Genomic DNA, 288,358 nt, shown 5'->3' with positions numbered 1-288,358 from the left:
GTAAGTTGCTTTGCCTCAAAGTGTCTGTTAAGTGGCATATATTATAAAAAGAGAGGGGGGGTGAGCATGAAGAAACAAATAAGGAGAGAAAGACAAAGAAAGGACTGAAGATGGATAGTAACGGGGGAGGGCTGGGTAAATGAGGATGATGTTGCTGACGGTTTCTCATTGACTCAGACATCCACTATGAGAATAGCATTTTCAGTGCTGACAGACCATAAACTTTGTTTTGTCGCTACCGACACTTCCCAGGGCCTGTTGTGTCTCTTGTCTATTCATCGATTTGTAGACAGCTCATTAGAGGCTTGTGGGACAAGTTCAATGCTCTAGTCACTGTAAATCTGTGCGTCTGTGTGTCTCTCTCTCTCTCTGTGTTTGTGTGTGTGTGTGTGTGTGTGTGTGTGTGTGTGTGTGTGTGTGTGTGTGTGTGTGTGTGTGTGTGTGTGTGTGTGTGTGTGTGTGTGTGTGTGTGTGTGTGTGTGTGTGTGTGTGTGTGTGTGTGTGTGTGTGTGTTTGTGTGTGCATGCACTGGTGTGTGCCCTTTTGTGTATACTTTTCTGTGTGTATATTTACTTCTGTGTTCTTTTCCAGAGCGGAGACAGAGAGAGGACTCAACAGAAAGCACATAATTGAAGGTAAAGTGGCTGATTTCCTCTCCTCCTCTTCCTTATGTCTTGTCCTCCACATCACTCCATGCCCCAGTTCACCTCTATAATCCCCTCCTTTTCATATATCCACATCACTTTTATTTTCTCTCTTCTCCCTCTTGTGATTGTTTGCTGCAAGAATGCTGTTCATTGACTACAGCTCAACACCATAGTACCCTCCAAACTCATCATTATGCTTGAGACCCTGGGTCTCGACCCCGCCCTGTGCAACTGGGTCCTGGACTTCCTGACGGGCGCCCCCAGGTGGTGAAGGTAGGAAACAACATCTCCACTCCGCTGAATCTCAACATTGGGGCCCCACAAGGGTGCGTTCTCAGCCCCCTCCTGTACTCCCTGTTCACTCACGACTGCGTGGCCATGCACGCCTTCAACTCAATCATCAAGTTTGCAGATGACACAACAGTAGTAGGCTTGATCACCAACAACGATGAGACAGTCTACAGGGAGGAGGACAGGGCCCTCGGAGTGTGGTGTCAGGAAAATAATCTCTCACTCAATGTCAGCAAAACAAAAGAGATGATCGTGGACTTCAGGAAACAGCAAAGGGAGCAGCCCCCTATCCACATTGAAGGGACAGCAGTGGAGAAGGTGGAAAGTTTTAAGTTCCTCGGGGTACATATCACCGACAAACTGAAATGGTCCACCCACACAGACAGTGTGGTGAAGACAGCGCAACAGCGCCTCTTCAAATCAAAATCAAATCAAATGTATTTATATAGCCCTTCGTACATCAGCTGATATCTCAAAGTGCTGTACAGAAACCCAGCCTAAAACCCCAAACAGCAAGCAATGCAGGTGTAGAAGCACGGTGGCTAGGAAAAACTCCCTAGAAAGGCCAAAACCTAGGAAGAAACCTAGAGAGGAACCAGGCTATGTGGGGTGTCCAGTCCTCTTCTGGCTGTGCCGGGTGGAGATTATAACAGAACATGGCCAAGATGTTCAAATGTTCATAAATGACCAGCATGGTAATAATCACAGGCAGAACAGTTGAAACTGGAGCAGCAGCACGGCCAGGTGAACTGGGGACGGCAAGGAGTCATCATGCCAGGTAGTCCTGAGGCATGGTCCTAGGGCTCAGGTCCTCCGAGAGAGAGAAAGAAAGAGAGAAAGAGAATTAGAGAGAGCATACTTAAATGTACACATGACACCGGATAGGACAGGAGAAGTACTCCAGATATAACAAACTGACCCTAGCCCCCCGACACATAAACTACTGCAGCATAAATACTGGAGGCTGAGACAGGAGGGGTCAGGAGATAATGTGGCCCCATCCGATGACACCCCCGGACAGGGCCAAACAGGAAGGATATAACCCCACCCACTTTAGCAAAGCACAGCCCCCACACCACTAGAGGGATATCTTCAACCACCAACTTCCCATCCTGAGACAAGGCCGAGTATAGCCCACAAAGATCTCCGCCACGGCACAACCCAAGTGGGGGTACCAACCCAGACAGGAAGATCACATCAGTGACTCAACCCACTCAAGTGACGCACCCCTCCTGGGGACGTTATGAAAGAGCAATATAACAATGGGTAAGAAGACCATTCCATAAAAATGGAGCTCTCAACCTCAGGAGGCTGAAAAAATGTGGCTTGTCACCGAAAACCCTCACTAACTTTTACAGGTGCACAATTGAGAGCATCCTGTCGGGCTGTATCACCGACTGGTACAGCAACTGCACTGGCCACAACTGCAAGGCTCTCCAGAGGGTGGTGCGTTATGCACAACGCACCTGCCCTCCAGGGAACCAACAGCACCCGATGTCACCGGAAGGCAAAAAAGATAATCAAGGACAATAACCATCCGAACCACTGCCTGTTCACCCTGCTTCCATCCAGAAGGTGAGGTCAGTACAGGTGCATCAATTCTGGGACCGAGAGATTGAAAAACAGCTTTTTATCTCAAGGCCATCAGATTGTTAAACAGCCACTAGCACAGAGAGGTGGCTGCCTACCTAAAGACTTGATACCATTGGTCACTTTAATAAATGGAACACTAGTCACTTAATAATGCCACTTAAGAATGTTTACATATCTCGCATTACTCATCTCATATATACACTACATAATGTATATTGTATCCTTCACTATCTATTCTTTACTATCTATTGCATCTTAGCTGCTCTGTCACTGCTAATCCATATATTTTATACTTATATTTTCTTATCCCATTCCTTTACTAGATTGTGCGTATTAGGTTTGTGAAATTGTTAGATACTGCTGCACTGTCGGATCTAGATGCATAAGCATTTCACTACATTCGCAATAACATCTGCTAACCATGGGCATGTGGCCAATACAATTGTGTTTTATTTCCTCCTGTGTGCTCAGTTGAACTTAACCTCCTCTTTTGAAGTACCTGTATGTCTCTAATACCGTTCAGGGTCGGATGTCTCTGGGTCTTGAGTTGGTCCACACCCTAATCTGGTGGTCCCAGCGCGCACGACCCACGTGGAGTTCCAGGTCTCCGGTAGCCTCTGGAACTGCCGATCTGCGGCCAACAAGGCAGAGTTCATCTCAGCCTATGCCTCCCTCCAGTCCCTCGACTTCTTGGCACTGACGGAAACATGGATCACCACAGATAACACTGCTACTCCTACTGCTCTCTCTTCGTCCGCACACGTGTTCTCGCACACCCCGAGAGCTTCTGGTCAGCGGGGTGGTGGCACCGGGATCCTCATCTCTCCCAAGTGGTCATTCTCTCTTTCTCCCCTTACCCATCTGTCTATCGCCTCCTTTGAATTTCATGCTGTCACAGTTACCAGCCCTTTCAAGCTTAACATCCTTATCATTTATCGCCCTCCAGGTCCCCTCGGAGAGTTCATCAATGAGCTTGATGTCTTGATAAGCTCCTTTCCTGAGGACGGCTCACCTCTCACAGTTCTGGGCGACTTTAACCTCCCACGTCTACCTTTGACTCATTCCTCTCTGCCTCCTTCTTTCCACTCCTTTCCTCTTTTGACCTCACCCTCTCACCTTCCCCCCCTACTCACAAGGCAGGCAATACGCTCGACCTCATCTTTACTAGATGCTGTTCTTCCACTAACCTCATTGCAACTCCCCTCCAAGTCTCCGACCACTACCTTGTATCCTTTTCCCTCTCGCTCTCATCCAACACTTCCCACACTGCCCCTACTCGGATGGTATCGCGCCGTCCCAACCTTCGCTCTCTCTCCCCCGCTACTCTCTCCTCTTCCATCCTATCATCTCTTCCCTCTGCTCAAATCTTCTCCAACCTATCTCCTGATTCTGCCTCCTCAACCCTCCTCTCCTCCCTTTCTGCATCCTTTGACTCTCTATGTCCCCTATCTTCCAGGCCGGCTCGGTCCTCCCTCCCGCTCCGTGGCTCGACGACTCATTGCGAGCTCACAGAACAGGGCTCCGGGCAGCCGAGCGGAAATGGAGGAAAACTCGCCTCCTGCGGACCTGGCATCCTTTCGCTCCCTCCTCTCTACATTTTCCTCCTCTGTCTCTGCTGCTAAAGCCACTTTCTACCATTCTAAATTCCAAGCATCTGCCTCTAACCCTAGGAAGCTCTTTGCCACCTTCTCCTCCCTCCTGAATCCTCCTCCCCCTCCCCCCTCCTCCCTGCAGATGACTTCGTCAACCATTTTGAAAAGAATGTCGACGACATCCGATCCTCGTTTGCTAAGTCAAACGACACCGCTGGTTCTGCTCACACTGCCCTACCCTGTGCTCTGACCTCTTTCTCCCCTCTCTCTCCAGATGAAATCTCGCGTCTTGTGACGGCCGGCCGCCCAACAACCTGCCCGCTTGACCCTATCCCCTCCTCTCTTCTCCAGACCATTTCCGGAGACCTTCTCCCTTACCTCACCTCGCTCATCAACTCATCCCTGACCGCTGGCTACGTCCCTTCCGTCTTCAAGAGAGCGAGAGTTGCACCCCTTCTGAAAAACCTACACTCGATCCCTCCGATGTCAACAACTACAGACCAGTATCCCTTCTTTCTTTTCTCTCCAAAACTCTTGAACGTGCCGTCCTTGGCCAGCTCTCCCGCTATCTCTCTCAGAATGACCTTCTTGATCCAAATCAGTCAGGTTTCAAGACTAGTCATTCAACTGAGACTGCTCTTCTCTGTATCACGGAGGCGCTCCGCACCGCTAAAGCTAACTCTCTCTCCTCTGCTCTCATCCTTCTAGACCTATCGGCTGCCTTCGATACTGTGAACCATCAGATCCTCCTCTCCACCCTCTCCGAGTTGGGCATCTCCGGCGCGGCCCACGCTGGATTGCGTCCTACCTGACAGGTCGCTCCTACCAGGTGGCGTGGCGAGAATCTGTCTCCTCACCACGCGCTCTCACCACTGGTGTCCCCCAGGGCTCTGTTCTAGGCCCTCTCCTATTCTCGCTATACACCAAGTCACTTGGCTCTGTCATAACCTCACATGGTCTCTCCTATCATTGCTATGCAGACGACACACAATTAATCTTCTCCTTTCCTCCTTCTGATGACCAGGTGGTGAATCTCATCTCTGCATGTCTGGCAGACATATCAGTGTGGATGACGGATCACCACCTCAAGCTGAACCTCAGCAAGACGGAGCTGCTCTTCCTCCCGGGAAGGACTGCCCGTTCCATGATCTCGCCATCACGGTTGACAACTCCATTGTGTCCTCCTCCCAGAGCGCTAAGAACCTTGGCGTGATCCTGGACAACACCCTGTCGTTCTCAACTAACATCAAGGCGGTGGCCCGTTCCTGTAGGTTCATGCTCTACAACATCCGCAGAGTACGACCCTGCCTCACACAGGAAGCGGCGCAGGTCCTAATCCAGGCACTTGTCATCTCCCGTCTGGATTACTGCAACTCGCTGTTGGCTGGGCTCCTGCCTGTGCCATTAAACCCTACAACTCATCCAGAACGCCGCAGCCCGTCTGGTGTTCAACCTTCCCAAGTTCTCTCACGTCACCCCCGCTCCTCTGCTCTCTCCACTGGCTTCCAGTTGAAGCTCGCATCCGCTACAAGACCATGGTGCTTGCCTACGGAGCTGTGAGGGGAACGGCACCTCAGTACCTCCAGGCTCTGATCAGGCCCTACACCCAAACAAGGGCACTGCGTTCATCCACCTCTGGCCTGCTCGCCTCCCTACCACTGAGGAAGTACAGTTCCCGCTCAGCCCAGTCAAAACTGTTCGCTGCTCTGGCTCTCCAATGGTGGAACACACTTCCTCACGACGCCAGGACAGCGGAGTCAATCACCACCTTCCGGAGACACCTGAAACCCCACCTCTTTAAGGAATACCTAGGATAGGATAAATCTCGTAATCCTTCTCACTACATAATGTATATTGTATCCCCTTAAAAGATTTAGATGCACTATTGTAAAGTGGCTGTTCCACTGGATGTCATAAGGTGAATGCACCAATTTGTAAGTCGCTCTGGATAAGAGCGTCTGCTAAATGACTTAAATGTAAATGTAATATGATATGATAGACATGAGCACCCCTCTATCCATATCGTCCTGTAGTGTCCTCGCCTGTTATCTTCTCTCTTAGCATCTCCTTTCCTTTCCTTTCCTCTCCTCTCCTCTCCTCCCCTGTTACTTTCTGTCCTCCCTTTCCTCTCCTCTCATCTCCCACCTTACCATGTTTCCCCTTTCAGTCCCTCCAGTCTCCTATTTAACAGTTTTTAGGGTATTACACAGCTAAACCTGACACCCAGGTTACCCCAATCCGCACGCTACCCCAAACCAATTCCCTGATCCAGCCCAACAACGTCCCGTCCACAGCAGTGCCTGCACCTCCTGCAGCACTCTCATATAGTATTAACATTCATATCAGCTTCTAACTTTCCCCCCAAAGAAGAACAGAATCATATGTTTAGCATGAGAGATAAAGGATGGGGAGAAAGGGGGAGAGACAGAGAGAGAGAGAGAGAGAGAGAGAGAGAGAGAGAGAGAGAGGGAGGGAGGAGAGAAAGGAAGAGAGCGGGCAAGATCAATTGAGAGAAAGTAAGAAAACTTTGGGAGGGAGAGAAAGAGAGCATAGCAAGTTAGTTGGGCTCAGCTGTCCTGTCTGGAGGATAGATAACAATACTGAGGCACAGCGCCTGTGTCACCATAATGTGGTGGATGTCACCGCAGGCTAACTGATGAAGCACACGATTGGCTGAGAGACACAGTTGTTGACAACCTATTTAAACTGTTGATGTGGATGTCACTGCTGGCCAATCGATGCAGCATCTGTCTAAAAGAGACAGCGTTTTTTGAAGGGCATTGGCAGGTGTGGCGGTGTCACCTCAAGATAATCGATGTTGGGCCAAGAAAAACAGTTGATGACCGTATTCATATCTCTGAGTGATGTCTAAACGGGTTTCTATAGTAAAGAGTAGAGGACTAGTGAGGCAAACTGGTGTTGGACAGGGTTGTTTTTTTGGTGGTTTTATCTACTGATTGACAGGATATTTTAAGATATTTTTAAACAGGACTTTGTTCATGACCTTGCTTGTTTCCTCCTTTATCCAATATCCACCAATGGAATTCATTTGATGTATTACCCTTCTATCCACGTCTCGCTAATCTCCACAAATAGAGGCACGTAGAGGCCTTAAGACTGCTTGATCAGTGCAAGTCGTGTGAGTGTGTGTGAGTCACTTCAAAACAGAGTCCCTTCAGAGTCTTATAAAAATCATGGCAGAGCAGGCTCAGATTAGTGTGTGTGTGCACGTGCACATGCGTGTGTGTAATGCTCCTGGGATTACCGGGTTGTAGATGACAGGACATGGATTAAGATGTGTGAATGGTGACAGGGGAGAGCATGACTCCCTCACAGGATTAACTCTAAGGACTGGCATTCATCTGTCACAGAAATGTACACATGTATACACACACACACATGCACAGACACTCTTTTTTAAACACACTTTTACAAACACTCATATGTACACACTCAGGTACACACCTCCTTTCTTTGCCTTTCCTGTCTTATTGTGTCCCATCCTCTCCTCTCTCCACCCTTTCATCCGTCTGCTCTCCTATTAGTTTTTGTGAATGGAGCTGAGCTGATAGACACAATACCTCATTCATCTCTACCCCTCTCCTCTCCCTCTCCTCTCCTCTCCTCTCCTCTCCTCTCCTCTCCTCTTGGGATTCAAACAGCAAAGCCTTCACATGACAGGATGAGAGAGACAGAGGAGGAAAGGTCTCCCTCACCTTCCCTCAGATCCTCTGCGTTCTGTAGCTGCAGATTTCTAACAGGTGTTTACCTCTCTCTCTCTCTCTCTCTCTCTCTCTCTCTCTCTCTCTCTCTCTCTCTCTCTCTCTCTCCCTCTCTACCCACCCCTCTCTCTCTCTCCCCCCTCTCCTCTCTCTCTCTCTCTCTCTCTCTCTCTCTCTCTCTCTCTCTCTCTCTCTCTCTCCCTCTCTCTCCCACTCCCTCTCTCTCTCTCTCTCTCTCTCTCTCTCTCTCTCTCTCTCTCTCTCCCTCTCTACCCACCTCTCTCTCTCTCTCCCCTCTCTCTCTCTCTCTCTCTCTCTCTCTCTCCCCTCCCCTCTCTCTCTCTCTCTCTCTCTCTCTCTCTCTCTCTCTCTCTCTCTCTCTCTCTCTCTCTCTCTCTCTCTCTCCCGCTCTCTCTCTCTCTCCCTCTCTCTCTCTCTCTCCCTCTCTCTCTCTCTCGCAGGTCTGAGGAGCTCTCTACAGAGGATGCAGCTGGAGTATGTGGATGTGGTGTTTGCCAACCGGCCCGACAGCAACACCCCCATGGAGGGTGAGTGACCACGGGGGAGAAGGGAGGGAGAGGGTGAGAGGGTGACTCTCAGGGATGGGAGTGATTGATGGTATTGTTGTTGGACTACTTTGGCACTCGTTTGTTTCACACACACACACACACACACACACACACACACACACACACACACACACACACACACACACACACACACACACACACACACACACACACACACACACACACACACACACACACACACACACACACACACACACACACACAAGCAAGCAAACAAACACAAATAAACACACTCACACAGGCATATTCACACTGCCCCACCCCCACCCCACCACTCTGTGTTCAGTAAGTTTCAACAAGGCCTCTGTGTGTGTTGCTCCCCTCCCCTCATTCTATTGAAACAGGATTAGAGTCCCCCTCGAGGGTAGCTGGTGTATTTTGGGGTTAGTCTCCATGGAGATAGAAGCCCTACTGTGCTCTCTCTTTCTTTTCCTCTTCTTTTACTTCTCTTTCTCTAATTTGTGTCTCTTTGCTCGTTTTTTTCTCTGCCTTGTCCTCGGCTTTCTTACTCCCGCTCTTTCTTGGCTCTCCTATAACAGAGTGGGTCACAACACTAACTTGCTAGTGATTTCTTGTCTCTAAACCCCTTCTCTCTCTCCATCCCCTCCTCTATTTCTTGGAGTGGATAGACAGCCCCTACTGTTCTCTCTAAGCTGGGATCCCTCTTACTCCCTCAGCCCAAAACAAGCCACCGGGGGTCCAGACTGTCCAGACTGGGGTCCAGACTGTCCAGACTGGAGTCCAAACTGTCCAGACTGGGGTCCAGACTGTCCAGACTGGGGTCCAGACTGTCCAGACTGGGGTCCAGACTGTACACAACCTGAGCCTGTCACCTAGAGATGCTGATGTCTGTCACACATGCCCCATGGCAGACATTTTGAAAGAAAGATTGCTAGATCGTCTTTGCCCCACGGCCAACAACAGACGATGTTGACTCTTCTGATGTGCCCATCACTACCAAATACGATACTGATTGGCCGATTGACAGACACAGAAAGCAAAGCAGATGGATAGATGGACGGACAGATGGACTGACAGACAGACACGTGCACGCGCACACACACACAAACTCTATCTCACACGCACACACCCAGCTGTGATCCTATCCCAGCTAACAATTTTAGGGAAAGTGAACGTTTTTGTAATGTTACCCTTAATGTTCCCCAGATATTTGAGTGTCTAGTTTTCTGTTAGTTAGGAGAACATTGTATGCTAGCAAAAACCTCATGAGAACCTATTTAGTATGTCCTGGTGTTAGAGTTAGAAATGTCCTTGAAGACAAACAGAGCATACCAGAACGTGGTTGCCATGTTCTCAGAATATAACATATTCATGTTCTAGACACGTTTCATTGGAATGTTGCAAAAACAGTCCCGTGTGCAGCTTTCTGAGCATTTGGACAATATTCTATCAACGTCCCACCAAACATAAACAGAACAGGGTTGCCGTATTCTCAGAATAAAATATATGAATGTTTTAAATACGTTTCATGGGAACGTTGCATGAACATTTCTGTGTATCATTTGTCAGGATGTCACCTGATGATCCCAAAGAAATGTTCTCCCCAAAATAAAAGGGTTTCATTACCCACCACCCGTTGTTACTGTTGCCGAGCCCATCAAGGCCATAATTGGTGAACCACTGATCTTTGGCATATATATATATTTCTGTATCGTGGTCTAATGTTGGTGGGTCATTTCACCCTGTTTTAATGTTACTCCTGATCAATAAAACTGTTTTTCTTGAGTGTACTTTTAACAGAGCTGAGATTCACTTCAAAGTACATTTCAAGCAGACGATGGAGAGATGTTCAGCTATATAGAATTAATAAGTACTAACAATTTATGAGAGGGAGTGGAAATGTGGTCATCAATCAATTTGAAAGCTCTTCTCACATCAGCTGATGTCACATAGTGCTGTACAAAAACCCAGCCTAAAACCCCAAACAGCAAGCAATGCAGGTGTAGAAGCACGGTGGCAAGGAAACACTCCCTAGAAAGGCAAGGAACATAGGAAGAAACGTAGAGAGGAACCAGTCTCTGTGGGGTGGCCAGTCCTCTTCTGGCTGTGCCGGGTGGAGATTATAACAGAACGTGGCCAAGATGTTCAAATGTTCATAAATGACCAGCATGGTCAAATAATAATAATCACAGTAGTTGTTGAGGGTGCAACAGGTCAGCACCTCATTGGTAAATGTCAGTTGGCTTTTCATAGCCGATCATTCAGAGTATGTCTTCCGCTCCTGCTTTCTCTAGAGAGTTGAAAACAGCAGGTCTTGGACAAGTTAGTATGTCCGGTGAACAGGTCAAGGTTCTATAGCCGCAGGCAGAACAGTTGAAACTGGAGCAGCAGCACGACCAGGTGGACTGGGGACAGCAAAGAGTCATCAGGCCAGATAGTCCTGAGGCATGGTCCTAGGGCTCAGGTCCCCCGAGAGAGAGAGAGAGAAAGCAAAATATTATATATATATATATATATATATATATATATATATATATATATATATATATATAATTAAAAGTGACATTAAAGTTTGGCTACATTTTCAAGCACTCCTCTCATGTCAGTATAGGTCTGACCATCACCTGCAATTCGATATGTAGGCTTATTTTAATTATTTATCTACATTTACATATACTTATTTTTTTCATAACAGAATAGCTGCGATATTTCGGTTTTCAAAGCAATTTAATTGGCTATTTTGGTTAATGGCCTTGTTGCCCTTGTAGATTGGGCATCTCTTGAAGGCCAATTGGCCTTTCCTCTAAAATCATGAAATTACAGGCCTGGTCCACACAAGACATGAAACAACATAACACAATACAGAACATGAATAGTCAGAACAGCTAAAGGTCAGAACTAAATACATTTTAAAGCAGCACACATAGCCTCCACATCAATATATCCACACAAAATATCTAGGTCCAATAGGGAATGTGCGGTGAGGTGTTGCTTTATCTGTTCCATGCAATAATTGCTCTATATAATACCGTACACTTTCTGGAATTTGTTCTAGATTTGGGGACTGTGAAAAGACCCCTGGTGGCATGTCTGGTGGGGAAGGTGTGTGTGTCAGAGCTATATGTAAGTTGACTTCCTTGAATTTGTTCTAGATTTGGGGACTGTGAAAAGACCCCTGGTGGCATATCTGGTGGGAAAGGTGTGTGTGTCAGAGCTGTATGTAAGTTGACTTCCTTGAATTTGTTCTAGATTTGGGGACTGTGAAAAGACCCCTGGTGGCATGTCTGGTGGGGAAGGAGTGTGTGTCAGAGCTGTATGTAAGTTGACTGCGCAAACAATTTGGAATGTTCCATACATTAATGTTTCTTGTAAAAATAAGAAGTTATGCAGTCAGTCTCTCAACTTTTAGCCAAGAGAGATTATTATTATGTATATTAGCCCTCTGATTACAATTTATTCCAATAGTTTGCTGATAGCTGGAAACAAGCTGATAGGTCTGCTGTTAGAACCAGTAAAGTCCACTTTACCACTCTTGGGTAGCGGAATTACTTTGTCTTCCCTCCAGCCCTGAGGACAAACACGTTGCTCTAGATTCAGATTAAATGTATGACAGGCAGAAGTGGCCTTAATGGCTCACTGTTCATGGTTGCCATTTCCTGCCTAAGTTTGCCCACTTTGCCAACAAAGTAATCATTAGAATAATTGGCAACATAAAATGGTTTTGTGATGAATACGCCGTCTGATTTGATGAAAGGGTGGAGTTGAATTTGTCTTTCTCACAATAATTTAATTTAAAATACTCCAAAGTTTTCATCCTTTATATCATTGATGTTGGCTTCATTTATTTTATTTTTGTTGAGTTTAGTCACATAATTTCTTAAATCTGCAATAAATCAGCCACAGATGTGCAGCCAGACTTATTAGCCGCTCCTTTTACCCCATCACTTTCAACCATACAGTTTTTCAATTCCTCATTAATACATTAATATTTCTAAATGTGATTTTCTAACAGGTGCATGTTTATCAATAATTGGAAGAAGCAATTTCACAAATTAAACAAGTGCACCCCTCTGGATGCTCTTTATTAATCACATCAGACCAACAAATGTTTTTTCGATCATCCCACATAAGAGCCAAAGCAAAAAATGTGATCAACCCTGGAGGTTGATTAATTAATAACCTGAACCAGATTACAGTCACTGGTTACAGTGGGAAGCTTCCTCTTGAGCAGACTGTTTGATGAAAACCAGTCAATATTGAGGTCCCAGGAAAGTTAACCTCTCTGTTAACATTGTTAGTTTTACTCTGGTTATTTAGAACCTAACGGACAACTAGGAAAAGCTCAAACCAAGTTTATTCACCCACTGGGTCAAACAGCTGCAAAGACAAAGACCTCTTTACACAAACACATATTTATACCCCCATTTAGGCAGAGTCTCATCCTTTTCTCTAAACACTACATTATTGTTGCTAGGCAGGAAGTTTAGGGATGTGGGTAATAAACTGTGCCTTCTCCCTTCATGTGACCTGACCACAAACTAATCAACACCTCTCCACCCTTATCAGTGACCGCAATCATGTGATTCCCTTTACCCTTTTCAGGGCGCTGGCTCTTATACAACCTCCATTGACCCAACCATATACATTCCTCATACATGTCAAATCAAATCAAATGTATTTATATAGCCCTTTGTACATCAGCTGATATCTCAAAGTGCTGTACAGAAACCCAGCCTAAAACCCCAAACAGCAAGCAATGCAGGTGTAGAAGCACGGTGGCTAGGAAAAACTCCATAGAAAGGCCAAAACCTAGGAAGAAACCTAGAGAGGAACCAGGCTATGTGGGGTGGCCAGTCCTCTTCTGGCTGTGCCGGGTGGAGATTATAACAGAACATGGCCAAGATGTTCAAATGTTCATAAATGACCAGCATGGTCGAATAATAATAAGGCAGAACAGTTGAAACTGGAGCAGCAGCACGGCCAGGTGGACTGGGGACAGCAAGGAGTCATCATGTCAGGTAGTCCTGGGGCATGGTCCTAGGGCTCAGGTCCTCCGAGAGAGAGAAAGAAAGAAAGGGAGAAGGAGAGAATTAGAGAACGCACACTTAGATTCACACAGGACACCGAATAGGACAGGAGAAGTACTCCAGATATAACAAACTGGCCCTAGCCCCCTGACACATAAACTACTGCAGCATAAATACTGGAGGCTGAGACAGGAGGGGTCAGGAGACACTGTGGCCCCATCCGAGGACACCCCCGGACAGGGCCAAACAGGAAGGATATAACCCCACTCACTTTGCCAAAGCACAGCCCCCACACCACTAGAGGGATATTTTCAACCACCAACTTACCATCCTGAGACAAGGCTGAGTATAGCCCACGAAGATCTCCGCCATGGCACAACCCAAGGGGGGGGGGGGCGCAAACCCAGACAGGATGACCACATCAGTGAATCAACCCACTCAGGTGACACACCCCTTCCAGGGTGCAGGGTGTAACCATTAACTTCTAGTAAAGAAAGTATTTCAAACTAGAATTCAACAACATCACATACACTATCAAGCATTTCACACACATTATTTAGATACTGACTGTTAGCACTTGGTGGCCTATTGCAACACCCCAAAATAATAGGCTTTAGATGAGGCAGGTGAACCTGCAACCACAGCACTTCAATAACACTTGACATGAGATCTTCTCTAAGCATTACAATAATATGGCTCCTAATATATATATATAGAAACACCTCCCCCATAAGCATTCCTGTCTCTTCTATAGATGTTATATCCTTGTATTGCTACTGCTGTATCATTAAAGGAATTATCTAAATTAGTCTCAGAAATGGCTAATATATGAATGTTATCTGATGTTATTAAGTTATTTCATTAACCTTATTTCTAAGGCTACATATATTAATATAGGCCTTTCCTGTGTAGCTTCTCAGGGATTGACATAATATGGAAAATAACAAACTAAGCAAGAGAAAAAATTATAATTCCGTGGTCCATTAATCAGTTGGTGTGTGTGTGTGAGCCTGTGGGGTTGAATCTAGGAACCCATAGGCTTGGCTCTCTCATCCCTTCCAAGCTTTTGGGAATGAGGGTGGACACTGGCCTGTCATAGCAGATGTAAGCATTGTCCATACGCGCTCTGGCAGCTTTCATGGATGGGATAAGTTATTTTCTCTTCTGGCGCACAGCTTCAGGATAATCCTCATTGAGGAAAATGTATGTTCCTCTCAAGTTGTTGGCTCTTTCCAGAACAGCTACCTTGTCCTTGAACATCAGAAACTTGATTGGCCTGGGCCTGGGCCTGTCACGTGGGCCGGTGGTGGGTTTTCCAATCCTGTGGGAATGCTCCACCTCAATCGTCCTGTGGTCCATCTTCCCTCACTTTGTTCTCAGACTCTGTCCAGGTCTTATGTGGAGATTCTGCAATTCCGTCCACAACAATGTTGTTCTGCCTTGATTGTCCCTCGAGATAATCTGATTTGTCCGTCATTGTTATCATGGATTCACATACATAACTAAAGTCCTCTCTCAATGACTTACAGATTGCTGTCATCTTGCCATTTTCCTGTTTAAACTCATCGAGCCGACTCTGGGAGAACTGCAAACCGTTCTTCGGGTCCTGGACCAGTCTGATCACGTCGTCCATTATTTTATTAGTTGACTCCACCAGTATTTGTACACAATTCTTGAAGTTATTTTCTTGATGTTGTAACAACTGCTTATAGAAATCTTTTTGTTTGTCTAAAATATCCCTCACCTGTGATAGACAGACACCACTATCCTCAAAGGTACTCCCACCGCCTTTGGTCTTTCTCATGGTAGCAACGTAGGCCACGCTGTTAGTCCTCGCAGTTCCAGACAGGTCAGCTCGCAGGGAAGGTGGAAACAGCAACAAAAAGCAGGGATCACATGGAAACCATGTGTTTGATGTATTTTATACCATTCCACTTATTCCGCTTCAGCCATTACCACGAGCCTTATCCACCCCAATTAAGGTGCCACCAATCTTCTGTGATGTTAACATATTTTAATTATACTCCTGAATCACAATGATCAATAAACGCGTTTCTTGAGTGTACTTTTAACACTGTTGATTGGTGCTGATGGCCTGGATTTGAGACCCGCTAAGACTGGTGTGTCAACGTCCTTACATGGAGGGCCTAGTGTCTGCTGTTTTATTTATTATTATTTGCAATTAAGATCGAGACAACCAGGCGAGAAGAGTTCCTTCCTAATTAGTGACCTTACTTCATCAATCAATTACAAGGGAGACACTCGGCCCTCTGTGGAATGAGTTTGAGAAACGATCTAAGGGAATCACCCTACTCCCACATTCTTATCAAAACATGTTCATGTCCAAGTTAAAATACCTATCTGATATAGTTAAAATTAGTTTTTCACTCAAATATGGGAATCTGTAGGATTTTTTGAGCACGAATTTTGACCACTTTCCACATATTCAACTACAAAGAGGTTTTCCAATGCTCCGCTAAGAAGGGTACTCATTGGTAGATGGGTAAAACAAAAAAAAGTAGACATTGAATATCCTTTTGAGCATGGTGAAGTTATTAATTACACTTTGGATGTTGTATCAATACACCCAGTCAGTACAAAGATACAGGCGTCCTTCCTAACTAAGTTAGAGAGGAAAGAAACTGCTCAGGGATTTCAACATGATGACTTTAAAACTTCTTAGGGATCAAATCCCGTTAGCGGGATCTATTTGACAACATCCGGTGAAATGGCAGAGCGCCAAATTCAAATTAAATTATTAGAAATATTTAACTTTCATAAAATCACAAGTGCAATACACCAAAATAAATCTTAACTTCTTGTTAATCCAGACACCGTGTCAGATTTCAAAAAGGCTTTACGGCGAAAGCAAACCATGCGATTATCTGAGGACAACACCCCATCATACAAACATATGACAATCATATTTCAACCTGCCAGGCGTGACACAAAACTCAGAAATAACGATATAATTCATGCCTTACCCTTGAAGATCTTCTTCTGTTGGCACTCCAAAATGTCCCAAAAACATCACAAATGGTCCTTTTGTTCTATAAATTCTGTCGTTATTATCCACAAAATGTCAATTTATTTGGCACATTTGATTCAGAAAAACACTGGTTCCAACTCGCCCAACATGGCTACAAAGTATCTAATAAGTTACCTGTAAACTTGGTCCAAACATTTCAAACAACTGTCCTAATCCAACTTTAGGTATTTTAAAACGTAAATAATCTAGACAATTTAAGATGGAATATACTGTGTTCAATAGCGGAAAAAAATGAAATTGGAACGAGCTTCAGGTTGCGCGCCCCAAACAAAACAGTCCACTTGGCTCGACACTCAGAAAGGAAAGGGCTACTTCTTCATTACTCAAAAGAAAAACATCAACCAATTTCTAAAGACTGTTGCCATCTAGTGGAAGCCATAGGAACTGCAACCAGGTGCCTCAGAAATCTAGATTCCCATAGAAAACCAATTGAAAACACAGTGATCTCAAAATAAAATCCTGGATGGTTTGTCCTCCGCGTTTCGCCTGCCAAATAAGTTCTGTTATCACAGACATTATTTTAACAGTTTTAGAAACTTTAGAGTGTTTTCTATCCAAATCTACGAATTATATGCATATCCTAGCTTCTGGGCCTGAGTAACAGGCAGTTTACTTTGGGCACGCTTTTCATCCGGATGTGAAAATAGTGCCCCCTATCCCAATGAAGTTAAACAGTTACAGAGTTTAATAGCTGTGACAGGAGAAAACTGAGGATGTATCAACAACATTGTAGTTACTCTACAATACTAGCCTAATTGACAGAGTGAAAAGAAGGAAGCCTGTACAGAATACAAATATTCCAAAAAAGTCCATCCTGTTTGCAACTCGGCACTATAGTAATACTGCAAAAAAGGTGGCAAAGCAATTCACTTTTGTCCTGAATACAAAGTGTTGTGTTTGGGGCAAATCCAATACAACACATTACTGAGTACCACTTTCCATATTTTCAAGCATAGTGGTGGCTGCAACACGTTATGGGTAGGCTTGCAATCATTAAGGACTGGGAGTATAATTTCAGCCCTTACATTTCTGAAATAAGTCAATCAAATCAATGATGAGAATAGTCAGATGAACTGATACCTGACATGAACACGGTGGTGTAGTGAGGTTGTGCGTTTAAATCCCAGGTGAGGACATGTTGAATAATAATGACTCTGTACGTACACAATGTGACCATCTATTGTATGTCAAATATGTGTGTGAGTATCTCTACCCTTGCCAACAGACAACGAGCTATGCATGGATCCGTGGTTCACCAATCAGGGCATTGATTGGCTTGGCAACAGTAACAAGAAGTGATGTTATTATTATTATTATATTATATTATATTATGTGTAAAGATTCTTTTCGGGGGGAGAGCAATTCTTTAGAACTATAAAGCTACGTCCTGACAATTGATACACATAAATGTTCCTGCAACGTTCCCATGAAACGTGTCTAGAACATTAATGGCTTGTATTCTGAGAACACGACAACCATGTTCTGTGTATGTTTGGTGTGATGATGATGGATTATTTTCCTAACACAGGAAACTGTGCACATGCATATTCTTGCAACGTTCCCATGAAACATGTCTAGAACATTAATATCTTATGTCCTGAGAACATGGCAACCATGGTCTGTGTATGTTTGGTGGGACGTAGATGGAATATTCTCCTAACCCACAGAAACGGGACACATGAATGGTCTGTGTATGTTTGGTGGGACGTAGATGGAATATTCTCCTAACCCACAGAAACGGGACACATGAATGGTCTGTGTATGTTTGGTGGGACATTGATGGAATATTCTCTAACCCACAGAAACGGGACACATGAATGGTCTGTGTATGTTTGGTGGGACGTAGATGGAATATTCTCCTAACCCACAGAAATGGGACACATGAATGGCCTGTGTATGTTTGGTGGGACATTGATGGAATATTCTCCTAACCCACAGAAATGGGACACATGAATGGCCTGTGTATGTTTGGTGGGACATTGATGGAATATTCTCCTAACCCACAGAAACGGGACACATGAATGGTCTGTGTATGTTTGGTGGGACATTGATGGAATATTCTCCTAACCCACAGAAACGGGACACATGAATGGTCTGTTTATGTTTGGTGGGACATTGATGGAATATTCTCCTAACCCACAGAAATGGGACACATGAATGGCCTGTGTATGTTTGGTGGGACATTGATGGAATATTCTCCTAACCCACAGAAATGGGACACATGAATGGCCTGTGTATGTTTGGTGGGACATTGATGGAATATTCTCTAACCCACAGAAACGGGACACATGAATGGTCTGTGTATGTTTGGTGGGACATTGATGGAATATTCTCCTAACCCACAGAAACGGGACACATGAATGGTCTGTGTATGTTTGGTGGGACATTGATGGAATATTCTCCTAACCCACAGAAACGGGACACATGAATGGTCTGTGTATGTTTGGTGGGACGTAGATGGAATATTCTCTAACCCACAGAAACGGGACACATGAATGGTCTGTGTATGTTTGGTGGGACGTAGATGGAATATTCTCCTAACCCACAGAAACGGGACACATGAATGGTCTGTGTATGTTTGGTGGGACGTGATGGAATATTCTCCTAACCCACAGAAACGGGACACATGAATGGTCTGTGTATGTTTGGTGGGACATTGATGGAATATTCTCCTAACCCACAGAAACGGGACACATGAATGGTCTGTGTATGTTTGGTGGGACGTTGATGGAATATTCTCCTAACCCACAGAAACGGGACACATGAATGGTCTGTGTATGTTTGGTGGGACATTGATGGAATATTCTCCTAACCCACAGAAACGGGACACATGAATGGTCTGTGTATGTTTGGTGGGACATTGATGGAATATTCTCCTAACCCACAGAAACGGGACACATGAATGGTCTGTGTATGTTTGGTGGGACATTGATGGAATATTCTCCTAACCCACAGAAACGGGACACATGAATGGTCTGTTTATGTTTGGTGGGACGTGATGGAATATTCTCCTAACCCACAGAAACGGGACACATGAATGGTCTGTGTATGTTTGACATTGATGGAATATTCTCCTAACCCACAGAAACGGGACACATGAATGGTCTGTTTATGTTTGGTGGGACATTGATGGAATATTCTCCTAACCCACAGAAATGGGACACATGAATGGCCTGTGTATGTTTGACATTGATGGAATATTCTCTAACCCACAGAAATGGGACACATGAATGGCCTGTGTATGTTTGGTGGGACATTGATGGAATATTCTCCTAACCCACAGAAACGGGACACATGAATGGTCTGTGTATGTTTGGTGGGACATTGATGGAATATTCTCCTAACCCACAGAAACGGGACACATGAATGGTCTGTGTATGTTTGGTGGGACGTTGATGGAATATTCTCCTAACCCACAGAAACGGGACACATGAATGGTCTGTGTATGTTTGGTGGGACGTTGATGGAATATTCTCCTAACCCACAGAAACGGGACACATGAATGGTCTGTGTATGTTTGGTGGGACGTAGATGGAATATTCTCCTAACCCACAGAAACGGGACACATGAATGGTCTGTGTATGTTTGGTGGGACGTAGATGGAATATTCTCCTAACCCACAGAAACGGGACACATGAATGGTCTGTTTATGTTTGGTGGGACATTGATGGAATATTCTCCTAACCCACAGAAACGGGACACATGAATGGTCTGTGTATGTTTGGTGGGACGTTGATGGAATATTCTCCTAACCCACAGAAACGGGACACATGAATGGTCTGTGTATGTTTGGTGGGACATTGATGGAATATTCTCCTAACCCACAGAAACGGGACACATGAATGGTCTGTGTATGTTTGGTGGGACATTGATGGAATATTCTCCTAACCCACAGAAACGGGACACATGAATGGTCTGTGTATGTTTGGTGGGACATTGATGGAATATTCTCCTAACCCACAGAAACGGGACACATGAATGGTCTGTGTATGTTTGGTGGGACGTTGATGGAATATTCTCCTAACCCACAGAAACGGGACACATGAATGGTCTGTGTATGTTTGGTGGGACATTGATGGAATATTCTCCTAACCCACAGAAACGGGACACATGAATGGTCTGTGTATGTTTGGTGGGACGTTGATGGAATATTCTCCTAACCCACAGAAACGGGACACATGAATGGTCTGTGTATGTTTGGTGGGACATTGATGGAATATTCTCCTAACCCACAGAAACGGGACACATGAATGGTCTTGCAACGTTCCCGTGTGTAGAACATTCATATCTTAAGTGAGTTCATGGTAACCATGTTTTAGGTAAGTTCTATTTGACATTAAAGCAAATATTTTCTTGGAAATACTCCGAGCACATCCTGGGTCCGTTCCTATGAACACGTTAGTTAATGACCTATAGAGGGAAGGGAACATCCTCTAAAGTTGTGGGATTTTTTTGTTTGTTAGCTGGGTTACTACAGTACGTCCATTTTTGGACTTATATAATGTTGATATGTACCCATTGATTCTTGGAGAATATAACTTAGAAATGCCTCATGAGTATAGTTCAACTGACTTGCTTCATCAGAACCCAAAATATAAGTATGTTTTACCCCAATGTTTGTAAACAAAGTAAATGTAAACCATGGTTAAAATTATAATTGTGTTATCATGGATGGTCCTTACATCCATAGCTCTGTCAAAGACACTGCAGTATAAAGATAGACAGAAACTGCTTCTCCAATAAAATCCCAGATCACACTCGTATGCCATGTCATGTCAATGTTGGCTAGCTAAGGTCATGCGCATCTGTTCTAACAGTTGCCTCACACCAAACTGCGCATATGCAGGGCGTCAAATCAAAAGCACTTCTTTAATATATAAAAAGGTTTTTGACAAAAATTAAAACGTGTCAGTGTGTCACTTTCACGAGGTTGTAGAAATCACATGTTCAGCTCTTTAAGATGTCTCGAATCTGGGTTGTGCCTTTTAGAATTTGAGAAAATGTTTCACTTCTCTCATTGACTTCTCAAACCCCAGCCTGGTCTGTTTGTTTTCACTTCTCTCATTGTCTTCTCAAACCCCAGCCTGGTCTGTTTGTTTTCACTTCTCTCATTGTCTTCTCAAACCCCAGCCTGGTCTGTTTGTTTTCACTTCTCTCATTGTCTTCTCAAACCCCAGCCTGGTCTGTTTGTTCTCACTTCTCTCATTGTCTTCTCCAACCCCAGCCTGGTCTGTTTGTTTTCACTTCTCTCATTGTCTTCTCCAACCCCAGCCTGGTCTGTTTGTTTTCACTTCTCTCATTGTCTTCTCCAACCCCAGCCTGGTCTGTTTGTTTTCACTTCTCTCATTGTCTTCTCCAACCCCAGCCTGGTCTGTTTGTTTTCACTTCTCTCATTGTCTTCTCCAACCCCAGCCTGGTCTGTTTGTTTTCACTTCTCTCATTGTCTTCTCCAACCCCAGCCTTGTCTGTTTGTTTTCACTTCTCTCATTGTCTTCTCCAACCCCAGCCTGGTCTGTTTGTTTTCACTTCTCTCATTGTCTTCTCCAACCCCAGCCTGGTCTGTTTGTTTTCACTTCTCTCATTGTCTTCTCCAACCCCAGCCTGGTCTGTTTGTTTTCACTTCTCTCATTGTCTTCTCCAACCCCAGCCTTGTCTGTTTGTTTTCACTTCTCTCATTGTCTTCTCCAACCCCAGCCTTGTCTGTTTGTTTTCACTTCTCTCATTGTCTTCTCCAACCCCAGCCTTGTCTGTTTGTTTTCACTTCTCTCATTGTCTTCTCCAACCCCAGCCTTGTCTGTTTGTTTTCACTTCTCTCATTGTCTTCTCCAACCCCAGCCTGGTCTGTTTGTTTTCACTTCTCTCATTGTCTTCTCAAACCCCAGCCTGGTCTGTTTGTTTTCACTTCTCTCATTGTCTTCTCAAACCCCAGCCTGGTCTGTTTGTTTTCACTTCTCTCATTGTCTTCTCAAACCCCAGCCTGGTCTGTTTGTTCTCACTTCTCTCATTGTCTTCTCAAACCCCAGCCTGGTCTGTTTGTTTTCCCTTCTCTCATTGTCTTCTCAAACCCCAGCCTGGTCTGTTTGTTTTCACTTCTCTCATTGTCTTCTCAAACCCCAGCCTGGTCTGTTTGTTTTCACTTCTCTCATTGTCTTCTCAAACCCCAGCCTGGTCTGTTTGGCAAGCGTTTACGGAATTTGCACCTCCAGTTTTAGAAACTCTGTGGGTCTGTCTATGAATTTGAGAGTGGTTGCAATTCTCCAGTCCCGTCCCTCAGTTTTTAGCAAAACAGTGGCAGCAAGAAAAACATTTGACATTTTTTCAACTGCTGATTGCCGCTTTAAGAATTCATAGAATCTGATGAACAATGTACAGCTATCTCTTCCATTCTTTCTCCATTTCTCTCTTCCATCTCAGAACAGATGTATTGTTGTTCATGCCTGACATTTTCCCCTCTCCACTTCCCACCCGTTTCACCCACACACTCTGGCACTCTCCGCTGTTTGTAGGCTCACAGAATGAGCTGCTCATGAAAGGGAATCACTTTTTTAATCACACTGACATATAGATGAACCTCTTTTCCATCTCTCCCTGTTTTACATTTTGTTGTTCAGCATGATTGTAGTTATTTATGGAGAAATGCACCCAAACCCAATACATCCTGTTGCATTTCTTGATTAGACTACACATTTGTAAGGGTAAGGGGAAAGGGGGATACCTAGTCAGTTGTACAACTGAATGCATTCAACTGAAATGTGTCTTCCACATTTAACCCAACACCTCTGAATCAGAGACAGATTTTTGCCTTGTCAGCTCTGGGATTCAATCCAACAACCTTGTGGTTACTGGCCCAATGCTCTAACCACTAGGCTACCTGCCACCCCATAATCGAAGCGCTCTGTGTGAGATTTCACCTTATATATATATATATATATACTGTACTGCCTGTTGAGTTGTACTGTTATCATCTTACCAACGTTTTTATTTTTATTTATTTTGTAAAGCTACCAAATTGCACCGTTTGCCAAGCATATTTGCCCTTTGCGGGACATCTAAAGTATATGGAATTGAATTGAATGTTCTAGTTTCCTTACAATAGCGCTTCTGGTTAGTTAGACAACTTGAGTAGTAACATTTGATGTAGCAGAAGCCACCCGTAGTGGACCTTTGTCAGTTCTGTTTGTGCCTGAGGGTACAGTGGTATTGCAGGGCCATTGTGGTGTGAAGAGCCATACACAAACACTGTTTCAATGAGAGGAGAGAGGTTATTGAATTAGAGAGGGTCATAGGCAGCATTACAGAACTGACAAAGGTCCACTACGGGTGACTTCTGCTACATCAAATGTTATACGACTCTGATTAGAGCCTCTACAAGCTACCCACTGGGCACATGCACACCACACTATTTCAACATGTAAATGTGGGTAATATTTGGGAGAGACGTCTATGAGATTACAACCTTTTTTCACCAACTCTAAAAGTCAGCCAGAAGTTTGATGAATTCCTAATGTGTTATCACTATGCTTTCAGCCATCTAAATGGACAACCAAATTCCGATCGAGAAACAAAGTCTGATTTCTTGTTTAATTGTCATCTACAGTAAGTTAAGAACAAATTCTTATTTACAATGACGGCCTACCAAAAGGCAAAAGGCCTCCTGTGGGGAAGGGGGCTGGGATTAAAAATAAAAATAAATTAAAAATATCGGACAAAACACACTTCACGACAAGAGAGACAACACAACACTCCATAAAGAGAGACAAAAGACAACAACATAGCATGGCAACAACACATGACAACTCAGCATGGTAGCAACACAACATGGCAGCAGCACAAAACAGGGTGCAAACATTATTGGGCACAGACGACAGCACAAAGGGCAAGAAGGTAGAGACAATCAACAACAACAAAGCAGCCACAACTGTCAGTAAGTGTGTCCATGATTGAGTCTTTGAATGAAGAGATAGCCATAACTGTCCAGTTGGAGTGTTTGTTGCAGCTCGTTCCATTCGCTAGCTGCAGCGAACTGAAAAGAGGAGCGATCCAGAGATGTGTGTGCTTTGGGGACCTTTAACAGAATGTGACTGGCAGAATGGGTGCTTTATGTGGAGGATGAGGGCTGCAGTAGATATCTCAGATAGGGGGGAGTGAGGCCTAAGAGGGTTTTATAAATAAGCATCAACTAGTGGGTCTTGCGACGGGTATACAGAGATGACCAGTTTACAGAGGAGTATAAGAGTGCCGTGATGTGTCCTATAAGATGCATTGGTGGCAAATCTGATGGTCGAATGGTAAAGAACATCTAGCCGCTTGACAGCACCCTTACCTGCGGATCTATAAATTACGTCTCCGTAATCTAGCGTGGGCAGGATGGTCATCTTAATCAGGGTTAGTTTGGCAGCTGGGGGGTAAAAGGAGCGATTACGATAGAGGAAACCAACTAATCCATATTTAACTTTAGCCTGTAGCTTTGATATGTGATGAGAGAAGGACAGTGTACCGTCTAGCCATACTTCTAAGTACTTGTATGAGGTGACTACCTCAAGCTCTAAACCCTCAGAGGTAGTAATAACACCTGTGGGAAGAGAGGCATTATTTTTACCAAACCACATGACCTTTGTTTTGGAGATGTTTAGAACAAGGTTAAGGGCAGAGAAAGCTTGTTGGACACTAAGAAAGCTTTGTTGTAGAGCATTTAACACAAAATCCGGGGAGGGGCCAGCTGAGTGTAAGACTGTATCATCTGCATATAAATGGATGAGAGAGCATCCTACTACCTGAGCTATGTTGTTGATATAAATTGAGAAAAGCGTAGGATTGGGCCTTGGGGTACTCCCTTGGTGACAGGCAGTGGCTGAGACAGCAGATGTTCTGACTGTATACACTGCACACTTTGAGAGAGCGATAGTTAGAAAACCAGGCCAAAGACCCCAAAGCCCCACAAGAATGGAGTGGTCTACCGCATCAAAAGCTTTGGCCAAATCAATAAAAGTAGCAGCACAACATTGCTTAGAATCAAGGTCAATAGTGACATCATTGAGAACCTTTAAGTTTGCAGTGTCACATCCATAACCTGAGCGGAAACCAGATTGCATACCAGAGAGAATACTATAGACATCAAGAAAGCCAGTTGATAATTTTTTTTTGTTTTAAACAGGGCAAAATAGAAATAGGCCTATAGCAGTTAGGATTGTATTGATCTCCCCCTTTAAAAAAGGATGAACCGTGGCTGCCTTCCAAGCAATGGGAACCTCCCCAGAAAGGCTTGGTGATTATAGGGTCAGCAATCTTAAAAAAGAAAGGGTCTAAACCATCTGACCCAGATGTTTTTTGGGGGTTCAAGTTTATGGAGCTCCTTTAGCACCTCGGACTCTATGACCGCCTGCAGGATTGTCTGATACCAGTCACCCGGACAGCTGATGAAACTGAGGAGTATTTCTGTCTGTAATAAAGCCCTGTTGTGGGGAAAAATTCATTATAATTGGCTGGGCCTGGTTCCCCAGTTGGTTGGCTTATGCCCAGTCATGTGAAATCCATACGTTAATATTTTTGTTCAGTAAAATTTGTCAAATTATTTTGATGTGGAATCTACGTGGAAAATACATAAGATTTGAGAAAAGTAATCAACGTAAACTTTTGTTTTGAGGGTAAAATGTCAACCAATGGATTATGTTGTCATGGTAACCAATTTTCAACATAGACAAGCCTTGTATGAAATATATCAAATGTTTCCCTTTGAAACGTCAGATCTTCAATGTAATATTCACTATCAGAAAAAAACTGTCGGCTGGGCAAGACCACCTCCTGGAGAGCTATCCCTTTAGTCTCCCATCCAGAGTTTTAACATCATCCAGCCCTGCTTAGTTTTGATATTTGTCACTGACTATAACCATTGCGCTGTCATGAGAATGATTTGCTGAGGAATCTCCACTTAAACTGTTACATACCTATATCTATCCTATCCTGCCTTTCTAAAGGCAAGTTAACAAACAGATCACCTACCATTTTGAATCCCACTGTACCTTCTCCGCTACACAATCTGGTCTCCGAGCTGGTCATGGGTGGACCTCAGCTACGCTCAAGGTCCTAAACGATATCATAACCACCATTGATAAAAGACAGTACTGTGCAGCCGTCTTCATCGACCTGGCAAAGGCTGTCGACTCTGTCAATCACCGCATTCTTATCGGCAGACTCAACAGCCTTGGTTTCTCAAATGACTGCCTCGCCTGGTTCAACAACTACTTCTCAGATAAAGTTCAGTGTGTCAAATCGGAGGGCAGGTTGTCCGGACCTCTGGCAGTCTCTATAGGGGTGCCTCAGGGTTATATTCTCGGGCCGTCTCTTTTCTCTGTTTACATCAATGATGTCGCTCTTGCTGCGGGTGATTCTCTGATCCACCTCTACGCAGACGACACCATTATGTATACTTCTGGCTCTTCTTTGTACACTGTGTTAACAAACCTCCAGACGAACTTCAATGCCATACAACACTCCTTCCGTGGCCTCCAACTGCTCATAAATTCAAGTGAAACTAAATGCATGCTTTTCAATCGATCGCTGCCCGCATCAATACTCTGGACAACTACAAATACCTAGGGGTCTGGTTAGGCTGTAAACTATCTTTTGCAGACTCACATTAAGTTGTTGTAGAAATGAACAAAATATCTGACATTGTATTCCCATTTGATCTTTGTTTTGCTATTACATGGTTGAAAGCGCAGTGATAACACATTTAGCTGACAACTAAACCAAAAATCAGAATGAGATTTTCCATTGGAATGTGGTTGTGCTTTTAGATGGTTGAAAGCATAGTGATAACACATTGTGATTTCAACAAACTTTTAGGTCTTTTAGTGGTCTTTTTGAGAGGGTGAAAATAGGTTGGAATCTCATCTACATTTACATTACATTTAAGTCATTTAGCAGACGCTCTTATCCAGAGCGACTTACAAATTGGTGCATTCACCTTATGACATCCAGTGGAACAGCCACATAACAATAGTGCATCTAAATCTTTTAAGGGGGGATTACTTTATCCTATCCTAGGTATTCCTTAAAGAGGTGGGGTTTCAGGTGTCTCCGGAAGGTGGTGATTGACTCCGCTGTCCTGGCGTCGTGAGGGAGTGTGTTCCACCATTGGGGAGCCAGAGCAGCGAACAGTTTTGACTGGGCTGAGCGGGAACTGTACTTCCTCAGTGGTAGGGAGGCGAGCAGGCCAGAGGTGGATGAACGCAGTGCCCTTGTTTGGGTGTAGGGACTGATCAGAGCCTGGAGGTACTGAGGTGCCGTTCCCCTCACAGCTCCGTAGGCAAGCACCATGGTCTTGTAGCGGATGCGAGCTTCAACTGGAAGCCAGTGGAGAGAGCGGAGGAGCGGGGTGACGTGAGAGAACTTGGGAAGGTTGAACACCAGACAGGCTGCGGCGTTCTGGATGAGTTGTAGGGGTTTAATGGCACAGGCAGGGAGCCCAGCCAACAGCGAGTTGCAGTAATCCAGACGGGAGATGACAAGTGCCTGGATTAGGACCTGCGCCGCTTCCTGTGTGAGGCAGGGTCGTACTCTGCGGATGTTGTAGAGCATGAACCTACAGGAACGGGCTACCGCCTTGATATTAGTTGAGAACGACAGGGTGTTGTCCAGGATCACGCCAAGGTTCTTAGCGCTCTGGGAGGAGGACACAATGGAGTTGTCAACCGTGATGGCGAGATCATGGAACGGGCAGTCCTTCCCCGGGAGGAAGAGCAGCTCCGTCTTGCCGAGGTTCAGCTTGAGGTGGTGATCCGTCATCCACACTGATATGTCTGCCAGACATGCAGAGATGCGATTCACCACCTGGTCATCTAACAAATATTACCCAATTCTCCACATTGAAATGACTTGGTCTGCCCAGTAGGATAGTAAAACAACAAACGTCAATATTTGCCTTTAAGAAGATTGAACAGGATTTTAAGCACTTTCAAATTGCTAACACATTGTAGGAATTGGAATTCATAACATATACACATTTCAGGAATATTTTTGTATTTGATTTATTTACCAGAACGTTATCATAAAACATTATCGTGGACCCGTTTTGGCTTGTGAGTGCTACCTTCAAAACTACTGTCTGAAATGATACAAAGCCTTTATAATGCATCGTTTAGTAATGACAAGTGATCTGTTGTAGGAGGAGGTGAGGTGCCCTCATGTCTCACACCTGCTCCTTAACATGGGAGTGTCTTCATCGTTTCAGTTTCTCTCTATGTATGTTCCACTTGAAACACAACCAGGCTTCCATTTACAGGTAAACGGACAGTTAATGTATATTTTCAGGGGAACATCACTTAAACATAATGTATCTTATTTTTCTATACTCTCCCAACTCCCTTGTGCAGAAAGGGGCAGATGCCAACCTACACCAATACCCACAACATCCCATTTGTCCAAAAAAGCCATGTTTCCCTCCTGTAGCTAGCAGGTGTTTGTTGTTTTTGTCTCTGCAGAGATTGTGAGGGCGATGACCCATGTGATCAACCAGGGTATGTCCATGTACTGGGGGACATCACGATGGTCTGCCATGGAGATCATGGTGAGTAGGAACACACTTCCTCACAACCTCACAATACATGGATTTCATACTCTCATTTGCTGTTGACCTACTATCTAGATTCTGTCCACATAATTCACTAGCATGCATGGGAAATGAATACTTCTGAAGTCTGACATTAGGAAGTAAACAAACACTACAGGGGGTTGAAAAGATAAATGAAGTCTGAAAAGTTTGGGTGATGTCTTGCAATATCAATGCTTTTGAATATATTGAAGTTTGGTCTGACAAGAAATGCCAAGCTTTAACAGATGAATGCGGTCAGTAAAGTTCAGATCCCACTTTCCTCACCATGTTTCTCTCCCCTTCTTCCTCCTCTCTTTCTCATCCCTCATTTAGGAGGCGTACTCTGTGGCTAGGCAGTTTAACCTGATCCCTCCAGTGTGTGAGCAGGCCGAGTATAATTTCTTCCAGAGGGACAAGGTTGAGACACAGCTGCCTGAGCTCTATCACAAGATAGGCAAGTGACATCTATCTTGGACTGTGCATGCTGTGGTCTTTGACATACCAGTCAATATTCCATGCCTCAAAAGGTAAACTGTAGATACCAGTTCTTTTGTCCTTCAGTACAATGGTCGTCTGATGATTACCTTGTCTGTCATGTGGCCTGACTACCACGTGCCATTGCAGGTGTGGGTGTGGTATCCTGGTCGCCTCTAGCTTGTGGAATCATCACTGGGAAGTATGAGAATGGTATCCCAGAATGCTCCAGGGCCTCCATGAAGGTACTGCTCGTATCTTCTTGTCCCAACAACATCTGAGGGGTTTTATGAATGTCTGCTTGGTCCTCAGATCCTTCTCCATTCTCTCTCCTCCAGCCGTATGCCTGGTTGAAGGAGAAGATAGTGAGTGAGGATGGGAGGAAACAACAGGCCAAGCTGAAGGAGCTGACTACCATCTCTGAGAAGCTGGGTTGCACTCTGCCACAACTAGCCATCGGTAAGATATCGGTACAGACAGATAACCATGCTAAATGTAGAGGATTGCCCTATTTTGAGTCTTGGAAGGACTACCTCCACAAGGGACTGATGAACCTCTCTCTCTCTTTCTCTAGCCTGGTGCCTGAGGAATGAAGGAGTGAGCTCAGTGTTGCTGGGAACATCCAGCCCCATCCAGCTTGCAGAGAACCTCAGGGCCATGGAGGCAAGGAGCATCTCTCATATACTATCTACATTTAGGGGAGCAGGACCCCTTTGAAGAATACATTTCAAGCTTTAATATATAATCATAATAATAATAATAATAATAATAATAATAATAATAATAACAATAACAACAACACATGACATTTAGAAAACACATTTATCCTCATCTGTGGATACCATTTTTACATATGAGTAATCCCAGGATTATCCTGGCAACTATCCTGGCAATGCAAACACCATGCTCTAACAACTGAGCTAGACCTGCTGTCTTACTGACGACCAGGCTGGAACCTGGACCATGGATGTAGTAAATAAATTTTTTAAAAGAAATTATGTAATTTTTATGGCATCCCTTTCTCAGCACTCAAAAACGGTTCCCTCTCTCTAGTCTACACTGTTTGTTGAATATTTTGGATACATTACATCTATTGTGGTGTATTTACTAACTACTGCTATCAACTTTACAACTAACTGAATCAAACGTGTTCTTTCTCCTCTTCATATATTGTAGGTCATTCCAAAGATGACAGCAGGCATTGTCACAGAGATTGACCACGTCTTGGGAAACAGACCGCACAGTAAGAAGGACTTTCATCAAGCACATTAGGATATAGACCATTTTACAGAACTGTGATTGATAGACCTAATCTGGACAAGATCTCATCAGTGGCACCTCCAGTGTGTGCCCAACCCTGCTCTTGTGTATGTGTGTGTGTTCTGCACAGCTCCTCCGCCTGCCTCGTCCGTATGAAGATCAGCCTGTACTCAATGTCGTTAACTGAGAGCTCTACTTGACAAAAGCATGCATGCCACAGCTCTGCTACAGTGCAGACAGTTTAAAACTTGCCTAAACAATCATTGTTATCAAGATGTGCTCATAAAAGAAAATCACACCATTTCTTGAATGGGGTCCATCTGTTTGTAAAAGTAGTCTTTCTCTTGATTTGAGAGCAACTTCCTCTGTCTCTGTAACGTCAGAGGATAGTGTATAGTGCATCTCAAACAATAATTCATCCTCAGAGCCACCAATGAGCTTTAAAAGCATGTCTGTAATACATTTTTAGACATGCATGGATCAGGGGAGGTTAAACATAATTCCAAGCCACTAAATATCCCTTTGAGTATGGTCAAGTATGGTAATTCATCTCTGGATGGTGTATCATATCACCCAGACACTGTACAGATCTGGCCAAACCTTCCTAAATGTGCTGTGGCTGAGAATGGAAACTGCTCAGGGATGTCACTATGAGGCTAAAGATGTACAGGGATCAACAACATCCCATTCACTCCATATTACTGGCATGTATGACAAAGTTTTAAAAAAAGGAAGCCCGTGCTAAAAAATCCATTCTAAATCATCCATCCAGTTTGCAACAAGGCCATTAAGTAATACTGCAATACAGCGTGGCAAAGAAATGCACTTTTTGGACTAAATAAGGAAACAGGAAACGTTTGGGGCAAATCCAACGCGACACATCACAGAGTGAAAAACTCTGTATTTCCAAGTATTGTAGTGGCAGTATCATGTTATGGGTATGCATGTCACCGGCAATATCTGGGGAGTTTGTCCAGATCAAAATATAAATGGAGCAAAGCAAATATAACATTTTACAGGAAAACATGCCTCATTCCTCTGAAGACCTAACACTAGGATATAATTGTATTTTTCAGAGGGAAATTTATATGACTTTTAAGGCCAAAAACACTCCAGAATGGCTTTCGAATAGATGTATGTGTTCCTTAGTGGTCCAGTCTCAGTCCTGACTTGGCCTAAATCTGCTTTAAAATCAGAGACAAGATTTGAACTGACTGAGCTTGAGCAATTTTGACAAACACAATGTATATATGTTGCCCTAAAACTTGTACAAAGTTGGTGGAATCTTATTCAAAATGAGTCATAGCAGTAACTGCTGCCAAAAGTGCATCCACCAAGAGCTATGCAATCAAGATATCTTTGCTTCTTATTTTTGAATCCGTTTAGACATTTTCTATGCATCTCCTTTCACTTTGAAAATGTGTGTAGATTGTCTAGATCAGCAGGAAAACAAAAATCCTATTTAATCACATTTCAGATTTAAATTCAAGGCAGTAAAATCTGAAGACTATACAAGCGGTGCGTAGGTTTTCACAAGTGACAACGCATGCCAATATATCCTCCAAACACCGGCTTCGAGGACATTATCACTATCACTATTATCACATATTCCAGTAATGATTGACATATTTTCATAAAAAAAAATATTTAGAATAATTTATTTATACTATTTCAACCTTCCACAAGATATAGTCCCGACACAAATCTAGGGTTGCTACCCAAGCCGGCTGGTCGTTCGTTCTATCGGTTCAGTTGCCAGAGATGCGACCCAGTCGTTCAGTCCTTTTGTTCTGTATCTATGGGCGTGACCCAGTTGTTCGTTCTAAATGTTCCATTGCCATACTGGCTGGCATCGTTCTTATCCCTTGCTTGCTAGGTAGCCAACTACGGCTAACTTACAGTCACATCAAAAGTGCAGAGAGAATAACAGCAAAGTAGCTGCATTTGCATTTGTTTAAGCTGTTTACTGGTGACTTTTAATTGGAAACATCCATAACAAGGAGCAAATGAGGCACGATTTTGCCTGGCATTGAAATTGTGCTCACTTGTCAGGAAAATGTTGTTCAGAGGAGCTAACCAACAACACAGCTAACACAATGACTTCAAATTGAAGCTGGAAAGACTGCAAACTAGCTGCACTTCGTTTCGTTTGACCTTTTTTCAATTGACATTTCTTTGTACATATACATAAATATTATTCCAGCTGATTCATGATTTCGACTGGCTGACATGCTGACCACACCGCCCGCGTAGCGTGTGCGAGCTTTGCAAAATAAATATACACATACATGTTATTCAATCATTGCATCCACACTGCTGGCACGCATCAACGAGCGTCTACGTAGCCAGGTGCTAAAATAGAACTTGGCTCTTTTTGTGATGCTTGACGTGCTGTAAGTCCCGCCTTTCCCATCTCCTCATTGGTTTTTAGGAGCATATACACACGTGAGTGACTGAAAGATGAACTGAGGTCCACAATCCAGTCCAGTTGGTGCTGGTAATGCACCTTAAAGTTGGTGGTCAACCGCCAAAATCCAAAGAAGAAGACTGAAGGAGGAGAGATTACTAGAAACTAACTCAGTTTACCCTTTGATCTGTGGATTAATTGTCGGAGTAGAGGACCTTGTGCATTTCAGGTATAACAACAACCCAATGTTTATATCCCAGGACAAATTAGCTAGCAACAGCAAGCTAACTAGCTAAATTACCATAAATGTTTAATGCTTTAGGACCTGTCCCCAAATTAATATATTTGGTTCAGAGTTCGTTTTGATATGGACAAAATCAACATGCGTGTGATGGCACACACAGATGCATGTGCGCGAGCAGTGTGGTCAGCATGTAAGAAACGCTGTCTGTCTCGTCCCAGCTCCTGACACATTCATTACTATGGGACAGCTGGAGATCGAATTTGAATATTGAAACAATGTTGCAAATATTGGAGAGATAAGCTGCAAGGTTTATATAAATCTCCGCTGTTGAAAACTAAATGTTAGTCTAAAAGAAATGTGAGAAAATGTCTAGATGCTTTTTATAGTGGAGATCATGTTTATAAAGTGCCTGGCTGGGCTGATGAGACAGCGGATTGCGTAGTCAGATGGAACAGAATAAATAATTGATTTAACTGGTGGTAACTTGTGGAATAGACACTGGCTGGAATGCAGTTTTAACCAATCGGCATTCAGGATTAGACCCACCCATTGTATAAATGTCAACATTCTATGGCAGCCATGTTAGCACCTCATTAACATTGCATGGGGAATATTTAAATTAACTGAATGTCTAGAATTAGAACAATATTCAAAAAAGTGTCCTAACTCTATATACAGTGGCAAGAAAAAGTATGTGAATCCTATGGAATGACCTGGATTCCTGCATAAATTGGTCATAAGGAATTTTGGACTATTCCTCTTTACAAAACTGTTTCAGTGTCTGGTGTGAACTGCTCTCGAGGTCATGCCACAGCATCTCAATAGGATTGAGGTCAGGACTCTGACTGGGCCACTCCAGAAGGCATATTTTCTTCTGTTGAAGCCATTCTGTTGTTGATTTACTTCTGTGTTTTGGGTCATTGTCCTGTCGCATCACCTAACTTCTGTCGAGCTTCAATTGCGGACAGATAGCCTAACATTCTCCTGCAAAATGTCTTGATAAACTTGGGAATTCATTTTTTTGTCGATGATAGCAAGCTGTCCAGGCTCTGAAGCAGGAAAGCAGCCCCAAACCATGATGATCCCTCCACCATACTTTACAGTGGGAATGAGGTTTTGGTGTTGATGTTGGTGTGCTGTGCATTTTTTCCTCCACACATAGTGTTGTGTGTTCCTTCCAAACAACTCAACTGTAGTTTAATCTGTTCACAGAATATTTTGCCAGTAGCACTGTGGAACAGCCAGGTGCACCTTTGCAAACTTCAGACGTGCAGCAATGTTTTTTTGGACAGCAGTGGCTTCTTCCGTGGTATCCTCCCACGAACGCCATTCTTGTTTAGTGTTTTATGTATCGTAAACTTGTCAACAGAGATGTTAGCATGTTCCATAGATTTCTGTAAGTCTTTAGCTGACAATCTAGGATTCTTCTTAACCTCATTGAGCATTCTGTGCTTTCTTCTTGCAGTCATCTTTGCAGGATGGCCACTCCTAAGGAGTAGCAACAGTGCTTGACTTTCTCCATTAATAGACAATTTGTCTTACCATGGACTGATGAACATCAAGGCTTTAAGAGTTACTTTTGTAACCCTTTCCAGGTTAATCTTAGGTCTTCTGAGATCTCTTTAGTTCGAGGCATGGTTCACATCAGGCAATGCTTCTTGTGAATAGCAAAACCACATTTTGCGAGTGTTTTTTATTGGGTAAGACAGCTCTAAACCACATCCCCAATCTTGTCTCATTAATTATACTCCAGGTATAATATTAGCTGACTCCTGACTCCAATGATCTTTTGGAGAAGTCATTAGCCTCCGGGTTCACATATTTTTTCCAACCTACACTTTGAATGTTTAAATGATGTATTCAATATAGACAAGAAAATGAGTTTAATCACACTGTTTGTCTATTGTTGTTCTATTGTTGTTCTATTGTTGATGACCAATTTATGCAGAAATCCAGGTAATTCCAAAGGGTTCACATACGTTTTCTTGCCACTGTACATGGCTCTGGGTACACACAGCTGTCCTGCATTCTGTAGAAGCCAAAGTGAACCCTCTCTCTATCCATCCTGCTGACTTCTGTAGACTACAGTAGCACATTTTGAGGAAAAACTATTGGACTGTGTTCCTGTTTTCAAAGTGATTGACAGTGGCATACACTCATTATCTCGACTGTCCATGATGGTCAGTCATGGCTGAGCCCTTCCTACCCTACGACCTGAGTATTTTCCTAGCCCTGCATTGTTGATGTGATAATGAACTCTCCGGTACATGATGACATCTTGAGGCGTTTTTTGCATCATGATGCTAAAATACCAAACAGAGGTGTGTGTGTTGGGTTGGATATTTCAAATTCAAAACATTTTTAATGACTGACTCATTACATTTTTTCAATGATGGACAGCAGAACACACTATCGGAATACTATTTTCATAGCATCTTCCCATTTCTCTCGATCGTCTCTTCTGCTGATAGATATTGAACTCATGTACGTAGTTTTATCATTGTGTAAACAGCATTACCCACAAAGCACGTACAGAAACATTAAAACATATATATTAATATATATATATTTATTTATTTATTTCTACCCCATTTTTGTCCACAATTTCGATCTTGTCACATCGCTGCAACTCCCCAACCTGCTTGGGAGGCGAAGGTCGAGTCCTCTTAAACATGACCCGTCAAACCACGAGAAGCATTTTCATTTTGTCCAAGCTATTAGCTGTGCCCTTTATCATTGCAGCGGGGGTAAAACTGAATACAATGTCTGTTCAAATGTAAAATTGTATTATGAGATTTTGTTAGTGGTTGAGTTTTCAGTGAAGACTGTATTTGTTATTGTTGTTGTTAATTTGTACATATATTAATAAATATCCAGTGTGAACAATGGTATTCTCTGTTCAGAAAACACCTCATATTAAGCAGCACTGTAAATATGTAATCATTTTTTAAAGTAAAAGACAAGTTTCCAGGACTAAGGAACATGATTCATATTTGTGAAATTAATGGTCAGAGTAGCATTGATGACTTTATTGTTTGTCTAAAGTTAAGGATGTAGGCTACCAATTTCATTATGTAGCTTTTTCCACCAGAACGCAGAAGTCAATAAGATATCTAAATTGTCTCGATGTTCTATCTGAACAACATTAAACCTTTTATTGATTTCAAAGGAATATTAACTTTTGCTCTGATGCACACAATGCACCGATTCATCACTTTTTCACCAATGCACTATTTGGTACCTCTGCCAAAGCCGGTTTTGTCTGGAAGGGATACAGCTTCTGTCAAAATTGACTTTTCGTAGAAGGTTTAGGAGAACCACACTCTCTATCAAGAGAGTTCTCATCTGTATTATTTGTAGCCGTCTATTTACCACCACAGACTGATGCTGGGACTAAGACCACACTCAACCAACTCTATGAGGCCATAAGCAGACAAGAAAATGCTCCTCCAGACGCGGCCGGAAGTGGCCGGGGATTTTAATGCAGGCAAACTTAAATACGTTTTTTAGAGGTACCCAGTGTCACGGCTTCATTGCTCCAGACCACCGCAAGGGGGAGTTAGAGCACTCATTATGCATTTGGGTCCCGAGGTTTTTTTATATGACCAATCATATCGAGTGGTTCCAATGATGAATTTGACGAAGCTGGTGACTTTCTTCAGCAAAGATGGCTGACAAAACATTACGGTGGAAGCAAATGTAAGTAGTTCTAACGTCATAACCAGTCAAGCAAAACATTTACAATTGAGAGGAATATGTTAGTTAATGTAGAGACAAACATTTGCGCATGGTGTGAAAACCACCCGTCCTATCACAGACCAGATTTGGGTCTCAATGCATTGCTGTGTCTCTAGCTGACAATGAATGGGCAATATAAACCAAATAATAAACTGATAATTGTGCAGACTTCAAATGAAACAAGCAGGGAGCAGGTTTCGAACCCTCAACCTTCTTGCCCGATGTCCAGCGCGCTATCGACTGTGCACCAATGCATGCTCAAGCCGCAGAGTCGATAGAGCGCATCTTTTTTAAAATAAGTTACCTTACACGTTATGTTGACTGACAATTTGATAGCTACTCTGTCCTTACGAACCAAATAGTATATCATTACAGCAGTATGTACCGGTATGTTAGCTATCTATCTAACGTTAGTAGTTTTACATCAAACTTGTCAGTATATTAACTATAGGCTATCTAACTTACGACCCAACGTTTATTGACTTAATTATACCCGCCATTCTTAGCTTAGCTAAATGGTATAGTCGTTGAGCGTTCTCAGGGGACATTCTGGTGCATTCATAAATTCGCTCTGTCTCTCTACTCGGATTTCAGAGCACTCTCGTCTGAGTACCAGTGAATTTAAGAGCGCTCAACACCTGTTGAATATGGCCGGTGTCAGTAAACGTTGGCAAAACATTTTTTATTAAATTAAATAGTTTCCAGCAGCACAGTTAACTCTGGTTAACACAGAAACTGCCTAACTAGCTCTGCTAGGTGTGTAAAATGGTCAGAGTTGTCTCATTTGTGTCTGGAAGTAGCTAGCAAGCTAGCCAATGTTAGCTTGGGCGCTTGACCGCCGTTGTAAGGCCAGAACACTCATATCAACTCCTCTACCCGAACATCCAGTGTGCGCTCCAAGAGCGAGAAGGTCTGAATTTAACCAGAGGGTTTTTTGTTTTTCATGGAATAGAAACACCATAATATTAATTAAATGAATTAAGCAAGTACCAGTCAAAAGTTTAGACACACCTACTCATTCCAGGATTTTCTATATTTTTACATTGTAGAATAATAGTGAAGACATCACAACTATGAAATAACACATCAGTTAAGAACACATTCTTATTTACAAGGACAGTCTACTCCTTCCTCCCGGTCATCAAATGCTTCTCAAAGATGTCATCTGGTGGTCAAACTAGCAACAAATTCAATTAACAGAAAAAATGGCTAACAAATCTATAACATGCCACAGAATGCTGCAGCAGCCCGCAAGGTGTGCCGCAGTATGACACAACTTTTAAAGGAGGAAGCACTGTAGCAGACAAGCTAAATGCCTTTTATACTCTCTTCGAGTCAAGCAACTCTGAAGCATGCACGAGAGCACCAGCTGTTCTGGATGACTGTGATAACGCTCTCGGTAGCCGATGTGAGCAAGACCTTTAAACAGGTCAACATTCACAAAGCCGCGGGGACAGATGGATTACCAGGACGTGTATTCAAAGCATGCGTGGGTCATTTGGCAAGTGTCTTCACTGACATTTTCAACCTCTCCCTGACCGAGTCTGTAATACCTACATGTTTCAAGCAGACCACCATAGCCCCTGTGCACAAGGAAGCGAAGGTAACCTGCCTAAATGATTTCCGCCCCATAGCACTCACGTCGGCAGCCATGAAGTGCTTTGAAAGGCTGGTAATGGCTCACTACAACACAATCATGCCAGAAACCCTAGACCCACTCAAAATCACATACCGCCCCAACAGATCCACAGATGACGCAATCTCAATCACACTCCACATTGCCCTTTCCCACCTGGACAAAAGGAACACCTATGTGAGAATGCTGTTCATTGACTACAGATCAGCATTCAACACCATAGTGCCCACAAAGCTCATCAGTAAGCTAAGGACCCTGGGACTAAACATCTCCCTCTGCAACTGGATCCTGGACTTCCTGACAGGCTGCCCCCAGGTGGTGAGGGTAGGTAACAACACATCTGCCATGCTGATCCTCAACTCTGGGGCCCCTCAGAGGTTTGTACTTTGTCCCCTCCTGTACTCCTCATGTCCAGTCGAAGCAGGGGGGGCACCTCCCTTCCTCTCTGTATTAAACCCCAGGGGGCGATGGTGTGTGGGAAACCCCAGCAGCTGAGGGATGGTCTGCTGAGAACCCAAAGACACCTTTGGAGGACTCAAGAACTAGCAGTGTTCCCCCCTCCTCTCCTTCCCAGTCTGCAGAGCACTAGAGCCCTCACAACACTGTGAGCAGCCAAATGGAAAGGAACTGTCCTCTGGTAGGACAGAGTGGTATCTAATATACATTTTCATATTTATCATAGTTATGAGTTCTGCACCCTTCATTGTATTTTGAGGTAATGGCTGAGGGAAATGAGACTCATTTTATGGACCTTTTGTATTCAATAAGCTAAAGTAGCTTTTGTAGCTTTTTGTAGCTGTGTCCATATGCTGTAGTGGGCTCCCTAATGTAGATCTATTGAATAGTCCTCAGTCAGTCTTTGGTCCCTACAGGATGTCACCTTCCTGATGCCTGCCTTCAATGAGTGTTCCTGTGGCTCGGAGAATGGTGCCAGTCCTCTACCCCATCATCCAGGGTGTGGGTTTCTACACACAGGCTCGTCCAGCCCCTCCACTAGCAACACGGTTGACTCTTCTAGTTCACTTTCTCTCTTCATTGTAGAGCAGTGTTCTTTCTCGCTTTGTTATAGGGGGCAGGGCGTGTGTACAGGCTTTTGTTCCAGCCTAGCACTAACACACCTGATTCAGCTAATCAACAATTCATCAAGAAAGACTTTGATTGTCCCAGTTGTGTTAGTGCTGGGCTGGCACAAACGCCTGCGCACACTGTCTCTCCAGAACCAGGAGTGAGGAACACTCACTGTTGTAGAGATTAACAATGTGTGTGTAGGGCCAGGGACACAAGGCATCTGAACCTCTATTGGTTTATCATCAAGATTAGCACCTGGGCTGGGATGCATCCTGTAATCCAATTTGGCGCTTTCCACTCCATGAAAACAAACACTGTTGGAGGGCAGCCAGCTATGGGTGTTTGTCAGACTCCATATTTCCTGCATCTCTATTAGACAGAGCAGTAAGTGTCTGTTCCTCTCCATCTCACTCCTTCCAGACCCCTGTAGATGCTCTCGTCGTCCTAACCCTGTCCTAGAATGGTCACTCATCGCAGTCACACACTCCCAATGGGAAGCAAACTTCAGCAGGGAAAAGTTTGGCTCTCACTCATCACTAACTTTTCTGATGTTTCCCGTGCTCGTGTTATTCATGATATCCATTTCCTTTTTGCATAGTCAAAGTGTGATCATCCTTCTTACATACCAAAATGAAAAACCATTCTTCCTGATTTCAATTGTTGTGCTGATCACATCGCTGATTCTTCTTCATCGTGTCTCAAATCCCCAAATCACTTGTACTTTTATGTAATCAAAGTAAGGCTGCCAAAGAACAATTCAATAGGGATTGTGCTTGTTATTCAAATAATGACTTTGTTTTTCTAGAACCCACCTCTCTACTGGCTGGTGATGTGGCCATGGCACAGCAGGCAGGACTGGGGAGAAACAGCTCCACTGGAAAGGGCAGGATCTTTACTGGGACCAGTACAAGAATGGAGCAGCAGGGCAGCACTCCCTCCACCATGGGCCCTTCTGATGTTACCTCCACACCCATGGTCAGGTGAGTCACCTCGTTACCTGTGGGCAAGTTAGTTCAGTCCCGAAATAACCACATAGCGTGGGTGCGTCATGCTCCCTTTGGTTTTCATACTGATTTTCATTTCCACTTTGGCTAGTAAATGGCACTGATACCTCCCACTGACACCACCCACATATTAATCAAATGCCAAATAAAATATAACGATAAATCAGCAGGTGTGAGGCCCTCAAGTAGGCGAATTGCATGTCTAATACAATCTTTGTAGATCTAAGTAAAGATCAATTGTAGGGGCTAAGGGTGGATATGGGACTAGGCCTAACTTTCTCAGTGTTTCCTTAGTGGCAGAGGGTTGATATCGGAAGGGGCCTAACTAGGTCTCTCCACAAGGCTGATGAAACTACAGAGCTGTAGAGGCTAGGTGGAAATATGGGACTGAGCTTAACTGTGCCTAGGGGTGAGGGGTTGATATGGGATGGTACCTAACTAGGTGTCTCTCCACAGGGCTGATGATAACGACACTACAGAGCTGATGGAGGAGGCAGCCCAGGTGGTCCCGTGTCCCAGGGGGCTGAGACACTCTACCTGTCACCCACTGACCCTCCAACCCGTAGCCCAGGACAGCAGCTCCTCAACGGGGTGGGACCAGGTCTTAATGAAAGATACATTTTACAGTGTTTTGGCCAGACAAGAAATATGATTTTGAAATCTTGAAATGTTATTAGGTCGATTGAGAGTCGTGTAGTAAATTCACATTCACTAAATATTTTCCTCTGAGAATGGAGTGGAGGTATAGAGATGACTAGTGTTGGGGGACATGCTGATAATGACGAGATCCTACTATACCTCAGATGATACCACCAAGCTCCTGCACACCCCTTCCCCGGGCTTGGTCCGACCCGCTTTTTAGTTTTTTCTCCTCCCTCCAGAGGTGCAGTGTGACATCCGTAGGGCTGAGCTCCATGGGGGCAGGTGTGTGTTTGGTGTGTAGCTGAGCAGGCCCGGCCAGCAGGATGCCATGTTGCATCATAGTGACATCTACAGCAACAGTGCTTCACTACAGGACGCATCCGCACTTAATCTGGTAGAGGTCAGTATACAGACAATGGAAATTCCTGATTGATCTGGAAAAAAACAAGTTTTTATTAAATAAACAGGTAGTTGAAATATTTTTATTTCCAGTAAACATATGAGAGTATTCCACTTTGTAAAATGAACAATGACTCAGTAATTCATGCCTTCTGGGAATTGTATAAAGTCTAAAAGTTATGGGCAGAGTTAGGGCTGTGGCGGTCACGAAATTGTCAGCCAGTGATTGTCAAGCAAATAACTAACTAACTAACTAATAAGTAATTGACCGTTAATTAACATAAACCAATTTCTCCTGGCTTCCACACATCCACTGACGCAGACCTTTGGAACATCTACATTTTAAAAAGTCTAATAAACCCATGTCATATAGCCTACACCTTCAAATAAATGCATTATTTGTTTTAGGTCTAAAGAAACATGTCGTGACTTTACTTTCATTAATCTGATGACTGCTATTTATCGAATCAACTAACTATGTTTAATTGTTACCTGGTTAAATTAATCAGGTAACAATTAACTCATTAGGAATTTGGGGCACCATGAGAGCAGTTGTTTAAAGAGTTACCGTCTCCCGAATTAAACTCTAAAGGTCTTTACCCATAACATCCATAAAACAATCAACGTATTAATAATAACCTCTTATCAAATCATAATTCTGAACAGTTGTGACCTCCCGCATCTGCAAAAAAACAGCAATACTTATGATTCAGTACTACACAAATTGGTTTAATAATTTATTTCCTTGCTTACTAAATAATAACACAGGATAAACATACACACTTAATACATTAGAAAAAGGTCCCTAGCGGACTGACAAGAATATGGCTGCTTCTTACACAATGACATGGAGAGAGAGAGGGGGAGAGAGACTTATCGTTGATACATTTTAGAAACTATTCTCACATTAATCATATACTTTGCACACGAACCCGCCACCCGTTTGAAATAAGAAATCATTAATGTGTATTTACATGTGAATGTCTTTGTCCGTTGTGTTGTCCTGAACAGAACTACAGAGTTCACTTTGTTCCTGAAGCTGCTTATTTGAAGATAGGCTAGCCTGCCATGTCGATGGTTCACCTTTTGGTTATTAGAGTAGCGTACTATGGTGATTTGAGAAGAGTAGTTGAATGGTCCCACTTAAATTCACCTTTCTAGATACTTCAGTTAGGACAGCTACTCAGCTGTACCAGTGATTGTCTGAGAGGGGAGTTTTCTTCTCCACCTCTTGTTGGTATTCAGGGTTCAAACCACTTTACACAGCTGCAGCCTTGAGATGTTCTGGTCTATGAGATTCAGAGTTCAACCACTTTAGACGTGCGCTGCAACTCCCTGTCTTTCCTGGTCTAAATGTTAATTTCTTTACAAATCCTTTTATGCACTCTGGTCAACAGGGACGGTTCTGTCAGGCTAACATGCTCTCTGACCTCACTCTGGGTGTGGCTACTTACTATGCAAAGTTTATAGTAAACAATTATCTCTTATGGTGCCTAAAATCACTTTACTATCTTAACAAAAATACTTTCTGATGTTAGTATTGAAATATTGTTCCAGTATTCACTCTTTGAACGTGTTAGTCTGTTAACAAAGACCATTCCTTTGGTTAACACTGGAGGGGGAGTCTTCTTCTGCTTTAATTTACAACAGGGCATGAATTGTCATACCGGCCCAGTTCCCTCCTCCTCCTCCTCTCTGTGGGTGAAAGGGGTCTGGTTGAGTTATTCATTACAAACCTGATCTGACCCATTTGGATCCTCACAGGACAGTCATGACACATGATATGAAGAAAATGTAGTCTATTTCAGAAGAACAGAATGTCATACTCTGAGTTGTCCTTCTGTTGGGTCCTGATCTGGCAATGCCATATGGCTGTGGGCTACACTAGTTCATTTAGCGAGATTTGCTTCGATTTCCGTGGCGTCATTTTATATTATTTTATAGTATGAAGAATACAATTGAACAAGGCTGAATAAAATCAAAATAATATTTTCTCCAGGTGATTTGAGGGACTACACCCTTGTAAAGCAGATTAATGTGCTTCAGATTAATGTGCCACATTAGTTGTGATACCTACCTTATCAAAACATATAGGCCTATGGGCTAGGCTGCATGAGGTGTGCAACTATAATTTGAAAAAGTAGCCAAAAAAAGGCATTGCTTCTTGCCTTACACTGGGCATCATTCACAAGTGATAATATATAGTTCATAAGTTATGGGCTGATATTGTTACCCATCAGACTATTCTTGATTTTGTCTTTACATATACTAAATAATGTGTGAAATGTATTTCATTTAGAATGGACCATTATCATGCACCTGTTTCGAAACGGGGGCAGTGGAAAAAATAAATGTAATTTATGCACTTAAATAGCAAATGGAGAACGCTTTTCCCGTGGTTAATGTTCATACCAGCCAGGTAGGCTATGCTACTGTTGTTAAGAAAAGCAATGTGCTTAATATTAGGAAAGTTGAGAAATAAATATAGTAGGCCTAGTCTATAGAAAGATGATGGGATCCTCCTCTATTTAGTAGAAGCCATCGCTCTGTTTTCTCACACAATTGCATAGCCTTTTAGAAATGTTGTGCAACATTATCTCCTGGGCTCTCATTAAGTGTTTGGTTAAATTTTTGATGACATTTGCATTGATGTCAGAGTGGTTAGAGGGACAATAGAGTGCGGAGTACCAGTCAGTTAGCAAGTATGGTAGGCTACTAAATGACCAACAGTAGCATCAGAGCTTGGAGAAGCCTAGTTACCGTGAGTAAACAGTCACATGGAATTTGACTACCTTCATGACTCATGAATGCCAGTTTGGCCGTAATACGGTCACCGTAACAGACCTAAGTGGAGTTAGAAAGTTAGCTGTCAGAACTTCTACAATGTAAATGTACTTTTAATCCATTTGTCTGCATATTTCAAGGCATGAGTGAGATACCCAATGGGTTGGACGATACTTTTCTCATCAATCTTGAAAAAACGTGTACTTAACCTGGAAATCAACCATCCTCCATCGTTAACACATCGGAAACGAATAGCATGCTTTATTATCTAAATGTTGAAAGTGCGTGGGCAATGGAGAAAAACAAACAAAGTGGTGCAGTTTGAGGCCATGTGGCGGAGAGTGATACGGTAGCTGGAGACTGGGGTTGAGCAAGCAGGTGGGTCTGGGCAGGGGTGATGTTGTGTATGTTTGTGTGCATCTGTATGTTGCCATGTTAATGTTTTGTATTGTAAAAAATAATGACAAACATAAAATCGTACAAAAAAACGAGTATTCCACTTTAGACTATTGAAATGTATAATATATTTGTATATTTTCACACACTCGACCATGGAGGTCAGACACAGCGGGGTCGGGGAGGTGTTGCACTCCATGGTGGACCTGGAGCACTCCCGTGTGTGCTAGGGCCAGTTCTCAGAGGAATACCAGCCACTCCACTCCATGGTGGACCTGGAGCACTCCCGTGTGTGCTAGGGCCAGTTCTCAGAGGAATACCAGCCACTCCACTCCATGGTGGACCATGAGCACTCCTGTGTGTGCTAGGGCCAGTTCTCAGAGGAATACCAGCCACTCCACTCCATGGTGGACCATGAGCACTCCTGTGTGTGCTAGGGCCAGTTCTCAGAGGAATACCAGCCACTCCACTCCATGGGGAAAGAGGCCTTCGGCTTCGTGTGGCAGGCCTGCAGACTCTCAGACGGACAGAAGGTGAGACTGACAATGTGCTTCTCTTTTACTAGTAAAGTTAAAGATGGACAGTACTCACACATGTTGTGGGTACTGTAACATCATGTCAGTCCAGAGGAGACAGTGTTTTCTATACAGTACCAGTCAAAAGTTTAGAAACACCTGCTCATCCCAGGGTTTTTCTTTATTTTTTTACTATTTTCTACATTATAGAATAATATTGAAGACATCAAAGCTATTAAATAACACATATGAATCATGTAGTAAAGTGTAAAACAAATCAAAATATATTTGAGATTTGAGATTCTTCAAAGTAGTCCCCCTTTGCCTTGATGACAGCTTTGCACACTCCTGGCATTCTCTCAACCTGCTTCATGAGGTTGACCTGGAATGCATTTCAATGAACAGGTTTGCCTTGTTAAAAGATCATTTGTGGGATTTCTTTCCTTTGAGCCAATCAGTTGTGTTGGTATACAGAAGATATGTAATGCCCTGACCTTAGACATCCTTTTTATACCTCTATTTTGGTTTGGTCAGGGCGTGAGTTGGGGTGGGCATTCGATGTTTTGTGTTTCTATGATTTTCTATTTCTATGTTTTGGCCGGGTATGGTTCTCAATCAGTGACAGCTGTCTATCGTTGTCTTTGATTGGGAACCATACTTACTGTCGGTACCCTTTTTCCCCACCTGTGTTTGTGGGAAGTTAACTTTGTTTGATGGCACATAGCCTTGAGCTTCACGGTTTGTTTTGTATGGTTTATTGTTTGTTGTTGGCGTCATTTGTAAAATAAAGCAAAATGTACGCTTAACCATGCTGCACCTTGGTCCTCATCCTTCAACAACCGTGACAAGATAGCCCTATTTGGCAAAAGACCAAGTCCATAATATTATGTTATTACCGCTCAAATAATCAAAGAGAAATTACAGTCCATCATTACTTTAAGATATGAAGGTCAGTCGATGCGGAACATTTCTTCAAGTGCAGTCGCAGATATCATCAAGCACAATGATGAAACTGGCTCTCATGAGGACCGCCACAGTAAAGAAAGACCCAGATTTATCTCTGCTGCAGAGGATAAGATCCTTAGAGTTACCAGCCTCAGAAATTGCAGCCCAAATAAATGCTTCACAGAGTTCAAGTAACATACACATCTCTACATAAACTGTTCAGAGGAGACTGCGTGAATCAAGCCTTCATGTTCAAATTGCTGCAAAGAAACCACTACTAAAGGACACCAATAAGAAGAAGAGACTTGCTTGGGCCAAGAAACACGAGCAATGGACATTAGACCGGTGGAAATCTCTCCTTTGGTCTTATGAGTCCAAATTTCAGATTTTTGGTTTCAACGGCAGTGCATTTTTGAGACGCAGAGTAGGTGAACTGATGATCTCCACATGTGTTGCTCCCACCGTGAAGTATTGAGGGGAAGGTGTGATGGTGCTTTTCTGGTGACACTGTCTGTGATTCATTTAGAATTCAAGGCAGACTTAACCAGCATGGCTACCACAGCAAACTGCAGCGATACGCCATCCCATCTGGTTTGCGCTTAGTGGGACTATCATTTGTTTTTCAACAGGACACTGACCCAACACACCTCCAGGCTGTGTAAGGGCTGATTGACCAAGAAGGAGAGTGATGGAGTGATGCATCAGATGACCTGGCCTCCACAATCACCTGACCTCAACCAAATTGAGATGGTTTGGGATTAGTTGCACCACAGAGTTAAGTAAAAGCAGCCAACAAGTGCTCAGCATATGTGGGAAGTCATTCAAGACTGTTGGAAAATAATTTGGGGTAAAGCTGGTTGAGAGAATGCCAAGAGTGTGCAAAGCTGTCATTGGGGTAAAGGGTGGCTACTTTGAAGAATCTCAAATATAACAGATATTTTGATTTGTTGAACACTTTTTTTGGTTACTACATTATTCCATGTGTTATTTCATTGTTTTGATGTCTTCACTATTATTCTACAATGTAGAAAATAGTAAAATAAATAAAAAATCTGGAATGAGTAGGTGTGTCCAAACTTTTGACTGTTACTGTATATATGTATATATAACAATTACATTACATTTTACAACATGTTTAGTGTGTGCCACCCTTGTGTGTGTGTGTGTCCGCTGTTCCTCCGTTTTTTAAATCTGATTTTACTGCTTGCATGAGTTACTTGGTGCGGAGAAGAGTTCCATGTAGTCATGGATTTATGTAGTACTGTGTGCCTTGCATAGTCTGTTCTGGACTTGCCACCAGAGGTCTCTTCACAGTCCATTTATTGTGGGGTATGCATTAGTGTCTGAGCTGTGTACCAGTAGTTTAAACAGACAGCGCGGTGCATTCAATATTTTCAATCCTTCTTACAAATACAAGTGGTGATGAAATCAATGTCTCCTCTACTTTGAGCCAGGAGAGCTTGACATGCATATTATTAATGTTAGCTCTCCATGTACATTTAAGGGCCAGCCGTGCTGTCATGATCTGGGTCCATTGTTATTTTCCTAAGTTCCTCTTTGTGGTACCTGACCACATGACTGGACAGTAGTCCAGGTCCCACAATCATGTATTATCAATTTCTCTAATTTCTCAGGTGGTGGTGGTGAAGTTCATCAAGAAGGGCAGGATAGTGAGTGACTGCTTGGTAGATGACCCCATGCTGGGCCGTGTCTGCCAGGAGATCGCAATACTCACCCACCTACAACACCACAACATTGTCAAGGTGAAGAGGCAACATTTTAAAGGACTAGAGGGGATCACAACTTTTCTCTCATCCTCTTTGTGTTTTTCCTTCTCATTTCATACTTGGTTCTGTGTGGGAGGTGTTTGAGAACGAGAGTTACTTCCAGATGGTGATGGAAAAGCATGGAGAGGGCCTTCAGACGGGTACGGGACAGGAGAGGGAGACATTCTCTCTGGTTGACAATCTCAGGAAGAATGGGTGCTTTAATCTCTTGGCACCTGAGTGTAGAAAGGAAACTGAATTATGGGCACAAAAATAAAAAATACAAGTGCTAATGATGGGTATTGTGTGAAATGTCATCTCTTTATCTCTCCTCTCTTTCTTTCTCTCCCGTTCTCTCTCCGGTTGGTGGCAGCAGTGGCGTATCTGAGGAACAAAGGCATCCTCCACAGGGACATAAAGGATAAGAACATCATCATCAACACAGAGTTCCACATCAGACGTATTGACTTTGGCTCTGCCACCCTGCTAGCACCAGGGAAGTATTTCTACACCTTCTGTGGCACACTGGAGCTCCCCAGAGGAACTGTAGGGCGTAAGTACATACAGTTGAAGTCGGAAGTTTACATACCAAAGCCAAATACATTTAAACTCAGTTTGTCACCATTCCTGACATTTAATCCTAGTAAAAATTCCCTGTCTTAGGTCAGTCAGAATCACCACTTTATTTTAAGAATATAAAATGTCAAAATAATAGTAGAGAGAATGATTTATTTCAGCTTTATTTCTTTCATCACATTCACAGTGGGTCAGAAGTTTACATACAGTCAATTAGTATATGGTAGCATTGCCTTCAAATTATTTAACTTGAATCAAATGTTTCGGGTAGCCTTCCACAAGCTTCCCACAATAAATTGGGTGAATTTTGGTCCATTCCTGGTGTAACTGAGTCAGGTTTGTAGGCCTCCTTGCTTGCACACGCTTTTTCAGTTCTGCCCACAAATATTCTATAGGAGTGAGGTCAGGGCTTTGTGATGGCCACTCCAATAACTTGACTTTGTTGTCCTTAAGCAATTTTGCCACAACTTTGGAAGTATGTTTGGGGTCATTGTCCATTTGGAAGACCCATTTGCGACCAAGCTTTAACTTCCTGACTGGTGTCTTGAGATGTTGCTTCAATATATCTGCAAAATTTTCCTCCCTCATGATGCCATCTATTTTTTGAACTGCACCAGTCCCTCTTGCAGCAAAGCACCCCCACAACATGATGCTGCCACCCTTCATGGTTGGGATGGTGTTCTTCAGCTTGCAAGCCTCCCCCTTTTTCCTCCAAACATAACGATGGTCATTATGGCCAAACAGTTCTATTTTTGTTTCATCAGACCAGAGGACATTTCTCCAAAAAGTACGATCTGTGTCCCCATGTGTAGTTGCAAACCGTTGTCTGGCTTTTTTTATGGCGGTTTTGGAGCAGTGACTTCTTCCTTGCTGAATGGCCTTTCATGGTTATGTTGCTATAGGACTCGTATTACTGTGGATATAGATACTTTTGTACCCGTTTCCTTCAGCATCTTCACAAGGTCCTTTGCTGTTGGTCTGGGATTGATTTGCACTTTTCGCACCAAAGTACATTCATCTCTAGGAGACAGAACGCGTCTCCTTCCTGAGCGGTATGATGGCTGCGTGGTCCCATTGTGTTTATACTTGTGTACTATTGTTTGTACAGATGAACATGGTACCTTCAGGCGTCTGGAAATTGCTCCCAAGGATGAACCAGCCTTGTGGAGGTCTATTTAATTATATTTTTTTGGTCTACAAAGGTCTTGGCTGATTTCTATTGATTTTCTCATGGTGTCAAGAAAAGAGGCACTGAGTTTGAAGGCTGGCCTTGAAATACATCCACATGTAGACCTGTAATTGACTCAGATGATGTCAATTAGCCTATCAGAAGCTTCTAAAGCCATGACATCATTTTCTGGAATTTTCCAAGCTGTTTAAAGCCACAGTCAGCTTAGTTTCTGACCCACTGGAATTGTGATACAGTGAATTATAAGTGAAATAATCTGTCTGTAAACAATTGTTGGAAATATTACTTGTGTCTTGAATAAAGTAGATGTCCTACCTGACTTGCCGAAACTATAGTCTGTTAACAAGAAATGTGTGGAGTGGTTGAAAAACGAGTTTTAATGACTCCAACCTAAGTGTATGTAAACTTCCGACTTCACCTGTATCTCTTGGCTCTCTACTATCAACTAATGGAATGTCTTTGTCCCCAGAATACTTGTGCCAGCCCAAAACTCTAACGGGAATGTGGGAAATGGTCAGTGGGTAGATGTAGAAAACTATTGTCATATTGTTTGTCATTTTTGATGTTATTAAAAACTGTATATACCAAATATTGTAACTTAGGAAGGAAACCCTGTTTAACTGTCAAGTTCTCATCCAATCTGATGTGAATACAATTTGAAGAATGATGAAAGTATGCTTTTAAGATAGGAATGTGATTTTGGTTTTCTTTGCACATTAAGTAGCAACGCCCCGAGCGAGGTCAGAAAGCTTGTCAGTGTGATGGAACCGCCCTTTTTGACCAGAGTGCTTAAAAGGACTGGCTAAGAATGAACATATCAGACCAGACCTCTTCCTGTTTTTTCCCATGCTGGTGCTGCAGGCACTACTGCCACCATGATTCCCTGGACCTCCCTAGTGGTGTCACGCCCTGACCTTAGAGAGCCGTTTTATTTGTCTATTTGTCTATTTGGTTAGGTCAGGGTGTGATGTGGGGTGGGCATTCTATGTTTTTTATTTCTATGTTTTGGCTGGGTATGGTTCTCAATCAGGGACAGCTGTCTATCGTTGTCTCTGATTGGGAATCATACTTAGGTAGCCTGTTTTGCCACCTTAGGTTGTGGGATGTTGTTTCTTGTTCTGTAAAGCCTACAGAACGTGACGTTCCTTAATCTTTAGTTGGTTTGTTTAGTGTTCTGAGAAAATAAAGAATCATGAACACGTACCACGCTGCACCTTGGTCTACCTCGTACGATGAACGTTACAAGTGGTGTGTAACATCTTCCTAGTGCTGCCCAAAGCTCTGGCACCGTACCTGTGTGGGGCCCTGTTGTCCTTCTATGGGCTGATGTGTCCACGGATGTCTCACCTGTCATGTGACAATTGAATGAAGGGGGCTATGGGAGCAAAAAGGACTGTAAGGTCTTTGAATAATTGGGAAATATTTGGTTGAGACGTTGATCGATGAGAGGGCAACCGACAGGTAACCAAATTAAAGGAAACTTTTGAGTAAATGAGGGATACAAAGTATATTGAAAGCAGGTGCTTCCACACAGGTTTGGTTCCTGAGTTAATTAAGCAATTGATCATCATGCTTAGGGGTCATTTATTTCCAGTTGCCCATTATTTTGGCTCCATGAAGAGATCTCTGTGACTTTAAAAGAGGGAGCAGAGGGGGTTTAAAGAGTGTGTCTGTGAATGTCTCAATCTGGAGACAGCGTTTTCCACCACCATCAGCAAAATTCCAAATGATGGAATTTCTTCCGGAAGACTGGTGTCACATCCCTCCAATAGCGTTCCAGACACTTAAAGAATCAATGACGAGACACATTGAAGCTGTTCTGGTGGCTCATGGGGGCCTGTATATATTCATCCACTCAAAAAACTACCAAAAGTTAATTGAATTTGCAATGTGTTATCACTATGCTTTCAATCATCTAAAAGCGCAATTAAATTTAATTGGAAAAACAATGTACTGCTTGGATAGTTCCATCTGAGCCACTGGCTTAATCCCGTTCTCTAACCTGTATTTTTGGTTGAGTCGGAGTCTTGAATTCAACATATAATTTGTTAACTTGTTGACAAGTTAATAGGCTATTTATTGTATTTCAAAAGTGATATTGGATTGTGTTTGGTCATCAACGCAACCAAATATCAACATTTGAAGGAGGCTCATCTTCTGCTTGTATAGTTCCACCTCTGCCAGGGGCTTTAAATCCAGTTTGTCTAAAAATGTATAATTGATATGTTGGATTCAAGTCTCCATCTCAACCAAAAATCGAACTTAAAGAATAAGACTAAATCAAATTGAACTTTAAATGCACTTTTTAAATGACATTTGATTTAGTCCTATTCTTTAACTTCAATTTTTGGTAAAGATGGAGATGTGAATCCAACATATGATTTGCTTCAGAAGAGGAGGATGAGGCTCCCTCCCAGAATGGATTTACATTGATCTGGTTTGGCAGTCAGGGAGACCAAAGGGTAACTGTAGATAGATATATACTCTAGCAGGAGGTGCTGACCAACCTATTGTTTTTTTCTGATCGTGGAGATAACGTTCAAGACCTGACGCTGTTTTAAAGGTACAAATGCAACATATTTAATATAAGGTTTGTCTATGTTGAAATTTGGTGACCATGATTACATAATCATGTGGTTGAAATTTCACCCCCTAAACAACAGTTGACTTATTTCAAAATCCAATGTATCTTCGATGTAGATTCCACATCACAGTACATATTTGAAAATGTCTAAACCCGTCCACTTTCCAACGGGGCTATACATTTGTGCTATACAACGAGTAGCCTCGTTTCGCTGCCAAAAATAAAATGAAACCACATCACGTTGACAAATTATGATGAAACAATGATGAAACCTAAATATTCTGATATAACTTTTTATTTTGTAGAAAGATAAGCTTGAAATGGTGATGGTCTAATCGATTTAACAAACTATAAAGACATATCTAAGTTTAGCTTTTAAAGTGAACCATCAAATGAGTGCTTATTTCTGGTTGCTCATCAAAGTTGGCCGGCTAAATCATTGACTCTGCTTTGTATTATGTCCCTCAGATAGTCAACAACATCTGGACTCCACATCTGTTGCAGGATGTTAAAGGTGCAGTACCACAGATCATGTGTATGTGACTACCTACTTATCTACTGTATCAACCAGCATGTCAGTCTAAACTAAAGGCTGATTGTTTTTTTCGAAAATAATTTCATCAAGAATGCATGTGCACTGAATATCCACTAGAGGGCAATGGTGTTTCAAAACAGGCTTTTGACTTATGATGACACATTGCATCGACAGGTTGGGACAAAACATTGAAAATGGGCCAGAGACCCAAAAACAGAAGTGATTCAGAGACGTGAGGAAGTAGTTCTCTAAGTATAGCTCTCCTTATCCGAGTAGGATTGTACAACATAATAATGCAGCTATGAAATTATGCCATGATCCATTTAACCCCTCCCCTTGTCCCTTGTAGAGAACTGCAGCAGCATGTTTTCCACCATTCTACCCAAATGCCCCATATCGGGTTACACCTGAAAAACATACCCTTTGTTTACCCCATGCCTGAAAGATCCAAGTATCTTCATTGCTTTTATGTAGATTTACAATTATACATACCTTGCAAGTCAAAGGTTTAGACTCCTACTCATGTTTCTTTATTTGGACTATTTTCTACATTGTAGAATAATAGTGAAAACATCAAAATGATTGAAATAACACATATGGAATCATGTAGTAACCAAAAAAAGTGCTAAACAAATCTAAATATATTTTATATTTAAGATTCTTCAAAATAGCCACCCTTTGTGTTGATGACAGCTTTGCACACTCTTCGCATTCTCTCAACCAGCTTCACCCGGAATGCTTTTACAACAGTCTTGAAGGAGTTCCCATGCATGCTGAGCCCTCGTTGGCTACTTTTCCTTCACTCTGCTTTTCAACTCATTCCAAACCATCTCAATTGGGTTGAGGTTGGGGATTTGTAGAGGCCAGGTCATCTGATGTAGCACTCCATCACTCTCCTTCTTGGCCAAATACCCGTAAACAGCCTGGGGGTGTGTTTTGGGTCAGTGACCTGTTGAAAAACAATGATAGTCCCACTGAGAGCAAACCAGATGGGATGGTGTATCGCTGCAGAATGCTGTGGTAACCATGCTGGTTAAGTGTGCCTAAAATTCTCAATAAATCACAGAAAGTGTCACCAGCAAAGCACCCCCACACCATCACACTTCCTCCTCCTTGCATCACGGTGGGAACCAAACATGCAGAGATCATCACTTCACCGACTTGTCTCACAAAGACAAGGTGGTTGGAATCAAAAATCTTGAATTTGGACTCATCAGACCAAAGGACAGATTTCCACCGGCCTAATGTCCATTACTCGTGTTTCTTGGCCCAAGCAAGTCTCTTCTCATTATTGGTGTCCTTTAGTAGTGGTTTCTTTGCAGCAATTCAACCATGAAGGCCTGATTCATGCAGTCTCCTCTGAGCAATTGATGTTGAGATGTGTCTGTTACTTGAACTCTGTGAAGCATTTATTTGGGCTGAAATCTGAGGCTGGTAACTCTAATGAACTTATCCTCTGCAGCAGAGGTAACTCTGGGTCTTCCTTTCCTGTGGTGGTCCTCATGAGAGCCAGTTTCATCATAGCACTTGATGGTTTTCGCGACTGCCTTGAACATTCAAAGTTCTTGAAATTTTCCGCATTGACTGACCTTCATATTTTAAAGTAATGATGGACTGTTGTTTCTCTAACCTTCTTTCCATAATAAGGACCATTTTTTTAAAACCAAATAATGCTATCTTCTGTATACCACCCACTACCTTTTCACAACACAACTGATTGGCTCAAATGCATTAAGAAGGAAATAAATTACACACATTAGCTTTTATCAAGGCACACCTGTTAGTTGAAATCCATTCCAGGTGACTACCTCATGAAGCTGGTTGAGAAAATGCCAAGAGTGTGCAAAGCTGTCATCAAGGCAAAGGGTGGCTACTTTGAAGAATCTCAAATCTCAAATATATTTTGATTTGTTTAACACTTTTTTGGTTACTACATGATTCCATATATGTTATTTCATAGTTTTGATTTCTTCATTACTATTCTACAATGTAGAAAATATATATTTTTATTTTTTTATAATAATACAAAAAAAAATTGAATAAAGTAGGTGTGTCCTAACTTTTGACTGGTACTGTATATAAAATACAATTAATATGATAGGATATAACACAACTATGTTATTGACCAGAGTGGGATTGTAAATCAAGTAAATTGTTGTTTTTCATCCAATTAAACTTTAAAACTCTTTGTCAGCATTCAGCAATAAGGAAAGTTACTGAAGTATGTCTGATTTATACTTTACTAGTCTCCCAACTCATGCGCATACGTGACGACTCAATGAATAATCATTAGGCCTAGATTACTATTAGGCAATATCCTGTACACGATTACTCAATCGGTGTTGACAACAAAGTTTCAAGGGTTTTTGTGAAAAAGTGGACAACGTCAGGGGAGTGTTTGCAAACAAAGACCAGCCACGTGGAGGACAAAGGTACGTTGGGAAGTGCTGTTTCTGATTCCACAACTGAAATACACTACCCATAAGCACCAATATTTCTAATCGACTAGGTCGGCATATCCCGAGGATGTGACATGTATCTCCGTGTGATGTTTACACTTTGCTACAGTTCTTTGTCTCGAGCATAATAAATCATTATGTCTGGGGCATAGATACATTTATTTTTTTGTATAAGAAACATTGCCATCATACCATTTTTGGATCAAGAATTTTCGGATCAACATTTTCAGAACTTTTTTCTTGTTTTTTTCCAGCACTCGAAATAGACGAGGCGGCTCATACGAAAACTCCAGGATAAGGTAAAGTCTTTAGTCCTAACGTACTGTAAAAATAGTATTTAATACCCTACGTGTATTTCAATACGTTCTCGTATTCAATTGTGGCACTGGATAGTCGTATCCTGTTTAAGTGAATTTGGTGTGCCTTTGTTGAGCTAAGCATAATTAAGCACCGTTCAAGGTTGACGAGAAGAGGTCATCGACAATAAAAACAAAAGCTACCAGATAGGCTAATGTATAATTTATGAGATTATAATGCCTGCCATAAAGAGAACTCACGGGGTTTGTACTTTTTTGCAGTTGTTATTGTGCATATGGCTACATGCATTTTATTAAAAACGATTTAACATTCACGTTCCATTAATTGCTGCATCAATATTGACATTTAATCATTATAATGGTCGATTCCACGATGCATAATATGTCAATCCAGATCAGAATTTAATCTGCTCAAAGATTTTGTGATTTGCTTGTTTATTGCGCGTAATTATACCGAGGCTATATGACCATTCCCAATTTAGAATTCGCCTATAAACGAATCTCTCAAAAAAGACACATGACAAGATAGACATTCGGTCACTCTGGCTAGATAAGTGATAGCTGCATAGAACACTTTGTTGGCGTCTTTATGGCCAGGGCCTGGCATTTTTTGGGGGGGGCTCTCAATGTATTATTGAGAGTCAGAATAGTAGAATTCATCAGGTGCAACTTCGATATTTGGTTGTGCATCAGCAATTTTTCCCTTGTGTCAGTCACTGACAGCCACTCAATTAGCCATTTCAGCTAACAATTTTTAGATTGGTAGTTAGTCCAGCCAGCAATCAATCTAAACTTGTAGTAATCATGGCCAAATACGGACTGGACACCCAAGGCACATGCCCAGGGTCCCTGATCTTCAGGGGGCCCCATTGATTTTGGTAGTCATTCTCACTCAGATATCATATTAACATGGCATAAGTCATGGCCAAATGTGTAGAATTTCAGGAAATTAGCTTTAAAACTGCACAAATGTATCTTCGCAGCATGGCAAAATGTGTAGAATTGCAGGAAATGTACTTTAAAACTCATGTTTCTCTCCGAAGTCAAGAGGGGGTCCACTAAAATGTTTTGTTTGCGAGGTGCCTCCCCCCAACCAAATCCCGCTTAGGACCCCCAAAAGGCTAGAGCCACTGGCAAAACCTGACTCTCTTTGTGTTGCTTGATTAGAAGGAGGTGCTACGGACAATGATAAGCACACGCTAACAGGTTCCGCTTGTGCGTCTGGCTGTGTGTGCCAGGTTAAATATAGCCTGGAGGGAGAATGGCCTAATTTATCAGTAAAGCCAGACGCATTCGCTTTATGAACGACCTCTGTCCAGTAGGTGCTCACGGAGGGACAGGGCACATGCTGGTGCCTCCAAGACAATGCAAGCAAATGTCAACTTCTTTATCTTTACGAGAAAGCAGTTGCTATGAAGGATTCCATTTTTAGAAGTAATTAAACGTGTATGGTTTGAGATCGTCAGCATAGGATAGCCCACGCCTGTGGGTGTGTGTGTGCGTGCCTTCCTGTGTCCCTGTTTCACTTTTACCATCTTACCAAAGTCAGAAAACATTAGACAAAATGTGTGAGTTGATGAACAGACATGGTATACTTTATACCCGTTGAATATCCCTCCGCCTTGCCACTCTGTGGAGGTGAACAAAAGATACTTCAGAAGAGGAGGACGAGGCTCCCTCCCAGAATGGATTGACATTGATCTGGTTTGGCAGTCAGTCTTTCCGTTCGGCCCACGCAGTGAAAAGACTGTAGGCCCGGTTTTAACCGGCTTCGCAGATAGCTAGCCCACTGTTGAAAACATGATGACGTGATGCCTGTCTTTCCTTCACCTGGTTTCTTTCACAACAAACGCAATTGACATTTGGGGTGGGCCCCGCTACCGTTGCACAACAACCTCTCTCTCTCTATAGTCTCTGTGATTATGGCCTTGTCAACTGTTGCACTGTGCCCCCGGGGCACAATTTAGCTGTTACTCTCTCGCGGGAATTCCACTAATGGTCAGTATGTAGACAAACGTAGCTGCTGCTCATGTTGGTATCTGTACTGATGGCGCAATAGCCATGACAGGGAGACACAGTGGAGTGGTAACACACGTGCAAGCAGTTGCTCCCTACGCCACTTGGGTACACTGCAGCATCTACCTAGAGGCTCTTGGGTACACTGCAGCATCTACCTAGAGGCTCTTGGGTACACTGCAGCATCCACCGAGAGGCTCTCGCTGTCAAGTGAATGCCTGACAGCTTGAAAGATGTTTTGGACACTACCTTAGAAATGGTTGACTTTGTTAAGGCAAGGTTCCTAAACTCTCGTGTATTTTCTGCACTATGCACTGATATGGGCTGCAACCATGTAACGCTTTTATAACATACAGAAATGCGCTTTTTATCAAGGGGAAAAGTATTGACACTCTTTTTAAAATAGAGAGACGAGCTTAAAGTTTTCTTTACTGACCATAATTTTCACTTGTCTGACCGCTTGCATGATGACTAGTTTCTCACACAACTGGTCTATCTGGGTGATGTTTTTCTCGCCTGAATGATCCGAATCTAGGATTACAGGGACTCTCCTCAACTACATTCAATGTGGACGGGACAAAATTGAGGCTATGATTAAGAAGTTGGAGTTCTTCTCTGCCTGCATTAATAAGGACAACACACAGGTCTTTCCATCATTGATGATTTTTGTGTGTGCAAATGAACTCAAGTTTACAGACAATGTCAAATGTGATATAGAGAAGCACCTGAGTGAGTTGGGTGTGCAATCCCGGATGACACAAACAACTTGATCCATTATCCCTTCCATGCCCTGCCTCCAGTCCACTTACCGATATCTGAACAAGAGAGCCTCATCGAAATTGCAACAAGCGGTTCTGTGAAAATGTAATTTAATCAGAAGCCACTGCCAGATTTCTGGATTGGGCTGCGCTCAGAGTGTCCTGCTTTGGCAAATCGTGCTGTTAAGACACTGATGCAACCATGTGCCTATGTGAGAGTGGATCCTCGTCCCTCACTAGCATGAAAACTAAATACAGGCACAGACTGTGTGTGGGAAATGATTTAAGACTGAGACTCTCTCCAATACAACCCAACATTGCAGAGTTATATGCATCCTTTCAAGAACACCTGTGGTGAGTTATTCACCATTTTCAATGAACAAATACGGTTTTATATGTAAGATGGCTAAATAAAGAGCAAAATTATTGATTATTATTATTTTATTATTTGTGCCCTGGTCACTTCTTATGAGCCGGGTTGTGACAAACTCACACTCGTTCTTATGTTTAATACATTTATTGTATAGTGTGTGTGGGGCAGGCTTACAATGATGGCAAAAAACAACATTTGAGAGTGCGCTGACCCTGGTGCTGGAGGGGGTGCGCAGCTGGAGGTTGAATGTTTGAAGGGGTTCGGAACTATAAAAAGTTTGAGAAACACTGCTCTATTGTGATGCAAGATACTGTATCTCTACCCTGAAGGCTTTGGAATGGTTTGTTCAACTCGTTCTCTTCTCACTGAAGAGCAAAGTAGGTTGTTTCCCTTATGACTTCTTTATATCTACTGCCTCTGTTGTGTACTTCTTTTGTCAAATTCATCACAGCAACAATGGTTCAAGTTAAGCTTAAGTTCATGTAGCTTGTATAACTTGATTTATACGTATATATTGTACGATTTGATCTCGAGTTACACAGGCTTAAAACACATCTATAACACATGTATAATCAGATCTACAGTTCGATAGGGTATAACGCAAAACATATAAGCTGATTTACACTTATATAGGCTTATAACATTCTCTCTCTCTCTCTCTATAATGTATCGGGTATAATCTGATTTAAACATACAGGCCTGTAAAACCTGTAAATAGTAGCTTGATCCACACATTCATTTACCAATTTCTAAATGATTTTCTGTCTTTCTTCCAGGTATCCGGTAGTTCTACAGAGCAGCAGCCATGGTGTTGATCCTGGGCAGACGGCTGAACAGGGAGGACTCTGGGACCCGGGACTCCCCCGCTGTCAAACGAAAGGTGCACACCAAACCCACTCATTTCATCAGAATTCAGAGTTCATCTTAGCTGTTTATTTTGTCCAAAAATGTAAACAATATACTGAAATTATACTGAGGTGCATTTGTGTTGATTTTAAATCCAGTGTGTTTATCTTGTCTTGAAAAGCAATTAGAAGTGCAAATTGAAGCAATCATTCCCCAGTGGCAAATAAAAACATAATAAAACATAGTAAAACATAATAAAACATAGTAAAACATAATAAAACATAAAACATAATAAAACATAGTAAAACATAATAAAACATAGTAAAACATAATAAAACATAAAACATAATAAAACATAGTAAAACATAATAAAACATAAAACATAATAAAACATAGTAAAACATAATAAAACATAGTAAAACATAATAAAAACATAATAAAACATAAAACATAATAAAACATAGTAAAACATAATAAAACATAGTAAAACATAATAAAACATAGTAAAACATAATAAAAACATAATAAAACATAAAACACAATAAAACATAAAACATAATAAAACATAGTAAAACATAATAAAAACATAATAAAACATAAAACACAATAAAACATAAAACATAATAAAACATAGTAAAACATAATAAAACATAGTAAAACATAATAAAAACATAATAAAACATAATAAAACATAATAAAACATAGTAAAACATAATAAAAACATAATAAAACATAAAACATAATAAAACATAGTAAAACATAATAAAACATAGTAAAACATAATAAAAACATAATAAAACATAATAAAACATAATAAAACACAGTAAAACATAATAAAAACATAATAAAACATAATAAAACAAAATAAAAACATAATAAAACATAAAACATAATAAAACATAATAAAACATAAAACATAATAAAACATAATAAAACATAATAAAACATAAAACATAATAAAACATAATAAAACATAAAACATAATAAAACATAATAAAACATAATAAAACATAAAACATAATAAAACATAATAAACATAATAAAACATAATAAAAACATAATAAAACATAATAAACATAATAAAACATAATAAAAACATAATAAGTCATAATACACATAGTAAAACATAATAAAAACATAATAAAACATAATAAAACATAAAACATAATAAAACATAATAAAAACATAATAAAACATAAAACATAATAAAACATAATAAAACATAGTAAAACATAATAAAACATAGTAAAACATAATAAAACATAATAAAAACATAATAAAACATAATAAAACATAATAAAAACATAATAAAATATAACACATAATAAAACATAATAAAACATAATAAAACATAGTAAAACATAATAAAAACATAATAAAACATAATAAAACATAATTAAAACATAATAAAACATAAAACATAATAAAACATAATAAAACATAAAACATAATAAAACATAATAAAACATAATAAAACATAAAACATAATAAAACATAATAAAACATAATAAACATAATAAAACATAGTAAAACATAGTAAAACATAATAAAAACACAATAAAACATAATAAAACATAAAACATAATAAAACATAAAACATAATAAAACATAATAAAACACAATAAAACATAATAAAACATAAAACATAATAAAACATAATAAAACATAGTAAAACATAATAAAACATAGTAAAACATAATAAAAACATAATAAAACATAGTAAAACATAATAAAACATAATAAAACATAATAAAGCATAATAAAAACATAATAAAACATAAAACATAATAAAACATAATAAAACATAATAAAACATAATAAAACATAATAAAACATAATAAAAACATAATAAAACATAACACATAATAAAACATAATAAAACATAATAAAACATAGTAAAACATAATAAAAACATAATAAAACATAATAAAACATAATTAAAACATAATAAAACATAAAACATAATAAAACATAATAAAACATAAAACATAATAAAACATAATAAAACATAAAACATAATAAAACATAATAAAACATAATAAAACATAATAAACATAATAAAACATAGTAAAACATAATAAAAACATAATAAAACATAATAAAACATAAAACATAATAAAACATAATAAAACATAAAACATAATAAAACATAATAAAACATAATAAAACATAATAAAACATAGTAAAACATAATAAAACATAGTAAAACATAATAAAAACATAATAAAACATAGTAAAACATAATAAAACATAAAACATAATAAAACATAATAAAGCATAATAAAAACATAATAAAACATAAAACATAATAAAACAGTAAAACATAATAAAACATAGTAAAACATAATAAAAACATAGTAAAACATAATAAAACATAGTAAAACATAAAACACAATAAAACATAAAACATAATAAAACATAGTAAAACATAATAAAAACAATAAAACATAATAAAAACATAGTAAAACATAATTGGCCTAGAAGCGAAACACACAGTTACATTCCCCCTTCCCCACCCCCTTAGTTTACTAGTCAATGCAGGAACACCACTTTGGACCATAAAATCAAACTCATCATTAAACATTTTCTCCCTCCCCAAGGTGTTCGAGGTGGACTCCAAGACGCTGACCGGTAATGAAGTGCTGGACTTCTCCTCCGGCTCCTCCCACTCAGAGGCCATTTTGCAGGTGTTCAATGAGTTCCGCGACAGCCGCCTCTTCACCGACGTGGTCATCAGCGTGCAGGGCCGCGAGTTCCCCTGCCACCGCGCTGTGCTCTCTGCCTGCTCCTCCTACTTCCGCGCTATGTTCTGCAACGACCACCGTGAGTCACGCGAGATGCTGGTGGAGATCAATGGCATTCTGGCCGAGGCCATGGACTCCTTCCTCAGCTACGTCTACACAGGCCGCGCCAAGATCACCACCGACAACGTGCAGTTCCTATTCGAGACCTCCAGCCTCTTCCAGATCTCCACGCTGCGTGAAGCCTGCGCCAAGTTCCTAGAAGACCAACTAGACCCTTGCAACTGCTTGGGAATCCAGCGATTCGCAGATGCCCACTCTCTGAAACAGCTAGCCAGCCGCTGCCGCTCATACGCCCTTGCCAGCTTCCCTGATGTGGCCCAACACGAGGAGTTCCTGGACCTGAGGAGGGACGAGCTGGAGGAGTACATCTGCAGTGACGAACTGGCCATCGGGAAGGAGGAGGTGGTGTTTGAGGCGGTGATGCGCTGGGTGTACCACAGTGTGGAGCCCCGGAGGCCCGTGCTTAAAGAACTGCTGCACCACGTCCGCCTGCCCCTGCTGCACCCCAACTACTTTGTCCAGACAGTGGAAGGAGATCAGATCATTCAGACCGCTCCAGAGTGCTACCAGCTCCTCCACGAGGCCCGACGGTACCACGTACTGGGCAACGAGATGATGTCACCCAGAACCCGCCCACGCAGGTATAGTGCAGGGGATGCTGGGAGGTGTAGTTCAGAGGGATCCAACTTAGTCACTCTCTTCTATTCAATTCAATACAACTTTATTTTCCCTCAAGGATAAATGAATATGGAACATCTTTTGGGACCGAATGTTCTGATACATCTAAGCAGGGCTAGTTATCTTTATTGTGTATGTTTCTCTGGAGTGGTGCTGTGTTGTGCATTCAAATCAAGTCACATTTGATTTGTGACAAGGGCTGAATACAACATTACTCTGAAATGTTTACTTACAAGCCCTTTCCCAACAATGCATAGTTAGAAACTACCACCAAAGAAAAGGAAATAGTATCACAATAAAATAACACTAACGAGGCTATATACAAGGAATACCGGCACCAAGTCACTGTGCAGGGATAATAATATAATATAATATAAATAATATATGCCATTTAGCAGACGCTTTTATCCAAAGCGACTTACAGTCATGTGTGCATACATTCTACGTATGGGTGGTCCTGGGAATTAAACCCACTACCCTGGCGTTACAAGCGCCATGCTCTACCAACTGAGCTACAGAAGGACCACCTACAAGGTAGTTGAGGTAATGGATGTCATATGTACATGTAGGTCGGGGTAAAGTGACATTGTTGTTGCTCTGTGTAGTGTTTCTGTGTTGTTGTATTTCTCCACAGCGTCTAGTGTTTAGTTTATTTGTTATTTGGCATATATGCTGAAACAGGAAGTGTTGTGACTGTGTATGGTACAGTTCCAGATCTATCTTCTTCCTCGCCAGAGAGCTGGAAAGCAGATTATGGGTCATTTCTATTTCCTCTTGGCTTGTCACTTATCTGACACTCATTTTACGGAGATTAACTCGGATCCCAAAGTATTAGAAATGTCTGTTTGCAAACGAAAACACCTGCCGTTTATCTTAGCTTTACTCTTAGTTCGGTCAAATAACCACCCACCTTTTCTTCTGTGAGGGAGAGAGAGAGAGATGAGACCGAGAGAAGGGTGAGGTAGAATGTCAGTGCTCGCTGTTCACTGTTTTCTCCCTCACATGAACTCATAACCCTTTGCTTGTGTGTTATTGTGCAGACAGAGACTCATTTAGTTTGTTCTGTAGTCCCATTTTGAAATGGAAATGTGTCATGAGGTGGAAAGCCATCCACATTCCGGTTTGCTGACAGAATAGGTAGGTTGCAAGCATTCGTAGCCTGAACCACATGTGCGTTGGATCTTGTTTTAATAGCAGAAGTGAAGCAGTGTGTCACATACATGTTTATTGTAATGTTGTGTGTTTGTGTACAATATACTGTAGATAGGTTCATGTGAATGTGTGTGCCTCTGAGTTCACCCATATCATTTTCCATTGCTCTTGAAAAGCAACCTAAATACATACAGTATCTGCTGTTTAGACGCCACTGGTTTAAACACTGCTGTTCTCTTGTCTATGGAGTTGTTAAGTATTATTTGACTCTGGGTGTCAGTTAGATAGCCGGGAGGTGACGTGTCTCTCTCAGGCGTACCGTGTCAGTATCCAGGCAGATCACAACAGACCAGACATAGAGCCTCCTGTATGTTTGTCTTTGTCTGTGTGTGTAGCCTCGGGGGCCATGAGTTTCAGCTCCTGCCAACAGATGCATGCCATCTCCATTCTCCACCCTCCAAACCCCAAAATGGTCCCCATGGGGAAACTCTGGGGGTCTGACTGCCCTCTATTGATCTCTCACATACATGTGTCTGACCTGAGCTAATCTTTACCAGACAGGTGGGGAATGTAGGACAATATAGACTAATATAGGCAAAAGTGCACAAAACACGTTGTTAACTAGCATGTCATTGAGTTTGATTTCGAGTTAGCTTAGCATTTCATCCAGGTGGGGATGTTTTGAAGTTTAATTATAAAGATGAATGTTTCTTTGACAGTATCGTGGAGTTGAAGGGGATCATGCTATAGCCCAGGCATACACTTTCCAAACAGGCCCGATTGGGAAGCATTTGGATGTATTATTGAGGTCATTGATATTCAGTGGAGTAGAGCCTTTAAAAGGCCAATTCTGTTCTTAAGAAGACTGCATTTTGCCAGGCAGACAAATACAATCATGGAAAGTATTACACATTACACGTTGTGAATTACCAATCTAAAGCTGTGCAGCATACTGCCTTCTCTCTTTCACTTTAGTCATGAATCAAAACTGACTCGCCTGTATTGTGCTGTTGCTGGGTTGTGTCTTGTTGCTGTCTCATTTTTCCACTATTACCTGTAGAGGTCGACCGATTATGATTTTTCAACGCCGATACCAATACCGATTATTCAGACTTCCGGCGCCGACTGAGATGGCCGCCTCGCTACGTGTTATTTCTTACATTAGTACCCCAGGTCATCTTAGGTTTCATTACATACAGTCGAGAAGAACTACTGAATATAAGATCAGCGTCAACTCACCATCAGTACGACCAAGAATATGTTTTCCGCGACGCGGATCCTGTGTTCTGCCTTACAAACAGGACAACGGAATGGATCGCTTGCAGCGACCCAAGGAAACGACTACGAAAAAGAGGGAAACGCGGCGGTGTTCTGGTCAGACTCCGAAAAAGGGCACATCGCGCACCACTTCCCAGTATTCTTCTTGCCAATGTCCAGTCTCTCGACAACAAGGTTGATGAAATCCGAGCAAGGGTGGCATTCCAGAGGGACATCAGAGACTGCAACGTTCTCTGCTTTACGGAAACATGGCTTACTGGGAAGACGCTATCCAGGGCGGTGCAGCCAACGGGTTTCTCCACGCATCGCGCGGACAGAAACAAACATCTCTCTGGTAAGAAGAGTGGCGGGGGCGTATGCCTCATGACTAACGGGACATGGTGTGATGAAGGAAACATACAGGAACTCAAATCCTTCTGTTCACCTGATTTAGAATTCCTCACAATCAAATGTAGACCGCATTATCTTCCAAGAGAATTCTCTTCGATTATAATCACAGCCGTATATATGCCCCCCAAGCAGACACATCGATGGCTCTGAACGAACTTTATTTAACTCTTTGCAAACTGGAAAACATTTATCCGGAGGCTGCATTCATTGTAGCTGGGGATTTTAACAAAGCCAATCTGAAAACAAGACTCCCTAAATTTTATCAGCATATCGATTGCGCAACCAGGGGTGGTAAAACCTTGGATCATTGTTACTCTAACTTCCGCGACGCATATAAGGCCCTGCCCCGCCCCCTTTCGGAAAAGCTGACCACGACTCCATTTTGCTGATCCCTGCCTACAGGCAGAAATTAAAACAAGAGGCTCCCACGCTGAGGTCTGTCCAACGCTGGTCAGACCAAGCTGACTCTACACTCCAAGACTGCTTCCATCACGTGGACTGGGACATGTTTCGTATTGCGTCAGATGGGAATATTGACGAATACGCTGATTCGGTGTGCGAGTTCATTAGAACGTGCGTCGAAGATGTCGTTCCCATAGCAACGATAAAAACATTCCCTAACCAGAAACCGTGGATTGATGGCAGCATTCGCGTGAAACTGAAAGCGCGAACCACTGCTTTTAATCAGGGCAAGGTGTCTGGCAACATGACTGAATACAAACAGTGCAGCTATTCCCTCCGCAAGGCTATTAAACAAGCTAAGCGTCAGTACAGAGACAAAGTGGAATCTCAATTCAACGGCTCAGACACAAGAGGCATGTGGCAGGGTCTACAGTCAATCACGGACTACAAGATGAAATCCAGCCCAGTCACGGACCAGGATGTCTTGCTCCCAGGCAGACTAAATAACTTTTTGCCCGCTTTGAGGACAATACAGTGCCACTGACACGGCCTGCAACGGAAACATGCGGTCTCTCCTTCACTGCAGCCGAGGTGAGTAAGACATTTAAACGTGTTAACCCTCGCAAGGCTGCAGGCCCAGACGGCATCCCCAGCCGCGCCCTCAGAGCATGCGCAGACCAGCTGGCCGGTGTGTTTACGGACATATTCAATCAATCCCTATACCAGTCTGCTGTTCCCACATGCTTCAAGAGGGCCACCATTGTTCCTGTTCCCAAGAAAGCTAAGGTAACTGAGCTAAACGACTACCGCCCGTAGCACTCACTTCCGTCATCATGAAGTGCTTTGAGAGACTAGTCAAGGACCATATCACCTCCACCCTACCTGACACCCTAGACCCACTCCAATTTGCTTACCGCCCAAATAGGTCCACAGACGATGCAATCTCAACCACACTGCACACTGCCCTAACCCACCTGGACAAGAGGAATACCTATGTGAGAATGCTGTTCATCGACTACAGCTCGGCATTCAACACCATAGTACCCTCCAAGCTCGTCATCAAGCTCGAGACCCTGGGTCTCGACCCCGCCCTGTGCAACTGGGTACTGGACTTCCTGACGGGCCGCCCCCAGGTGGTGAGGGTAGGCAACAACATCTCCTCCCCGCTGATCCTCAACACGGGGGCCCCACAAGGGTGCGTTCTGAGCCCTCTCCTGTACTCCCTGTTCACCCACGACTGCGTGGCCACGCACGCCTCCAACTCAATCATCAAGTTTGCGGACGACACAACAGTGGTAGGCTTGATTACCAACAACGACGAGACGGCCTACAGGGAGGAGGTGAGGGCCCTCGGAGTGTGGTGTCAGGAAAATAACCTCACACTCAACGTCAACAAAACTAAGGAGATGATTGTGGACTTCAGGAAACAGCAGAGGGAACACCCCCTATCCACATCGATGGAACAGTAGTGGAGAGGGTAGCTAGTTTTAAGTTCCTCGGCATACACATCACAGACAAACTGAATTGGTCCACTCACACTGACAGCGTCGTGAAGAAGGCGCAGCAGCGCCTATTCAACCTCAGGAGGCTGAAGAAATTCGGCTTGTCACCAAAAGCACTCACAAACTTCTACAGATGCACAATCGAGAGCATCCTGGCGGGCTGTATCACCGCCTGGTACGGCAACTGCTCCGCCCTCAACCGTAAGGCTCTCCAGAGGGTAGTGAGGACTGCACAACGCATCACCGGGGGCAAACTACCTGCCCTCCAGGACACCTACACCACCCGTTGTTACAGGAAGGCCATAAAGATCATCAAGGACATCAACCACCCGAACCACTGCCTGTTCACCCCGCTATCATCCAGAAGGCGAGGTCAGTACAGGTGCATCAAAGCTGGGACCGAGAGACTGAAAAACAGCTTCTATCTCAAGACCATCAGACTGTTAAACAGCCACCACTAACAGTGAGTGGCTGCTGCCAACACACTGTCATTGACACTGACCCAACTCCAGCCATTTTAATAATGGGAATTGATGGGAATTATGTAAATATATCACTAGCCACTTTAAACAATGCTACCTTATATAATGTTACTTACCCTACATTATTCATCTCATATGCATATGTATATACTGTACTCTACATCATCGACTGCATCCTTATGTAACACATGTATCACTAGCCACTTTAACATGCCACTTTGTTTACTTTGTCTACACACTCATCTCATATGTATATACTGTACTCGATACCATCTACTGTATGCTGCTCTGTACCATCACTCATTCATATATCCTTATGTACATATTCCTTATCCCCTTACACTGTGTATAAGACAGTAGTTTTGGAATTGTTAGTTAGATTACTTGTTGGTTATCACTGCATTGTCGGAACTAGAAGCACAAGCATTTCGCTACACTCGCATTTAACATCTGCTAACCATGTGTATGTGACAAATAAAATTTGATTTGATTTGATTTATTGGAGGGCCAAGAAAGCCGATACCGATTATTCGGCCGATTTTTATTTATTTATTTGTAATAATGACAATTACAACAATACTGAATGAACACTTATTTTAACTTAATATAATACATCAATAAAATCAATTTAGCCTCAAGTAAATAATGCCAAAACAAAGTGTGGGAGAAGAAAGTAAAATTGCAATATGTGCTATGTAAGAAAGCTAACATTTCAGTTCCTTGCTCAGAACCTGAGAACAAATGAAAGCTGTTGGTTCCTTTTAACATGAGTCTTCAATTTTCCCAGGTAAGAAGTTTTAGGTTGTAGTTATTATAGGACTATTTCCCTCTATACCATTTGTATTTCATTAACCTTTGACTATTGGATGTGCACTTTAATATTGCCAGTGTAACAGTATAGCTTCCGTCCCTCTCCTCGCTCCTCCCTGGGCTCGAACCAGCAACACAACGACAACAGCCACCATCGAAGCAACGTTACCCATGCAGAGCAAGGGGAACAACTACTGGAAGGCTCAGAGAGAGTGACGTTTGAAACGCTATTAGCGCGCTAACTAGCTAGCTATTTCACTTCGGTTACACCAGCCTCGGGAGTTGATAGGCTTGAAGTCATAAACAATGCTTGATGCACAACAAAGAGCTGCTGGCAAAACGCACGAAAGTGCTGTTTGAATGAATGTTTACGTGCCTGCTTCTGCCTACCACCGCTCAGTCAGATACTTAGATACTTGTATGCTTGTATGCTCAGTCAAATTATATGCAACGCAGGACACACTAGATAATATCTAGTAATATCATCAACCATGTGTAGTTAACTAGTGATTATGATTGATTGTTTTTTCTAAGATAAGTTTAATGCTAGCTAGCAACTTACCTTGGCTTACTTGTGGAGTGTAACAAGAGAGAGGCAGGTCATATTGCGTTGGACTAGTTTAACTGTAAGGTTGCAAAATTGGAACCCCCGAGCTGACAAGGTGAAAATCTGTCGTTCTGCCCCTGAACGAGGCAGTTAACCCACCGTTCCTAGGCCGTCATTGAAAATAAGAATGTGTTCTTAACTGACTTGCCTAGTTAAATAAAGGTTAAAAAAAAATCTATATTTTTTTAAATCGGCAAATCTGCGCCAATTTCCGATTGTTATGAAAACTTAAAATCGGCCCTAATTAATCGGCCATTCCGATTTATCGTCGACCTCTAATTACCTGTATTGTGTATGTTCATCTGGAGTGGTGCTGTGTTGTGTATTGTTGCTCTGTGTAGTGTTTCTGTGTTGACTTATTTCTCCACAGCAACTAGTGTTTTGTTTATTTGTTATTTTGTTGTGTCTTGTCACTGTGCTGTTGTTTTATTACTGCCCCACCTCACCTGTATTGTGACCTTTTCTTCCCCTCTCCTATTCTTATTCTCTCTCTCTCTGCAGGTCAACAGGCTTCTCAGAGGTGATCGTGGTGGTGGGGGGCTGTGAGAGGGTCGGGGGGTTCAACCTGCCTTACACAGAGTGTTACGACCCTGTGACAGGAGAGTGGAAGTCCCTGGCCAAGCTCCCAGAGTTCACCAAGTCAGAGTACGCCGTCTGTGCCCTCCGCAACGACATCCTGGTCTCAGGTGAGCTCCTCACCCTTTGCTTGCCACCCTAAGGAGAGATCAACACGGATTAGTCATGGAAGAATCTCATATTGATTATTTAAAAAATGAATAGGTTATGTCATGACAGAGATCAGGAAGTACTCATGGGAGTTACCAATTCCAATTGGTAAATTAGTATTAACCCTCTTTCATTGTTTAACTAGAAAGACTGGTTAAGTCTGTACCATATAGCTGTCACTTAATCAGTTGTCTTGAAAATAAACGAGACGAGGAAAGGAACCACTTAACACTATTGGAGGAAAGGAGACTATAGCTCTATTAAGGGAAGAACTCTATTAAAGCCTATTAATACGCAGCCTTAAGAGTACCTCAGCTTTGTGGTCCCTCACTGTGGAGTAAAGGAAAGGGAGTAATGTGATGGCCGTTTGCCACGTATTTGTTATACTCCAGCCCGTTTTAAAAAGAAGAAAATGTAAGAGCAGCATCTGGACACACTCTGCAGGCGTGGTGCCCAGGGAGGCCCTTATTGGCCAGCTCATGCATCTCTTCCCATTGGCCAAGAGCCAGGGTCACATGGCTCTTTGCTCTTTATAGCTTTCAAGGATAAAGTCGCTTCTACAGTTTGATCTATGGTCAGTTTAAAATGTTTCATCTAATGGTTGAGGTTAGTGTTTAGGGAAGGTTAGCTGATCCTAGATCTGTGTCAGTGGGCAACTTCTACCCAGAGTGTTTATAGCCTTTTGACCGGGCTGATTAATGCTGGGAGAAGTGTGCTGCCAAGTTTGGCACAAAATACCCTTTTTAAAGCCTCACTGGACCCAAATTGAACAGGGCAGCGGTATAATAACGTCATCTACACTCCCTAATGAAAACAGCATGGGTTCTATTGAAATACCATACCCCAGGCTTTCGCTCGAATTAGCTGTAAACAAACATTTAAACATATATTTTGTCATGACAGCTAACACATTAGAGGAGTTGGCTGCAAACTGATCTGAAACTATAGGCTAATAAAGAACCATCATCACAGAAACATATAAATCTATCCAACTTTGACAAAGGTTGTATTGGGTTTAATGTACATTGTGGGATTTACATCATAGCATTGGTGCTAATTGGGATTGTTTTCGCTCAAAAGCAATTAATTAGCCTCAGATAACAAACATGCTAAAACAACAAATCTGCCAAAGTACAGGGAGAAAAGAGACAAAGAATGAAAAAAGAGAGAGAGAGGTTCACAGTCTGCCCATGAGGGAAAGAGTACATTTTATTTGTCTTGTACTCTACTTGTGCCAAGTCCTCACGTGTGAGCTATCAATCTCTCTCTCTCTTTCTGTTTCTCTCTCTCCCTCTGTCCCCCTCTCTCCTTCCCTCTCTGGCTCTCTCACATTCTCTGGAGGGTGTCACTGCAGCAGTACAGCTGCACTAAAGCCCCGTCTGAAATAGGATCAGAATGAGACGAGCATGGAACCCTCCAGTCTGTCTGGACCGTTACTGTCACTGACTGCGACCTTAACCCTGGACGTGACTGTCTTTCCCACACTGACCGCATAATTCAGCTCACAACACTCACTGTCAATGACCACAATATCTGACCAATAGTTTGCCTGTCAACTCTCCTCTAAGGGAATCCTGAGGTGAACTTTTATGTAATCGTCATGCCACATGATCAAGATCAACGGTTCATTTTATTGGACTCCTGAGTGACATGTTTTGTATGATAGGAAGATGTATGCAGTATCAACTGTCGACAGTTAGCAACATTAGCAATGACATGTGTGGAAGAACAGGGGAATGTGGCTCAGAATCAGCATCACACACAGCATCAACCCTAAACATGACCCTGGCCATGACTGTCTTTCCCACAGTGACTGCATACTTGAGCTCACAACACTCACTATCAATGATCAATATGACCAAACGGTTCACCTCTCCACTCACCATTGTGGGAATCCATACTTGAGCTGGTGTCAGTGGGACATTTGGGTGGCCATTTGAGCACATTAACCAAACCAACCATGTTTTGTATGATAGGAATATAACATTTCTTAGCTGAATTTGGCTGTATTCTCCCAGATTATATGAATGTATACTGTATGAAAAGTCGACAGTTAGCCACGTTTATCTGAAGCTGCTTGGTCTGCTAGCATAGCTGCTATCAATCTGGCTTGGCTTCCTTGAAAGCTTGAACACAGCCCGCGATATGGTTAACCCTTGTGGGTGGGACTGCGGATTGTTCTGGGCTTGTGGCTGTTTAAATCACTGCTGTTGTCCATCTGCCCTGCGACCTGTCCTGGCTTGAGCTGCATGGAGTACGAGCAGTAGCCAACGTTGCTACCATGCTGTCAAAAGCTAATGAAGAGGACAGTGTTTCTCTATCACAGGTGCGTGATCTTTTAAATCAACAAAAATATGTCTAAAAGCAGTTGTCACAGCAACAGGAAAATAGCTTCAAGAGCTTTATCCAAATAATTGTCCATTCAACTAACAAAAGAATGGACGATCTGACCAGAGATGTCCAGTACCTTAACAACAGTTTGTAGTTCTACCAGGAAGAGGTGGATGTCCTGAAAGAGGCTTGCAGCAAGATGACAACAAACTGTAAGTCTGTGAGAGATTACATCAGCAAAGTCTGTTAATCATTATTAACAATGACTGGGAAAACAGATGATCTATTCCAGATGGAATAATATTGTTGTGGATGGCATACCAGAGTCTCTACATGTGAACTGGACAGAGTCTGAGGTGCAATTGAGAAATATTATCACAGAAAAGCTGCAGATGGATCATAGGAAGATTGAGGTGGAGCACGCCCACGGGACTGGAAAACCTGTAACCGGCCCACGGGACTGGAAAACCTGTAACCGGCCCACGGGACTGGAAAACCTGTAACCGGCCCACGGGACTGGAAAACCTGTAACCGGCCCACAGGACTGGAAAACCTGTAACCGGCCCACGGGACTGGAAAACCTGTAACCGGCCCACGGGACTGGAAAAACTGTAACCAGCCCAGGTGACAGACACAGGCCAATAGTGGTCAAGTTCCTAAGGTTCAAGGATAAGATGGCTGCTCTGAAGAGAGCCAAGAACTTGAGAGGAACCAACATCTTCCTCAACAAGGACTACTCGTAAGCTGTGTGCCAGAGGCAAAAAATAACGGCCAGAGACAGTGGGGATTTGCTACAGCAGGGCAATTGTCAACCCTCCCTCCCAAAAATCTGGGAGAAGTGAGAGGGCTACATCACACACACACACACGCACGCACGCACGCACGCACAGACGCACGCACGCACGCACGCACGCACACACACACACACACACACACACACACACTGTGCACCAACTGACACTCACAAGTGCCTGATTGACTGACTTTATTGGCCGAACAAAGTTATTTTCATGCTTTTTTATTTATTTATTCTTATATTATGTCTATCTCTGATAAGTTACCCGGGAAAGGGCTAAAAATAGCCCATATATATATATATATATATATATATGTAGCCTTAGAAATATGGTTAATGAAATCAATAACTTCCTAACAACAGATAACATTCATATGCAGTTGAAGACGGAAGTTTCCATACACCTTAGCCAAATACATTTAAACTCCGTTTTTCACAATTACTAACATTTAATCCTAATAAAAAATCCCTGTCTTAGGTCAGTAAGGATCACCACTTTATTTAAAAATGTGAAATGTCAGAATAATAGTAGAGAGAATTATTTCTTTCAGCTTTTATTTCTTTCATCACATTCCTAGTTTGATATAAACTCAATTAGTATTTGGTAGGATTGCCTTTAAATTGTTTAACTTGGGTCAAATGTTTTGGGTAGCCTTCCACATGCTTCCCACAAGTTGTTTGAAGGCACAGTCAACTTATTGCATGTAAACTTCTGACCCACTGGAATTATGATACAGTGAAATAATCTGTCTGTAAACAATTGTTGGAAAAATTACTTGTGTCATGCACAGAGTAGATGTCCTAACCAACTTGCCAAAACTATAGTTTGTCAACAAGAAATGTGTAAAGTGGTTGAAAGATTAGTTTTAATGACTCCAACCTTAGTGTATGTAAACTTCCGACTTTAACTGTATAAGCCCTCTCTGAGACCCACTTAGATAATTCCTTTGATGATACAGCATTAGCAATACATCTACAGAAGATACGGGAATGGGAACATTTTTGCTTGTCATTTAGAGTTTTGTAAAGTTAGTGTGGGTGAGGTGGACAAATTATTGTTGTCCATCAATAATGAGAAACCACCTGGTATTGACAACTTAGATGGAAAGCTACTGAGGATGGTAGCAGACTATATCCCCACTCCTATTTGTCATATCTCTCATCTGGATATGGATGAATGTTTTTGTCCTCAGATCTGGAGGGAAGACAAAGTCATGCCACCACCCAAGAATGGTAAAGCACCCTTTACTGGTTCTAACAGCCAACCAATAGGCTTGTTGCTGATTCTTAGAAAACTTTGGGGAAAAAACTAATTAATTGCTATTTATCTGTAAACAAATTAATAACATACTTTACCTGCATTGCTTGCTGTCTGGGATTTTAGGCTGGTGTCATGACGTTGGCCTGGGGGTAAGTTTATGACAGTCATAAATACCTCTTACCCCCTTGTTCCTCTCTCTACCCTACTGATGTGACATTTGAAAACCCCTTGGTTAACATAGAGAATCTGGGAACATCAGAAGGTGGGGGGAAATGAACTATATTCTGGTAATCTAACCTAACCACCAGCGTAGCCTAGTGGTTAGAGCGTTGGACTAGTAACCGGAACGTTGCGAGTTCAAACCCCCGAGCTGACAAGGTACAAATCTGTCGTTCTGCCCCTGAACAGGCACTGTTCCCAGGCCGTCATTAAAAATAAGAATATGTTCTTAACGGACTTGCCTGGTTAAATAAAGGTAAAATAAAAAAATAAAAATTGAACATGCGGTACTACTTACTGAAAATTATGTCAGTTCGGTTGTCATCTGAGACAATGATAGGATGATATAAACTCTACAGTGGAAAGTCTACACATCAGAGTTATCGGATTCACATGGAATTGTTGTTCAATTTAAATGTTTGAATATAAAATTATTGGTGACGAGATTAAATGTAATTTTAGCTTCCAAATGAGAGATTTGGGCTTACATAAGGTTAGGGCTCTGCGTGGCTCTCAGTGGCCCGCCCCTGTGAAGAGACATGGGTTATACAACTTTTCAAACACACCCTTTTCGCTCCACTATATAAAGCCTTGACGAAAATGTAACCTTCTGTTCCGAGGATGTGAGGACAACGGTCCGATGTCAGAATGGTTCAGATAATAACTACAGAACGAAGCCAACCTCAGCGTGAGCTTTGGTTGCGAATGGTATGAACTTTGAACTCTTTTTCACTACAGAAGTGATACCTCCTAGCCGTTGAGTTAGCAACAGCAGCTGCAAACGTAGGCTAGGAAAGAACAGACAGAGTATTCCGTCTACCACACAACGACGTTACTACAACGTATTCAATTTACCACCAGAGACATTCTTCAAAGGTCTCGGTTGGGCAACACGGCCTTCCATCTACCACCAACCTACCGAAGCGCAGCTCAGAGTAAATATTCATTGCATATTCCTTTTCCAAATGGGCGGTAATTTAGAATGCATAACATACTGTATTTACAATAGCACAGCTTCGACCTTCTTTCACTCAAACCCAGCCCCTTTTCTTTTGACCAACTGTCATATCTGTTCCGCCCGCTAGGGACAATTGCCTTTATGACTTAATTTGTAATCAAGGTATAATTAATTCTGTGTTTATGTAATTCTGTGTGATTAGTTAAGTATTTAGTAAATAAATATTTAACCCAATTTTGTATTGCTGATTCAACTTGTTAGCCAGGGTTCGTGAAGGTTTACAAGAATTTACAACTTTCAGATGAGACTGAATTAAGGTGACGATTAATATTGACTGCTATTGATGTAAATATTACTAGGTCTTTAAGAGTTTATTCGGAAGATAACAGCTCTATACATTTTATTTTGTGGTGCCTCTAGTTAATGACATTTTCATGATTAGCTCAATCAGGTAATATTAATTACGGAGAAAGGATTTTATAGGATAGCATGTCGTATCACTTAATCCGGCATAGCCAAAGACACGACACTGGGTTTCTGTACCGCACTTTGTGACATCAGCTGATGTAAGAAGGGCTTTATAAATACATTTGATTGACTTTCAGCATGCTTGATAACAACATAAATGACGGGACTGACACAAATGATTGATGAATGGTTGAAAGAAAAGAATAACAATAAGATTGTGGGAGCTGTATTGATAGATTTTAGTGCTGCTTTTGATATTATTGACTTTCAAACTCTGCCATATCACAGAAGCCTGTGTGTCTATGTATGCTAATGATTCAACATTATACACGTAAGCAACCACGTCTAGTGAAATCACTGCAACCATAAACAAAAAGTTTTAGAATGGATGGTCAGTAATAAACTAATCCTGAACATCTCTAAAACTAAAAGCATTGTATTTGGTACAAGTTTTCCCTAAGTTCTAAACCTCCACTAAATCTGATAGTGAATAATGTGGCTGTTGAGCATGTTGAGGAGACTAAATGACTTGGTGTTACGTTGGATACAAAAACTTTCATAGTAAAAACACATTGATTAAATGGTTAAAAAGATGGGGAGAGGTCTGTCCGTGGTAAAGAGATGCTCTGCTTTTTTGGCACCCCACTCCACAAAACAAGTCCTGCAAGTGCCAAGTTTGATCTTATCTTGATTACTGCCCAGTCATATGCTCAGGTGCTGCAAAGAAGGACCTAGAAAAACGTGTTCTTCACTGTAATCGGAGGGATAATATCAACAGTATGCATGCCGGTCTCTCTTGGCTAAAACTAAAGGAGAGACTGATTGCATGGAACTACCTTTCACCTCGGATTGCTCAAGTGAACAGCAAACCTGGCTTTAAAAAACCCGTAAAAACCATGTAAGAGCAACACCTCATGGCACAACACCTCATGGCACAACACCTCATGGCACAACACCTCATGGCACAACACCTCATGGCACAACACCTCATGGCACAACACCTCATGGCACAACACCTCATGGCACAACACCTCATGGCACAACACCTCATGGCACAACACCCCATGGCACAACACCCCATGGCACAACACCTCATGGCACAACACCCCATGGCACAACACCTCATGGCACAACACCCCATGGCACAACACCTCATGGCACAACACCTCATGGCACAACACCTCATGGCACAACACCATTTTTACAACACCTCATGGCACAACACCCCATGGCACAACACCCCATGGCACAACACCCCATGTTCAACACCCCATGGCACAACACCTCATGGCACAACACCTCATGGCACAACACTCATGGCACAACACCTCATGGCACAACACCTCATGGCACAACACCTCATGGCACAACACCTCATGGCACAACACCTCATGGCACAACACCTCTCCCCTATTTGACGTATTTGATGAAGCTCCCGACAAACAGTTATTGTTACGTTAATTCCTGAGGTAGTTTGGAATTCGTTAGTGAATGTTGCATCCTCGGACAGACCATTTTTACACGCTACGTGCTTCAGCACTCGGCAGTCCTCTGTGAGCTTGTTTGGCCTACCACTTCACAGCTGAGCCGTTGTTGCCCCTAGACGTTTCCACTTCACAATAACAGCACTTATAGTTGACGTGGGTAGTTCTAGCAGGGCAGAAACTTGACAAACTGACTTGTTGGAAAGGTGGCATCCTATGACGGTGCCACGTTGAATGTTACTGAGCTCTTCAGTAAGGCCATTCTACTGCCAATGATTGTCTATGGAGATTGCATGGCTGTGTGCTCAATTGTATATACCTGTCAGTAATGGGTGTTGCTGAAATAGCCAAATCCATAAATTGGAAGGGGTGTACACATAGTTTTGTACATATAGTGTATATACATGTAGGTAGGGGTAAAAGTGACTAGGCAATCAGGATAGATAATGAACAGAGTAGTGTGTGTGTCAGTGTAGTATGTGTGAGTTTGTGGGTAGAGTCCAGTGAGTATGTATAGAGCCAGTGCAAAAAAAGGTCAGTCAATGCAAATAGTCTGGGTAGCCATTTGATTAAGACAGGTTACCTTGGCGATGTTGGGCACAGGGGCTATGGTGGTCCGCTTGAAACAAGTAGGTATTACAGACTGGGTCAGGGAGAGGTTTAAAATGTCAGGCTGGTCCGCGCATGCGCTGAGTACGCGTCCTGGTAATTCACCTGGCCCTGCGGCCTTGTGAATGTTAACTTCGGCTACGGAGAGCAGGATTACACAGTTGTCCGGAACATCTGGTGCTCTCATGCATGGTTCAGTGTTGGTTACTTGGCGAGCATAGAAGGCATTTAGCTCATCTTGTAGGCTCGCGTCACAGGGAAGCTCGTGGCTGGGTTCCCCTTTGTAATCCGCGATAGTTAATTTGTATTAATGCCAGAAGCTGTTTTCAATCATAGGAAATGGAGGAAACATTATGTACAAAAAAAGTTCAGATCAGCGCAAACATGACAAAATAGCGCAATTTGTCATGAGCCCGTAAAACGGTTGCTATTCACTCCAGTGCCATTCTTTTCTTGATGCCCCTCTCCTTGACATTTCCTAAGGGGTATTTTTAGTTTGTTCCTCTCTACGATCTCATGATTAGGAGTATGTGACCAACACTTGCTTCCTGTGAGAACGGACCTGGTTTGAAAGGCTTATGAGTAGGTTCAATGTCATGAAGTATTTGAGGCTTTTTTTGTCTATAAAACTGGTTCTTGTCATATGCTTTGTTTGTTTTTTGGAGACCGATAGGGGCCTATAGGGTAGTCATCAATACCTTGTGTTCTGAATGACAGACAGACACAACTATTAGAGGGTTATACAATAGTCCCATACCCCTAAAAAGTAACAATGTATTGTGTGCATGTAACCATACTTAGTGTCAGCTGTGCCTTAATAAATGTGGCCTTGACATTTCAACCCAAATACATAACCCATTCACAGTTTGGATGTTGCTCAAGATCAACTTATTCTATTTGTGAAGAAATGTCTTTATTAGATGAAATTGGTTTGAATTGGAACCAAGGGCTTATTTTGGGGTAGATACAGGCTTAGTTTTTTTGGCTATTGCTATGTGTCAATACAATTACATTTGAGATTAGTGAAAACAACCAAAGACGATGACAAGTTAGCTAAAAAACGGTAAACTACACTCACGCGTTGAGTAACTTTGCCTAACACTCTGGCTAGCTCTCAGAGTTAATGCCTAGGCTTGAGTTCAGTGGGCTAACATCATCGTAAGTCACTCAGTGTCAAGGCTAACGGTGTTGTGTGTGTTTTCCAGGGGGCCGTATCAACGGCAGAGATGTGTGGATGTACAACTCTCAGCTCAACCTATGGATCCGAGTTGCTTCACTCAACAAAGGACGCTGGAGACACAAGATGGTGGTCCTACTGGGGAAGGTAAGCAGATCACTGTTCAAACACCCTGTTATTTCATCATCTTCGTCTTTATCTAATTATATATACAGTGCCTTGCAAAAGTATTCAGACCCCTTGGATATTGTCACAATTTATTGTTACAAGGTGGGATTTAAATGGATTGAATTGTCAGTTTTTGTCAACAATCTACACAAAATACTCTAACGTCAAGGTGGACCAAAAAATATAGGTTTTTCTTTTTATAAGATGAATAAAAATTAACTAATTAACTAATAACTAAAATATAGTGTTTCTGGGTAAGTTTCTAAGAGCGTTACACACCTTGATTGTGCAATATTTGCCTATTATTCTTCTCAAAATTCTTCAAGCTCTGTCATGTTGGTTGTTGATCATGGCGAGACAGCCATTCTCAAGTCTGAAGTCTATTTCAAGCAGATTAAAGTAAAAACTGTAACTTGGCCACTTAGGAACATTCAATATCTTCTTGGTGAGCAACTCCAGTGTAGATTTGGCCTTGTGTTGTAAGTTATTGTCCTACTGAAAGGTGAATTCCTCTCAGTGTCTGGTGTAAAGCAGACTGAAGCATGTTTTGCTCTAGGTTTTTGCCTGTGTATCCCTTTGCCCTGTTTTTTGCAGTATTGCTTTATTGCCTTGTAGCATACAATATTCATGTTTTGGAATATTTTGTGTTTTCACTTAAGTCATTATTGTGTCATTATTGTGTCATTTAAGTCATTATTGTGAAGTCACAATGTTGTTGAGCCATCCTAAGTTCTCTCCCATCACAGCCATTGAACTCCGTAGCTGGTTAAAATCACCATTGGCCTCGTGGTAACGTTCCTGAGCAGTTTCATTCCTCTCCTGCAGCTCAGGGACGACTGTATCTTTGAGGTGTCTGGGTGGTTTAATACATAATACACAGCATAATTATTAACTAGACCATGATTAAAGAGATATTCAATGTCTGTGTCAGGTATACTACCTCTCCGGTGTTCGAGGTTACCAGGCTGCTCATTATTACGCACACCTGTCACCATCGTTACGCGTACCAGCACCTGATCAGACTCACCTGGACTCTATCGCCTGCCTGATTACCTTCCCTACATATGACACTCCCTTTGGTTCTTTCCCCAGGCGTTATTGTTTCTGTTCCAGTGTTCATGTCTGTGCGCCACCCGTGTTTCTTGTTTTGTTATATGTACATTTATTTGTTAAATACACTCCCTGAACTTGCTTCCCGACTCTCAGCGTACACGCTAGTCTTGATTTGTGATTGTTACCCATCACTGCCCTTATTTAGGAGGCTTTTGAAAAGCTCCCTGCTCTTTGTAGTTGAATCTGTGCTTGAAATTCAATACTTGACTAAGGGACCTTACAGATGTTGTATGTATCTGGGACAGAGGAAGGGTTAGTCATTTAAATATCATGTCAGACAGACTGAGTCCATGTGATTCGTTAAGCCACATTTTTACTCCTGAACTAATTTAGGCTTGCCTAAACATAGGACCTGAATACTTATACAATAAATATATTTTAGTTATGAAATGTTTTATTAATCTTCCACTTTGAGTATATTATTGACACAATTATTATTGACAAAAAGACAATTAAAACCATGTTAATCCCACTTTGTAACACAATAAAATGTGAAGAACTCCAAGGGGTCTGGACAAAGTAAGCAGGTGATCTCCCTTTACAGATCTTTGATCAGACACCCATTACTTCTCTTCCTGTTTATCTACAGTGTCTTCAGAAAGTATTCATATCCCTTGACTTGTTCCACATTTAGTTGTGTTACAGATTCCACATTTAGTTGTGTTATATATATTTTTTCTCTCTCTACACACAATACCCCATAATGACAAAGTGAAAACGTGTTTTGCAAATTTTTTGCGAGACAGCGATTCTCAACTCTTGCCATAGATTTTCAATCCGATGTAAGTCAAAACTGTAACTATGCCACTCAGGGACATTCAATGTCGTCTTGGTCAGCAACTACAATGTATATTTGGCCTTGTGTTGTTGTCCTGCTGAAAGGTGAATATGTCTCCTAGTGTCTGTTGGAAAGCAGACTGAAATAGCTTTTCCTCTATTTAGGATTTAGCCTGTGCTTATCTCTATTCCGTTTCCTTTTATCCTAAAAAACTCCTTAGTCCTTGTCGATGACAAGCATTTATTTTTTATTTATTTCACCTTTATTTAACCAGGTAGGCAAGTTGAGAACAAGTTCTCATTTACAATTGCGACCTGGCCAAGATAAAGCAAAGCAGTTCGACAGATACAACGACACAGAGTTACACATGGAGTAAAACAAACAAACAGTCAATAATACAGTATAAACAAGTCTATATACAATGTGAGCAAATTAGGTGAGAAGGGAGGTAAAGGCAAAAAAAGGCCATGGTGGCAAAGTAAATACAATATAGCAAGTAAAACACTGGAATGGTTGTTTTGCAATGGAAGAATGTGCAAAGTAGAAATAAAAATAATGGGGTGCAAAGGAGCAAAATAAATAAATAAATTAAATACAGTTGGGAAAGAGGTAGTTGTTTGGGCTAAATTATAGGTGGGCTATGTACGGGTGAAGTAATCTGTAAGATGCTCTGACAGTTGGTGCTTAAAGCTAGTGATGGAGATAAGTGTTTCCAGTTTCAGAGATTTTTGTAGTTCGTTCCAGTCATTGGCAGCAGAGAACTGGAAGGAGAGGCGGCCAAAGAAAGAATTGGTTTTGGGGGTGACTAGAGAGATATACCTGCTGGAGCGTGTGCTACAGGTGGGAGATGCTATGGTGACCAGCGAGCTGAGATAAGGGGGACTTTACCTAGCAGGGTTTTGTAGATGACATGGAGCCAGTGGGTTTGGCGACGAGTATGAAGCGAGGGCCAGCCAACGAGTGTACAGGTCGCAATGGTGGGTAGTATATGGGGCTTTGGTGACAAAACGGATTGCAATGTGATAGACTGCATCCAATTTGTTGAGTAGGGTATTGGAGGCTATTTTGTAAATGACATCGCCAAAGTCGAGGATTGGTAGGATGGTCAGTTTTACAAGGGTATGTTTGGCAGCATGAGTGAAGGATGCTTTGTTGCGAAATAGGAAGCCAATTCTAGATTTAACTTTGGATTGGAGATGTTTGATATGGGTCTGGAAGGAGAGTTTACAGTCTAACCAGACACCTAAGTATTTGTAGTTGTCCACGTATTCTAAGTCAGAGCCGTCCAGAGTAGTGATGTTGGACAGGCGGGTAGGTGCAGGTAGCGATCGGTTGAAGAGCATGCATTTAGTTTTACTTGTATTTAAGAGCAATTGGAGGCCACGGAAGGAGAGTTGTATGGCATTGAAGCTTGCCTGGAGGGTTGTTAACACAGTGTCCAAAGAAGGGCCGGAAGTATACAGAATGGTGTCGTCTGCGTAGAGGTGGATCAGAGACTCACCAGCAGCAACAGCGACCTCATTGATGTATACAGAGAAGAGAGTCGGTCCAAGAATTGAACCCTGTGGCACCCCCATAGAGACTGCCAGAGGTCCGGACAGCAGACCCTCCGATTTGACACACTGAACTCTATCAGGGAAGTAGTTGGTGAACCAGGCGAGGCAATCATTTGAGAAACCAAGGCTGTCGAGTCTGCCGATGAGGATGTGGTGGTTGACAGAGTCGAAAGCCTTGGCCAGATCAATGAATACGGCTGCACAGTAATGTTTCTTATCGATGGCGGTTAAGATATCGTTTAGGACCTTGAGCGTGGCTGAGGTGCACCCATGACCAGCTCTGAAACCAGATTGCATAGCAGAGAAGGTATGGTGAGATTCTAAATGGTCGGTAATCTGTTTGTTGACTTGGCTTTCGAAGACCTTAGAAAGGCATGGTAGGATAGATATAGGTCTGTAGCAGTTTGGGTCAAGAGTGTCCCCCCCTTTGAAGAGGGGGATGACCGCAGCTGCTTTCCAATCTTTGGGAACTCAGACGACACGAAAGAGAGGTTGAACAGGCTAGTAATAGGGGCGGCAACAATTTCGGCAGATACTTTTAGAAAGAAAGGGTCCAGATTGTCTAGCCCGTTTGTAGGGGTCCAGATTTTTCAGCTCTTTCAGAACATCAGCTGAATGAATTTGGGAGAAGGTGAAATGGGGAAGGCTTGGGCGAGTTGCTGTTGGGAGTGCAGTGCTGTTGACCGGGGTAGTAGTAGCCAGGTGGAAAGCATGGCCAGCCGTAGAAAAATGCTTATTGAAATTCTCAATTATGGTGGATTTATCAGTGGTGACAGTGTTTCCTATCTTCAGTGCAGTGGGCAGCTGGGAGGAGGTTTTCTTATTCTCCATGGACTTTACAGTGTCCCAGAACTTTTTTGAGTTAGTGTTGCAGGAAGCAAATTTCTGCTTGAAAAGGCTAGCCTTGGCTTTTCTAACTGCCTGTGTATAACGGTTTCTAGCTTCCCTGAACAGCTGCATATCACGGGGGCTGTTCGATGCTAATGCAGAACGCCATAGGATGTTTTTGTGTTGGTTAAGGGCAGTCAGGTCTGGGGAGAACCAAGGGCTATCTGTTCCTGGTTCTAAATTTCTTGAATGGGGCATGTTTATTTAAGATGGTTAGGAAGGCATTTAAAAAAAATATCCAGGCATCCTCTACTGACGGGGTTGAGATCAATATCCTTCCAGGATACCCCGACCAGGTTGATTAGAAAGGCCTGCTCGCTGAAGTGTTTCAGGGAGCGTTTTACAGTGATGAGTGGAGGTCGTTTGACTGCTGGCCCATTACGGATGCAGGCAATGAGGCAGTGATCGCTGAGATCTTGGTTGAAGACAGCAGAGGTGTATTTAGAGGGGAAGTTGGTTAGGATGATATCTATGAGGGTGCCCGTGTTTAAAGGCTTTGGGGGGGTACCTGGTAGGTTCATTGATAATTTGTGTGAGATTGAGGGCATCAAGTTTAGATTGTAAAATGGCTGGGGTGTTAAGCATGTTCCAGTTTAGGTCGCCTAGCAGCACGAGCTCTGAAGATAGATGGGGGGCAATCAGTTCACATATGGTGTCCAGAGCACAGCTGGGGGCAGATGGTGGTCTATAGCAGGCGGCAACGGTGAGAGACTTGTTTTTAGAGAGGTGGATTTTTAAAAGTAGAAGTTCAAATTGTTTGGGTACAGACCTGGATAGTAGGACAGAACTCTGCAGGCTATCTTTGCAGTAGATTGCAACACCGCCCCCTTTGGCAGTTCTATCTTGTCTGAAAATGTTGTAGTTTGGAATTAAAATTTCTGAATTTTTGGTGGTCTTCCTAAGCCAGGATTCAGACACAGCTAGAACATCCGGGTTGGCAGAGTGTGCTAAAGCAGTGAATAGAACAAACTTAGGGAGGAGGCTTCTAATGTTAACATGCATGAAACCAAGGCTATTACAGTTACAGAAGTCATCAAAAGAGAGCGCCTGGGGAATAGGAGTGGAGCTAGGCACTGCAGGGCCTGGATTCACCTCTACATCGCCAGAGGAACATAGGAGGAGAAGAATAAGGGTATGGCTAAAAGCAATAAGAATTGGTCGTCTAGAACGTCTGGAACAGAGAGTAAAAGGAGGTTTCTGGGGCCGATAAAATAGCATCAAGGTATAATGTACAGACAAAGGTATGGTAGGATGTGAATACAGTGGAGGTAAACCTAGGTATTGAGTGATGAAGAGAGAGATATTGTCTCTAGAAACATCATTGAAACCAGGAGATGTCATTGCATGTGTGGGTGGTGGAACTAATAAGTTGGATAAGGTATAGTGAGCAGGACTAGAGGCTCTACAGTGAAATAAGCCAATAAACACTAACCAGAACAGCAATGGACAAGACATATTGACATTAAGGAGAGGCATCCTTAGTCGAGTGATCAAAAGGGTCCAGTGAGTGGAGAGGTTGGTTTGGGGGTCACGGCGATTTAGACAGCTAGCCAGGACATCGGTAGCAAACTAGCATAGGATGGTCTGTTGTTAGCCACCTCTTGCGTTCCGTCAGTAGATTAGTGGGGTTCCGTGTGGTAGAGGGGATTAGTCCAAATCACACAACAACAAAAAAATAAAAACAATAGATATAGTTATAGAGGCCCAAGAAGAAACATAATAATAATAAAAATAAATAAATTGTCCGATTGTCTATTCTGGGAGCAGCCGGTAAGACAGCTAACGTTTAGCAGGCCGCAGATGGGCGTTCAGGTAACGTCGCGACGGAGGAGCCAGCCGGATCTCCTTCGGGTAGATAATGTCGGCAGTCCAGTTGTGAAGGCCCAGTGGGGCTCCGCGTAGGCAGTAAAACGGGTCCGGATAGGTGACTGCAGCCCAGGAGTGATTGACGGAGCTCAGGAGTGATTGACGGAGCTGGCTAGCTCCGGAGTAATTGATGTTTGCTCCGGAATCGACGAAAGCAGATAGACACACGGATAGCAGCTAGCTTGCTGTGAGATCCGGGAATGAATGTTCAGAGAGCAGTTGAAATCCAGGGACATGGAGAGAAAAATTGGTCCGGTATGTTCCGTTCCGAGCCGCGCTGCGCCGTACAAAACTGGCGATAGATTTTCGAGCTAAAGGATAGCTGATGACCACAAACCGTGGTTAGCTGAATACTAACGATTTGCCAGTAAAGAAGCTAACTAGCTTCTGAACTAGCTTCTGATTAGCTTCTGGCTAGCTCCTGGCTAGCTTCTGGCTAGTTTCTGGCTAGCTTTTTGGCGTTTCTGGCTAGCTTCTGGCTAGCTTCTTGAAGGATTACAGATTTGAGGTAAATAATACTTATTTATAAATATAAATTGGTGAGGCGGGTTGCAGGAGAGTGTTTTGAAGATGAGTTGATGGAAAATAAAAATAAAATGTATGTGAAAAAAGTTGTAAATATATATATATACAGGACACGACAAGACGAGGACAAAAGACATCTGAACTGCTATGTCATCTCGGGGTGCTAAGCATACCATAACATGATGCAGCCCCATAATGCTTTGTATTCAGGACAGTTTTTAGTGGCTTATTGCAGACAGGATGCATGTTTTGGACTATTTTTATTCTGTACAGGCTTCCTTCTTTTCACTCTGTCATTTAGGTTAGTATTGTGGAGTAACTACTGTCCTAACACAGCCATTAAACCCACCATTGGCCTCATGGTGAAATCCCTGAGCAATTTCCTTCCTCGCCGAAAGTGTCTGGGTGTACTTATACCCCATCCAAAGTGTAATTAACAACTTCGCCATACTAAAAGGGGTATTTTTTTTACCCGTTTACCAGTAGGTGCACTTCTTTGTGAGGTAGTGGAAAACTTACCAGGTCTTTGTGGTTGAATCTGTGTTTGAAATTCAGTGGTTGAATCTGTGTTTGAAATTCACTGCTCGACTGAGGGACCTTACAAATAATTGTATGTGTGCGGTACAGAGATGAGGTAGTGTGGTGGCATTTTTCTGCTTTACCAAATGAGGAAAGAGTTACAAACTTCACACACCAGTCAGAGTTACACTTAAACCACATATTTTTAATAATAGCTTTGCAATAGCCTTTTTGACTTTCAATTATGCACTATCTCTAATGAACCATTGAAAAGTACCAACAGAAAAGTACAAAGATCTTTTATAGCCAAGATACACCCCTCTCAACTTACATGACAAATAACAGGATCTTAGGAACAGTTCACAAAGGTTCAGATTTGTATGAAAGATAGCTATAAAACATACCAGACAGTTACTGCTGTGTCAACAGTTCTCATTGTAAAGACCAGTGTCTGGCCCCCTCCTACTCCAAACTGGAACCTGTCTCATCCTGGTACGGTAGAGCACGATAACATTACCTCATGTTATCTGGAATGCTCTTTAGGCTTTATTTCCTCAAAGACATCGTAAATCTCCTCTGTCAATGCTATCTCATAGAGGCCCATCCTCATTGGAACACACACACAATACTCTATTCTGTCGATTGTAGCAACTATTATAATATAATACAAGCATTGTAACATAATCTTTATAACATAATCTAGCAATTTTCCACGACAGTAGTCATTCTAAAGTCATGTTAAACACTATTATTGCAAGTAGGGTTGCAAAGGGTCAGAAACCTTCCGGTAAATTTCAGAAATTTTTCCAGAAATTTTCCATGGGAGGTTAAGCCCGGGAATTTTGCTTAATTTCATCATAAAAGTTAGCTTATAACACTGACCTTTGTTGTGGGATACACATAAGGCAATTCTAGGTCTTGTGACATATTTTGTTTAAACTATCCCCAATTCAATGGAATTGCAACCCTCTGCATGCACAGTGCATTCTTCCATCACATGTGCAGTGCCCTCTTCCATCACATGTACAGCCGATTCTCAAGATCTTGCACACTAATGAGATGCTATTGAGCCCACACTACTACACAGTCCTGCTTACTGGTACGTTTTGATTACAATACTGGGGGTGGGGGTGAATATATTTTATGACATGATTTTTTGATAACTAGTAAATAGTAGCCTACAGCAAAGTTTGTTTAAGTAATTTCTAACTTGTTAACAATTTCTGCTAGTTAGTTTTTGGTACCATGTGGGTTTTAGCTTGCTTGAGCCTGCTAACTGAGGAGTGTTAATTCACCTGTTTCCATACAAGTTTCACTTTAAAACATGTATCTTACAAAGGAGTTGTTTTAATCTAACTGCTTAAATATTTATCTGTACATGGAATATCATTTGTTTTTATTTTGACTTATTTTTTTATAATCTTTACAGGAAAATGCCACAGGCACTATCTGATGTGTGGAGACATTTCACTGCAGCTAATGTAGAAGGAAAAGCTGTGTACATTTGCGAATACTGTGCCAAATCATATGTGAAGAATGCAACAAAGATGCAGAATCATCTGGCCAAATGCATAAAGTTCCCTCAGCGCTCACAGAAAGTAACCTCTGACAAAAGTCCCTCTACTTCTATTTGAGGTGAAAATGATGAATCAGACACCTTATCGATAGCAACAGCTCATGGTCCTCCTGGAATCAGAAGTTATTTTTTATGGAGGAACGTAGTCAGAGAAATGCTGATGAATGTCTTGCTCGAGCTGTGTATACACCCCTCCAACCAGAGATGCTTTATCTACTCATTTGCTGGATGCAGAGTTCAACAGAGTTCAAATGAAGGTCAAGCAAATCATAGAGAAAGCAGACTGTATTGCAATCATCTCTGATGGGTGGTCGAATGTTCGTGGGCAAAGAATAATTAACTACATCATCTTCACCCCTCAGCCAGTATTCTACAAGAGCACAGACACAAGAGACAACAGACACACCGGTCTCTACATTGCAGATGAGCTGAAGGCAGTCATCAATGACCTAGGACCACAGAAGGTATTTGCACTGGTGACAGACAATGCTGCGAACATGACGGCTGCTTGGTCTAAAGTGGAGGAGTCCTAACCTCACATCACACCCATTGGCTGTGCTGCTCATGCATTGAACCTGCTCCTCAAGGACATCATGGCACTGAAAACAATGTATACACTCTACAAGAGAGCCAAGGAAATTATTAGGTATGTGAAGGGTCATGAAGTTATAGCAGCAATCTACCACAGCAAGCAAAGTGAGAAGAATAAGAGCACCACATTGAAGCTGCCCAGCAACACCCATTGGGGTGGTGTTGTCATCATGTTTGAAAGTCTCCTGGAGGGGAAGGAGTCTCTCCAAGAAATGGCCATATCACAGTCTGCCGATATGGACAGCCCCATCAAGAGGATCCTCCTGGATGATGTATTTTGGGAGAGAGTGATAAGCAGCCTGAAACCTATAGCAGTAGCCATTTCACGGATTGAGGGAGACAATGCCATCCTGTCTGATGTTCAGACTCTGTTTTCAGATGTAAGAGAAGAAATCCGTACTGCCCTTCCCACTTCACTGTTGCTCCAAGCAGAGGAAATTGCGGTTCTGAAATGCATCAAAAAGCGTGAAGACTTTTGCCTGAAGCCCATCCACGCCGCAGGGTACATATTGGACCCCAAGTATGCTGGCAAGAGCATCCTGTCTGGTGCAGAGAACAACAAGGCCTATGGGTCATCCCTACCGTTTCTCGCCACCTTGGCCTGGATGAGGGTAAGGTTCTTGGCAGTCTGGCGAAGTACACTTCCAAACAAGGGCTTTGGGATGGAGATGCAATATGGAAGTCGTGCCAATATATCTCATCAGCCACCTGGTGGAAGGGACTTTGTGGATCTGAGGCTCTTTCCCCTGTTGCCTCCATCTCTCTCCAAATCCCATCAACATGAGCCGCCTCAGAAGTTTACATACACTTAGGTTGGAGTCATTAAAACTCGTTTTTCAACCACTCCACAAATTGAATGTTAACAAACTATAGTTTTGGCAAGTCAGTTAGGACATCTACTTTGTTCATGACACGAGTAATTTTTCCAACAATTGTTTACAGACAGATTATTTCACTTGTAATTCATTGTATCACAATTCCAGTGGGAGAAGTTTACATGCACTAAGTTGACTGTGCCTTTAAACAGCTTGGAAAATTCCAGAAAATAATGTCAATGCTTTAGAAGGTTCTGATAGGCTAACTGACATAGTTTGAGTCAATTGGAGGTGTACCTGTGGATTTATTTCAAGGCCTACCTTCAAACTCTGTGCCCCTTTGCTTGACATCGTGGGAAAATCAAAATAAATCAGCCAAGACCTCCGAAAAATAATGTAGACCTCCACGTGTCTGGTTCATCCTTGGGAGCAATTTCCAAACGCCTGACGGTATCACGTTCATCTGTACAAACAATAGTACGCAAGTATAAACACCATGGGACCATGCAGCCGTCATACCACTCAGGAGGAGACGTGTTCTGTCTCCTAGAGATGAACATATTTTGTGCGAAAAGTGCAAATCAATCCCAGAACAACAGCAAAGGACCTTGTGAAGATGCTGGAGGAAACGGGTACAAAAGTATCAATATCCACAGTAAAACGAGTCCTATATCGACATAACCTGAAAAGCTGTTCGGCAAGGAATACGTGATTTCTCCAAAACCGCCATAAAAAGCCAGACTACGGTTTGCAACTGCACATGGGGACAAAGATCGTACTTTTTGGAGAAATGTCCTCTGGTCTGATGAAACAAAATTATAACTGTTTGGCCATAATGACCATCGTTATGTTTGGAGGAAAAAGGGGGAGTCTTGCAAGCCGAAGAACATCATCCCAAACATGTGATACAGTGAATTATAAGTGAAATAATCTGTCTGTAAACAATTGTTGGAAAAATAACTTGTGTCATGAATAAAGTAGATGTCCTAGCTGACTTGCCAAAACTCTAGTTTGTTAACAAGAAGTTTGTGGTTGTTGAAAAAACGAGTTTTAATGACTCCAACTAGTGTATGTAAACTTCCTACTTCAACTGTGTTATAGTAGAATGAGGAAGAGTGGATACACAGTAGTTCTCCATATCCTAGATGTGATATGACATTGGTCAGCAGCAGGCAGAGAATATAAGTTAGTCATGAATTGCTCCAGTGTTTTTCATTGGTGTCCCCTCCCCCTATTCTCTTTTAGAAATGGTATCATCAATCCACACTGTTGAACTTTTAGAGTCTAGTTTTCCATCTCTGCCTTCTGGCTAATAATGACATCATGTGATTAGCATCTCATGCTTCCCCCGGTCGCATCAGGATCTACAAACCGCCACTTAAACTTAAACTCAATCTTCCTGTAGTCAGAGGGCCAGCCTAATATACAGATATGGAAATTCCCCTTTTATCTCATATAGAGGCCGGTTATGTCATATAGTTATGAAACCATAAATTCATTCAGCCTTTATAGATGGTTGAACTATTGGCTTTGAAAAATCATCTTTCTGCCAATTCCGCTGTTATTTATTGAGCTCAGGGTGGGGTAGGTTACTTTCAAAATGTATTCTGTTACAGTTACTAGTTACGTGTCCAAAATTGTAACTTTTAGATTACCCAAACTCAGTAACGTACTCTGGTTACATGAAATTACTTTTAGATTACTTTCCTATTAAGAGGCATCAGAAATAGACCTAAAGGATCCATCAAACACATTTGGTGTGTCAACATAGTGGTTGCTGACTTGTGGTCAGACTCGCTCAGGTGGAACAAATTAAAATATTTGTTATCATTTTTCTCCCCAATTTCATGGTATCCAATTGGAAGTTAGAGTCTTGTCTCGTCGCTGCAACTCCCATACGGACTCGGGAGATGCGAAGGTCGAGAACCGTGCATCCTCCAACCAAGCCGCACTGTTCTTGACACAATGCCCGCTTAACCCGGAGGCCAGCCACACCAATATGTTGGAAGAAACACTGTACACCTGACGACCGTGTCAGCGTGCATTCGCCCGGCCCGCCACAGGAGTCACTAGAGCGCGATGGGACAAGGACATCCCTGCCGTCCAAACCCTCCCCTAACCCGGACAACGCTGGACCAATTGTGCGCCGACCCATGGGTCTGGACTCGAACCCATGAGCCTGGACTCGAACCAGGATCTCTAGTGGCACAGCTAGCACTGCGATGCATTGCCTAAAACCACTGCGCCACTCTGGAATTTTCAAAATAGAGTGGTGTCATAATATATTTTTATCGTTAACATCCTTTCTGATTTGAAAAGTAATCCAAGAAGTAATCATACAGTTTTTCAAAAGTATCTGTAATCTGATTGCAGTATGTTTTGCTTGAAAAGTAACTGATAACAGTTTGTTTGTAATCAGATTACATGCAACTGATTCCTAAGCCTAACTACCGTATTTGGTCCCGTCCAATTATATTTCACCATGGTTGTGTCCAAAAGACCCATACTAGCATACTACATACTTAAATTGCATACTCATTTCGGCGTTTGATCTAGTAGAATTCACTCATCTTTCCTGACTCACGTGCACGGCAACAGCTGAAAATCAGATAAATTGACGCGCTGTACCAAAATGAACGAGTGACGGGAGTCAATGCAATTAGATGATGCATACGGAGGACTGTTTTTGAAATTAGTATGCTAGTATGGGAATTCGAACTCAATCCATGTCTCCGCCCCATCTTAAACCATGATCATTACTTGCATCTTGACAATGTGTGGTGAATTGGAGTGAAACAAATATACTGCAGTAGTGTTTCCTATTTATTAGTATTTGTTTTCCTCTGTACCCAGTGGTTTTCACAAGCAAAGATGTAATTGGATCAGACTGTAACTGGAATACTGACTTATTCTCACCACCATCCTCCTATTATACAGAACTAGAAATGCCAAACTCAATGGAAACCATATCAAACCTGTTGTTTTTACCATATTCTGATGCCTGTGTATTTTATAGTTGTTTTTTATTGCTCTGGTGTGCCCGTTTAGCTGTGCTGTGTTGTTTTGTGTGTGTGTGTGTGTGTGTGTGTTTGTGCACGTGTGTGCTTGTGGGGAAGCTGGTTACTTCATTGTGTTGTGATAAGGCAGGCCTATAGGGTGTAGTCAAGATTAGAACAATGCAGGCTGGCTATAATCAGGCCCTGTAAGTGCCAGAGAAAGTATGTTTTGAGCAATCGATGCAAATCACAACATACTGCTGTGTCATGCTGTTACTGACTGAGTCTGTTAAAAGTTAAATGGCTGTCTTCATTTTGCCATTTTGTCATTAGACTGTCAACTTCAATAATACCAGGTAATAACAGCATGGATGCTATTAAGAATAATATTAAGGAAAACATTGTTACACAAGTGGTCAGCATTTGTTTTGGTTAATGATGGTCTTTAAAATATACTAATAAATGCTATGAAATGAAGATAGACTTGACGACTCAACAATTTATAGTTTTAGGGGAAGGTAAACATTAGGTAGCAAAGCTACAATTACATCTGTTGAGATACAGTGCATTCAGAAAGTATTCAGACCCCTTGACTTTTTACACATTATGTTATTCTAAAATGTATTAAATGTTTTTTTCCCCCTCATCAATCTACACACAATACCCCATAATGACAAAAACAGGTTTTTAGAAATGAAAACCTGAAATATGACATTTTCGTAAGTATTCAGATTAGACCATTTAGTCAGTACTTTGTTGAAGCACCTTTGGCAGCGATTACAGCCTCGAGTCTTCTTGGGTATGACGCTACAAGCTGGGCACACATGTATTTGAGAGTTTCTCCCTTTCTTCTCTGTAGATCCTCTCAAGCTCTGTCAGGTTGGGTGGGGAGCGTCGCTGTATAACTTTCTTTAGTTCTCTCCAAAGATGTTTGATCGGGTTCAAGTCTGGGCTCTGGCTTGCCCACATTCAGAGACTTGTCCCAAAGCCACTGCTTTGTCTTGGCTGTGTGCTTAGTGTCATTGTCCTGTTGGAAGGTGAACCTTTGCCCCAGTCCGAGGTCCTGAGTGCTCTGGAGTAGTTTTTCAAACCACATGCTGTTGTCATTTGCATATTCCAGTGAAAGCATGTCAACAGAGATGTCACGGTATGTGCATCCGCAAACAGCGGATGCACATACTGAGTGATTATCCGAAATATCAGTTGTTTTTACAGTACCACTTTGAACACCTACTCATTCAAGGGTTTTTCTTAATTTTGTATTATTTTCTACATTGTAGAATAATAGTGAAGACATCGATACTATGAAGTAACACATATGGGATCATGTAGTAACCAAACAAGTGTTACACAAATCAAAACACATTTTAAATTTGAGATTCTTCAAAATAGCCACCCTTTGTGTTGATGACAGCTTTGCACACTCTTGGCATTCTCTCAACCAGCTTCATGAGGAATGATTTTCCAACAGTCTTGAAGGAGTTCCCACATATGCTGAGCACTTGTTGGCTGCTTTTCCTTCACTCTGCAGTCCAACTCACCCCAAACTATCTCAATTGGGAAGCATAGAATCTACTATAATGTCATTGTAAGTAGCATTCAGATTTCCCTTCACTGGAACTAAGGGGCCTCGCCTAAACCATGAAAAACATCCCCAGGCCATTATTCCTCCACCACCAAACATAACAGTTAGCACTATGCATTGGGGCAGGTAGCATTCTCCTGGAATCCGTCAAACTTCAATTCTGCCAGATGGTGAAGCGGGATTCATCATTCCAGAGAACACGATTCCACTACTCCAGAGTCCAATGGCGGCGAGCTTTACACTACTCCAGCCATTACGTGCTTCAGCACTCGGCGGTCCCGTTTTGTGAGCTTGTGTGGCCTACCATTTGGCGGCTGATCCGTTGTTGCTCCTACATGTTTCCACTTTACAATAACAGCACTTAGATGACCCCGGCAGCTTTAGCAGGGCAGAAATTTTAAAAACTGACTTGTAGGAATGGTGGCATCCTATGACGGTGCCACGTTGAAAGTCACAGAGCTCTACAATACGGGCCATTCTACTGCCAATGTTTGACTATGGAGATTGCATGGCTGTGTGCTTGGTTTTATACACCTGTCAGCAACGGGTTTGGCTGAAATAGCCGAATCCACACATTTTAAGGGGTGTCCACAAGTATTCGGCCCCCTTGAACTTTGCGACCTTTTGCCACATTTCAGGCTTCAAACAGAAAGATATAAAACTGTATTTTTTTGTGAAGAATCAACAACAAGTGGGACACAATCATGAAGTGGAACGACATTTATTGGATATTTCAAACTTTTTTAACAAATCAAAAACTGAAAAATTGGGCGTGCAAAATTATTCAGCCCCCTTAAGTTAATACTTTGTAGCGCCACCTTTTGCTGCGATTACAGCTGTAAGTCGCTTGGGGTATGTCTCTATCAGTTTTGCACATCGAGAGACTGAAATGTTTTCCCATTCCTCCTTGCAAAACAGCTCGAGCTCAGTGAGGTTGGATGGAGAGCATTTGTGAACAGCAGTTTTCAGTTCTTTCCACAGATTCTCGATTGGATTCAGGTCTGGACTTTGACTTGGCCATTCTAACACCTGGATATGTTTATTTTTTAACCATTCCATTGTAGATTTTGCTTTATGTTTTGGATCATTGTCTTGTTGGAAGACAAATCTCCGTCCCAGTCTCAGGTCTTTTGCAGACTCCATCAGGTTTTCTTCCAGAATGGTCCTGTATTTGGCTCCATCCATCTTCCCATCAATTTTAACCATCTTCCCTGTCCCTGCTGAAGAAAAGCAGGCCCAAACCATGATGCTGCCACCACCATGTATGACAGTGGGGATGGTGTGTTCAGGGTGATGAGCTGTGTTGCTTTTACGCCAAACATAACGTTTTGCAATGTTGCCAAAAAGTTCAATTTTGGTTTCATCTGACCAGAGCACCTTCGTCCACATGTTTGGTGTGTCTCCCAGGTGGCTTGTGGCAAACTTTAAACAACACTTTTTATGGATATCTTTAAGAAATGGCTTTCTTCTTGCCACTCTTCCATAAAGGCCAGATTTGTGCAATATACGACTGATCGTTGACCTATGGACAGAGTCTCCCACCTCAGCTGTAGATCTCTGCAGTTCATCCAGAGTGATCACGGGCCCTCTTGGCTGCATCTCTGATCAGTCTTCTCCTTGTATGAGCTGAAAGTTTAGAGGGACGGCCAGGTCTTGGTAGATTTGCAGTGGTCTGATACTCCTTCCATTTCAATATTATCGCTTGCACAGTGCTCCTTGGGATGTTTAAAGCTTTAAATCCGGCTTTAAACTTCTTCACAACAGTATCTCGGACCAGCCTGGTGTGTTCCTTGTTCTTCATGATGCTCTCTGCGCTTTTAACGGACCTCTGAGACTATCACAGTGCAGGTGCATTTATACGGAGACTTGATTACACACAGGTGGATTGTATTTATCATCATTAGTCATTTAGGTCAACATTGGATCATTCAGAGATCCTCACTGAACTTCTGGAGAGAGTTTGCTGCACTGAAAGTAAAGGGGCTGAATAATTTTGCACGGCCAATTTTTCCGTTTTTGATTTGTTAAAAAAGTTTGAAATATCCAATAAATGTCGTTCCACTTCATGTTTGTGTCCCACTTGTTGTTGATTCTTCACAAAAAAATACAGTTTTATATCTTTATGTTTGAAGCCTGAAATGTGGCAAAAGGTCGCAAAGTTCAAGGGGGCCGAATACTTTCGCAAGGCACTGTATATAGTCCATCTCTACCTGAAAATCCATGATCTAATTGATTGACTGTTGGCATTCAGCAGTCATAAATGTATACCTTATTTACTTTGAAGAACTACTGAAATTGTGAATTTGTCAGACAGCATAGGCAGCAGCTCTAAAACGATGAGATTATTACTTGGAATTAAATAATGAAGTCAACAAATATAACAAAATGATATCAAGTTAAAAAATAATAAAATAGCTGACACCATTCAATATTGTTTCAGATAGAACCTTAGAACTCTAAGTTATCAAGTTATTCTTGTGAAACCATTAAAGCCACAATATGTAACTTCTTGGGCGACCCAATCAAATTCACATCGAAAGTTGAGTTATAGATATTGTATTCTCATCGAAAGCAAGTCTAAGAGGGGTAGATCAAATCAAATAGGATTTGTCACATGCGCCAAATACCACAGGTGTAGACATTATAGTGAAATGCTTGCTTACCAGCCCTTAACCAACAATGCTTTAAGAAGTTTTAAGAAAGTGTTAAGTAATTAAAAAATAAATAAAACAAACAAATAATTATATACAGGGGGTGCCGGTACAGAGTCAATGTGCGGGGGCACTGGTTAGTCGAGGTAATATGTACATGTAGGTAGAGTTATTAAAGTGTCTATGCATAGTTAATAAACAGACAGTAGTAGCAGCAGGGTAAAAGGGGGGTAATGCAAATAGTCTGGGTAGACCTTTGATTAGCTGTCTCATGGCTAGGGGGTAGAAGCTGTTAAGAAGCCTTTGGACTTATACTTGGCGCTCCAGTACAGCTTGCTGTGCGGTAGCAGAGAGAACAGTCTATGACTAGGGTGGTTTTTGCTCCGACACCGCCTGGAATAGAGGTCCTGGATGGCAGGAAGCTTGGCCCCAGTGATATAGTGGGCCGTATGCACTACCCTCTGTAGTGCCTTGCGGTCGGAGGCCGAGCAGTTGCCATACCAGGCAGTGATGCAACCCGCCAGGATGCTCTCGATGGTGCAGCTGTAGAACCTTTTGAGGATCTGAGGACCCATGCCAAATCTTTTCAGTATCCTGAGGGGTAATATGATTTGTCCTGCCCTCTTCACAACTGTCTTAGTGTGTTTAGACCATTCTAGTTTGTTGGTGATGTGGACACCAAGGAACTTGAAGCTCTCAACCTGCTCAACTATATCCCTGTCGATGAGATTGGGGTTTTTCTCAGTCCTCCTTTTCCTGTAGTCCACAATTGTCTCTGTTGTCTTGATCATGTTGAGGGAGAGTTTGTTGTCCTGGCACTACACGGCCAGGTCTTTGACCTCCTCCCTATAGGCTGTCTCATCGTTGATGAGGCCTTCGACTGTTTTGTCATCGGCATACTTGATGATGGTGTTGGAGTCATGCCTTGACATGCAGTCATGCGTGAACAGAGTGTACAGTAGGGGACTGAGGACACACCCCTGAGGGACCCTCGTGTTGAGGAGCAGCGTGGCGGATGTGTTTCACCTTTGATGGCCACTGGCACGCTGGAGAAGTGTGCTCTTCATTGATGAATCCCGGTTTCAACTGTACTGGGCAGATGACAGACAGTCTGTATGGCGTTGTGTGGGCGAGCGATTTGCTGGTGTCGGCGTTGTGAACAGAGTGCCCCATGGTGGCGGTGAGGTTATGGTATGGGCAGGCATAAGCTACGGACAACAAACACAATGCATTTTATCGGTGGCAAATTGAATGCACAGAGGAACAGTGATGAGATCCTGAGGCCCATTGTCGTGCCATTCTTCAGCCCCCATTACCTCTGTACATCAATTCCTGGAAGCTGCAAATGTCCCAGTTCTTCCAAGGTATGTCACCTATTGAGCATTTTTGGGATGCTCTGGATTCGTCAACACTCCACAGACCACAGTCAACAACCTGATCAACTCTATGCAAAGGAGATGTGTGAGGCAAATGATTGTCACACCAGATACTGACTGGTTTTCTGATCCACACCCATACCTTTTTTTAAAAGGTATCTATGGCCAACAGATGCATATCAGTATTCCCAATCGACTGATTTCCTTATATGAACTGTAACTCAGTATAATCTATGAAATTGTTGCATGTTGCGTTTTATATTTTTGTTCTGTGTACATACTATATATCTTCTGTGAGTCATATCTGTTGCATTTGTTTAAGGAGATTATGTGAGATGGAGGGGAAACAGGGGTTTTGGTCTGTCCTGTTGTTAGCAGCATGTGGCTCTGCTTTGACTCCTGTGGATAGTATGGTGCATGGTTTGAACACAAACACGCACACATACGAACACATAAAATATATTTTTTAAATCCAGTTTGGAAAGTAGGCAGAATTTATGAACTGCCTCAGTTGCTATGCAAATAGCTAGGTGTCCGGTCTGCTTCCCTCTCATTTCTCTTTCCCGCTCTCTGCCTCCTCCCCCATCTCTTTGTCCTTTATTTGTCTCTTGCTTACCTTTCTGTTTCTCTAGAAGTGTCTAGTTCAATTAAATTTTATTTAACGGCTTTTTTTGGCATGGGAAACATTTGTTAACACTGCCAAAGCAAGTGAAGTAGATAATAAACAAAAGTGAAATAAACAATAAAAATTAACAGTAAACATTACACTCACAGAAGTTCCAAAAGAATAAAGACATTTCAAATGTCATATTATGTCTATATACAGTGTTGTAACGATGTGTAAATAGTTAAATTTCAAAAGGGAAAATAAAAATGGATTGTATTTACAATGGTATTTACAATAGTGTTTGTTCTTCACTGGTTGCCTTTTGCTTGCGGCAACAGGTCTCAAATCTTGCTTGCTGAGATTGTCACACTGTGGTATTTTACCCAGTAGATATGGGAGTTTATCAAAATTGGGTTTGTTTTTCGAATTCTTTGGGGATCTGTCTGATCTGAGGGAAATATGTGTCTCTAATGTCATATATTTGGATGCTCAGTTTCCACCTCATTTTGTGGGCAGTGTTCACATAGCCTGTCTTCTTTTGATAGCCAGGTCTGCCTACGGCGGCCTCTCACAATAACAAGTCTCTGTCTCTTTCCTTTCTTCCTATTTCTCTCTTCCTCTCTACCTCCACCCCCCTCGTCCTCCCTCGCGATCTCCCTCCCTCTCTTCCTCTCTACCTGCTCACCTGCCTATGTAGAAGAGAGGCAGGAACAGCCAAGAGGCAACAGGTTGCATAAGAGATGTGTTGATGTGTTTGTATATCAGTTGAACCAGTCACTGTCTGCTCTGTCTCTCTGTCTCTCTGGCACAGATCCTTCAGTTTTTCCTCTACCTTCCTGAATTTATATGCTTTGAACCCATTAACATCAACCACCAGGGGACTGTCAAGTTTTAGTCAAATACTACATGGAAAATCTTATTTACCATTGACAATTCTTTCTATTCAGCAGTTCAACAAGAACAGTTTTGATTTTTTTTTGCTATTGGATTAAATGGTAGTTAAAATGAATAAATGGTGATGGCCCATCATTATCTGATTTATTGTTGACTAAACAATGTTCTCATGCTATTTCACGGAAAACTGTGATTATACATGAATGACTCGGGTGAAAGATATGTGAAACCCAATGAATTCGCATTCAAAGGTTCTGAACATGAAATGAGTTTAAATCAGCCATCCATTTCAGACCGGAATTTGGAAATTGGATGTATGTGTGAATGTGCATGTGCGCGTGCGTGCGTACGCGGTGTAGTGTGATTGAGTTGAAGAGCTAGTTCATCTGATGTGATTACTGTCTGCTATGTCTTTCATATATTACCCGTGACACACACACACAAATAGGAGGGTTATGGTGCCAGTTGTAATAAAGTCATATATAGTTGGTTTCTCGAATGACTGCCTCGCCTGGTTCACCAACTACTCTCAGACAGAGTTTAGTGTGTCTAATCGGAGGGCCTGTTGTCCAGACCTCTGGAAGTCTATGGGGGTGCCACAGGGTTCAATTCTCGGGCCGACTCTTTTCTCTGTATACATCAATGATGTCGCTCTTGCTGCTGGTGATTCTCTGATCCACCTCTACGCAGACGATACCATTCTGTATACTTCTGGCCCTTCTTTGGACACTGTGTTAACTAACCTCCAGACGAGCTTCAATACCATACAACTCTCCTTCCGTGGCCTCCAACTGCTCTTAAATTCAAGTAAAACTAAATGCATGCTTTTCAACCGATCGCTACCTGCACCTGCACCTGCACCTGCACCTTCTTTGGACAATGTGTTAACAAACCTCCAAACGAGTTTCAGTGCCTTACAACACTCCTTCCGTGGCCTCCAACTGCTCTTAAATGCTAGTAAAACTGAATGCACGCTCTTCAACCGTTCGATGCCTGCATCTGCCCCCCGTCTAGCATCACTACTCTGGACGGTTCTGACTTAGAATATGTGGACAACTACAAATACCTAGGTGTCTGGTTAGACTGTAAACTCTCCTTCTAGACTCACATTAAGCATCTCCAATCCAAAATTAAATCTAGAATCAGCTTTCTGTTTCGCAAAAAAGCATCCTTCACTCATGCTGCCAAACATACCCTCGTAAAACTGACTATCCTTGACATCGGCGATGTCATTTACAAAATAGCCTCCACACTCTACCCAGCAAATTGGATGCAGTCTATCACAGTGCCATGCGTTTTGTTACCAAAGCCCCATATACTACCCACCACTACGACCTGTATGCTCTCGTTGGCTGGCTCTCGTTGGCTGGCCCTCACTTCATATTCTTCGCCAAACCCACTGGCTCCAGGTCATCTATCAGTCTTTGCTAGGTAAAGCCCAGCCTTATCTTAGCTCACTGGTCACCATAGCAGCACCCACTCGTAGCACGCGCTCCAGCAGGAATATTTCACTGGTCATCCCCAAAGCCATTTCCTCTTCTGGCCGCCTTTCCTTCCAGTTCTCTGCTGCCAATGACTGGAACGAAATGCAAAAATCACTGAAGCCGGAGACCCATATCTCCCTCACTAACTTTAAGCATCAGCTGTCAGAGCAGCTTACAGATCATTGCACCGGGACATAGCCTATCTGTAAATAGCCCACCCAACTACCTCATCCCCATACTGTTATTTATTTTGTTGTGCCTTTGCACCCCAGTATCTCTACTTGCACATTCATCTTCTGCACATCTATCACTCCAGTGTTAATGCTAAATTGTAATTATTTTGCCACCATGGCCTATTTATTGCTTTATCTCCCTAATCTTACTTCATTTGCACATACTTTATATAGACTTTTCTATTGTGTTATTGGACTGTACATTTGCTTATACCATGTGTAACTCTGTGTTGTTGTTGATGTCGCACTGCTTTGCTTTATCTTGGTCAGGCCGCAGTTGTAAATGAGAACTTGTTCTCAACTGGCCTACCTGGTTAAATGAAGGTGATTTTTTATTTTTTTATTTTAAAGCATGAATTAGGTCATCTTATACCGTTTACTGGATTGACTGGTTCTACCTCAAGAGGCAGGAACTGGTATACACACATGGAACAGTGGCTTCTTGTAAACAAACTTGTCTCTATGCCACAGACAAAGGCACTGTGCATGCATGGGTGTGTGTGTTCGTATGTGTCATACAGTACCAGTAACCAAAGAAGTGTTAAACAAATATAAAATATACAATATATTTGAGATTCTTCAAAGTAGCCACCCTTTGCCTTGTTGCACACTCTTGTCATTCTCTCAACCAGCTTCATGAGGTAGTCACCTGGAATGCATTTCAATGAAGGTCAATTAACTTATAACAAGGCACACATGTTAATTGAAATGCGTTCCAGGTGACTACCTCATGAAGCTGGTTGAGAGAATGCCAAGAGTGTGCAAAACTGTAATCAAGGCAAAGGGTAGCTATTTGAGGAATCTCAAATATAAAATATGTTTTGATTTGTTTAACACTTTTTTGGTTACTGCGTGATTCCATATGAGTTTATTCATAGTTCTGATGTCTTCACTATTATTCTACAATGTAGAAAATAGTCAAATAAAGAAAAACCCTTGAATGAGTAGGTGTGTCCAAACTTTTGACTGGTACTGTATATGCAGTGCTTAGGCAGGATTTTGTGTGTGCACAGGTTGAGCACTCTTGGCAGGGGAATTCTTACCAGAGGTGTTTGTGCATTGTAGCCAATGCAAACGCTAATCAATATTGTTCTAACCACTGTGATTATATGTGTGTTCTCTGTACAGGTCTATGCAGTGGGAGGGTATGACGGTCAGAGTCGTCTGAGCAGTGTGGAGTGCTATGACTCCTTCTCTAACCGCTGGACAGAGGTGGCTCCCATGAAGGAGGCGGTCAGTTCTCCGGCCGTGTCCAGCTGTGCTGGGAAGCTCTTTGTCATCGGGGGAGGGCCCGATGACAACACTTGCTCTGATAAGGTGGGTAGACCCATAGGGTACACCATACACATGGATAACTGGCTAAAATGCACCTTAAACTTTAAACTTTAAACTTAAACTTAAACTTGAATGACTTTTTGTCATTCAAGAGGAAATTCTTTCCACAGTTCAGAACAGTTACGCTTATACAGTACATCAACAACCCTCTGTCTCCACCACCACCATCACCACCCCTCCCCTTATACATTCATAACAGTAAACAGGGAATCTGATTTTGGAATCAAGTACTTGTGAGATTTGCGCCTACGCTACACCTCGGTCCAATAACACTGTCTAATAACCCAGACTGACATTACAACACAAGGGTTGAATAAGGTGGAGGTTTATTCAGATCAAGTACAACGAGTGATACCACAGTCAGATGAGTCTTACCATGTTTTCCATGTTAAAATAGGCAACATTTTAATGAGGTTTAATGAGACACCTTTTATAGTTCATCAGTTGTCATTGGAGGTGTTGTGACATCAGACAGAGAGCAATATCACCACACCTCCCCATAGTTGGAGGGAGGACGGAGGACTAGGGAATGGCCCTATAGCTGGAGGGAGGATGGAGGACTAGGCAAGGTATATCACCACACCTCCCCATAGTTGGAGGGAGGACGGAGGACTAGGGAATGGCCCTATAGCTGGAGGGAGGATGGAGGACTAGGCAAGGTATATCACCACACCTCCCCATAGTTGGAGGGAGGACGGAGGACTAGGGAATGGCCCTATAGCTGGAGGGAGGATGGAGGACTAGGCAAGGTATATCACCACACCTACCTATAGTTGGAGGGAGGACGGAGGACTAGGGAATGGCCCTATAGTTGGAGGGAGGACGGAGGACTAGGAAATGGCCCTATAGCTGGAGGGAGGATGGAGGACTAGGCAAGGTATATCACCACACCTACCTATAGTTGGAGGGAGGACGGAGGACTAGGGAATGGCCCTATAGCTGGAGGGAGGATGGAGGACTAGGCAAGGTATATCACCACACCTACCTATAGTTGGAGGGAGGACGGAGGACTAGGGAATGGCCCTATAGCTGGAGGGAGGATGGAGGACTAGGCAAGGTATATCACCACACCTCCCCATAGTTGGAGGGAGGACGGAGGACTAGGGAATGGCCCTATAGCTGGAGGGAGGATGGAGGACCAGGCAAGGTATATCACCACACCTCCCCATAGTTGGAGGGAGGACGGAGGACTAGGGAATGGCCCTATAGCTGGAGGGAGGATGGAGGACTAGGCAAGGTATATCACCACACCTCCCCATAGTTGGAGGGAGGACGGAGGACTAGGGAATGGCCCTATAGCTGGAGGGAGGATGGAGGACTAGGCAAGGTATATCACCACACCTCCCCATAGTTGGAGGGAGGACGGAGGACTAGGGAATGGCCCTATAGCTGGAGGGAGGATGGAGGACTAGGCAAGGTATATCACCACACCTCCCCATAGTTGGAGGGAGGACGGAGGACTAGGGAATGGCCCTATAGCTGGAGGGAGGATGGAGGACTAGGCAAGGTATATCACCACACCTCCCCATAGTTGGAGGGAGGACGGAGGACTAGGGAATGGCCCTATAGCTGGAGGGAGGATGGAGGACTAGGCAAGGTATATCACCACACCTACCTATAGTTGGAGGGAGGACGGAGGACTAGGGAATGGCCCTATAGCTGGAGGGAGGATGGAGGACTAGGCAAGGTATATCACCACACCTCCCCATAGTTGGAGGGAGGACGGAGGACGGAGGACTAGGGAATGGCCCTATAGCTGGAGGGAGGATGGAGGACTAGGCAAGGTATATCACCACACCTACCTATAGTTGGAGGGAGGACAGAGGACTAGGGAATGGCCCTATAGCTGGAGGGAGGATGGAGGACTAGGCAAGGTATATCACCACACCTACCTATAGTTGGAGGGAGGACGGAGGACTAGGGAATGGCCCTATAGCTGGAGGGAGGATGGAGGACTAGGCAAGGTATATCACCACACCTACCTATAGTTGGAGGGAGGACGGAGGACTAGGGAATGGCCCTATAGCTGGAGGGAGGATGGAGGACTAGGCAAGGTATATCACCACACCTACCTATAGTTGGAGGGAGGACGGAGGACTAGGGAATGGCCCTATAGCTGGAGGGAGGATGGAGGACTAGGCAAGGTATATCACCACACCTCCCCATAGTTGGAGGGAGGACGGAGGACTAGGGAATGGCCCTATAGCTGGAGGGAGGATGGAGGACTAGGCAAGGTATATCACCACACCTCCCCATAGTTGGAGGGAGGACGGAGGACTAGGGAATGGCCCTATAGCTGGAGGGAGGATGGAGGACTAGGCAAGGTATATCACCACACCTACCTATAGTTGGAGGGAGGACAGAGGACTAGGGAATGGCCCTATAGCTGGAGGGAGGATGGAGGACTAGGCAAGGTATATCACCACACCTACCTATAGTTGGAGGGAGGACGGAGGACTAGGGAATGGCCCTATAGCTGGAGGGAGGATGGAGGACTAGGCAAGGTATATCACCACACCTCCCCATAGTTGGAGGGAGGACGGAGGACTAGGGAATGGCCCTATAGCTGGAGGGAGGATGGAGGACTAGGCAAGGTATATCACCACACCTACCTATAGTTGGAGGGAGGGCGGAGGACTAGGGAATGGCCCTATAGCTGGAGGGAGGATGGAGGACTAGGCAAGGTATATCACCACACCTACCTATAGTTGGAGGGAGGGCGGAGGACTAGGGAATGGCCCTATAGCTGGAGGGAGGATGGAGGAATAGGCAAGGTATATCACCACACCTCCCCATAGTTGGAGGGAGGACGGAGGACTAGGGAATGGCCATATAGATGGAGGGAGGATGGAGGACTAGGCAAGGTATATCACCACACCTACCTATAGTTGGAGGGAGGGCGGAGGACTAGGGAATGGCCCTATAGCTGGAGGGAGGATGGAGGAATAGGCAAGGTATATCACCACACCTCCCCATAGTTGGAGGGAGGACGGAGGACTAGGGAATGGCCCTATAGCTGGAGGGAGGATGGAGGACTAGGCAAGGTATATCACCACACCTCCCCATAGTTGGAGGGAGGACGGAGGACTAGGGAATGGCCCTATAGCTGGAGGGAGGATGGAGGACTAGGCAAGGTATATCACCACACCTACCTATAGTTGGAGGGAGGACATAGGACTAGGAAATGGCCCTATAGCTGGAGGGAGGATGGAGGACTAGGCAAGGTATATCACCACACCTACCTATAGTTGGAGGGAGGACGGAGGACTAGGGAATGGCCCTATAGCTGGAGGGAGGATGGAGGACTAGGCAAGGTATATCACCACACCTACCTATAGTTGGAGGGAGGACGGAGGACTAGGGAATGGCCCTATAGCTGGAGGGAGGATGGAGGACCAGGCAAGGTATATCACCACACCTACCTATAGCTGGAGGGAGGATGGAGGACTAGGCAAGGTATATCACCACACCTCCCCATAGTTGGAGGGAGGACGGAGGACTAGGGAATGGCCCTATAGCTGGAGGGAGGATGGAGGACTAGGCAAGGTATATCACCACACCTACCTATAGTTGGAGGGAGGACGGAGGACTAGGGAATGGCCCTATAGCTGGAGGGAGGATGGAGGACCAGGCAAGGTATATCACCACACCTACCTATAGTTGGAGGGAGGACGGAGGACTAGGCATGGTATATCACCACACCTACCTATAGTTGGAGGGAGGACGGAGGACTAGGGAATGGCCCTATAGCTGGAGGGAGGATGGAGGACTAGGCAAGGTATATCACCACACCTCCCCATAGTTGGAGGGAGGACGGAGGACTAGGGAATGGCCCTATAGCTGGAGGGAGGATGGAGGACTAGGCAAGGTATATCACCACACCTACCTATAGTTGGAGGGAGGACGGAGGACTAGGCATGGTATATCACCACACCTACCTATAGTTGGAGGGAGGACTAGTGAAGGGCCAAGACTACAGTGGTGGTCATTATGGATCAAATCTAATAAAATTTTTGTTGGTCACATACACATGGTTAGCAGAGATGCTTGTTATTCTAGTTCCGACAGTGCAGTAATATCTAACAAGTAATCTAAAAATTCCCCAACAACTAACTAATACACACACATTTAAAGGGGTGAATGAGAATATGTACATGTAAGTATATGGATGAGCGATGGCCAAGCTGCATAGGCAAGGTGCAATAGATGGTGTAAAATACAGTATATAAAGTTGAAGTCGGAAGTTTGCATACACTAAGGTTGGAGTCATTAAAACTTGTTTTTCAACCACTCCACAAATTTTTGGCAAGTTTTTGGCAAGTCAGTTAGGACATCTACTTTGTGCATGACACAATAAATGTTTTCAACAATTGTTTACAGAGACAGATTATTTCACTTATAATTCACTGTATCACAATTCCAGTGAGTCAGAAGTTACATACACTAAGTTGACTTTAAACAGCTTGGAAAATTCCAGAAAATGTCATGGCTTTAGAAGCTTCTGATAGGCTAATGACATCATTAGAGTCAATTGGAGGTGTACCTTTGTACCTTTGCTTGACATCATGGGAAAATCAAAAGAAATCAGCCAAGACCTCAGAAGAAAATGGTAGACCTCCACAAGTCTAGTTCATCATTGGGAGCAATCTCCAAATGCCTGAAGGTACCACGTTCATCTGTACAAACAATAGTACGCAAGTATAAACACCATGGGACTACGCAGCTGTCATACCGCTCAGGACGGAGACGTGTTCGGTCTCCTAGAGATTAACGTATTTGATGCGAAAAGTGCAAATCAATCCCAGAACAACAGCAAAGGACCTTGTGAAAATGCTGGAGGAAACAGGTACAAAAGTATCTATATCCACAGTAAAACGAGTCCTATATCGACATAACCTGAATGGCCACTCAGCAAGGAAGAAGCCACTGCTCCAAAACCGGCATAAAAAAAGACAGACTACGGTTTGCAACGGCACATAGGGACAACGATCATACTTTTTGGAGAAATGTCCTCTGGTCTGATGAAACAAAAATAGAACTGTTTGGCCATAATGACCATCGTTATGTTTGGGGTAGGCTTGCCAGTCGAAGAACACCATCCAAACCGTGAAGCACGGGGGTGGCAGCATCATGTTGTGAGGGTGCTTTGCTGCAGGAGGGACTGGTGCACTTCACAAATATATGGCATCATGAGGTAGGAAAATGTTACATTTTGTGGATATATTGAAGCAACATCTCAAGACATCAGTCAGGAAGATAAAGCTTGGTTGCAAATGGGTCTTCCAAATGGACAATGACCCCAAGCATACTTCCAAAGTTGTGGAAAAATGGATTATGGACAACAAAGTCAAGCTATTGGAATGGCCACCACAAAGCCCTGACCTCAATCCCATAGAACATTTGTGGGCAGAACTGAAAAGGCGTGTGCGAGCAAGGAGGCCTACAAACCTGACTCAGTTACACCAGCTCTGTCAGGAGGAATGGGCCAAAATTCACCCAACGTATTGTGGGAAGCTTGTGGAAGGCTACCCAAAATGTTTGACCCAAGTTAAACAATTTAAAGGCGATGCTACCAAATACTAATTGAGTGTATGTAAACTTCTGACCCACTGGGAATGTGATGAAAATAATAAAAGCTGAAATAAATCATTCTCTCTAATATTATTCTGACATTTCACATTCTTAATATGAAGTGGTGATCCTAAGTGACCTAAGACAGGGAATGTTTACTAGGATTAAAAATCCAGAATTGTGAAATACTGAGTTTAAATGTATTTGGCTTAGGTGTATGTAAGCTTCCGACTTCAACTGTACATTTGAGTAATATAAGATATGTAAATGTTATTAAAGTGGAATAATTTACATTGGCATTGTTTAAAGTGACTAGTAATCCATTTATTAAAGTGGCCAGTGATTGGGTCTCCATGTAGGCAGCAGCCTGTCTGAGTTAGTGATTGCTGTTAAGCAGTCTGGTGGCCTTAAGATAGAAGCTGTTTTTCAGTCTCTCGGTCCCAGCTTTGATGCACCTGTACTGACCTCGCCTTCTGGATGATAGCGGCGTGAACAGGCAGTGGCTCTGGTGGTTGTTGTCCTTGATGATCTTTTTGGCCTTCCTGTGACATTGGGTGCTGGAGGTGTCATGGAGGGCAGGTAGTTTGCCCCTGGTGATGCGTTGTGCAGACCTCACTACCGTCTGGAGAGCCTTACGGTTGTGGGCGTTGCAGTTGCCGTACCAGGCGGTGATACAGCCCAACAGGATGCTCTCGATTGTGCATCTGTAGAAGTTTGTCAGGGTTTTGGGTGACAAGTCAAATTTCTTCAGCCTCCTGAGGTTGAAAAGGCACTGTTGCGCCTTCTTCACCACACTGTCTGTGTGGGTGGACCATTTCAGTTTGTCTGTGATGTGTACGCCCAGGAACATAAAACGTTCCACCTTCTTCACTGCTGTCCCATCGATGTGGATAGTGGAGTGCTTCCTCTGCTGTTTCCTCAAGTCCCCGATCATCTCCTTTGTTTTGACGATGTTGATTGAGCACAGAATACAGTGAAGTTAGATGAAACAATATTAGTGATATTATGTCTTGAATATTCCCCATTTTAGCCTATACTATTAGAAATGTGTGGGGCGTTATTTAAAGGAGAAGCTTTAAGTTTGAGGACACACAAAGACTGAAAGTATTGCTGGCAGGCATTTGCCAGAGGATAAAAAATTAGAGCCTTAGAAGTTAGTCAATACAGAATAGTGTGGTTTGAGATGCTGTTAAATTAGACAGTAGTCTTGAACATACACTTTAACTGTATATCACATTTACAGAGAGCAGACAGGGCTTTCCACAGACATGCAGGATGCTGTGTTCATCTACTGTAAGGAACACTCCCTATGGAGACTGCAGACAGCCTTTGTTGGTTAGGTGGCTGGAGGGTTTCAAAATCTAGGACAATCATATCTCCTGGAATTAGAGTGGCTGTAGGGTTTCTCTATTCTCTTTTTTGAACCACTGATGGTGTCTGGTACATGCACACAGACACAGACAACAAAGGCTGCAGTGTCTCTGTCTCTGCATCTGTCTCAGGTAGCACAGGGATCACACTTGGGCTGGGTTCTAATTTTTAGCTTTATATCTCATTATCCTGTGTATTCCCAGCAAACATGTCCACATTGGCACAATGTTGGCCCGAGGGCATGCTAAAATGTTGGCCCATGTAGGCTGCCAATATTGGGCCAATGCGCCTTTTTTCATCGACTCCACGTAGGGATTGAGTGTGGCCCAGTGTGGCCCAGTGTTGGCAGCCCATATTAGGTGAAGACAGCCCTCACTTTGCCTGAACAAAGCTTTTCCCAGCAAACATACCCACATTGGCCCAATGCGGACCAAAATATTGGCCCCATGTAGGCTGCCCACATTTGGCCTATGCTCTTTTTCTATTTAATATGAATGTATTTATTTATATAATTTATTCATTACAATTTAGTTCAATGCATAAATTGCATAGTTTTCAAGCCTTAAAGTTATATAAGGAACATGATACATTGTATCAGAAATACAACCAAGTTGTTACTATCCTACATATGTATTTACAAAAGTGTATTTGGGTGATATTTATCATATACAGTGCATTCGGAAAGTATTCAGACTCCTTGACTTAAAAACATCCCCACAGCATAATGCTGCCACCCCCATGCTTCACCGTAGGGATGGTTTCCTCCAGACATGATGCTTGGCACTCAGGCCAAAGAAATCAATCTTGTTTTTTTTTCAGACCAGAGGATCTTGTTTCTCATGGTCTGAGAGTCCTTTAGGTGCCTTTTGGCAAACTCCAAGCGGGCTGTCATGTGCCTTTTACTGAGGAGTGGCTTCCATCTGGCCACTGTACCATGAAGGCATTTGGTGGAGTGCTGCAGAGGTGGTTGCCCTTCTGGAAGCTTCTCCCATCTCCACAGAGAAACTTTGGAGCTCTGTCAGAGTGACCATTGGGATCTTGGTCACCTCTCTGACCAAGGCCCTTCCCCCCCTGATTGCTCAGTTTTGCCACTGTGTTCTTGAGGACCTTCAATGCTGCAGAATTTTTTGGTACCCTTCCCCAGATCTGTGCCTCGACACTATCCTCCATGGACAATTCCTTCAACCTCATGGCTTGGTATTTGCAATGACATGCACTGTCAACTGTGGGACCTTTATATAGACTGGTGTGTGTCTTTTTAAATCATGTCCAATCAATTTAATTTACCACAGGTGGACTCCAATCAAGTTGAAGAAACATTTTGAAATTGAGCTCAGGTGCATCCTGTTTCCATTGATCATCCTTATCAATGGAAACAGGATGCACCTGAGCTCAATTTCGAGTCTCATAGGAAATGGTCTGAATACTTACAGTACCAGTCAAATGTTTGGACACACCTACTCATTCAAGGGTTTTTCTTTATTTTTTAAACTATTTTCTACATTGTTGAATAATAGTGAAGACATCAGAACTATGAAATAACAGGTAGTCACCTGGAATGCATTTCAATTAACAGGTGTGTCTTGTTAAAATTAATAGAAGTTAATTTGTGGAATTTCTTTCCTTATTGCGTTTGAGCCAGTCAGTTGTGTTGTGACAAGGTAGAGGTGGTATACAGAAGATAGCCCTATTTGGTAAAAGACCATGTCCATATTATGGCGAGAACAGCTCAAATAAGAAAAGAAAAACGACAATCCACCATTACTTTAAAACATGGTCAGTCATTCCAGAAAAGTTTAAGAACTTTGAAAGTTTCCTCAACTGCAGTCGCAAAAACCATCAAGCGCGATGATGAAACTGGCTCTCATGAGGACTGCCACAGGAAACGAAGACCCAGGGTTATCTCTACTGCAGAGGATAAGTTCATTTAGAGTTATTGTACCAGCCTCAGAAATTACAGACCAAATAAATGCTTCACAGAGTTCAAGTAACAGACACATCTCAACATCAACCGTTCAGAGGAAACTGCGTGAATCAGGCCTTCATGATCGAATTGCTGCAAAGAAACCACAACTAAAGGACACAAATAATAAGAAGAGACTTGCTTGCGATTTTTGGTTGAAACCGCCGGGTCTGTGAGACGCAGGGTAGGTGAATGGATGATTTCCACATGTGTGGTTCCCACCGTGAAGCATGGAGGAGGTGGTATGATGGTGCTTTCCTGGTGACCCTGTCGGTGTGTCCAAACTTTTGACTGGTACTGTATGTATGTAAGGTATTTCTGTTTTTGTTCTTTAATACATTTGCAAAAATGTCTAAAAACCTGTTTTCACTTTGTCGTTATGGGATATTGTGTGTAGATTGCTGAGGATTTAATTTTTTTAAAAGTTAGAATAAAGCTCTAACGTAACAAAATGTGGAAAAAGTAAAATGGTGTGAATACATTCTGAAGGCACTGTACACTGTATACATCACATTTGACCCGTAATAAGACACTCCGGTTAATGTGATGAAAGTCACATCTATGTGTGATGACCTGAGGTGGTGGGCCGGGTACTATAGAGCATTTCTGAGAGGATAAAAGATGTCCTTGAATACAGTGTCACAGAGATCATGCATCCATATACAGTAGATGGCATCAATGTTCTCCTCGTCGGACAAGTTTTAGATAGATACCAAACATGGCTGCAGTAGTATTACATATTCCAATAATCAGTCCGCTTGATACTGTAACAGAAAGACATTTTGGCCCCTCTGCAGGGGCAGGGCTGACTAGCCCCTACAAGTATTTTGTTGGGCCATTTGAGATGGGGCCAGAGGTGACAGACAGCACATAGTTCAGGGCTGAGCCTACAAAGAAAAACTGTTGAATTTCTCATATGTCAAATGCACTTATTTAAGTATGTTTAAAGACTTCATCATTGGTAGTGTACAAGATTAAAACTTTTTTTTTTTTTTTTTACATCACACAAGACTTGAACTGGAATGACACTCTAAGTGACGGTTGCACAAAACGAACTGTATGCAAACCCAAATATTCTAATGAGCCCCCTTCCAGCTGGGCTTGGTGTGGGCTAGCCTGTGTTGGGCTTGGTGTGGGCTAGTCCCTGTTGGTCTTGGTGTGGGATAGCCTGTGTTGGGCTTGGTGTGGGCTAGCCTGTGTTGGGCTTGGTGTGGGCTAGTCCCTGTTGGTCTTGGTGTGAGCTAGCCTGTGTTGGGCTTGGTGTGGGCTAGTCCCTGTTGGTCTTGGTGTGGGCTAGCCTGTGTTGGGCTTGGTGTGGGTTAGCCTGTGTTGGGCTTGGTGTGGGCTAGCCTGTGTTGGGCTTGATGTGGGCTAGTCCCTGTTGGGCTTGGTGTGGGCTAGTCCCTGTTGGGCTTGGTATGGGCTGGCCTGTTTTGCTATGGTGTGTGCTTGCCTGTGTTGGTCAGGGGTGGCCTAGCCTGTTTTAGGAAGCGTGTAGGCTAGCCCATGTTGGGCTGAATTGTTGTGGACTAACCCATCTTGGGCTGGTATGGGCTTGGTGTGGGCTAGCCTGTGCCCACCTTTCCAATCTGAATACCCACATGGGGCAAATGGGGTCATGTTTTCTGAGGCCCTTCCTATTCCCCTATGTGTCATTTTCTAGTTTTCTTTGTCACCTTGTCTATTTTACAGTCACCTCTTCACCTCTCTGTCTCTATGGAGGTCCGTGTAGGAGCGTAGGAGCCAAGTGTTTTAGCACCTGCTCAGTTTGTGACCATGAGAGATGAAGGCCAGAGAACATCTCATTAGGGAGCTGGTCGGACAGACAAATGAAGAACCCCAAGCCCAGGGGATCCCACTGGTCTGTCAGCCCCCCTGATAGCCCTCCTGACAACACCCCCACACCCACTGAAGACATACACAAGTCACAGATTGTACTCCTTTTGTACTCAAACGGGAAATATATACAAGAAAATGAACTTTTTCCCAAACACACTGTCACTAAACTCTGGTGTCCAAACACCCAGCACACCCTAGACCTTCTGTGTGGGGACAACCTAGGGTCACTCAGCCACATAATAATATACACAGGCAACAAATGACCTGAGAGCATAGCAGGAAAGGGTGGCCACAGCACTCAAGGAAGTGATTGAAAAAGCGTATTCTGCGTTCCCCTATGGACAAGTGGTTATCTCCACCCTGCTACCACGAAAAGACTTCCACCCTGATACCATACAGCAGGTAAACACAAGTATTGCCTGTGACTGTGCCTCAAAACCAAATGTTTACCTGGCCCACCACTCCACCCTGGACTAGAACAGCCTCTATGACCAGATCCACCTATAGGCAGCAGTGCCCACCACTCCACCCTGGACTAGAACAGCCTTTATAACCAGGTACACCTATAGGCAGCAGTGCCCACCACTCCACCCTGGACTTGAACAGCCTTTAGGACCAGGTCCACCTATAGGCAACAGTGCCCACCACTCCACCCTGGACTAGAACAGCCTTTAGGACCAGGTCCACCCTGGACTAGAACAGCCTTTATAACCGGGTCCCCCTATAGGCAGCATGCCCACCACTCCACCCTGGACTTGAATAGCCTTTAGGACCAGGTCCACCTATAGGCAGCAGTGCCCACCACTCCACCCTGGACGAGAACAGCCTCTATGACCAGGTCCACCTATAGGCAGCAGTGCCCACCACTCCACCCTGGACTTGAACAGCCTTTAGGACCAGGTCCACCTATAGGCAGCAGTGCCCACCACTCCACCCTGGACGAGAACAGCCTCTATGACCAGGTCCACCTATAGGCAGCAGTGCCCACCACTCCACCCTGGACTTGAACAGCCTTTATGACCAGGTTCACCTATAGGCAGCAGTGCCCACCACTCCACCCTGGACTTGAACAGCCTTTATGACCAGGTTCACCTATAGGCAGCAGTGCCCACCACTCCACCCTGGACTTGAACAGCCTTTATGACCAGGTTCACCTATAGGCAGCAGTGCCCACCACTCCACCCTGGACTAGAACAGCCTTTATAACCAGGTTCACCTATAGGCAGCAGTGCCCACCTTCGCCAAGACCCTAAAGGACATCACCCATCAACCGCAGCCCCAACACTTCACACAGAAGCAACGGATCAACAGACACCCTGCCCAGACCAGCGGAACCACAGCACCACCAGCCACACCCCCACCCCAACCAATCAACCCCCCCCCCCCCCCAAACCAACCACGCCCAAACCCCTTATAGGCTCCCTCAGATCAGACCTATGCCCTTCCTGCCCACCCCATGCCCCCCACACCCGCAAAGAGGGCCTCAACATGAAAGTCACACATAAGCCCAGGCCGTGAGTAGGCATACAGTCCCAACCCCCATGCGTACACTAGCCCAAGCCAATGGCATGTACCAGCTGCTCAGCAGGCTCTGCTCACAGTTACTGGTCTGAGGTCAAGCCATACGACTAACAACATTGGAAACTTTTTGGAACACAAAGCCTTCACCATCTCATCCTGGCCTGAGGTCATCTGCCTTTGGCCTAAAGAGCAGGAACTTGGACTTCTCCAAAGAAATTAGAAATCCAGACATTGCCATGCTACAGGAAACATGGTATAGAGGAGATGGACCCACTGGTTGCCCTCTAGGTTACAGAGAGCTGGTAGTCCCATCCACCAAACTACCAGGTGTGAAAAAGGGAAGGGACAAATGCATTTCAGCATTTAAGTCAAATAAAAAACATGAGCTGGCGCACACCCAGAGAAAATTATTTTATGTTGAGGTGCTGACTAACAGCGAATAAACTATAAGCTATAACAATAAAGAGAGTCGCGCACTCATCAAGAAGGCACAGTGATGCCGAAACGTTGGTGATTTACCCAATAAATGACAGGTAGTTTATATATAGTGTGTGCGACTCTCTTTATTTTTATAGCATTTAAATTAACCCAGGGATTTACACTGAGTGTAGAAAACATTTGGAACACCTTCCTAATATTGAGTTGCACCCCCCTTTTGCCCTCAGAACAGCCTCAATTTGTCTGCATGAACTACAAGGTGTCGAAAGCGTTCCACAGGGATATGCTGGCCCATGTTGACTCCAATGCTTCTCACAGTTGTGTCAAATTGTCTGGATGCCCTTTGGGTTGTTGACCGTTCTTGATATACATGAAAAAGGGAAAGGAGAGCCGCACACTCTAGGAGCTCAGATGCAATAATTGAATAAACAACGTTTCGACAGACAAGCTGTCTTCATCAGGGTATAATGACCATTCTTGATGAAAAACCCAGCAGTGACACACTCAAAGCGGTGCGCATGGCACCTATTACCATACCCCGTTCAAAGGCACCTATTACCATACTCCGTTCAAAGGCACCTATTACCATACCCCGTTCAAAGGCACCTTATTACCATACCCCGTTCAAAGGAACCTATTACCATACCCCGTTCAAAGGAACCTATTACCATACCCCGTTCAAAGGCACCTATTACCATACCCCGTTCAAAGGCACCTATCACCATACCCTGTTCAAAGGCACCTATTACCATACCCCGTTCAAAGGCACCTATTACCATACCCCGTTCAAAGGCACCTATTACCATACCCTGTTCAAAGGCACCTATTACCATACCCCGTTCAAAGGCACCTATTACCATACCCTGTTCAAAGGCACCTATTACCATACCCCGTTCAAAGGCACCTATTACCATACCCCGTTCAAAGGCACCTATTACCATACCCTGTTCAAAGGCACCTATTACCATACCCCGTTCAAAGGCACCTATTACCATACCCCGTTCAAAGGCACCTATTACCATACCCTGTTCAAAGGCACCTATTACCATACCACGTTCAAAGGCACCTATTACCATACCCCGTTCAAAGGCACCTATTACCATACCCTGTTCAAAGGCACCTATTACCATACCCCGTTCAAAGGCACCTATTACCATATCCCTTTCAAAGGCACTTTTGTCTTGCCCATTCACCCTCTGAATGGCACACATAAACAATCCATGTCTCAATTCTCTCAAGACTTAAAAATCCTTCTTTAACCTGTCTCCTCCCCTTCATCTACACTGATTGAAGTGTATAAAACAGGTGACATCAATAAGGGATCACCTGGTCAGTCTGTCAGGGAAAGAGCAGTGTATAAATCTGTTTTTTAGTGTTTCACCAAGACAGTAAATGTTGTACTTCATAAGGTTTTCAGGCATTATGTTCTGAGTCCAATTATCCTTTCAAAACTATATTTCATACCACACTTTTTCAAACCAAAAATAATCAATCAATCATTAATCACTCAATCCACGTGATCTCTCTAGGTCCAGTGCTATGATCCAGAGGCAGACACCTGGGCGCTAAGGACAAGCATTCCCATCGCTAAGCGCTGCATCACGGCGGTCTCCCTGAACAACCTGATCTATGTGTCAGGTGGTCTAACCAAGTCTATCTTCTGCTACGACCCTGCGGAGGACTACTGGATGCACGTGGTGCACACCTTCAGCAAACAGGTAAGGATTTCATTTATGGCACAGAGACACTGGAAATTCTGTTTCATTTCGACTTCAGAGCTGCTATGAGGTTTTGCACTTAACAATGGTCTATGAAAACAAATACAATGTTGACCTTACATCCTGACTGGAGCTTTTTGATTTCACAAAAATAAGTTGTTTTTGTTTTGTCAAGCCCCCAATAAGTCAACCGTGGTTAGGCATATTTCGCTGACTCTCTCGCTCTCTCTCGCTCTCTCTCGCTCTCTGTCTCTTGCTCTCCCCCCTCTCTCTCTCTCTCTCTCTCTCTCTCTCTCTCTCTCTCTCTCTGTCTCTCTCTCTCTCTGTCTCTCTCTCTCTGTCTCTCTCTCTCTCTGTCTCTCTCTCTCTGTCTCTCTCTCTCTCTCTCTCTCTCTCTCTCTCTCTCTCTCTCTCTCTCTCTCTCTCTCTCTCTCTCTCTCTCTCTCTCTCTCTCTCTCTCTCTCTCTCTGTCTCTCTCTCTCTCTCTCTCTCTCTGTCTCTCTCTCTCTCTCTCTCTCTCTCTCTCTCTCTCTCTCTCTCTCTGTCTCTCTCTCTCTCTCTCTCTCTCTCTCTCTCTCTCTCTCTCTCTCTCTGTCTCTCTCCAGGAGAGCTGTGGAATGTCGGTGTGTAATGGGAAGATCTTCATCCTGGGTGGGCGGGGTGAGAACGGCGAGGCCTCTGACTCCATCCTGTGTTACGACCCGGCAACGGGCATCATCACCGGCGTAGCGGCCATGCCTCGCCCCATCTCTTACCACGGCTGTGTCACCATCCATCGTTACAACGAGAAGTTCCACCACCGGCCCTGACCCCACAAACACACACACAAACACACAGGCTTGTACATAAACATGCTTTAAAAGACATTCACTCACACAAAAAGATTCTTCAGACACGCGCTCTCTAAAAAGGGTGCAGATAGACATGCACACACTGTCAACCCTTTTATTTCCCTCTCAAGAAGCAACTAATTTAGAAATTCAGACCACAGCCCCAGTTTCAGTTGAACTTGTTTCCTTATTGTCCCATGAAGCAACACTCTGGTGCCGGTATTGTGGTATTCCTGCTATGCTACTCCAGATCCATCTATGCCTGCCAGTTGACTTTGTTAGGGTGGTTGTTCAATGGAAAACCAAACCATAGACTGGCTGGTATGCCTCCAGACACCACTATGTCTGTGTTTAGATAGAGCCTTCATGGAGCCCGTGGCAGGATCAGATCAGAGCAGGCAGACATGCGCCAGGGTTGACATTTTGTCGGTCGGTGATTTTCAAGCAAATAACTGCCGGTGTCATGGTAATTAACCGTTAATTAACATAAACACATTTAGCATCTCCTGGCTTCCACTCATAGCCTACAAGCCACTGATGCAGACCTTTGGAATATATACATTTTTTTTAAAAGTCTTAATAAATCCATTTAATATGGCCTACACCTTCACAATTAATCCATAATTTATTTTAGACAGGTCTAAAGAAACACGATATGAAGAAACCACCATTCTCAAAAGTGACCGCAAATGTGATTATAATTGTAATGCTTCATTATCTTCCCCAAACTTGGAACTCACAAGCAGCCTATGTATGTCAGTTATTCTCCACACCGGTTGTAAAGGGGGAAAAAATATGTGTCATCTAGGCACTTAAATAGCGAATGGATGACTCTTTTCCCCTGGTTAATTTTCATGCCTGCCAGGTAGGCTGTACTCCTGTTGTAAATATAAGCATTGTGCTTAATATTAGGAAGGTTGAGAAATAAATATAGTAGGCCTAGTCTATAGAAAACTGATGGGAGCCTCCTCTTTTTAGTAGAAGCCATCACTCTGTTTTCTCACACAATTGCATAGCCTATAGAAATTTTGCACAACGTGAGCTCATGGTCTCTCATGAAGTGTTTGATTTGATTTTCCAATCACATTTGCATTGATGTTCGAGTGATTATAGGGACAATAGAGTGCTGAGTACCAGGCAGTTAGCAAGTTTGGTAGGCTACTAATGACCACCAGCAGCATCAGAGCGCAGTTTTGGAGAAGCCTAGTTACCGTGACTAAACAGTCACGTGTAATTTGACTGCGGTCATGACTTGTGAACGGCGGTACAGCGGTAATATGGTCACTGTAACAGCCCTAGACATGCCTAGCAGCAGTGAGTAGGCCACATGCATTCTTGTGCCAGTAGCAGCTCCTCATCTCCTCTTCCTAAGAACCAGAGATAGTCTCTATCTGCACATCAAAGAGCACAATCTTTGATGGACAGATAGGGAGTCGTGATAGTGGATGAAACAAAGTGTTGCTTTTAGAGATTATCTCCTTAATCTTCAGGTGTTCAGGTGGACAAGTACTGACAGATAGTGAATTGTGATAGTGAACAGGAAAGCTTTGATTCAGACTTGAGAGAAATCCATAGGAATCTGCCACTGATTGACAAGGGGTGGTACAGTAATTCTTAGAACCCAGTTTTAAAAGGCAATATCCATTCCAACCATCTTAAAATGGCCTCCTCTTTCTTCGTAACCACTTGATAGTATCATGGAAATTGGAACAGTATCATGGAATGTATCAAGCACCTGGATGCCAGAGGGTAGGAATGTGGTTCCATGACTTCAATTTTATATGTCGTTAAGCAGTGATTGTTTGGTATAAAACAAAAGAAGCTGGCCTATGCTTATCCAAAAACAGAGTCCATGTCCAAATAGAACGAAACGTCTTATTTTCATTGTCTTCTTTTGTCTCATTGCCACTAATTTCAAACGACATTCATTTTAGGAAGCTACCTCCTGCTGTGGTCTGAACTCTGATTCCGCTGACTCCCATTTCCTTTTCCTGTTAGAGGTTCCCTTACTTACTCTTTCCATATCATCTCTTTCCTCTCCTCATATCCTACCTCTTATCACTGACACTTTCATCATAATTCCCTTGAATCTTTGCTATACACACACACACACACACACACACACACTGATTTTTTTTGTTATTGTTCAATTTATTAAATTATATTTGTCTTTTTGACTTTGGATATGTGTGCTGATCTTATACCTTGTGCTTGTTGCTACATAGAGTTTAGATAGCTGGTTTGGATGTTGGGTGTGTGGGTGATTTAGTCAATATCAGCAGGGCTGTTTTCTAGCATTTTGGGGGCCCAAAGCGAGATTTGGTTTGCAGAGAGCAAATGTTGCATTATTAAAACAAATTTCATGCAGTTCTACACATTTTGCCATGGGTTCGGGGCCCAATAGCGGCCGCTTATGTCGCGTGTGAAACAGCACTAGATATCAGATGCCTTAGTAGATGAAATCTCAAAGACTGTTATAAGTGAGTGGTATATTGGGTGATTTTTATTATATGTAAACCAGTTATAGCTTTATATCATAACAGTCTGTTTACTATTGTGCTGCTTACCCAGTGGCCTTGCCTCATATATGCAAATTCTATAGAACTCTGTGCCATACATAGACAATGGCACCTCTCACCTGTATACTCATACAATGTATAGCTCATGTACACAATGTAGCTCGGGGTAACCATGGAAACCTCCAGGTGTGTGTGCCGTTGGCTTTACCGAGCTGACACCTGTGTATTAACTCATAGGATGTGATGGCAGGTGTGATGGTGGTAATTGTAAGTCTTGATTCTGGTCAGTAAAAGTCGCCTTTTACTTTTGTGTCGTTAGAATAAGAGACGAATCGCTGTGAATTGATGTATTGCTGTGATACGGTGACGTTGAGACCTTCTCTTTGTCACATTTTTATTCAAATGTTCTGTCATCCTTGTTTGCATGTGGTTTGTGTCTTTTTGCTGTTTTTTTTGTATCCGAGAGCCCCAATTGTGCACTTTTACTATTATATCACAATGTAAATATGATTTTTTTTTATTACCTGTTATTACTGTATCAGTAAATGCTATTTGCTTTCATGTGACGTATGTGAGTGGGGTGAATGGAGCCTGTCAGCGCCTCGTACTGGTCTGCCTGCTATTGCTGTGGGTCCCCACAAATAGCACAACTATAATATGTCAGATCAAGATCAACACAGGGAGAGAAAGAGGGGGAGGGGGGTAGAGGAACATGCACTACGTTATTGCTCTATATTGGATGACTCTCAAGGGGAGAAGTGATTGAAGGATGTAAATGCAGAGTTAGTCATTTGGCCCAGATCAAATCCCTAAGGTGATGTTTTGAACTTGCTTTCATGGGAACCCTGAATTTGAGCTATGGATTGATGAATTTGTATAGCCTACAGTACTTGTGTACAAGATGAGGGCTAGTTCCACCTAGAGAATGCAATCCTTTGTGCCTGGAATAAGACAATATTGGATTAAAATCTGTCTTTCTGATATTAAGAAAACAGCATTAAATTAAAGTATGTATGAAGTGATATTCAAATCTCTCTTTCGCCTTGGTTCTTCTGTTTCTTCTGAAAATTAGCGTGGACTGTCTGAGCTATAGTATGTCGGACTGTAATTGCTGGCTTGTGTAAATGAAGCATCAATAAAGTTATTCTCTATACTGAACGTGGTGTGCAGTTCTTATATGGCATATTGCAATACAATACATTGGGGCAAAAAAGTATCTAGTCAGCCACCAATTGTGCAGAAGAAGTTACAGGTCTGTGAGAGCCAGAAATCTTGCTTGTTTGTAGGTGACCAAATACTTGTTTTCCACCATAATATGCAAATAAATTCATTAAAAAATCCTACAATGTGATTTGCTGGATTTATTTTCTCATTTTGTCTGTCATAGTTGAAGTGTACCTATGATGAAAATTACAGACCTCTCTCATCTTTTTAAGTGGGAGAACTTGCACAATTGGTGGCTGACTAGATACTTTTTTGCCCCACTGTATAACATACCATAGTTTAAAAAACATCAGTGGCAGCAATACTATGGTACAGTGCAAATGTAGTAGATAAAACAAGCCATACATGTTGGAAGTGTGAAACTATGCTGTCTTATAAGCACAGTGATCAGAATAATGTAAAGATATTTACCTGCCTGACTACCACCCCCACTTACCTACAGACTGGAGCAGAGGAATTACACTAGTATTAAACACTATACAGGCTATTACAGTGGTGTTTACCTGTCAATCATCTAAGGGAAGTTGCCTCGGAGAGAAGTTACACGGAAATGCCTTATCACATTTCAATCACATTATGACAGCAAATTACAGTGCATTTGGGAAGCATTCAGACTGCTTGACTCTTTACACATTGTGTTACGTTACTGCTATCATGTTTCAGGTAAGTCCCAGATGCAGGAACGTCGAACTAACAACAGTTTATTAATCCGACAGGTCAAGGGTAGGCAGGGGACAGTAATCCAGACAGGTGGGTTAAAGGTAGAGGACGGCAGGCAGACTCAGGGTAGGCAGTGGACAGTAATCCAGACAGGTGGGTTAAAGGTAGAGGACGGCAGGCAGGCTCAGGGTAGGCAGTGGACAGTAATCCAGACAGGTGGGTTAAAGGTAGAGGACGGCAGGCAGGCTCAGGGTAGGCAGGGGATAGTAATCCAGACAGGTGGGTTAAAGGTAGAGGACGGCAGGCAGACTCAGGGTAGGCAGGGGACAGTAATCCAGACAGGTGGGTTAAAGGTAGAGGACGGCAGGTAGGCAGGGGACAGTAATCCAGACAGGTGGGTTAAAGGTAGAGGACGGCAGGCAGACTCAGGGTAGGCAGGGGACAGTAATCCAGACAGGTGGGTTAAAGGTAGAGGACGGCAGGCAGGCTCAGGGTAGGCAGAGGTCAGTAATCCAGACAGGTGGGTTAAAGGTAGAGGACGGCAGGCAGGCTCAAGGTAGGCAGGGGACAGTAATCCAGACAGGTGGGTTAAAGGTAGAGGACGGCAGGCAGACTCAGGGTAGGCAGGGGACAGTAATCCAGACAGGTGGGTTATAGGTAGAGGACGGCAGGCAGGCTCAGGGTAGGCAGAGGTCAGTAATCCAGACAGGTGGGTTAAAGGTAGAGGACGGCAGGCAGGCTCAGGGTAGGCAGAGGTCAGTAATCCAGACAGGTGGGTTAAAGGTACAGGACGGCAGGCAGACTCAGGGTAGGCAGAGGTCAGTGATCCAGATAGGTGGGGTACAGGTAGAGGACGGCAGGCAGGCTCAGGCTCAGGGCAGGCAGAAAAACAGGGAAAACAGGAACAATCGAGAGACAGGAACAGAGGGAAAAACACTGGTAGGCTTGACGAAACAAAACAAACTGGCAACAGATAAACAGAGAACACAGGTATAAATGCTCAGCGGATAATGGAGAAGATGGGCAATACCTGGAGGGGGGTGGAGACAATCACTAAAACAGGCGAAACAGATCAGGGTGTGACAACAGCCTTATTCTAAAATGGAATAAATAATTGTTTTTACTCATCAATCTACACACATTACCCCATAATGACAGAGCGAAAACAGGTTTTTAGAAACCTGTGCAAATGTATTACAAATAAAAACAGAAATGTTATTTACATAAGTATTCAGACCCTTTCCTATGATATTCGAAATTGAGCTCAGGTGCATCCTGTTTCCATTGATCGTCTTGGTGTTTCTACAACTTGACTGGAGACCACCTGTGGTAAAGTGAATTGATTGAAAAATAAAAAGAGAGCTGCACACTCTAGGAGCTCAGATGCAATAATTGAATAACCTAATAACCAACGTTTTGACAGACAAGCTGTCTTCATCAGAGTATAGACAGCTTGTCTGTCGAAACGTTGGTTAGAGATTGTTAAATTATTGCGTCTGAGCTTCTAGAGTGTGCGTCTCTCCTTATCTTTTTCAAGTATTCTACTCCACTAGCCAGCACCTCACCATAACAGGTGTGTGTTTCTTTCGCCTCCAAATTCAATTGATTGGACATGATTTGGAAAGGCACACATCTGTCTCCATAAGTTGACAGTGCATGTCCGAGCAAAAACCAATCCATGAGGTCAAAATAATTGTCTGTAGAGCTTCGAGACAGGATTCTGTTGATGCACAGATCTGGGGAGAACCTGATGGTCACCCTTACAGCGCTCCATAGTTCCTCTGTGAAGATAGGAGAACCTTCCAGGATAACCATCTATGCAGCACTCCACCAACCAGGCCTTTATGCTAGAGGGGCCAGACGGAAGCCAATCGTCAGTAAAAGGCAGCCCACTTTGAGTTTGCCAAAAGGCACCTAAAGGACTCTCAGACCATGAGAAACAAGAATCTCTGGTCTGATGAAACCAAGATTGAACTCTTTGGCCTGAATGCCAACCTCCACATCTGGAGGAAACCTAGCACCATCCCTACGGTGAAGCATGGGGGTGGCAGCATCATGCTGTGCGGGTGTTTTTCAGGGACTGGGAGACTAGTCAGGATCGGGGAAAGATTAAATTAGCAAAGTACAGAGAGATTCATGATGAAAACCTACTCCAGAGCGCTCAGGACCTCAGACTGGGGCGAAGGTTCACCTTCCAACCGGACAATGACCCTAAGCACACAGCCAAGACAATGCAGGAGTGGCTTCGGGACAAGTCTCTGTATGTCCTTGAGTGGCCCAGCCAGAGCCCGTACTTGAACCTGATCGAACATCTCTGGGGAGACCTGAAAATAGCTATGCAGCAACGCTCCCCATCCAACAGGACAGAGCTTGAGAGGGTCTGAAGAGAAGAATGGAGAAACTCCCCAAATACAGGTGTGCCAAGCTTGAAGCGTCATAACCAAGAAGACTCAAGGCTGTAATCGCTGACAAAGGTGCTTCAACAAAGTACTGAGTAAAGGGTCTGAATATTTATGTAAATGTGATATTTCAGTGTTTTATTTTTTATAATTAAAAAACAACAACTGTTTTTGCTTTTTATTTATGGGGCATTGCTTGTAGATTGATGAGAGAAAAAAACTAACCATTTAATCCATTTTAGAATAAGGCTGTAACGTAACAAAATGTGGAAAAGCCGAAGGGGTCTGAATACTTTCCAAATGCACTGTACATCTGAAAACAACTAAACAACAACAAGGATGCTAAACACACCAATATTCTGGAGAATAATTCCACTACGTTGGAAAATGTTTATTGTGGCTTCATACTTTATTCATGGGTTTCTGGTTTGTTCTTGGCAATTTCACATAGGCTACACATGTGAACGCATATGTTGCTAAACCAAGATGATGTTTCACTTAACGCATGTTTACTCTCATGGGGAACCATCTGTTGTGCTGGCAGTCTGGTGGTTGGCTGTGGATCTGTTGGGGCAGTGTGTGAATTGGAGTGGGTCCAGGGTGTCTGGGATGATGGTGTTGATGTGAGCCATGACGAGCCTTTCGAAGCATTTCATAATTACAGATCACAGATAGTCATTTAGGCAGGTTACCTTGGAGTTATTGGGAACAAGGACAATTAGTGGCAGTTTGAAACATGTTGGGATTACAGATTATTATTATTTAAAATAAGCATACCACTATTGCCCAGGATTCAATTCCTTTTATTTGTATTCTAATGTTGAGGCATTACATCAAAACCTCAGACATTTTTAAAAAACAGTGTCTCAAAGGTTTATGAAGATCAATTTGTATCTATGACATCTTTACAATTAAACCTGACTGCGTGATCTAATAAATTCAGTCTGTGATGCAGACATTTGGCACCGGTTTGCGATTCTTCTCACATCTCATCTCACCCACATGCACTGTTTCAGGGCATATTTATACAATATTGTTAGGGTTACTGTACCAAACAGATGTGGAACAAGCCAGATTTTTTTCTATTTGATAAACAAATAAATCAAGTAGGATATGGTCTTGACATTAGAAACCCTTGGCCACTGTATAGTGTGTTAACAAACTATTTGAAGTGGGTAAAACTGATTGCGCCTTTTGAGGGAGAGCAAAGGACCAACAAGAAAAGTAAAGATTTTTCAATAACTTCTTGATTGTGTGTGATGTGTTTTATGACATTAGTTACATTATTTTCCTATTTCTTCAGTTTGAAGTTAAATTATTATAAGGATACTGTACAGTGTGAAGCAGGTCACTGTATTCAGTGCAGTCTGGATTATGATTCTGTTTTCTAGTGCCCCCCTCTGGTTCATCGCAGGAATCGCAAGGCCCATCTGTTTGCAGGCGAATGCCATGGGGCTAGCTCGAGACTCTACAAACCAAGCAAAACATTAACAAACATAGATAGCTAGCTTTGAATGAAAACTCACTTTATATAGCAACGTCCGCAGAAAAGTAATTATTAAACTACAGAAGCGGGCGTATCGGCTTGCTTGCAAACAGAATCACAACACACGTTCAGCTAGCTAGTTAGCCTGCTAGCAACTTTCTCCAGCACGCCTCCCAGTTCCTGCACCACGAGCGTGAGGTAGGGTAAACTGTCGACCATTGGGCTATGTTGTGAGAGTGGGTAAACTATTCCAATATAATGTTATCGTAATGGGTAAATGTACCATAGATGACTGCATTGTCAAGTTTGGTAGCAAAGTGTTTTCACAAATCACCGGTGTACCACGAAACAATGCTAGCTAGCTGCTCGCTAATAACGTCGTTACTGTAGTTCAAAGGCCTTTCTAGACATCAGGGTCGAGTAGCAGAGTAATCCGACTTGCTCCATGTTATGCTAGCTAGCATTTAGCACCTACATAGCTATGCTTAATGCTACATTTTTGCATAGATCTCCAGTTAGATGGCTGGCTAGCTAGTTAGTTAGCTAACTATCTAGATATATGCTACATTAACATCTAGCTAGCCACTGTACATATAATTTAGCAAAGGTTAAAATATATAACCATTCAATAGAATGCCATGTTTTGTGGGGTTTGGTGTTGGAAACGGGCAATGTTTTTTATTTTCTGTTAGCACTTATTCCCCTTTTGACATATTATGCTAGCTAACATGCTAGGCTAGCAGGTGCAGTGATTTCATACATTATTGTTTGTGAACTGCACAAATACCATGTAGGGAAATGTAATAAACTTATAACAAGCTAGGTTGTTATTTGATTACCTGGAATAATATTGAGAACTCAATTGTTGTTGCTACAAGATAAAAAAGCTTACTGCCAGCATCTTCTCCATTTTAGTTAGTGATAAATATATCTAGCATATATCATAGATCAAGCAACAGGGGCATGGTTACCAGAGCACAGCGGTTGAATTTACACATTGCCGTTGTCTATCTCTATCTCTCAGTCAATCATGTCAGGCATCAAGAGGAAGATTGAAGACAAGGACCCAGACTATGAAGACATCTCACAGGTTCAGGAGAACAAGCGACACAAAGTAGTGGAACAAAATGGTAAGACTGGAAGTTCTACAACCCATGCTATTGTACTATTAAAGCCTTCCTGTACTTGTGAACTTGTTCACAGTATCTTTAGGATGATGCTAACATGTGACCTAGCTCACTCTGTCTGCGTTTTCATACTTTTTTGAAACTTGCCAGCGAGGGAAGCTACGGTGCAGAAGATTGAGGCCATTATCAAAGACCAGTTCTCTTTGGAGATGAAGAACAAAGAACATGAGATCGAAGTGATCGGACAGGTAACTGTTAACCTCATCTACTGAATGAGTATCATGTCACCATACATGAATCATATCAGAACCATGAGGGTACAAAAGTACGAACACCTTAAATGCATGCAAAGACAAACACTCTGTTTTCATGTTTATTACCTTTAATTGTGTGTAATTACAATGTACAATATAGAGCTGGGATGATAAACCAAAAATTACTGACATCGAAATCACCTTCACTTACCAAAGCATTTTGCTCAGTAATTTACGGTGATTTTGTTGTCCAACGTTCCTGTAGATTGTTCCACAACCATAATTTGGTCAACATTAATAGCCTATGCATTATGTTGATTCCTGCTATGAAATGATCTGCCTGTCCCTGTTTTGGCTGCTGTGTGAGCAAGCCACTCTCACTTCCTCTCCCCACTGTGCGCACAGAGAGAGAGATGCATTGGGAAAAATACATTTTTCAAGGCAACTACTGTTCTAGTTAGAGAGAGTAGAGGCACAGCTTTCTGTGAGTATATCATGTACAGTTGAAGTCGGAAGTTTACATACACCTGAGCCAAATACATTTAAACTCAGTTTTTCACAATTCCGGACATTTAATCCTAGTAAACGTTCCCTATCTTAGGTCAGTTAGGATCACCACTTTATTTTAAGAATGTGAAATGTCAGAATAATAGGAGAGAGAATGATTTATTTCAGCTTTTATTTATTTAATCACATTTCCAGTGGGTCAGAAGTTCACATACACTCAATTAGTATTTGGTAGCATTTCCTTTAATTGATTTAACTTGGGTCAAATGTTTCGGGTAGCCTTCCACAAGCTTCCCACAATAAGTTGGGTGAATTTTGGCACATTCCTCCTGACAGAGCTGATGTCACTGAGTCAGGTTTGTAGGCCTCCTTGCTCGCACACGCTCTTTCAGTTCTGCCCACAAATTTTCTATGGGATTGAGGTCAGGGCTTTGTGATGGCCACTCCAATGCCTTGACTTTGTTGTCCTTAAGCAATTTTGGAAGTATGCTTGGGGTCATTGTCCATTTGGAAGACCCATTTGTGACCAAGCTTTAACTTCCATAACATAATTTTCCGCTCTCATGATGCCATCTATTTTGTGAAGTGCACCAGTCCCTCCTGCAGCAAAGCACCCCCACAACATGATGCTGCCACCCCGTTCTTCACGGTTGGGATGGTGTTCTTCGGCTTGCAAGCCTCCCCCTTTTTCCTCCAAACATAACAATGGACATTATGGTCAAACAGTTCTATTTTTGTTTCATCAGACCAGAGGACATTTCTCCAAAAAGTACTATCTTTGTCCCCATGTGCAGTTGCAAACTGTAGTCTGGCTTTTTTATGGCGGTTTTGGAGCAGTGGCTTCTTCCTTGCTGAGCAGCCATTCAGGTTATGTCGATATAGGAGTCGTTTTACTGTGGATATAGATACTTTTGTACCTGTTTCCTCCAGCATCTTCACAAGGTCCTTTGCTGTTGTTTTGGGATTGATTTGCACGTTTCGCACCAAAGTACGTTCATCTCTAGGAGACAGAACACGTCTCCTTCCTGAGCGGAATGACAGCTGTGTGGTCCCATGGTGTTTATACTTGCGTACTATTGTTTGTACAAATGAACGTGGTACCTTTAGGCGTTTGGAAATTGCTCCCAAGGATGAACCAGACTTGTGGAGGTCTACCATTTGTTTTCTGAGGTCTTGGCTAATTTCTTTTGATTTTCCCATGATGTCAAGCAAAGAGGCACTGAGGTTGAAGGTAGGCCTTGAAATACATCCACAGGTACACTTCCAATTGACTCAAATGATGTCAATTGATGTCAATTATCAGAAGCTTCTGAAGCCATGAAATCATTTTCTGGAATTTTCCAAGCTGTTTAAAGGCACAGTCAACTTAGTGTATGTAAACTTCTGACCCACTGGTATTGTGATACAGTGAATTATAAGTGAAATAATCTGTCTGTAAACAATTGTTGGAAAAATTACTTGTGTCTTGCACAAAGTAGATGTCCTTACCGACTTGCCAAAACTATAGTTTGTTAACAAAACATTTGTGGAGTGGTTGAAAAACGAGTTTTAATGACTCCAACCTAAGTGTATGTAAACTTCTGACTTCAACTGTATTTCTCACCTGTTAATATTGAGTTCATGGTACTAGGGTTGGACGATGTCAACCTTTGTCCTATCGTGATTATGTACCCTTAAAACATAGTGATATATAATAATAATAATTATGGTAATAATAATACATTGGACTTATATAGTACTTTTCAAGGACCCAAAGTCACTTTACAATTTTCGAAATGAGAAAGAAAAAACAAAATAGGAGTCAAAACTAAACATGACTAAACAATACATGAATAAAGAGAGGGGTGGGCTCAAAGAGGGGAACGAGTGTGTTGTGTTAGTGTATGGGGAGGGTTGGGATTTGGATATGAACCCGGTATGGGGTTAGGATACCATCCCGGTTTAGGGTAAGATGTAGGGTAAGGGTTTGGTTCGGGTGCTGCTCAGTATGGTGAAGAGAGGAGTGTATTTTTTGGGGGAGGATTAAGGGTATACGGTGCACTTGGGAAGTATTCAGACCCCTTCACTTTTTCCACATTTTGTTAGGAATATGCAAATTACTCACAATGTCACTTGTGCGCTATGACACTCAGTCAAGTTCAAATCCACATTTTCTTTGTAAACAACAGGTAGCCTAACAGTGAAATGCTCACTCACGGGCCATTCTCAACAATGCAGAGAGAAACATCTAGAAAATAATACACAATGAGTAACGATCACATCACAGTGTCGTCACCATCGACGATGGCTGTCAATCATTGTCGATAGACAATGTTATTGTAATATCGGCCAACCCTACATGGTACCCCTTTACTACCTGAGTAGGCTATGTAGCATGGTGTTGATACGCCCGCGGAGCTGAGCAGAGCATGCCATTTGTCAATAATAGGCCTACACCAGTTAGGCCCAGTGCTTGAAAGTTTTTGTCAGACATTGTATTTATTGATAGATGACTCAATTAGCTTACATGGCTATCTAGCAACAAGATCATATTTCGAGTAATCAACCTATCTAAAGAGTTCCCACTTCCTCAGGTGGTGAATAATAGGTGTAGCCTAGGTCAATATGCACAAAGATGTCGGACAATTCATCTCCGCAGAGCCAGAAATAAGTTGGATCATTTTGGATCCTGTTTAGACAGGTTGCACATCCAAATATCAATCATGTTTTTCCTGGATATGTACCTTTTGAGTCAAAGGCTACCATCTCAGTTGTCTTACTTGGCACTGGAAAACAATTGTCTAGACCCCTGCCGCTAATGCAAAGTAGTAACTGTCCAAATAGTTACATTTATTGCGATACAAATTTTTGTCCATATCTCCCAGCTCTAATACAATACTACTTTATTGTCTATATGTTACAGAGAACAATGGAAATGTGTCTTCTCCGTTCTTAACACCCTCAGACAGCAAGCATCACACATACAGTTGAGATGAGCGCATGGTCAAGCTGCAGTGCAGCGCCCCTGGATGGAGAGCAGGTTGTGCGGTTAAGGGCCTTGCTCAAGGGCAGCAGCCATCCATTTGCCAGATCAATTCCACCCTTTTTCCAAGGCCCGGCCTAGGAATCAAACCGGCCACCTTTCGGCTACATTTCCAACTCCTTAGCCGCTTGGCTACTTACATGTTTAAACTGTAGGAGAAAGGTTAATTAAACATTTATACTGCAGGAGAAAGTTTCAGTGTTGCTGTTCATTTGTCTGTTACAGCGTCTGAATGAGGCCAGGCGAATGATGGACAAGCTCAGAGCCTGTATCGTGGCCAATTACTATGCCAACGCTGGGGTGCCCAAGCTCCAAGAGGTAAGGTTGTTTTACGTCTAATGTCTTATTTGTACCTACTTTGTATTCAACAACTATAAATCCTACAACTTCCTCTCCTTTCCTACGTTTACCAGCAGGCATCCAAGAGCGACCCGGCGGTGCTGAACCACCCGGCCATCAAGCGTTTCCTGGAGTCACCCTCCCGCTCCTCCTCCCCTCTCAACCAGGGCTCGGACGCCCACTCCCTGGGGCCCTCGGAGTCTGAGTCCCTGTCCCAACAGGGTGAGGGGCCGGATAGGGACGGGGAGGGGGCCTGGAGAGAGGACAGGGGCAGGCAGGAGCGCAGGCCGGGCCGCAACACAGGGAAGGTGAGTGGACTCTGGAGTCTGAAGTGGCTTCCTCTCCCCGTCTCCTTTCCTTCATCTGTACTGATCTGAAAACCCTATAAGCAAATTGCATTCACCCATCCTGTCTTTTCAGACCTATGCAGATGAGGCAAAGGAGCTGAAGAGAGGGAGCACTGTAGATTATTGAGACGCACCCTTGGGAAGGCAGTCATATGATGACCCTCATGGTTATTACTGCAGAGGTAAAAGGCTTCTGATACAACCTCTAACATTAATACTATGACTCTCCTTTGTTGTAGGACACGTTTGGCATCCCGTCGTCAGGTGTGCTGTCGTCAGACGGGGGGGAGCAGAGGGTGACCTACCACACTACAGGAGATGAGGCTTCCAGGCTCTACATAAAGAAGACCATCGTGGTGGGAAATGTCTCCAAGTACGTGAATGACGTTATCAATGAGTGTGTCACTTTTTTTACTCAGTAGAATCTGAGAGCTTTTCAAGGCAGTGGTCCCATTCTTTTTTGTTGACACAGTGAACTTTCTAAATCATTTCACAATGTTTCTAGTCCTTTGTGACAGATACAGGAAGACATGAACAACAGTAGTGTGTTGCAATCCCTTGTTATACAGTTGCAGGGTTGCAAACTCATCACTTTTAGGCAACATTTTCCGTTTGGATGTCTAAATAGGTCATCCACATGAATCGTGTAGATCCGTAGAAAAGTGCGCAGACCCAAGACTGTATCGCCCATTGACCAATCAGAGAGACAGATTTTCTCCCGTGTCATCACTAAATATAATGGTGTATCTTTCTGATATCCACATTCATGACTGAGCACAGAATGCATCCCTACGGGGTCTACAAATACCAGTGTAGAGCGTGATGTCAGATATTTCATATCAGAATGAGTGCTTCATCCAATATCAGGTGTGACAGCTGTGAGCAGCCATCCACATCCCCTAACCAGCCCTTAGTCTACTCAGCTGCTTCTCTCAGTCTGTTCTTTCTGTACATCTCCATCAGTTTTAATGTTATTTAGCTGTGAGCAGCCATCCACATCCCCTAACCAGCCCTTAGTCTACTCAGCTGCTTCTCTCAGTCTGTTCTTTCTGCACATCTCCATCAGTTTTAATGTTAATTAGCCGTGAGCAGCCATCCACATCCCCTAACCAGCCCTTAGTCTACTCAGCTGCTTCTCTCAGTCTGTTCTTTCTGCACATCTCCATCAGTTTTAATGTTAATTAGCCGTGAGCAGCCATCCACATCCCCTAACCAGCCCTTAGTCTACTCAGCTGCTTCTCTCAGTCTGTTCTTTCTGCACATCTCCATCAGTTTTAATGTTAATTAGCCGTGATGACACACTGCGGTGTACAGACAGCGTTTTCTGTTGTTACATGTGTTTTATTATTGGAGCGGCTCGCAGCAGGAGGGAGGTGGACACGTACCTTTTACTGTATCCCGTAGGAACAAGCCAGTCGGACTCGGCAGAATGCCATAGAGGAAAAACAGTGACGGCCATGACCTTTACATCACTGAAAACCATACGTTTCTAACCAGCGGAGCTACCGTCTCCCCTTTCTACCGCCAATTTTTAATGTTATTTAGCGCAGCATTTTATATAATTTTATAAACCCAGTTTTAATGTTAATTAGCTGCAGCCATCCACATCCCCTAACCAGCCCTTAGTCTACTCAGCTGCTTTAAACATCTCCACTTTTTAATGTTATTTAGCGGGTCGCACCCCTAACCAGCCCTTTTGGTTCGATTGCAAACAACCTTGTTTAGTCATGTTACCTGGCTAGCTAGCTAACAACATGGTACCAATTGGCTATGCACACATTTGGATGGCACAGGAAAAGCTGAAAAGGGATATATAGCCAACTCAAGGAGATGCTTCAAAGGTAGGATGCATATATATGCCGTGTCAATGTAATTATAAGCTACATTTAACAAATATTTTTCTGTTCCTTAAATTCTGTTTGGTGCTTAACTTTTGGGAGCATTGTGTGTGAGAGGGAATGAGAGAGTGGTGTGTGTGTGAGAGAGGAAGAGGATGTGTGAGTGAGTGAGTGAGTGAGTGAGTGAGTGAGTGAGTGAGTGAGTGAGTGAGTGAGGGAGGGAGGGAGGGAGGGAGGGAGGGAGGGAGGGAGTGTGTGGCTATGTGTGCGAGTTGTCTGAAGAGTATGCTAACGATGGTTTCATATAGGCCCAGTGTGTTTTCTCCTTACTGCCACAATGAAAATGCAGATCATTATGCGTTTATATTCCTCCTGCCCAATCACAGGTAGGCCTTTGGATGAAAGCATTTCATACAGTAAAATGCAGTAAAAAGTGTGAGGGGCAGCGGCAAACCCTGTGGTATCACGATACTACTCGCTTGGCCTGGTATCACATTGTTTGTCAAATGTTGGTATTGTCACCACCCGACTCTGAAAATAGACACATTTGTGTGTGTCCATGCAGGAAAATCGTGTCACCTTTTTGGGCCCTCACCAGTTTGCATCCCTGCAGTTGAGTTTCTCAGTAGGTAGTCAGCACACCTTGTTTTTGTTCCCTCCCATCACAGTGAGCAGTTGGGTAACTGGGTGCCTGTCATGCAAGCCCAGACTTGATACAGAACTCCTGATCACTGACATGTTTTCGTCCCTGGATCACAAGCCTGTGTTTAGGGGTTACAGGGAGACACTCGACGAGAACACAACAAGTAGGCTGTGACGGTGACATGAAACAGTAATTATTACTTATGTCTCTTGACTTAACAAAGTAGCTAGGCTCCCTATCTGTAAAAGCTTCATCATGTACTAGCACCTTACTTTACTCTATGAAATGTATTTCATATGTTAGCTATATACACTACTGTTTAAAGTTTGGGGTCACTTAGAAATGTCCTTGTTTTTGAAAGAAAAGCACATTTTTTGTCAATTAAAATAACATCAAATTGATCAGAAATACATTGTAAGACACTGTTATTGTTGTAAGTGACTATTGTAGCTGGAAACATCCGATTGTTTATGGAATATCTACATAGGCGTACAGAGGCCCGTTATCAGCAACCATCACACCTGTTTTCCAATGGCACGTTGTGTTAGCTAATCCAAGTTGATCATTTTTACACGGTAGTGCATATATAAGTGCTAATTAAGTCTTTAAAGGCTTAAGTGCACTTGTTGTTTTAATAAAAGTTGTTTTATTTTCACATATGCCGGCAGGGTTCCTGGTTGCACTGCATAGTATTTAGACGCATTTGCGAGTAAAATTGTTGCACTGTAGAGCCCTGACTGGATAGGTTCAGTGAAATGTGCTGTTTTACAGGGTCAGCCACAGTAGTAAGGCGCCACTGGAGAAAATGTGGGTTAATGCCTTGCTCAAGGGCACATCGGTTGATTTTTCACCTTGTCGTCTCGGGTAATCGAACCATTGACTTTCCATTACTGGCCCAACGCTCTAACCGCGAGGCTACATGCCGCCCAGGGAGTAGAGAGAACTCTGAGCTCCAGCTTGTCTTTCTATCTCCTCCTTTCCCCCCGCGAGGCAGCTCCCTCTCTGTGTCACTCTCCCCTCCCCTCCATCTGTCAATCCGAGGTAAACAAACAGAACCGGGGCACAGTGACCGACAGCTCTGCTAGACAGCCTTTCCTGCATACCTGTCTCTCTCTGATTCTTTCTTGCCCTCTTTGTTTTCTCATTGTTTTTTATTCTCTACTTTTCTCTCTTTCTCTCGCTCTTTCTCCCCGTATCTTTCCTTCTTCTTCCCCTTCTCCCTACCTTCCTTTTGCTTTCTCTCGATGTCTTTGGTGGTCCTACAGTATGTGGCTCTGTTGGTAAGAGTGTGGCACTAGTAATGCCAGGGTCCTGGGGCCACATATTCCTATCTAAAAACGGCTGCTAAATGGCTGAAATATATGATCTCCCTCCTGTCTCCCAGGTATATCCCTCCTGATAAGCGGGAGGAGAATGACCAGTCCACCCATAAGTGGATGGTGTACGTCAGAGGCTCCAGAAGAGAGCCCAGCATCAACCACTTTGTCAAGAAAGTCTGGTTCTTCTTGCACCCCAGCTACAAGCCCAATGACCTGGTGGAAGTCAGGTATGTTTGTGTGTGCGCACGTGTCTGTACTTTGGAGGTAGTGCTCGTCTTGTTATTGAATAGATCACTGGGGTGTTGTTTTTAAATGCAGGCCTCAGGCAACAGCAGACAGATTCAGACTCTCTGTGCAACATGTTTTGATCTGATGAGCTACGACAGGGATGGGTGACTGATTGGGTGGGGGCAACAAAACATCTGAACTCATCATGAGGGGCAGCAGTGGCATGTGGGTCTGTGTACCCACATCCATACCACACATGCAGTCAGAGCTGGCCCCAAAGCAAAAAATGTTTTTGCTATGGGGGCCCCCCTCCACCTTGCGGGTAAAATATTTTAGCCCCCCCTTGTCAGCGGAGTGAGTTTATTTCCTGCAATTCTACACATTTTGCCATGGGGTGTAGAGAATATTTTGCAGTTTTAAAGCAAATATGCTGCAATTCTACACATTTTGCCATGGGGTGTAGAGAATATTTTGCCATTTTAAAACAAATATGCTGCAATTCTATACATTTCGCCATGGGGTGTAGAGAATATTTAGCAGTTTTAAAGCAAATTTGCTGCAATTTTACACATTTTCCCATGGTGCTGAGAGAAGATTTAGTAATTTTATAACACATTTCCTGCAATTCTACACATTGCCCTAATACAGTGGGCATAAAAGTATTTAGTCAGCCACCAATTGTGCAAGTTCTCCCACTTAAAAAGATGAGAGAGGCCTGTACTTTTCATTATAGGTACACTTCAACTATGACAGACAAAATGAGAAAAGAAATCCAGAAAATTACATTGTAGGATTTTTTATGAATTTAATTGCAAATTATGGGGGAAAATAAGTATTTGGTCACCTACAAACAAGCAAGATTTCTGGCTCTCACAGACCTGTAACTTCTTCATGAAGAGGCTCCTCTGTCCTCCACTCGTTACCTGTATTAATGGCACCTGTTTGAACTTGTTATCAGTATAAAAGACACCTGTCCACAACCTCAAACAGTCACACTCCAAACTCCACTATGGCCAAGACCAAATAGCTGTCAAAGGACACCAGAAACAAAATTGTAGACCTGCACCAGGCTGGGAAGACTGAATCTGCAATAGGTAAGCAGCTTGGTTTGAAGACATCAACTGTGGGAGCAATTATTAGGAAATGATAACAGCGGTCCAGGCTTTCCAGAAGAAACTCTGAGCTTTTTAAGTGAGAACTTTTCCACTTCCCCAATCTTTTTGTGCAAATGCTGGGAGTCAAAGATGTTCCCAACCATGTAGATTTCATCCAGAAGCTGATGGAGAACTTCAAGGCTCGCTTTGATGACATCACTGTTGGAAGAGAACTGCTGCTGCTCACCCAGATGCCCTTCTCGGTCACAAATGTGACAAAGTTGTCAGAAGAAGAAAAACCGGTCTTTCTGATGTGTAGATGTTGCGTCACTGCAAATGGAGTTGATTGAGCTGCAATAAAACGTGTCTTTGAAGGAGCAGGCTGGTTGTGACCCTGTCACTTTCTGGGAAAAGATGGTGCCTGCAGCTGATGTCCCTGTTCTCAAGAAACTGGCACTATACATCCTGACCATGTTTGGCACCACATACAACTGTGAATCAGCCTTCTCCACAATTAACTTTATTAAAAACAAATATCGCACCGGACTCACCAATGAACACCTGCACTATTTGTGCCATAATTCAAAGCATTGGCAGGAGACAGAAAGTGTCATTTCTCTCATTAATGTAGGGCAAGGCCCAGAGTGATTTATACATGAATATTGCATGGCCCACAGTGATGTTCTGTGCATTCAGATTATTATTTTTGTTAAACTCTCAAATTGGTCTTATGTAGCAAATTTGAAAGTGTTTTTTTACATTGGATAAAAGTAGAGACTCAGAGCTACAAAATGGTATATCATACACTACAGTTGAGGAACAATGGTTAAGTAATTTTGCTTTGAAAGTTGATCAACTTGTTAACTCACTTTTGTGGAAATGGCCTTAGATTGTTTTGGTACACCTACTGGAGAGCCCTTCTTTGTCTACACCCATTCAACATCGTTCACACCCTCTTAAGCTTTAGCCCCACCCATCTCTTTAAGGGCTGATCTGAATGTACTAACAGCAAACAAGCTAACTTACTAGCTATTATCGGATTGTCTAATTGAGAGAGAACAGCTCACTGAACATTATTCGCCCTAGCAGAGGTGGTTATGCTGTTATGTTATCCAGAGTGTTGGTGACTGCAACTGTGCTGTCAGATTGTCCATCATAAATTCAGAGCAGTTTCGCGTTCAGAGCGCACACCGGATGCTCTGGCCAATGTGTAGGGTTGATCTGAATGTTCAGAGCGCACACCGGATGCTCTGGCCAATGTGTAGGGTTGATCTGAATGTTCAGAGCGCACACCGGATGCTCTGGCCAATGTGTAGGGTTGATCTGAATGTTCAGAGTGCACACCGGATGCTCTGGCCAATGTGTAGGGTTGATCTGAATGTTCAGAGCGCACACCGGATGCTCTGGCCAATGTGTAGGGTTGATCTGAATGTTCAGAGTGCACACCGGATGCTCTGGCCAATGTGTAGGGTTGATCTGAATGTTCTGACCTTACAACGGCAGTAAAGCACCCAAGCTAACTGGTTAACATTTGCCAACGTTCACTGTAGCTAGTTAGACTATCTGAACCGTATACATCATTCATGGTTGGATGCCATGGTTGTCCGTTTAAAGATGTAACCCAGGGACTGGTGTTTTCTCCATCTCCAGAAAGTGGAGAGCAACACTTGTGAAGTTTTAACCCGATACATTAAAAAACAATAGCCACGTTAGACAGGATTACCTAGACATACTGACCAGCTCAAATAGACAGAAGCGTGTTATATTGCAGACCATTATCTCAGCCAATCATGGCTAGCGGGAAGGTTGTTGACTTCATCTTTGGCTAAACTAGGCTCATAATTTAACCATTTTATTCGTATTTACAGATGGCATTTTATATAACAACGTGTTTGCTATGTTGTAGATGACTGTTTGTTACTACGCTGTACGACAGTGCTGATAAAAGACATCCGGACCATTGCCACCTAGGAAGTGTTTGTCTCTGGACCTTCTCAAATAGTACTTATAGCAGGCCTAGCCAACATATAAAGGCCTATTCGCTAACCAGAAAATAAAGTTGGCGGATAATCATATTTTTGGGGTCGAGGTCTGGTTGTCCTTTCGGGTTCAGCTTTTTGGACCCAAGAAGAACCGAGTGTATACCTTGATAAAGGTGTCAGCAAGCTTCAGCTCGGCGAACCGAACGTGTGCTCGCATACTCGCCTAAAAAACTTTAGCTTGAAAACTGAAAAGACCACTAGTGCTGTTTGTCCATTTTGAGACGCCGTAGCCAAATAGTCCTCTAAATAGTCCGAATGAATCTACGTTAACTCAAGAAATCTCCTTTTCATTTTGACGTTTTTGCAGAGGAGATCTTAGTCCCATGATTTTACATCTAAATAAGATATTTGGTGCAGTATTTCTCAATGAAAAAATGTCAATGAAAACGACTCGTCTCTCATTTAATGACAACAAAGACTTCACTGAATAATTCCTACTGTTGACCAATCACCAGCTTCCGACTTTGGCTTGCCTCAAGACATTTATTTGTGCCCGAACAGTCGAAAAACCCCTTGGCGAAGTCCAAAACAAACAAAAACACAACAAACTGTCTTCATCATACTGTATATGCACAAACTCTTCTGGACTGTTCTGCTGGGAATGTCTTAATTAACACTCCCAATCGTAGTAATCAAACGGAAATGCCTTGGAGTAATAGTGCCCCATGTGACATGAGACAATGCAGTCACACCTTTCAGCAAGCCCACAGGTGTTAGGTCAAATTGCCCCTAGACACTGCTCTAAGACCAGCTTGCCCTTTGGGATTTGTGGTGGGAAAGCTGATCCTAGACCTTTGCCTAAGGGCAACTTCTGCACATAGCCCCCTGACACATCTGAAACATATACTTTAGTTCCTATGATTTGTGTGAGCAGTATGAGTCAGAAGTGGAGTTAACAGTACACATGAGTTATGACTAACCGTGCTGACACACCCTTTACCCACAGACAGTGTAATCACTCTGAAAACTCATATCTAATACCTCAGAATACTTCAGGCCCCGGATTGCTTCGAGCCCTGACACGGCATGCAGGTTGATCCTGCTTTACATCCCCATTCTGAATCAGTGTATCAGTCAGTGTTTCAAAAAAAATCCTCAGCCCTCTGGCTGTTTTTAGCTGACAAGACACAGTCTGTAACCCCGATAGATGCATCCCGACTGACTGACTGAGCAGAGGATTCAAACTTACTGAAACCCCACAGAGCTGTAGCTCAAGCTCTTTGCTGATTCTAACACATCCAAGGTCTCCAAGTGTGGGAAATAAAACACAAGCGGACACACTGTCAGCTCAGGCTCTGGGCCACAAGGATGAGAACCGCAGGCTTCAAAGAGAGAGGAGATGAGAGAGAAAGCCTCCCGCTCATTGAATTTGGGGTAGAATGTCTACAAAGAACAATGAGTCAAGAGTATAGGGGGTGATGGGATACCTTCTCTGTCTGGCTGTATTTAATACTTAAAGGGGTAGTTATGATGTTGTTTTCATGGATGATGTTTATTCTCAACCATGGTGTCTGTGTGTCTGTGTGTCATAAAGTATTCAAAATGTGTTTGTCTCTGATCCAAGTGTGTGTGTTTTCATGACTAAATGTGTCTGTTGTTAGTGAGCCTCCGTTCCACCTGACACGTCGAGGCTGGGGGGAGTTCCCTGTCCGCATCCAGATCCACTTCAAAGACCCCCGCAACAAACGCATAGACATCATACACCACCTTAAGGTCCGATTGTAGATTCATTACAGCTTTATTTGCACTGTAAACGCATGTTTCGTTCACAGAGGAGCACTTCTGTCTCTCTGCGTCTTCCACACTCTGTCTTTCTGTCTCTCTGCGTCTTCCACTCTCTGTCTTTCTGTCTCTCTGCGTCTTCCACACTCTGTCTTTCTGTCTCTCTGCGTCTTCCACTCTCTGTCTTTCTGTCTCACTGCGTCTTCCACTCTCTGTCTTTCTGTCTCTCTGCGTCTTCCACACTCTGTCTTTCTGTCTCACTGCGTCTTCCACTCTCTGTCTTTCTGTCTCTCTGCGTCTTCCACTCTCTGTCTTTCTGTCTCTCTGCGTCTTCCACACTCTGTCTTTCTGTCTCTCTGCGTCTTCCACTCTCTGTCTTTCTGTCTCTCTGCGTCTTCCACACTCTGTCTCTCTGCGTCTTCCACTCTCTGTCTTTCTGTCTCTCTGCGTCTTCCACTCTCTGTCTTTCTGTCTCTCTGCGTCTTCCACTCTCTGTCTTTCTGTCTCTCTGCGTCTTCCACTCTCTGTCTTTCTGTCTCTCTGCGTCTTCCACTCTCTGTCTTTCTGTCTCAATGCGTCTTCCACTCTCTGTCTCACTGCGTCTTCCACTCTCTGTCTTTCTGTCTCACTGCGTCTTCCACTCTCTGTCTTTCTGTCTCACTGCGTCTTCCACTCTCTGTCTCACTGCGTCTTCCACTCTCTGTCTCACTGCGTCTTCCACTCTCTGTCTTTCTGCGTCTTCCACTCTCTGTCTCTCTGCGTCTTCCACTCTCTGTCTCACTGCGTCTTCCACTCTCTGTCTCACTGCGTCTTCCACTCTCTGTCTCTCTGCGTCTTCCACTCTCTGTCTCTCTGCGTCTTCCACTCTCTGTCTCACTGCGTCTTCCACTCTCTGTCTCACTGCGTCTTCCACTCTCTGTCTCTCTGCGTCTTCCACTCTCTGTCTCACTGTCTCACTGCGTCTTTCACACTCTGTCTTTCTGCGTCTTCCACTCTCTGTCTCACTGCGTCTTCCACTCTCTGTCTCACTGCGTCTTCCACTCTCTGTCTCTCTGCGTCTTCCACTCTCTGTCTCTCTGCGTCACTCTGTCTTCCACTCTCTGTCTCTCTGCGTCACTCTGTCTTCCTCTCTCTGCGTCACTCTGTCTTCCTCTCTCTGCGTCACTCTGTCTTCCACTCTCTGTCTCTCTGCGTCACTCTGTCTTCCACTCTCTGTCTCTCTGCGTCACTCTGTCTTCCACTCTCTGTCTCTCTGTCTTCCACTCTCTGTCTCACTGCGTCACTCTGTCTTTCACTCTCTGTCTCTCTGCGTCACTCTGTCTTCCACTCTCTGTCTCTCTGCGTCACTCTGTCTTCCACTCTCTGTCTCTCTGCGTCACTCTGTCTTCCACTCTCTGTCTCTCTGCGTCACTCTGTCTTCCACTCTCTGTCTCTCTGCGTCACTCTGTCTTCCACTCTCTGTCTCTCTGCGTCACTCTGTCTTCCACTCTCTGTCTCTCTGCGTCACTCTGTCTTCCACTCTCTGTCTCTCTGCGTCACTCTGTCTTCCACTCTCTGTCTCTCTGCGTCACTCTGTCTTCCACTCTCTGTCTCTCTGCGTCACTCTGTCTTCCACTCTCTGTCTCTCTGCGTCACTCTGTCTTCCACTCTCTGTCTCTCTGCGTCACTCTGTCTTCCACTCTCTGTCTCTCTGCGTCACTCTGTCTTCCACTCTCTGTCTCTCTGCGTCACTCTGTCTTCCTCTCTCTGCGTCACTCTGTCTTCCTCTCTCTGTCTCTCTGCGTCACTCTGTCTTCCACTCTCTGTCTCTCTGCGTCACTCTGTCTTCCACTCTCTGTCTCACTGCGTCACTCTGTCTTTCACTCTCTGTCTCTCTGCGTCACTCTGTCTTCCACTCTCTGTCTCTCTCTGTCTTCCTCAAAAGAGGACTCTTGGATGCCAGTTAAGTGTAGTGGTTCTTTAAAGTTGTATTAGTCTAGCTACTGTCTAGCTACTGTCTAGCTACTGTCTAGCTACTTGAGAATGTTCTAAAGGTTCCTCACAGGCTTTTGATTTCTTAAGTGAGATTCACTGATATGGTTTCTTCTTTTTTTACACAGTTTTGAATGTTTTCTTTTACTGTTAATTTGTTACTCAGTCATTCTCTTTCTCTATATAAAAGTGCATAATAAATCCTACTGTCTCTCCCTATAGCTCGACAGAACTTACACAGGCCTGCAGACACTGGGGGCAGAAACAGTAAGTCTGTTATTCATTTACTGTGTTCAAACTTCTCTATCAAGTCTACTAGCAAGACACCTGTCTTACATTTCATGGGACCATAGCCCCAGCTTTGATCTCAAACTTGACTCGTTGTGTTGAATACACCGTTTTTTGTTTGTTTTTTTACCACTGTGAACGTTGACCCTTGAACTTACTTTCCTCTCAGGTGGTGGATGTCGAGCTCCACAGGAACTCCCTGGGGGACGACTATGTGCTCTCTTCCTCCTCCCACGGCCACCACCACCAGCGTGAAGCCAGTCCCTCGTCCCCATCCTTCCTGCCCCAAACCCCAGGTCCTCTCTCTGGCCGCTGCAGCTCTCCACTCCCCCTCTCACAGGACAACCACTCCACCACCGCAGAGAAAGGTGAGATACATGGGAGGTTATATACATTCAAGTCCCCTTTTTACTCAAACTGGGTCCATGAGGATGAGTTGGTTATTTGAATCAGCTGTGTAGTGCTAGGGCGAAACCCAAACCGTGCACCCAGGGGGGACCCTAGGACTGTGTTTAGGAGACCCTGGTCTATATCATAGAAGATTCAAAGAAGATCCGAACACACTGCAGAACATGGAGCTGTTTCCTTTGGAATTATGTCAGTTTCTCCTTTTCAGTGAATCACCACCTGTCCAAGTGTGCCATGATTTTCTACAATTTCTCTTTTTTGTTTCTTTAAATCCTTTCCCTCGCAGGCCTATAGTGAATTATTAATGACTGGACTGAGAAATAATCTCTCTCTGCCTATCTCTCTGTGCCAGGATGAGGATAATTATAATGAAGATTATGCCTAGAGTGGATTTTAATGGTTATCATCGTCCTCACTCCTCTCTCTCTCTCTCTCTCCATTTCTTTCTCTTTATTATATTCCCCTCCGTCTAGGTCTGCCTGTCAAAACCGAGACTGGGAGGTCTGGGGTGTACAGCGCGCCCCCCTCGGCTTCGGAACGCACCCCATCCCGTCCTAAAGTCACAGAGAAGATCACACTGGGTTCCCATGGCAACTCGGCCTTCCAGCCAATCACGGCCAGCTGTAAGATCGTCCCCCAGGGACAGTTGCCCAGCCCCTCCGAGTCCCCCGGGAAATCCTTTCAGCCAATCACCATGAGCTGTAAGATTGTGTCAGGTAACTACCTCCCAATGGGATCTGGCTGTACTGGAGTGGGGGGAGGGAAGGGCTTGTGAGTTGATTAATAATTCAATGGTGTTATTTAGATGTTTGTTTTCATAGTCAGTCAGACCCACTCTTAGTGTCAGTGGAGACTTTTGTTTGTTTTGTTATTCCCCACCACCATTAAGAAACTATAGGGCCAAACTCAGTTTTTAAACACCGTCTCTTTTAAGATTGAAAAGGTTTTTGTATTTCAAAAGTGAGGCACAAGCGCATTAAGGAAATCTTTAAATCGATTTTTGTTCATGGGCTTTTTTTTTAAGATACAGAGCTTTAGAAAAATAGCATGTTTTAAAATGAATATCTTTATAATGAGCATGTTGTTTGTGATTTTGTTTTGATCCCAAAGGTTCACCCATCTCCACACCCAGCCACTCGCCCCTCCCCCGTATCCACACCTCCACCCCGGTTCACACCAAACAGGGCTCCTCCGTACTCAACAACCCTTACATCATTGTCGACAAGCCCGGCCAGGTCATCGGCATGGCAGCGAACTCCGGCGCCTCCACAGGTACGCTACTGCTCCGCTCGACAGCTCCACTCTTTCCCCTAGATTCTAGACACTGATCTAAGAACAGTTTTGCTGGTTTTCCCTAATGGTTAAAGTTATGATTTGGGTTAGGTTTTTGGGTTAGCTCCTGCAGCATAATGTGAGGATGTACTGTAGACTGTGCCTCCCACACAGCAGATGATAATGGTGTTGTAGGCTCTCCTCGGCCACTGTAGGGCCAACGTTCCCCTCCCACACACCACCGTTACAAACATCCCAAGGCTGAATCTAGTGCACTCTTACTTCTCTCCTCTGATAAACCTCCACAGTTGACTATATTCTCTAAGCCTGAACTCTTTCAGTTGTCTCCTCTCTCTCTCCCTCCTTCTGTCTCTCTCTCCATAAACCATGACTTGATGCTGCAGCTTTTTGATGGTATGAGAGGGGCTTCCATTGTGACAGGAACTACTGCTGTACTGCTGTGTTCAGCTTTTTGATGGTATGAGAGGGGCTTCCATTGTGACAGGAACTACTGCTGTACTGCTGTGTTCAGCTTTTTGATGGTATGAGAGGGGCTTCCATTGTGACAGGAACTACTGCTGTACTGCTGTGTTCAGCTTTTTGATGGTATGAGAGGGGCTTCCATTGTGACAGGAACTACTGCTGTACTGCTGTGTTCAGCTTTTTGATGGTATGAGAGGGGCTTCCATTGTGACAGGAACTACTGCTGTGTTCCGTGGCTCAGTGTCCAGGACAGATTACTGGACAGTGCAGGGGGAGGGGGTTCGACATTCAGAGGTGTGTGTGCTGGTGTGTCAGATTGCTATTTATAGCCCTCGCAGGTATACAGCGTGGGAGGCTGTGTGTGAGATTGAGAAATTCTTTTGGTTTTGTGTATGCCAGTAACTTTGATGGGGGTGGTGGCCACAAAAAAATCTGAACTCATCATGAGGGGCTGCAGTGCCACATGCAGACCCACACATGCAGTCAGAGCCTATCGCTAGCCTTTTGGGGGCCCTAAGTGAAATTAGTATGGGGCAGAGAGAAAAATGTGCAGTTTTACAGCAAATGTTCTGCAATTCTACACATTTTTCCATAGGCGGAGAGAAATGTTTGCAGTTTTTAATATGGTGTCTGAGTGAGAGTGACTAACAAAATCAATGGGCGACCCTCGGTCGGGAATTCGACCATGATTACTACGAGTTGAAATCGCTGTTTAGACGAACTTACCAATCTAAAAATTGGTAAATGACTGACATAACAAGAGCAAAACTGCTGATGCACAACCTAAGTTGGAAATAGCACCTTGTGTATTCTACAGTCAATTGAGACCCTGACTGAGTTCCAAAAAATATATATACAGTACCAGTCAAAAGTTTGAACACACTTACTCATTCAAGGGTTTTTCTTTATTTTTACTATTTTCTACATTGTAAAATAATAGTGAAGACATAAACTATGAAATAACACATATGGAATTATGTAGTAACCAAAAAGTGTTAAACAAATCAAAACATATTTTATAAACTCAGCAAAAAAGAAACGTCCCTTTTTCAGGACCCTGTCTTTCAAGATCATTTGTAAAAATCCAAATAACTTCACAGATCTTCATTGTAAAGGGTTTAAACACTTTCCAGTGCTTGTTCAATGAACCATAAACTATTAATAAACATGCACCTGTGGAACGGTCGTTAAGACACTAACAGCTTACAGACGGTAGGCAATGAAGGTCACAGTTATGAAAACTTAGGACACTAAAGAGGCCTTTTTACTGACTCTGAAAAACACCAAAAGAAAGATGCCCAGGGTCCCTGCTCATCTGCGTGAACGTGCCTTAGGCATGATGCAAGGAGGCATGAGGACTGCAGATGTGGCCAGGGCAATAAATTCCAATGTCCGTACTGTGAGACGCCCAAGACAGAGCTACAGGGAGACAGGACGGACAGCTGATCGTGCTCGCAGTGGCAGACCACGTGTAACAGGATCGGTACATCCAAACATCCCACCTGGAGGACAGGTACAGGATGGCAACAACAACTGCCTGAGTTACAGCAGGAACGCACAATTCCTCCATCAGTGCTCAGACTGTCCGCAATCTGCTGAGAGAGGCTGGACTGAGGGCTTGTAGGCCTGTTGTAAGGCAGGTCCTCACCAGACATCACCGGCAACAACGTCGTCTTTGGACACAAACAGGACTGGCAAAAAGTGCTCTTCACTGACGAGTCGCAGTTTTGTCTCACCAGGGATGATGGTCGGATTCGCAATTATCATCCAACGAATGAGTGTTTCACCTAGGCCTGTACTCTGGAGCGGGAGCGTTTTGGAGGTGGAGGGTCCGTCATTGTCTGGTGCGGTGTGTCACAGCATCATCGGACTGAGCTTGTTGTCATTGCAGGCAATCTCAACACTGTGTGTTACAGGGAAGACCTCCTCCTCCCTCATGTGGTACCCTTCCTACAGTCTCATCTACAATCTCATCCTGACATGACCCTCCAGCATGACAATGCCACCAGCCATATTGCTCGTTCTGTGCGTGATTTCCTGCAAGACAGGAATGTCAGTGTTCTGCCATGGCGAAGAGCCCGGATCTCAATCCCATTAAGCACGTCTGGAACCTGTTGGATTGGAGGTTGCCTTGGTGGAAGAGCGGGGTAACATCTCACAGCAAGAACTGGCAAATACTGACTGTCAGATACTGACTGTTACTTTTGATTTTGACCCCCCCCCCCCTTTGTTCAGGGACACATTATTCCATTTATGTTAGTCACATGTCTGTGGAACTTGTTCAGTTTATGTCTCAGTTGTTGAATCTTGTTATGTTAATACAAATATTTATACATGTTAAGTTTGCTGAAAATAAACGCAGTTGACAGTGAGAGGACGTTTCTTCTTTTGCTGGGTTTATTTAAGATTCTTCAAAGTAGCCACCCTTTGCCTTGATGACAGCTTTGCACACCCTTGGGATTTTCTCAACCAGCTTTATGAGGAATGCTTTTCCAAGTGTCTAGAAGGAGTTCTTACTTATGCTGAGCAATTGTTGACTGCTTGTCCTTCACTCTGCGGTCCATCTCATCCCAAACCATCTCAATTGAGTTGAGGTCGGGAGATTGTGGGGCCCTGCAGAATGCTGTGGTAGCCATGCTGGTTAAATAAATCACAGACAGTATCACCAGCAAAGAACCCCTACACCATAACACCTCCTCCTCCATGCTTTACGTTGGGAAATACACATGCGGAGATCATCTGTTTACCCACACCGTGTCTCAGCGGTTGGAACCAAAAATCTTCATCAGACTCATCAGACCGAAGAACAGATTTCCACCTGTCTAATGTCCATTGCTCGAGTTTCTTGGCCCAAGCAAGTCTCTTCTTCTTATTGGTGTCCTTTAGTTGTTGTTTTTTTGCAGCCATTCAACTATGAAGGCCTGATTCACGCAGTCTTCTCAGAACAGTTGATGTTGATATTTTTCTGTTACTTAAACACTAGCATTTATTTGGGGTGCAATTTCTGAGGCTGGTAACTCTAATGAACTTATCCTCTGCAGCAGAGGTGACTCTGGGTCTTCCTTTCCTGTGGCGGTCCTCATTAGAGCCAGTTTCATCATAGCGGTTTTTGCGACTGCACTTGAAGAAACTTTCAAAGTTCTTGTAATTTTCCAGATTGACGGACCTTCATGTTTTAAAGTAATGATGACTGTCGTTTCTCTTTGCTTATTTGAGCTGTTCTTTCCATAATATGGACTTAGTCTTTTACCAAATAAGGCTGTCTTCTGTACACCACCCCTATCTTGTCACAACACAACTGATTGGCTCAAACGCATTAAGAAGGAAAGAAATTCCACAAATTTACTTAAGGCACACCTGTTTACTGAAATGCATTCCAGGTAACTATCTCATGAAACTGGTTGAGAGAATGCCAAGAGTGTGCTACGCTGTCATCAAGGCAAAGGGTGGCTCACCTTGGTTTCACCAGACCAGAGAATCTTCTTTCTTGGTCAGAGTCCTTTAGACCTCTTGGCAAACTCCAAGTAGGATGTTGTGCCTTTTACTGAGGAGTTGCTTCCCTCTGGCCACTCTACCATAAAGGCCTGATTGGTGGAGAGGTGCAGAGATGTTTGTCCTTCTGGAAGGTTCTCCACAGAGGAACTCTGGAGCTCTGTCAGAGTGACCATTGGGTTCTTGGTCTCCTCCCTGACCAAGGCCCTTCTCCCCCGATTGTTCAGTTTGGCTGGGCGGCGAGCTCTAGGAAGATTGAGGCCACTGTGTTCTTGGGGACCTTCAATTCTGCAGAATTTTTTAGGTACCCTTCCTCAGATCTGTGCCTCAACACAATCCTGTCTCGGAGCTCTACGGACAATTCCCTCAACCTCATGGCTTGTTTTTTTCTCTGACTCTGTGGGACCTTATATAGACAGGTGTGTGCCTTTCCAAATCATGTCCAATCAATTGAATTTACCACAGGTGGACTCCAATCAACTTGTAGAACCATCTCATGGATGATCAGTGGAAACAGGATGCACCTGAGCTCAATTTCGAGTCTCAAAATGGTCTGAATACTTATGTAAATATGTTTTTCCTTTTGTTTTTTTTATCTAAGAAATCTAAAAACCATTATGGGGTATTGTGTGTAGGTTGATGAGGGAAAACAAATATTTAATCCATTTTAGAATGAGGTTGTAACGTAACAAAATGTGTAAAAAGTAATCGGGTCTGAATTCTTTCCGAATGCATTGTATATATTTTTTGCTTTTGTAATTTGATCCGGGGCTTACATTATTTTGTGCACAGGGCTGCCAGTTGCCCATCCCTGGTGTATACTGACTAGGCTACGCTTCATTGTAAATTCAATTACAGAATGTGTGTGTTGGCATTTGGCCGTTCAATGTATCAGTGTCAGTCTCAAGTGGAGCACAGTGAAATCACATTCTCCCACTGCTGTACTTCAGCGCTTTGTAGCTACCATTCACATTCCAGTCATGTGCTCTGCTCTCCCACACAGCCTCTCCCATATCCCATACATCCACCAACGCTTAGTTTCAACTGATCCAGGGCGGGCGGAGAGGTTTAAAGTGTTCCAGGTTATTTCAAGCTGATGTTGGAGTTTGAGCTGATTCACTTAGTTTTCCTTAGTTTCTCTTTTTCTCTCAATAGCTTAGTTTTAGTGCTGTAACCCACCTTAAGCTTTTGAATTCAATATCACTGTGAACCTGACAGATGTCATTACCAGGACCCAGTCTCAGGGCAGTGACCAAAATACATTTAGATAATTGATTGATGGTTTCTGTCTTACAGGAAGTCCCACAGCCAAGCAGTCGGTTGCGGCCCAGGTGACTCGCTCTCCGGCCCCCAAGGTTCACACAGGCAGCTTCCTGTCCTCAGGGGTCAAGGTGAGTTACACAGAGCTGACATAGACAATGGCTGGGTCACCACGGTAAAATATTCAGGAAAACCGTTTCATATCCAGGGCCCGATTTCCCAAAAGCATCTTATGGCTAAGTTCATTGTTAGAAGCTTCACAGGGGGGGTTACATTTAGGGGTTAAATCTCAGAATTGTTTACCAAAACCATTGTTATTAACGTTGCACTTGAAAACACGCGTAATCTAACACCTGCCTCAGACAACTCATAGAACAGCTAAGTGAGTCATTAGATGCTTGTTTGTGCTTCACATTATACACAGATAAACAGAATCGCACTAGCTGTGTTTGAATACTCATACTAACCGCACTAACTGTGCAATTTGTGAGGTGAATTGAGTATATAGTATGGTTATTGGTCATAGTATGATGTAGTTAGTATGCCAAAAGTTCCCAGATGTTGTACTAAATTCGCTAAAATATGAAGTATATATGCAGAGGACACTATTTCTGTACATTAGGGCCCATATGCAGTTCTTCAGGAAATGGGCGTGGCTTCACATCCTGTTCAGATTTGGCGGAAATATGCAGACAATGAGAACGGATACAAGTTCATTGCTTTAACTAATTATGACAAATGTTGAACAATGTAATAAAGTAATGACTTTTCAAATAAGTTACCTTACAGCATATGTTGGTTGACAATTTGTTAACTACGCTGTCCTTACGAACCACATAGCATATCATTACAGCAGTATGTACCGGTATGTTAGCTAGCTACTTATATATCAAACTTGCCAGTATATTAACTATAGACTAACGACCCAGCGTTTATTGACTTGGTTATTCCCGCCATTCTTAGCTTAGCTAAATGTTATAGACGTTGAGCGTACTCAATGGGTGCTTTCGTAAATTCAGTCTGGCCATCTACTCGGATTTCAGAGTACTCTCGTCTGAGGACCAGAGTACAGAATAAGGAATTTAAGAGCACTCCACACCCGTTGAATATGTCTGCAAAAAGCGTAATTAAATTGTTGCCAGCAGCACAGTTAGTCACCAATGCCCTAGATAACATGAAAACAGCCTAACCAGCTCTACTAGGGCGAGTAAAATGGTCAGAGTCTTCCCATTTGTGTCTAGCAAGTTAGCCGACTTTAGCTTGGGTGCTTGACTGCCGTTGTAATGTCAGAACGCTCAAATCAACCTTACTCCTCGGCCCGAGCGTCCAGTGTGCGCTCCGAGAACTGCACGCTCTGAATTTACAAACGGACCATCTGACAACGCACTGAATTTACAAACGGACCATCTGACAACGCACTGAATTTACAAACGGACCATCTGACAACACTCTGAATTTACAAACGGATCATCTGACAACACTCTGAATTTACAAAACGGTCCATCTGACAACACTCTGAATTTACAAACGGACCATCTGACAACACTCTGAATTTACAAACGGACCATCTGACAACGCTCTGAATTTACAAACGGTCCATCTGACAACGCTCTGAATTTACAAACGGACCATCTGACAACGCTCTGAATTTACAAACGGACCATCTGACAACACTCTGAATTTACGAGTGCACTCTGGCTCTGGAGAAATCTTAACGCTACAGCAATACAACAATTCTATGCTTCCAACTTTGTGGCAACAGATTGGGGAAGGCCCTGTCCTGTTTTAGCATGACAATGCCCCTGTAAACAGAAATGTTTGCCGAGATCAGTGTGGAAAGACCTGACTGGCCTGCACAGAGCCCTGATCTCAACCCCATCTAACACCTTTGGGATGAATTGGAGCGCCGACTGCGAGCCAGGCCTAAACGCCCAACAACAGTGTCCGAACTCACTAATACTCTTGTGGCTGAATGGAACCAAGTCCCCACAGCAGTGTTCCAACATCTAGTGGAAGCCTTCCCAGAAGAGTGGAGGCTGTTATAGCAGGAAAGGGGGGACCAACACCGTATTAATTCCCATGATTTTGGACTGTGATGTTTGACATGCAGGTGTCCACATACTTTTGGCAATGCCAATGAGTCTGAGAGTGGTTACATTTCTCCAGCCCCAACCCCTTAGCTTTTTACCCAAGTGGTGGGATATGCCTTGTTATTATTTCAACTGCAGATTGCCCCTTTCCATTTTAAACCCTGAATACACAGGAGTCTTCCATGAATGACTTTGATCACTAAAGTCTTAACCTGTCATGAGTACTTTTCATAGAACTCTTTCTGACCGAACAGTGTTGAGCTTCCAGGAGATTTATGTCAGAGCCAACCCAGCAGTCTGTGTGGTATAGTGACTTCCTGTCTCTGTAGACACTTCCTCCCTTGAACAACACTCTCGCTCTCTCGCTCTGTGTATTATTAATAGTGTGCCACTCTGCCAGGGTGCTATCTTCAGCAGCTGTAGGCAGCCACTTGGCAAGACATTTAACTGGGACATCATTCTAAAAGGGAATTGCATTGCAGAGGGAATAACTGCAAGGTTCTATATCTAAACACACGTGTTTGTTTTGCTCTCCTTGTGGGGACCAAACAATTGATTCCCATTAAAAAATTATACTTTCCCTAACCCCTAAATGTAACCCTTAACCTAACTTAAACCCAACCCTAATTGCTTCCCTAACCCCTAAATGTAACCCTTAACCTAACTTAAACCTAACCCTAATTGTTTCCCTAACCCCTAAATGTAACCCTTAACCTAACTTAAACCTAACCCTAATTGTTTCCCTAACCCCTAAATGTAACCCTTAACCTAACTTAAACCTAACCCTAATTGTTTCCCTAACCCCTAAATGTAACCCTTAACCTAACTTAAACCTAACCCCTAAATGTAACCCATAACCTAACTTAAACCTAACCCTAATTGTATCTCCTAAGCCTAAAATAGCCTTTTTCCTTGTGGGGACCCACAGGTCTGAATGTTCCTTGTACTATCCTTTTGAGGACTTCTGGTGTCAAACCCCTGTAATAAAATCAACCCACTCCCCAAACTCTCCACAGATGATGAAACCCAATTTCAGGGCAGATGAATTCCGACAGTACTGTAGGCAGGAACGCTGTGCTGCTGTGATACTCAAACAAGCATCAAACTTGAACCCACAGCACTGTTTCTTTCTCTGCTGGGCAGCACCAAGCCTTCTCTCTCTGCGGGGGCTGAAAATAAAACCGGGTCCTTTGTGATCTGTCAGTCGCTGTCATTAAAACCAATGCCTAATCACAACAATGATATTGACTTATTGTATTAACTATCCAATGGTGAGTGCTCACTCTTTTTTGCTTTGCTGTTTTTTTCTAGCCTGTTTCGAATGGGACAGAATTTTTAATACCTCTTGACTTATTCCACATTTTGTTCTGTTTACAGCCTGAATTCAAAGTGGGTTAAAAAAAAGTCTCTAAGTGCTTTCCACACCTGTTTTGTGCAGCATTTGTCCATTTATTCTTTTAAAAAAAAAATGCTTTCAAACTGTGAAATTGGTTCTTGATCATTGTTAGACAACCATTTTCAGATCTTGCAATAGTTGTACTACATATACAGTACCAGTCAAAAGTTTGGACACACCTACTCATTCAAGGGTTTTTCTTTATTTTTACTATATTCTACATTGTAGAATAATAGTGAATACATCACAACTATGAAATAACACATAATGGAATCATGTAATAACCAAAAAAGTGTTAATTAAACAAATCCAAATATATTTTATATTAGAGATTCTTCAAAGTAGCCACCCTTTCTGCAATATGTGTGATTCATCCACAGTCATTTAACTCTGTATCTGTCTTAAAGTCACCATTGGCCTCATGGTGAAATCCCTGAGCGGTTTCCTTCCTCTGCGGCAACGGAGTTAGGACCCCTGTATCTTTGTAGTGACTGCTTGTATTGATACACCATCAATACACCATTTAATAACTTCACCATGCTCAAAGAGATATTCAATGTCTGCTTTATTTTGACCTATATTCCAATAGGTGCCCTTTGTGAGGCGTTGGACAACCTTCCTGGCCTTTGTGGTTTGAATCTGTGTTTGAAATTCACTGCTCGACTGAGGGACTTTTAAAGATAATTGTATGTGTGGGGTACAGAGATGAGGTAGTCATTCAAAAATCATGCTAAACACTATTACTGCATTATTGAGTCCATGCAACTTATGTGGCTTGTTTAGCAAATGTGTACTCATTAACTTATTTAGGCTTGCCACAACAAAGGGAATGAATACTTATTGACTCAAGACATTTCAGCATTAATTCGTGAAAAATTAGTAAAAACCATTGACTTTATGGGGTATTGTGTGTGTGTAGGCTTGTGATAAAAAAATCTAAGTTGTATCCATTTTGAAATTCAGGCTGTAACACAACAAAATGTGGAGAAGTCAAGGGGTGTGAATAATTTTTAAAAGGTTGCTTCTAGCTCGGGTAGTCCTTGTGGTAATGTTCTTTCTCTGACTTCTGCAGGTCATTATCAAGCAGGAGCCGGGGGAGGTTCCCACTCAGCACCAGCAGCAGATGGTTTCCTCGGTAACGGCAGCCCAGCAGACTGCCGCCGCAGCAACGCAGCAATTTGTCGCAGTGAAGGGAGGTCACGTGATCTCCATGTCGCCACAGAAACAGACAGGAGGGGCCAGTGGGGCAGGGGCCCCACCCAGCAAGGTATCAGACACACACACGGACACATACTCACACACACACACTTGAACTTCTAGTCATGGCTCATCCTATGTAACTACTGCTATACACACCGTTTCTATTCACATACTGTCTATACGCACCACTTAAATACATATATTTATGTTCCAGACTCTGGTCCGGAATAATTCCTGGAATTCTATCCATTTTGCCATGTGGTTTTGTACTGTATATTTAAATACTGTATTCTCAACATAGTTCATTCTAATATTTCTACTACTGTACATTGCATTTAATGATACTGTTTATACTCACCGCTAATGTATAATATAATAGCTCACTCTATATCTACTGCTGTACATATCATTCTTAGTATATCTAGTGTAAATTCACCCTGTGTAGATACGTGTAGATTGCATTTAGATTACTCTAACAGTGCTATTTGGGTTGTTAATTGGATTCATACCGACATTTATTGATTTATACATTTTTTGTATTTTGTTTATGTACTTTTATGTACTTTATGTGTTTGATATTGTACTGCTTTGTTAGGCTCAAATAACATAATCATAATCTGTTAAAATGTGTACGTGAACAATAAGCATCATTTTGATTTGACATGCACACACACACACACAGCCAGTGAGCACGGTATCAGAGAGCAAAGGCTTTGAACTGTAAAACTACATTTCCAATGTTCCCCCTCTCCAGGTTCTGGGTATCCCTGCCCTCCAGGCAGCGGTGAAGCAGGTGGCCATCAGCAGCGGACAGATCCTGGTCGCCAAGGGCAACCCCTCTGTTTCCAAGGTGATCGGCGGGAAGCAGGTGGTCGCCCAGGGGGTCGCCAAGGCCATCGTCGGCGGAGCGGCTGGTAGCATCGTGGGTCAGCAGGTTGTTGCTAAGGCAACGGGGGCCGCAGGGGGAACAGGAAAGAGCGGAGGTGAGGGTCACTTCACTTTTGTTCGTTCACACGCATACAAACATTGGGAAAAGGTGCCTGTTTATTTGAGACATGCAGACACGTAAACACAAACAAACACTCTTGACAGACAAACTCTCTCCCCGCTCTCTCTCTCCACAGTGATGGCTACCCTCCAGCTGCCAGCCAACAACCTGGCCAACCTTGCCAACCTGCCCCCGGGCACCAAGCTGTACCTCACCACCAACAGCAAGAACCCATCAGGGAAGGGCAAGCTGCTTCTCATTCCCCAGGGAGCCATCCTCAGAGCTTCCAACTCAGCAGGTAAAACACACACACACCTCATTATCCTCACCAACTCCTCTCCTTTCATTTCCTATGTTCTTCTTCCTCTCCAACCCCATCCTTGTATCCAATCCAGTTTGTCACATAAACAAACCCCCACTGACTAGTGAATATGCCATGGGGGTTTTCACCTCTTTGGTGTATGAATGCAGGTTTATTTAGGTGTTTATGTCTGTATAGATAGCAGTCTCTAGGTCAGGGTTTTCCAACCCTGTTCCTGGAGAGCTACCCATCTGTAGGTTTTCACTCCATCCCCAGTTGTAACTTAGCTGGTTCAGCACCCCTTAGCTGGTTCAGCTCTCCAGGAACAGGGTTGAACCTACAGGATAATAGCTCTCCAGGAACAGGGTTGAACCTACAGGATAATAGCTCTCCAGGAACAGGGTTGAACCTACAGGATAATAGCTCTCCAGGAACAGGGTTGAACCTACAGGATAGTAGCTCTCCAGGAATAGGGTTGGAGTGAACCTACAGGAAGGTAGCTCTCCAGGAACAGAGTTGAACCTTCAGGATAGTAGCTCTCCAGGAATAGGGTTGGAGTGAACCTATAGGAAGGTAGCTCTCCAGGAACAGGGTTGAACCTACAGGATTGGTAAGCTCTCCAGGAACAGGGTTGAACCTTCAGGATAGTAGCTCTCCAGGAATAGGGTTGGAGTGAACCTACAGGAAGGTAGCTCTCCAGGAACATGGTTGGAGTGAACCTTCAGGATGGTAGCTCTCCAGAAACAGGGTTGAACCTACAGGATGGTAGCTTTCCAGGAACAGGGTTGAACCTACAGGATGGTAGCTCTCCAGAAACAGGGTTGAACCTACAGGATAATAGCTCTCCAGGAACAGGGTTGAACCTACAGGATGGTAGCTCTCCAGGAACAGGGTTGAACCTACAGGATGGTAGCTCTCCAGCAACAGGGTTGAACCTACAGGATAGTAGCTCTCCAGGAACAGGGTTGAACCTACAGGATGGTAGCTTTCCAGGAACAGGGTTGAACCTACAGGATAGTAGCTCTCCAGGAACAGGGTTGGAGTGAACCTACAGGATGGGAGCTCTCCATTAACAGGGTTGAACCTACAGGATAGTAGCTCTCCAGGAACAGGGTTGGAGTGGACCTACAGGATGGTAGCTCTCCAGGAACAGGGTTGCACCTACAGGATGGTAGCTTTCCAGGAACAGGGTTGAACCTACAGGATGGTAGCTCTCCAGGAATAGGGTTGGAGTGAACCTACAGGATGGTAGCTCTCCAGGAACATGGTTGGAGTGAACCTACAGGATGGTAGCTCTCCAGCAACAGGGTTGAACCTACAGGAAGGTAGCTCTCCAGGAATAGGGTTGAACCTACAGGATGGTTGCTCTCCAGGAACAGGGTTGAAGTGAACCTACAGGATGGTAGCTCTCCAGGAACAGGGTTGAACCTACAGGATAATAGCTCTCCAGGAACAGGGTTGAACCTACAGGATAGGATGGTAGCTCTCCAGGAACAGGGTTGAACCTACAGGATGGTAGCTCTCCAGGAACAGGGTTGAACCTACAGGATAATAGCTCTCCAGGAACAGGGTTGAACCTTTAGGAAGGTAGCTCTCCAGGAATAGGGTTGAACCTACAGGATGGTAGCTCTCCAGGAACAGGGTTGGAGTGAACCTTCAGGATGGTAGCTCTCCAGCAACAGGGTTGAACCTACAGGATGGTAGCTTTCCAGGAACAGGGTTGAACCTACAGGATAGTAGCTCTCCAGGAACAGGGTTGGAGTGGACCTACAGGATGGTAGCTCTCCAGGAACAGGGTTGCACCTACAGGATGGTAGCTTTCCAGGAACAGGGTTGAACCTACAGGATGGTAGCTCTCCAGGAATAGGGTTGGAGTGAACCTACAGGATGGTAGCTCTCCAGGAACATGGTTGGAGTGAACCTACAGGATGGTAGCTCTCCAGCAACAGGGTTGAACCTACAGGAAGGTAGCTCTCCAGGAATAGGGTTGAACCTACAGGATGGTTGCTCTCCAGGAACAGGGTTGAAGTGAACCTACAGGATGGTAGCTCTCCAGGAACAGGGTTGAACCTACAGGATAATAGCTCTCCAGGAACAGGGTTGAACCTACAGGATAGGATGGTAGCTCTCCAGGAACAGGGTTGAACCTACAGGATGGTAGCTCTCCAGGAACAGGGTTGAACCTACAGGATAATAGCTCTCCAGGAACAGGGTTGAACCTTTAGGAAGGTAGCTCTCCAGGAATAGGGTTGAACCTACAGGATGGTAGCTCTCCAGGAACAGGGTTGGAGTGAACCTTCAGGATGGTAGCTCTCCAGCAACAGGGTTGAACCTACAGGATGGTAGCTCTCCAGGAACAGGGTTGAACCTACAGGATAATAGCTCTCCAGGAACAGGGTTGAACCTACAGGATAGGATGGTAGCTTTCCAGGAACAGGGTTGAACCTACAGGATGGTAGCTCTCCAGGAACAGGGTTGAACCTACAGGATAATAGCTCTCCATTAACAGGGTTGAACCTACAGGAAGGTAGCTCTCCAGGTACAGGGTTGAAACTACAGGATGGTAGCTCTCCAGGAACAGGGTTGAACCTTCAGGATAGTAGCTCTCCAGCAACAGGGTTGAACCTACGGGATAATAGCTCTCCAGGAACAGGGGTGAACCTACAGGATGGTAGCTCTCCAGGAACAGGTTTGAACCTACATGATGGTAGCTCTCCAGGAACAGGGTTGAACCTACAGGATAGAATGGTAGCTCTCCAGGAACAGGGTTGAACCTACAGGATAGAATGGTAGCTCTCCAGGAACAGGGTTGAACCTACAGGATAGAATGGTAGCTCTCCAGGAACAGGGTTGAACCTACAGGATAGAATGGTAGCTCTCCAGGAACAGGGTTGAACCTACAGGATAGAATGGTAGCTCTCCAGGAACAGGGTTGAACTTACAGGATGGTAGCTCTCCAGGAACAGGGTTGAACCTACAGGATAGAATGGTAGCTCTCCAGGAACAGGGTTGAACCTACAGGATAGAATGGTAGCTCTCCAGGAACAGGGTTGAACCTACAGGATGGTAGCTCTCCAGGAACAGGGTTGAACCTACAGGATAGAATGGTAGCTCTCCAGGAACAGGGTTGAACCTACAGGATGGTAGCTCTCCAGGAACAGGGTTGAACCTACAGGATAATAGCTCTCCAGGAACAGGGTTGAACCTATAGGAAGGTAGCTCTCCAGGAATAGGGTTGAACCTACAGGATGGTAGCTCTCCAGGAACAGGGTTGGAGTGAACCTTCAGGATGGTAGCTCTCCAGCAACAGGGTTGAACCTACAGGATGGTAGCTCTCCAGGAACAGGTTTGAACCTACAGGATAATAGCTCTCCAGGAACAGGGTTGAACCTACAGGATAGGATGGTAGCTCTCCAGGAACAGGGTTGAACCTACAGGATGGTAGCTCTCCAGGAACAGGGTTGAACCTACAGGATAATAGCTCTCCATTAACAGGGTTGAACCTACAGGAAGGTAGCTCTCCAGGAACAGGGTTGAACCTACAGGATGGTAGCTCTCCAGGAACAGGGTTGAACCTTCAGGATAGTAGCTCTCCAGCAACAGGGTTGAACCTACAGGATAATAGCTCTCCAGGAACAGGGGTGAACCTACAGGATGGTAGCTCTCCAGGAACAGGTTTGAACCTACATGATGGTAGCTCTCCAGGAACAGGGTTGAACCTACAGGATGGTAGCTCTCCAGCAATAGTTGAGACCTTTAGGATAATAGCTCTCCAGGACAGGGTTGGAGTGAACCTACAGGATGGTAGCTCACCAGGAAAAGGGTTGGAGTAAACCTACAGGATGGTAGCTCTCCAGGAACAGGGTTGAACCTACAGGATAGAATGGTAGCTCTCCAGGAACAGGGTTGAACCTACAGGATGGTAGCTCTCTAGGAACAGGGTTGAACCTACAGGATAATAGCTCTCCAGGAACAGGGTTGAACCTACAGGATAATAGCTCTCCAGCAACAGGGTTGAACCTACAGGATGGTAGCTCTTATTATGCTGTATTATACTGAAGCATGTCTCTCTGTGTCCAGGAACAGGGTTGGAGAGCCCTGCTCTAGGCGTATTATGCTGAAGCATGTCTCTTTGTGTCCAGGAACAGGGTTGGAGAGCCCTGCTCTAGGTGTATTATGCTGAAGCATGTCTCTGTGTCCAGGAACAGGGTTGGAGAGCCCTGCTCTAGGTGTATTATGCTGAAGTATGTCTCTCTGTGTCCAGGAACAGGGTTGGAGAGCCCTGCTCTCGGTGTATTATGCTGAAGCATGTCTCTGTGTCCAGGAACAGGGTTGGAGAGCCCTGCTCTAGGCGTATTATGCTGAAGTATGTCACTCTGTGTCCAGGAACAGGGTTGGAGAGCCCTGCTCTCGGTGTATTATGCTGAAGCATGTCACTCTGTGTCCAGGAACAGGGTTGGAGAGCCCTGCTCTAGGTGTATTATGCTGAAGCATGTCTCTCTGTGTCCAGGAACAGGGTTGGAGAGCCCTGCTCTCGGTGTATTATGCTGAAGCATGTCTCTCTGTGTCCAGGAACAGGGTTGGAGAGCCCTGCTCTAGGTGTATTATGCTGAAGCATGTCTCTCTGTGTCCAGGAACAGGGTTGGAGAGCCCTGCTCTAGGTGTATTATGCTGAAGCATGTCTCTTTGTGTCCAGGAACAGGGTTGGAGAGCCCTGCTCTAGGTGTATTATGCTGAAGCATGTCTCTGTGTCCAGGAACAGGGTTGGAGAGCCCTGCTCTAGGTGTATTATGCTGAAGCATCTCTCTGTGTCCAGGAACAGGGTTGGAGAGCCCTGCTCTAGGCGTATTATGCTGAAGCATGTCTCTCTGTGTCCAGGAACAGGGTTGGAGAGCCCTGCTCTAGGCGCATTATGCTGAAGCATGTCTCTCTATATTTCCATCTCTGTCCATGTGGCCGCACTCATTTGCAGTGAGCAAATAGTATGTTGGAGCATTCGTCCGTAGGCCTATTGCTGTGTGCACATTGCTGCTCTTAAAATGTGAAAAGATGATAGTTTATCATAATTTTAAGCCAAACATTTAGATCTGTTCCATCAGCCTTAATAATTGATACGGTGTATACCTCCACTACACTACTTTGATACACATTGTGGGGATTCAGAAGTGAGTATACGCAATTCCCGCTGAGAAATAACATATAAAGTATGTTGAAAAGATAATGGAACTATACATTTTTTATTCATCTTTGAGAACTAACGATCACTAAAATAAAAGCTAGACATCCAGGGAGAATTGACAATAACCAAAACAAGGAATTTAGCAGTATAAAGCATTAGCAATGGTAAAATGCATGGAATTGCAGGGAATTCGCTTCATTTTCTCTCAGTTGCATGGCAAAATGTGTAGAATTACAGGAAATGTTCTCTATAGCCGGGCCGTCCGTGCCCACCACCTAAGCCCTTTTGATGTTGTTTTCTGCTGAACCATGTCTCTCTCTGTGTGTATATGTAGAGTTACAGGAAATGTTCTCTATAGCCGGGCCCTCCGTGCCCACCATCTAAGCCCTTTTGATGTTGTTTTCTGCTGAACCATGTCTCTCTCTGTGTGTATGTGTGTGCAGGTCAGCAGTCCCAGGGCAGCTCCTCTACAGGCTCTGGCTCTCAGACCCCCACCTCCTCATCCAGCAGCCTGCCCTCTAACCTCTCCTACACATCATACATCCTCAAACAGACCCCACAGGTACACACACACACACACACATCTTCTCACTCTCTCTCTGTTCACCCTTGTATCCTCTTCGATTAATCTTTGAGTGAAACAAGCTGCTGTCTTTCATGTCTTATTCTTGTGGAGAGTCTCGGAGTAGAATAAAAGTACTCTCTTCAGTCTCTCAAATCCATCACACCTGTTCATTTTAAAGACTACTTGCTAGCGGATTTTCTTCTTGATAAATAATACATTTTTGCTGTTTTGTGTTCATGAAAGCTGGGATTTTCATTTTGTAACGTCTGTTTTTAGTATTCCGGTAGTGATTATTTGAAGAATTTTCCCTTTATAAAGTATATTCTCTGGGTAATTTACTTTAGTAAAGCCTATCTTTAGTATTTCAGTAGTGATTGAGCCTGCTGCTCCCAATATATCCCTGAAGTAGATTCATTCATTATCGAAACATTGATCCAACTCTTAACTCGAGAACAACACCGTCTCCAACAACTCCTAATGAAGTATGTGCGTCCTCTCTTCCTCCCACCTGAAAACCTAAATCTGGGGCAGAGATCATTTCATGTCACCGCTCGCTGTTCTCACTCTCACGTCAGTCCAACCTTTGGGAAAATCTTTAGCCTGCAGAGAGTACGGACACATTTAGACATTCTCTTTCGTTCCACTGGTCGTTAGCAGCAAATTCATGTGACCAACCACACACTTGCTCATGTACACAAACACACACACCCCTCCTCCATCCTTAAACAGCCTAACTAAAGAAATCGCCCGCCCCTGTTATTTTCCTCCCTAACTACTGCCTAAATGTGCCAAAGAGGATGTTCAAATTTATCAACCACAATGTGCCACCCATTCATCCCACCAACCCTTATTACCAAACTGTTGAATAAACCAATTAATAAACAACAAATACATGTTACCAATCCCCTCCATACTTCTAAACTCTTCAAGAAAAGCTCTAACAAAAACTCTCAGATGGTATTGTAAAACCCATTGCTGTTGATATTATCTTTTGGTGTCGTATCGACCAAGCTGTTTCTGATTGATCTTTTCCAGGGCACGTTTCTGGTTGGCCAGCCGGCGTCGCAGGGCGTGGGGAAACAGGGCGCGGCCAGTTCCACAGGTCACGTATTGTCGTCCCCTGCGACCGTCACCCAGCAGGCCATCCGGGTCACAGCGGGTCAGAAGGCTGCCATCCTGGCTCAGGTCAGTACTGTCGAGACACAAAATGGTGGACAGGTATAGCCTGTCCACCATAGCCATGGTTACTTCTGGGAAGATGCTGTTAATGAGCTATGTTGTTTATTTATGAGCTGAATATCAACTATCAGCTGTAAAGAGTGCTCAACCCCTCACTCTGCTGATTGCTGTGCAGAGACACATGTGTTCTAATAAGGCCAGTCACTGCGCAAAAACAAATCCTAAATTCAGTCTCGGGGGGGGGGGGGAAGACAACAGTTTTGATGACAATTATTGAAAAGAGCAGTAGGTATCCCACTTTTAAGTGCTGTTAGATTTCTTTATCAACTGAAATGTTTGCGCAATTGGCATCGTTTTTACAATCTCTGTGTCTGGCATGACAATATAAAAGATTACTGCGGGTAGCGCGTCGGCCAATCGAAAGCATAAACTTGCCAGTATATATTTTTTTAGTACAATAAACAAGCAACGATGATATTTAGAGTCTGTGATCTAGCTAACGATTAGCCCTTTGTGGTAAACAATGCAGAGGAGCAACCCCATGCTTCAGCCAAGTAGCCACCGTGCTGCATCAGACAGGTGATGATGCTAATTGCTAAAATAGCACACCTGCCTGATACCAACCATGTACAGGGCCTAAAGATATTGCCTTTCATCTTAATGGGCTCATTTCTGGAGATCGATGTCCGAGCCCCCCGCGGAAATATAATTAGCATAATACACAAATCCCCATAGAAGTAGGCTAGACATATCCTTTTTCAAAGCGTCTCAGTCCACCGCGTCTGCCTATGTCGCACTTCCCGGATCTGCGGTGAAAGATGACAGAGCTAGAGCGGTGTTTGTCAGACCATGAGACATCTCAAAAATGGGTCTTCTCACAAAGTTGTCTGTAGCGTCCGAATGGTTTGGCCTCCAAACAAACTTTTCTCACGAACACGATAGGGATCTCCGTTTTGTTCTATGACCCCCACAAACGTTTTGGGACTCTGAAGTCGGTATAGGCGATCTGCCAATTTCTGTCTGTAGCGTCTGAGCAGTTTGAGCTACACACTGGCCCCTCTGTGGAAAGGTGAGACTCTCTCTCAAACATGTACAGTTCCAGTCAATAGTTTGGACACACCTACTCATTCAAGGGCTTTTCTTTATTTTAACTATTTTATACATTGTAGAATAGTAGTGAAGACATCAAAATGATGAAATAACACATGGAATCATGTAGTAACCAAAAAAAGTGTTAAACAAATCCAAATATATAGATTGAGATTCTTCAAAGGAGCCACGCTTTGCCTTGATGACAGCTTTGCACACTCTTGGCATTCCCTGATTCTTTGCTAATTTATTTTTCAACTCTGTTGTAGTCCACCTGTGGTAAATTCAATTGATTGGACATGATTTGGAAAGGCACACACCTGTCTATATAAGGTCCCACAGTTAACAGCGCACGTCAGAGCAAAAACCAAGCCATGAGGTTGAAGAAATTGTCCTTAGAGCTCCGAGACAGGATTTTGTTGAGGCACAGATCTGGGGAGAAGTACCATAAAGTATGTTGGCAGCGTTGAAGGTCCACTAGGTCCCCTCCATCATTCTTCAATGGAAGAAGTTTGAAACCACCAAGACTCTTCCTAGAGCTGGCCACCTGGCAAAACTGAGCAATCGGGGGAGAAGTGCCTTAGTCAGGGAGGTAACCAAGAACCCAATGGTCACTCTGACAGAGCTCCAGAGTTCCTCTGTGGAGAACCTTCCAGATGCAGCTCTCCACCAATCAGGCCTTTATGGTGGAGTGGCAAGAGGGAAGCCACTCCTCAGTAAAAAGCACATGACAGCCCGCTTGGGAGTTTGCCAAATGGCACCTAAAGACTCTCAGACCATGAGAAACAACATTCTCTGGTCTGGTAAAAGGTTGAACTCTTTGTCATGAATGCCAAGCGTCACGTCTAGAGGAAACCTGGTACCATCCCTACTGTGAAGCATGGTGATGGTAGCATCATGTTTTGGGGATGTTTTTCAGCAGCAGGGACTGGGAGACTAGTCAAGATCAAGAGAAACATGAAGAGAGCGAAGTACAGAGATATCCTTGATGAAAACCTGCTCCAGAGCGCTCAGGACCTCAGACTGGGGCGAAGGTTCACCTTCCAACAGAACAACAACCCTAAACACACAGCCAAGACAACGCATGAGTGTCTCTAAACAAGTCTCTGATTGTCCTTGAGTGGCCCAGCCAGTGCCCAAACTTTAACCTGATCAAACATCTGGAGAGACCTGAAAATAGCTGTGCAGAGATGCTCCCCATCCAACCTGACAGAGCTTGAGAGGATCTGCTGAGAAGAATGGGAGAAACTCCCCAGAAACTCATCATAACCAAGAAAATGAATCCCTGCCAAAGGTGCTTCAACAAAGTACTGAGTAAAGGGTCTGAATACTTAGTTAATGTGACATTTCAGTTTTACTCTTTGTCATTATGGGGTATGCTGTGTAGATTGATGAGGGGGAAAATAATAAGTTAAATACTTATTGCCTCAATACTTATTGCCTCAGCTATTCGTTTGTAAAAATGTCTAAAAACACAACACTTTGACATTATATGGTATTGTGTGTATGTCAGTGACAAAACAAATCTCAATGGAATCCATTTTGAATTCAGGCAGTAACACAACAAAATGTGGAATGAGTCAGGGGTGTGAATTCTTTCTGAAGGCACTGTGTATGTCATCATTGAGAGGGGCAATGGATTTATTTTTGTATTTAATGGTTAGCTATGATATAAGGTACTCGCCCAGACTGCATTTGAAGCATGAAATACCGTCAGACTCTGCCAACTTTTTGTGAGTTGCAGTGGGTACACAGTACACACACAGATACACACTGCCTGGTTGCATCTAGGTCACACCATGCATGTTCAGGGGGATAAATCTATAGCCAGACAACTTTTCTATATCCGTCTATCCTCACACAGTACACACACAGATACACACTGCCTGGTTGCATCTAGGTCACACCATGCATGTTCAGGGGGATAAATCTATAGCCAGACAACTTTTCTATATCTGTCTATCCTCACACAGTACACACACAGATACACACTGCCTGGTTGCATCTAGGTCACACCGTGCATGTTCAGGGGGATAAATCTATAGCCAGACAACTTTTCTATATCTGTCTATCCTCACACAGTACACACACAGATACACACTGCCTGGTTGCATCTAGGTCACACCGTGCATGTTCAGGGGGATAAATCTATAGCCAGACAACTTTTCTATATCCGTCTATCCTCACACAGTACACACACAGATACACACTGCCTGGTTGCATCTAGGTCACACCGTGCATGTTCTGGCGGATAAATCTATAGCCAGACAACTTTTCTATATCTGTCTATCCTCACACAGTACACACACAGATACACACTGCCTGGTTGCATCTAGGTCACACCGTGCATGTTCAGGGGGATAAATCTATAGCCAGACAACTTTTCTATATCTGTCTATCCTCACACAGTACACACACAGATACACACTGCCTGGTTGCATCTAGGTCACACCGTGCATGTTCTGGCGGATAAATCTATAGCCAGACAACTTTTCTATATCTGTCTATCCTCACACAGGCACAAACACACTGTAGCACAACATTGGTGCACTAAAGGCATTATTATACCATCGTAGTAATGGCCATTTAATCTAGTAGCTTCAAGAGGATATAAAGGCAGTGATTTAAGCCATAATTTGCATAGATATAGAACACCGTGTTATTAAATGTGTGTTTCTCCAGTAGGTATCCTAAATATAAATGGGACTCGTTGAGTGGGCTTTAAAAAGGCATTTCACAAGGGAGTTCTTGTGTGTTTTCCTGTGTGTGTGTGTGTGTGTGTGTGTGTGTGTGTGTGTGTGTGTGTGTGTGTGTGTGTGTGTGTGTGTGTGTGTGTGTGTGTGTGTGTGTGTGTGTGTGTGTGTGTGTGTGTGTTGTCTGGTTTTTTGTTTGCCCTGACTATATGATTAGTGCTAATAATTATGCCTTTGGCAGACGTCTGAGCTTTAACTTCGGCTAATTATTTCTCTCTCTGTCTCTCTTTCTGTGTCTCCCTCCGTTTAATTGCAAACATTCTCTCATCCTCTCCTCTGCCAGTATATTTTATCATTGCCGTGGTCTGAATTGATTGAGCTATTTAGTATGGAGTCAGGCAGTAGTTATGTCCTCTATGGATATATAGTTTAAGTTCTCTTTCTCCTTTTATGGATTAGTCCTTCTTAAAAACAGCTGGTGCAAATACTACTAAACTGAGCTCGTAATTGACTCGAAGTGCCTTTTCAGAGGCCAACCGTGAGGGCTGTGACAGTGATTGAATAACCCTCTAACTGACGGTTATGGATGAAGACAGTCAAAAGTCCATTGATTGTAGGTTCATGTAGATAAACTTGACCTAATAACAGGAGTGTTTACTAATGATTATAAGAGCTTGTTTTGCTAACTTCATCCGTCTACTAAACGTTCTCCAGCTCCTCTTTCCAACTTTCCTTTGATGCTCCAGCAGCTTATCTGCTAGATGTGCGGGGGGGGGTAGAGCGCTATAGGCTACGGCACTTCGGTAATCAAATCTTTGATGTGTGGACTTTTTAAAATGTAAATATAAACCAATGCACATTTGCTTGCTCGTAAGTAAGTACATCGGCGTTCTTTTTAAAAAAAACCTTGGATGTGTCTGACTTCATTAATTATTCAACAGCAGTCGACAAGGTTGTTCTGGCTCGGAGGCCTATAATGCGCTAATGTTGTGTCAAGTTGACAATGCGCCTTAGGCGGGACCAACACAAATTGCCGCCCTCCTATCCCCGCTAAGTAGAATAGTAGCCTTGGCTATACAGTATCTGCCCCCAATGCACTATTATGAATGCCCGTGTGGTGGTCTACCGTTTGTAAAACAGGCATTTTTCCGCTAATCCCTTTCATTTGGTTACATTTCTGTTAATGCATGTATTAATTACAGCAATTTACCATTCTCATTCTCGGAGTGGAAACACTGTTCACAACCTGTTAACGCTTGTGAGAAACAAGTTTGGGTTCATTTCATACCATCATTTATGCGCTCCATGTGAGCAATGAGCATGTGTCTGCTGTTGACGGAGCACGCGCCCCTGAGAACGCATAGAAGTACCGGCTTCTCGCGAATGTCAAATGTAGGAAAGTGCCCAGCTGGGCTTGTCATTCATTTTATCAGTCAACAAAGTCTTTATTTGTTATTTTAGTATTTGATAATCCTCTCCCCCTCTGATCAGCATCTCTGATAAATAGGCTATGGATGCATTTGTTTCTATTTTAATGATTGTCAATTTCATTTTCATACTATAGCATAGCTGTCCCCTTCATACTTTCCTAGTCAATTCATTATCTCCTACTTTTGGAAAGCCTCAAGTTAGGCCCTGTTTTTTTTTTCATATGTTTTAAGGAAAGAAGTAAGATCTGCTCTTATGTCTGACACACGCTGATGTATTTGATTGGGGTTGCTTTTACCGGCTGTGTGTGTGTGTGTGTGTGTGTGTGTGTGTGTGTGTGTGTGTGTGTGTGTGTGTGTGTGTGTGTGTGTGTGTGTGTGTGTGTGTGAGTGAGTTGGCTGATTCTCTCTGTAGGCCTATATGTCCATTCAGAAAGTTTGCTAAATGAACCTGTCTGGATCTCTTTTAATAAGAATAAAATGCTATTTTCACGATGTGATCTCGTTGAAGAATATATGCCGCTGTCATCGATTTGACCGCAGCCTCAGGGTTTGTGATAATAATGAAATGTCATGATGTCAACAGGCTTGTTCAACTTTGTACTAAGAAGCATATCTACCGACAGTATTGGGTGAGAGACAGCTGTATTAGTGTGTGTGTGAGACTATCAGTCTAGTTGCTTGTGCGCGCGCCAACCCGTGCTGCTGTTAGCTAGAGGAGAAGAGTCTGACACTGTCACCCTTCACTCTCTTTCAGCTCACATAACCACAATAGCCATTTTCACCTCTCTCCCAAATGACCCTCCTGTCCTGAGCTCCTTCCTCTGTTCCCTTGGGGCCTTGGCCCGCCTGCCTGGGTATTCACATCATGTGGCGTCATAATACTGGGGCTCAATGCTCTAAATTCTCTGGATTCTATTGCAAAAGGTTTTGAGTGCATGTTAAAGCTTTGTGTCGGGTTTGTTTGGCCACGCTAAGTGCAGTTGGTTGGAGGACATATCTGCCTCATGTGGGTCAGTCAGAAACATCAGAGAAACACGGTGTAGATGACATAGATCTCAATGTAGAGCAGGAGTACTTGTGGAATTTACTATTGAACGATTGTCTCTAATAAGGCATTGTCTATTTTCTGCATAAGCATTGATAATATTGTCCTGCACCTTTTCCTATATACTATACAAGGCATTTGCTGTAAGTTATAACTTTATTGATTCTTGATTCTTATATCTTCATTTATTTGTGTGGACTGTATGTTGATTGACAGGCGCTGGGCGGGTCCCAGGTGAAGCTGTCTGATGGCTCAGTGAAGACGGTAAGCACGGCGACAGCGGCCCACCTGTCCAAGCCGGCCACGACCATGCTTAGGATGACGGGTGGAGTCATCACAGCCACTAGCTCCACCCCCAGCGCTGTCTCCACCGCCGCTGCCACGGCAACTGCCAGTCAACCGGTGAGTGGGAGGAGTTTGGGGTTACCTCTGAATAGACCCTGTATCAGAACAAGATTATCTGGTCCTTTATGGAACCAAGAAGCTTCTCTTCCTGATCCCCATTTTGAAACTCCGCTCTTCCAGAACTGTTCATTAGAATGTTAGCGTCTTGCCAGAGAGAAATGTGTTCCTTTGTTTCAGCTAGAACTCCCTAAACCCAATGGCCTAGCTTTATCAGTCCGCCTCTTCATTTCAATGAATGGGATTTATCATTGAAGGGGAGCACAGGGCTGTGGACCCTAACATATTATGAAAGAGTTATGAAACTAGAAAGGTGTATTACCCGTAGCCTGTATCATTCTTTCTCTCTAAAATAGTTGTTTTTTCAGTGTAATTATTTCATACACAGACTGAAACCATGTGGTGATATTTCGGGCAATAAAACTGTGTGAATCTGTCTGTTTGTGTCTGTGTAACTACATCTTCACGAATGCCAGCTGTTTGTGGTTGTATGGTTCCAGGTAGCGGAGGTGTCTGTTCAGGCCAAACCTGTATCCCACGCTGTCCTGGTGGCAGCCAACCAGGCAGCAGTCATCAACGCCGCAAAGAACGCCAGCGCCGCTAACGCCGTTACCATGGCAAGGAACACCACGGCTGCCATTACCATGGCAAAGAAATCCACGGCAACCTCCGTTACCATGGCAAAGAGCGCCGGCGGTTTGGTAACCATGCAGAAGGGCGCCACGGCGCCAACTGTCACCTTGGCAAAGGGTCCCACTACCTCTGGCACCGTTGTTACCGTTGCTAAGAGCATTACCAACATGCACGTCATCAGCATGGCCAAAGGGGCGGGTTCTATGGTAGTGGGTGTGCCGAAGAGCGCCAGCACGTCATTGGTCAGTGCGGCATCGCTGTTCAGTGGGATGGTGGCAGGGGGAGGAAAGACTGCTGCTACCCTATCAGGTAGGAAGAGAATATCTCTTATGTTGTTTGAGAAAGTGGATTGCTGCTATTTTGGGACAGGTCTCCATTTTTTTTCTCAGTAGGATCACCTGTGTAAAAACAAAGCACAGATTTCAAATAAATAGATACTTTAAGGCTAAGAGTTGTCTCCTGTGCTCTGGTCTTGTCCAGGTATGCTGAAGATCCACTCTGGCGGGTCCAGCTCCCAGCAGACAGTGCTGACCGTCCCTGCCAACCAGCCCAAACAACTGGGGGTGGGCACGGGCACAGGAGGCGTACAGACCATACACATGCCCGTCAACAGAGGTAAGTCATTTATTCCATAATATAGTAATCAATCCATCAGACAATCCAGCGTTTTTCCTGACATGTATTTTTCAGACAGTGACACAAAGGCCCAAGCAGCATATGACTCTTCTCCAGAGTATCTGACATCTATTGAAATCAATAGAAAACCAGGTAGACAGACTTTCACAGCACCCGCTGAGGACTAGCGAGCAGAAGTCTGTGTGCTGTGGGATTCTACTTATTCCCCAGATCCAGACAAAATACATGATGTGGGCAGGGCCTGGGAGACGGAGATATGCACTTCGGTGGGCTGGGAGGGCAGGTGTGTTGCGATATTAAAACTCCTCGCACACAGACACGCACACACACAGTGCACCTGGGCTTTGAATGAACTGGCTCACACATTGTGTACTGAGGAAAAGGTCTAGCCACTAGCTGAGCTCCAGGCCTACATGTGTGAATATAGAGGTTTTGATGCGTAGTCATGAGCGCCAGAAAAGCAGTCACCTTCACAGCTAAAGTCACTGTTTTATTCATTATACATTCAGTATTCATGTGTGAGTTTGTTCTTGTTGTCCCCTCGTGTGTGTGTGTGTGTGCGTGTGCGTGTTTGTGTAGTAGTTCAGTCCAGCTATGTGTCTAAAGGGCCAGCTCCAAGTAGTAGTTCCACTCCCTCCCCTGGAGCAGGAGTGGCTACAGCTGGATTCACCCCCAGTCCTGCTGCTGCTGCCCAGGCCTCGCCTTCCCCCTCCCTCACCCTGCCCCTGGCCCAAGGTGAGAGGAGCACCATTCGCCTCCCTCTCTCTTGCCTCTCCTTCAACATCCTCCTGTCCCTCCTTCATTCCTCTCTGTGGGTGGCCCCCCCTTAATGTTTCGGCTAGGCGAGCCGAACAAGTTTTCTCGCATACTCCCGTAAAAGACCTTCGCTTGAAAAACGAGAAAAAAGTGGCAATACTTCCGTTTGTCCATTTTGAGACGCCGTAGCCAGCATACACTCCGAATGATTCTAAGACGACTCAAGAAATCTGTCATGAATGTTGACGTTTTTGTCGAGGAGATCTTAGTAACGCAATTTTGCAATTGACTAGGATGTTTAGTGTAGTATTTCTCAAGTGAAAAAATGTGCATGCGGGCGAGTCGTCTCAGGCACTTTTATTTTTAATTTAAATTTTATTTCACTTTTATTTAACTAGGCAAGTCAGTTAAGAACAAATTCTTATTTACAATGACAGACTACCAGAAGGCCTCCTGCGTGGACGGGGGCTGGGATTAATAAGAAATAACATGATAAATATTGGACAAAACACACGTCACGACAAGAGAGACAACACTACATAAATAGAGACCTAAGATGACAACATAGCAAGGCAGCAACACATGACAACACAGCATGGTAGCAACACATGACAACACAGCATGGTAGCAACACATGACCACAACATGGTAGCAGCACAAAACGTGGTACAAACATTATTGGGCACAGACAACAGCACAAAGTGCAAGAAGGTAAGAGACAACATTACATCACACAAAACAGCCACAACTGTCAGTAAGTGTCCATGATTGAGTCTTTGAATGAAGAGTTTGAGATTAAACTGTCCAGTTTGAGTGTTTGTTGCAGCTCGTTCCAGTCGCTTGCTGCAGCGAACTGAAAAGAGGAGCGATCCAGGGATGTGTGTGCTTTGGGGACCTTTAACAGAATGTGACTGGCAGAATGGGTGTTGTATGTTGAGGATGAGGGCTGCAGTAGATATCTCAGATAGGGGGAGTGAGGCCTAAGAGAGTTTTATAATAAGCATCAACCAGTGGATTTTGCGACTGGTATACAGAGATGACCAGCATAGAGTAGAGGTCGACCGATTATGATTTTTAAACACAGATACCGATTATTGGAGGACCAAAACAGCCGGTACCGATTAATCGGCCAATTTTGTATTTATTTATTTGTAATAATGACAATTACAACAATACTGAATGAACACTTATTTTAACTTAATATAATACATCAATAATATCAATTTAGCCTCAAGTAAATAATGAAACGTTTAATTTGGTTTAAAAAAGCAAAAACAAAGTGTTGGAGAAGAAAGTAAAAGTGCAATATGTGCTATGTAAGAAAGCTAACGTTTCAGTTCCTTGCTGTTCCTTGTTACATTAGCCTCATCTCGGGAGTTGATAGGCTTGAAGTCATAAACAGCGCAATGCTTGCCGCACAACGAAGAGCTGCTGGCAAAATGCACTAAAGTGCTGTTTGAATTAATGTTTACGCGCCTGCTTCTGCCTACCACCGCTCAATCAGATACTTAGATACTTGTATGCTTGTATGCTCAGTCAGATTATATGCAATGCAGGACACGCTAGATAATATCTAGTAATATAATCAACCATGTGTAGTTAACTAGTGATTATGATTGATTGTTTTTTATAAGATAAGTTTAATGCTAGCTAGCAACTTAACTTGGCTTACTGCATTTGCGTAACATGCAGTCTCCTTGTGGAGTGCAACGAGAGAGAGGCAGGTCGTTATTGCGTTGGACTAGTTAACTGTAAGGTTGCAAGATTGATTCCCCCGAACTGACAAGGTGAAAATCAGTCGTAATGCCCCTGAACAAGGCGGTTAATCCACCGTTCCTAGGCCATCATTGAAAATAAGAATGTTTTCTTAACTGACTTGCCTAGTTAAATAAAGGTACAAAAATATATATATATATTTTTTAATGGGCAAATCGGCGCCCAAAAATACAGATTTCCGATTGTTATGAAAACTTTAAATCTGCCCTAATTAATCAGCCATTCCGATTAATCGGTCGACCTCTAGTATAGAGTGCAGTGATGTCTGGTGGTGGCAAATCTGATGGCCGAATGGTAAAGAACATCTAGCCGCTCGAGAGCACCCTTACCTGCTGATCTATAACTTACGTCTCCGTAGTCTTCTGAATCAAGGTTAGTTTGGCAGCTGGGGTGAAAGAGGAGTGATTACGATATAGGGAACCAAGTCTATGTTTAACTTAGCCTGAAGCTTTGATATGTGCTGAGAGAAGGACAGTGTACTGTCTAGCCATACTCCCAAGTACTTGTATGAGGTGACTACCTCAAGCTCTAAACCCTCAGAGGTAGTGATCACACCGGAGAGGGGCATTCTTCTTACCAAACCACATGCCCTTTGTTTTGGAGGTGTTCAGAACAAGATTAAGAGTAGAGAAAGCTTGTTGGACTCTAAGAAGGCTTTGTTGTAGAGCGTTTAACACAAAATCCGGGGAGGGGCCAGCTGAGTATAAGACTGTATAATCTGCATATAAATGGGTGAGAGTGCATCCTACTGCCTGAGCTATGTTGTTGATGTAAATTGAGAAGAGCGTGGGGCCTAGGATCGAGCCTTGGGGTACACCCTTGGTGACAGGCATTGGCTGAGACTGCAGATGTTCTGACATTATACACTGCACTCTTTGAGGGAGAGGTAGTTAGCAAACCAGGCCAAAGACCCCTCAGAGACACCAATACTCATCCCACAAGAATGGAGTGGTCTACCGTATCAAAAGTTTGGCCAATTCAATAAAAGTAGCAGCACAACATTGCTTAGAATCAAGGGCAATAGTGACATCATTGAGAACCTTTAAGGTTGCAGTGACACATCCGTAAACTGAGCGGAAACCAGATTGCATACCAGAGAGAATACTATAGACATCAAGAAAGCCAGTCATTTGATTATTGACAAGTTTTTCCAGCACTTTTGATAAATGGGGCAAAATAGAAATAGGCCTATAACAGTAAGGATCAGCTTGATCTCCCCCTTTAAATAAAGGATGAACCGTGGCTGCCTTCCAAGCAATGGGAACTTACACAGAGAGGGGAGACAGGCTAAAAGGGTCAGAGATAGGCTTGGTGATGATAGGGGCAGAAACCTTACCAGAACCAGCTGTTTTTTTGGGGTCAAGTTTAAGGAGCTCCTTTAGCACCTCAGACTCAGTGACTGCCTGCAGAGAGAAACTTTGTAGCAGGGCAGCGGAAAGAGGGAGGAGCATCAGGGATAGTCACATTAGAAGGGGTGGGAGATGAGGAAATGTTGGACAGGCAAGGAGGCATGGCTGAGTCAAATAGAAATCCTGACTTAATGAAGTGGTGATTAAAGAGCTCAGCCATGTGCTTCTTGTCGGTAACAACCACATCATCAATTTAAAGGGACATGGGTAGCAGGTCTTTAACTGTTTTCCAGAACCCCATGGGGTTAGACCCACAGAGAGAGAACTGCTCCTTAAAGTAACTAACTTTGGCCTTCTGGATAGCCTGAGTGCACTGATTTCTCATTTGCCTGAACAAGACTCAGTCAGCTGAGTATGCGAGCCTTTCGCCAAATGCAATTCTTGAGGTTGTGTAACTCTGCAAAAAAACGGTCGAACCAGGGCCTGAACCTGTTTTTAATTTTCTTTGTGGGGAGATGTTTGTTTAACAATAGCACTGAAAATATGAAAAAAATAAGGTCCAAGTGTCTTCGACAGAGGGGATCAAGCTGATTCTATACCAAGTTACAGAGGCCAGGTCATGAAGGAAGGCTTGATCATTAAAAACATTAAGCAAGCGTCTATGACGAATCAGGACAGGTAATTTCACTGAGCAGCCATTAAGAACAGAGGCTGTAAAGCAGTGGTTTCTGAAGTCATTACAGAAAACACCAGACCGATACCTATCAGGATTATTTGTGAGGATAACATTGAGGAGAGTAGCCTTTTCTGGGTGTTTGGAGTCATACCTCGTGGGATTGGTAATAATCTGAGAAAGATTTAGGGAGTCCCATTGCTTTAGGACTTTGTCAGGTGGTTTAAGCATGTCCAAATTGGGGCTGGCAACAGTAGATGGGCCAGGGTGTACATTCACATTTCAGGATATCATTAACAATCAAGGCACGGCAGAGGACAGTGAGAGCTCTGCAGTGTTGGTTTATGACATTTGAATGTGCATTAGATGGTAGCAAGATCATATTGTACTGCAATTTCATCAGGTAACATGAATACAAAGCCAGCGAGAGGTGGTTAGAATGGGATGGGAGGCCAAGACTCTGTGTAACCAATAGAGAGTCAGAGTCCCGAGTGTGGGAACAAACAGTCTTTCCCACGGTTGGGTGAACATGAAAGTTCATAGTCAACAAAGCATGCAGGAGTCATGGGGCAACTAGCAAAATGCACGAGAAAAAATATATATAACGACTTGGGGACATCCATTGTAAGTTTATAGTCACTCGCCACAGCACTGCCTGTGTGCTGGAGGCGAGCGAGAGAGGGGGGAGTGCGGTGGGGGTACCTGTACCAGACAGGTGGAGTCATGCCAGGGCAGACGGTGAACAGAGAGGGGGGAGTGCAGTGGGGGTACCTGTACCAGACAGGTGGAGACATGCCAGGGCAGACGGTGAACAGAGAGGGGGAGTGTGGTGGGGGTACCTGTACCATACAGGAGGAGACAACCAGGGCAGACAGTGGACAGAGAGGGGGGAGTGCAGTGGGGTACCTGTACCAGACAGGTGGAGACATGCCAGGGCAGACGGTGAACAGAGAGGGGGAGTGTGGTGGGGGTACCTGTACCAGACAGGTGGAGACATGCCAGGGCAGACGGTGAACAGAGAGGGGGGAGTGTGGTGGGGGTACCTGTACCAGACAGGTGGAGACATGCCAGGGCAGACGGTGAACAGAGAGGGGGGAGTGTGGTGGGGGTACCTGTACCAGACAGGTGGAGACATGCCAGGGCAGACAGTGAACAGAGAGGGGGGAGTGTGGTGGGGGTACCTGTACCAGACAGGTGGAGACATGCCAGGGCAGACGGTGAACAGAGAGGGGGGAGTGTGGTGGGGGTACCTGTACCAGACAGGTGGAGACATGCCAGGGCAGACGGTGAACAGAGAGGGGGGAGTGTGGTGGGGGTACCTGTACCAGACAGGTGGAGACATGCCAGGGCAGACGGTGAACAGAGAGGGGGGAGTGTGGTGGGGGTACCTGTACCAGACAGGTGGAGACATGCCAGGGCAGACGGTGAACAGAGAGGGGGGAGTGCAGTGGCGTTACCTGTACCAGACAGGAGGAGACAACCAGGGCAGACAGTGGACAGATCACCAGGTGGAATCCAAGCAGCAGTGCAGCAGGCAACAGTAGTAGGTGTCACACCCACTTCGGAGAAGCTTTTATTTCTGGAGGCAGATTTCTTAGAAAATGCCAGTGGATGGTCACTGAACATTCTTCAAAGGTCTCTGGATTTGGGTGGGATAACCTGTGAGACTCCTGCCATTTGTTGGGCTCAAAGACTTCAACACCTCTCACTTCACACCTCAGTTCTACTTGAAGTTATACCTGGTCTTTCTCAGTTCCAGGTTGAATGGTGTCCTCTGGTCTCTGCTGTTTGTTTGCCAGAGCACCCTCGGTAGAGCTTGGAAAAATTAATCTTTGGTAGTAGTAATCCTTCCAGGTAATTTTGTCCAAAATTAGGTTGTAGGTTTGGAGTTTTGATCTGGAGTGAAGGTTATGCTGTGGAGGGTAGCATCCTGTATGTCCCCGCCGAAAAATCCAAGTTTATCTAACTCCAAATCTATCTTTTTGTAAAAAAAAAAAACATGTTGAAAATGCAGCTATGTCTCTCCCTCCCTTCCTTTTACTTCATTGACTAATCCCTACTGTTGACCAATCGGCAACGAGGGGTCGTAAACTTCGGCTTGCCGAAGAACCCTTGCCAAAGTCTAAAACGAACAAAAACGTCACAAAATGTTGTCATAAATGGTTAAATAAAGGTTAAATAGAAATAAAATAAAAATGATATACACACAAGCTGTTACAAGCGGTTTCGGCTGGGAAGCGCCCGGCCGCCCCTTAGCCTTCCCTTCTCTTTCCTCCACACATTCAGCTCTCCATCTCTCCTTTTCACCTCACATTTCTACCACTTAACAATTCCTCCACTTTTTACACTTCCACCCTCAACCCCTCTCTTCCACTCTCTCCCCCTTCTTCCTCATACCCCGGTCCTTGTAAAGGTCGCATTTTGTCTTGTTTGTATTTTGAGCCCCATCTCGTTCTCTGTATCTCCCGTCTCCTCTACAGTGAAGACCGAGCCAGGAGTCTGTACACCCGTCTCTGCTACACCTGCCCCGTCGCCCCCTGTAACAGCCCCTGTTGCCTTCTCCACCCATGTAGCTGCTCCTCCCACTGCCTTCGCCTCGGTCAAACTGGAGCAGGGGGCCGACACCAGCTCACACCAGCACGTCGAGGTCATCAAGTAAGGACTACTTAGATATATCTCAGACAAAACAGTATATGCTATGAAAAGGACGGGCTATTGGCAAACAACGTAGCACCAAAGCGTTAGCATAGCAGCACTAGCATTGTTCTACACCACAGAAACGAAGTGGGCTATTGGATGTGGACGGTTTGGGCACTACACCCAGACCTATGGGTTTGCTTGAGAGTCTGTTGGTGTCTTGCGTGTGGTAATGTGTTTGTGCCTCTCCTGGCTCCTCAGCACGGAACACATAGAGACCCTCATGCAGCTGCTCACCGCCGTGGTGAAGAAATCCCCCCTCATCGTACCAGAGAAGAGTAAGCTCCCTTCCTCATTTTCTCTGTTCTCACTCCTGATTCTCTGTACATCCATTCTTCTTAGACCAGGTACCATGTAAATAAAGCTTGAGTGAGACGGATGGGATGTTAAACCGGTGTCCTGACTCTGTGGTCATAAAAAATCCCAGGCCACTTATCGCAAGACGAGGGGTGTTAAAAGTCCCATCCTGGTCCCATTTCTCATTCTTAATTGGCGTATCACTCCTCACCTCTCCACCATGCTATCTAATGTGTGGTGAGCGTTCGGGCACATAGTAGTCGTCGGTGCATCCCCCGAGTGGTTGCCACACATTGGTGGTGGATGAGGTGAGTTTCCCCCTTACGATGCAAAGTGCTTTGAGTGCCTTAGTTGGTAGAATGGCACTACATAAATCCAATCTCTTAGTAGTATTATTATGTAGATAGTGTGTATGCTGTGTGTTGTCTGGTTAATGTTGTGTTGTATTGTTCAGCCGAGGACTCCCATCCGTTCTGTGCGGTGTCTACTGAGCAGTATTACTCCTGGAACATTGGGAAACGCAGGGCAGCAGAGGTAAAGATTGTTTGTTTGTGTTGTTGGCTGTGTGTTTGTTAGTCTGGCTGTGTACAACGTGACTTTGACTCTGCATATTTTCTGCTTACCTCATGTCTCCCTGTCCAGTCGGATTCTTCTCTCTCTATTTTTGCTCCGTCATCATCCTCCTCTTTCATCTCTACAAAATACACACACACACACACACACACACACACACACACACACACACGTTTACCCCAGATGCTGCCTAGAGCCCCTGTAAACCCATTATCTATGGAGACAGTCTAGACTGGTTTTCTTCTCTCTATCTGACAGTCAGTCTCTCAGACAGCAGTGTTCTATGCTGCCTGCCCCAGAGCCCAGACTTATTCTACCCAGGAAAATAGTATGATGATTATGAGGTTAATGGTCCACCCGAGGCTTACTACGGACTCTGTTATGGTAACTCATATCTCCTATGAACTCATAAAGGAGGTTCAGAGTGAGTAATGCCCGAAGACACCCTGGAGAGGGCTGGCTCTGTGCTGTCTAGCTAAAATCTGTTTAGTCCATATCAACAGACTCCATGTGATTAATATGCTAAATAATATTTGAGTGACAGCTGCTGAAAGAGAATAAAGGGAGATTTCTGAGAATTGTGAGGAATCAGAGCTGTCATTCGTCTATTAACGATATTGTACTATGTCTTCTGACCCATGTTTTACATTGTAATTGTCATTAATAAAGACATTAGGAAAGAAAAAAGCAATCAGAGCTATCTCCATTATAATGTGCAAAGTGTGTTGACTGTTTTGTATTTAGTATGTATATACACGTAACTGCCAAAATAAAGGAAACGCCATCATAAAGTGTCTTTATAGGACGTTGGGCAACCACAAACCAGAACAGCTTCAATTGCATCTTGGCATAGATTCTACAAGTGTCTGGAACTCTACTGGAGTGATGTGACACCATTCTTCCTCGCTCCAGAATCTCCCATAAGTGTTCAATTGGGTTAATATCTATTGACTTGATCCCATGGCATGTGGTTTACATTGTTTTCATGCTCATCCAACCATTCAGTGACCCCTTCTACCCTGTGAATGGGGGCAAAGTCATCCTATGGGAGCATAGCCATGGTAGCCAAAATAATGGCCTGCTCAGCATTTTTATACATGACCCTAAGCATTATGGGATGTTAATTGCATAATTAACCCAGGAACCATATCTGTGTGGAAGCACCTGCTTTCAAAATACTTTGTATCCCTCATTTACACAAGTTTCTCCATTATTTTGGCAAGTACCTGTGTGTTGATTTGAGTGCACTTGAAATCAAGTTGATATGGTTGTCTCATTGTAGCTCCAGCGTGCGGTAGCAGTGAAGCGTGTGGTCCAGGATGTATTGGAGCGCTGCCCCCGCCTGCAGGCCCTCACCCCCCCTAAGACCAGAGAGGTGGTCCAGTGGTGCCGACAGAGAGGCTACACACCCCCGGACCCCGAGCCCCTACGCAGCAGCAGGCCTGACGAAGGAACCATAGAGGACATCCTCACACAGATAGACAACGAACCAGGTAGAGTGGGGGAAGGTGAAGAGGGCTGTTGAGAGAGAGAGAGACACACAGAGAGACACAGAGAGAGAGAGAGAGAGACACAGAGAGAGAGAGAGAGAGACAGAGAGAGGGAGAGAATGCCTCTAACTCTATTATGTGGCATTTTGTAACCTTTTTCAATGTACTGTGTTATTAGTGCTAGTATGCAGGCCTGCCTGGTATTCACAGGCAGTCCTAATTAATTCTGTCTATTGTTCCTGTTCCTGCGTGGAGGAAAAAGCAGGCCTCTAGCCTGATGAGTCACACACCAGGCTGAGAGCCCGAACAGCCAAGCTCTGTTCTTTGCTCTGATCGCTATGGTCCAAATGCACACACTCTTTGGCTCTCTCTCTTTCATACACTCTCTCTACCTCACTCACTCTCACGGTCTTTCTCTGCATGTCTAAATACAAAGTTAGGAACAGATGTGCTCAGCCTTCACACCTGTTTAAATAAAGCTCTCACCTGTTTAAAGCTCTCACCTGTTAGCCTATTTTCTGACGGTTATTTTCAAGATGTAATTCAAATAAAGAGCAAGGAAGTCTTTATTTACGGTACACCAAAATTGTTTATTTACATTTCTCTAAATTATCCATTTATCTTGATTCTACCTCTGTCCTTCAACTCCTTCTATGGAGTACAGAGCAATATACACTGTGTACAAAATGACTGACCAGGTGAAAGCTATGATCCCTTATTCAATCAGTGTCATTTTTTTTTATCTGAGAGACAACAATTGAGACATGGATTGTGTATGTGTGCCGTTCAGAGGGTGTACGGATAGAGAACATAGATAGAGAACATTCTCGGTTTTTGGAACGTCTACCTTTGTGTGTGTGTTAACTTGTGTCATCATTGTTTAGAGTGCCCCTCTACCCTGGGTAGCTGTGAGGAGTTGGTCCAGCGGTTGGAGCAGCTGCAGACCCTGCTGAAGACTGAGCCAGAGGATGATGATGATGAAGTCCTAGACATCGTCAGTGTGACCCCGCCCTCTCAGAAGTTAAAGGTCAAAGAAGAGGAACAGGAAACGGACCCCGAGCCCAAGTACTTCCTGGCCCCATGCCCCTCGGCCCAGTTTGTCAGCGAAACAGCTCAACAGGTGAGGAGCTAGTGCCTTGCAAAAATATTCACCTCCCTTGGCGTTTTTCCTATATTGTTGCATTACAACCTGTAATTTAAATAGATTTTTATTTGGATTTCATGTAATGGACATACACAAAATTGTCCAAATTCGTGAAGTTAATTGAAAAAAATAACTTATTTAAAAAATTAACAGGTGCGTGCATATGTATTCACCCCCTTCGCTATGATGCCCCTAAATAAGATCTGGTACAACCAATTACCTTCAGAAGTCATATAATTAATTAGATAAAGTCCACATGTGTGCAATCTAAGTGTCACATGATGTGTCACATGATCGCAGTATATATACACCTGTTCTGAAAGGCCCCAGAGTCTGCAACACCACAAATCAAGGGGCACCACCAAGCAAGTGGCACCATGAAGACCAATGACCTCTCCAAACAGGTCAGGGACAAAGTTGTGGAGAAGTACAGATCAGGGTTGGGTTATAGAAAAATATCAGACACTTTGAACATCCCACAGAGACTTGCAGCTGTCATTGCTGCAAAAGGTGGCACTACAAAGAATTGACTTTGGGGAGGTGAGTAGATATGCACGCTCAAGTTTTCCGTTTTTTTGTATAGCAATAAAAAATATTTTGCATCTTCAAAGTGGTAGGCATGTTTTGTAAATCAAATGATACAAACCCCCCCAAAAATCAAGGCAACAAAATAGGAAAATTGCCACGGGGGGTGAATATTTTTGCAAGGCACTGTATCTGGTCAGCACCGACAAATAAGGGAGTTGGTCGAAGTTGACCCTTACTTAGGATTGTACAACTTTGATCCTCCATGGCCACAGTGTGTGCTGGCTTTTCTTCTTGCCATATAAGTATACCGATTTAGACCTGGGAGGAAACCAAGTATGTGCACTTTGCAGTGAAATTCAACCCTCAGTGGACAATTGTCCTTTGCAGACTAGAGGTTGGCGAAGAAAGTTGATAAGCACCTAAAAATCGGCAGCTTTCACAGTGCTGTATTAAGATGCTAGAGGATTGTGGGATGAGGATAATCCTGGAAAAAGAGTGTAAAAATATACACTCATAGCATCAGCACAACTGTGTAAAGTATCTTCTGGTAACAAGACACAGCATCTCCTAACTTAAGTCTCACTCTTTCGCTCTCCCTTCTCCCCTAACCCTCTCCTTTCTCCATCTCTCTCAGATTGGTGTGGCCTTTCAGCAGGTGGAGGTGGAGAAGAATGTTTTTGCTCCAGTGATCGAGGCCATGATTCTCAAGGTTAGTTACTCCGGATGCCTCAAACACAAGACAGCATAATGAACAATGAGAATGAAAGTTGGCCTCACCTAAAGATAGGCATCATTCACGAGATTGACAATACATTTTTCCTGTGTCCCTCTGTGCACCAGTCTTTGTTCTTGTTCTGATATAAGATGTCCTGTGATGTTGTGTAGATTGTAGGGTATGATAGGTGTTTCTGTCTTCTGTAGGCGACAGAGCAGTTTGCTAGTGACATCCTGAGAGAAGCTCTGGCTGGAGCCCACGTAAAGTCCCACCAGAACAGGTGAGACAACCTAATTTTTCCATTACACACTGAGCTGGTATACTAACCACTGAGAATGTATTATATTTGTCCCTATCAAATACACTATTAGGTCAATGAATATCTTCCTGATGTGTCCTCAGGGCTCCCAGAGAGATCACAGCCATAAACATTCACCAGGCGTCCAGCAGCATCCCCACATGTGACTTCCTCACCAACACGCACATGGGCTACATGACCAAGGAGGACTGATTACACACAACCTTATTCACAACCTAACTAAGAACAACGGCCACTCAGACTGAGAGAGATACATGCATACTGGCTACTGGGAATTACCAGGGACCTCACGATACAATATTTATCATGATACTTACGCGCCGATACAATATGTATTGCGATTCTCACAATTCTATATGTATTGCAATTCAATACTGTGATTTCATTGCGATTTGATGTTCGAAACATGTTGCTCACCATATGTCTGCTGCCGAGGGACAAGAGAGAGCCATGAGAACGAGTTTTTATCATGGAAATAAAAGTGATGAAAACAAATTGGTTCCCTATTTAAAAAGAAAATGAAGAACAAACTCTGAAGGAAAAATGCTAGAGTTTTGGTGCAGGTTACAAACAGCTAGCGCAATAATAATATTACGAAATTGTCAAAACGATATGATATATCATCAGAAATAATGTCCCAATATGTAACTGTATCGATATTTCCCCCATCACTACTGGCTGCTCACATCAGTCTCACTAGCTGAGAGACGGGCAGTAAGAGCTGCAGAACGAGCATATGGACCTGCCTCTGGGGTTAAACTGAACCGTCGGGCCGGCAGAAGAACTCTCTGACAGACATTGACCACAACAGAGAAACAGTCCGAGCGCTGCAGGAATACTCCGACCTCCCCTGGAAGACCATCTCACCAACCGACATTTTAAACCATTAGTCAGCTACTTTTCATATCTCAGTATCATAAAGTAGAATCAATTACACAGACTACACCAAACACCTGGGTGGAATTCAGGACTCCACAACCTTCTGAACATTAAGATATGACATGATCTCTAAACCCTTAGCAGAGTCCAAAACGTGTACATTTCCTCCAATAGTTCTAGAATACTGGACCGTTGGCTTTCATCGTTTTCTCAGCGCTGCTCTGGCTATTTCTCCAACCGTCGCCACGTTCAAATGAATAGCGGGAGCCTTGTTGGTTGGGAATTTGGGGGGGGGTGCGCGCAGTCAGGCTGTGCATCCCCTGCGGATGGTGGTCGTAGATCCAGATGTGTCACAGTGGGCCGCAGGACTATCGCGTCTCTGCGTCTGTGGACTCTGAATTAGCTTTATTTTGTTATGGGGTGCCCACTCCCCTGACATTTTAGTGATAGAAAATGGGGTCCCCGTTGGTATACCGTTGCTTTACTCTATATGATGACAGATCAGTATATCTGTTCTACTCAATAAACAGTATTTATATAACGCTGTGCCCTACTGAATGCGACCCCGGGGATCAATCATAACATACCTGGTATAACCGTTTCTTTCATAATCTGTTTTAGTTTGTATAACTGGTTTACCGGACAGTCAGACTAATGTACTGTACCCACTGACTTAATCACAGTTGGGCTCAGTCTGGTCCCTTTAAAGCACCACACAATGTGAGATAAACCTTGAATTGAACATTGTGGGTCTTAAACATTGTCGAATGCTTCAAAATAGATGTCTATTTTGGGACAGTGTGTCTGGTGTCCTCTCTCTCACCTCTCTCTCACCTTGTAACAGGATTATGTGTGAATCAAATGGTTGAATGTTTCTCTCAAATGGCCACAACAATGCACGCCACTAGGCCAAATATGTGCTTTGATTGAAACTAAACACAGGTAGGCTGTGCTAGTTTGTTAACACCATCTGCTCGAGAATTTGCTCGCTGGCCTAATTCAAAGCAACAGTGTAGGTTCCTTTGAAACTGTACCCTATAACTCAAGAAGATGTAAATGCATATCCTCATGAAACTCCGTTGAGATCAAATGGTCGGGAAGTGGATGGAAGTGTCACCAGTAGAACTTCACGATCGACAGTGAGGCACAAGTAGAGCAGAGACTGTGTAGAGTAGAGAATTCTGCTTCGGGACCTTTAGCTGTCGTGAAGAAAGATCCAGAGAAGTCCGATCCGCAGCCTCGACCATTAAAGTATTGTCTGTCTGACAGTCACAGGGAGGAGAGTAAAAGTGGCTTACAGACCTACTGTACATCAGACCAGACAATGACCCCCCCCCCAATAACAGTCTTAATACCATTGTACTCTTCTGGGAAACGGTGTTCTTTTCATTCAGTCAATTCAAGATTTAGAAATCAGAATGCAATTGGTTCAATTCTTTTCCATGAGGGATTTTAGACTCACAGATTATTTAAAAAACTTGTCCTGAATTGACTGAGTTGAAATGGAACAGGGCCCAATTCTGACTGTTGTGTTTGTGTCTAGACTGTTCTCAAGTGTCACATATCAGCCTGATCACAGATCTGTGTGTGTTTCAGCCGACTAAGCATGTATGCAATGGCAACAATAGCCAGAGGAGTCGAGCTGAACATGCACATACAGATCTGGGACCAGGCTAGATGGATATGTCAATGAAGGTGTGCTATAACTTGAAGTCTTGGACAGTAGGGATGGAGGGGCCACATCTGTGTGAGTCCCAAGGTTAACGTTGTGTTTTTTACTTGGTCCACTCCCCTCTGGAGTAGGGTTGACCGTCAGTTGTTGGTAAAGTGCATTTGTAATGTTATGTATTCGATACAGTATGTATGTCCCTACCACTATGACTGTGTATTTGTGTACATTGTGTGTATGACTGACTCCAGTTTTTGTTTGTTCACTTCATATCAAGCCCCGCTACCAGCAAAGTCATTACTATGGTGTGTTAGAATGTGTTAGTGTGCATTATTTATGTTTTTTTGTGTTAGTGTGTGTGTGTTGGGGTAAATGTGGTGTGAATATGGGTGTACTGTGTACCTGTATACGAGAGTGAGAGAAAGTTAAGGTGAATTAATGAAAATATCTTTGAATATGATTCATTTTGGATGTTGTGTGTACATGGTTGTTGGTTGACATTTAGCTTGTGTAGGAGTGAAGATGATAGGTGTTATGTTTCAGTATGAATCTGGTAAGTGTGTGGTGTGCTCACTCTAAACTGAGTGGTCACCTTGCCCGTTTGACCAAACTTTATGTATTGTAGAAATAATATCAATTGACCATTATATTTTCATTTTCCAGTGCACACCAAAAATATGATCAATATTCTTGTATTAAAATGGAAAACTTGTTTATAAAACTGTGGTTGTTTTTGAAGTGACTTAGCGTCTTGTTATCCCCCCTCCGCCCCAGGATGCCCTTTCCCGATTCCCTCACTCCCTCTTCCTCCCTCTATCTCTCTTTCTCTGAGAGCTTCTTCACACTTTTAAAAAAAATACATTCGGCTACTCATATTACTCAAATGTAAACTTGCCTACTTGCTACATCTCGCCCGCTTCCTCTGGAAGTAGAGCAGGACACTCGTCCGACCATTGCCGCCCTTGAAACAGGCCAGAGTAAACAGAATTGCTTCGTTGAGCCAACATTCCGACAGTATAAATGGTAATAGCAGAGCAATGTTTTTGAAGCAGCTGAAATGCATTTGACATGTTCAGCTGAAATTGCAGTAGCAGCCCGTTCCATTTATTTTCTAATAATAATCATATTTAGCGGCTGGCTGCTTTAATCCAAAATTCCATCCAGCTTTGCATGCATATGATATCATACGGTTGGCCCCAGTTGGAATCAAACTCATAGCCCTTGGCGCTGCAAGTGCCATGCTCTACCAACTGGGCCACATTTTCTCCACCTCTCCCTCTCTCCTTTTAGCACAGCCTGTGTGATAGGGCTGCAGTAGATTTTGAGAGATTACAGGGTGCTGGACTGAGGAGGCTTTGGTGGGATGGTAGAATCAGATGGCAGTACTTTACATTCTCAGTGTGGCTCAACTCCCATGCCTCTCTCCCTTTTTTTTTTACCCGAAAGGATGGCAAAGGATCTGGTTCATTGAGAGATTAAACTCTTAAGTAGTGGCCTTCTGTGACCCTTGGAATATCACTTACTATTCTAGAAGCCAGAAACACAAAGCTGCACAGGTCACTGACAGAGCCCACCTTTGGATACATCAGAGGCAGTATTTCTTTCGATAGCTAGAGATAGAGACAGCCAGGTTTCCATGTACTAGCCAGAATGACCCAACATGCAAACATCAGAGAGTGCCATGTTTGTCAACAGATGCTCCTTGTTATCATGTTCTGTGATGGTATCAGAGCTGTGTGACATAATATGGTCATGTTCAGTGTCCCTGACTGGCACACATTTGTTCCAATAGTGTTTTGCTCATCACTCTTAGATCAGGTTAATGTTAGTTAACTTTACATTTTGGTCAGGTTGCGGTAAGGTTAGATTACATATTTAACTAGGCAAGTCAGTTAAAGAACACATTCTTATCCACAACGACGGCCTAGGAACAGTGGGTTAACTACCTTGTTCAGGGGCAGAATGGCCGCTTTTTACCTTGTCAGCTCGGGGATTCGATCTAGTAACCTTTCGGTTATTGGCCCAACGCTCTAACCACTAGGCTACCTGCCGCCCCAGATTAGATCAGGTTTGGTTTCTGTAAGATTTGGTTACTGTAAGATTAGGGCTGGGATAAAGGGACTGATCTGAAAAAGGGGTTATGCATCTGATCCTGTGGACCTTGTGTATAATTTCCAACAGGCTCCGTTAAACTAATAGAAACAGGTACCGAATTCAGTCATACAATGTAGTGTAGTATTATGTGTTGTTTTGTTTCATTCTGTGGATCATGTTGATGGACCAGGGAAATGAGTCATTATTGCTTCCGATTTAGTTGCTGTGAGCATAGATTTAGTCATGAACTGCTTGTACATGTAAAACCACGCACACCTCATGGTGCTCCTCCACTGTTGTAAGATGTTACATAAAAGGGGAACAAAGAAAACATGGTGTGCCACTCCAGGGCTCCCGAGGGGCGCAGCAGTCTAAGGCAGTGCTCGAGGTGTCACTACATACCCTGGTTCAATCCTGGGCTGTATCACAACCGGCCTTGATTGAGAGTCCCATAGGGTGGCACACAATTGGCCCAGTTTCGTCCGGTTAGGGGAGGGGTCAATGTAAATAATAATTTGTTCTTAACTGACTTGCCACGTTAAATAGATGACCATTTTTTTAATCATCATCACACTTATGGAAATGCAGGCTGCTCTTTCAGCATGTTCACTCAGATTCAGCTCCATCACATCAAAGGTGTTATAGGACTCACATCACAATGTGTCTAAACCCCTCATGTTCACCCTGTTGGATAATGTGTCTAACCCCCTCATGTTCACCCTGTTGGATAAAGTGTCTAACCCCCTCATGTTCACCATGTTGGATAATGTGTCTAACCCCCTCATGTTCACCCTGTTGGATAATGTGTCTAACCCCCTCATGTTCACCCTGTTGGATAATGTGTCTAACCCCCTCATGTTCACCCTGTTGGATAATGTGTCTAACCCCCTCATGTTCACCCTGTTGGATAATGTGTTTAACCCCCTCATGTTCACCCTGTTGGATAATGTGTCTAACCCCCTCATGTTCACCCTGTTGGATAATGTGTCTAACCCCCTCATGTTCACCCTGTTGGATAAAGTGTCTAACCCCCTCATGTTCACCATGTTGGATAATGTGTCTAACCCCCTCATGTTCACCCTGTTGGATAATGTGTCTAACCCCCTCATGTTCACCCTGTTGGATAATGTGTCTAACCCCCTCATGTTCACCCTGTTGGATAATGTGTCTAACCCCCTCATGTTCACCCTGTTGGATAATGTGTCTAACCCCCTCATGTTCACCCTGTTGGATAATGTGTCTAACCCCCTCATGTTCACCATGTTGGATAATGTGTCTAACCCCCTCATGTTCACCCTGTCGGATAATGTGTCTTACCCCCTCATGTTCACCCTGTTGGATAATGTGTCTAACCCCCTCATGTTCACCCTGTTGGATAATGTGTCTAACCCCCTCATGTTCACCCTGTTGGATAATGTGTCTAACCCCCTCATGTTCACCATGTTGGATAATGTGTCTAACCCCCTCATGTTCACCCTGTTGGATAATGTGTCTAACCCCCTCATGTTCACCCTGTTGGATAATGTGTCTAACCCCCTCATGTTCACCCTGTTGGATATTGGTTCACCATCTTAAGATTGAATCTGGTTTGTATTCATAAGGTATCTCCAGAGTAGGGGTGCTGATCTGCTTTGAGATCATGATGAGTGAGACTATATGGGGGGTCCCAGATCAGCACTCCTACTCTGAGATGCTTTATGAATACGGCTCCTGATCAAATGAAACAGTTCATCATATAGATACTGTAGATATGAGGATGTGTGTAGCAGAAACAGCCACATCAATTGGACAAACAGAAGGTAAGAACCTAATATTCTTTTATTGTAATATACTGTACATTATATCATATTTCACTTTTTATTTTCTGAAGCAGATTTACAAAATGAACGTATACACCAGAAACAACTATTTTCTCAATCGTTACCTACCAGTAATTGAATAGAAATGAATTAAATATTTTGTTTTGTTTCCGTTAACAAAAATCAACACACTTTCTGGACAAAGTGTAGTTTGAGCATACATTTCTTGTCATTTCAATAGATCCAACAGTATGTACAAAAAGTATTTATTAACTTAAATCATTCCAATTCAGCAGGTACACACACATACCTGTACATACAGTACACACAAACACACATTACAGAGCAGCCGTGTTGTCTTGGAGTGTCCAACGGCAAAAAAGCCTGATTTCAAACTAGTTGGTTTCATGCAAATGACATTTTCATAGCAATAGAACAGAATTGTAAAATGATTTATCTTGTTTTATGACATCTAGTTTCTCATTCACTCTCATCTCTGATTTACTATACTGGACGGTAAGCTAACTTTCCCTTTCTGATTACATTAAGAAGATGTACATTCCTTTGCATAGATTTTGTTATAGTGTGGAATGGACAGAGAACATTCCCTAATTGGTTCTTTGGACTCCCCGTAACCAGTAGAAGGATTTGGAGAGTCTGTCATATGTTGAAGATTCTGGATCCGCTTTGAAAAACCGCAGACGGGTTGGGAGAGAGCTTAGTCCTAACCAACTGCTCCTGCAAAAAGACAAAACAACACATGGGTTATTCAAAGATGATCACAAGCAATGCAGGTCTTGTGCTGTTCAGATAGGATATGTGATATACACTCAGAGGCCAGTTTATTAGGTACACCACCCTGTTCACGAAAATGGTTCGCTCGTACAGACAGTGAGTCATGTGGCCATGGCTTGCTATATAAAGCAGGCAGACAGGCATAGAGGCATTCAGTTACTGTTCGATTGAACATTAGAATAGTCCAAACTAATTACTTAAGCGACTTTGAGCGTGGTATGATCGTCGGTGACAGGCGCGCTGGTTCCAGTATCTCAGAAACGGCCGGCCTCCTGGGCTTTTCCTGCACGACAGTGTCTAGGGTTTACAGAGAACGGGGCGACCAACAAAACACAGCCAGTCAGCGGCAGTCCTGTGGACGAAACCAGCTCATTGATGGGAGAGGTTGAAGGAGAATGGCAAGAAACAAGCTAACAGGCGGGCTACCAACAGGCAAATAATGACGCATTACAACAGTGGTGTGCAGAACGGCATCTCGGAACGCACAACTCTTTGGTTCTTGTCATGGATGGACTATTGCAGCAGACGTCCACACCGGGTTCCACCCCTGTTAGCCAAAATCAAGAAGAAGCGGCTCCAGTGGGCACGCGGTCCCCAACACTGGACAATTGAGGAGTGGAAAAACACAAATCCCAGTTCCTGTTGCGTCATGCTGATGGCAGAGTCAGGATTTGCCGTAAACAGCATGACTCCATGGCCCCATCCTGCCTGGTGTCAACGGTACAGGCTGGTGGTGGTTGTGTAATATTGTTGGGAATGTTTTCCTGGCACACGTTAGGTCCCTTGATACCAATTCAGAAATGGTCCAACACCCCAAAGAATTCAGCCTGTTCTGGGGGCAAAGTGGGGTCCGGCCGGTACTAGATGGGTGTACCAAATAAACTGGGCACTGATGGTACGATAATATGAGAGGTGACTTGTTTGGTTGTGCAGTCATAGTGCATCAGCCCTCCTGTCAGTGGACTGGTAGACATAATTAATCACAGCAAATGCTACTGATGCTACTTTCTGAAAGAACATCCAGCCGGAACCTACATGAATAGAACTTCACTCAACCCTGAAATGAAGTATGCATGCTGCATCCATCAAGTAGCGTGTTCCAGGCTTGATATGATGATTAGATATGGATCTGCCTGTTCCAATGCAGCTGATTAGTAGTGGTACAATGGCCAAACGGAAGGTGCGTTTGGCAGAGTCGTAGTCTGTGGTCTCAGTAGCAGTCTCTTCAGTCAATGACAAATAGGATACGACTACTACTGTATTTGCTGGATGTGAGGCTGTGTCTGTACGTGAAATGTGTCAAACTGCAGCTTCGAAAAAAGTGTGTGTGTGTGTGTGTGTGCTTCAGTCTGTTTGCATATGTGTTTGTGTATCTGTGTATATGTTCACCTCCTCCCACACACACTCTTTTCCACTCAGTATAGCAGCCAGGTCTGCCTCTCTCCGAAATGAGATTCACGCTGAAATGACTGCAAGCCACTGCATCGCATCACACTGGCAAAAATGGCAAATAATCCATTATTGCTCACGTTATCGCTCTCTCTTCCTTTCACCCTTTCCATCCCTCACTCTCTGTGTTTTCCTTTCTCCCTCCCTTGATATAACCCTGCTGGTTTGGCTCATGACACTGGCTGTTGTCAGACACATCGTGGGAAAAGGGAAACGTTCCAATTCCACCAAACAGGGGAACAGGAAAGAGAGAGAAAAAAGAGGAGCGTGACTGGAGGGAGGGCGAAAGGAGAGATGATGAGAGAGAGGAAAGGGGTGCAACGGGAGGTGATTTGCAGGATGCTTTGTGTCTGCACAGTTTGATCCTCTCTTAATGCAGCCCATTGTACACCACATCCCCATTTCTCCCCTGTTTATCTGTTTTGGTACAAAGTGGGGAAAAACTCTTTGTATCACATTTAACAGCTCAGGCAATGTTCTCCACCAGTGCTAAAAACAAGATTCTTAGTGTCTCGTGGGAGAAAACACTCTCAGTAGACGCATTGATGGGAACAGAATTTTATGTCTAAGTGTTTACCAGAAACATTCATGGAGCACTCAGAAAGCTTGCATGTGTTTCAGAAATAAATGGCTTGTTGCCTCTTTCTTAACTGTAAGGGTACTGCTAATTTGAAATATATATATATATATATAATCCCTCCCTCTCATAATCAAGTTTATTGATTTTGGTTCCAGAGGCATAATGAGGACAACAGTATTAATTGCCTTGATGGGTGCTATGAAAGCGGATCAACTTCTCAGAGGTTTATCAGCACACACTGTAATGGTACTAACCGCTCACTACCTGTATGCATGGCTCTGTGCACTATGCTCTAGTGTTGCCCGCATCCCCGGGGAAACGTTACACAGCTGTGCTTTTGTCTATCCATGACCTTGACGAGTCAATGAAAAGTGTTTCCATTGACCCATCATGTCGATGGACAATACCCTGAGGTCTGTGTGTGTGTGTGTGTGTGTGTGTCTGTGTGTGTGTGTGTGTGTGTGTGTGGTCAGAGAGCTTAGTGGGTTGGGGTGTCAATAATGACTTGGCAGTGTGTGGGGGCTGGGACTGGACCGGATTGTTTAATATAGATCCAATGGATTTTGCGTCGTGTTGGCAGATCGCTCGGTGACCGATTAAAAAGGATGGAGCACTAGGTCGTTGTTTGGGGTTAGAGGGGAGGTATTACTGAAGTAGAAGTTGATTGATGGGTTAGGTGGTGTACAGAGAGAGGGTCCAATATGATGACAATAGCCTGTAGTTGGTATCTGATGTCTACTTTTCTTGGCAGGAGACGGGGTTAAATCCTCTGCACCCAATTTGTACAACAGCTCTTACATCGTAGCCTACTGTGGTGTTGTACCTTTCCTGCATGCACCCTGAACACACACACACATCTCACCCTGTTTTCTGGGCCATGGTTATTAATAGGCTATGACCTACAGATGACATATCTCATATTAAATCCTGTGGCCTGTCAAACACTGTTGGACTGGCCTTCTACAACACAGCCGCGTAGGCACAGGTCCACCCAATCAGATTGAACAGAAAAACAAGTGTTCTTTTATTTTTATGTTCTCTACTCGTCAGTGTTCCAAACGGGACATTATTTGTTTTTTTCTCCCTAAACGTGCAAACGGCATCAGATAGAATGAATAGCAAGCGGTGCACTGGAATGACATTCAGTCTCATGGGATGGGTGGCCAACAATAACTAACTGAAAGCCACACCCCCCACAAATATAAGTGCATTGAGGCATATGTCACTGTGCTTGTACAGCTATATGCACCATGCCACTGCCCACTTCATTAGTTCATTTAGTGAATAAAACAGCTCACAATCCACTACCTTTATCACAGTCAACACACCTAGATTTTTAGCTTTAATTGGCATTAAAAATGCTAAATGTTCTCTCAGCCTCATCGCAAAATGTGTAACATAGATTATCTATAAAACTGCACATTTTCCTCTCTCCCCTATGGCAAAATATGTAAAATTGCAGGAAATTAGCTTAAAACAGCAACAATTTCTCTCAGCCTCACGGCAAAATGTGGAGAACAGCATGAGATTAGCTATAAAACTGCAAATGTTTCTCTTTGCCCAATGGCAAAATGTGTAGAATTGCAGGAAGTTAGCTGTTTTGTCTGGCTACGCTACTGCTACAACAGAAAGACTATACACTAAAACATGTTCTCCCATGTGATTGGCCAAAAAAAAGTTTATTTCAACTTGTTATTAAATTGACAACTGAAACATTCCTAGCAAGCAGTGTGCAGGAGTTTCTTCTTTCTCTAATCTCTCTGGCATAGATGACAACGAGTGAAAGCGGAAAAGCCGAGTAAGTCCAGCCCGGACCGTTCTCCTCTACTCTCCGCTGGCAGATGGCACAGAGGAACGTGGGCGGGGGGGTGGCACTAAACCCCAGGAGATTCCCCAAAGATTTCCACTCCCTGTCACGCTAGGATCAAAACAGGAGAAGAATTATAGTACTGCTCTTTCTCTCTCTTGTCTATATGCATTTAAATCTCTGTCCGTCCGTCCCCTACTCCCTCCCTCTCTCCACACCTGAACCCACTTTGACACACCATCTCAGTGATTGAGTCTCCATATCCAATTGACCAGATGTCTGAATATGATTGACTTTCTTTTCTCCTCATGTAATGCCTGTTCTAACCAGGTCAATGTCATAAGCCTGGCCGTGTTCGGGTGTTACATAATCATCCGAAACAGCTGGGTCACTTTGAGCAGATTTAGGGCAGGACGGGATGCTGCATCACCTAATTTACTCCCCTTGACTGCAATGTATTGAGAAAAACATTAGCTACTGTGACATTTTACCTTTCTGCAAAAACGTGCCAGGATGACCCTTTCAGGCTAATAATGGGCTGCTCTTAGAGATGCCTCTAACACAGCTCCACTGGGAACACCTGGTACCTAGCTGGAACAATAGCTATATCCCATATCTTTACCCTATATTCCCCATCCATCGTCTATGTCTTTCACGTGCCTTTACCTTTAGCCAGAAATAGTACTATCTAAGGAATAGGAAATCATCCGAGATGTATACAGTGACTTCTATAGGACGAGACACTACCACTTTGCTCACATCAAGGATTCGGACCATTTGAAATAGCATCGAAAAACAGGATTTGTGCCCTGAAACACACTGTGAAACACAAAAACAGGAGTCCTCTAACCTCTCCCATGGTTCCTATACTGAGGTCAGGTCTCTCTGGCAGGCTGCTCTGCTGGAGGCCGGCGGTGGTGGTGATAGGGGTGGTAGTGGCAATGGAGTAGGGCTGGAGTGGAGTTACGGTGTTTTGGGGGACGGTGGGGGTCAGCAGGTCAGCAGTGGAGGTGCTGGGAGTATGGTCCCTCTGGTGAAGCTCTGTGTGTCTGAAAGCCTCCCCACCTCCGTTGTAGGCGGCTTGGTAGCTGGTCTCATTAGGGAGGTGGGAGACCCCCGATCCGGGACTGGCATACGGGGCAGGGGGGCATTGTTTCCTGGTGGTCTTGGCTGGTCTTGCCCCCGTCCACAGCCTGTACTCCTGTCTACGAGGAGGAGAGGATGGAAGGGTAAGAGAGAGCGCTCACGGTCTGCAAAAGTAGTTTTATTTTACAAACACTGCAAACATTTGGCCTTTAGCTTTTTGCTCTTTAAACTGTAGGCTATTTAACATAGAACATTTAGCTATCGAACCAACCAAATGATGAAGGAACCAATCAGAGAGCAAGGTAAGGCCTAATGACAGGCTTATCATTGAATGGTAATGACATGATTGGGGCTACGGCAGAGTGGGTAGAGGGGCTCAGGTGGGTTCTGTTAATGGGGCAAACGTTTTCAGTTTAGTGCATCTAGGGAATGAGGATGGTGGCATGCTGTCATCAACTCAAAAAACAACAGTATTATTCAAAGTTAGCTGCTGCATCGGATTATCATTACATCAGGATCTCAGGCAAAATAGCTTCAACTTGTTTTTTAATGGATTTAAAAATAAAAAAAGTGTGTCAAACATGGGAGGGTATAACAAGTGTGTGAGTTTATGAATAATCGAAAGCGTTTTGCTGTGTTTCTACTTCAGCAGCAGCCAACTTTACAGATTAAAGATATTGATTATTTCTGTAGCATGACACTTAATGTATCCAATTTCTTTCGCGCAAACATACACACACACGGAACACAAAGACCTAGCCTGATAGCAATTTCCGTTGAAAAGGGTATTTACATGATTATGCATACTGCAGATTAGATTCAGGACAATGCCCCACTGTACATAACCCAACCAAATGATTTAACGAATTTCAGCGCGTACATCGTTAGCAAATAAATTAAAGCAAATTTGAAGCACACGAATGGAATCGTTAGGTTTGAGCGCAATGGGTTATCAATGTTTTTTTAGTGAGTGAAGAGCTCCAGGTGCTGAAATGAAAGATACACAGCGGTTCTGAAAGGACATCGTCAGAGTGATGGAACCTACCTGTAAGAGCTTTTGGCTGTTGCGGTCCCCTGCTCCCCCCACCTCTGTCTGCCCCGCTCCTCTCTCTCCCCCATGTCCCCTCTAGTGTGGCTCGCATTGGGGTTACTGTTCACGGGGCTATCCGAACCAACTTCACCCCCTTTTCCGACATTGCTAATCCAGGGGAAATTCTCCTTCTTCGGAATAGGCCAGGGTTTGTAATCCTGTTTGTACTGGGTTACAGTGGAGAAAGGCACACCGGTTTGTTGGTAGTCCTCCTGGGGTTTGAAGTTAGGCTCCCTCCGGCCCCTCAATGATCTCTGGGTCCCCGGGGCATCTCCCGGTGTCTGGGGGGATCCGCGATGTTCCGTGGTGGAATAGTTGTGCCTCAGAACCCGGTCCGTCGGTACCTGCCTGGTGACGGATTGTACCTCTTGGTCGGTGATGTCCGAGTAGTTCTGTATGGTCAGTGGCACTGAAAGATCGGATTTATCAAACTGGTTCCAGAACCGAGCCAGACAGCACACTCTGCTTATGCACGGCCAAGCCATGGCGATTTGGTTCGAATAATAATAATAATAGGCTAATCAAAGAAAAGGGGGAAAAAAGAAAATAAATAAGGAAAATTGAAAAAAAAAGATTGATAAATATATATAACGTTAGCTACATTCAGAAGTGCCCCGCTGTGTATGCGCCCATTCCTGCAAACCTTCGCCAGCGTGCTGTCTCCACGCCACAGCTCTGGAATGCCAAGATGGGAGCGGAGCCGCTCGTAAACTGTCATTACACATTCTTCTCACGTGGTACTGAAGGCTTCGAGTTGATGCAGAGAAATCTATAGCAAATGATTCATCTGAAGTACAACAGAGAGAAAAGCTTTGCGATTGCTATTCAGGTCAAGTTATTCCATTACAAATTTAGCAAGAATATGTTTATTCTCGGTCATTCCAAAACTGCATCAAACATAATGGGCCCATCATGCACAACCCATTATTAGCCAAGTAATCAAACTCATGGTAGCTTATGCTCTCTGAACATAAATCTGAAACTGACATTAGGCTGAGGCTATATGGTCTAAACTTGAAGTATAAAAATAATCATTGAGAGGTCAATCACATCATGGCTCTGACAAGGCTTTATAAGGAGTAATTTCAGTCATCTGCTTTTGTGTGAAACTATCCACATGGCTGCCATAAGACAGCTCTTGCTCATGTTGCCTCTGGTTACCGCAGGTAAATAAACTGTTGACTCTATACTCCCGGTAGTTGTCATATTTTCCCAGATAAACGCATACATGTAATAAACCAGGGAAGCTTGAAGATCCAGTCAATTAACCAATTATACTAAACAAAAATAGAAACGCAACATGCAACAATTTCAAAGCTTTTGCTGAGTTACAGTTCATATAAGAAAACCAGTCAATTGAAATAAATCCATTAGGCCCTAATCTATGGATTTCACATGACTAGGCAGGGACACAGCCATGGGTGAGCTTGGTAGGACATAGGCACATCCACTTGGGAGCCAGGCCCAACCAATCCGAATACATTTTTCAAATCAAATCACATGTTATTTGTCACATGCACCGAATACAATAGGTGTTTATTTACCTTACCGTGAAATGCTTAATAACTAGCCTTTAACCAACAATGCAGTTCAAAATCGGTTTTCCCCACAAAAGGGCTTTCTTCAAGACAGAAATACTCCTCAGCACTCCACCTCCCCCCTCTGACAACCCTTCAGACGAAGAAGCTGTGGGGCAGGTTGGACCTACTGCAAAATTCTCTAAAACGACATTGGTAGAGAAATTAACATTCAGTTCTCTGGTTGACATTCCTGCAGTCAGCATGCAAATTAGATGCTCCCTCAAAACTTGAGAAATCTGTGGCGTGACAAAAGTTCCACAGTTTAGAGTGGCCTTTTATTTTACTCAGAACAAGGTACACCTGTGTAATTTTTTAATTTATTTTTTATCTTTATTTAACTAGGCAAGTCAGTTACGAACAAACTCTTATTTTCAATGACAGCCTAACAGTGGGTTAACTGCCTGTTCAGGGGCAGAACTACAGATTTGTACTTTGTCAGCTCGGGGATTTGAACTTGCAACCTTTCGGTTGCTAGTCCACCGCTCTAACCACTAGGCTACCCTGCCTCCCCATTTTTTTCTTCTGAATGATCATGCTGTTTAATCAGCTTCTTGATATGCTACACCTGTCAGGTGGATGTATTATCTTGGCAAGGGAGAAATGCTCACTAACAGGGATGTAAACACATTTGTGCACAACATTTTTTGATGAATACTATTTTTGTGCGTATGGAACATTTCTGGTATCTTTCATTTCAGCCCATGAAACATGGGACCAGCACCACACGTTTATATTTTTGTTCAGTGTAGCTATAGAAAAACCAATTCATTCTTGTTTCTTGTGATTAGGCTACCTCTCAGCATTCTGTCCAGAGATTTAAAAAAAATCACGACTGAATTGCTTATAAAACGAAACTACCCAGTAAATAAGTCTCTAGATAAACTTGAAGATGGAGAGATGTGTTTTTGTTTTGTCATTATAGATGGCGTACTGGCATGGGAGGAAGGGAGCTTAACAGAGGTCCTAAAAACAGAGAAATGCGTTACCTCTGGTTCATTAAGCCATTCCTATGTGACACATGAATAGGGAAATAATGGGGTTTTGGGATGAACACTGAAAATACAGCCCATTATCAGCCTGTCAACGTCATCCTGGCAAGTTTTTGTAAAAAGGTAAAATGTCAGAGTTGCTGATATTTTTCTGAATACATAGCAGTCAATGGGAAAAGAGGAGTGTCACAGGGTTGATTCTTATGTCAATACATAGCAGTCAATGGGAAAAGATAAGCGTCACAGGGTTGATTCTTATGTCAATACATAGCAGTCAATGGGAAAAGATAAGCGTCACAGGGTTGATTCTTATGTCAATACATAGCAGTCAATGGGAAAAGATAAGCGTCAAACAATTCAATCTTATGTCAATACATAGCAGTCAATGGGAAAAGATAAGCATCAAACAATTCAATCTTATGTCAATACATAGCAGTCAATGGGAAAAGATAAGCAATCAAACAATTCAATCAATCTTATGTCAATACATAGCAGTCAATGGGAAAAGATAAGCATCAAACAATTCAATCTTATGTCAATACATAGCAGTCAATGGGAAAAGAATACATAGCAGTCAAAAAAGATAAGCAAACAATTCAATCTTATGTCAATACATAGCAGTCAATGGGAAAAGATAAGCATCAAACAATTCAATCTTATGTCAATACATAGCAGTCAATGGGAAAAGATAAGCATCAAACAATTCAATCTTATGTCAACAATTCAATCTTATGTCAATACATAGCAGTCAATGGGAAAAGATAAGCATCAAACAATTCAATCTTATGTCAATACATAGCAGTCAATGGGAAAAGATAAGCGTCAAACAATTCAATCTTATGTCAATACATAGCAGTCAATGGGAAAAGATAAGCATCAAACAATTCAATCTTATGTCAATACATAGCAGTCAATGGGAAAAGATAAGCGTCAAACAATTCAATCTTATGTCAATACATAGCAGTCAATGGGAAAAGATAAGCATCAAACAATTCAATCTTATGTCAATACATAGCAGTCAATGGGAAAAGATAAGCAGTCAATGGGAAAAGATAAGCAAAACAATTCAATCTTATGTCAATACATAGCAGTCAATGAAAAGATTCTTGATTCTTATGTCAATACATAGCAGTCAATGGGAAAAGATAAGCATCAAACAATTCAATCTTATGTCAATACATAGCAGTCAATGGGAAAAGATAAGCGTCAAACAAATCTTATGTCAATCTTATGTCAATAAACAATTCAATCGCATGTCAATACATAGGGAAAAAGATAAGCGTCAAACAATTCAATCTTATGTCAATACATAGCAGTCAATGGGAAAAGATAAGCGTCAAACAATTCAATCTTATGTCAATACATAGCAGTCAATGGGAAAAGATAAGCATCAAACAATTCAATCTTATGTCAATACATAGCAGTCAATGGGAAAAGATAAGCATCACAGGGTTGATTCTTATGTCAATACATAGCAGTCAATGGGAAAAGATAAGCGTCACAGGGTTGATTCTTATGTCAATACATAGCAGTCAATGGGAAAAGATAAGCGTCAAACAATTCAATCTTATGTCAATACATAGCAGTCAATGGGAAAAGATAAGCATCAAACAATTCAATCTTATGTCAATACATAGCAGTCAATGGGAAAAGATAAGCGTCAAACAATTCAATCTTATGTCAATACATAGCAGTCAATGGGAAAAGATAAGCGTCAAACAATTCAATCTTATGTCAATACATAGCAGTCAATGGGAAAAGATAAGCGTCACAGGGTTGATTCTTATGTCAATACATAGCAGTCAATAGGAAAAGATAAGCATCAAACAATTCAATCTTATGTCAATACATAGCAGTCAATGGGAAAAGATAAGCGTCACAGGGTTGATTCTTATGTCAATACATAGCAGTCAATAGGAAAAGATAAGCATCAAACAATTCAATCTTATGTCAATAAATTGCAGTCAATGGGAAAGATTAGTGTCACAGGGTTGATGGATAAGGTAATACATTGCATTCAATGGGGTAAGATTAGCTTCAAAAAGGCATCACATACACGACACCCTAAACACTCTTTATCCCTCCTCTCCCTCTCTCTTTCCCCCACCCCTCTCTCCACTTTCCCATCTCCACAGACGGTATTTTGGTGCATAAGTCAATACATTGCATTCAAGGCAAAAAAAAGTTTGTGACAGAGCTGACATGGGTAAATTGATGAAATACTCAGACAGACATATCCACACACAGAATGGACAGTAAGAGTTGAGGGTTCAGCCAGGAGGTGATATGAAGCTTGGGTTAGGGTTAGAGTTGAGGCTAGGTTTAGGGTTCAGCCGTGATGTGATATGAAGCTTGGGTTAGGGTTAGAGTTGAGGCTAGGTTTAGGGTTCAGCCGGGATGTGATATGAAGCTTGGGTTAGGGTTAGAGTTGAAGGCTAGGTTTAGGGTTCAGCCGGGATGTGATATGAAGCTTGGGTTAGGGTTAGAGTTGAGGCTAGGTTTAGGGTTCAGCCGGGATGTGATATGAAGCTTGGGTTAGAGTTGAGGCTAGGTTTAGGGTTCAGCCGGGATGTGTACATAAAGCTAGGGTTAGGGTTAGAGTTGAGGCTAGGTTTAGGGTTCAGCCGGGATGTGGACATAAAGCTAGGGTTAGGTCCTCAACCTTAGACATAATCCTAACCTTAACGCAATTAACACTTATTTTATGTGCCCCTCCCCCACCACATGGAAGAAAGGTAGGCCTCACTTGAAGCCTGAATTAGTGCTTTTGAGTGACATCGGCAGAAGGGTTGAGTCAACATGTGGAAATGAAGTGAGGATGTTAGGGTCAGGGTTAGAGTTAGGGTTGAGCTGGGAGTTTATATGAAGCTAAAATTAGGGTTATGCTGAGAGAAAGAGTTGAGCTGGGAGTGGACATGAAACTAGGGTTAGAGTTAGGGCTTCAACCCTAGACATAACCCTAGCCTTAATCCAACTAACAAGTCATTAATGTGCCCCTCCCCCACTACATGACAGAAAGGTGGCCTCACTTGAAGCTTGACCTATAGTTAATACTTTTGAGTGACACTGGCAGAATGGTTGAGGCTAGTTGTGATTGGTTGTGCGCAACCATGACGAAGCGTCCTTGCACACAACCAACTGTAACCTCATACGGATGCCCTGTGTTGAGGTTCAGCTTCTTGTGGCAACAAGAAGTGTCTTAATTCATCGGAGTTCATTCATTGGAGGGGGAGGAGGGGGAGGGAGACTGAGAGAGGGTGAGAGCAAAATGGACAGGGTGAGAGAGGGTGGAGGGGGTGAAATAAGGTTGGGAGAGAGAAGAGAATGAGGGGGAAAAAGAGAAGGTAGAGAGTGAAGGAGAGACAGACATGAGCTGAATGAGAAAAACATCAACCCTGTGACACTCATCTTTTCCCATTGACTGCAATATATAGAGAAAAACATAAACTCTGTGAAACTCATATTTTCGCATTGACTGCCAATGGTGGAAAAAGTACCCAATTTTCATACTTGAGTAAAAGAAAAGATACCTTAATAGAAAGTTGCTCAAGTAAAAGTGAAAGTCATCCAGTAAAATATTACTTGAGAAGAAGTCTAAAAGTATTTGGTTTTAAATATACTTAAGTATCAAAAGTAAATTGAATTGCTAAAATATACTTAAGTAATCAAAAGTGAAATAATGAATCATTTCAAATTCCTTTTATTAAGCAAAGTGGACGGCACCATGTTCTTGTTTTTAAAATGCAAGGAATAGCCTGGGACACACCAACACTCATTTACAAAAGATGCATCTCTGTTGAGTGAGTCCGCCAGAGCCTAGGCAGTAGGGATGACCACGTGTTCTCTTGATAAGTACATGGATTTCACAATGTTCTTGTTCTGTTAAGCATTCAAAATGTATGGAGTAAATAGTACAATAATTTCTTTAGGAATGTAGTGAAGTAAAAATAAAAGTGGTCAAACATATAAATACTAAAGTAAAGAAAAAACAACTTAAGTTGCACTTTAACATAGTTTTACTTAACACCACTGTTGACGGCAATGTATTGAGGTATAAGTCAACCCTGTAATTTTCATCATAGGTCCTCTTCAACTATGACAGACAAAATGAGAAAAAAAATCCAGAAAAATCACATTGTAGGATTTTTAATGAATTTATTTGCAAATTATGGTGGAAAATAAGTATTTGGTCAATAACAAAAGTTTATCTCAATACTTTGTTATATACCCTTTGTTGGCAATGACAGAGGTCAAACGTTTTCTGTAAGTTTTCACACAGTGTCACCAACAAAGCACCATCACATCTCCTCCTCCATGCTTCACGGTGGGAACCACACATACAGAGATCATCCGTTCACCTACTCTGAATATCACAAAGACACGGCGGTTGGACTCATCAGACCAAAGGACAGATTTCCACTGTTCTAATGTCCATTGCTCGTGTTTCTTCTTCTTATTGGTGTCCTTTAGTAGTGGTTTCTTTGCAGCATCACATATCTCGTTAACCATTTTCTTTAAGCAATGACTTTTCTGGCCACTCTTCCGTAAAGCCCAGCTCTATTGAGTGTATGGCTTAAAGTGGTCCTATGGACAGATACTACAATCTCCACTGTGGAGCTTTGCAGCTCCTTCAGGGTTGTCCTTGGTCTCTTTGCTGCCTCTCTGATTAATGCCCTCTTTGCCTGGTCCGTGAGTTTTGGTCGACGGCCCTATTTTGGCAGGTTTGTCGTGTTGCCATATTCTTTCCATTTTTTTATGGATTCAATGGTGCTCCGTGGGATGTTTAAAGTTTCAGATATTTTTAATAACCCAACCCTGATCTGTACTTTGTCCCTGACCTATTTGGAGAGCTCCTTGGTCTTAATGGCGCCTCTTGGTCTTCATGGCGCCTCTTGGTCTTCATGGCGCCTCTTGGTCTTCATGGCGCCTCTTGGTCTTCATGGCGCCTCTTGGTCTTCATGGCGCCTCTTGGTCTTCATGGCGCCTCTTGGTCTTCATGGCGCTTCTTGCTTGGTGGTGCCCCTTGCTTAGTGGTTTAGCAGACTCTGGGGCCTTTCAGAACAGGTGTATATATACTGAGATCATGTGACACTTAGATTGCACACAGGTGGATGTTATTTAACTAATTATGTGACTTCTGAAGGTAATTGGTTGCAGCAGATCTTATTTAGGGACTTCATAGCACGCACCACTTTTATTTTTTTTAAAGAAGTTATTTTTTTCATTTCACTTCACGAATTTGGACAATTTTGGGTTTGTCCATTACATGAAATCCAAATGAAAATCAATTTAAATTACAGGTTGTAATGCAACAAAACAGGAAAAATGCCAAGGTGGGTGAATACTTTTGAAAGGCACTGATTGAAGAGCTCTTCCCGCCTCTGTCACAGCTGATCCGGCAGGCGATGCTAGGGGACAGGGTGGGGTTGGTGGATTTCCCAGGGCCTTCTGACAGGCCCGAGGCTGGCCAGAACTGCATGGTGTCTGGGTTCGGTCTAACCAGAGAAGGGACTCCTCTTACATGGGCTGCTGAGGGCTGCTAACTTCACCTACAGGACACAGTAACAGCTCCTATGAAGGAATTATCACACACATGATGTTCTGTTCCGGGGACCAGGGCTGGCCCTGGGCATAAGCGACATAAGCAACCGCTTAGAGCCACACATATTCTTTTAGCAACTCAGTCACGGTCTCAACTTATTGTTGAGGGTTTGAATAGTTTGATACATAAGGTGCAATTTGAAATTTGGTTTTGCATCAGCAGTTTTTATCTCTTATGTCAGTCACTGACAGTCACTCAAATAAATTGGTAAGTTAGTCAAGCCAGCTATCTAAACATGGTTGAATTACAGACCGTGGAGTCTCCCATAGATTTTGTTAGTCACTCACTCAGATATCAAATTAACATGGCAAAAGTGGTAGCAGAATGTGTCGAGGTCTCCCTCTGCTGGGAGAAATTAGAACTTGCTACTCAAAACATCAAATTGCCACTACTTTTTACATTTTTACATTGAACCTTTATTTAATCAGGTAAGGCCCATTGAGCTTAGAAACCTCTTTTGCGAGGGTGACCTGGTAAGAAGGCAAAACAGGGAAAATAGCAGCGTGTCCATAAAACATTACAGAAAAATACAGAAAACACACAAAAGACAGAGTCACGAGTTACAAATACATGTGTCAATGGCCCATGAGAGGGATGGACTGATTGAGACAAGGTTGGAAATACATGTGTCAATGGCCCATAAGAGGGATGGACTGATTGAGACAAGGTTGGAAATACATGTGTCAATGGCCCATAAGAGGGATGGACTGATTGAGACAAGGTTGGAAATACATGTGTCAATGGCCCATAAGAGGGATGGACTGATTGAGACAAGGTTGGAAATACATGTGTCAATGGCCCATAAGAGGGATGGACTGATTGAGACAAGGTTGGAAATACATGTGTCAATGGCCCATGAGAGGGATGGACTGATTGAGACAAGGTTGGAAATACATGTGTCAATGGCCCATAAGAGGGATGGACTGATTGAGACAAGGTTGGAAATACATGTGTAAATGGCCCATGAGAGGGATGGACTGATTGAGACAAGGTTGGAAATCTTGTGTCAAATCACCTACAGATTAGAACATGACTGATTGAGAAAAAAAAGTTGGAAATTTTAAACTATTCTTTCTTCGTGTCAATGTTACCCTGTGAGAGGGTGTGGACTGATTGAGACAAGGTTGGGCCATACATGTGTCAATGGCCCATGAAGGGATGGACTGATTGAGACAAGGTTGGAAATACATGTGTCAATGGCCCATAAGAGGGATGGACTGATTGAGACAAGGTTGGAAATACATGTGTTTAATGGCCCATGAGAGGGATGGACTGATTGAGATTTATACAAGGTTGGAAATACATGTGTCAATGGCCCATGAGAAATGGACTGATTGAGACAAGGTTGGAAATACATTGTCAATGGCCCATGAGAGGGATGGACTGATTGAGACAAGGTTGGAAATACATGTGTCAATGGCCCATGAGAGGGATGGACTGATTGAGACAAGGTTGGAAATACATGTGTCAATGGCCCATAAGAGGGATGGACTGATTGAGACAAGGTTGGAAATACATGTGTAAATGGCCCATGAGAGGGATGGACTGATTGAGACAAGGTTGGATATCTTGCTTCCACTTAATCACCTACAGATTAGCAACATGACTAGAGAAAAAAAAAAGTATATAATTTTAAACTATTCTTTCTTCGCTGGGGTGACTGGTGTTACCGTGCTGTTGGAGGTGGTGTCCTGGAGTGTGGGCTGTCAGATGGGCCAGTTCCCAAGGTTCTATAAAGCCGTCACACAATAACTGGACTGGGTACACACTGTCATCAAATCCAACAAGCGTGTGATGAAGAAGAACATGAAAAGTGGTAGACTTCAGTTGAAGACCTCAGAGGAACATGGGGTAAGTGAATGGATTGTGAAAGATGGGGCACACACACACAAATGCACACAGGTTTGTATGTTTATATAGTAGACACTATAGTGGCCTTATAATTTTTTAAATAGAAATAGATTTTCATGTTCCAAGTACTATCACTGCTTTGTGCCTTAATTTGTTTATTATAAATCACTGATTTATATTTACAAGTGAAAATAACATTGTTCATCGATTGAAGTAATTTCTTTGTTGTTGTAATATTGCAAAAGGATGTGACAGTTTCACCTCTGATAGGGCTGCAGACCACGGCTGACTCAGCAACAGCCTGGTGTTCTATCAAAGCGCTCTCCACCTCAAAGGGACCAATATGGCACCTAAACAACCAACCCAGACATAGTCAACTAAACATTTTCATTCGGTTTCCCAGACTCAGATTGACCTTCTCCATGGACTGAGAAGATTTTAGAATTTACATTTGTTCCCCACAGATATAGGTTGTGTAAAGGGTGTGTGTTGGTAGCAGGGAAGTCAGACGCAGGAGAACCAACATGGTATAAACACAGATATAGGTTGTGTAAAGGGTGTGTGTTGGTGGCAGGGAAGTCAGGCGCAGGAGAACCAACTTGGTATAAACACAGATATAGGTTGTGTAAAGGGTGTGTGTCGGTAGCAGGGAAGTCAGGCGCAGGAGAACCAACATGGTATAAACACAGATATAGGTTGTGTAAAGGGTGTGTGTTGGTGGCAGGGAAGTCAGGCGCAGGAGAACCAACTTGGTATAAACACAGATATAGGTTGTGTAAAGGGTGTGTGTTGGTGGCAGGGAAGTCAGGCGCAGGAGAACCAACTTGGTATAAACACAGATATAGGTTGTGTAAAGGGTGTGTGTTGGTGGCAGGGAAGTACACATACTAGAACAAACCATACAATCAAACAATCTCCGACAAGGACATGAGGGAAACAGAGGGTTAAATACACAACATGTAATGGTGATGGGATTGGAACCAGGTGTGAAGGAAGACAAGACAAAACCAATGGAAAATGAAAAATGGATCAGTGATGGCTAGAAAGTCGGTGATGTCGACCACCGAACAAGGAGAGGGACTGACTTCGGCGGAAGTCGTGACAGGTTGAGTTCCTGTCTGACTACATTCCAGACAGATACCAATTCTTGCAACGCCTAGGTTGGTATTTAACATATTCCGCTAACCACATCAGATGACATAGAAATCTGATGCTCGACTGCACAGCCGATAACATGGCATTGGTTGATGCAATGCAAAGCCTGCACATGTAGTCGGGCAGGAACTCAACCATAGTGTATTACCCAGCTGAGAGGTGGCGTTATTAGCCCGACCCACAATCCCCAGGTAGCCACCCTCATCCATCACGACCCCAACTTCCCCAATATAGCACTCTTCTGTCCGCACAGGGTCACACTGCATGGATGTGTACACAAAATATTACAACATTAAGCTACAAGGAAACAAACCAACACTGAATCTCATAATGCTTTTCAGAAAGTTCAGATCAATTTCAAATAGAAGGACCAATCAATCAATCAATCAAATAACCAGTCAATCAATCAAATAACCAGTCAATCAATCATGGGGATGTTTAATAAATCCCTATTGGAAGAAAACAGACAGGGAGACGTAGTGGCATCTAGTTGACTTGCAGTGAAGTGGTCCTTCATACTTTGTATTCAGGAAAGAGGGAAACGGTTCCCCTCCACTCCATTGGCCAAGACACTACCAGCTTCATCTACCACCTGAGATAGGAACACATATGTCGCTGATGTCCGCATTTTGTATCAAAAAGTGGCAACTTCATTGCATTCCCATTGATTATTTGTTGATAGTCTAGCACACATCACATGAATGAATGAATGACTTTGATCACCTCCAACACTGTTGCTGTGCCACAGACACACTGTGGTTGGTCGACTGCACCCACCTGCATATCATACGCTGGTGAATCCTTCCCCAACGACCCGGCTTTGACCTTTGTGCCCTTAAAGGTACCTGCTATCAACACCTGGAAGTGAAACGACAGAGTAACTAAGACACCATGCTTTTTGTGCAACATTTTAAAACATGTCTTGCAGGGCTCTCTAGTGGTAAAATTCAGATCTGAAGTAATACATTTCCCTAAGATGTGCTGACATCAAAGAGGTAATGTAAGGGAACAAGTGTTTTCAGACCATATGGTGTATGAACACACACACACACACACACACACACACACACACACACACACACACACACACACACACACACACACACACACACACACACACACACACACACACACACACACACACACACACACACACACACACACACACACCTCTAGTACAGTATGACTGTTGAGGCGGGGCATTGCATGGATGAAGACACCCAGGGAGCGTAGACACTGCTCCAGGCAGACTTGGCCCAGCATGTATCTGACATGTTCCACAGGACATCCCTCTCCGTCAGGCCCGACCAGTACCTCCACACAGACAGGAGAGAGGGAGGGAAGGAGGGTGATAGAGACAATTAGGGTTCATTTAAATGGGTTTTAGTCCAAAGCCATTTGTGCCAATCTAAGTTCAACCCATCTAATGGTCCTTCTGTGGCTTTGGTAGAGCATGGCGCTTGTGCCAGGGTAGTGGGTTCGATTCCCGGGACCACCCATTTGTATGCACACATGACTGGCTGTAGTTATAAATCTAATGGTTGTGTTCTGGTTGTGGTTGGGTTTTGGCTGTAGTTAAAGTTATGGTGATGATTATGATGGAGGGACTACCTTCCGTTGACAATGAGACCTATCCCATAGCTGCTGCGGCTGTGTTGGGTCATCTTAGGTGACCCTGTGGTCCCACTGGTGAAGAAGATGGTCATAGGGTCATATTTGCGAGTCTCCACACACACATGGTCGCTAGACACATTTCTATGGCGAGACAAAGTTATTTTAAGTTGGGACGAAATGCTGATAGTAACAAGCAATCAAAGGAGTAGATCAACCAATAGATCAGACAAAGTTTATTGGAGCCATTACGATAAAACTCTCAGTATCATTACCTCACCAGATCTCCAAATGTCATCCATCCTTCTCTCTTAGTGGGGGACACCAGCAGTTTGTGCTGCAGGCTGGAGCACTGAGAGGCCACGGCAGGGAGGCCAGGGACTCGTCTGTGATAACACAGTGGGCCTCTGCAGCCGGTGGAGGATGACCCTGGTTGTCAGCTGAGAGGTGCATGGTAGCAGGACTGTACCTGTGAGGGGACAAAACTATGGTAATAAGTACAGACAATTAAAGAAGCGGAAACATGAAACAATCAGATAATACCAGCATTGAAAGTAAAAGTGTTTTTTTTCTCCAAAGCTTAAACATAGTATTGTATTGCACCCAACAAGTTTCTTTGCAACACATCTCAAAGCATTTTCTGTACAATCAATACCATGCATTTGGACCACAACGGTCCTATCAACGTACTCTTGTACTCTGTTCAATAATATTGATCTATTAGATATTTTCCAGCTCACCTGTTCTGAGATGGACCACATTGATGAGGCACCCTCTGGGACCCTGGGTAGTACCAGAAATACCGTGTCCTGCTGGTTGAGACCACAGACTCCTGAAAGAATTAAAGAACACTACTGAAAGAACAATTATCATGTCATTTTGGTTCATCTGAAACGGTGAATTAATGCCTTCTGCCAATATGAATGATGTGTAAGCTCTCCTACCTAAGGCCATCATGATGATGTTGTCATAACACTGCCATAATAATGCATGTCATTAGGAGTTAAAACAACTGTTATAACAACTATGTCAGATTCAAAATCAAGTGTTAAAATTGCTTCATTCCTCCATAACAACTTATATTCATGCGAGGGAAGTTGTAGGCCAGATGAGAAGGGATCCTGTACCTTTTATTTCTTTGCCCACACATCAAGCACATATCACACATTTTGCAAAGTTGAAGTTCACAGGCATCTGAGGATATTATCGTTGCTTGACATTCTCATAGTCAGTGATAGTCAGATCTGATATTTAAAGTCATTTGGGAATATGCTGAGAGTTCAGTTGAAAGGAAAGTTTCCCAGTGGCCATTGCGCAAAGGAGAAAGAAAACACACCTTTTGTATTAACTTGATAAAATAATAAAATACATTTTGTGGGGGACTTGTACATGTATACAGAAGGAAATGTAGTACATAGCAAGAACAATCTCTCATTCTATGCATTATGCAAATCAGTGATTTGAGAAGAACACTGGGCAGAACTTATAAAGTTGATACATGAAAGTTTCATGAAGTTTAAACCCCCTTCAACACCTCTCAGGTCTCCAAGATCCCCTCAAGTCATCATGTTGTTCGCAGTTCATGTTGCTGTCTCTGCAGGCTGGAAAGTAGGAATGGTGCCCAAGAAATGTCTCTGGAACGGCGTGAAGGATAAGGCAGGATTACCACAGTCCAACTCCCCGACATGTGGCAAGTTCTGTCCACTCCTTAAACGGAATGGGTGAAGTAGGCACAGTGCTACAAGTCATCATTCTGTTTATTTAAATCACTACAAAGGTACATGGGGAATACAATGATACATAACGAGTATACAAAGGACAGTTGGGCTAGGGTGTACAATAGCATATTACACAAAGACCTTAAAGGATATACACAAATGTATCATTTTAACAGCTTTTTTTGTTGTAGAATATTTCATTATCTTAAATTATTGTTTAATTTCCTTTTGTAAAGTAAAAATTTATATATATATTTTTAGTAAATTAACAATTGTGAGTATGACATTTGGCCAAAATATATATGTTTTTATCGTAGGTAAAGAATCCAAGCAGTACATCTCTCCATAATAGGTTAAAACCTTCAGAATTATGATCAATTATAAATCTACAGATACAGATATGAGCAATATTAACGATTCCATTAAGGCATGACAACATCCTGCGGAAACAAGGCACACATAGCTCTATTGTTGTTGTACGGACAAAAATAAAAATCCATCTTTCCTACTGGTGAGTCAACAGGGGTAATGGAAGGTAAGTTCTGAGGGTCAGGTCTTGACATGTTCCTCAATAATAAAGGCTTTAAAAAAAAAAAAAAAGATTGTCTGCATTTACAAGGTGTTTCACCAATAGGATAATATTTCCCAATTAAATATGTCCCAATTATTCCAGATATAATATCTGTGCAGAGAGAAAATATGCTAATAAATTAAGGACCATGACAAGATAACCTGCCCATGAAAAGCAGAGAGTTTCACTGGAACTTGGCCAATCTTATAATTGCAAAAGAACACAAAGTTAAGGCCACCAAAATTAGACAAGACTTAAGGAATAAGGTTGCACAGAGAAGAGGGTCTTCTTGGAATGGTTTTATCCAATTGATCTTAAAAGTATAATTTAAGGTAGAAAAGTCAGGAAAATCAAACCCCATAATCGTGGGTTCATTACAACAGTTTTCCTAATGTAATGGGTACAGTTTTTCCACAAAAAAAGTTCAAAAGCATCTGGTCTACAGTTCAAAAGCATCTGGTCTACAGTTAAAAAGCATCTGGTCTACAGTTAAAAAGCATCTGGTCTACAGTTAAAAAGCATCTGGTCTACAGTTAAAAAGCATCTGATCTACAGTTCAAAAGCATCTGGTCTACAGTTAAAAAGCATCTGGTCTACAGTTAAAAAGCATCTGGTCTACAGTTAAAAAGCATCTGGTCTACAGTTAAAAAGCATCTGGTCTACAGTTAAAAAGCATCTGGTCTACAGTTAAAAAGCATCTGGTCTACAGTTAAAAAGCATCTGGTCTACAGTTAAAAAGCATCTGGTCTACAGTTAAAAAGCATCTGGTCTACAGTTAAAAAGCATCTGGTCTACAGTTAAAAAGCATCTGGTCTACAGTTAAAAAGCATCTGGTCTACAGTTAAAAATCATCTGGTCTACAGTGCGAAAACAGGTTTTATACATTTTTGCAAATTTATATATAAAAACCCTTTGCTATGAGACTTGAACTTCAATGCAGGTGTTTCTATTGATCATCCTTGAGATGTTTGCACAACTTGATTGGAGTCCAACTGTGGTAAAATCAATTGATTAGACATGATTTGAAAAGGCACATACCTGTCTATATAAGGTCTCACAGTTGACAGTGTAAGTCAGAGCAATAACCCAGCCATGAGGTCGAAGTATGTTGGCAGCGTTGAAGGTCCACTAGGTCCCTTCCATCATTCTTCAATGGAAGAAATTTGGAACCACCAAGACTCTTCCTAGAGCTGGCCACCCGGTAAAACTGAGCAATCGGGGGTGAAGGGCCTTGGTCAGGGAGGTAACCAAGAACCCGATGGTCATTCTAACAGAAAGACAACCATCTCTGCAGCACTCCATCAGGCCTTTCTGGTAGAGTGACCAGATGGAAACCACTCTTCAGTTAAAGGCACGACAGCCCGCTCTGAGTTTGCCAACAAGCACCCAAAAGACTGTCAGACCATGAGAAACAAGATTCTCTGGACTGATGAAACCAAGATTGAACTCTTTGGCCTGAATGCCAAGCATCACGTCTGGAGGAAACCTGGCACCATCCATACGGCGAAGGATGGTGGTGGCAGCATCATGCTGTGCGGATGTTTTTCAGCAGCTGGGACTAGTTATGTCAGAGGGAAAGATGAACGGCGCAAAGTACAGAGAGATCCTTGATGAAAACTTGCTCCAGAGCACTCAGGACCTCAGACTGGGGTGAATGTTCACCTTCCAACAGGACAACAACCCTAAAGACACAGCCAAGACAATGCAGGAGTGACTTCGGGCCAAGTCTCTGAATGTCCTTGAGTTGCGCAGCAAGAGCCCGGACTTGAACACGATTGAACGTCTCTGGAGTGACCTGAAGATAGCTGTGCATATACCCTCCCCATCCAACCTGACAGAGCTTCAGAGGATCTGCAGATAAAAATGGGAGAATCTCCCCAAATACCAGTTTTCCAAGCTTGAGTCCAAGAAGACTCGAGGCTGTAATTGCTGCCGAAGGTACAGAGTGAAGTGTCTGAATACTTATGTAAATGGTATATTTGAGTTTGGTATTTTGTTTTTTTTGCTAACATTTATAAAAACCTGTTTTTACTTTGTCGTTATTGGGTGTTGTGTGTAGATTGATGAGGGGGAAACATTTTTTGACATTTTAGAATAAGGCTGAAAAGTAAATAAATGTGGGAAAAGTCAAGGGGTCTGAATACTTTACGAAGGCGCTGCATCTCTTTGCTTATTTTACTATCAATATATAAAGATAAAGCAGCATATGTTAGTATAGAGATACCCTAAGCCTTGGTTAGTAGGACTCTTCCTTTTAAAGATACTGTAAGTCCAACTGTAGCCATTGATTTAGCTTCTTCTTGGGTTAACATTTAGGAAGACTAGATTTTTTTATCCATGGTAAAGGTTATGCCTAAATATGTAAGTTCTTCTTTCAGTGAAATACCACAATATGAGGGTGTCACAGAATCTTTGACTGCCATGAGTTTGCATTTATTAATGTTAAAACAGAATCGTTTTCCAAAGCATCTGGTCTATCACATTGATCGATATGGGAATCGACTAGAGTCTCTCAGAAAAAGTGTAGCATTGTAAACCAGCTGGCTTATACGTCAGTTATTGATGAGAAGCCAGGATGTTTTTGGCTTAGGGATCCGTGTTAATAAACCTTAATTCATTGTAGGAGGGAGAACATTGTTTTTAATACTCTCTAGAATGACTTCAAGTAGGAAGGGAACTACTTGTTCAGAGAATAACTGAGAATAACTGATACAATTCACTGAAAAGTTCAGTGACTTTCAACGTGGCATTGTTTTAGGATGCCACCTTTCCAACAAGTCAGTTTGTCAAATTTCTGCCCCGCTGGAGTTGCCCCGGTCAACTGTAAGTGCTGTTATTGTGAAGTGGAAATGTCTAGAAGCAACGGCTCAGCCGTGAAGTGGTAGGCCACACAAGCTCGCAGAATGGGACCGCCGAGTGCTGAAACGTGTAGCATGTAAAAATGATCTGTCCTCGTTTGCAACACTCACTACCGAGTTCCAAACTGCCTCTGGAAAGCAAGGTCAGCACAATAAGTGTTTGTCGGGAGCTTCATGAAATGGGTTTCCATAAGGCTAAGATCACCATACACAATGCCAAGAGTCGGATGGAGTGGTGGAATGCTCGCCTCCGTTGTACGCTGGAGCAGTGGAAACGTGTTCTCTGGAGTAAGGAGTCATGCTTCACCATCTGGCAGTCTGACGGATGAATCCAGGTTCGGTGGATGGCAGGAGAACGCTACCTACCCGAATACATAGTGCCAACTGTAAAGTTTGGTGGAGGTGGAATAATGGTCTGGGGCTGTTTTTCATGGTTCAAGCTAGGCCCTTAGTTCCACTGAAGGGAAATCTTAACGCTACAGCATACAATGACATTCTAGTAGATTCGGTGCTTCCAACTTTGCGTCAACAGTGTGGGGAAAGTTCTTTCCTGTTTTAGCATGACAACGTGCACGAAGCGAGGTCCATACAGAAATGGTTTGTCGAGATCGGTGTGGAAGAGCTTGACTGGTCTGCACAGAGCCCTGGCCTAAACCTCATCGAACACCTTTGGGATGAATTGGAACGATGAATGTGAGCCAGGCCTAATCGAGCAGGTGTACACATACTTTTGGTCATGTAGTGTATTAATATGTCATGTAGCAACTAATATGTTTCAGAACACAATTAGAGTAATCTGATACTACAGAAAGTAATGGTTATTAATATAGCCTATGAAATATATATTTTGTTGTCCAAAATATTAGGCTACTGTGCAAATGAGATGGAATTCAAGTGCTGTTACATCTGTCACAATGTAAAAAAAATAAAACAATTATTTGTTGTTTTACACATGAAAACAGGATGCTTGCACAGTGAATGCAATGGACATGGACATGTGATTGCAAACAGAGTGGAAATTATTAAAAGGGAAAACATTTGTCCAATCTACTCCATACGGGAAACAAGCCTGGTGCCCAAATTGATGAAGTATGTAGCGCAGCTGAGAGTCGAGTGTGGAGTGGAATGGATTCGGTTCAGTCAGTTGTCCTGATGAGCTCTTCTCTTGGGCTGGCTAGCTGGCAACAACATCATCATGTCACTAGTTAAAACGTGTAATATAAAGTGATGTGTATTTTAATGGGCAAGGGAGAAATAACTTGTAATATTGGTAACCAACTGGATGTCAGCAATTGGCTAACGTAACAAGCCAGTGTGAATGACCAGTACAACGGCGTTGTATCGGGGTGCTTTGCCGATGTGAGTTGCTTCCCACCGGGCATCTGTCAGCTATCACATTTAGCAGGCGGTAGCTAACGTGGCAAATTTGTTCCACCCCACTTGATTTTATTTGTGTGATAGCAGCCTACATGAGGAATAACTTGTAATATTGGTAGTAACCATCTGAATGTCACGTGGTACAGTCTACTGCTCAATGGGGAAACTGACAACTGAAGCTGCAAACTGACAACACAACAACACCGGGCACGGTGCCCTTCGTTCCCGCTTGCTGTAGTAAGGAGCGGGAATTAGCTATATAGTGTAACCACTATCAGGCCAGGGTTACAGCTAAAGCACATTTATTGCAGGCTAGTGATTTTCACTGAAATGTACAACTATGGCAGTGAAGTCAGAAAAGTTGAGACTTCTGAAGTTTCTAGCCACAAGGACAAACTAGCTAGCTGGAAAGGTATCATCAGGACCACTGACTGAATTTCTTCAGGAGGCTGAAGAAATTCGGCTTGTCACCAAAAGCACTCACAAACTTCTACAGATGCACAATCGAGAGCATCCTGGCGGGCTGTATCACCGCCTGGTACGGCAACTGCTCCGCCCTCAACCGTAAGGCTCTCCAGAGGGTAGTGAGGACTGCACAACGCATCACCGGGGGCAAACTACCTTCCCTCCAGGACACCTACACCACCCGTTGTTACAGGAAGGCCATAAAGATCATCAAGGACATCAACCACCCGAACCACTGCCTGTTCACCCCGCTATCATCCAGAAAGCGAGGTCAGTACAGGTGCATCAAAGCTGGGACCGAGAGACTGAAAAACAGCTTCTATCTCAAGGCCATCAGACTGTTAAACAGCCATCACTAACATTGAGTGGCTGCTGCCAACACACTGTCATTGACACTGACCCAACTCCAGCCATTTTAATAATGAGAAATGATGTAAATATATCACTAGCCACTTTAAACAATGCTACCTTATATAATGTTACTTACCCTACATTATTCATCTCATATGCATATGTATATACTGTACTCTACATCATCGACTGCATCCCTATGTAATACATGTATCACTAGCCACTTTAACTATGCCACTTTGTTTACTTTGTCTACACACTCATCTCATATGTATATACTGTACTCGATACCATCTACTGTATGCTGCTCTGTACCATCACTCATTCATATATCCTTATGTACATATTCCTTATCCCCTTACACTGTGTATAAGACAGTAGTTTTGGAATTGTTAGTTAGATTACTTGTTGGTTATCACTGCATTGTCGGAACTAGAAGCACAAGCATTTCGCTACACTCGCATTAACATCTGCTAACCATGTGTATGTGACAAATAACATTTGATTTGATTTTGATTTGAACTCGACTCTTGCTGCGCAACATATGTCATAACCAACTCAGATAGCTGTGATGATGACCTGCTCTTAGGCATTCAACTCGGGCATCCAACTGGCACTTTAATGACCAGTATGATGACACGCCCAACATGGTGAGGGGAGTGCCAACCAGTGTTGTGGACCCATTAAGCGTCAATGCTAAGGATGGGTCAGAAGAGTCATTCCAAGGCTCTGACTAACTATGCGCTGTTCTGCGGTTTTAGCTAGGCTGGAGCTCTCAAGCCACGGCCTCTGCCACTAACCCTTTATTTAAGAATGCTGGCACCTACACCGTTCAGTGTGCCACCTTCATCGGCTTTTCTTATGGAGCTTCTGAGATTTTGGGCCGTCCCACATGTTCTCGCCCACCAAGGCAAGTATAGTAGAATGTTATCTGCCATGCGCAACGCTAAACAACATGGGTTGGACCATATGCCTATGCATAGCAGAGCTGAAGCTCTGAAGGATGACGCCTGCTTCCCCAGACCTCAGTGCAGGGCCACTGATTATCTACTGTGACAGGCTTATTACACAGTGGCCTGCATTGGGAAAGTTCTCCACTTTGGACTTACAGAGAGCTTATTTTCATGTACCTGTGTTACCGGAACACAGACGTTTCCTGCAGTTTGCCTTCCAAAGCCAGGCATACCAGTTTGCCTTCCAAAGCCAGGCATACCAGTTTGCCTTCCAAAGCCAGGCATACCAGTTTGCCTTCCAAAGCCAGGCATACCAGTTTGCCTTCCAAAGCCAGGCATACCAGTTTGCCTTCCAAAGCCAGGCATACCAGTTTGCCTTCCAAAGCCAGGCATACCAGTTTGCCTTCCAAAGCCAGGCATACCAGTTTGCCTTCCAAAGCCAGGCATACCAGTTTGCCTTCCAAAGCCAGGCATACCAGTTTGCCTTCCAAAGCCAGGCATACCAGTTTTCCTTCCAAAGCCAGGCATACCAGTTTGCCTTCCAAAGCCAGACATACCAGTTTGCCTTCCAAAGCCAGGCATACCAGTTTGCCTTCCAAAGCCAGGCATACCAGTTTGCCTTCCAAAGCCAGGCATACCAGTTTGCCTTCCAAAGCCAGGCATACCAGTTTGCCTTCCAAAGCCAGGCATACCAGTTTGCCTTCCAAAGCCAGGCATACCAGTTTGCCTTCCAAAGCCAGGCATACCAGTTTGCCTTCCAAAGCCAGGCATACCAGTTTGCCTTCCAAAGCCAGGCATACCAGTTTGCCTTCCAAAGCCAGACATATCAGTTTGCCTTCCAAAGCCAGGCATACCAGTTTGCCTTCCAAAGCCAGACATATCAGTTTGCCTTCCAAAGCCAGACATATCAGTTTGCCTTCCAAAGCCAGGCATACCAGTTTGCCTTCCAAAGCCAGGCATACCAGTTTGCCTTCCAAAGCCAGGCATACCAGTTTGCCTTCCAAAGCCAGGCATACCAGTTTGCCTTCCAAAGCCAGGCATACCAGTTTTCCTTCCAAAGCCAGGCATACCAGTTTGCCTTCCAAAGCCAGACATATCAGTTTGCCTTCCAAAGCCAGGCATACCAGTTTGCCGTATTACCCTTTGGCCTCTCCCTGGCTCCTCATGTCTTCACAAGACGCACGAGTGCAGCCCTGAGCTTACAATTATTTAATAATCTTTCATATAATAATAATAATAACTACCTCTACGACTCATCTGGCTCATCTGCATCCCCTCTCGCGCACTGGGGTCTTACTGTGAACAACTAAAAGAGCAACTTCACTCCAAGCCAAAAGGTCACTTTTACTGGCATGACTCTGAACTCCCACACCATAAAGGTGTGCAGCATTCTTCTGCAACAATTCCAGTTGAACACATTGGTGAAAGTACAAACATTCCCACAACTAATGGGCATGCTTGTGGTGGCCTCCACAGTGACACAGCCTGCTGGCATTTTTTACATTTTGGCAGATGCTCTTATCCAAAGCCACGTACAGTTGTGAGTGCTTACATTTTCTTCTCGTACTGGTCCCCCGTTGGAATCAAACCCACAATCCTGGCATTGCAAGCACCATGCTCTAGCTACCTGAGCCACACAGGACTGCTGCTTGGAACCCAAGAGGGACAGAAACACCTAAATCTGAGTGACAAGGGCGTGCTACTCTACTCTGCAGCTGTGGAGAAAGAGAATCTACCTGACTACAGGTATCCCTTTCGGATCAATACCGTCAAGGCAGGAAGTAGTGATGACCGATGCTTCACTAACAGGCTGGAGAGCAGTGTAGCAACACAGGATTGCATGTGGAGAGTGGGCACCACCGCTTGGCAGTTTACCTAGCCCTGAAACACGTTCTGCCTGTTCTCAAACATAAACATGTCCTGATACGATCAGACAATACATCGACAGTGTTTCACATCAACCATCAAAGAGGGATTGAGGTCTGTACGGTCCCTACAGGTGGCCCAACAACTCCTGACATGGCCTCCCTATGAGCTGTCCATCTCCCAGGCTTGTTGAACGAGGTGGCGGATTTCTTGTCATAAGAGAAACTGCCCCGGGAGAATGGAGACTTCACCCACAAGTAGTGCCGATGATATGGCAGCTGTTCGGAATTTTTTACTCTGATCGTAACTTTTTTTGTACATAATATTTCCAACATGATTTCCTATGACCGAAAACAGCTTCTGATCATCAGATCAGTGATCCCAACCTCAATTTAGATGGCGATTTATACTTCAAATAGTCAGCCGCTGTGGATGTACTTCCTATTCCAGACCAGGCCCTAATCCCCAGGACTCGAAAGAGGAAGAAATGGAGCAAGAGAGGCAAACGAGCGAGCTCCCTGGCGAGACTATGACGGCTCTACCCTCCATTCTGTTGGGGAACGTACAATCGCTAGAGCAAAAACTAGATGAGCTCTATTCAAGACTACCCTATCAACGGGACCTGAAGACCTTTAATGTCTTATGTTTCTCTGAGTCGTGGCTGAACATGGACATGTATAATATACATCTAGCTGTTTTTTAAGCATCTTCAAGACCGAATGGTAGCTTAAGGTTAAGGGGAAGGTGTGTGTCTCTTTGTTAATAAAAGTTGGTGTGTGTTAAGGGAATTTTTATCAATAATGACTAATTATGTATACATTTCAATCAGGACTGACTAATCAGAATACTATTATTGTAACGAGTTTCCTCCTCTTCTTCCGAAGAGGAGAGGCGAAACGGATCAGAGGACCAATACGCGGCGTGGTAATTTTCCATGGTACTTTTTAATGCTATAAGGTACACATGAACAAAACTAACAAAACAAAAAATGTGAAACTCAAAACAGTCCTATCTGGTGCACACACTGAGACAGGAAACAATCACCCACAAACACACAGTGAAACCCAGGCTACCTAAGTATGATTCTCAATCAGAGACAACTAATGACACCTGCCTCTGATTGAGAACCATACTAGGCCGAAACATAGAAATTCCCAAAACCTAGACAAACAAACATAGACTGCCCACGCAACTCACGCCCTGACCATACTAACTAAACACAAAACACAGAAAATAAAGGTCAGAACGTGACAGTACCCCCCAAAGGTGCGGACTCCGGCCGCAAAACCTTGACCTATAGGGGAGGGTCTGGGTGGCATCTGTCCGCGGTGGCGGTTCTGGCGCGGGACGCGGACCCCACTTCACCATTGTCTTTGTCCGCCTCCGTGGCTTTCTCACCATGGCAACCCCTCTCAATGACCCCACTGGACAGAGGGGCAGCTCGGGACAGAGGGGCAGAAGCTCTGGACAGAGGGACAGGGGCTCTGGACAGAGGGACAGGGGCTCTGGACAAAGGGACAGGGGCTCTGGCGCCTCTGGGCTGAGGGGCTCTGGCGCCTCTGGGCTGAGGGGCTCTGGCGCCTCTGGGCTGAGGGGCTCTGGCGCCTCTGGGCTGAGGGGCTCTGGCGCCTCTGGGCTGAGGGACTCCGGCAGCGGCGCCGGACAGGCGGGACGCTCCGGCAGCGGCGCCGGACAGGCGGGAGGCTCCGGCAGCGGCGCCGGACAGGAGGGACGCTCCGGCAGCGGCGCCAGACAGGCGGGACGCTCCGGCAGCGGCGCCAGACAGGCGGGACGCTCCAGCAGCGGCGCCGGACAGGCGGGACGCTCCGGCAGCAGCGCCGGACAGGCGGGAGGCTCCGGCAGCAGCGCCGGACGGGCGGGAGGCTCCGGCAGCAGCGCCGGACAGGCGGGAGGCTCCGGCAGCGGCGCCGGACAGGCGGGAGGCTCCGGCAGCGGCGCCGGACAGGCGGGACGCTCCGGCAGCGGCGCCAGACAGGCGGGACGCTCCGGCAGCGGCGCCAGACAGGCGGGACGCTCCAGCAGCGGCGCCGGACAGGCGGGACGCTCCGGCAGCAGCGCCGGACAGGCGGGAGGCTCCGGCAGCAGCGCCGGACAGGCGGGAGGCTCCGGCAGCGGCGCCGGACAGGCGAGAGGCTCCGGCAGCGGCGTCGGACAGGCGGGAGGCTCCGGACAGGCGGGAGGCTCCGGCAGCGGCGCCGGACAGGCGGGAGGCTCCGGCAGCGGCGCCGGACAGGCGGGAGGCTCCGGCAGCGGCGCCGGACAGGCGGGAGGCTCCGGCAGCGGCGCCGGACAGGCGGGAGCACCTGCAGAGAGGAGACAGAGAGACAGCCTGGTGCGTGGAGCTGCTACAGGAGGCAGCGGCGCCGGACAGGCGGGACGCTCCAGCAGCGGCGCCGGACAGGCGGGAGGCTCCGGCAGCGGCGCCGGACAGGCGGGAGGCTCCGGCAGTGGCGCCGGACAGGCGGGAGGCCGGCAGCGGCGCCGGACAGGCGGGAGGCTCCGGACAGGCGGGAGGCTCCGGCAGCGGCGCCGGACAGGCGGGAGGCTCCGGCAGCGGCGCCGGACAGGCGGGAGGCTCCGGCAGCGGCGCCGGACAGGCGGAACGCTCCGGCAGCGGCGCCGGACAGGCGGGAGCACCTGCAGGGAGGAGACTGAGAGACAGCCTGGTGCGTGGAGCTGCTACAGGAGGCACCAGGCTGGGGAGACTTTCAGGAGGCTTGGTGTTAGGAGGAGCCTGAAAGACCGGGCTGTGGGGGAGCACTGGAGCTCTGGTGCGCAACCTTGGCACCACTTCCCCAGGCTGGACAACTACTCGAGCCCGGACCTCAAGAGTGCAGGCACAGGTTGAACCGGGCTGTGGGTAAGCACGGGAGATCTAGTGCTTACTACACGCACCTCTCCCCTAGGCTCCACTCCCACAGTTGCCCGGTACGAGCGGAGCGCAGGCAGAGGACGCACTGCACCCTCCCAGCGCCCCGGAGACACAGCACGCAGAGCCGGCGCAGGATAACCTGGACCAAGACTGCGTACCGGCGACCAGACCCGCTGAGCAGGCACCATACGCCCTGGCTCAATGCCCACACTCGCATGGCACTCTCGGGGGGCTGCCCTATAGCGCACCGGGCTATGGACACGCACTGGCGACACCGTGCGCTCAACCGCATAACACGGTGCCTGACCAGTAATGCGCTGCTCATAATAAGCACGAGGAGTGAGCTCAGGTCTGCTACCTGGCTTAGTACCACACCTCGTGTGCCCCCCCCCCCAAAAAATTTGGGGCTGCCTCTCGTACCTGTCGCACTGCCGTGCTGGCTCCTCATATTGCCGCCGATCAGCTTTCGCTGCCTCCAGCTCTGCTTTGGGGCTGCGATTTTCCCCAGCCCGTGCCCAGGGTCCCTCTCCGTTCAGTATCTGCTCCCATGTCCAGGAGTCCTGTGATGGTGGCCTCTGTTGTTGATGCTGCTGCTGCTGTCGTCGCTGTCCTTTACCACGCCGCTTGGTCCGATTGTGGTGGGTGATTCTGTAACGAGTTTCCTCCTCTTCTTCCGAAGAGGAGAGGCGAAACGGATCAGAGGACCAATACGCGGCGTGGTAATTTTCCATGGTACTTTTTAATGCTATCAGGTACACATGAACAAAACTAACAAAACAAAAAAATGTGAAACTCAAAACAGTCCTATCTGGTGCACACACTGAGACAGGAAACAATCACCCACAAACACACAGTGAAACCCAGGCTACCTAAGTATGATTCTCAATCAGAGACAACCAATGACACCTGCCTCTGATTGAGAACCATACTAGGCCGAAACATAGAAATTCCCAAAACCTAGACAAACAAACATAGACTGCCCACCCAACTCACGCCCTGACCATACTAACTAAACACAAAACACAGAAAATAAAGGTCAGAACGTGACAATTATGTTACTGTATATGTACTAATCAGAATACTATTACGTTACTGTATATGTATGAATTTTCTTTTTAATCCTAGTACTGAATATAATGTGTATAAATATAATCAAGAATTAGAACAATGACTGTCTGTACCATGATAGAAATGAATGAACTTATAGCCAGACTGGCTAGAAGGCTTATCTACACAAGCTGGCCTTGGCTCGGTCATAAATTATCTTAATAGGGGGAGACGATGTGAGAACCATACAGCCATTGTACTGGAGCGGAGATGACACGGGATAGTACTAAAACTAATGACGTCATTTTCAGTTTATAAACTGTGGTAAAATGTATAATGGGCAGTACTCTCGTGAATAAACGCTGCTGGTTGACTTTAAGACTGGGCTCTGTCCATTTTATACAAATAAGGGTCATACAAATTCTTATGAATTGACAGAGTGTTTGATTTTAATTGGGTATTAAAACAGAGGAATTTAATTCCTGTAACAGTGTGTGATCTGTAATGTTTAACGAAGCTTTGAGGTTTTGCTCGCCTGAGTTAGAATACCTCATGATAAGCTGCAGACCATACTATTTACTATTTTTCATAGCTGTCTATTTATCACCGCAAACCGATACTGGCACTAAGACCACACTCAACAAGCTGTATAGGGCCATAAAATGCACATCAGAGGGGGCGCTCCTAGTGGACGGTGATTTTAATGCAGGGAAACTGAAATCTGTACTCCACATTCAGAAACGCATACAAAGCTCTCCCTCGCCCTACATTTGGAAAATCTGACCATAACTTTATCTTCCTGATTCTTGCTTACAAGCAAAAACTCAAACAGGAAGTACCAGTGACACGCTCAATACAGAAGTGGTCTGATGAAGCGGATGCTAAGCTACAGGACGCCAGCACAGTCTGGAATATGTTTAGGGATTAATCCGATAACATTGAGGAGTTTACCACATCAGTCTCTGGATTCATTAATAGTTGCATCGACGACATCATCCCCACATTGACCGTACGTACATATCCCAACCAGAAGCCATGGATTACAGGCAACATCCTCACTGAACCGTCAATACATCAATACAGGACTAAGATTGTACTATGCCGGCTCTGACTCTTGTCGGGTGAGAAAGGGTTTGCAAACTATCATGGATTCCAAAGGGAAACACAGCCGCGAGCTGCCCAGTGACGCGTGCCGACCAGAAAAGCTAAATTCCTTCTATGCTCGCTTCCTGACGCCCTCACGCAGGTGGTGAGGATAGGCAACAACAAATCCGCCACCCTGATTCTGCCAGAACCATGCTGGTCCCAGGGGGACATCTTTCTCAGGGGACATCTTTCTATCCTTTAAAAAATATATATTCTCTCTTCATCCCTCCTCCCACCATCATTCTTTCTACCTCTCTATCCCTCCCTCCTTCATCCCTACTCTCCCTCCCAAGTCCCTCCACTCCCCTCTCTTTCTATCTCTACCCCCAGTCCCTCCACTGCCCTCTCTTTCTACCTCTACCTCCCAGTCCTTCCACTCCCCCTCTCTCTACCCCCACAGTCCCCCACTCCCCCTCTCTCTACCTCTTCCCCAGTTCCTCCACTCCCACCCTCTCTCTACCTCTCCCCCCAGTCCCTCCACTCTACTTCCCCAGTCCCCCCACTCCCTCCAAGCTGATTCTCAACACGGGGGCCCCTCAGGGATGAGTGCTCAGTCCACTCCCGTGCTCCCTCTTCACCCAACGAATGACTGGCCGAGCATAACTCCAACACCATCATTAAGTTTGCTGACTATGGTGGTGGCCTGATCACAGACGACGATGAGAGAGCCTATAGGGAGGAGGTCAGTGACCTGGCAGCGTGGTGCCAGAGCAACAACCTCTCCCTCAATGTCAGCAAGAAACAGGAGTTGATGGTGGACTACAGGAAACGGAAGGCAGAGCACGTCCCCAGCGGGTCGAGAGCTTCAAATTCCTTGTTGTCCACCTCACTAAAGAATCATCATGGTCCACACACACCAAAACAGTCCTGAAGAAGGCACAACAATGATGATCCCAATCAGGAGGCAGAAAAGATTTGGCATGGGCCCTCGGGTACTCAAAAAGTTATACAGCTGCACTATTGAGAGCATCTTGATTGGCTGCATCACCAATTGGTATGGCAACTGCTTGGAATCCGACTGCAAGGCGCTAAGGGGGTAATGCATATGGCCAAGTACATCACTGGGGCTGAGCTTCCTGACATCCAGGATCTCTATACCAGGTAGTATCAGAGGAAGGCACTAAAAATTGTCAAGTACTCCAGCCATAGTCATAGACTGTTCTCTCTTCTCGCGCATGGCAATCGAAACCGATGGACCAAATCTGGAATCAACAGGACCCTGAACAGATTCTACCTCCAAGTTGTAAGACTGCTAAATAGTTACAGTTGAAGTCGGAAGTTTACATACACTTAGATTGGAGTCATTAAAACTTGTTTTTCAACCACTCCACAAATGTATTTTTTACGAACTATAGCTACTATATCTACTTTGTGCATGACACAAATCATTTTTCCTACAATTGTTTTCAGACAGATTATTTCACTTATAATTCACTGCATCACATTTCCAGTGGGTCAGAAGTTTACATACACCAAGTTGACTGTGCCTTTAAACAGCTTGGAAAATTCCAGACAATGATGTCATGGCTTTAGAAGCTTCTGATAGGCTAATTGACATAATTTAAGTCAATTGGAGGTGTACCTATTTCAAGACCTACTTTCAAACTCAGTGCCTCATTGCTTGCCATCATGGGAAAATCAAACCTAATCAGTCTGGTTCATCATTGGGAGCAATTTCCAAACGCCTGAAGGTACCGCGTTCATCTGTACAAACAATAGTACACAAGTATAAACACCATGGGACCACGCAGTTGTCATACCGCTCAGGAAGGTGATGTTTTCTGTCTCCTAGAAATGAACGTACTTCCTTGCGAAAAGTGCAAATCAATCCCAGAACAACAGCAAAGCACCTTGTGAAGATGCTGGAGGAAACAGGTACAAAAATATCTATATCCACAGTAAGACAAGTCCTATATCGACATAACCTGAAAGGCCGCTCAGCAAGGAAGGAGCCACTGCTCCAAAACCACGATGAAAAAGCCAGACTACGGTTTGAAACTGCACAATGGGGACAAAGATCATAATTTTTGGAGAAATGTCCTCTGGTCTGATGAAACAAAAATATAACTGTTTGGCCATAATGACCATTGTTATGTTTGGAAGAAAAAGGGGGAGGCTTGCAAGCCAAAGAATACCATCCCAACCATGAATCACGGGGGTGGCAGCATCATGTTGTGGGGGTGCTTTGCTGCAGGCGGGACTGGTGCCCTTCACAAATAGATGGCATCATGAGGGAGGGAAATTCAGTGGATATATTGATGCAACATCCCAAGACATCAATCATGAAGTTAAAGCTTGGTTGCAAATGAATCTTCCAAATGGACAATGACCCCCAAGCATACTTCCAAATTTGTGGCAAAATGGACAACAAAATGGACAACAAAAACAAAGGTATTGGAGTGGCCATCACAAAGCCATGACCTCAATCCCATAGAAAATGTGTGGGCAGAACTGAAAACACGTGTGCGAGCAAGAAAGTCTACAAATCTGACTTTGTGACACCAGCTCTGTCAGGAGGAATGGGCCAAAATTCATCCAACTTATAGTGGGAAGCTTGTGGAAGGCTACCCGAAACGTTTGATCCAAGTTTAACAATTTAAAGGCAATGCTACCAAATACTAATTGAGTGTATGTAAACTTCTGACCCACTGGGAATGTGATGAAAGAAATAAAAGCTGAAATAAATAATTATCTCTCCTATTATTCTGACATTTCACATTCTTAAAATAAAGTGACCCAAGACAGGGATTTTTTTACTCTGATTAAATGTCAGGAATTGTGAAAAACTGAGTTTAAATGTATTGGGCCTAGGTGTATGTCAACTTCAACTCTAGATAAATAGTTAACCAATAGCTACCCAGACTATCTGCACTAAACTCTTTTGACTCATCACATGCGCTTCTGCTACTGTTCATCTATCCTATTGCCTATTCCCTATTCCTACCTCTACGTTCTACCTCAATTCCTTTGTACCACTGCACATCGACTCGGTACTGGTACCCTGTGTACATAGCAAAGTTATATACACAGTGGTGCAGTGATTTAAGGTGCTGCATCTTAGTATTAGAGGCATCACTACAGACACCCTGGTTCAAATCCAGGCTGTATTACAACCAACTGTGATTGGGAGTCCCATAGGGGACAGCATTGTCTGAGTTTGGCCGGTGTTGGTTGTCATTTGAGTTTGTTCTTAACTGACTTGCCTAGTTAAACTCAATGTGTTATTATTTCTCTTTTTTTCTCTCAGTATTGTTGGGAAGGGCCTGTAAGGAAGCATTTCACTGTTAGTCTACACCTGTCGTTTACGAAGTATGTGACAAATGACCTTTTATTTGATTTGGTGGTTACTGACTTAATTACATTAGTATAGGCTAAATTACCAAAATCCTTAAACAAAGCATTCCTATGTCGGAAATGTATGAACTTTTATTGAAAAAGTATTAATTTCAGCAAACAAAGAAAAGCACACAACTCCAGAGGGCAAACATAGCTGGGTGTTTCATAATTATTATTTCTTTCAACTTTTGAGCTAGATTCCACAAAGCCTGGTCTCGGCTCCACTACGTTGGTGAAGTTCTTCTGAAACTTCCTTCACCATGGAATGGAGTTTAGTCCGCTAGACAGACAACTAACTACTTGTATTCCACATTTGAGCAATATCAGAGCTTGCAATATTGGGTTAAATGAGCTGATTGGGTTACATTAGCTTTTTTGAGTTTAGGGGGTGTGTGACAAAATCTATCAATTGAACCACTTTTGCAGTAAAATATTTTACACAGCCATTAAACACACATTGCATAAATGGGAGACATTGATGATGTGAAGAAACATGGTTGTGTTTTGCTCTACCTCGAGTAGAAGTGTCTAAAAAATGTGGGGCCCTTGCCACTAGCCGATCTGTCATCAACTCAGCAATGTCACACACAGTCACAACATACTAGTGACTGGCAGTACATGTCATGTTCCTTTTAATACAGGAAAGATGTTTTAATTACTATATATCGTGTATATCATCCGTTGTAGTTAGTGACAGCGTAGTAATGGAGTATCCGCCCGACCATAACTCCAGGCATAAAGACCTGGACTACTGGGATGAGAGATGCAAGACAGAGCAGTCTTTTGTTTCAGTCTCCAAGTTACAGAATCTACTGGAGCAACGCGTCTGTGAATTACCATCCTTGTGCTTGGTATGTGTTCTGTCCTTTACTTGCTTAGCTATAGCTACTTGACATAATTTCTGAAGAAATATTGGGCCTTAGACATATTGCACAAATTAAATATTTGTGTCATCATTTGGTAATGTTAATGAAAAGAGTGGATAGGGACTGTTTGAGTTTTGGCTCTACAGCTAACATGATAGACCACAAGATGTCGCTGTAAGACAACGTTTGAAAATGTCCATGTTCAGGTTGCTCATAATATAATTATCCCAACCCTGCAAGTTCTTCAGCGCCTGATTAGGCAATTCTACACGAGTGATTGAAAGATTTTGTAGAGATGTATAAGCAGGTTTTGTAGCTTTTTAGTGCAATGCATAAATTTGAGCTACAAACATTTGACGTTCAGCACACATCTTTCACTGATACCGGCAACAGACTGATAGCTGTGGTAGCCTACGCTGCCTATTATTTGAATGCAAGTGTTAACAGCATGGATTGATTGCTATCCTACAGACACCCTACCCAAGCCCATGTGGCTATCTATCCCAGTTGTGAAAACATTTCCTTGTGGAATACTACAGAATGTTTATGTTGACAGTGTTCAACATGCTTGCATTATTTTCATTGAATATCCCTCAGAAAACGCCCTGAATAATTTTATCCCAGTGCAGAGGATTCCAAAGTCAACCTTGCTGATTTGTGTTTTTCTCTGGCTCAAAGTGTTGCACTGTAGTTACAGTGACATGGGCCTAGGGGGCACTGTTGCTACAGTGATCTGTTGTCACTGCGCTACTGTAGGTTCCTTGTATGCACAGCAGCACTCTTGGTTGGGAGGGTGTGATGTTGAAAATGAGCATCAGGAAACGACAGGGGCTTTCTGGAATATGATGGGGGGTAAGACCAGTGTCGTCAAGGGACTATGATAGGGTAAGACCAGTGTCGCCATGAGCTAGGCACCCGGCACGCACTCCTCCATGGAAAACTGTCGTCTTTCACGCAACACTGGGAGAGAAATGTCCCTCAGATCAAACAGGTTCATTTAGATCTGATATCAAATCGCCTCTCTGCTCATTCAGTGGTATGTTGTTGACTACAGTGCTGAGAAAACGTTTGTGAACCCTTTAGGAATTTCTGTATTTCTGCATAAATTTGACCTAAAATGCGGACAGATTTTCATCTAAGTCCTTATAATAGATCAAGTGAACCTGATTAAACAATTAAGAAAAAAACAAGTTATTTATTGAGCAAATTGATCCAACATTCAATTCCTTTGTCCGAAACAGTATGCAAACCTATAGCTTGACCAGCTCAATTAAATCAAATCAAATTGTATTTGTCACATGCGCCGAATACACCACTTTACAGGTTACTTACAAGCTGGTTATATTTTGGTTATGTTTTGCACAACAATAACTGAATGGTGAATAATGACTTGTGCCCATTTTGGAGTCACTTTTATTGTCAGTAAGAATAGACGATGTTTCTGAACACTTCATGTGGATGCTACCATGATCAAGGATAATCATGAATAATGATCAGTTAGAAGGTTACAGAGGCAAAGAGATCATACCCCCCCACCCCAAATGCCAACCTCCCCTGTTATTGGTAATGGTGAGAAGTTTGGTTGTAGCCACTCTAACTCTCACTCATCATTATTCATGATTCATTCATATTTTTTCTTAATCATGAAAAATAAAATGACTCCAGTCATCTTTCACCATTAAGTTAAAACATAACCAAAACAAACTGCAACTGCATCCAATGAAGTCATTGCGTGCAAGGATTATGGGACCAAATACTAAACTTTTGACTACTTTAATTAACTTCTTAGGGCTGAAATCCCTTTAATGGGATCGATATGACAATAGCCAGGGAAAGTTCAGGGTGCCAAATTCAAAACAACAGAAATCTCATAATTAAAATTCCTCAAACATACAAGCATTTTATACCATTTTAAAAGTCATCTTGTTGTAAATCCCACCACGGTGTCCGATTTCAAATAGGCTTTACAGCGAAAGCACCACAAACGATTATGTTAGGTCAGAGCCAAGTCACAGAAAAACACAGCCATATATATCCCCAGCCCAATGGAGTCACAAAAATCAGAAATAGAGATAGAATTAACCTTTGATGATCTTCATCAGATGACACTCATAGGACTTCATGTTACACAATACATGTATGTTTTGTTTGATAAAGTTCATATTCATATCCAAAAATCTCACTATACATTGGCACGTAATGTTCAGTAGCTCCAAAAACATCCGGTGATTGTGCAGAGAGCTACATCAATTTACAGAAATACTCATTATAAATTTTGATGAAAATACAAGTGTTATACATGGAAATATAGATAAACTTTTAATGCAACCGCTGTTTCAGATTTCAAAAACGCTTTACGGATAAACCAAACCATGCAATAATCTGAGTACGGCGCTCAGAGACCCGACAAGCCAAAAATATATCCGCCATATTGTGCAGTCAACAGAAGTCAGAAATAACATTATAAATATTCACTTACCTTTGATGATCTTCATCAGAATGCACTCCCAGGAATCCCAGTTTCACAATAAATGTTTGATTTGTTCGATAATGTCCATCATTTATGTCCAAATAGATACTTTTGTTAGCGCTTTTGGTAAACAAATCAAAACTCACAAAGCTCGTTCACTAGTTACAGACGAAATGTCAAAAAGTTCCGTTACAGTCCGTAGAAACATGTCAAACGATGTATAGAATCAATCTTTAGGATGTTTTTAAAATAAATCTTCAATAATGTTCCAAGCGGAGAATTCCTTTGTCTTCAGAAAAGCAAATGGAACGGGAGCTACCTCTCATGTGAATGCACATGACCAGCTCGTGGCTGCTGGCAGACCTCTGACTCATTCCACTCTCATTCAGCCCCCCTTCACAGTAGAAGCCTCAAACAAGTTTCTAAATATGGTTGACATCTAGTGGAAGCCTTAGGAAGTGCAATATGACCCACTGTATCTTCAATAGGGGCTGAGTTGAAAATCAACCAACCTCAGATTTCCCACTTCCTGGTTGGATTTCGTCTCAGGTTCTGTTATACTCACAGACATCATTTAGACAGTTTTAGAAACTCCAGAGTGTTTTCTATACAAATATACTAATAATATGCATATATTAGCAACTGGGACTGAGGAGCAGGCAGTTTACTCTGGGCACCTCTGGGCACCTTATTCACCCAAGCTACTCAATACTGCCCCCAGCCACTTAATTGAGTTTATTAATCTAGAGGTCCACATACTTTTTCCGACAAAGAAATGTAATATTGGATCATTTTCTCAACAAATAAATGAAAAAAGTACAATTGTGTTTGTGTTATTTTTTAAGTTATTGAGCATGGTTTGGGTTGCCCACATTCTCCACCATATGTAGCAGGCTCAAGGGTGTGGGGTTTCCACGTCACCAAGTTCAATAACAAAACATGCACCAGTAGCACAACTAGAATGCAAATGGGGAGTTTATTAGGGATTTTTATTCACGGGGAAAGAAGGGGGAATTCACCAATCACCTCACAGTCCACAAACCATTCTCGTTGTCCGTTCTGCTTTCCCCTCAATAACCACTCCCCTCACCTCTCCCTGTCATCATCCACAATATACAGATGAAGTTGGAAGTTTACATACACTTAGGTTGGAGTCATTAAAACTCCTTTTTCAACCACTCCACACATTTCTTGTTAACAAACTATAGTTTTTGCAAGTCGGTTAGGACATCTACTATTACGTTTTCAAACAATTGTTTACAGACAGATTATTTCTCTTATATTTCACTGTTTCACAATTCCAGAGGGTCAGAAGTTTACAAACACTAAGTTGACTGTGCCTTTAAACAGCTTGGATTCCAAAATTCCAGAAAATTATGTCATAGCTTTAGAATCTTCTGATAGGCTAATTGACATAATTTGAGTCAATTGGAGGTGTACCTGTGGATGTATTTCAAGGCCTACCTTCAAACGCAGTGCCTCAATGCTTAACATCATGGGAAAATCAAAAGAAATCAGCCCAAAAAATTGTAGACCTCCACAAGTCTGGTTCATCCAATTTCCAAACGCCTGAAGGTACCACTTACATTTGTACAAACAATAGTACGCAAGTATAAACACCATGGGACCACACTGCTGTCATACCACTTAGGAAAGACACACGTTTTGTCTCCTAGAGGCTAACGTACTTTGGTGCAAAAAGTGCAAATCAATCCCAGAACAACAGCAAAGGACCTTGTGAAGATGCTGGAGGAAACAGGTACAAAAGTATTTATATCCACAGTAAAACAAGTCCTATATTGATACAACCTGAAAGGTCGCTCAGCAAAGAAGAAACTGCTCAAAAACTGCCACAAAAAAGCCAGACTACGGTTTGAAACTGCACATGGGGACAAATGTCCTCTGGTCTGATGAAACAAAAATAGAGCTGTTTGGCCATCACGACCATTGTTATGTTTGGAGGAAAAAGGGGGACGCTGGTAAGCCAAAGAACATCATCTCAACCGTGAAGCAGGGGGGTGGCAGCATCATGTTGTGGGGATGCTTTGCTGCAGGAGGGACTGGTGCACTTCACAAAATAGATGACATCATCAGGAGGGAACATTTTGTGGATATATTGAAGCAACATCTCAAGACACCAAGTTAAAGCTTGGTCGCAAATGGGACTTCCAAATGGACAATGACCCCAAGCATACTCCCAAAGTTGTGGCAAAATGGCTTAAGGACAACAAAGTCAAGCTATTGGAGTGGCCATCACAAAGCCCTGACCTCAATCCCACAGACGATTTGTTGGCAGAACTGAAAACGCGTGTGCGAGAAAAGCGTGTGTGAGGCCTACAAACCTGACTTGGTTACACCAGTTTATTGTGGGAAGCTTGTGGAAGACTACCCAAAATGTTTGACACAAGCTAAACAAGGTAAAGGCCATGCTACCAAATATTAATTGAGAGTATGTAAACTTCTGACCCACTGGGAATGTGATGAAAGAAATAAAAGCTGAAATGAATCATTCTCTCAGCAACCATCACTCCTGTGTTCCAATGGCACGTTGTGTTAGCTAATCCAATTTTAAAAGGATAATTTATCATTAGAAAACCCTTTTTCAATTATGTTAGCACAGCTGAAAACTGTTGTTTTGATTAAAGAAGCAATAAAACTGGCCTTTAGACTAGTTGAGGATCTGGAGCATCAGCATTTGGGGGTTCAATTACAAGCTCAAAATGGTCAGAAACAAATAACTTTCTTCTGGAACTCGTCAGTTAATTCTTGTTCTGAGAAATTAAGACTATTCCATGCGAGAAATTGCCAAGAAACTGAAGATCTCATGCAATGCTGTGCACTACTCCCTTCACAGAACAACGCAAACCAGAATAGAAAGAGGAGTGGGAGGCCCCGGTGCAAAACTGAGCAAGAGGACAAGTACAGTAGAGTGTCTAGTTTGAGAAACAGATGCCTCACAAGTCCTCAACTGGCAGCTTCATTAAATAGTACCCGCAAAACACCAGTCTCAACGTCAACAGAGAAGAGGCGACTTCGGGATGCTAGCCTCCTCCGTCCAGTGTCTGTGTTCTTTTGCCCATCTTGATCTTTATTTTTATTGGCCAGTCAGAGATATGACTTTTTCTTTGCAACTCTGCATAGAAGGCCAGCATCCCAGAGTTGTGTCTTCAGAGGCTGGACTGAGGGTTTTGTAGGCCTGTTGTAAGGCAGGTCCTCACCAGACATCACCGGTAAACAACGTCGCCTATGGACACAAACCCACCCTTGCTGGAACAGACAGGACTGGCAAAATGTGCTCTTCACTGACGAGTCGCGGTTTTGTCTCACCTGGGGTGTTGGTCGGATTCGAGTTTATCATCCAAGGAATGACCATTACACAGAGGCCTGTACTCTGTAGTGGGATTGATTTGGAGGTGGAGGTTCCGTCATGGTCTTGGGCGGAGTGTCACAGCATCATCGGACTGAGCCTGTTGTCATTGCAGGCAATCGCAATGCCGTTTGTTGCAGGGAAGACATCCTCCTCCCTCATGTGGTACCCTTCCTGCAGACTCATCCTGACATGACCCTCCAACATGACAATGCCACCAGACATACTGCTTGTTCTGTGTGATTTCCTGCAAGACAGGAATGTCGGTGTTCTGCCATGGCCAGCGAAGAGCCCGGATCTCAATCCCATTGAGCACAGGGGGTGGCAGGGTAGCCTAGTGGTTAGAGCATTGGACTACTAACTGGAAGGTTGCAAGTTCAAATCCCTGAGCTGACAAGGTACAAATCTGTCATTCTGTCCTTGAACAGGCAGTTAACCCACTGTTCCTAGGCTGTCATTGAAAGTAAGAATTTGTTCTTAACTGACTTTCCTAGTTAAATAAAGGTATAATGAAAACATCTGGGACCTGTTTGATCGGAGGGCTAGGGCCATTCCCCCCAGAAATGTCCAGGAAGAGCGGGGTAACATCTCACAGCAAGAACTGGCTAATCTGGTGCAGTCAATGAGAAGATTTAATGCAGCTGTTGGCCACACCAGACACTAACTATTACTTTTGATTTTGGTCCCCCCCTTTGTTCAGGGACACATTATTCCATTTCTGTTAGTCACATGTCTGTGGAACTTGCTCAGTTTATCTCTCAGTTGTTGAATGTTGTTATGTTCATACAAATATTTATGCATGTTAAGTTTGCTGAATCAAAACGCAGTTGACAGTGAGAGGACGTTTCTTTTTTTGCTGAGTTTACATACATCGGACAAAAATATAAACACAATATGCAGCAATTCCAAAGATTTTATTGATCTACAGTTCATATAAGGACATCAGTCAGTTGAAATAAATGTATTCGGCTCTAATCTATGGATTTCACATGACTGGGAATAGAGATACCTCGATACCTTGGTCACATATACCATTAAAAAAAAGTTAGGGACATCTGCTTCGCATAGAGTTGGTCAGGCTGTTGATTGGGGCCTGTAGAATGTTGTCCCACTTCTCTTCAATGATTGTGCAGTGAAGTTTCTGGATATTGACGGAACTGGAACAAGCTGTCGTACACGTCGATCCAGAGTATCCCAAACATGCTCAATGGGTGACATGTCTGGTCCGTATGCAGGCCATGGAAGAACTGGGACATTTTCAGATTCCAGGAATCATGTACAGCTCCTTGAGACATGAGGTAATGGCACCGGATGAATGGCACGACAACGGACCTCAGGATCTCTTCACGTTTTATCTGTGCATTCAAATTGCCATCTATAAATGCAATTGTGTTCGTTGTCCATAGATTATGCATTCCCATACCATAACTCCACAGCCACCATGGTGCACTCTGGTCACAACATTGAAATCAGCAAACCGCTTGCCCACCCGATGCCATACATACTGTCTGACATCTGTCCGGTACAGTTGAACCTAGGATTATTCCATGAAGAGCACACTTCTCTAGCGTGCTAGTGGCAATCAAAGGTGAGCATTTGCACCCTAAGTCGGTTATGACGCCGAACTGCAGGCCAAGGCCCTGCTGAGGATGAAGAGCATGGAGATTAGCTTCACTGAAACTTTTTCTGATAGTTTGTGCAGAAATTCTTTGGTTGTGCACACCCACAGTTTCATCAGCTGTCAGGGTGGCCGGTCTAAGACCATCCCGCAGGTGAAGAATCTGGATGTGGAGGTCCTGGGCTGGCATTGTTACACATGGTCTGCGGTTGTAAGGCTGGTTGGAAGTACTGCCAAATTCTCTAAAATGACGTTGAAGGCAGTTTATGGTAAAGAAGTTAACATTCTATTCTCTGGAAATAGCTCTGGTGGACATTGTGTGGCATTGTGTGACAAAACTTCAGATTGACCTTTTATTGTCCCAGCACAAGGTGCACCTGTGCACCTGCTTCTTGATATGTCACACCTGCCAGGAGGATTATTTTGGCAAAGGAGAAATGCTCACTAGGGATGTAAACAAATTTTGCAAAACATTTGAGAGAAATAAGCAAATGGAACATATCTGGGATGTTTTATTTCAGCTCATGAAACATGGGACCAGCATGTGTAAGTCCTAACAATAGGTCAAGTGAAACTGACAGCTTGATCCTCTTAAACAGGACCGTTGTCCCCCAAGTGGGACAGTTGAGCTAACATGTGCTAATGTGATTAGCATGAGGTTGAAAGTAACAAGAACATTTCCCAGGACATAGGCATGTCTTATATAGGCAGAAAGCTTAAATTCAATTTACAGTATCTATTACAGTGAAAACCATGCTATTGTTTGAGGAGAGTGCACAGTTATGTACTTGAAAATGTATCAAACTTAATCAATCAATCAATCAAATGTATTTATAAAGCCCTTCTTACATCAGCTGATGTCACAAAGTGCTGTACAGAAACCCAGCCTAAAACCCCAAACAGCAAGAAATGCAGGTGTAGAAGCACGGTGGTGTTGATGAGGGATTTGGAGTCGTGCCTGGCCGTGCAGTCATGACAGGGAGTACAGGAGGGGACTGAGCACCCACCCCTGAGGGGCCTCTGTGTTGAGGATCAGCATGGCGGATGTGTTGTTACCTACCCTTACCACCTGGGAGTGGCCCGTCAGGAAGTTCAGGATCCAGTTGCAGAGGGAGGTGTTTAGACCCAGAGTCCTTAGCTTGGTGATGAGTTTTGAGGGCACTATGGTGTTGAACGCTGAGCTGTAGTCAATGAATAGCATTCTAACATAGGTGTTCCTTTTGTCCAGGTGGGAAAGGGTAGTGTGGAGTGCAATAGAGATCGCATCATCTGTGGATCTGTTGGGGTGGTATGCAAAGTGGGTCTAGAGTATCTAGGATAATGGTGTTGATGTGAGCCATGACCAGCCTTTTGAAGCACTTCATGGCTACAGTAGTGAGTGCTACAACTTGATGCAGCATTTTGAACAGAAATACAATGGTTCATTGGATCAGTCTAAAAACTTTGCACATACAGTGCTGCGATCTAGTGTCCAAAATCTAAATTGCACCTAGAGTCCTAAGTCATATAATGGCCTTTCTTATGCATTTCAAAGATGATACAAAAAAAAATAGAAAAAGACTGTTTTTTCCATGTATTATCTTTTAGCAGATCGAATGTGTTATATTCTTCTTCATTTATTTCACATTTCCACAAACTTCTAAGTGTTTAATTTCAAATGGTATGAATAATTGCATATCCTTGCTTCATGTCCTGAGCTACAGGCAGATTGTAAGGGATCTCGTCCTCCTCTTCTGAGGAGGAGAAGCGAGTAGGATCAGAGGACCAAAATGCAGCGCGGTAAGTGTCCATAATGTTTATTTTAAAACATAAACTTAACACTATGAAATACATAACAATAGACGTGAAATGAACGAAACAGTCCCGTGTGGCGACAAACACTGACACGGAAGACAAACACCCACAAACCAAAAGCGAAACCCAGGCTACCTAAGTATCATTCTCAATCAATTGACAGCTGCCACAGATTGAGAACCATACTAGGCTGAACTCAAAAACCAACATGGAAAAACAAACATAGACTGCCCACCCCAACTCACGCACTGACCATACTAAAACAAAGACAAAAACAAAGGAACTAAGGTCAGAACGTGACAGTACCTCCTCCCAAAAGGTGAGGACTCCGGCTGCAAAACCTGAACCTATAGGGGAGGGTCTGGGTGGGTGTCTGTCCGCAGTGGCGGCTCTGGCGCGGGGCGTGGACCCCACTTCACCATAGTTTTTTTGCAACTCTTAGACCGCCTCCGTGGCCTCTTTAGAGTGGCGACCCTCGCCGCCGACCTTGGACTGGAGACCCATAGTACAACAGGCTATACATCAGGAGCTGCTGGAGGAACAGCGTCAGCAGACCGCTCTCCTGTGAGCTGAACTCAGCCAGCTGACAGCCGCCCAGGCTGGCATAGTGGCAGGTGCTGCAGTCTCTTGTCCCAAACCTAGTAGGTTTAAATTGAAGCTGACAGAGGCTGACGACATCGAGGCTGACCTACAAGCCAGCAAAAGGATGGCAACTAGAGAGAAATTGCCCCATGATCAATGGGCCAGCCTGCTAGCACCCTTCTTTTCAGTCACAGCACAGAAGACATATCAGGATCTGACGGTTGACCAGGCGACGCATTACGAGGTGCTGAAAAAGAAAATCCTGCGCGGGTATGGTTACACCCTGATTAGCAGGGCACAAACATTCCATGATTGGGCGTATGATATTACAGAATCCCCCCGATCACAAATGCATGATCAAATTAGGCTGGCCCCTGACTCTCACGATCATCGAGAAAGTGGTAATAGATACATTTACACGCTCTCTCCTGTTTGAAGCTAAACTGGTTGAAGGACAATTGGCTTTGGGGGTCCTGCGCAGTGGAAAACCATGGAAGGCGGAACCCTCCACTCTTCCGAAAGAGCGACAAGGAAGGAGTACCACGCCGGGACCCCAGCCAAGGATGGGGGGACACCAACAGCCAGCTACCCGAGATGATGCCCCTTCCTGAACCTGTACAGCAGGAAGTCCTATCAGTGTGGTGAGCATTGACACATCGCCTGGAACTGTCCAGACAGCGATGTCCCAACGCCTTCGGCCTCAGCCAGTGAGGTAGCCACCGGGCGTCCCTGCGGCTTCCTGATGGCATGCTGGGCTGAGGAGAGAGGTCCTTCCCCTGTCACCCCTGTAAGAGCAAACGGAAAGGACAATTTGGAACTTTTCGACTCCGGGAGTATGGCAACCCTGATCCGACCTGACTTCGCCCAGTCCTAGTTCCTGACTGACCCCGTGGCTATCACGTAAGACCAAGGACTGCCCAACCACACTCCTCCACCTACAGACCACAAAGAGACAACACACGGGACCAGTAGGAATAGTCCCAAACCTGCCTGTGCCGATCCTTATCGGACAGGATTTCACAAGGAAATCAGAAGGGAGGAGGAAGGGAGGGACACCAGAAGGAGGGATGCCCGGATGTGTGGATTCCAGGAAGTGGACCCTCAGTCATCAACCGATCCCCTCTTGGAGGGGGGACTCTGAAGCCAGACTGGAGGCAGAGGTGGCGAGTCTGGAAGACATGTTCCCAATGGACCATGAGATGGCACCAGAGCCTGCCTTTCTTGCGGGCCAGTTCGGTAAATCTAATAACCTACCCCCATTTCTCTATAAGGAAGAAGATGCTGTATCAGGTCATGAAGAAGAATGCCGAACGTCTGGAGTCTTTGTTGGTGCCCGGCCCCTTTGTACTATCTGTCCTGCAGTTGGCACACTCCCAACTTCTTGGGTCTCACCTAGGGGTGGAAAAGACCTAAGACAGAATCAAGGCATGATTTTACTGGCCAAGGGTGTAACAGCGTTCATCGTTTGTGGAAAGAGAGTCGGACCGAAATGCAGCGTAGTGGTTACTCATGATCTTTAATGAATGTAGAGCGATACATGAAATAACGATACAAAATACAAAACAACAAACGGAACGTGAAACCTAATTACAGCCTATCTGGTGAAACAACACAGAGACAGGACCAATCACCCACAAAGTACAAAGCGAAACCAGGCTACCTAAATACGGTTCCCAATCAGAGACAACGAGAATCACCTGACTCTGATTGAGAACCGCCTCAGGCAGCCAAGCCCATACAACACCCCTACTCAGCCGCAATCCCAATAATACAAAAAGCCCAATACGAAATACAACAACATAAACCCATGTCACACCCTGGCCTGACCAAATATATAACGAAAACACAAAATACAATGACCAAGGCGTGACAAAGGGTGATGAACGCAGTGGAAGAATACTGCCGCAGTTGCCCGGAGTGCCAGCAGGTGGCTCCAAATACCAATTTCCACAGTCCCTTAATACCCCTACCCATTATTTCCGTTCCTTTCAGCAGTATCGCAATGGACCTGGTGCGACCTCTACCCAAGAGCAACTGAGGGCACCAATACATTCTGGTGATTTTGGATAACGCCACCAGGTATCCGGAAGCCATTCCCCAGCGCACCATGGCCACCAAGGGAATCACACGTGAGTTGGTTATGCTGTTCTACCGAGTAGGCATTTCCAATGAGATATTTACCGACCAGGGCACCCTGTTCATCGCATGAAGGATCCATGCAAGCTAATGAGAATAACCCAGTTGCGCACCTCAGTGTATCACTCTCAGACCAATGGATTGGTGGAAAGATTAAATCACCCTAAAGCAGATGATACGGCTGACGGAAATAATTGGGACCAGCTTCTACCCTACCTGATGTTCTCAATCCGAGAAGTGCCCCAAGCTTCAACAGGATTCTCTCCCTTCGAACTCCTGTATGGGAGACGACCCCGAGGACTGCTGGATTTAGCTAAAGAAGCATGGGAACAGCAACCGCCGCCCCACCGAACCTTGGTGGAGCATGTGGGAGAAATTAGAGAATGGATGGCAACCCTGAGGCCCCTGGTATGGTAACACATGCTGGAGGCCCAGGAGGCCCAAGTGAGGGTGTACAATAGAGGGGCACAACAAAGGGACTTTCAGCCAGGAGACAAAGTGTTGGTCCCCACCTCAGAATGTACATTTTTGGCCCAATGGAACGGGCCATACAAAGTCCTTGAGAAGGTGGGTGAAGTCAACTATAGGGTAAGACAGCCGGGATGTAGGCATCTGACCCAGACTTACCATGTGAATCTGCTAAAGAAATGGAATGCACGTGATGTACTCTATTCTATTTCCCCGAGCCGGCCGATGTGCCAATGGTGGAGCAGCTGAGCCAAACCCAGAAGCAGGAGCTGAGGGAGTTGGTCAGCCAAAACCAGGATGTGTTCTCCAGTGAACCAGGACACACTCATTTGGTACAGCACCACATCATCACTGAACCTGGGGAAAAAGGTTGAGACCCTAAAAAAAGTTGAGACCCTACCGCATACCGGAAGCAAGGAGAGAGGCTGTCTGGACCGAGGTAAAAACGATGTTGGAAGCTGATATAATCAAAGAGTTGAACTGTGAGTGGTACAGTCCCATAGTGTTGGTGCCAACTCTGTAATGATTTTAGGTAGGTAAATGAAATCTCAAAGTTCGACGCCTACCCCATGCCCCGTATTGATTAACTCATCGAACGGCTAGGGGCTCCCCGATTTATCAGCACGCTCAACCTGACAAAGGTTTATTGCCAGGTGCCCTTGGCTCCCAAGCCATGGGAGAAAACAACTGCTTTTGCCATCCCAGACGGTTTATTCCATTACAAGAAGCTGCCCTTTGTACTGCACGGGGCCCCGGCCACCTTCCAGAGGTTGATGGACCGGGTTCTCTGACCCCATGTACATCGACGATATTGTGATCTATGGGAGTGAGTGGGAGACACATCTAAACTAGCTGAGCGCAGTTGTGCAGGCCTTACGGGAGGCGGGGCTAACAGCGAACCCCCAAAAATGTTGGCCTGCGGGAGGCTGAGTACCTTGGGTACACAATCGGGAGGGTGTGTGTCAAACCCCAGGTGAAGAAGGTGGAGGCGATTCGGGACTGGCCCTGCCCCTCACCAAGAAGCAGTTACGCATGTTTGTGGGGTTGACTAGTTACAACCGGAGATTTATTTGCCACTTTTCCTCTCTAGCCAGCCCCCTGACAGATCTGATCAGGAGCCGTCTGCCCGCCCAGGTGACATGGACCGAGGAGGCGGAGAAAGCCTTCCAGGAGAGAGCTAAGTGTGTGATGAAGAGTATAACAAGAGAGAGCAATATCTGTGAGATGACCCATTGTGACCTGACCTTGTGTACCGGATTGATGCATGTAGTAACCAAACAAGTGTTAAAGAAATCAAAATATGTTTTAGATTCTTCAAAGTAACAGCCGCCTTGATTGACAGCTTTTTACACTCTTGGCATTCCCTCAACCAGCTTCACCTGGAATGCTTTTTCAACAGTCTCACACATATGCTGAGCACTGCTTGGCTTCTTTTCCTTCGCTCTGTGGTCCAACTCATCCCAAACCATCTCGATTGGGTTGATGTCGGGTGATTGTGGAGGCCAGGTCATCTGATGCAGCACTCCACTACTCTCCTTCTTTATCAAATAGCCCTTACACAGCCTAGAAGTATGTTGGGTCATTGTGCTGTTGAAAAACAAATGATAGTCCCACTAAGCGCAAACCAGATGGGATGGCATATCGCTGCAGAATACTGTGGTAGCCATGCTGGTTAAGTGTGGCTTGAATTCTAAATAAATATCCAGCGAAGCACCATCGCACCTCCTCCTCCATGCTTCACGGTTGGAACCACACATGTGGAGATCATCCGTTCACCTACTCTGCGTCTTACAAAGACACAGTGGTTGGAACCAAAAATCTCAAATGTGGACTCATCAGACCAAAGGACAGATTTCCATCTGTCTCATGTCTATTAATCGTGTTTCTTGGCCCAAGCAAGACTCTTCTTCTCATTGGTGTCCTTTAATAGTGGTTTCTTTGCAGCAACAATGAAGGCCTGAATTATACAGTCTCCTCTGAACAGTTGATGTTAAGATGTCTGTTACTTGAACTCTGTGAAGCGTTTAATTTGGGCTGCAATCTGAGGTGCAATTAACTGTAATGAACTTATCCTCTGCAGCAGAGGCAACTCTGGGTCTTCATTTCCTGTGGAGGTCCTCATGAGAGCTAGTTTCATCATAGTGCTTGATGGTTTTTGCGACTGCACTTGAAGAAACTTTCAAAGTTCTTGAAAATTTCCACATTGACTGACCTTCATGTCCTAAAGTAATGATGGACTTTAATTTGTCTTTGCTTATTTGTGCTGTTTTTGCCGTTATATGGACTTGGTCTTTACCAAATAGGGCTATCTTCTGTATACCACCCCTACCTTGTCACAACACAACTAATTGTGTCAAACGCATTAAGAAGGAAAGACATTTCACAAATGAACATTTAACAAGGCACACCTGTTAATTTAAATGCGTTCCAGGTGACTACTTCATGAAGCTGGTTAAGAGAATGCTAAGAGTGTGCAAAGCTGTCATCAAGGCAAAGGGTGGCTACTTTGAATAATCTCAAATATAACATATATTTTGACTTGTTTAACACTTGTTTGGTTACTACATGATTCCATATGTGTTATTTCATTGTTTTGATGTCTTCACTATTATTCTACAATGTAGAAAATTGTACAAATAAAGAAAAATCAAATCAAATCAAATGTATTTATATAGCCCTTCGTACATCAGCTGATATCTCAAAGTGCTGTACAGAAACCCAGCCTAAAACCCTAAACAGCAAGCAATGCAGGCGTAGAAGCACGTTTGCTAGGAAAAACTCCCTAGAAAGGCCAAAACCTAGGAAGAAACCTAGAGAGGAACCAGGCTATGTGGGGTGGCCAGTCCTCTTCTGGCTGTGCCAGGTGGAGATTATAACAGAACATGGCCAAGATGTTCAAATGTTCAAAAATGACCAGCATGGTCAAATAATAATAATCACAGGCAGAACAGTTGAAACTGGAGCAGCAGCACGGCCAGGTGGACTGGGGACAGCAAGGAGTCATCATACCCGGTAGTCCTGAGGCATGGTCCTAGGGCTCAGGTCCTCTGAGAGAGAAAAAAAAGAGAAAATTAGAGAGAGCATACTTAAATTCACACAGGACACCGGATAGGACAGGAGAAGTACTCCAGATATAACAAACTGACCCTAGCCCCCCGACACATAAACTACTGCAGCATAAATACTGGAGGCTGAGACAGGAGGGGTCAGCACACACTGTGGCCCCATCCGATGACACCCCCGGACAGGGCCAAACAGGAAGGATATAACCCCACCCACTTTGCCAAAGCACAGCCCCCACACCACTAAAAACCCTGGAATGAGTAGATATGTCCAAACTTTTGACTGGTTGATAGAGGAATTCTAAATTCCTATGTGTTTTATAGCCAAAACCAGATTCTCACTCATTCTAATTCATTAATGAATTGTAAGTTCATTAATTATGCATGAAGTAGATTGAGACCAGTCTTAAAAGCCAAAGGTAACAGCGTTTATTTCAAGAGAGTACTAAACGCATACACATATTTCCACAGGTTATAAACTGAAAATGACGTCAGCGCTTTCCAAACGTTCTATTTACAAGTAGAGGGGCCCTCTAGCTCTCAAGCCTTCGCGTTATCAGCACGAAGTCAAGGCCAGTCAGTATAAATCAACATTCTAGACAATCTGGAGATGGGCTGTTCCCACCACCTGGAGATTTGTACAACTGAATGAACTAAGGAACAGACCTTCATTGTTACTCAACTCCTGACTACATTATATACAATTGGGAATGGGAGCAAGAGAGAAAATTCACATGTACAGTACATTATAGCATTTGGACTAGTCAGTTCTGATTGGAATGTATACATAATTAGTCATTTCAACCATAATTTCCTCTAACACTGGTACTGTATGGTGTACGTACCGTATGTGTGTCTAACTTGACCAACTAACTAATTAATGGATTAATAGTCCCACTCCAATCCCTCTCTCTTTATCTCTCTCACAACGTCCATCAGTATTGGGTATCAAAGACCCCCATCGCTAGATGGTCGTTAGCCTATATATAGAAGTAGTGGAAGTGTTTATGACTCCATCTAGATTCTAGAGCAGCAGTTTCCACAGACTGGTGTTGATTTAGGCCTGTTTGGCTTGCTCACTAAAATGAACTGCACTGTTGTCTGTCAAGAAGCAAATGAGTTATATCACTGAAAGATGATTTCATGAAGAGAAACAGATTTTCTTTTTAAATGTATGAATGCTAAACTATAGTTGGATTGTTATTCAATTCTTTAATTCTCTGATTGAACCAAACGTTAAAACTGATCCAAGATGAAGGATCAGGAACTGTCCTTCTCATCTTGTCACGCCCTGACCATGGAAAGCTGTTTATTCTCTATGTTGGTTGGGGTGTGATACTGACTAGCGTGGGTCATCTAGGTATATTGTATTTCTATGGTGGCCTGAAATGGTTCCCAGGGGTAGCTGTTTATCGTTGTCTCTGATTGGGGTTCATATTTAGGTAGCCATTTTTCCCATTGTTAGTTGTGGGATCTTGTCTACATTTGGTTGCCTGAGTGCACACCATTAGCTTCACGTTTCATTTGTGATTTATTGTTGTTTTTTTTTTGTGAGTTTCACAGGGAGTTAGAAACTCCCCACATGCTTACCGTGGGGAGCATGTGACGGGTCAGGCACCGTGTTATGCGGTGATACGCACAGTGTCTCCAGTGTGCATTCACAGCCCGGTGCGCTCTGTTCCAGTTCCCCGCATTTGCCGTGCTAGAGTGGGCATCCAGCCAGGACAGCTTGTACCGGCTCAGCGCTCAAGGTCTCCAGTACGTATCCTCGGTCCAGGATATCCTGCGCCGGTTCTACGCACTATGTCGCCAGTGCGCCTTCACAGCCTAGTGCGTCCTGTGCCGGCTTCCTTCACTTGCCGGGCTGGAGTGAGCATCCAGCCAGGAAGGTTTGTGCAAGCTCTGCGCTCTAAACCTCCAGTGCGCCTCCACAGTCCAGTGCGTCCTGTGCCTCCTCTCCGTACTCGCCCTGAGGTGCGTGTCATCTGCCTGGTGCCACCTGTACTGGTCACACGCATCAGGCCTCCAGTGCGCCTCCTTAGTCCAGTATGTCCTGTGCCTCTTCCCCGAACTCGCCCCGAGGTGCGTGTCATCAGCCCAGTGCCACCTGTACCGGTCCCACGCATCAGGCCTCCAGTACGCCTCCACAGTCCAGAGCCTCCTGCGACAGTTCCCAGTCCAGAGCTTCTGGCGACAGTTCCCAGTACAGAGCCGCCTGAGATGGTCCGCGGTCTGGAGCCTCCTGAGACGGTTCGCGGTCCGGAGCCTCCTGAGACGGTCCGCGGTCCGGAACCTCCTTGAACGGTCTGCGGTACGGAGCCTCCAGCGACGGTTGGAAATCCAGAGCCTCCAGCAGGGGTTCTCAGTCCAGAGCCTCTGGCGATGATCTACGGTCTGGTTCCTCCGGCGACGATCCGCGGTCGGGGGCCTCCGGCAACGATCCACAGTCCGGTGCCTCCAGCAACGACGTATGACGTATCTGCGAGCGAAGTGGGTACTTCGCCCTGCACCGGAGCCACCCCCGACGGTAGATGCCCACCTGGAGCCTCCCCTATTGAGTCAGGTTTTGCGGTCAAAGTCCATTGGGGGTGGGGGGGGGGATCATATTTATGTAGCCATTTTTCCCCATTGTTAGTTGTGGGATCTTGTCTACATTTGGTTGCCTGAGTGCACACCAGTAGCTTCACATTTCGTTTGTGCTTTATTGTTTTGTTTTTTGGTGAGTTTCAGTTTATTAAAATATGTGGAACTCTACTCACGTTGCGCCTTGGTCTACTCATTACGATGATCGTGACACATCTGTGGATCAGGGGACGGGAACATAGTTAAAAATAATTTGTACATGGCAAATTTACCACAAGAATCCCAAACAGATATAGTATTTGACAAAAACAGAATCATTTATAACCTTGATTACATTGGAATATGATCACATATGCCTCTCTATTTATGCAAGGGAATACTTGGGAACAGATTTCCAAAATTAAATTCACTGTGAGCAATTTTTTGGGTGATTTTACAGTCTTTTATGTCCAAGAACGAAAATTATATATATAAAAAAATGATGAGCTGAAAGTGATTTTAAAACTTGGTCAGAAAACTTGATGGGCCAAATAAATCAACCGCGGGCTTCCAATTGAGGAACTCTGCAGTATATGTTATATTTGTATTTTGTATTTGTATTTATTAGGGATCCCCATTAGCTGCTGCCACTGTTGGGGTCTAAACACATTAAGGCACATAAAAGGCACATAAAACAAAATATAAAACAGTACATCATATTACATTATTACACCACTACATATCTACAAAACAAAATGTATAATACCCCCATATAACAATATATGTGTGTGTAGAGTGTGTGTGCTAGCGTTTGTGTTCGTGTGCGTGTGTTTGTACGTGTGTGTGTCTCTTCACAGTCCCCGCTGTTCCATGAGGTGTATGTGTTTCTGTTTTTTAAAATCTGACTCTACTGCTGCATCAGTTCCCTGATGTGGAATAGAGTTCCATGTATTCATGGCTCTATGTAGTACTGTGCGCCTTGGGGATTGTGAAGAGAAATCTGATGGCATGTCTTGTGGGCTATGCATGGGTGTCTGAGCATTGTGCTAGTAGTTTAAACAGAAAGCCTGGTGCATTCAGCTTGTCAACACTTCTTGCAAAAGTGATGAAGTGATGAAGTCATTCTCTCCTCCACTTTGAGCCATGAGAGACTGACATATTATTAATGTTATCTCTTCGCATACATTTAAGGGCCAACTGTGCTGCCCTGTTCTGAGCCAATCGTAATTTTCCTAAGTGCCTCTTTGTGGCACCTGACCACACGACTGAACAGTAGTGCAGTAGTCCAGCTATAGACCGTGTCTTTAGTGTGCACATGCAGTAATAGGGGAGGCTGGAGGTTGTTTTATCTGCAGTGTCCTTTGCTCTGAACAGGAGACACACACACCAGCAAAAAAACAGCGTCTAGTTATGTATCGTGTGTGGAGTATGTTATGTAATGCTGCTGCTCTAGCACCAGAAACACCTGCAAAGGAGGGAATAAGAATAGATGAAGAATAGATGAGGTGCATCATCTGAAGGAAGGAAATTATGAATACATGAATGGATGGATAAATTAAGGAATGAATGAAAAGGAATGAGGTTGAGGAGGGGTGGTGTGGATGGGCATCCAAACCCCACCACTTTCATGGAAACTCGCCCCCTCTCCATGCTGCCTTTTGATTGGTTTGTTACAGGATGCCTTAAGGAGGCAGCAGTCAGTCAGTGGGGTTACCCTCCCTGCCCGCCTCCCTCCCTCGTTCCTTTGATTGGTTTGTTACAGGATGTCTTAAGGATGCAGCAGTCAGTCAGTGGGGTTACCCTCCCTGCCCGCCTCCCTCCCTCGTTCCTTTGCCGCTGTAAGGACTGGTGCTGCTTATGAATGAGCTCAGGGCCGCAGAATGTGAATGAACATCTGAAAAAGAGAGGCGGGAGGGGGTGGAGGAGGGGAGTGGAGGGTGAATGGAAATCAGAGAGAGAGGGAGCGATTTGAAGGGTGGAGGGGAGGAATGATAACTACAGAGGGAGCGAGGGGGGAAGAGGAGGAGGAGAAGAAGAGGAGAGCAGGATTATGGAGGTATATTTCATTTTGAATTGTTCACATTTGCAGATAAAAGCTGAATTGCAGCATACGTAGGCCTAGTAAGTTAAAAATAACATATTGTGTATTGTGTGCTGGTCAGAGGGTGAATGGAAGAAAATAAATATTTAAGTGCCTTTGAACGGGTTATTCTAGTAGGTGCCAAGGGAACCAGGTTTGTATCAAGAACTGCAATGTTGCAACAGTTTCCTGTGTGTATCAAGAATGGTCCACCAACCAAAGGACATCCAGTCAACTTGACACAACTGTAAGAAGCATTGGAGTCAGCATGGGCCAATATCCCTCTGGAAGGCCTTCGACACCTTGTAGAGTCCATGCCCCGACGAATTGAGGCTGTTCTGAGGGCGCCACTCAAATATTAGGAAGGTGTCCTTAATGTTTTGTGCACTCATTGTATATGAGATGTAATATACAGTATTACAGTTAAACAGCAGTCACACAAAGTAAGGCATAGGGCTGTTGTAGTATCTGTCAGTCCGAGTAGGGGAAGGTTCAGTTTGTGACTGGATCGGGTAGATCTGCCACTGACAGGGCCTCTCGTCTGAGGCACCCTTTCCGAGTAGGGGGAAGGTTCAGTTTGTGACTGGATCGGGTAGATCTGCCACTGACAGGGCCTCTCGTCTGAGGCACCCTTTCCGAGTAGGGGGAAGGTTCAGTTTGTGACTGGATCGGGTAGATCTGCCACTGACAGGGCCTCTCGTCTGAGACACACATTAGTTGTAGTCCTGTGAATTTGCAAGCTTCTGGGCAAAGGATCTGCAGAGTTGGGTGTGGCGGGACTCCAAAGGACTACAACCCAGGTCATTGCATGCAGAGTCACAGGAGGTTTTACATGGCTTTGCTCATTGGTGGGTTGAGATTCTTCCTGTTTTGTGCTGACCAGTCGGCTAGTTTGTTGAGGTCCTGCTGTACGGTGTAAGTGTCACATATGGGTCTTGATTCACTGAGGTTCAGGTCAACCACAAAGTACCAGGAGTTGAATAGGGTACCCTCTGATGCACCCTTGACGTGAGCTAGGGGTGCACAATTAATATACTTTTTTATCAAAGTTTCAGTATTTACATTCGCAATATCCATATCTCAAGAGGCTGCAATATTTTGAAACGCCACTTAGCCGTCTTTAACATGCGTTTTTATATTATTTTGATTTATTGCTCGAGTTGACGGAGATCTCTTTCTGCCTCTATTCTTTTAGCCGCTTCCCAATCCCACACACCCCAAGCCCCGCTCCCTGTCACTCAAGCATGCAGTTCCTTCTGCTCTAGATTCACTCAAAGATGGTGGATAAATGAAGATAGTTCACTCAGACTGTTTACCATTGAAAGAAAATGGCCAGTTCCTGTCTACTTAAGGGGATTTCTCTCCCATAGACACCAATGCGATAGCAGCTGGGTCTGGTCTACTTAGTTCATTGACTTCCATTGAAACAGAAGAAATGAGGGAGTGGGATGAATCACTTCCTCTTTCGTCTCTGATTCACTCTGTATGCAATGAGCGATTGACCAAGAAAACGCATACAGTCAACATACTTTTCCAAAAAAGAACGACACAGCTTTCTAATTTGCCTCTTAATATAAATCCACATGTTTTATATATTATACTATTCGTTTGTGTAACTTACTCTCTGCAAAATGCTAGTTAGTTGGTCTTAGCATGCTGCAAATGTGCCTTAAAAATGTGTGTTAGCCCCTAATGCTAATTGCTATCTAGCTAGCTGGCTAGCTAAATTCACTGAAAGAAAGCAGATCTTACTACTAAACTTTTGCTCTAATAAAGGCATTATATCAAGATTGTTTTGCAACAATTTGTTCTTAATCAGAGAGGAAATGGCAAAGAGTATTCTAAAATCATTGACTCAGTGTACCTATCAACTTAAATCTAATTATGGTCCCATGGGAAACACTGACCAACATTTTGGTTGCCAATCTCTGTCACAACTATCTTTTATCTTACTTTTACATTTGTTGTCATGCTAAACAAAACTGCATTCCAAGTACTCAGTGTATTCCAACTATAAAATTAGAATGATGATTCTATTTCTATTTCTATGATTCCAACAGTTTACCCCAGAATTTTGATCTGTAATCGCAAGTAAATTCATAATGGCAATATTATTATTCATTTATGTTATATATATTTTTTGGCCTATATCGTGAAGCCCTAACATGAGCCACGAATACAATTGGACCAAGCCGTGTGCCCACCCGAGCTGCTGGAAGGGGGACCACTGGGAGCACACATGCACAGATGCATGCACACACATTCACACAGACGCATACTTGCACTCACAGGCATTTGCACAGACATGGGCAAACACACACACACACACACACACACACACACACACACACACACACACACACACACACACACACACACACACACACACACACACACACACACACACACACACACACACACACACACACACACACACACACACACACATAGAGAGAGACACACATAAACACCATTAGCTGACACACAGGCATGCACTCTACTCTCCCTGTGCAAGCCGTGCTTGAGTCCGAACCCGAGCAAGTGGGTTCGGATGATAGATGGGCTTGGCACTGATAAACAGAGCGCAGGAAGAGAGGGAGTGTCTATGTTTCTGTATTTGCGGACGTATTTAAGCATACTTGTGGGGACCAGAATTGTGGGGACTAGTTTAGAATTAGCTTTAGGGTTAGGAGTTATGGTTAGTTCTAGGGTTAGGGTTAGAAGTTAAAGTTAGGTTTTGGGGTTAGGGTTAGGGTAAGGGTTCGGTTTAGGGGTTAGGGAAAATATGATTTTGAATGGTTATAAGTTGTGTATCCCCACAAGGTCAGTTAAACAAGACTGTGTGGGTGTGTGTGTGTGTGTGTGTGTGTGTGTGTGTGTGTGTGTGTGTGTGTGTGTGTGTGTGTGTGTGTGTGTGTGTGTGTGTGTGTGTGTGTGTGTGTGTGTGTGTGTGTGTGTGTGTGTGTGTGCGTGCGTGCGTGCGTGCTTCTGTGGAGTTCCAGTGAAGGACTCTCCTCTGTGTAAGTGGCAGTGACTCTGAAAGCCCTTGGCTCTGAGAGGACTGGAGCAGAGCAGGCAAATATGACAAGCCACCCACACTAATACTATGTTGATAATACTGTGGTAATTGAAGGGTAAGAGGTAGGCGATAACTCAATCTAAACAGTCACTGCTACCAGGTAGTATATTGTTCATTCACTGAATAGATAGAACAGAGCAGATTGACTTCACACTTACTGTTGGTATGATGGTAATCTTTTCGCGTGCAAAATTATGCTTTATATTGACGACAACTAAGTATTTTTCAAACCTCCAGCTTTGGGCTGGATGTGTCTATGTGTACTTCATATATGGATAATCTATGAGCAGAATTACTGTTTTACCCCAATTAGCCATGAAATCCCTAGTTTGAAAGCAACACTTTTTCATGTTACCTACATTTTCTCCCAAGTGGGCCTGCACCTTGGTAGTTCGAGTACAACCAATGAGCTTCAGACCCTTGCTATTTCAGTGACAGCTAGCAAGAGGCACATCATGCACACAGCAGAGCGAGAGACAGAGCAATTACGTGATGCACATGTCTGCACATAGTACACCATTTTCAGGGGCCAGTTTTGACTCGTGAGCACTACTTTCAGAACTACTGGCTAAAAAGTATACAAAGTATATATATATATACAAAGTACCGGAGAATCCCTTTAAGTCACTTGTAGTCACCTCTTTACATTGAGCCTGCGGTGTCATTAACTGTAGAGTTGGGCCCAATGCCCCCAGACATCCACCCACGATTTACCAGAGAGAGAGAGAGAGAGGGAGAGAGAAAGAGAGAGGAGAGAGAGAGAGAGAGAGAGAGAGAGAGAGAGAGAGAGAGAGAGAGAGAGAGAGAGAGAGAGAGAGAGAGAGAGAGAGATAGCGAGATAGCGAGAGAGCGGGAGAGGGAGAGGGAGAGGGAGAGGGAGAGAGAGAGCGAGAGCGAGAGAGAGAGCGAGAGAGAGAGAGAGAGAGGACGAAGAAGGGCAAAGCCCACCGATAGAGAGGTGCAGGAAAGGAGGGGTGAGAGAGGGAGAGCCAATGAGTGTGGAAACAAAGGGAGAGATGGAGTGAGAGAGCGACAGCGAGAAAAATGGAAGCAGATGAGGAGGGGTGAGAGTGGTAGTGAGCTGGTTAGTGAATGAATGAGATGGATGGAGCTTGTCTTTGTTTTGTGTGTAGCTGCAGAGAAGATTGCAGATCTAGCTACTGGTAGAATGATGTAATTGTTGTCACACACACTCAAATGTCTCCTCTACAGGGCCAGTGCGTGGAGATGATGCAGGATGCCCTAGTGCCCCTATGAGTAGAGTGGTTGGGTCGTGACGTGAGTGGGTTGATTCATACATTTGCATCAGTGTGCATGTAGTGTACAGTGCCATGCTAAAGTATTCATCCCCTTTGGCATTTTTCCTATTTTGTTGCATTACAACCTTTACATTAAATATATTTTTTATTTGGATTTCATGTAATGGACATACGCAAAATAGTCCAAATTGGTGAAGTGAAATGAAAAAAATTACTTGTTTCAAAAATGTATAAAAAATTTGAAACAGAAAAGTGGTGCGTGCATATGTATTCACCCCCTTTGCTATGAAGCCCCTAAATAAGATCTTGCGCAACCAACTACCTTCAGAAGTCACATAATTAGTTGAATAAAGTCACATGATCTTAGTATATATACACCTGTTCTGACAGGCCCCAGAGTCTGCAACACCAGTAAGCAAGGGGTACCACCAAGCAAGTGGCACCATGAAGACCAAGGAGCTCTCCAAACAGGTCAGGGACAAAGCTGTGGAGAAGTACAGATCAAGGTTGAGTTATAAAAAACATCTGAAACTTTGAACATCCCATGGAGCACCATTAAATCCATTATTAAAATGTTTAAAGAATATGGCACCACAACAAACCTGCCAAGAGAGGGCCGCCCACCAAAACTCACAGACCAGGCAAGGAGGGCATTAATCAGTGAGGCAACAAAGAGACCAAAGATCACCCTGAAGGAGCTGCAAATCTCCACAGCAGAGATTGGAGTATCTGTCCATTGGACCACTTTAAGCCGTACACTCTACAGAGCTGGGCTCTACGGAAGAGTGGCCAGCCATTCAGCCATTGCTGAAAGAAGAAAATAAGCAAACACGTTTGGTGTTCGCCAAAAGGCATGTGGGAGACTCCCCAAACTTATGGAAGAAGGTACTTTCGTTAGATGAGAATAAAATTGAGATTTTTGGCCATCAAGGAAAACGCTATGTCTGGCGCAAACCCAACACCTTTCATCACCCCGAGAATACCATCCCCATAGTGAAGTGTGGTGGTGGCAGCATCATGCTGTGGGGATGTTTGTCATCGGCAGGGACTGGGAAACTGGTCAGAATTGAAGGAATGATGGATGATGCTAAATACAGGGAAATTCTTGAGAGAAACCTGTTTCAGGCTTCAAGAGATTTGAGACTGGGACGGAGGTTCACCTTCCAGCTGGACAGTGACCCTAAGCATACTGCTAAAGCAACACTCGAGTGGTTTAAGGGGAAACATTTAAACGTCTTGGAATGGCCTAGTCAAAGCCCAGACCTCAGTCCAATTGAGAATCTGTGGTATGACTTAAAGATTGCTGTACACCAGCAGAACCCATCCAACTTGAAGGAGCTGGAGGAGTAATATTTCTTGTTTGTTACAGAAAAAAATCTTCCAAGTTGTAGGAATGTTTTGTAAATCAAATGACACAAGGTTGTAAGGCAACAAAATGGGGAAAATGCTAAATGGGTGAATACTTTTGCAACCCTCTGTATGCGTGCCTGTGTGGGTGTGTTGTTGTTGTATGTACAGCACCAGTCAAGTTTGGACACACCTACTCATTAATTATTTATTTTTTAAACTATTTTCTACATTGTATAATAAAAATGAAGACCTCAAAACTATGAAATAACACATATGGAATCATGAAGCAACCAGAAAAGTGTTTAACAAAAAAACATATATTTTATATTTGAGATTCTTCAAAGAAGCCACCCTTTGCCTTGAATGACAGCTTTGCACACTCTTGGCATTGTCTCAACCAGCTTTATGAGGTAGTCACCTGGAATGCATTTCAATTAACAGGTGTGCCTTGTTTAAAGTTAAATTGTTGAATATCTTTCCTTGTTAATGCGTTTGAGCCAATCAGTTGTGTTATGACAAGGTAGGGATGGTGTACAGAAGATAGCCCTATTCGGTACAGAAGACAGAAAACAGCTCAAATAAGCAAAAAGACAGCAGTCTATCATTAATTGAAGACATGAAGGTCAGTCAATCTGCATAATTTCAAGACCTTTGAAAGTTTCTGCAAGTGCAGTGGCAAAAACCATCAAGCGCTATGATGAAACTGGCTCTCATGAGGACCACCACAGAAAAGGAAGACCCAGAGGTACCTCTGCTGCAGAGGATAAGTTCATTAGAGTTAACTGCACCTTAGATTGCAGCCCATATAAATGCTTCACAGAGTTCAAGTAACAGACACATCTCAACATCAACTGTTTAGAGGAGACTGCATGAATCAGGCTTTAATGCTCGAAATGCTGCGAAGAAACCACTACTAAAGGACAACAATAACACGAAAAGAGGCTTGCTTGTGCCAAGAAACATGAGCAATGGACATTAGACCAGTGGAAATCTGTCCTTTGGTTTGATTAGTCCAAATTTGAGATTTTTGGTTCCAACCACGGTGTCTCTGTGAGATGCAGAGTAACTGAATGGATGATCTCAGCATGTATGGTTCCCACTGTGAAGCATGGAGGAAGAGGTGTGATGGTGTGGGGGTGCTTTGCTGGTGACACGGTCAGTATTTTTTTTAGATCTCAAGGAACACTTAACCAGCGTGGCTACCTCAGCATTCTGCAGCGATACGCCATCTGCCAACTGAGCCTATTTTGGACCATGTCCCCCTCCCCAGTAAATTCTGAACTGTCCCTTGCTGATCATGAAAAGCATGGTTGCTGTACAACTCTGATGATAGAGCCCAATGTGCGCAATTGTTTTACATGGAAAAATAGGAAATTAGTAATTCTGATTACTCTTCAAGAGATTTGGGACGGGAGGGTAGCCTAGTGGTTAGAGCGTTGGACGAGTAACCGGAAGGTTGCGAGTTCAAACCCCCGAGCTGACAAGGTACAAATCTGTCGTTCTGCCCCTGAACAAGCAGTTAACCCACTGTTCCTAGGCCATCATTGAAAATAAGAATTTGTTCTTAACTGACTTGCCTGGTTAAATAAAGATACAATTTGTTTTGCATGTTGTAGCATTTATTTGACAATCCCTTGAAAATGCCTCGCAGTTGTCAATGGTTTTAGAGTAGCTAAAGCACACATACACACACACAAACACACACACACTTGGTGACTCAATGACAAAAACTTGTAAGCCTACTTAGTGTGAGCTAGGACAATGAGTAAAGCAATGTATAGCATGGCCAGTGTGCCCATGATGAGGATGATTCTAGCGGACTTAAACATGAACATCTGGGCATGCTGCGCATGGAATAGCATTAATGTATAGCATGGCCAGTGTGCCCATGATGAGGATGATACTAGCGGACTTAAACATGAACATCTGGGCATGCTGCGTATGGAATAGCATTAATGTATAGCGTGGTCAGTGTGTGCCCATGATGAGGATGATTCTAGCGGACTTAAACATGAACATCTGGGCATGCTGCGCATGGAATAGCATTAATGTATAGCATGGCCATTGTGCCCATGATGAGGATGATACTAGCGGACTTAAACATGAACATCTGGGCATGCTGCGTATGGAATAGCATTAATGTATAGCATGGCCAGTGTGCCCATGATGAGGATGATACTAGCGGACTTAAACATGAACATCTGGGCATGCTGCGTATGGAATGTGCTTTCTCTCCTGTCAAGTTACAGTGCCACATCTAAAACAACTTGACACACAAACATTTGCTAAAAAGAAATGTGCTTCATTTATATGCATGCATAAAGACATTTAGAAAGAAAAGTGAGAAAATCAAGAAAGGAAATGCAAATATTGAAAATAAATGTACAAAATATAATTATCGCCGGTCACCACTCTCCAGGAAAACAGAAGAATCTGTAAAGACAAGTATGAAGGTTGTTAGTGATGTATGATGGAAAGGATGTATCAAATATATTCCATTTAGCAGACACTTTTATCCAAAGTGACTTACAGTCATGCGTGCATACATTTTACATACAGGTGGTCCAGGAAACAAACCCACTGTCGTGGCTTTGCAAGCCCCATGCTCTTCCAACTGAGCTACAGAGGACCATTAGTGAAGCTGTTGGTCAAGCATCACTCAAAGACCGTCAGTTCTCAACAGGTTACACTGTGTGTCTGGAGAATGCAGTTGAAACTACACATCCATCCGAAGGTGACTCTTTATCCACCGTGTCTGGTCCTAGACTCACAGCTGGTTTCTCTCTGAAACTACACATCCATCTGAAGGTGACTCTTTATCCACTGTGTCTGGTCCTAGACTCACAGCTGGTTTCTCTCTGAAACCACACATCCATCTGAAGGTGACTCTTTATCCACCGTGTCTGGTCCTAGACTCACAGCTGGTTTCTCTCTGAAACCACACATCCATCTGAAGGTGACTCTTTATCCACCGTGTCTGGTCCTAGACTCACAGCTGGTTTCTCTCTGAAACCACACATCCATCTGAAGGTGACTCTTTATCCACCATCCACGTGTCTGGTCCTAGACTCACAGCTGGTTTCTCTCTGAAACTACACATCCATCTGAAGGTGACTCTTTATCCACCGTGCCTGGTCCTAGACTCACAGCTGGTTTCTCTCTGAAACCACATCCATCTGAAGGGGACTCTTTATCCACCGTGCCTGGTCCCACTGTGTCTGGTCCTAGACTCACAGCTGGTTTCTCTCTGAAACCACACATCCATCTGAAGGTGACTCTTTATCCACCGTGTCTGGTCCCAGGCTCACAGCTGGTTTCTCTCTGAAACCACACATCCATCTGAAGGTGACTCTTTATCCACTGTGTCTGGTCCTAGACTCACAGCTGGTTTCTCTCTGAAACTACACATCCATCTGAAGGTGACTCTTTATCCACCGTGTCTGGTCCTAGACTCACAGCTGGTTTCTCTCTGAAACCACACATCCATCTGAAGGTGAATCTTTATCCACTGTGTCTGGTCCTAGACTCACAGCTGGTTTCTCTCTGAAACTACACATCCATCTGAAGGTGAATCTTTATCCACCGTGTCTGGTCCTAGACTCACAGCTGGTTTCTCTCTGAAACCACACCATCTGAAGGTGAATCTTTATCCACCGTGTCTGGTCCCAGACTCACAGCTGGCTTCTCTCTGAAACTACACATCCATCTGAAGGTGAATCTTTATCCCCCCTGCCTGGTCCCAGGCTCACAGCTGGTTTCTCTCTGAAACCACACATCCATCTGAAGGTGAATCTTTATCCACCATGTCTGGTCCTAGACTCACAGCTGGCTTCTCTCTGAAACCACACATCCATCTGAAGGTGAATCTTTATCCACCATGTCTGGTCCTAGACTCACAGCTGGTTTCTCTCTGAAACCACACATCCATCTGAAGGTGAATCTTTATCCACCGTGTCTGGTCCTAGACTCACAGCTGGTTTCTCTCTGAAACCACACATCCATCTGAAGGTGACTCTTTATCCACTGTGTCTGGTCCTAGACTCACAGCTGGTTTCTCTCTGAAACTACACATCCATCTGAAGGTGACTCTTTATCCACCGTGTCTGGTCCTAGACTCACAGCTGGTTTCTCTCTGAAACTACACATCCATCTGAAGGTGACTCTTTATCCACCGTGTCTGGTCCTAGACTCACAGCTGGTTTCTCTCTGAAACCACACATCCATCTGAAGGTGACTCTTTATCCACCGTGTCTGGTCCTAGACTCACAGCTGGTTTCTCTCTGAAACCACACATCCATCTGAAGGTGACTCTTTATCCACCGTGTCTGGTCCTAGACTCACAGCTGGTTTCTCTCTGAAACTACACATCCATCTGAAGGTGACTCTTTATCCACTGTGTCTGGTCCTAGACTCACAGCTGGTTTCTCTCTGAAACTACACATCCATCTGAAGGTGAATCTTTATCCACCGTGTCTGGTCCTAGACTCACAGCTGGTTTCTCTCTGAAACCACACATCCATCTGAAGGTGACTCTTTATCCACCGTGTCTGGTCCTAGACTCACAGCTGGTTTCTCTCTGAAACCACACATCCATCTGAAGGTGAATCTTTATCCACTGTGTCTGGTCCTAGACTCACAGCTGGTTTCTCTCTGAAACTCCTCCATCTGAAGGTGACTCTTTATCCACAGCTGGTCCTAGACTCACAGCTGGTTTCTCTCTGAAACTACACATCCATCTGAAGGTGACTCTTTATCCACCGTGTCTGGTCCTAGACTCACAGCTGGTTTCTCTCTGAAACCACACATCCATCTGAAGGTGACTCTTTATCCACCGTGTCTGGTCCTAGACTCACAGCTGGTTTCTCTCTGAAACTACACATCCATCTGAAGGTGACTCTTTATCCACCGTGTCTGGTCCTAGACTCACAGCTGGTTTCTCTCTGAAACTACACATCCATCTGAAGGTGACTCTTTATCCACCGTGTCTGGTCCTAGACTCACAGCTGGTTTCTCTCTGAAACCACACATCCATCTGAAGGTGACTCTTTATCCACCGTGTCTGGTCCTAGACTCACAGCTGGTTTCTCTCTGAAACTACACATCCATCTGAAGGTGACTCTTTATCCACCGTGTGAGACTCACAGCTGGTTTCTCTTGAAACTCACATCCATCTGAAGGTGACTCTTTATCCACCGTGTCTGGTCCTAGACTCACAGCTGGTTTCTCTCTGAAACCACACATCCATCTGAAGGTGACTCTTTATCCACTGTGTCTGGTCCTAGACTCACAGCTGGTTTCTCTCTGAAACTACATATCCATCATGACTCTTTATCCACCGTGTCTGGTCCTAGACTCACAGCTGGTTTCTCTCTGAAACTACACATCCATCTGAAGGTGACCACCGTGTCTGGTCCTAGACTCACAGCTGGTTTCTCTCTGAAACCACACATCCATCTGAAGGTGAATCTTTATCCACCGTGTCTGGTCCTAGACTCACAGCTGGTTTCTCTCTGAAACCACACATCCATCTGAAGGTGAAGTGTCTGGTCCTAGACTCACAGCTGGTTTCTCTCTGAAACTACACATCCATCTGAAGGTGACTCTTTATCCCCCGTGTCTGGTCCTAGACTCACAGCTGGTTTCTCTCTGAAACCACACATCCATCTGAAGGTGAGGTGACTCACAGCTGGTTTCTTTGAAACCACACATCCATCTGTGACTCTTTATCCACTGGTCCTAGACTCACAGCTGGTTTCTCTCTGAAACTACACATCCATCTGAAGGTGACTCTTTATCCACCGTGTCTGGTCCTAGACTCACAGCTGGTTTCTCTCTGAAACTACACATCCATCTGAAGGTGACTCTTTATCCACCGTGTCTGGTCCTAGACTCACAGCTGGTTTCTCTCTGAAACCACACATCCATCTGAAGGTGACTCTTTATCCACCGTGTCTGGTCCTAGACTCACAGCTGGTTTCTCTCTGAAACCACACATCCATCTGAAGGTGACTCTTATCCACCGTGTTGGTCCTATCCAGCTGGTTTCTCTGAAACTACTCTGGTGACCTTTATCCACTGTGTCTGGTCCTAGACTCACAGCTGGTTTCTCTCTGAAACTACACATCCATCTGAAGGTGAATCTTTATCCACCATGTCTGGTCCTAGACTCACAGCTGGTTTCTCTCTGAAACCACACATCCATCTGAAGGTGACTCTTTATCCACCGTGTCTGGTCCTAGACTCACAGCTGGTTTCTCTCTGAAACTACACATCCATCTGAAGGTGACTCTTTATCCACCGTGTCTGGTCCCAGGCTCACAGCTGGTTTCTCTCTGAAACTACACATCCATCTGAAGGTGACTCTTTATCCACCGTGTCTGGTCCTAGACTCACAGCTGGTTTCTCTCTGAAACCACACATCCATCTGAAGGTGACTCTTTATCCACCGTGTCTGGTCCTAGACTCACAGCTGGTTTCTCTCTGAAACCACATCCATCTGAAGGTGACATCCACCGAAGCTGGTTTCTGAAACTACACATCCATCTGAAGGTGACTCTTTATCCACCGTGTCTGGTCCTAGACTCACAGCTGGTTTCTCTCTGAAACTACACATCCATCTGAAGGTGACTCTTTATCCACTGTGTCTGGTCCTAGACTCACAGCTGGTTTCTCTCTGAAACCACACATCCATCTGAAGGTGACTCTTTATCCACCGTGTCTGGTCCTAGACTCACAGCTGGTTTCTCTCTGAAACTACACATCCATCCGAAGGTGACTCTTTATCCACCGTGTCTGGTCCTAGACTCACAGCTGGTTTCTCTCTGAAACCACACATCCATCTGAAGGGGAGTCTTTATCCACCGTGTCTGGTCCCAGGCTCACAGCTGGTTTCTCTCTGAAACCACACATCCATCTGAAGGGGACTCTTTATCCACCGTGTCTGGTCCCAGGCTCACAGCTGGTTTCTCTCTGAAACCACACATCCATCTGAAGGTGACTCTTTATCCACCGTGTCTGGTCCTAGACTCACAGCTGGTTTCTCTCTGAAACTACACATCCATCTGAAGGTGACTCTTTATCCAGACTCACAGCTGGTTTCTCTCTGAAACCACACATCCATCTGAAGGTGACCTATCCACCGAGACTCACAGCTGGTTTCTCTCTGAAACTACACATCCATCTGAAGGTGACTCTTTATCCACCGTGTCTGGTCCTAGACTCACAGCTGGTTTCTCTCTGAAACTACACATCCATCTGAAGGTGACTCTTTATCCACCGTGTCTGGTCCTAGACTCACAGCTGGTTTCTCTCTGAAACTACACATCCATCTGAAGGTGACTCTTTATCCACCGTGTCTGGTCCTAGACTCACAGCTGGTTTCTCTCTGAAACTACACATCCATCTGAAGGTGACTCTTTATCCACCGTGTCTGGTCCCAGGCTCACAGCTGGTTTCTCTCTGAAACTACACATCCATCTGAAGGTGACTCTTTATCCACCGTGTCTGGTCCTAGACTCACAGCTGGTTTCTCTCTGAAACTACACATCCATCTGAAGGTGACTCTTTATCCACCGTGTCTGGTCCTAGACTCACAGCTGGTTTCTCTCTGAAACCACACATCCATCTGAAGGTGACTCTTTATCCACCGTGTCTGGTCCTAGACTCACAGCTGGTTTCTCTCTGAAACTACACATCCATCTGAAGGTGACTCTTTATCCACCGTGTCTGGTCCTAGACTCACAGCTGGTTTCTCTCTGAAACTACACATCCATCTGAAGGTGACTCTTTATCCACCGTGTCTGGTCCTAGACTCACAGCTGGTTTCTCTCTGAAACTACACATCCATCTGAAGGTGACTCTTTATCCACCGTGTCTGGTCCTAGACTCACAGCTGGTTTCTCTCTGAAACTACACATCCATCTGAAGGTGACTCTTTATCCACCGTGTCTGGTCCCAGGCTCACAGCTGGTTTCTCTCTGAAACTACACATCCATCAGAAGGTGACTCTTTATCCACCGTGTCTGGTCCTAGACTCACAGCTGGTTTCTCTCTGAAACTCCATCTGAAGGTGACTCTTTATCCACCGTGTCTGGTCCTAGACTCACAGCTGGTTTCTCTCTGAAACCACACATCCATCTGAAGGTGACTCTTTATCCACCGTGTCTGGTCCTAGACTCACAGCTGGTTTCTCTCTGAAACTACACATCCATCTGAAGGTGACTCTTTATCCACCGTGTCTGGTCCTAGACTCACAGCTGGTTTCTCTCTGAAACTACACATCCATCTGAAGGTGACTCTTTATCCACCGTGTCTGGTCCTAGACTCACAGCTGGTTTCTCTCTGAAACTACACATCCATCTGAAGGTGAAACTCCATCTGATCCACCGTGTCTGGTCCTAGACTCACAGCTGGTTTCTCTCTGAAACTACACATCCATCTGAAGGTGACTCTTTATCTTCTGGTCCTATCCAGCTGGTTTCTCTCTGAAACCACACATCCATCTGAAGGTGAATCTTTATCCACTGTGTCTGGTCCTAGACTCACAGCTGGCTTCTCTCTGAAACTACACATCCATCTGAAGGTGACTCTTTATCCACCGTGTCTGGTCCTAGACTCACAGCTGGTTTCTCTCTGAAACTACACATCCATCTGAAGGTGACTCTTTATCCACCGTGTCTGGTCCTAGACTCACAGCTGGTTTCTCTCTGAAACTACACATCCATCTGAAGGTGACTCTTTATCCACCGTGTCTGGTCCTAGACTCACAGCTGGTTTCTCTCTGAAACTACACATCCATCAGAAGGTGACTCTTTATCCACCGTGTCTGGTCCTAGACTCACAGCTGGTTTCTCTCTGAAACTACACATCCATCTGAAGGTGACTCTTTATCCACCGTGTCTGGTCCTAGACTCACAGCTGGTTTCTCTCTGAAACTACACATCCATCTGAAGGTGACTCTTTATCCACCGTGTCTGGTCCTAGACTCACAGCTGGTTTCTCTCTGAAACTACACATCCATCTGAAGGTGACTCTTTATCCACCGTGTCTGGTCCTAGACTCACAGCTGGTTTCTCTCTGAAACCACACATCCATCTGAAGGTGACTCTTTATCCACCGTGTCTGGTCCTAGACTCACAGCTGGTTTCTCTCTGAAACTACACATCCATCTGAAGGTGACTCTTTATCCACCGTGTCTGGTCCTAGACTCACAGCTGGTTTCTCTCTGAAACTACACATCCATCTGAAGGTGACTCTTTATCCACCGTGTCTGGTCCTAGACTCACAGCTGGTTTCTCTCTGAAACTACACATCCATCTGAAGGTGACTCTTTATCCACCGTGTCTGGTCCTTTAGACTCACAGCTGGTTTCTCTCTGAAACTACACATCCATCTGAAGGTGACTCTTTATCCACCGTGTCTGGTCCTGGTTTCTCTCTGAGAAGGTGACTCTTTATCCAGCTGGTTTCACAGCTGGTTTCTCTCTGAAACTACACATCCATCTGAAGGTGACTCTTTATCCACCGTGTCTGGTCCTAGACTCACAGCTGGTTTCTCTCTGAAACTACACATCCATCTGAAGGTGACTCTTTATCCACCGTGTCTGGTCCTACTCACAGCTGGTTTCTCTCTGAAACTACACATCCATCTGAAGGTGACTCTTTATCCACCGTGTCTGGTCCTAGACTCACAGCTGGTTTCTCTCTGAAACTACACATCCATCTGAAGGTGACTCTTTATCCACCGTGTCTGGTCCTAGGCTGGTTTCTCTCTGAAACTACACATCCATCTGAAGGTGACTCTTTATCCACCGTGTCTGGTCCTAGACTCACAGCTGGTTTCTCTCTGAAACTACACATCCATCTGAAGGTGACTCTTTATCCACCGTGTCTGGTCCTAGACTCACAGCTGGTTTCTCTCTGAAACTACACATCCATCTGAAGGTGACTCTTTATCCACCGTGTCTGGTCCTAGACTCACAGCTGGTTTCTCTCTGAAACTACACATCCATCTGAAGGTGACTCTTTATCCACCGTGTCTGGTCCCAGGCTCACAGCTGGTTTCTCTCTGAAACTACACATCCATCTGAAGGTGACTCTTTATCCACCGTGTCTGGTCCTAGACTCACAGCTGGTTTCTCTCTGAAACTACACATCCATCTGAAGGTGACTCTTTATCCACCGTGTCTGGTCCTAGACTCACAGCTGGTTTCTCTCTGAAACTACACATCCATCTGAAGGTGACTCTTTATCCACCGTGTCTGGTCCTAGACTCACAGCTGGTTTCTCTCTGAAACTACACATCCATCTGAAGGTGACTCTTTATCCACCGTGTCTGGTCCTAGACTCACAGCTGGTTTCTCTCTGAAACTACACATCCATCTGAAGGTGACTCTTTATCCACCGTGTCTGGTCCTAGACTCACAGCTGGTTTCTCTCTGAAACTACACATCCATCTGAAGGTGACTCTTTATCCACCGTGTCTGGTCCTAGGCTCACAGCTGGTTTCTCTCTGAAACTACACATCCATCTGAAGGTGACTCTTTATCCACCGTGTCTGGTCCTAGACTCACAGCTGGTTTCTCTCTGAAACTACACATCCATCTGAAGGTGACTCTTTATCCACCGTGTCTGGTCCTAGACTCACAGCTGGTTTCTCTCTGAAACTACACATCCATCTGAAGGTGACTCTTTATCCACCGTGTCTGGTCCTAGACTCACAGCTGGTTTCTCTCTGAAACTACACATCCATCTGAAGGTGACTCTTTATCCACCGTGTCTGGTCCTAGGCTCACAGCTGGTTTCTTCTGAAACTACACATCCATCTGAAGGTGACTCTTTATCCACCGTGTCTGGTCCTAGACTCACAGCTGGTTTCTCTCTGAAACTACACATCCATCTGAAGGTGACTCTTTATCCACCGTGTCTGGTCCTAGACTCACAGCTGGTTTCTCTCTGAAACTACACATCCATCTGAAGGTGACTCTTTATCCACCGTGTCTGGTCCTAGACTCACAGCTGGTTTCTCTCTGAAACTACACATCCATCTGAAGGTGACTCTTTATCCACCGTGTCTGGTCCTAGACTCACAGCTGGTTTCTCTCTGAAACCACATCCATCTGAAGGTGACTCTTTATCCACCGTGTCTGGTCCTAGACTCACAGCTGGTTTCTCTCTGAAACTACACATCCATCTGAAGGTGACTCTTTATCCACCGTGTCTGGTCCTAGACTCACAGCTGGTTTCTCTCTGAAACTACACATCCATCTGAAGGTGACTCTTTATCCACCGTGTCTGGTCCTAGACTCACAGCTGGTTTCTCTCTGAAACTACACATCCATCTGAAGGTGACTCTTTATCCACCGTGTCTGGTCCTAGACTCACAGCTGGTTTCTCTCTGAAACTACACATCCATCTGAAGGTGACTCTTTATCCACCGTGTCTGGTCCTAGACTCACAGCTGGTTTCTCTCTGAAACTACACATCCATCTGAAGGTGACTCTTTATCCACCGTGTCTGGTCCTAGACTCACAGCTGGTTTCTCTCTGAAACCACACATCCATCTGAAGGTGACTCTTTATCCAGACTCACAGCTGGTTTCTCTCTGAAACTACACATCCATCTGAAGGTGACTCTTTATCCACTGTGTCTGGTCCTAGACTCACAGCTGGTTTCTCTCTGAAACTACACATCCATCTGAAGGTGACTCTTTATCCACCGTGTCTGGTCCTAGACTCACAGCTGGTTTCTCTCTGAAACTACACATCCATCTGAAGGTGACTCTTTATCCACCGTGTCTGGTCCTAGACTCACAGCTGGTTTCTCTCTGAAACTACACATCCATCTGAAGGTGACTCTTTATCCACCGTGTCTGGTCCTAGACTCACAGCTGGTTTCTCTCTGAAACTACACATCCATCTGAAGGTGACTCTTTATCCACCGTGTCTGGTCCTAGACTCACAGCTGGTTTCTCTCTGAAACTACACATCCATCTGAAGGTGACTCTTTATCCACCGTGTCTGGTCCTAGACTCACAGCTGGTTTCTCTCTGAAACTACACATCCATCTGAAGGTGACTCTTTATCCACCGTGTCTGGTCCTAGACTCACAGCTGGTTTCTCTCTGAAACTACACATCCATCTGAAGGTGACTCTTTATCCACCGTGTCTGGTCCTAGACTCACAGCTGGTTTCTCTCTGAAACTACACATCCATCTGAAGGTGACTCTTTATCCACCGTGTCTGGTCCTAGACTCACAGCTGGTTTCTCTCTGAAACTACACATCCATCTGAAGGTGACTCTTTATCCACCGTGTCTGGTCCTAGACTCACAGCTGGTTTCTCTCTGAAACTACACATCCATCTGAAGGTGACTCTTTATCCACCGTGTCTGGTCCTAGACTCACAGCTGGTTTCTCTCTGAAACTACACATCCATCTGAAGGTGACTCTTTATCCACCGTGTCTGGTCCTAGACTCACAGCTGGTTTCTCTCTGAAACTACACATCCATCTGAAGGTGACTCTTTATCCACAGACTCACAGCTGGTTTCTCTCTGAAACTACACATCCATCTGAAGGTGAATCTTTATCCACTGTGTCTGGTCCTAGACTCACAGCTGGTTTCTCTCTGAAACTACACATCCATCTGAAGGTGAATCTTTATCCACTGTGTCTGGTCCTAGACTCACAGCTGGTTTCTCTCTGAAACTACACATCCATCTGAAGGTGACTCCTTATCCTTTGGAACCTCACAATTACCATGTGGACAGTAGGCTTCTTGAATTGATAGAGGAAATCAAGATTCACAAGTATTCAAGTATGGCCTTATGTTATCTGCAGTTTTGAGCTGCACTGTCCCACTCCGTGGTGGATAACATCCACTCTTCGTTTATGTAATGGCCTGTAAGGTGCAAGTATCCTATTTTTCTAAAATCGTCAGTCCACATGTCAAGTGTAATTGCAGCATTGTATTTAAGTTTTCGCTAAACCCCGTTACCACCCGCCAGCTGATTTGTTTGCCTGATGCAGGACTCGAGTGCGACAGGAGAGACTGACTGAAACATTCACACCTCCATTAATTTACAAAAGGATAGTCTAATAACTTGGCTAGGTGTGAACAATCCCCCAATTTCTGCCACAGTTTAGACTACCGATAGATTCTGCGGTAAGTCAAAGTATAGTCCTATTGTAAAGTGTAGCCTAATTGCCAAAAAAGGGCAAACTTGCAATGTATTCAATGATTAAGTACTCCAATGTTTTACATTTCTAAGTCAATATCACAGACCAGATCTACCCTAACAAAAAATGCATCAACCCCCACAAATATATACATTTATTATAATCCACATATTTATTCAAATGAGGAGAGACTGCATGCTAAAGACAATCAGAAAGAATGTGTCTTTAACCCTACATTATAATATAACTTATTTTGAATGAAAGACAGAAATTGGTGAGTCACAGCCCTATGCTGTTCCTGCCTTTGTTGCCTATTTGAGTGTTTGTATCCTACTGATTCTGATATCACCAAGCCTCATGCAACCGCAAAATGTCGCATAAAGCAATTTCACAAAACTTTGCTATGCTGTATTAAAGGCTTTACATTTACAAAAATGTTTTAGAACAGACTCTCTGGTATTACTTATACTTTATTTGTTGTTTACACTGTTTACACTGTTCCAAACTGAAAGATACATTATATTGTAATCTAACAGCACCTGTTTGTCATGCAACAGTATCTCTTGCGCTTTTGACACTGATTTAACACTAAGGTTTTTATTCTAAGAGAATCAAAAATGGTCTGTTATCGTGTTAAGTCTACCCCCTACTTTTTCGAACATTCTGTTAAAAATCGTGCAACATTTCAGCGCCCTGCTACTCATGCCAGGAATATAGTATATGCATATGATTAGTATGTGTGGATAGAAAACACTCAGACGTTTCTAAAACTGGTTAAATCACGGCTGTGACTATAACAGAATGTGCGTTTCATCGAAAAGCGCAGGAAAATCTGATCACTGAAAACTGGAAAATATATCAATGCGCCACTTGAATGTATTGTTGAACAGAAACCACATTACCTGGAGCCGAGGTTGCAATACCTACAGCTTCCACACGATGTCAACAGTCTTGTCATTTGCCTAGGATTTTTTTCTTGGTCAAACGGACAAGAAACAGCCCATTTCTTCCGGTCTCCGACCGGATATTTTGGTTGAGATTTATCCGGACATTATTTCAAGACGTACAGCTATAGAATATACATCGCCTCGTGATCAATTTGATTGATTATTAACCTTTACTAATACCTAAAGTTGCATTACAAAAGTATTTCGAAGTGTTTTGTGAAAGTTTATCGTCAACCTTTTTAATTATAAAAAATGACGTTGCATTACAAAACAGTGTTTTTTTCCTTGATCACACAGTCTTCATAGATCGATATCTAGGCTATATATGGACCGATTTAATCGAAAAAAAAGAACCAATAGTGATGTTTATGGGACATCTAGGAGTGCCAACAAAGAAGATGGTCAAAGGTAATGAATGTTTTTATTTTATTATATTTTATTTATTTTTATGTGTAGCGCCGACTATGCTAATTATTTTGTTTAAGTCCCCTGCGGGTCTTTAGGGGTGTTGCATGCTATCAGATAATAGCTTCTCATGCTTTCGCCGAAAAGCATTTTAAAAATCTGACTTGTTGGCTGGATTCACAACGAGTGTAGCTTTAATTCAGTACCCCACAAATGTGTGTTTTAATGAACGTTTGAGTTTTAACGAGTGCTATTAGCATTTAGCGTAGCGCATTTGCATTTCCAGATGTCTAGATGGGACGCAATTTATGTCTTGTCACAACGCCTGGAGTGGTGGGTGCGGAGTCAAACGCAGAGAGTAGAGGATACTGGGGATACCGGACTTTATTTCGGTTTCCAATGCTAACGCCCAAAACAACAGGCAAAATAATCACAAAAATGTCCAAACCAACACAGGGCACAAACGGACAGGAACACTACACACACAACCATGACTAACAGAAAACAAGCCCGCACAAAAACAGGCGGGCCTAACAGGCTTAAATAGTCCTGAATCAAAAATAAAATAAGAGACAGGTGCAACCAATAAGACAAAACAAACAGAAAAGGAAAAGGGGATCGGTGGCAGCTAGTAGACCGGCGACGACGAGCGCCGAGCGCCGCCCGAACAGGGGAGCAAACCTTCGGTGGGAGTCGTGACATTTATCTCTGTTTTTTTCTCTTTTTTTATCCAATGTAAAAAACACAATTTCAAATTTTGCTACTGCTGATGGGAGCTGAGGAGCTAGGCCTCTGAGCTGGATCTGTCTGAGATAACTTCTCTAAACTGAGTGGCCGTTTGTTAGTGTGAGTGTGTGTGCATGTGTAGGCACCTGAGTTGAACCATAGAGCAGACTGAGCATCCACCACCCCACTATCAGATTAGGAGTGGAGAAATGTATGCTTTTTCTCCCACCACTTTTATTTGACATCTGACATCACCATCGCCCACTGATTAACTTGTCATTTTTGCAGATTAAACATGTTTCCAGCTAGTACTATGTCAATATTTATCTTTTAGAAATTAGCATGGTATTTAGCCAATTTATATAATGCGGCTTTGTATTTTACCCCGTCTCAAAAGGGAACGGTTTAGACCGTTTGGAGTTTTACAGAGAGCTTCTCCATTCCGACCAATGGATGAATGCGACCATGTGCAGCTGGCAAAAATGATTGCTGTCCTTTATGAAATAACCTTTTTGCGTAAAAATGACCAAATTCACTGACTGTTTAAAGCAAAACTATTCATTACAGTGAACCCCAAAATTGCAATGTTAGTCTACACCTGTTGTTTACAAAGGATGTGACAAATAACACTTTATTTGATTTTGATTGATTTGAATCCAATCTCAAACTTACATTCACCTGAGCCACTTCCACAATCTTCCACAATCCATCTGATATGTGATTTGGTAAATGAGATCCTTGCCATGATCTCTTCTAATATGGACTCCAAATTAATCTCTTAGTTTGGGGTCATGTCAACCTTCCATGTCGAGCCAGTGTGATGTCAGTGTTATGCCAATAACCACACATCATGTAACCATGTCAACCCAGAGAGGTAAATACAATTTACTTGTAAACATATCTTAGCAATAATACCATGGCACCTGAGTGGTCCTGTAGCTCAGTTGGTAGAGCATGGCGCTTGTAACGCCAGGGTAGTGGGTTCGATCCCTGAGACCACCCATACGTAGAATGTATGCACACATGACTGTAAGTCGCTTTGGATAAAAGCGTCTGCTAAATGGCATATATTATTATTATTATTATTATTACCTGGTGATGTCACTTCTTGTTGAGACAAACATGTGACATTGTGAAATGTATCCATGACAACCTTGTTTAATCCAACTAAATCCGATCAAGTCAATATACACATTTATTTTGGCGATGTGTACCACCATACAGTATACAGAAATATCATACTTAAAGGAGAAGATGTATTTTTTTTACAACCAATTCTACATTTTGGATGTACAGTAAATGGTATATTATAGAAGTGAGTCCATTTGTTTTGCAATTTCACATGTTTTTGAGGAACTTACCCCAAACAGCAAATAGACAGATACTGTAGATACAATGTATTCGGAAGTATTCATACCACTTGATTTGTTACACATTTTGTTGTGTTACAGCTTAAATTCAAAATGGATTAAATACAGTGCCTCTGGGAAAATATTCAGACACCTTGACTTTTTGCACATTTTGTTAGGTTACAGCCTTTTTCTAAAATTATTTAAGTTGTTTTTCCCCTTTTTTTGTCAATCTACACACAATAACCCATAATGACAAAGCAAAAACAATTTATTAAAAATAAGTGTCACACCCTAATCTGTTTCACCTGTCTTTGTGCTTGTCTCCACCCCCTTCGAGGTGTCGCCCATCTACCCCATTATCCCCTGTGTATTTGTTTGTCTGTTGCCAGTTTGTCTTGTCTTGTCAGATCTTACCAGCGTGCTTTCCTGTCTTCCTGTTTCTCAAGTTCTGTTTCCTAGTTTTTCCTGGTTCTGACCATTCTGCCTGCCCTGACCCCGAGCCTCCCTGCCATCCTGTACCTGCCTGACTCTGACCTGATCACAAACCTCTGCCTGTCCTCAACCTGCCCTTTGCCCCGTGTTTATAATAAATTATCTGAGAACTGTACTATCCGCCTCCTGTGTCTGCATCTGGGCCAAATCCTGAGTCGTGATACGTAAGTATTCAGACCCTTTACTCCGTACTTTGTTGAAGCACCTTTGGAAGCGATTACAGCCCCAACGCTACAATTCTGGCACACCTGTATTTGGGGAGTTTTCTCCCATTCATCTCTGCCGATCCTGTCAAGCTCTGTCAGGTTGGATGAGGAGCGTTGCTGCACAGTTATGTTCAGGTCTCTCCAGAGATTTTCGATCAGGTTTAAGTCCGGGCTCTTGCATAGACTTGCCCCGAAGCCACTTCTGCGTTGTCTTGGCTGTGTGCTTAGGGTCGTTGTCCTGCTGGAAGTTCATCTTTGCCTCGATCCTGACTAGTCTCCCAGTCCCTGCTGCTGAAAAACATCCCTACAGCTTGATGCTGCCACCACCATGCTTCATCGTAGGGATGGTGCCATGTTTCCTCCAGATGTGATGCTTGGCATTCGGGCCAAAGAGTTCAATCTTGGTTTCATCAGTCCAGAGAATCTTGTTTCTCATGGTCTGAGTCTTTGGGTGCCTTTTGACTAACTCCAAACGGGCTGTCATGTGCCTTTTACTGAGGAGTGGCTTCCGTCTGGTCACTCTACCATAAAGGCATGATTGGTAGAGTGCTGCATAGATTGCTTCTTGAAGGTTCTCCCATCTCCACAGAGGAAATCTGGAGTACTGTCAGAGTGACCTTTGGCATCTTGGGCACCTCCCTGACCAAGGCCCTTCTCTAGGAAGAGTCTTGGTAGTTCCAAACTGTTTCCATATAAGAATGATGGAGGCCACTGTGTTCTTATGGACCTTCAATGTTGCAGAAATGTTTTGGTACCCTTCCCCAGATCTGACCTCTACGGACAATTCCTTCGACCTCGTAGGCTGGTTTTTGCTCTGACATGCACTGTCAACTGTGGGACCTTATATAGACAGGTTTGTGCCTTTTCCAAATCATGTCCAATCAATTTAATTTACCACAGGTGGACTCCAAAGAAGTCGTAGAAACATCTCAAGGATGACCAATGGAAACAGGATGCACCTGAGCTCAATTTCGAGTCTCATAGCACAGGGTCTGAATACTTATGCAAATAAGTTATTTCTGTTTTTTTTATTTTAATACATTTGCAAAAAATTATAAAAACCTGTTTACCCTTTGTCATTATGGGGTATTTTGTGTAGATTGTAGAGATTTTTTTATTTATTGAATCCCATTTTAGAATAAGGCTATAACGTAACAAAATGTGTAAAAAGTCAAGGGGTCTGAATACTTTCTGAAGGCGCTATATATATTTTTCCTCACCCATCTACACACAATAGTGTTTTTAGACATTTTTGCAAATTGTGACTCGATTCAGTCTTATGTAGCAACATTTTAATTTGTGTTTTTTTTTTTTACATTGGATAAAAGTAGAGACTCAGAGATAGAAAAGGTTATATCATATACAGTTAAGTAATAATGGGAAAGTTATTCTGCTTTGAAAGTTGATAAACTTTTAACCCCACTTTTGAGAAAAGTGCCCTTGAATGTTTTGGTACACCTACGGGAAAGTTATTTTTTTGTCTACACCTATTCAGCATCGTTCACACCCTCTTAAGCCTTAGCCCCACCCATCTCTTTAAGGATTCACATGTGCTGCCATGTACTATACAGAGTGAGTAAGGTAGTGTACTAAACAACCAAAGATTTCAAGACTAAAGGCTGGTTTAAACTACGTGTATCGTCATGTCTGTAGACAGTTGTCACGGTGACATCATGAATGTTCTATAGTCGTCCGACATGAAACTTGTCGTTGTCGTTATGAAAAAGTATAAACAAAAACACTATAGGCTGCATGACATCAGCAGCCTGGAGGTCCAAAATAGCATAACTAGTATATTTTAGCACCAGTAAATTCATCCATAAAATAGATTTAGTATATTTACTCCAGCAAACCAGGCAACTAAAAGCAACTTTATAAACAATGTGTTGGTTCGTTTCTAGCTTGTTAGCTTACATTAAGTTAGCTGGCTAGCCAGTTCAAATAATGACCATATCATATAGCTGACAACGTCTTCACTTCAGCTCATTTGTATTCATTATTACAGGAAAATAAACTCACAACAAGATCATTATTTTCAAGTCAATGGCAAGCTAATTACAGAAAATAATTTATGGTTGTGATTGTAACAAATAAAAGCAAGGCATTCTACCAGAGAATTTTAGAACTTGGACAGTGTCTTGTTGGCCAAACATTATATCCTAATTTGCCTTTGGTGCAGGTCATGCTGTTCTTCATATTACCGTCTCTGGTAAACACACACTATATAAAAAAAAAATCTATGTTTATTTGTCACATGCACAGGATACAGAAGCTGTAAACGCTACAGTGAAATGGTTACTTGCATAGTGGAGTCTTTTGTTTAGCCATGTAGCTAGCTAGCTAAACAATGAACCATAATCACAACTCATATTATATTACTACCCTGCATGAGTCTGCAGGTAGCTAAAGCTAACCAACTAACTTAGGTTCAATGTTAGCTAGCTAGCTAACAGTAGGCTATAACTAGTAATGCAAATGTCTCTGAGATTCAAATAATATTACTACACAGATCATACATGTAATGTTAGCTAGCAAGCCTGTCGGCTAACATTAGCTAGCTAGCTAACAGTATGCTTTAACTTGCAATGAAAACAACTTTCTGACAAAATTAGAAACGTATAATATCTGAAAATGTAGCTAGCTAGATTCTCTTACCCGTATACACGGATGAATACTTCTCCCTCTCTGTCACGGATGCCATGGTTCCCTTAGTCTGAAGATGTAATCCGGAGGTGTTTTTACTTTTCGACACCACATGTTTGCTATCAAACGCTAGAATTTTCTCCATCTCTTTAGCTATCATACTCTGCTTCTACTGGGCATTCCACTGATTTTAAAACTTGGTCCTCCAGAAAGTGGGGTGCATTATCAACACTTTTGCAGTTCTTCGTGATATCTTTTAAAAAAGGATTACCTACACTAGACAATATTGTGCTGCATGGTAGAACAATCCGAACTCCTCTCTCGGCACGTCCAGCCCATCCATTATCTCAGCCAATCAAGACTAGTGGGAAGGTTCCTGTCTTTTCCGTGCCTAAACCAACTAGGCTTGTAATTGAACAATTTTAATAGGATTTACAGATGGCATAATGTTTGTTATTAAGGCACATAAAAGTTCCAGAAGTTCCATGTTCCAGAAGGTGTTTCTGTCAAAAAACACATTTTGATAACATAATAAATGTTTACGTTCAAATGACTCTCCTGTGAAGTAGTGATGCACTACACATGCCGAGTTTCCAGAAACGAGTCACAGTTTATGGAAAATGAAATACAGAAATATCTCATTTACATTAGTATTCACACCTCTGAGGCAATACTTTGTAGACGCAGAGATTACAGCCGCGAGTCTTTCTCTGTATGTCTCTAAGTGCTTTCTACACTGTTGCGTCAGTCAAATGATGCTAGTGGTTGTATTAATTGAGAACTATTGCACCCCACAACTGTCCCAGACTATGTTTGGAATATCTATTTGTTGCACAGAACAGAATAGGTTGACTTTTTACTATAGGGGATAGTAGACATAGACTAGTGCTTTTGCTGTTCGTTAGGCCTACTCATCTTGTTGGCTGACGAAAAGTAAATGTGGACAGCTCTTCCAATATCTTTAATATACACCTCGGAATTGGATAAGTTGTGTCCTGATGTGTCTGTCTTCACTTGTAGCCATGTGAGTGAGAGGCGCTTCAGATTGCGCCACACTCAGGGAGAAGGCTACAACACAGCACTTCGGGTCGCAAAAGGCATGGATTATTTTAGTGTGCATTCCGGCCACAAAGGGGATGCCGCTGTGGAATTCAAGGAATTATCAAGTGCTTATCAAATTGTTCATTGAAGTTTGTGCAGCAAAAACCAAACAAACAGAGCGCATGCCTTTCAAGCGACTTTTTTCATATATCTTCATTAAAGTCTCGTCAGGCTGCCTTACAATGTATTACAAATCAAAACATACAGCCTAACGTTTGTAGAACAACTAAAATTACATTAAAAACTCTAAAGATTCTGAATCTTTCCACATTTTGTCAGCTCAATCCATCTCTGGTGACCACACGCCCAGAATAGCTGCAGGAAACTAGAGTGGAGACCATAAAAACACAGACACTAGTAGGATAGAAACATCTTACTATTAGTTAAATATGAATTGTTAACCATTAATATAAAATAAATCAGGTAAATACGTAATTTTACACTTTCAGAATTTCTCGTTGTCCAGACATTTAAACCCTCATGCTGTCATCTGTAATCCGGGCAGGACAGGACAGTACAATTCACACACCGCTTTACCCATCTGTCAACTACTGCGTCTAGTTCTGTTGCATCAATGATGCGTCATCACAATGCTTTTACTACAGAAGCTGTAATTCACCTCTCACCTCTAACAGCCTCTTATCCAATAATAATGTAGGTTAACGTAGGTTAACGTAGCCAGTTAGGACAGCACGCTACTGTAGTATTATGTCATTATGCGCTCTACTGTTCATGTACTCGTTGTATTCTGTTTATCACATCATGATGTAGTCATGTCAGAGCCCTTGAAAGGTTTCCCTGTATTCCAGGTTCATGATGGTGTGTGTGTGTTCATATAATGATTTGTACGTTGCTAGACATGACCGCCTTGTTGACCTGATAGCCAGCGTGGTCTCACCAACAGCACACAATCATAAACATTCCTGTGTAAGGGGAAGCTGGTTTGATGGTGATGTGTTTTCCTGTGTGCCAAATAACCCAAGTATTGTTGTTGTGGGGGAGACCAGGGGGAGGTGCTTGTTTTGGAAGTGGGCTGCTCATTTGACGGCAAAATGCAGCAGAACTTTGCCAAGAAGCTGTTTAAGTGCCAGCCCCTCGTGGTATGCTTGGACAGCCTCGGATGTACGTGCAAGCTGGTGGTGCTGATATTTGGCAGTCTCGGTCACGTACACATGCTTGCAGTGTGTGGCCTCCAGATTGCCGGCCTGACAAAAGCCAGGGCAAAACAATTGTCTAGGTACTTCTCTGTTTCAGCTGTCGTGGGCTGCCAAGCTGTTTAGAGAAGGAGCTGCTTTCTGTAACCTTCAGTGACATGCATACAGGGACCTTTGAAATGTTTGGAACATTTTTTTGTTGCAGATTTAAATAAAGTAGTTCAAATGTGTGTTTGTATGCACATGTCAGTATTGTTCCATCTCTGTGTATCTTCCCTGCAGTGATGTATTACAATTACTGCATCATTGCCACTGCCAATAATTGCCTGTGTGTGTGTGTGTGTGTGTGTGTGTGTGTGTGTGTGTGTGTGTGTGTGTGTGTGTGTGTGTGTGTGTGTGTGTGTGTGTGTGTGTGTGTGTGTGTGTGTGTGTGTGTGTGTGTGTGTGTGTGTGTGTGTGTGTGTGTGTGTGTGTGTGTGCAAATATGTATGTCTGTGTGTGTTTGTGCATATGTATGTGTGTGTATCCCAGTAAGGCTACTGTCTCAACTCCAGATGATCCAGAACGCAGCTGCCTGGATGCTGTCACAAACTACACAAAACACTCACTCCATTTGCTTGCTGTTCAATACAGGATAACATTTAAGATTCTGCTGCTCACCTTTAAGGCCCTCAAGGGTGATGCACGTAAATACATATGCCAACTTCTAGCATGCACACTACGATCATCAGGCTCAAACAGCCTGGTCACACCAGCCACAAACGTCTGCAGCATGGGTGACAGGGCCTTGTCACACGTGGCCCCACAGCTCTGGAATGCTCTACCTACACATATCAAGGAGGCAGCTTCAATTTCCTTGTTTAAAACACAACTAAAGACCTACCTATTCAAGCTAGCTATTAATGTTGGCTTGCTTAATCTTTTTTGAGTCTATATTTTGCATTAGTAGTTCATGTTTTTTTACTTCTTTTGATGTATGGCTGATGATTTTTGTTTTTGTTTTCAAATAAAATAAAAATCAAATGTATTTATAGAGCCCTTCTTACATCAGCTGATATCTCAAAGTGCTGTACAGAAACCCAGCCTAAAACCCCAAACAGCATGCACTGCAGGTGTAGAAGCACAGTGGCTAGGATAAACTCCCTAGAAAGGCCAAAACCTAGGAAGAAACCTAGAGAGGAACCAGGCTGTGAGGGGTGGCCAGTCCTCTTCTGGCTGTGCCGGGTGGAGATTATAACAGAACATGGCCAAGATGTTCAAATGTTCATAAATTACCAGCATGGTCAAATAATAATAATCACAGTGGTTGTCGAGGCTGCAACAAGTCAGCACCTCAGGAGTAAATGTCAGTTGGCTTTTCATAGCCGATCATAAAGAGTACCGCTCCTGCTGTCTCTAGAGAGTTGAAAACAGCAGGTCTGGGACAGGTAGCACGTCCGGTGAACCGGTTCCATAGCCGCAGGCAGAACAGTTGAAACTGGAGCAGCAGCACGGCCAGGTGGACTGGGGGCAGCAAGGAGTCATCATGCCAGGTAGTCCTGAGGCATGGTCCTAGGGCTCAGGTCCTCCAAGAGAGAGAAAGAAAGAGAGAATTAGAGAGAGCATACTTAAATTCACACAGGACACCGGATAAGACAGGAGAAGTACTCCAGATATAACAGACTGACCCTAGCTCCCCAACACATAAACTACTGCAGCATAAATACTGGAGGCTGAGACAGGAGGGGTCAGGAGACACTGTGATACCCCTGGACAGGGCCAAACAGGCAGGATATAACCCCACCCACTTTTCCAAAGCACAGCACCCACACCACTAGAGGGATATCTTCAACCACCAACTTCCCATCCTGAGACAAGGCCGAGTATAGCCCACAAAGATCTCCGCTACGGTACAACCCAAGGGGGAGTGCCAACCCAGACAGGAAGATCACGTCAGTGACTCAACCCACTCAAGTGACGCACCCCTCCTAGTGACGACATGGAAGAGCACCAGTAAGCCAGTGACTCGGACCCTGTAATAGGGTTTGAGGCAGAGAATCCCAGTGGAAAGAGGGGAACCGGCCAGGCAGAGACAGCAAGGGCGGTTTGTTGCTCCAGAGCCTTTCCGTTCACCTTCACACTCCTGGGCCAGACTACACTCAATCATATGACCTACTGAAGAGTTGAGTCTTCAGTAAAGACTTTAAGGTTAAGACCGTGTCTGCGTCTCTCACATGGGTAGGCAGACCATTACATAAAAATGGAGCTCTATAGGAGAAAGCCCTGCCTCCAGCTGTTTGCTTAGAATTTCTAGGGACACCTAGGAGGCCTGCGTCTTGTGACCGTAGCGTACGTGTAGGTATGTACAGCAGGACCAAATTGGAAAGATAGGTAGGAGCAAGCCCATGAAATGCTTTGTAGGTTAGCAGTAAAACCTTGAAATCAACCCTTGCCTTAACAGGAAGCCAGTGTATGGAGGCTAGCACTGGAGTAATATGATCAAATTCTTTGGTTCTAGTCAGGATTCTAGCAGCCATATTTAGCACTAACTGAAGTTTATTTAGTGCTTTATCCAGGTAGCCGGAAAATAGAGCATTGCAGTAGTCTAACATAGAAGTAACAAAAGCATGGATTCATTTTTCTGCATCATCTTTGGACAGAAAGTGTTTGATTTTTGCAATGTTACGTAGATGGAAAAAAAGCTGTCCTTGAAACAGTCTTGATATGTTCGTCAAAAGAGAGATCAGGGTCCAGACTAACGCCGACGTCCTTCGCAGTTTTATTTGAGATGACTGTACAACCATCTAGATTAATTGTCAGATTCAACAGAAGATCTCTTTGTTTCTTGGGACCTAGAACAAGCATCTTTTTGTTGTCCGAGTTTAAAAGTAGAATGTTTGCAGCTATCCACTTCCTTATGTCTGAAACACAGGCTTCTAGCGGGGGCAATTTTGTTTCATTGAAATGTACAGCTGTGTGTCATCCGCATAGCAGTGAAAGTTAACATTATGTTTTCGAATGACATCCCCAAGAGGTAAAATATATAGTGAAAACAATAGTGGTCCTAAAACAGAACCTTGAGGATCACCGAAATTTACAGTTGATTTGTCAGAGGACAAACCATTCACAGATACAAACTGATATCTTTCCGACAGATAAGATCTAAAGATCAGTCCAGAACTTGTCCGTGTAGACCAATTTGGGTTTCCAATCTCTCCAAAAGAATGTGGTGATCAATGGTATCAAAAGCAGTACTAAGGTCTAGGAGCACGAGAACAGATGCAGAGCCTTGGTCTGACGCCATTAAAAGGTAATTTACCACCTTCACAAGTGCAGTCTCAGTGCTATGATGGGGTCTAAAACCAGACTGAAGCATTTCGTATACATTGTTTGTCTTCAGGAAGGCAGTGAGTTGCTGCGCAACAGCGTTTTCTAAACATTTTGAGAGGAATGGAAGATTCGATATAGGCCGATAGTTTTTTATATTTTCTGGGTCAAAGGTTTGGCTTTTTCAAGAGAGGCTTTATTACTGCCACTTTTAGTGAGTTTGGTACACATCCGGTGGATAGAGAGCCATTTATTATTTTCAACATAGGATGGTCAAGCACAGGAAGCAGCTCTTTCAGTAGTTTACTTGGAACAGGGTCCAGTATGCAGCTTGAAGGTTTAGAAGCCATGATTATCTTCATCATTGTGTCAAGAGATAAAGTACTAAAACACTTGAGTGTCTCTCTTAATCCTAGGTCCTGGCAGAGTTGTGCAGACTCAGGACAACTGAGCTTTGGAGGAATATGCAGAATTAAAGAGAAGTCTGTAATTTGCTTTCTAATGATCATGATCTTTTCCTCAAAGAAGTTCATGAATTTATTACTACTGAAGTGAAAGCCATCCTCTCTTAGGTAATGCTGCTTTTTAGTTAGCTTTGCGACAGTTTTGGTTTCTACTTTATGCGAATTGAGCATGGGAAATACGCTTTGCAAATGAGTTATTACTATTATTATTATTAAAAAAATCGGATTTTGATATTGTTGGTTGTTTTCGCAGCATAATATTTAGAAATAGTTATTTTCAGGGTTAGAAAAAATGTCAGCTACATACTAATTTCCGTTAGTATAGGCCGGTAGCACAGCTAGCATATAGAAATTGGTGGTGGTACTTGAAGCCGTTTTTAAGTCTAATGCAGTTCATTGGTGACGATGACATGAACATGTACTGGGATTGACATCATACAAGCATTTTACTCCAATTTTTACCCCAAAATAGTGTGAAATACACATATAAACAACAGTTTAAATGTAGGTTAATTTGATTTGGGCAATGAGGAGATTCTGAATATTCCCACCATGAGGGTACGCGTTCGTGGCGTTACCATTACATTTACTGTTTTGGTCGAGTTCAATTGATCTCTTTAGCTCATGCATCTATGCAGCTGAATTTCAGCTCATTGTAACATTTCTTTTGTTGTATTGAGTGCCTATGGTGTTTTCTCTCGCATTTGTAATGCTTCTAGTGTGTTAGTGTCTTTGTATGTGTCTGGGTCTGGTGTTTGTGTGCTTTCCCTCTTCTGTACCTTGAGTCCACTTTCGGAATTGCTCATCGTCCAGACATTTAAACCCTCATGCTGTCATCTGTAATCCGGGCAGGACAGGACAGTACAATTTGCACACCGCTTTACCCATTTGTCAACTACTGTGTTTTGTCTAGTTGTGTTGCATCAATGATGCGTCATCACAATGTTTTTACTACAGCCTCTTATCCAATAATAATGTAGGTTAACGTAGCTAGTTAGGACAGCACGCTACTGTGGTATTATGTCATTGTGTGTGTGTGTGTGTGTGTGTGTGTGTGTGTGTGTGTGTGTGAGAGAGATAGTGAGTGTGTGTGTGTGTGTTTGTACTGTGCGCTCTACTGCTCATGTACTCATTGTATTCCGTGTATCACATCATTAACCAGTTATGACAGATCTCTTGAAAGGTTGTCCCTGTATTCCAGGTTCATGTACTCCAGGTTTGTGTGTGTGTGTGTGTCAGTATTGGTCCTTCTCTTTGCAGCTTCCCTGCAGTGACATATTCTAACTACTTGTAAAGGGTGCGTGTTGGTGGCAGGGAAGTCAGGCGCAGGAGAACCAACTTGGTATAAACACAGATATAGGTTGTGTAAAGGGTGTGTGTCGGTAGCAGGGAAGTCAGACGCAGGAGAACCAACTTGGTATAAACACAGATATAGGTTGTGTAAAGGGTGTGTTTCGGTAGCAGGGAAGTCAGGTGCAGGAGAACCAACATGGTATAAACACAGATATAGGTTGTGTAAAGGGTGTGTGTTGGTGGCAGGGAAGTCAGGAGCAGGAGAACCAACATGGTATAAACACAGATATAGGTTGTGTAAAGGGTGCGTGTTGGTGGCAGGGAAGTCAGGAGCAGGAGAACCAACATGGTATAAACACAGATATAGGTTGTGTAAAGGGTGCGTGTTGGTGGCAGGGAAGTCAGGCGCAGGAGAACCAACATGGTATAAACACAGATATAGGTTGTGTAAAGGGTGTGTTTGGTGGCAGGGAAGTCAGGCGCAGGAGAACCAACATGGTATAAACACAGATATAGGTTGTGTAAAGGGTGTGTGTCGGTAGCAGGGAAGTCAGGCGCAGGAGAACCAACATGGTATAAACACAGATATAGGTTGTGTAAAGGGTGTGTGTTGGTGGCAGGGAAGTCAGGAGCAGGAGAACCAACATGGTATAAACACAGATATAGGTTGTGTAAAGGGTGTGTGTTGGTGGCAGGGAAGTCAGGAGCAGGAGAACCAACATGGTATAAACACAGATATAGGTTGTGTAAAGGGTGTGTGTCGGTAGCAGGGAAGTCAGGTGCAGGAGAACCAACATGGTATAAACACAGATATAGGTTGTGTAAAGGGTGCGTGTTGGTGGCAGGGAAGTCAGACGCAGGAGAACCAACATGGTATAAACACAGATATAGGTTGTGTAAAGGGTGTGTGTCGGTAGCAGGGAAGTCAGGAGCAGGAGAACCAACATGGTATAAACACAGATATAGGTTGTGTAAAGGGTGTGTGTTGGTGGCAGGGAAGTCAGGCGCAGGAGAACCAACATGGTATAAACACAGATATAGGTTAATAAAGGGTGTGTTTCTGACAAAACTCAGGTGCAGGAAACCAAAATATAAACACAGAAAATAAAGGGTGTGTGGGTACAAGGGAAGTCAGGTGCAGGAGAACCAACACATACTAAACAATCAGATACAATCAAACAATCTCCGAGCAAGGACATGAGGGGAAACAGAGGGTTAAATACACAACATGTAATTGATGGGATTGGAACCAGGTGTGAAGGAAGACAAGGGAAAACCAATGGAAAATGAAAAATGGATCAGTGATGGCTAGAAATGGCACACCGCCCGAACAGGGAGAGGGACCGACTTCGGCGGAAGTCGTGACCCTACTGCATCTTTGCCACTGACAACCCTTGTCCACTATTGTGTGTGCGCTTTTGTGTGTGTGTGTGTAGGGCAGTGGTGCGGGGGTGCTGTCGGTGGCCCGCAATTTTCTTCCAAAAATAATAACAAGTTGGATTATTAATGATATTATGAGAAATGTTACATTACTTTTCAAAAGGCAAATTGTTTAAATGTTAACTTTTCAAAAGGCAAATTTTCAAAAGGCAAACTTGTTTATAATCATGGAGCCACTTTACTTTCTAAATCTTTTAAGAGGGGGTGAGAAGGATTACATCCTCATCTTATAATCATAGCTTAAATGTAAATGTACACAACTTAACTCTATGATTCCACGAACGGTGGTCCTGAAGAACTTTTGACTGTGATTTGGTGGTGTATGGTTCAGTTATAAACAAGTACAACTCATGTCTGTGTAGAGCCAGGTTACGTGGTCCTTGTTTTACGTTTTCTCAGACACAGACAGACACACGCACATCCACACAAACACACAACACACTCACACTGGCAGACTGCTTTTAAACCCGAGGACTTCTGAGGACATACGTACTACATGCCTTTAAAATAACTATTAGAAAGATGTAAATGTTTGTTTCATCCTCCTTGATCACTGGCCTGACATGAGATGATTGGATGAAATGAATAGGATGGATTGGAAGGAATGAACGAGGCAACCCAGTAAAGCTGTATAACTGTAAATCAGGGATCACATGGGTCACCTGAGTTCTTGCTTGTTTTGGGATTAAAGAAGATCCCAGTCTCTAATGCACAGTTCACTCTGAACTCCCTACAGAGCATTGAAGGAAACAGGCTTTCGACGTCTCTTCTATTCTATTCTATCGCTCTGGATAAGAGCGTCTGCTAAATGACTTAAATGTAAATGTAAATGATAGCGCTCACACGTGTAGTAATCACTGACCTCTTCCCTCTATCTTTGGTTTTGACCTTAATCTGCCCTCTTCTCTCTGTCTATCTCTCTCTCTCTCCACGCTCTCAGCACTTTCGTATCTTCCACCAGGTGGAATCTACTGTAGCAGCTCCCCATCTTTCACCCTCATTCTCTTTCAATACCTCTTTCTACCTTGTCCCAATGCAGTGGTTGTTTGGGTGTGACCAATTGGATAGGGAGGAGAGACAGAGACAGAGACAGAGACAGAGACAGAGACAGAGACAGAGACAGAGACAGAGACAGAGACAGAGACAGAGACACAGACAGACAGACAGACAGACAGACAGACAGACAGACAGACAGACAGACAGACAGACAGACAGACAGCAGGCTCTCTTAGAGGCTATCCCCTGTGTTCTTTAACACTGACTGATATGCTGCATCTACACTACACATCTCTCTCTCTCTCTCTTCCCCCTGTATCTGTTTCTCTACCTATTTCTGTTTTGTTATTCCTGCCACTACCTTCCTATACACTCTATATTCCTCTTCTCAGTCTTCTCTCTCCCTCTATCTCTCTCTTCTGTTATAATTCATGCATGATTGAGTTTGTTTGGTCATGATGCTGTTACATAAGTGTACATTTCGCCTACACACACATTTGTACATACACACACACCTTGTACACTCGTTCTGCAATCACCATAGCAACACAGACAGACCCAGTTCCTGTGGTGTCGACACTGTGGACCCCGGGCCAGACGCCCGTCAACTCCATTTCCATAGCGACAGGGCTGTGGGAACCAAGAGTCCACGGTGTGTGTGTGTTCCCTTAAGTCTGACAGATGCTCTGCATTGACATTGAGAAGATAGCTGAGCTAACCAGCATTCTTTCTTCCGGAGGTTGTCTTTATGGAAACATATTATGTTAACAACTGATTGTCTCTTTAGCGCTAAACAACTGTGATGAGAGAAGGGCTGCAGTACAGTCTATCCAGGGCTGTGTGCGCCTGTGAGTATATGTGTTCTGCTGCTGTGCTCAGCTGTGCACCTGTGAGTGTGTGTGTGCTGCTGCTGTGCTGCGGCTATGCGCCTGTGAGTGTGTGTGTTCTGCTGCTGTGCTCCCCTGTGCACCTGTGAGTGTGTGTGTGCTGCTGCTGTGCTGCTGCTATGCGCCTGTGAGTGTGTGTGTTCTGCTGCTGTGCTCCCCTGTGCACCTGTGAGTGTGTGTGTGCTGCTGCTGTGCTGCTGCTATGCGCCTGTGAGTGTGTGTGTGCTGCTGCTGTGCTCCCCTGTGCGCCTGTGAGTGTGTGTGTGCTGCTGCTGTGCTACTGCTGCTGTGCGCCTGTGAGTGTGTGTGCATGAGTGTGTCCAGTGTGTGCACGAGTGTGTCCTGTGTGTGTATGTGCATGCGTGTGTCTTGTGTGTGCATGTGCATGAGTGCGTCCTGTGTGTGTATGTGCATGAGTGCGTCCTGTGTGTGCATGTGCATGAGTGCGTCCTGTGTGTGTATGTGCATGAGTGCGTCCTGTGTGTGTATGTGCATGAGTGCGTCCTGTGTGTGTATGTGCATGCATGTGTCTTGTGTGTGTATGTGCATGAGTGCGTCCTGTGTGTGCATGAGTGTGTCCTGCGTGTATGTGCATGAGTGCGTCCTGTGTGTGTATGTGCATGAGTGCGTCCTGTGTGTGTATGTGCATGAGTGTGTCCTGTGTGTATTGGGATCAGATGGTGATGTGATGTGAGAGAGGCAGTGATTTGGAGCAGAGATGGAGGTGATTAACAGTGAAAACCACTCGGCGTCCCTGGCCAGCCTACAGATCATTACAGATCACTGAGTTATAGTCTAGCCTATAGCTAGAACTCCAGTTGTACCCCACTGCTGCCCCTGCCTCTGTCTCTGCCTCTTCTCTTTGGGGCTTTAATGGCCAGGTTGTGTGTAACACTGTGAGAAATGTATCCCAAAATAATGTGTCCCAAAAGGTGACAATGAGAGAAGTATGCTCTTTTTTATGACGTAATCTTCCACCTCTGGCTGCTAGATTTCTATGGCTGTGATGTCATTCAGACATGCTCAGACAGATGGCCAGAGATGAGAGGGAGGGATACAGTGGATGGATGTGAGGGAATACATGAATTACTAGAGGTGTCGGTGAGAGGGATAGAGAGAAGGATGGAAGGGAAGAGGTAGAGGTGGGGTGGGTAGGAAGGGAGGGAGGGAAGGATAGAGAGAAGGATGGAAGGGAAAAGGTAGAGGTGGGTGGGTAGGAAGGGAGGGAGGGAAGGATAGAGAGAAGGATGGAAGGGAAAAGGTAGAGGTGGGGGGGTAGGAAGGGAGGGAGGGAGGGAAGGAAGGATAGAGAGAAGGATGGAAGGGAAAAGGTAGAGGTGGGTGGGTAGGAAGGGAGGGAGGGAAGGATAGAGAGAAGGATGGAAGGGAAAAGGTAGCGGTGGGGTGTTTAGGAAGGGAGGGAGGGATAGAGAGGAGGATGGAAGGAAAAAGGTAGAGGTGGGGGGGTAGGAAGGGAGAGAGGGAGGGATAGAGAGAAGGATGGAAGGGAAAAGGTAGAGGTGGGGGGTAGGAAGGGAGGTAGGGAGGGAGGGATAGGGAAAAGGATGGAAGGGAAGAGGTAGAGGTGGGGTGGGTAGGAAGGGAGGGAGGGAAGGATAGAGAGAAGGATGGAAGGGAAAAGGTAGAGGTGGGTGGGTAGGAAGGGAGGGAGGGAAGGATAGGAGAAGGATGGAGGAAAAGGTAGAGGTGGGGGTAGGAAGGGAGGGAGGGAAGGATGGAGAAGGATGGAAGGGAAAAGGTAGAGGTGGGGGGTAGGAAGGGAGGGAGGGAAGGATAGAGAGAAGGATGGAAGGGAAAAGGTAGAGGTGGGTGGGTAGGGGAGGGAGGGAAGGATAGAGAGAAGGATGGAAGGGAAAAGGTATGTTTAGGAAGGGAGGGAGGGATGGAAGGATGGAAGGAAAAAGGTAGGTGGGGGGTAGGAAGGGAGGGGGGATGGAAGGGAAAAGGTAGAGGTGGGGGGTAGGAAGGGAGGGAGGGAAGGGAAAAGGTAGCGGTGGGGTGTTTAGGAAGGGAGGAGGATGGAAGGATGGAAGGAAAAAGGTAGAGGTGGGGGGTAGGAAGGGAGGGGGGAGGGATAGAGAGAAGGATGGAAGGGAAAAGGTAGGGTGGGGGGTATAGGGAGGGAGGGATAGGGAAAAGGATGGAAGGGAAGAGGTAGAGGTGGGGGTGGGTAGGAAGGGAGGAGGGAAGGATAAAGAGAAGGATGGAAGGGAAAAGGTAGAGGTGGGTGGGTAGGAAGGGGGAGGGAAGGATAGAGAGAAGGATGGAAGGGAAAAGGTAGAGGTGGGGGGTAGGAAGGGAGGGAGGGAAGGAGAGAAGGATGGAAGGGAAAGGTAGAGGTGGGTGGGTAGGAAGGAGGGGGGAAGGATAGAGAGAAGGATGGAAGGGAAAAGGTAGGGGGGTGTTTAGGAAGGGAG

At 43.8% G+C, this 288,358-nt stretch overlaps 4 protein-coding genes across 9 annotated transcripts in view; 3 read left to right on the top strand and 1 right to left on the bottom strand.

Annotated features, from left to right (window-relative positions):
- LOC118395245 (voltage-gated potassium channel subunit beta-1-like) overlaps positions 1-36,329 on the top strand; it is a 105,494-nt gene extending 69,165 nt beyond the window's left edge. The window contains exons 7-14 of the mRNA XM_052464015.1: positions 592-635; positions 8,307-8,393; positions 28,955-29,040; positions 29,398-29,518; positions 29,689-29,783; positions 29,877-29,997; positions 30,113-30,201; positions 30,715-36,329. Coding sequence (XP_052319975.1) covers positions 592-635; positions 8,307-8,393; positions 28,955-29,040; positions 29,398-29,518; positions 29,689-29,783; positions 29,877-29,997; positions 30,113-30,201; positions 30,715-30,810 — 739 coding nt within the window. The 3' untranslated portion in view covers positions 30,811-36,329. The remainder of the gene's footprint in view (positions 1-591; positions 636-8,306; positions 8,394-28,954; positions 29,041-29,397; positions 29,519-29,688; positions 29,784-29,876; positions 29,998-30,112; positions 30,202-30,714) is intronic.
- Positions 36,330-55,544: 19,215 nt separating this feature from the next.
- Positions 55,545-122,613, top strand: LOC118395244 (kelch-like protein 24). 2 transcript variants are annotated; one of them, XM_052464014.1, is made up of 9 exons: positions 55,545-55,658; positions 55,940-55,984; positions 59,926-60,029; positions 62,596-63,440; positions 70,602-70,786; positions 80,158-80,276; positions 103,479-103,667; positions 117,918-118,106; positions 118,712-122,613. In XM_052464014.1, exons 3-9 carry the CDS (start codon positions 59,955-59,957, stop codon positions 118,913-118,915), a joined length of 1,806 nt encoding a protein of 601 aa, XP_052319974.1. In that variant the 5' UTR covers positions 55,545-55,658; positions 55,940-55,984; positions 59,926-59,954; the 3' UTR covers positions 118,916-122,613. The 2 variants fall into 2 exon arrangements, with proteins under 2 accessions (XP_052319974.1, XP_052319973.1); XM_052464013.1 differs by lacking the exon at positions 55,545-55,658 and having other exon boundaries at positions 55,677-55,984.
- A 4,488-nt stretch (positions 122,614-127,101) lies between these two features.
- Positions 127,102-187,292, top strand: yeats2 (YEATS domain containing 2). Of its 5 annotated transcripts, none has more exons than XM_035788586.2 (30): positions 127,102-127,422; positions 128,249-128,354; positions 128,502-128,599; positions 132,360-132,452; positions 132,551-132,781; positions 133,060-133,193; positions 136,686-136,847; positions 141,586-141,697; positions 143,900-143,944; positions 144,135-144,333; positions 144,847-145,089; positions 145,484-145,645; positions 150,917-151,011; positions 155,439-155,633; positions 156,321-156,549; positions 156,691-156,852; positions 162,478-162,596; positions 163,635-163,784; positions 170,252-170,437; positions 170,938-171,379; positions 171,551-171,685; positions 172,286-172,441; positions 178,741-178,915; positions 179,159-179,235; positions 179,709-179,788; positions 181,110-181,320; positions 182,202-182,437; positions 183,624-183,698; positions 183,911-183,984; positions 184,107-187,292. In XM_035788586.2, exons 2-30 carry the CDS (start codon positions 128,255-128,257, stop codon positions 184,213-184,215), a joined length of 4,485 nt encoding a protein of 1,494 aa, XP_035644479.1. In that variant the 5' UTR covers positions 127,102-127,422; positions 128,249-128,254; the 3' UTR covers positions 184,216-187,292. The 5 variants fall into 5 exon arrangements, with proteins under 5 accessions (XP_035644479.1, XP_035644478.1, XP_052319972.1 ...); XM_035788585.2 differs by having other exon boundaries at positions 132,548-132,781; positions 172,289-172,441; XM_035788584.2 differs by having other exon boundaries at positions 127,103-127,422; positions 132,548-132,781.
- Positions 187,293-190,465: 3,173 nt separating this feature from the next.
- Positions 190,466-197,987, bottom strand: LOC118395145 (microtubule-associated protein 6 homolog). Its single transcript, XM_035788916.2, has 3 exons — positions 197,227-197,987; positions 195,946-196,300; positions 190,466-191,202 (listed from the first exon to the last, which is right to left on the bottom strand). Exons 1-3 carry the CDS (start codon positions 197,754-197,756, stop codon positions 191,125-191,127), a joined length of 963 nt encoding a protein of 320 aa, XP_035644809.1. The 5' UTR covers positions 197,757-197,987; the 3' UTR covers positions 190,466-191,124.
- Between the last annotated feature and the right edge of the window lie 90,371 nt (positions 197,988-288,358).

This window comes from Oncorhynchus keta, chromosome 15 (genome assembly GCF_023373465.1).
Source record: "Oncorhynchus keta strain PuntledgeMale-10-30-2019 chromosome 15, Oket_V2, whole genome shotgun sequence".
NCBI classification, from domain to species: domain Eukaryota; kingdom Metazoa; phylum Chordata; class Actinopteri; order Salmoniformes; family Salmonidae; genus Oncorhynchus; species Oncorhynchus keta.
The sequence above is the reverse complement of the archived record's forward strand: the minus strand, read 5'-3'. Positions and strand labels throughout refer to the sequence as shown.

Excerpts from the sequence above, each read along its gene's own strand:
- LOC118395145 (XM_035788916.2), bottom strand. The coding sequence starts at position 197,756 with ATGGCTTGGCCGTGCATAAGCAGAGTGTGCTGTCTGGCTCGGTTCTGG. Across the intron at positions 196,301-197,226 it reads ACAGCCAAAAGCTCTTACAG|ACAGGAGTACAGGCTGTGGA; the intron begins GTAGGTTCCATC and ends TCCTCCTCGTAG. Across the intron at positions 191,203-195,945 it reads GTATAGGAACCATGGGAGAG|GAGCAGTTGGTTAGGACTAA; the intron begins GTTAGAGGACTC and ends GTCTTTTTGCAG.
- yeats2 (XM_035788584.2), top strand. The coding sequence starts at position 128,255 with ATGTCAGGCATCAAGAGGAAGATTGAAGACAAGGACCCAGACTATGAA. Across the intron at positions 156,550-156,690 it reads GGGAACAGGAAAGAGCGGAG|TGATGGCTACCCTCCAGCTG; the intron begins GTGAGGGTCACT and ends CTCTCTCCACAG. Across the intron at positions 163,785-170,251 it reads AGGCTGCCATCCTGGCTCAG|GCGCTGGGCGGGTCCCAGGT; the intron begins GTCAGTACTGTC and ends GTTGATTGACAG.
- LOC118395244 (XM_052464014.1), top strand. The coding sequence starts at position 59,955 with ATGGTGTTGATCCTGGGCAGACGGCTGAACAGGGAGGACTCTGGGACC. Across the intron at positions 60,030-62,595 it reads CCCCCGCTGTCAAACGAAAG|GTGTTCGAGGTGGACTCCAA; the intron begins GTGCACACCAAA and ends TCCCTCCCCAAG. Across the intron at positions 80,277-103,478 it reads TGGTGGTCCTACTGGGGAAG|GTCTATGCAGTGGGAGGGTA; the intron begins GTAAGCAGATCA and ends TTCTCTGTACAG.